We start from the raw sequence: 243,793 nt of genomic DNA, 5'->3' as shown, positions 1-243,793 counted from the left end.
CCAATCTTTGTGCTAAAGCCCCCGGGCTGGGAAATTTCAGCAGCCAAATGTATGGAATGATCTAAATCCCAGCAGCCAGCATCCCCCAGAGGGACAATCCAAGTGCCAGGGTAGGAGCTCGTGTCCTTCCCCTGCTGCTGGTGGGACAAATTCCCCTCAGCACAGTTGACTGGCTGGGCAGGAGCGCGGAGGGGAGATGAGGCTGCTGGAATGTCACCTGAATCAGCTGAACGCATTCTTTCCCTGCAGAAGCCAGGAGCTAAAGCAGCTCCCTCCTGCCCAGGCTGGTGGGCAGCTGCTGGGTCTGCTCTGGGGAAAAATACCCTGCCCCTGCCAGGAGCTCTGACTCTGCTTTTCCTCCCAGCTCCTGAGCAGTGTCAGGGCCACCGTGTGGGAGCTCAAACCCAAAAAAGCCCCACAGCCCAGAGTGAATGATCCCAACAGAGAAACACTGCATTGTAATAAAAACCTTAGAACTCTGTTAAAAAGGCTACGACAACAGTGTATTGGGGTTCCCAGGAATCTTCTGGTTTGCTCTTGGTTCTGTTTTTATGTATTTTTAGTCCCTCAACAGGCAGCTTGTAGAATTTATTCTGGGACTTAGCAGTTGAGCAGGGCTGGCTTTGGATTGAGCTTCACCTCTGGTGCCACTTTGTGCAAACACAACTTGGGCCAGGCTGGGTGAACTCATAGCCTCAGCTTTTCCCTCCAAAATATCCTTTACTTATTTCCCTGCAGATGAACTCACATTTTGCCCCGGGCTGCCCACTCCTCACCTCCGCTTGCCCACACAGTGTCCATTCTGCTCCCCACAGGTGCCCTGGTGACACCAGGGAGGTCCCTTTTCCTTTCTCCTGCTCCTTTCCAGCCCGAGGCCACTCCTCTGCCCTTGCCCCACACAGGGGGACAAAAGGGGAAAGGCTCCAGAAAACATTTCTGCAGTTAATTAACAATTATTTTGCAAATAATTAATGATTGTTTCAAATTCCCCAGTGAGAAGAACATGAACTCACAGCCCTTGAGGCCTGACGGGTTCCTGCAGTGAGAGCTCAGCGTGTGTCCACAGAGGTAAGTGCAGCATCTGAAAGGAAAAAAACACAGGGAAAAATGTGACTTTTTTTGCTTCGAAGTTATTTCAAGTTCTTAAAGCTCAACCAACTTTTACTCTTGATTTTGGCTGGGTGAAACATGAGCAGTGGGCAGAGGTTGTGCCATTGATGTGGATGTCCGTGATGCTTTCTGGGGCAGAAAAAGTAGATTAAGCTCACCTTATGTCAAGCAGTTATTAAAAAAGATTTACAACTCTTTAAACATAACAGCCTTTAATTACCATAGTGCTTCTTCCATGATTTTAACTAATTCTCAGTCTATTTTATAAAACTTAAAATAATACTTCTTCCTCCACAGACTCATAAAACATGAGACAAAAAGTCCTAATGCCAGTCTCACACTTACACATCTAACAAGAGACCCTCCCCATAACCAAACAAAAAATTAAAATAACTTACCAAAAGTAGTCCTTACTAACATTAAAAATACAACTCAACCATATCCAGAAAACCCCCAAATTTATTTCCTCCAAACACCAAATACTCTTCAAATTCTAAATCAAAAACTCTTAAAAAAAATAACAAAAACCATCAAAACATACTTCAAATATAAAAATCATAGACATATAAATAAATATTACTCAAAGCCCACAAAAAATATAAAACAATCTAATCAATATCCTAAATTTAAAAAAAAAACAAACCCACCATAGAAATTAGTACCATTCTAAATATAACATAAGTCTTTTTCCAAGAAACATATCTCCCAATAAATAAAACCACCATGTAAAGATATAAGTAATAGTCATAACTCAACAATCTAAAATTTCTCAAAAACTTCAATGTTTATAAATAATAACCTTCAATAAGTTAAGTATTAATAAAATCAAACAGCATTAAATTTCACTACATTCAAGTCTAAATATTTTAAATTTAATTTAATCACTTTAATATTCTATTAAAATTAAGTTTATTATTCCTTACTATCAGAATTCATTCATTCTGAATTTAAATGTTATTTAATATAACTTCTAAATTTTATTAAAAATAATTTATCTAAACTATAAAGTATATAGTTAATTTTCTTAAAAAATAAATCAAGTCAAATTAAAACAACTAAAATAAAACACTAACAAACACCTATTCGTAAGTTTAAAAAATACAGTTTGTTACATCATCAGTTTCATCAAGAATTCTAGTCTTCATTACAATCTCTACTATTTTTATCTTTTATAAATAACACCAAAAAAATAGTAATTACTATGAATGATATGCTATTTAAAAATTTTTACTCTATTTTCTTTATATATAAATATTTTTTAAAAAGTTATCTTAACTTCTTCAAACACTTACCACTAATATGCAAATTATATAATATAAATATATTTTTATAATAAACATTGTTTATAAAATATTTTTATAATATTTACAACCAACTTTCATATACTTTACAGTCTCTTTATATAATTATCTAAAAAACACATATAATTTCCAAATTCTAATTTTTTATTCTCTAACTTTTTATACATCTCTTAAACCAAGCTAACTCTAACTAATCTCTACACTAACTCTATAATTTAACCTAATGTTATTTCACAATTTTAAATATTTTTCCAAATAAAAAAAAACCAAAAAAAACTTCATTCAAAACCTCCTCCAAACTGTTAGTCTTATAACTTTCCTCAGTTATTACAAAAACACTTCAATAAAAAATCCAACTACAACATTAATTTATTTTTCTAAGTTTCACACTAAGTAATCAATCTCTCATACATTTCCTTCACCCTCACACTCTCAATATCCAAATCCAAACTCACAATCCTGTCTGTAACCATTTTCAAATATTTTTTAAAAAAAGGTTACTATATTCAAAACATCTCTATTCTAAAAAAATCCAATTATTATATAATGTAATTAATCTTTAATCATAAAATTTTTACTCATAACTACTATTTCTAAAGACATAATATAAAAATATATCAAGTAACATCCACCAATTAAAATTTAAACTATAACCAAACCCTAACTCTACCTAAATAAAATAACTTACAACAAACCCAAATATTTTCTACATAAAAAATAAAATTCAAATAATTTTAACTTAACAATTTAACTTTATCAATATAATAAATAAGCTTATTTTTAAAATAAACTTAAAAAATCATTATCCAAACATAATTATCCAACCTTCCACTAATTTAACATTTATCAACTGTTATAAACTCTAAAATAATAAAAAATATTTTAATATTTACTAATTATATAATTTTATATGTTACTAATTATAGATATTATCTAAATAATTCCTAATAATTATCAATTTCTTATTTACTACATACATTATTTTACTCTTATATTTCTTCATACTTATAATTAAAAAATTATAATAATAACAACTTATCATTACCTTGCAAATCTCTATACAATTTTATAAAACAGAACTTACCAATGCTTTATTTCTCATATCAAAACATAAAGTTTACTTATATCTCAACAAGTACAAAACCCCAAGTAAATTTCTATAAGAAACATAAAACCATATCACACAAAAAACACACTAACGACTCCACAAATAAAAAACCAATGTAAATACAAACATAAATTACACAATGTAAATACAAATGTAAATTACACAAAAACTCCCACTTAGACCTAACATCTTGTATTACACCCACAAAAAACTATAAACTTCCTTTATAAATATAAAAATCAATAATATTATGAAAATCTTATTAAATAATAACAAATATAAAATTAAATCATATATTATACTTCTACTCTATTTACCTTATTTACTTTTAATTATACCACTTTACCTATTAACCAACCTAACACAAACATTTAAGTAACTTTAACTAAAGTTTCAAGTTTAAATACTTTGTATTTATCACTACTCAAAAAAATCCATTCTTTACTTTCTTAATATACCAATAAAAAACATTACAAATAATCCATATAATTAAAAAATCTTTACATTATTAAATCTTAATATAAAAATAATTACCAATTTAAAACAAGAAAAATATTTATCTGCCAATAGTAATCAAAATATAAAAATAATTTTAAGCCTTGTAACTTAAAAAAAAAATATAGCATCACTTTTTATACCACCTATTACTTCAACAACAACACTAAAACAAATTAAAATATTACCTACAAAAACAATCTATGATTACATCCCTTACATTAAATAACTTTTTAACAAATATAAAAAATATTAAACATGCAGTTTTACAAAAAAATCAACAATAAATTTTCTTTTATTAACAAACATAAATATAAAAATTCTAATAAAATGTATAAATTTGTCTAATCACTCAAAATCTATGTATAAAAATATACAACTTTAGCAAATATAAAAATAAGAATAAATAATAAAATGTAACAATTTATTTAATAAATTAAATATAACAACATAATTAAAAACCTTAAAATTATACATTTTAATTATTATAATACTACTAATAATAGTACCTTATTTACGTTAATATATACAACAAATGCTTAACAAATCCATTAATAAAATTTTTTTTACTACAGAGAGGGAGGGGAGACGTGGGAACCGGAAAACCAGAAACTTCCACAGGCACTGAAGGATTTGATCTGCAGCCTTGGGAGAAGCTCGGACTGATGTAAAAATACAATACACAGACATTAAGCAGAAAAAGAATAAAATAACTTATGTTTCTATGGTTGTAAGTAAGAGTATGCCCTGCAAAAATCACAGGTATTACAAAGCCCTTTTATTTACAGGAGTCTTGACTATACAAAATATGAATGCATGTTCATATCCCTGTCACTTCCTCTGCTCTGCTTCGTATGCTAATTGGCAAAAAGGCTATTAAGCATGTATAGTTTTGTTCCCTGAAATGAGCTGGGGGTCTGTTTTGGGGAGGGGTCTGCAGAATGAAGAAGTAAAATAAGTCTTCCTCTTTCTGACCTTTCTACCTTTTCAATGCATATGTGACAAATGAATCCTTGTAGTTTTCCTGTGTTCAATGGATTCCTCAAGTGCAACTGTTGTGCAACTGTTTTCATGTCCCTGAAATCTGTTTATCACATTCTGTTTTTCGTGATAAGCACAGCTGCCCAAACATAAAGTTGACAAGCAATGAGTTCCTCGATCCTGGATATCTTATCTAAGATCTTAGTTAGGACTAAGTTAACTGTTAAGGCTACTGTTAACCGTGAGCAAAGCCTCTCTATCTGCTTCTGCTAACTCAGCAACATCTAATTTAACTATCATCTTAACTTTCCTAAAATTCTTAATTCTTCAAAATGAATGTCTCACTTTGGACAGCAGGGCTCTCTCTGTGTCGGGTTAGGGGCCTTGGGCCCTGCAGGGCGCTCCAGCACGGACAGCCTGAAAGCAGAGCAGATCCATGGGGTTAGCAGCGGGCTGGGGACAGCAATGGACAGGGGACAGCTGGGGACAGCAACGAGCAGAACCCACCAGCCCCCCTCTGGGGCTGGCACTTCATTTTAGCACACAGATCACACCAAACGTGGGATTTACGGACCTCAGACTCGCCGTCACAAAAGCTGGTTCTGATCTTGCTCTCAGGGTGACCAGTACCTCCTCCCCAAAAACCACAGGAATTAGAATTTTGTGCTGGTTTTACAAACTTCAAGTCAGCTTTGCAAAAGCAAAGCCCAGCAGATCCCTGCTTCCCAGAGGACCAGTCCGCAGTGATCTCCACTTCCCTGGAAAACCTGCTCCAGCCCCAGGCTGTACCAAGGTGAGCACAAGTCTGGAGAGGTCAGAACCCTCACCTGGACTGCTGCACTCGGAGCAAGATCCAGCTACAAATGGAATTCCGGAAACAGCCTCCAAAATGTTCCATAATCATACCTTTAAAATGGCTCCACAGGGCAACAGCTCCGGTGCCAGACCGGTCAGTACCTGCACGAGTCCTTGTGCCAGTCCTGGAAAACACAATAAACCAGCCATCACACAGGCCTTGTTTGCAGAACTCCTGATCCAAACCCTCACCTTTCCTGCCCAGCGCTGAGGGAAATCTGACACAGTATTAAAAAGTAACCTTTGCAGAGAGCAGCCATCACCCCAGTCCTCCAGCCTTGGCACGATTCTGCAGCGAATGGACCCAACTTCTAACCCTTAACCTAAATTTCTGTCAGCTTTTGTTAGAAAGATACTGGAGAGTAACCATACAACAGATTTAAAACATTGCACAAGGAATAACAGGCCCAGACAAAACCAAACCACCCCCATTTCTGCTCCACCCCATTTCTCCCAATTTTGGGAGAAATATTGATATAGTTTGTAAATACTCTCCTTCACTGCATGTCCCGGGAGAGGATTTACTCCATTTTTTGAGCCCAACAGCATCTCTGCAGCACAAATCCCACTTCTCACAGACAGACTGAGCGGACCCAAGGCAATGTTCCCAGCAGTGGACACAATTCCGAGCTCCCTGGATTGCTTATGCAAGCACTCACAGCAATCTCACCTCAGCCCAGACTCTGTCCTCAGAGGGAAGCACAGCTCAGTGGGACACAGCTCTGGCACCACAGTCCCCCTGTTCCTGCTGGCCTGAAAAGCCACAGACAAACCCAGTCCCTCAGACCCTGCATCCCTGAATGCCAGGAGAGCAGGAGCTGTACCTGGATCCCAGTGCCCTGCATGGCTGCGCTGACACGAGCACAGGCTGATCACTGCCCAGCACCATTCCTCATTTTCCTCCCACTGCTCCCAAATCCTCCCAACCCTCCCCCTGCAGCTCCTGCCTCCAGCCCAAGCAGAGGTTGTCACCCAGCCCTGCAGCAGCTGGCAGAGCTGGGAATGCACTGAGAGCTTGGCTCCTCGGGCTCCCGAACCCCCAGACCAGTTCTTAGATGCACAAACAATGCTCAGCCTGCCCCTCTGGGCACAGCCAAACACCACAACCCCACCATCCCCAAGGAACTCTGGCATTCGCCTCTTCCCTGCTGCCCTTTTCCAGCAGACACTGGACTGGGTAGAGCTGGGCTGTCAGAAATGGCATTCCCTGGGCAGTTAATCCCAGCAGAAAGGAAAAGAGGAACCCTGCATCCCTCTGACTTACCCCGCAGCATGGGCAGGACCAGGAGACCTCCAGTACGCACCCCTGGTGCTGAAGCCTCTTGGATTTGGCTGCTTAAACACCGAAGCTTCTGGCAAAGATGGGAGGAGTTTAATGATTTTTCCTGTCCTGAAAGAGAGGAGGAAAATAGAACTAAGTCCACTGCAGATGTCAAAGGATCCCGGCTTTCACACTTCTGCTATGGGGTTTTATCCATGAGAGGTGACACCAATTTAAATATAAAAGTGCCCTTTTCCAGCATTTTTATTCCTAACTATTTCAGACATTAAAAGGAAGCTCATTTTTGTTATTGCATTCTTAACCTAATTTTAATACAACCATTTTCATCCCAGACCCCACTTGTCAGTCATTCAATCCTTTACCATTGGACTTTATACAAAGGAAGGGACACCTGGGTTGCTGTATCACAAGAAATCCCAAAGAGAAACCTGTCCAAAACCTCACAGAGAAAGGTTTCGAGGCACTCCGGAGCACAGACAGCTGTTCATGCCTTGTCAGGCCACACCAATTCCGTCACATCCACCCGAGCTGCGCAGGCGAGGCAAAGGCTGCCCTTCCTCCTAGGGAGCACTGTCTGAGACCACAGAGAGCCATCCTGGCTGAAATGAATGAAATAGAAATGTTTTCTGGCAGAAAATGAGTGTCTGTAGTCAGAACTTCTGGACAAATTTAGTAACACCACTTTCATATGATAAATACAGGCCATGCCCATCCTTCCAGCCCAGGTGAAAACAGGAAGGAGAACTACAGGAAAAGCAGGAAGACAGAGTCCCTTATTTGGATATATTTCCTAAAGACTCTTCTGCACAGTACGCTCTTTGTGTTCTTTAAAAGAACGGATTGCTGCTAAAAGAATCTCAGGCCCATATTTTATCAGCCACAGCCAGGACAAGCTGAGCTACAGCTGGAGAGCCAGGGAGATGCAGGAGCTTGGCACACCGAGGATAAGAGCAGGGGAAGCAGGGGAGGTGTGGGGGGAGAGCTGGAGAAGTGAAGAAAAGGCATTTTCTTGTTTAGATTCATCAGTGCTGGGAACTTGGAAAAGGCATGGTGCTGGATGCATCACGGACATAGTGCCCCTGGTTTGGTTGTTTTCCTTTGCTCCTAAGCTTTGGCTTCACCCCCTCTCCACAGGAGCAGGGAATTCCTCCAGGGTAAGGGGGAGTCTGGTCCTACTCCAGGGATATGTGCAGTAAAGGAGGAGAGTTGTTTAGAGTAACTGTTTTTGTTACACACAAAAAACAAACCGAACAAACACTGAAATGGACTATACTGAGCTGCAACAGAAGGTGTTCCCAGCAGGCAGAGGCCAGAGGAGCACACAGGACCAAGAAGTACCATTTCACTTGGTTCTTCTGCTCACATGCATTTTAATTCTGCTTTGCTTCACAGCTGCTATTCTGCCAAGGCCATTTCCATTTTCAGAAGCCTGTGTCATGTGTAGCCAAGGCTGGAAATCCTCACTCAGGGTTTCCACGTCACACCTGGATTTGCCAGGAAGCACGTGCACACACCTATGCCCATTTCTGTGATATGTCAGTCAGGAATCATGTAACCCAGCAACTTGCTCCTTACTGCACCACTTAGAAATACATTAAAAACCCAGAAAAAAAAATAACCCCAACCAAACAACAACCCACAAAAGAGAGAGCTTAGTGCAGCACCATCTTAATGTTCTGCTCAGTGATGGAGAGAAAGAAAGAGGAAAGCTGTTCTTCCAGCACTCCCAGTTCTGGACCAAGAAACAGCCAATATTGCCCTCAGCTGCAGCTTCCCTCCTTGCTTCAGCTGTGCCCTGACTTCTGAGGGACCAGAGGCACCACACAAGCCAAAACTGTCAGCACCCACACCCACCACTGGCACGGACATCTTCATGTTTCACCTTTGGCCAAACAAACCCCAGGATGTTTCTGCTTTCCTGACAGACTTGGCAAGTTTCATTTACACTTATCAAGGCAACAGACATCCTGTATGGCTCTGGGATCAGATCCCCTTTGGCACAAAAACCTGAGAGATTATTGGATGGAAGACTCCAACAGCAAATTGAAATCCTGGATAGGCAATGAAGGCCTGCTTCTGGCAGGCTCCTTTTGGCTTTTGGGGCACAAGAAAGGCTTTTAGACCGTTTGCAGCCACGTGAAAAGCCCACACCGAGCACTTGTTTTTAAAGATGTTGCACTTAATGTTACAGACACAGAATTGCTCTGGGATTTGGCATTTCCTGCACCCACACAAATACATTAAAAGAATTAAATGCAGAGTCCTGAAGTTCAGTTATTCCAATTCTGTTCTGGTAGGGTCACTTGACATACCAGAACCCACAGCAATACTTAAAAAAATGAAAAGCAACTTCCCCCCCACCCCCAAACTTTCAATTTTCCAGTTTAGGGGTCCTCTTAAGAACAGGTTAAAGAAAAAGAAGAAGAAAAGCCCAAGACCTACCATCACCTAGTGTACCAACCACCTGTTTTTCATAGATTTTCATTACACCTGATGGCTCTTCTAAGAAAATAAATTTGTATGTGTAAAAACCCGTCCAGTAGGCAGGTGTTTCTGAGCCCACACTTCGCAGGTAAAAGATCAGAGGAGGAGTGGCACAGAGGGATCCAGAAGTGCCCAGGAGAGGTTCAAGCTGATGTATTTGGGCAGGATTATTTGAACCCAAAGTGCTCTGCAGCTGCCCTAAGCCTGGAGTTCGCAGAAACAAAATGAGCTCCCCCTCCTGCCTCATTTTCTGCCCTCTCTGATCAAGGGAGAATCACACAATGCAAATGATGGCAGAGAAATGGTAAGACCTGTCCAGTGCCCCCAGGAGGGCTGGCACCAGGGCTCATTCCCTCCTCTGGCTGATGGAACTTAAACCCAGCTGTTCTGGGATTTAAGGAGCAAAGCCCAGCTTTGCCACTTGCTGTTCCACTCCCTCCCACATCTGCACAGCAGGAATATTGCTGTGTTCTGTATCACACCCCAAAGCAGCAGCCCTGGGAGTGCTGCTGGAACCCAGAACACCCTCCCCTTCTCAGACACCAATCTGACTAGTCAGCCCCACACTCCTCCAAGGTCACAAAACCCACAAACCACTAAAAAATGGGTATTTTGTAGCAAACAGGACCCATTTCAGAGGTCAAACATCCCACACTGCATTCCCAAGGCTTTTTGACACAAAAGTAGAACTTTGCACATGAAGGACCACTTACCTTCTGAGAATACCATCCCTAAAACTTCCCACGTAAAAGCCCAGGCATTTGTAACACCCTCGGTAACACATTCCACATAAAGCATCTTCTCCTGCCACATTCCAGCCCAGCTTTCCTCCAAGATTCCAACGTCAGCATAACTCTTATCTGTAACTTAGGGAATCCACGCCTGCAGCAGCCCCTGAAGGAAAAACACGGCATTTGGTGGAACCAAGGAATGGAGGAGCTGGCCTGTCCCAGCTCTGCCTCCTCTGCCAGCAGCAGGGGAGATGCAGCTCTCAACCATAAGATCACTTCAGTTCAACCTTACAATAATCACCTGGCAACACTATTAACCCCAAAGTCCAGTGCATCATCTGTGTGCTATCTCAGGAAGTTCAGTCGGTCTTTGTGGGACAAAACCTGTTTTGGGCCCAAGAGCTGACTCTAATCCCTGCTACCTGAACTATCCAGCTGTAGGATCAATGTTCAAAATAAACATTGGATCCTGAAGGGCAGAGTTTGTAACCCTCTGTAAAACCCCAGGGCAGAGCCAGGCCCAAAAGGCAGCCCTTGGTGCTTCCAGCACCTGCTGCTGGAAATGCTGGCAGGACTTGGTACAGATGGGATCAAACCCTCACGAGCTCTGTCCCATGGGACTGAGGGTGCCAGACCAGAGAGACTGATGGAAATATCAAAAAGCTTGATTTAAATGGACACTGATGAGACTGAAAGCCCTACCCCGGAATGTGGGAAAGGGGTTTGTAGAGAATTCTCAAAGCTTGATAGAAGGCTCACATAGTGTGTATCTGTATGCAAACTTTGAGATAAGAAATGCTGACTTAGAAATGCCATGGAACAGGACATTGAGAGAGTTAAATCTTCCTCACACAAAGTGCCAATTTATCAGATTATACCCTTTTCTGACCCAGAGATGGAGCAACTGAGAAGTGTTTTAAAAACTTTGATTCCATTTTCAGTCTCATGGGAAGGGTGAGACAATACAGGTGTTATAATTCACACCATCACAATCAGAAGCCAACTATTTCCTAATTACAAAACATTATAAACATTTCTTGGCCTACCAGCTTTTGCTACACTGGTAGATACCAGTGTAGATACCTGTATCTACACTGTAGATACCTTAAAATCAATCATCTAAAATTACCCCTCATGAATCTTATTACAATGCATCTTTCATAGTTCTATTTCTCTAATGTATCTAGTCTTATTTACAAAGTCATCCTTTAAAACTTGTTTCTAGTTCCATTTCTCTCTCAACAATGTCTGTCCTATTCCATGGCATTTCTAAGTCAGCATTTCTTATCTCAACATTTCCATGCAGATAGATACTATGTAAACCTTCTGTCAAACTCTGAAAATTTTCTACAAGTCCATTTCCCACAGCAGAACTGTTCCCTGCTCAGCACAGGAGCTGTGTAAGTGCTGTTGCAGGGCACAGGGTCTGAAGGAACATTGGAGCTGTGACATTAAAGCCAACAAAAGTAATTACTAAGTAGAAGGAGAACCTCACCTGCTCCAAGAACTGAATCTCTGTGGCTCATCCTCACGGGGTGACCCCGCTCCAGGGAGGAATCTGCACACAGCCCCCGAAACCCGGGGTCAGACACTGCCCTACCAGCAGAAGACAAGGGGTTAATGAAGCTTTTTGGACACATTCTGTCCTCAGAGTGGTTTGACAAAACATCCATCAATGTGGGTCTTTAATAAAGACAGCTTGTACCTATGTTTGCAACAGACTTTCATATGTTATTTCCTCAAAGTCTCTGTTTTAATGTATTTTGATGTTAAAAGTGTTTAAACGAGATTTAACATGAGCTCTGCCCCCTGCCATGCTCCAAGCCCTAAGGAAGAGCTGGATATCCTCACACTCGCCCAAGCTGAGGCAGCTCTCACGTAGGGAGGGCGCTGCTGCAGCATTGAAAACATTTAAAAATCACATTTAAAACATTTAAAAATCACCCCTGCCTTGAAGGTGTCCAGACCTGGGAGAAAGCCCTTCCCACCCCCCTCTTGGATTTCCCTCCCTGCCACTGGCTTTGCTTCCAGCTCAGGAAGGTTTGTCTTGGGGGCATTTCAGCATCACAAAGGGCTTTTCCAGCCTCAGGGGTTCCATGGGAGCCCAGTGACTGACCCAGCTGGGCACACAGGCACGGGGGAAAGCTCTTACACACAGATTATCCTGCCATGAGCCAGAGCACTCCAGGGCATCCTTGGAACAGCTGCAGAGAGCAGGAAAACGACACAGCTGCAGCACTGATCCTGCTCCGTGCTTTCCCAGAGGGGCATGAACACCATTTCCTCCTGATCCAAGGAAAATCACTGTTAGAGTGGCACTGAAGCTGCCACTTTTCTGACACTCTTGCCCTAGAACCACGACCCAGCAGTGCAGTTCAGAAGCTGCACATCCCTAAAGCATTCCCTGAGGAACATGAGGCTTCCCATGTGCATTTTGTAGTCCAATTTGTAATTTAAGCGTATTTCAAGAGAGTTTAAATCAGAATGAGGTGACTCGGTGCCAGCACAGCATTAGGTATGGGACATCAGGAGACTCGCCAGACAATATCCTCTGCAGACCCTCCATTCTCAGCACTCCAGCTGCAGTATTTGCATTTCTCACGGACTCCGAGTTCTGTTTCCAGGACTCCCATCAGGAAACTGGAGGCCGCTTCCAGGTGCAAATCCCCAAGGCACCACTTGTCCCAATCACTGCTCCTCTGCCCCCCCCCCCCCCATCCTTTACCCCTTTTATAGCCATGGCCCCACCCAGGACACACAAGGAGGCTCACAGGTGCCTCCTGAGACCCAAATCATTCCAGGTGCATCAGGAAATAACTAGAAATAAGCTCGTCTCTTTTGGGGTAATGAATTATCTTTTTCCCCATTCCCCCTTCTGTCTCCTGTTCCCTAAGGCAAAACACCTGGATCAGGTGGGGGTCAGGAGGAAAATGTCAAGTCCAAAACCAAACCAAACTTGTTTTTCCATCGGTTTCCATCAGGACTGTTCAGATTTTCCCACTGACTCTCGGCCGTAGCAGCTTCTCTCTGCGACCCACGGGGGTGGGCACAGGGACACCCATCCCGCTGCTCCTCGGGAAACGGAGCTCAGCCCATCCCACAAAACTTTGTCACCGCAGCTGGGAATGCGGCGCGAGCTTTATTCCATGAAACACGATCCCAGAGAGCCTCAAGTCCCGGGACAAACTCGTCCCACGCAGCAGTGCTAAAGCACACACGTCCCCCCGTGGATCCCCCCCGCCCCAGGTGACCCCTCCGGCCGCTCACCCGCAGGCACCATCCGCTCGCTCCCGGCGCTGCTGCCCGAGCCAAGGGGGTTTTCCCCGTTCCTGGCACAGCTGCCGCTGGCACGGCAGGACCAGGGCTCCGGCGGACACGGGGGTGGGCAGGGCGGAACCGCAGCCCGCGGTGCCGCGGCTGTCCCGGGGCCCCGCCCGGCCGGTACCGCCCGCAGCTCCCGCGGCGCCGCCTTTCCCTGCGGCAGCGGCTGACCTTGGTCATTCCTGCTGCTTCCAGGGAGTAAAAGGCGCCTCGGGAATTTGCTTCTAATAACAGGGATCAGTTTTCTGATGGGAGCCCTTGAAATAGAACTGAGTATCTGTGACACATGGGGATGCTACAGGTGGAGTGATAGCAGAGGAGATCTTGTTCCTGACAGTTACCCGTGGGACGAAAGCAATTCCCAGCCGTCTTATGCTTGAAAAACAGGGAAAAGGAGTTCTGTGTCCTCTCCTGCTTAGGATGTACATTTTTACTGTCCTAAAAAGGGACCATTTGAGGCTTTAGAGAGGCTGGGGTGGGTCAAGGATCTGCTGCCTTGGCAGGGCAGAGGTGGAGCTGCTGTTTGTGATTGTGACAGACCTGAACAATTCGAGATCAATGGGAAGTTGTTCAGTGCACCAGAAATGATAGAGAATGTCAGCTTGACTGGTGTCACATGTAGAGCTGGGACAATGACCCTGAACACCCCAAAAAAGTAAAGAAACCCGGAGCCACGCTGTGATCAGACCCCATAGGGGCGGTTTATTGGAAGCGCCAGTAAGGAATAACGGGAATTCCCTGGCCATCAGTTTGGTCCCGCCTGCCCACACCACTGCCCTTGGGAAAGCGCTGTTCTTCCCGGCTGGAAAGCCAAAAAACATTTTTTCCTTCGTCCCTCAAAACTCTTCTCTGTTCTCCCAAGTTTCTCCTCAAACAGCATCCTTTCTCCTTCCGTCTCTCCGGTCCCTCCCCGAGCGTGTGGCTTCCCTGCTCCCCGGCGCTCCGGCAATTAATATAATTGATGCTGAGCCTCGCTGGGCCAGCGAGAGGCGCCGAGGGGCTCAGGCCAGGGCCGGCCGTGCCAGCACCATGGTGCGCTGCAGCTGCTCGTACGACACAAACATCACCACGTTCCAGGATCCCAGCCGCAGGAAGGACGGGACGAAGCTGTGCCGGCAAAAGCAGTGCTGAAGGGGACGTGCCGGGGACGTCCCCATCCCCAAAGCCCCGCGCGGGGGTTGGGGTATTTGGGGCTCTGTGCCGCGGGTCCCTGCGGTCATCGCAGCGAGTTTGCGGGTGCTTAACTCACCCCTTGTAGAGGCCGGCGGGGCCCTCCTGCATGAGCAGGGCCAGGAGGCAGCTCAGGGCGTTGCGGTACTGCCCGGGGCTGGCGTTCATGTAGCGCGTCTTCACCACATCCACCGGCGATGCCACCACTGTGGCACAGAACCCGGCGCCAAAGGCGGCCACGAAGTGGCATGGGATGTTGTCTAAAGGTGGGGAAGAGCCGGGGGTTGGATGCTGCGGGGACAGGGATGGCACCTGGCCGTGTCCCCCCGCGCCGTCCTCACCTGTCATGAGCTGTGCCCGCAGCAGCGCGTCCTTGAGGAGGTCGTAGGTGACGAGCTCCCCGCAGTTGATGATGGCGTTGCGGGCGATGTTGGGCAGCGTCCCTGCGCAGGAGGGTGGTGGCATTGGGACTGCAGCTCACAGCCCCTCCGGCAGCATCCTGGGCAGGTGCCCCAGCCCTGCTGCCCCCATCCTTGTCCCCACCCTTCTTCCCTTCCTCATCGCCATTTCCGTTTCGGTTCCCACCGAATCCCTTTCCCGCGCCCATCCCTGCCCTCGCCTACCTCTCCAGAGCCCGCGGACCCCCTCCTCCCTGGCGATGGTGCGATAGGCATCCACAGTGCCGCTGTACCGGCGGGCACTGTCCGACAGGGCCCCGCTGGCCTGGAACCGGACCTTGACCACGTCGGTGGGCTGGGCGCAGGCCACGGCCACAGCCCCCGTGGTGCAGCCAGCCAGGAGTCGCGTGGCCATGCCTGTGTCTGGAGAGGGCAGGAATTGGGACTCCTGGCCCTGCGGGGCCCCCCAGCCCTGCAGGGACCCCAGGGTGAGTGGCCCGTGGAGCCTCACAGAGGGTGATCTCAGGGGGTTGTGCCCCCCAGGGTGAGTTTCCCCCAGGGACAGGGCTGTGCATCAGGAAGGGGGCGCGCAGGGAAGTCCGGGCTGCCTGGACACTCACTCTCAGCACCCTTGGGGGTGTAGAGCTGCTTCACGGAGTCGTACAGCCCGATGCGGATGGAGGCGAAGCTCATCTGGCGCTGCAGCCCGGCTGCCAGCCCGCTGTAGAGGCTGCGGGCTCCCTCCGTCCTCACCATGGTGCTCAGCGTGCCCAAAACACCCCGGTACTCCACGGAGCTGATGGTCCGGGGGATCCTCACCTCGCCCTGGATCTGTGGGGTGCCAACTGTATCATCCCACCTCCTGCTCCTCCCCAGGTGCCACCAGCTCTGCGGCAGAGGAGGCGTGGAGAGTCCCACGTCACATCACCAGGTGCTCCCTCTGCCCACGGGGTTTTGGGGACCGTACCTGCAGCCGCACTTTGGCGGTGTCCAGGGGGAAGGTGCACAGGTCAGCGATGCAGCCGGCCATCCCCGCGCTGACGAACTTCATGGCGGCCGTCGGGGGCACCTCGGGGGGCTTCAGACCCACCATGGTGGCAGAGGGGCTGGAAGGAGAGGAGGGGTTTGTGGGGGAGCCAGCAGGGTGCATCAGGACGGGGCTTCCCGTGGGTGTCCCGTTCGGCGACGGAGGTGATGATATGCCATGGTGGCTCTTGGTGGCTTTGGTCAATCCCAAAAACCATATCCTGCCCTGTCTCTCCTGTTGCAGGGAAACTGAGGCATGGAGCTTGCCCAGCATGGACTCGCCAATGCCCACCCTTCCCTATCCCACCCCAGCCATAACAGGGGTTGCTGGGTGGGATCATCTCCCCCAAAGTGACGTGCCCGGAGCCATGTCCCTCCGTGGCCTCACCGTAGGGACCTCGGCACAGTGTTCCAGCTCCTGCCTTGCACAGACAGTGCTCTGAGAGCCGTCTCCCTGGCTCCGCCCTTATATAGCGCCCAGGACGACATTCCAGCAGCCAGGGATCGGGTGACAGGAAAACAGTGTTCCCCCGGTGGCATTTCAGTTGCTGGGACTGGGTCACCTGGCACCCGATTGAGGTGGCTGTTCCAGCCCTCTGCCCCCCTCCCGGGGCTCAGGCATGGGAGGGGGTCCTGCCCAGACCCCCTGCATTGGACAGGGGAGGAATGTCGAGGTTTTACCCTAAAACCACTCTGGGAAGGACGAGATGCAGAAAACCCTCACCCCAAAGCTTCAAAAGTGATTTGGAGGCAGTGCAGCACTGAGCTCTTTGTGCAGGACGGGTTGGATCCCGTTGCCCGACACAGAGCACGGGCCACAGTCCATTCCAGACAGCTGCTGAGCTCCCAGCAGGATTGCCTCTGCATGGTGGGACGTGTTTCCCAAGATCAGGTGGAGCTGGGGCCAGGTGAGCACCTTGGAGCGAAATCCACCATCAAACCCGACACCCTTCAGAGCCACGCACTGGGGCTGAGGCTGCCAGGAGGGACTGGGCTCAGGACATCAGGCTGGAGGCCAAGGGGGAGCGAAGAAAGGCCCCTTTTCCTCCATTTTTGAAAAACTCTGTGTTTAACCCTTGGTGCTCGTTAGCCCCACTCGCAGAAGGGTCCCTCAGGATGTGCTGCGAGCCTCGGCACGCATACCTGAGTTCGCCATGCACAGGGAGGACTTTGGTCCTGACACCCTGGAGCCAGCTTTGCTCCATCCCTCGGGCTCCAGACAAAAGCTGCCTGGCACTGACACCCCTCTCCAGCTGGCTCCTGCCTTGTTTTCCTGCCCGGCTCCACGGCTGACCTAGACCCAAAAGGAAGACGCTGTTTACCTCATGCCCAAGATACAGCTCAGCGGTCACTGCTGTGACCTCCTCTGAGACAGTGATCCCAGCCCAGCTGGCATCCTGCCCGAGTTTTTTTTGGGGATGCCACCAGGAGAAAGCAGCCTGCACGTCACTCCTGTCCTGCTAGGGGACACTGGGTGCCTTTACCTTCCATCCCGACCCAGCAAGGGCAGGGAAAGGGGCCACAATCACAGGGCAAGTTGTGCCATCAGTGACTGACGCATTCAGGGTGTCCCCTGGGAAAAACAACCATGCAAAAGTGGGAGAAAAAAGGGATGCTGATCCTTTGGCTGCTTAAATCCTGAATTCCACACACGGTTTGAAAAGCAGCTCAGATTGGAAGCGACTTAGCCCACGTGGGGCTGTGCTGCACGGTGATACTTAACTCCTTGGCAAAGCCACGATCTTTCCACGTGCTCCTGGCCACCCCAGCTTCCAGCAGCATTTCTCTGACTTGGAAGCTCATGTGGGAGAGACTCCCATTTACTGTTGAGGAAAGGCTCCTTCCCTGGCACAGGGACACTTTGCACAGGCTGACAAGAAACCAGGGGAATTTTATTGAAACACTGGAGAGAGCAGTAAAAAAATAACTGAGCTCTGCTGGCATCAAAGTCTATTCTCTGAAAGGTGTACAAAAATAATTTAAATATAAATATAAAAGTCTCATCTTTCTAGTCACCCTCTTTTGTACACCCACCAGATTTTACGGTGCCCTTGGCCTGTGCTCACACAAGCACTTTGGGCACCTGTGGAAGCAGAGAATTGTGTTGCCCACCAACTATTTTTGAAAGGGCCATTTCACAGGAATAAATCCTAAAACTGGGCTACTTGGAGAGCAGATAACAGGTCATGGATTACCCACACGGGTGCATCTCACTGGGGACCTGCCCCCACAAGATGCAGCTCCCTGTGGGTGACCACAGGCTTTAAGCCCTTCTAAACAGAGGACTTCAATTAACTAGCCAATTAGGAAAATTAAAACCAGGGCCTGAAAGCTGTGGCTTCCACCTCCCCTTTACTGGGGGGCCCCGCTTTTGCCAATGCATCCGGCCCTGGCTTAGGAAGCTCTGCTGTGGAGGGTCTCTGGCCAACACTATTCCTTCTTGGAGAGCTGAGCAGAGAAGATCCTGGCGATTCTTTGGGCTTCCTCTTCCGAGAGCTCGGGGCTGGGCCTGGGACGATTTGCTCTTCGGTAGGGGATTCCTCCGGGCACTGCTCCACTCCTGCTCTGGGGAGAGAAGGGAGCAGGTGTGAGAGCTCTTGGTTTCATGTCGTGGCAAACCACAGGGTTGTGCAGAGGGTGACAAGTTGGATACAGAAAAAAACACCCCAGTGAGAAAGAGAACGATCTGAACCCTGGAATAGGGCTCTTCTGTGTGACCTCTGAACTTCCTGGTGCCAATCCCCAGCCAAAGTCTCCCTGTATGAAGCCAAAGGAATGACAGTGGTGTAGTCACTGGGACCTGACTGCATTTTGGCTTTCCATTATTATTTTACTTTATAATTTCCAGAACCCTGAAGACCAAATCTCACAGGGGAGAGGCAAAGCTCTGTCAACAACAAATTTTAAGCCTGCTAACAGGACAAGGCAGGGCAACTAAAAGAGGGGAGATTTAGATTAGATATTGGGAAGAAATTCTTCCCTGGGAAGGTGGTGAGGCCCTGGCACAGGGTGCCCAGAGAAGCTGTGGCTGCCCCTGGATCTCTGGAAGTGCCCAAGACCAGGCTGGATGGGGCTTGGAGCAACCTGAGCTACTGGAAGCCATGGCAGGGCATGGGGCTGGATAAGCTTTAAGGTCCCTCCCAAACCAAACCATCACTGTGAGTCCATGATAAATGGGATAGGCCAGGCTCAGCTGCCTGCAGGGACCCCAAGGCAGCAGGCCATGAGAGGAAAAGCCCTGGTTTAACCAGTGTCATCTCCTCTGTGCTTTGCCAGCAGCCTCCCAGCAGCCTGGCTTTGTCCCTGATGTTCCAGCAGCACCAGAAGATGAGTAATTTCAGCATACAAAGAAACACATTTCTCCCCAGCTGGTTTAGAGCTGGGCTGTGCCTGTGAAGCACTGAGAAAAGCCATCCTGTCCTGGGAGCCTTTAAGGGAGGAAGCTGGGGGGCCAGGAAGGTGTTTTGGAAAACTGATCCGCCAGTCTGGCCTTTCACCCACATCACTGGGCTGCTTCTCTGAGCCTCAGGAAAGGTCTCCTGAGGTGCCCAGCTCCCTCCCAAGAGAAACAGCACCAGGATCCTGTTTTGGTGCACTCTGAGATGCACTGTTTGGAGAGGGAAATGGCTTTTTCAGGAATAAGTGAGTCCTTGTGTTTGGTAACCTGTGCATTACAGCCTGTAGGTAAAATACTTTAAAACACTTCCTGTTCTTATTGCACCAAAATAATAGACAGGGATAATTAGGAGAATCTTTGCTTTGCTCTTCTTTCTTCTTAACAATTCTCCAGGATTAATTTCCTAAACCAAAATACAAGGAGCCAAGAGAGATTAAATGCAGACCTGGCCACAGCAGAAGGTTAAAAACCAGCAGAAAGAGCTGCTTGGTGGGCAAAGCACCTCCCTTGGACAGGGCTGTCCAAGAAATAGCCAAAAGGTCAGGAGTGGCTGGAGAGGGGCAGTGACCAGGCTCTGTGTTGATCCCTGAGTTCTGCACAGCATCTGAAAGCATCTTTCTAGGAAATTCCCCCAGTCTGCTGACCTACCCTATTTGAAAAGTGCATGAAACTGCCTTTCCTGCCTCCCACAGCTCCCCTTTCCCATATGCCACAGGTCCTGCACAGTCAGGGATGGAGAGCCAGCACCTCCCTTTTTCAATGTAAGGAACAGAATCCCAGAATGGTTTGGGTGGGAAAGGACCTTAGAGCCCACCCAGTGCCGCCCCTGCCATGGGCAGGGACACATTCCACTAGCCCAGGTTGCTCCAAGCCCCAGTGTCCAACCTGGCCTTGGACACTTCCAGGGATCCAGGGGCAGCCACAGCTGCTCTGGGCACCCTGTGCCAGGGTCTCTCCACCCTCACAGTCATTAATTCCTTCCTAACATCTAATACCCCTAGAATGCTCTGTTCTCCAGAGCCACAACACAAGAGCAGGTGCCTGATGCTATTTGATGTCATCGAGGTGAAGGAGAGCAGTCTGTTTGCTCCCACAGTCAGGAAACCAGGTGTGCTTGGAAAACACACCACTGGCATGCTTTTTCAGAGATCAGCAGCTAAAATACACCTCCTCCCATCTTCCTACCACTGCCCAATGTGCAGGATGAAGTGGTGTTAAGATGTGTGTATCTATCCTGACCACCTTTCTAAAGATGAACTTCCAGCTGTGGGAAAGGTTTAACACCAGTTCTTGCTGCTGTTTTACATTTACAGGTGTGACTCAAAATGAGCGAGGTTTAAAAGCACCATTAACACTCCCAGCTCAGACAGATGACCAGAATCACAGAATCATGGAATTACTGAGGTTGGAGAAGACACATAAATCATGGAGCTGTTCCCTCAGCACTGTCAAGGCCACCACTATCCCAAGTGCCACAAGTCCCCAGGTGCCCCATTCACACAGCTTTAAATCCCTCCAGGGATGGGGGCTCACTGCTGCCCTGGACAACCTTCTGGGGGAAGGAATTCTCCCTAATATCCAACCTAAACCTCCTCTGGTTGAACAGCTTGACTGTCCCTGTTCCCTGGGAGCAGAGCCTGACCCCCCCCCAGCTGTCCCCTCCTGTCAGGAGTTGTGCAGAGCCACAAGGTCCCTTCTGAGCCTCCTTTTCTCCAGGCTGAGCCCCCTTCCAGCTCTCTCACCTGCTCCTGGCCCCCTTGCTCTTTTTTGGACATCAAACCTCCTTTGATCCATCTCACAGGCAGTTTCTGACTGCCAGTTTGATCCTCCTGCATAGTTTCCAGAGCACGCATCTGAAGTGTCGTGTTTACACCACTCCTCACCCCAGAACAGGCTCAGGGTGCCCAGCCCAGGTTTCTCCCTCTCTGTCTCAGGCTCCAAGTGTCTGGTGCTCAGCCAGGACGCACACGTGTTCCATGGGGAAGATGGAAGAGGAAAGGGGACTCGTGCACCGAGGATCACGCTGCATTCTCCCTTTAACAGGAATGGCAGCGACACTGAAACCAGCCAAGGATTACTCACTGCCTGTGTGCCAGGGGCTGGACTACAGCAGATTCATGAGCACGTTATAGCTCGTGGTGGGGGGCACGGCCTCTTCCAAGGTCAAAGAATTCCAGCCTGGAGGCAGAGGATGTTTCAGCACTGTGGCTCAGCAGGTTTGCCAGCAGTTTTGTTTGTGCACTGGGATGGAGGGTGAACAGATCTGTGTTAACAGGCTACAACCTGCCCTGGCAGTGCCCTTGCACCTGCTCCTGCTTTCCAGGCAGGAAATCAGGCAGATCCAGCAGATCAGGAGGAAACAGCACAACCAAGAAAGGATGTTATGGCAGTTGCTGCCTTTGGCATTTTTGGAACATACAGTGCCTGCTATTGTCAATCTGCCCAAGGGTGTGTTATTTCTAACTTACACTGAAGGAAAGTCTATGTATACACAAATATAAATAATTCTGAGTAAAACTGGTTTCCATGTAAGTTTCTTATCCTGTTGGAATATTCCTAGAGGTGAGGGGGAAAAAAGTATCACTGCATTTGGAGAGGGACTTTAGCCAAGGGCCTGGAGTGCCAGAACAAGGGGGAATGGCTTCCCACTGCCAGAAGGCAGGGTTTGACGGGATACTGGGAAGAAATTCTTCCCTGTGAGGGAGGAGAGGCCCTGGCACAGGGTGCCCAGAGAAGCTGTGGCAGCCCCTGGATCCCTGGAAGTGTCCAGGGCCAGTCTGGACAGAGCTTAGACCACCCTGGGATGGTGGAAGGTGTCCCTGCCCATGGCAGGGGGTGCAACAAAAGGATCTTTGAGGTACTTTACCACCCAAACCATTCTGGGATTCTCGCATTTTATGGAAAAGTTTATTAACACTCTGATTTTTCAAACTTATCCTCTAACCCCCACTCAGAGCAGGGGACAGAGCAGTGTGGAAGACAAGAGCCGGGAAGGACCTCAAGAATGGGAAGCGCTAGTTTGATATAATGGAAAAAAAAGAAGTAAAAAACAAACAGATTTTGAGAGGCTCTACAAAACCCTGATCCCTGGAAGGTGGTCACAGCATCCACGCTGAGCCTGACCTGCTGCAGCACCTCATCAGGGCTCCATGTTCTCACAGCAAGAGCTGAGACAACATTTTTGTCTCCAAGGCTGCCAGCTCCTTTGCTGTGAGTGCCCAGCTCCACACCTCACCACTGCTTTGTCATTCCAGGAAGATGGGGAAAGCAGGGAGTCAGACAAGCCAGGGAGAGGTGGCAGGAGCACTAGGAAGGCCAGGAGAGAGGTTTGCCAGCTGCCAAGTGAGAGAGGGCTCTGGGGATGTCCAGAGGACAGCTGGGATTTCAGCCTTGCTGTCACGCTTGGTGTTTGCTGACCTGTGCAGAACCAAACCAAGTCCAGATTTAGAAGCTGATATTCCAAAGGCCAATTAAAAACAAAACTATGAGGAAGCACTTTTTCTGACCTCTATGTATTGGCAGCAGTGAAAAACTGGTTCTTCACAGAGAGAATGTGATGAACAAGGCAAAATCCTGTCTCAGCACATCCTACAAGTGCTGCAGCAAAGAATTAGTGCCAGCTAATCCTCAAATTAAGTGCTTTAAGATCAAAATATCCAAATAGTGCCTTGCTAACATTTGCCTAATCAGTAATAATTTACTGGGCTGTAGTTCCAGCCACTCAGCTCAGAGCTGCAGAGAGGGGATTCAAGTAAAGCTGGTATTAGTGTTAAACCAGAGGTTTCTACGACTTCAGAGCTGTTAGAGCCTGTCTGAGTCTGTTTTGATTCATCAGGCAAGCTGTTCCCAGTGATATAAATGTCCCTTGAAGTGTTTGTTTCATAGGTCATATGGAGAGGAACAAAGGCATCACCTTATCTGGGAGTAGCAAACAAACAGCCCAGTGGCTGCACACCCAGATCCACATCAACATCCATAGCAGAGCTGGGGCTGGAGAAGGACCATGGAATTCCAGAATGATTTGGGTGGGAAAGGACCTTAAAGCTTATCTCATTTCAACCCCTGCCACAGGCAGGGACAACTTCCACTGTCCCAGGCTGCTGCAAGCCCCATCCAACTTGTCCTGGAACATTTCCAGGGACGGAGCAGCCACAGCTCCTCTGGGCACCCTGTGTCAGGGCCTGCCCACCCTCACAGGGAAAAATTTCTTCCCAATATCCAATCCAAATCTCCCCTCTTTTAGTTTAAAACTGTTTCCCCTTATCCCATCACTAATATGCCTGTGTAAAAAGTCACTCTCTCTCTTTTTTATAACCCCTCTCTTTATGAACTGAAAAGAAGATAAATATGTAGATGTTGAAACAACTGAGCCACAAACTTCTTGCAGTAAATAAATCCTTATGAACATAAAAAAGGCAAAACCTCAGCAATCCACAGCTTTGGTGCAGGAGGAACAATCTCAAGTCATTCTACTACTGCCTGGGTGGCAGAACCATCACAAGACAACTCTCCAGGAACCCCCTCCTGCTGCAAACTCCCCCATTTCATCCTGATCTAAAAGAGATAACTGAAGCTCTAATTCCAAGTCAGAACTCCTCAGAACTCAGCGTGTCACCTCACATGAGAGCACAGGGAAGTGCAAAGTGAGAACCTGCCACTTCCACTGACCCTGATGGAGCAGCATTTTCTGAGCATGCTGAACAACTGGCTGATATAAAGGCCTAAGGATCACAGACAACGTGGCCAGGGATGTTTAAAACCATCCTCATGGAGAGAAGAGGTGTCAGGAAGATTCCCCCGACACTGTTGGAAGCCATCACATCTAAGCTAAGTGCTGGCAGGCAAAGGAAGGAGAAGCTTTGTTCCTGCTTTAAGGAATGGACAAAGCCGGACAATAAAGGAAAAGACATCTCATACTTACTTTTGGAGATGTGGAAGGATGAAAAGAAGTGCAGAGCAGTCTCATGGAGGCTTCCATCTCCTCGGGTGGAAGGAAGAAGTTGGGAACAACAACAGGATCAGACCTGAGCAGAACTGTTTAGGAACAACCTTTGGCTGTGTTGCACAGAGGTCCAGATGTGGAAAAAGCCTCAGCTGTTAACAGGTCCCAGACAGTAAATTTCATTTGTTTTAATCAACATTCCATTGTTCTGAACACTTGGTTCTCTTTCCTGGGCTCACAGAGCATGGGACACCAACTCGCTTTAAAACACCACCTCACAAATTTGCAGAGAATTCATCCTGCAAAGAGTCCAACACTTAATCCAAGATTTGTAATTTGTGCAAGAAATATTAGGAAGTGTTTTAAAAGCAAAGTAAAGCATGTTTCTTTTAATACATGAGAAACACAAAAGCTCTGACACATGGGGAAAAATAACATGGAGAGAAAATGCAACAAGACATGTCGGAAGTACCCAAAATGAAGTGACTCTCACCAATCACAAAATTTGCTGGCGACAAGTTTCAGGAAAGACACCAGTACAGTGTGTGAGAAACAGTGTAATGGGGTCCTCCAACACCTTCCCAGATCACCAGCTCTGGATTCATTTCCCAGGGAAGAACTTTGCATAGCAAATTTCTCTGTCCTGAGGCCAGGTAGAGTCTAACTAAGCAGAAGAGTCATCGAATGCAAAGGATACAAAGTAATTTTTTGTTTGATGGGGTTTTCGGAGTCTTCCACTGGGTCTTCATTGCTGTCATCAGGGAAGCTCTCACTATTTCCTTCCGAGCCAGCTTGGGCTGATACACTCCGAACACAGTTCTCATCAGAACCACTTCCTTCCTTGCCTTGATGATCTCCATTTACAGCCTCAGCATTTTCCTCCTCCTCCTCTCTCTCAGTGGTTTTTTGACTGGTCAAGCCCATGTCTCCTGGGGATGGCAGCAGTTCCTTGGAGCCTGCATGGAACTCCACACTTTTCTTTATGGGTTCAGTGTTCAGTGCTCTGTTCCAGAGGCTCCCCATAGCTGGCAGAAGCAGCTCCTTCTCCGCTGTTCCCATGCTGCTGTTGAAGGTCTGGAAGTCTCCTGCTGCTCCCCAGGGACTGCTCCCACCCGCGTGGGGGCTCCTGGGCGGGCTCAGGGCGCTGAGCACACTCTGGCTGTCCCCTTGCAGCATGCTGGACAAGGTGCTGCTGTTCCCTCTTTGGAAACAACCTACATCTGTGGAGTGCTGATCTTCAGGCCTGGGCTCCAGAGGATGCTGCTCAGCCCCCTGCCCTGTTTCGGAGAGCACGCTGGACCAGGGGCTCGTCATGTCTGTCGCGGTCGTTATCTCATTGAGAGCTCGTGGTTCTATCACATCTTCTTCGTACTCTTCTTCACTGTGTGGCTGGATGGCAAAAGCACCTCTGTTTTCCTGGATACAACCCACTGGAGGCTCGTCTTCAGGGACAATGGGGCCTAGAAGCTGGTGCAGCATGTGTCTCTCAAAGACAGACCTGCCAGCGCTGCGCGGCTGCTGCGTGTCACCCGGAACGCCGCGCGCCTCTGGCTCCAGCCGGCCTCCAGGAACTCCAGGTCTGGCTCCTTCCTCCCTCCAGCTGGGTACATCCACAGCACCCAGCTTCCTGCTGCTGTCCTGATGCTCGTTAGAGGCTTCCTTGCTATTTTTAGTTATGGTCTGCAAGTCTGGTTAACAAAAAAGAGCATCAGTAAATGCATGGAGCAACAATTTAGCTTAAATCTGATTTATTTGGGTTTTTGGCAGAAAGTCCTAGATGTAAGGATGGTTGGGAACTAAACACGCACAGCTTTGCAAACGCTGCTGATGTGAGCATGTTCTGCTCTGCTTCCCACTGACAAGGCCAGAAGAACAGAAATGCTAAGGAAAAAACCAGAAGCATTAAGGATGAAATAAATGGGAAATTTTACAAATTCTTTAAAAACCCACAATCACTTATTTTGCTTCCCAGTGAGCAGAGCCGATTCATTGCCTGCATCCTCTGAGAACTGAGTTCACCAGTATTAGGTAAAGTGACCAACTATTTTGAGGCAAGTCCTGCACCAAGGGAATGGTGGGAGACATTTGGAAACAGAGAAGGAAGAGTCTGGAACAGATTGTAGTGGAAGGCATGTAAAAAAGCAGTAAAAACAATTGCTAAGGATGAGAAAGGACATAAAAAGAGCAAAACCTTGGAGAATAAAAAACAGGAAAAAATAGAAGATCAAAGTGGCAGAAGAATGGCAAATTCTGGCATAAAAGGGATGTGCCCTTCATCTCTTGGAAATGCTGCTTTCCTGTAGGAAGCCATGGGCAAAAAAAGCACAGAATAACTTTCCAACTGGCAGCAACTGTAGCTCTGGGCTCCAGTTTATTCTCTACTCTGGTAAGTTATTTTAAAAGCACCAGCAGGAATTTGATTTCCTTGTCATTTTGCTACTCACAGCAACAACTTACCATTGATTAGGCTGCTGACCTGAGACACCAACTGACTAGATTTTTCCAAAAGATGGCAGCCTTTGGGATGCCCTTCTCTGCTCATCGAGCCCTGATGGTCACTCTCCCACTCCTCACGGCTTGATTTGGACGTGCTGAAGTCGGGAAAAGACCTGGTCAGCTTCTCACTGAAGTATCTTTGAACCTCATCCAGCTCGCTCAAGTTTTTTCTGCAAGCAGTGGTCAGAAATTTGGTCAGAGGGGGGAAAATAAGCCTGTGGCAGTTGGGCTTTAAGTTGAATCATTCCAGTCAACATCATGCAAATATGCAAAAAAAAAGATGAAAGGTTTTTATTGAAAAGCAGATCAGTAGGCAAGTGTTGAGGTTGCTCTAAGCAAGAGGATAACACTCCAGAACAAATCCTGACTTGGCTATGAAACTTGGGCTGGAAGCTAAAAAAGAGCTAGTTGTAAACTTACTTAATCAAAGGAGTTTGATTTGAGATGACCTTCCAATTAAAGTCATAAAGCCAAGGATATTATGTGACTTATGGCTGAGCTAGATAAAAATCCAAGGATTTCTATGTGTTTAAGATCTAGGGATTTTAAGATACATTGCTTGTGGTAGCACAGGAAGGGATGAAACACCTCAGGAAGTCTCTTTCATTCCTGTATTCCTACAGATAATAAATACTATTCTTCTAAATTTATACCTCATTTAAACCTAGAATCTAGTCAAGAGAACAGTGCTTCTAGCAAGAAAAAAACATCCTGATGGGAGAGGATACACTGCTCCGTGCACCCCAGAAGTGCTCACAGGCTTGTCCTTGTACCTGTGGAAGTCAGCTGAAGGGACTATTGGCTCCATAGCACCTGTTCTGAGACAGCAGCACCAGGATGGAGAAATCCAAGCATTCCCTCCAGAAATCCAACTGGCAGCAATCCAAGCAGAATCCAAGCATTCCCTCCCTCTGGAAACACTGCTGCTGCTGTTCCCCTTCAACAGCTCACCACCCTGCTACAGCACCTCAGTCCTGCTGTGGAGCTCCCCATCCAGTCCCGACTTTCCAGCCACGCCTCAACCCGCCGTAAATGACGCCGGCATCTCTTATCGCGCTCGTTCACTTCCATTTCCTCAGAAACGGATCCCTCACGCCCAAGCCCTTCCCTGCTAGCCTAGGCCTGGCCTGCCCTGCTGGCCGGAGCCGCGCTTTACCTGAGGGCGGCGAGCAGCGCAGCGCGCGAGGACGGCGGTGCCGGGTCCGGCCTGGCTGCGCGGCGCGCGTTCCCGTCCGCCTGCTGCAGGGACTCGTGGAACCTGCGCACGTTCTGCATGTGCTCCTGGTGCCGAGGCGTCTGCGTGCCGGGGGGGCTAACCCTGCTAAAAACAGCCCCGTCACTGTTTTGGTTTTTAATACCAAAAACCAGGCTGGGACCTCTAACTGTGTGAAGTCTGCCAACTAAGAACGGCCGATGTCTTGAAATCCACCAAAGAGCCACTGATGGATGAAACCAGTTCTTCCAAACGTGCACAGGAATGTCATTTACTGTATCAGACTTATACCAAAGTCAGGCTAATAGTGGGGCTGGTAGGGAGCTTTCCATGCCTGCTGACAGCTCCCAGGTTGTTCAGATCCCATAGTGGTAGCCCACAGTCCCTCTAAACTTCAAAGACACATATGGGAAGAGGATCACCTCTGTAGGCTAAATAAACTAAAATACTCTCACTCATTTGTAGGTACAGAAAGCAGGAATTACTGCAGGATATCTGACAGTCCTACTCCTGTAATATGCAATACTACAGCGTTTCACCAGCTGTCATTCACTGGCCACAGACAGAAATTAAGGCAAAATACAGGGGATGCATCAGGAATACTCTATTCTAATTTACACTTACTAAAAATAAAACCAAATACAGACACAACCCTCATTCTTTTCAGGGCCTGGCAAAAGTACCTGCCAACTTTAACCATGGCACCGTTTAAATCCTTATTTACCAGGGTGAAAATGAAACAAATCAGGAAGTATCAATGACAAGGAAAAGAACACCTGGGCTGTGCCAAAAGGAACCTTCCCCAGGATTGCTACCTCCTGCACCTCTCTCTCACTGGGAAAGGGAATTTTTAAGCCCAAACACAGTGGATACAATTGGACAGGGTGTACCATTTTCCCAGTAGGGTCAATTGGCTTTAGAGAGGTATTTCTGAGACCTGAAAATAACCAAAAAGGTTGTCAACCTGTGGACTTACTGCTCTCGAGCAGGAACGCTGACTTCCTTTGACAAGGAATTCAACATCTGCTTGGACAAGTTTGCAGAATTACTAGGACATGCTGGAAAGCTGACCTTCACCTAGGATGAAAAGGAAAAAGGAACACTGTACATGAGTCTTTCACAATAAGAAAATAAGAGAAATTAAGGTATTATCCTGCTGATCTAACAAAACCTCAGGCTTTCTAAATAGCTTTAAATTTTCAAATGATTTCCCAAGCACTGAGCCAAGGTACTGTTTCACAGCACTTTAATTTCAGACACTTTTGTTAACTCCCTCCATGCTATCAGAGACTAAAGTGATGGAAAGTAGGATAAAGGCTGCATTACATGTCTATAACACACCTGAGCATATCTGGGAAGTCTAGAGAATAAAGAAAAACCCAGAAAAAATGGCAAATATCGCAGAAAAACAGATTCCTGCCAAATTAGATGCTTCCTAACCAATGAAAAGTTGAACCTACTGTCTGTTTTTGAGCACCAGCTGTCACCCAAAGCAGCAAACAGAACTATGCCATGCTCCCAGACATCCAAATGCACAGAATATTCTCCTAAAAAAAAATCCCACACAACCATGAAGCAACCACAGAGTGAAGCCAATGGGGATGCTCATGACTTGGTTGAGGTGGTGTAACTAGCATTGGTATGGAAACCTGGAGCAGAATTCCTAAGGAATTAGGTGATTTTGGTGCATTTAGGCAGACTGGTCCACGACAGTGCTGTGAATTGGTGGTGAATGTGCTCAGGAACCCAGAGTGCTGATTATTAGCAATCCAGTTAGGTGTGAGAGGGGAGGAAATGGAAGGACATACAGAAGAACTTTCCGGCTGGCTTCGGGCCCTGGCCTGCCTTTCTTCCTTGAGATGAGTTACATTCTGGAGAGGGGACACGGCCACTTTGATCTGCCCTCGGCACTGCCCGCTGAAGTCTGTGATGTTGTACCACCCACACACCAGCTGGAAGCCAGAGAGCAGAGGAGAAAGGTCCACGGATGCAAATCCTATCACTCGCTCCGCCTCTGGGGAGGAAGGACACAAAGCACACATACATTGATATGAATCATTTTCAGGGATGCTAAAACACAGCCCTTGAATTATGGCTTGGAAGTTGGCCCGAGGTCCAGAACAATCCTGTCCAACAGAGGGATATCATTTGGATTACCTTGGTTACGTTCTGCTAAAAATGTCCCTGCAGAACAGTGAAAGCCCAGGGCAGTGAAATCCCAGCCCAGAGGGATGGGCAGGAGAACCACTGTGCACACACAGTACTCTGGACACACAGGAAGTTTATTTTTGAAGCAAAAAGCAGGCAGCTGAATTTCAGTATGTAAAAAGAAAGAAATAAAAGTGTTTGGCTACAACTGGCCAGCCAGACTTCAACCAACTGCAGCAACAACAAACAGCACGTGAAGGAAGCAGTTAAGAATTTCCTTCACCAGGAAAACCCAACCTCTAAAGCACCATCAAAATAAAATCTGAGAGAATAAGGATGAACCAAATCTTGTAAGATGATTAATGGGAAAAGGAGGATGCTAAGGACCAGGAAATCAATAGGTATTTATCTCTAGCATTCTTCTTGTGCAAGGCAAAAGATGGCATTACAATTCTACTCTCCTATTCACTTGACAGAATTTATTTTCCTTGCATGAAATACAAGAAACCTAAGGAAGGGGATGCAGAAAACACACTCCTCTTAATACTGCACCACAGACTTTACCTGCTTTATGCCACACTTTGAAGACCAAGGTTTGCTGTGGATCCAGGAGAAGCTCTTTGGATAACCTGTTAGGAACAAAAACCATAACATTTTATGCAAAGCAGAAAAAAACAGTAAAATGCTTCTGAGGTTTCAATGCCACTTTATCTACCCAGACAAACCAGTTTCTTTCTGTACTGATGGGGGCAGGAACAAAACAAACCCCAAAATTACTGAGCCTCAAAGCATAACACATCTCTACATAGTTTGGGCTTCTGCTTATTCAAGAAGAATTTCCCTCTCCTCACTCTTGCTGTACATTTAAAAGATAGGACAAAGAAACCGTGAAGGAACAGAAATACAGTTTATTTCATGACTCAATAACACAGTGACAGCAAAGCACTGGGGTTATGGGTCAAAGCTGTCATGTTTGAAGTTCATTGCTGGAGATAAAAAAAAATGTAAAAATGAAATGTTAAATGTAGAACAGTTTTTAAGTTGTTTGAAGGGATTCAGATGTTAGAAACACTGGAGGAGACACAAGATTGGATCACACAGGTTAATTCCTGAATACTGCCATGTATGACTTGGTCTGCTGAGGTTCCTTGAAGCAGTCAGTTAATCTTTTTAAATTTAAGTTCAGATATCCAGGTCTGAGCTAAAAATCCCCAAACCATACGTCCTTTTCCCACCTGGCCTGGCTGTCAGATCTGTGTGAATCCCCATCTCTCACCTTGCTTGCTGCTGGAAGTCCCATACTGGTGAGTCTGTATTTCCTATCACTGGAGTGGTCACTGGAGCATCTGCACCAGCAACAGCAAATGACACACAGCTGCTGGGGGCTGCTACTTCACGTTCTGTCAAGGGACTTCCTGAAATTATACAGAATTAAATACAGATTTTTTAATTAATAACAACAACAACAACGAAATCTGAAGGCAGTTCAGCAATTAAGACCACACAGCTGGCAAAGAAATCCAGCATCTAGAAAACACTCCTTTTCACTGGTGGAGCTCATAGCATGTTATATTTGCAATGGAAGAAAATATTACATAAACCTTTCACAGAGCAGAAAATGGACTCTTCAAGGCAGAAACAGAAAAACCATTTGCCCAAGATCATCTAAGAAATCAGAAGTAAAACTAAGAACAATCCAGGTCCTGAGGACCCTATTCCAGTGCTTGAGCTACTCTCCATGCTGCAAGACAGAAATATTTAAACATTTCTGCAATACTCAAAAGAAACATTTACAGCATAAAAAACTTTGCAATAACAAATAGAATTGCATCAATTTTCCAAAGACTATGAATTCCAGAATATTCTAGAATGATTATAAAAATCCATCTGCAGGGCTCAGAATCTTTTAGAATTACATACCCTTAAATCATGGCTTGCATTTGACTCTTAGCTGTGTTATCAGGGCAAGAAAAGCTGAGTACAGTGAGCCAGCTTTACAAATTTATTATGTGCTAATTTGTAGGAGTCTGTGAGATAGGGGCATCTTGTGGTTTAGTTATTAATTCAGTGCTTAACTTGGGAGTTTAGCTATTCAGACAGTGCTTAATTTCAGAATTCAGCTGTCACCTCTAACAGGTAACATCAAGTTATTTATCTTTTGGAGTTCATTCATGAAGATAGGCTGTGTAGATCAGCCTCCTGCTTTCCCTGTACTTTGTACTCCCTGTACAAAGTGATTGGGGCTGCGACACCACAAAGCCAAGTTCAAACTCCGTCTCTGCCATTCACTGTGCTGGAGCAGGAACAGATCTCAGAAGAAAACAAAGAAACAGAAAACAAAGAAGGAAAAAAGAAAGGCAAGAAAGAAAGAAAAGAAAGGGTGTGTGTGCGAGATGTTACCTTTTAAACTTAGATGCATTGCTCTTTCCACAAGGATGTTGACAGGAACTGTGTTTTCCAGAAACATCACGTCCTCTTCCTGTGGTTCACCGTTGGTGATCCCTGAACCTGCAATATCCACTTGCTGTTTGTCAGAGCCCTGCTGGCTCAGAGCAGGGCTTCCCCCTGTGCCTTCATCCTCACTGTTGCTGCACTCCTCGGCACAGGGAAGTCTGGGCAGGGCAGTGGGAGTGGGAGAGGGAGCGAGGCTGACGTGAACACGCACAGCGGCTCCCGCCAGGTCTGCAGCATTGCATCTGAACAATGGATAAACGCCTGCAGGAGAATTACAAACAACCAGGAACTGAGCCAAAGGAAAAGCAGGAGCCTGGAGAACAGCTGCTACAGTTCATTGCTGCAGAGATCTCACATAAGCCCAGCAGAACAAATTTTGATTTTCAGTGTAATTTCTATGTGAGTTACTATCCAAAATACAAGCTTGGAAACATTAAAAACCACAACCAACCCCCCAAATTTGGTAGAGCTTCATTTTCCCCAGTAACTCAGATTAAAGCACATCAACTTCCTGAAAGCCCTGGAACAATGACTCAGCATAATTTTATATACATATATGGAGAATACAAAATATACCCTGCATAAAAATTTGTTTTAACTCTTGTTCTTTCTCCCATTCCTGAGTGCATCTAAAAGAAGAGCCTATCAGTTCACAAAACTGATGAGTACCATGTAGATGACAGAAGCCATAAACTAAAACACAAGTTCCACCTCAGTGTGAGGAAGAACTTCTTTCCATGGAGGGGGCAGAGCCCTGGAGCAGCTGCCCAGGGAGGGCCTGGAGTCTCCAGCTCTGGAGACATCCCAAACCCACGTAGACACGTTCCTGTGCCAGCCAGGCAGGTGACCCTGCCTGAGCAGGGGGTGGCACTGGGTGATCTCCAGAGATGCATTCCAACCCCACCACCCTGGGATTCTGTGCAGGACAAAACAAAGCTGTGAACACTTTGTTTGAAGCGACTAGAGAAGGAACCACGTTAAACTGCCAACAAGAGGAATGAAATGTGACCCTGGTGTTTTAGGCACTCACCACTAACACTCAGTGTTCTCCTTGATCTCTCTGCTAACGCTGCCAGGTCGACGTAGGCAGATCCAATAAGACGATCTGTGTCAAGGGGTCTTTCCACCTCATGTTCCTTGCCATATGCCCACCACACCTGGATTTCTAACTTCTCCTCTCTGAAGAACCAGAGCAGCCCCTGGCTCCTTCGGAGAGTCACCTTGCTGGGTTTCCTGAAGCTCACCGTAACGTTCTCTGCGTCGTCACTCAGTTTGGGCTGCTTGAGCCACGTCCAGGTGGCCTCCTGGTTGTACAGCTTGTACCTGAGGTAGCAGTAGGTGCTTTTGGGCAGGTGTGTCTGGCCGGCCAGCAGCACGCAGCGCAGCGGCAGCCACACCCTCGGCGTGGAGATGGTGACGGCCACCGGGCCGGCACTCTGCTCCCAGTCACTGCTCCCGCCCTCGCTGTCCTCCTGGAGCTCCTCGCCGCTCCAGCCCAGGAGCCTGGCAGCCTCCAAAACACGCTCCCTGTCGCCCTGACGGGCAAAGGCAACAGAGAGTTCCAGCCCTCCCACAACGGCCTGCACGGCGTTTGCGCGGCGCGGAGGCGTCGGCTCTTCAGAGAGGGTCACGGGGTACCAGCCTGAAATCCCTGCGGGAGGAAAGATCCTGTTAGACCTGTCCCAGCTTTCCAAAAATGTCCCTGAAGAACGGTCACCTCCCTGGCCATCAATCAGGGACCAGAACACCAAGGGTTTGTTTCTTGTTTGGAATTGTATTAAATAATTTCTAAACTGAAAGAGCAGCAAGTTACTGGCCTTCTAAAAACCTCAGCAGCAGTTCTGATCCCAAAGGATTTTCATTTCATTAACAACACCCATTTTACAAAGTAACTGTATCCCTGGGATATCCAATTATAAAATTATGTATTCTCATTTCTTTCCTACTCTCTTCCCATTAAAAACAACCTCAAAATTTTGGGCTGGAGAAAATGAGAACTTCACTGAAATTAAAGCAGAAATAACCAAGGCAATAATAAAAACATAATTATTACAAGGTTTAATAATCCCAAACTAATACTAGATAGAGGAAATCATTAGTGGACAGATATGTGAATAATTTCTTCACAGAAATGTCACAGAATATTCTGAAATGGAAGGGACCCAAAAAGACCACTGAGATTTCATACATAGTTAAAAAAAAAAAAAAAGACTTAATCCTACTACTTTCTAATTATCTAAGACTTTTATTTCCAGCTTTGACATCTGAAAAGCAGTCACTGGTCCTGCACTAAACATTGCAACTCGTGGACTTGACATCCTTTTCGGACTTTCTATCTAGAAAATAAACAGCACTGAGTAAAGTCCTAAGGATTTTAGGTGCTGGTTTCAGCTGACATGAATATAAATTTCTTCATAGTAGCCCCAGAATATTCATTCAGCCACTAAACATCCTACACCCTGAAAACAGATTTTCAAACAATAACCTTTATGTGACTTTCTTAATACAGGATTTTTACTGAACACATGGGGAACATCTGAAAGAAGTTTGGTCTAAAAAAACCCAGAAACTCTCCCCAAAACCAAGACAACCCCCCCAAAACAGGAATGGAAATAATTTTAAGGCATTACAATAGCATTTACACAGAATGCCAGCAGCATAGCACTGCTGTGTTACCTGATCTTCTTGTCAGCAGGTCTCTGGTTGGAATCGTGACTGTCCCAAGAAGATAATCTCTGGATGTTCTGTCAGCCAATTTGTCAGTGGCTGGAAAAGAGATAATTTTGTAAATACACCCCACTGGTACGTAAGGTTTAGAAGTGATTGACTGGAGGACAGCTGGTAAGAGGAAATCTTCATCACTGGGAGTGTCAAAAACTCTTTGCACAAGGGGAACAATCTCCCCCAAAGACAACTTAGATAATTACATCTATTAGCAACTGCAGAGGTCCCTGCACAGGGCTCTGAGCAACGTGACCTGCTGGAAGGTGGTCTTGCTCATTGCAGGATGGTTTTTGCAAGTCCCAACCCAAACGATTCCATTATTCTATGAGTATTTTTTCCCTACACTAAAATTAAGGGGACTTCTGCACCTGCATTCAATCCTTGCAATCGCCCACTGTCCTTACCTGACTTGGTGCTCTGATGGTAGATGGAGAAAAAAATACTGGCAGAGTGCAAGAGCTCCCCCAGAGAAGAGGCTTCTCCACTGCTTTTCTGAGTGACGAGATGACAGAGGAACTGCAGGTGCTGCTCAAACTCGGGGCAGAAGGAGCAGGGCACGGCTCGTGTGCTGCGCGTCTGCGCCCGGGGCAGGAAGGACGGGAGCACGCACACGTAGGTGTTCACTCCCACCCCAGCATAGTACTGGACAGAGGGGTTCTTCTGTGCCACAGCTCTTCATTCCACGTGGGAAAACAAAAGAAAAGGAAAGAAGGAAGAGAATGCAGATAATGCATCAGGAATCTAGGAACCAACATGCTTAAAACAGAGGTGGAAAGATGGGACTAACAGCGAACGTTCCGAGTCAAAATGCATGTGTGTTCTGGCTGCATTTTCACCTTTTCTTTCCATCTGAACATACTAGGAACAGACATGAAATGGGGAGAGGAGTTCATCACTGGTGGCTGTGCTCTTATCTGTGCTTGAGAAAGTACTCAGCACCTTTATGGATACACTGTACTGCAGAATAACTTCCCACAGAACCTGCTCCAGAAAGAAGCCAAAGGCCAAGCCAAATTATTTTTACACACCAGAACTGACCAGCAAAGGGAGGTGAAATTAGCAAATGGAATAATTTACAAGTAAACCAGAGCCAGGCATTACTCAGGTCATACACCTGAAGGATGAGGGGTCTGAGGTCACTCCATTCCCTTGTTTTCTCCAAGCACCACACAACAGTGATCCTCACCTTCCAGGGTCTGCTTGAATTAAGATGGACCAGGGTCTCACAGCAACACTGAGAAAGGCTCTGGAATGACAGGAGCCATCCTTCTCTTGTGGAACTGACTCCCTCTATTCTAGCCCTTTCCTGACTCTGGAAAGTCACGTATTCTGGAACTATGTCCAGCTGATACCACACACTGGCAGCAGAAGCCTTAAGGTGGAAAGGAACATGTTTCATTTCCTAGTCAGCTCATTGAGGTTTTCACAGTGAAATTCAAGAAAACAACCTCAGCTAGTTTTTAAATAGCATCAGCAGCACCAGGATCCAATGCCAAAATAGGCACCATCTTATGTCAGCCCATTTTTGTATCAGACTTTGGTGCAAAAAAATGTGGAAATGTAGGAAAACACATCCTTCCAACCTGCATCCTTCTGCAGAACAAATGCTACCACCCTGTACTGCAGCTTCAGGGACCAGAATAACTGCTGATGGTCTTTTATGAAGCTATTTTCACTTTGGAGCAGGATCCACTTTGAATCTTGGTCTCTGCAGATGGAAAATTGGCCACTAAGAATTTGATCTAAACTCATGCCTCAGTCTGCTGCCTCCAGATAAAGCTGTTTTAAGTGAAAAGTTGTCCTTTTTGATTTAGGCTTTACCTGGCTGCTGCCTGCAAACCAGCTGCCCTGTGTATTCGTACAGAAAGTGACACAGCTTGAGCAGTTATTCCAGCTGCTGTTTTCATGGATCGCTGGTACCTCACACTCACATCGAGCAAACCTGGATTAAATGAAAGAAAGGAAGGAAAGAAATGCTCAGCCCTTAGTGCAAGTACATCCAACAGACTCAATGTTTAGCTATACTTATTAACACAAAGCTTACTCTATTAATGAGTATTTTTCTAAAAAAATAACTCCACTAATCCACTGGGATTGGAGGTGCAAGAGGCTTTGCTTCAGCCAGGGGTTACAGCTGGACCCAGGGAGAACAGCCGGACCCAGTGGGGAACAGATGGATCCAGGGGGAACAGATGGATCCAGGGGGGAGCAGCCAGACCCAGCGGGGAACAGATGGATCCAGGGGGAACAGCCGGATCCGGGGGGAACAGAGGGAAACTCCGGGATCGCATCCTGCCAGCGCCACCGCCGGCCGCAGTGGCGCCCTCCTGTGGCCACCCCTCAGCACAGCAAACCTGGGGGCCTCAGTGTCGCCCTCCTGTGGCCACCCCCCAGCACAGCAAGCTCGGCAGTGGCGCCCTCCTGTGGCCACCCCCCAGCACAGCAAACCTGGGGGCCTCAGTGTCGCCCTCCTGTGGCCACCCCCCAGCACAGCAAGCTCGGCAGTGGCGCCCTCCTGTGGCCACCCCCCAGCACAGCAAGCTCGGCAGTGGCGCCCTCCTGTGGCCACCCCCAGCACAGCAAACCTGGGGGCCTCAGTGTCGCCCTCCTGTGGCCACCCCCAGCACAGCAAGCTCGGCAGTGGCGCCCTCCTGTGGCCAGCCCCCAGCACAGCAAGCTCGGCAGTGGCGCCCTCCTGTGGCCATCCCCCAGCACAGCAAACCTGGGGACCGACTGAACTTTTTGAGAGTTTGAGTTTCCCATGTTTAATCACTGATTTTTTTTACTCATTATGATGTTAGTGAAAACTGGGAGGAAAACCACTACTGGTTGGTTTCAATTGCCAACACAAATCCATATTTTTATTTGCCCTGGAGGCAAACAGACTTTATTTTGACAGAATTTTACACAGAATCAGAACTGGTTTGGCTAGAAAAGATCCATAAAATCATGGAGTCCAACCATTCCTCCAGCACTCCAGCACTGCAAAGACCACCACTCTCCCACATCCCCAAGTGCCACATCCACACAGCTGTTAAATCCTGCCAAGGATGGGGATTCCACCAGGGCCTGGGCAGCCTGTGCCAGGACTGGACAGCCCTTTGGGGGAAGATATTTTCCCTAATATCCAACCTAAACCTCCCTGGCACAATTTGAGTCTATTTCCTTTGTCCTTTGCTAACACACCATCAAACACTGTTGTGCTGCCCAGAGGTTTCCTCAGCTGAGCCTGGCTTTTCCACATGAAGGGAAAGCCCACAAGCCTTGCTCACCTGAAGACCGCAGATGAAATTCCTCTGAGGAGTCAGCCCGGGGGACCAAGGGAAGATTAAAAGTTTGGATCCCTATTTCTTCGCGGTGCTGCAGAGTCACCATGGCACAGAGCCGTGACAAAGGCAAGGCCCCTTTGGCAACCAGCTGGTCTCTGACATTTGGGTAATAATACCTGGCAGGACACAAAAAACCACCATCAACATTTCTCTCAAACTGCACAGAAATCAGCTCTGAGTGTCTTCAAAGCCTAATTAGCCTCCCCAGCTAAGGGAGAAAAATAAATGTATTTCCACTGAAGAAAAGAATCATTAAGTGCTTAAGCAGATGATGTTACAAATATATACTTGCACTAGTCCTAACAAGTCAACAAGCTGGAACTCCACTAAAAACTGGCATCCCAAAGAAAAACAAGAGAAGGATCTGGCACCAAATATTCTCTGCTCTTACTTCTCATTAATAAATGAAAATACCTCTCTTGCAGAACAGATTTGAGGTACCAGACTGTGAGTGTAAAAAATTACTCTAAACCTTTTCTTAGTGCATTACTTGGCTTCAGCTTCATCCTAAAACAAATTTTGGTGCTGTATCTTACGAACAACCCATAGTAATTCTTGTGTGACTTTGCAAATTTTAAAAAGCCTGACTTGTTTACTGCAGAATGAACAGATTATTATCCTTTTATAAGCTATTTGTCTTCATGGCTTCTGCTCTCCATTACTAATTAGCTTCAGTAGCCAAAGAAACATTTTGAATTTACAAAACACTTTATATTATTTCTCTTATACTCAGTAATTTGTATGAGGGAAAAGAGCAAATCCAGGACAATGAAATTATACTTTCAGGGTTCTATTAAGTAAAATTTAGATGTGTCAAGCATTTGAACTACTTTTAGATTGTTATGCTGATTAAAAGATGGAAGAAAGCAAACTAATAACACACACTTTTTAAGTTATAAAAAGGAGTAATTAGGACTCTTGGTGGGGAAAAAGGCTCACAGGTTTTAAGTGCAGATACTCATCATCAAATGTTGATGAGCTTACCTGTTTTTAGAGCTATTATTAAATAATATTGTGAAATATCCATTCCAGAGCTGGAGATTTTTCAAAATCAGAGGTACCTCTACCAGTATTGCTGTGCTATCTACAAAGAATAGGACTTTATTCTGTACCTGCACCAGACTTCAAACTGGATTCCTCCTCCTGCTGCTCCTGGTGCCATAAATGCACTGACCAGGAGCCTCTGGACTGGGACATCAGCAGGAGCCAACAGGGAATGATGATGTTCATCATTAAAAACGGGATCAGGAACACACAAAGTGGTAGCTGTTCTAAATGGCTTTAATGTGATGCCTAGAAGTCAAGCAGAACTGGTTAAAAGTGGTTGCAATTGCAGCTTTTGAGCTTTTCCTGCTTGCAATCCTCCAGGAGGTAGGACCCAGGGACAGGGAGTGAAATCCTCCTAGGACAAGGCTTGTTCTTCTGAGCTTCACTTCACAAAGCTCTGACAAGCAATCCATGCAGCCCCATGACCCTGTGAGCCACAGGCTGGGAACTACTGCTAAAAAGGCAGCACAGAAATCCCACAGGACTTACTATGGAACCATTTTACTGGCTGTCATTTTTCAGTGGGAACACATGTTAGTGATGCAAAGCACTCAACACTATGTTCTTTCCTACAATTACAATTCCTTAAATATTCTTTTATAGTCTGAAAAATTGTGGGTTTAGATTGGATATTGGAAAGAAATTCTTCCCAAAAGGAAGGTGAGGCCCTGGCACAGGCTGCCCAGAGAAGCTGTGGCTGCCCCTGGATCCCTGGAAGTGCCCAAGGCGAGGCTGGACAGGGCTTGGAGTACCCTGGGACAGTGGAAGGTGTCCCTGCCCATGGCAGGGGGTGGGAATGGATGGGATTTAAGGTCCCTTCCCACCCAAACCATTCTATGTTAATCTTAGTGATCTATACCAAGGAACTTTTCTGTTGGTGTATCCATGAAAACCACAGAATTGTTATGGTTGGAAAAGGCCTCTAAGATCCTCAAGTCCAACTGTTGACCCAGCCCTGCCAAGTCCACCCAGTAAATCACGTATCCAAGTGCCACATCCAAACACTTTTTGAACATTTGAACACATTTCCAGGGATGGTGACTCTACCATTGCCCTGGGCAGCTGTGCCAGGGCTGATGAAGACTTTTCCCTAATATTCAACTTAAACCTCCCCTAGCATGACTTGGGGCCATTTCCTCTTGTCCTGTCCCTTGCTACCTGAGAGCAGAGCCTGATCCCTACCTGGCTGCACTCTCCTGTCAGGGAGTTGTGGAGAGCAAACCAAGCACCCTGAAAGGCTTGTGCATGTAAAGCCTTTGCTGAGTTTCACTGTGTACAATCTCTATTCCCTGCAGACCTATTCCTGCATCTTTGTCGGACCAGCTGGCACAGCCCTCTAGCACCTTTAACAGAAGGCACCATGTGAAGAGATTTGGAATTAAGTCTCTTTTTTCCACTGGGAACTTGCCACCAGCCTTGGACAAACAAGGCTCTGAATCCAGTGACACAGCCCAAGTCCAATTTTTCCAAGAAAACAAGCGTTGGCTGCATGATAGCTCAGAAAAACATGCCTCCTCTTACTTAGGCAGAGAGAACATGACTGGATGATATTTAATTAAAGCAATGCTCTAAATAAGGGAAAATTAAAAAGCAAACTTACCATCCTCATCCAATCCAGGTCCTTGCAGTGCACCACAGTCAGCCTCCTGAACTGGGAAATAGTACTGGATGTAGCAGTCAGCCTCTCCCCAGACTGTGGACTGTAAGGGAGTGAGTCCCTTCACACTCTCCACGTGGATCTCAAACACATGCTCCATCAGGTCTTCCCCTTCTGGCTCCAACTGCTAACAAAAAAAAAAAAAAAAGGGAAGCCACATGGAAAGGATGTCTTTAGGAAAGTGGGAACATTTCAACAAGCTGCCCAGGGAAGTGATGGAGTCGTACCTGGAGGTACTTAAAAGCCATGTGAATGTAACATTTGGGGACATGGTTTAATGGTGGCCTTGGCAGGGCTGGGTTAGGGGTTGGGTTCAATGAGCATAGAGGCCTTTTCCAATCTAAACAATTACATGTGATAAGGATCTAAGAAGCCTGAGATGGGGGACCAATAAATTACCTACTATTTTCCTCCTAAAGTTCATAGAAACATCTGAAAAGATGTTTTGAAAGTCTGAAAGAAAATTTTTTTTTTCTTGCAAAGTATATAAAATGCATAAAAGTTCCTACCTATCCAACTCCAAGGTCGTGGCAAAACCTCCACAATAAGGCTGTGAGAATTAAGATTTTCTGTAATTTTGCTGTTTTTTTGGTTTTGTTATTACTGGACTTGTGAAGATAGAAACAGTGGATATGCAAGGCAATAAAAAGGGCAATAATGTCAAGACTGGTGAGAGCAAGCTGGTAAAAAATAAAAGAGTATAAACAATATAATTCTGTGTACAGTTCAGGAAGAGATTGGGGATCATTCATCTGTTGATGAACCCACTGGTAAATCCTTTTGACATGTTCTTAACAGCGAGAATGGGGTGTATGAGAATGAAATGGGGTGTATGAAGAGTAAATACCACTGTGGGTTTTGTAGCTGGGTGGTCCAGAGAGTGGGGAGGACGTGGTGTGGCTGGAGGCGCCATTCCTTCTCCAGTTTTGAGCCTCTGCAGTGCCACTATTTGATCAGCTGAGCCCATGGCCAGGGTGACCCTCAGGCGGCCGCTCGTGCTGCCGGTGAAAACGTCCATCACGGGCACGTGGCCATCCACGGCCACCACCGGGTACTGAGCCTGCAGGAGCAGGTGGGAAATCTTGGGATCCCTACAGAACGAACCCAAAACAAACAAAAAAGTCCCAGCATGAGCCATCTAAGTAGGAGCAGGATCACACAGAACTCATTTTAGATGGGACTTTCAATGCTGATAAAAACTAATCTATCTCCGTTCCTCTGAAATTTGTCTTGCTTACATCCCATCTTCACTCAGCAGAGATCCATGAGCTGCTGGGTGCAAGAAGCTATTTTCAGCAATGACAAAGGGCAATTTCCCAAAACCTAACAGCACCTTAACTATCAGCCAGTCTAGAGATCTGTGAACGAAGGGATGAGTGGGAACAAGACTCCCATTAACACCCTGTAGCCATATTATACTTTTATGAGGTAGTTACGTGCCTTTGGGCATGGAAGAAAAGAAGGAACAGGGACAGCCTCCCAGAAAGATGTAAAAATCTCCAATCATACACTGAAGTTATCCAAGGCCAGGTTGGATGGGGCTTGGAGCAACTTGGTTGAGTGGAAGGTGCCCCTGCCCATGGCAGGGGCTGGCACTGGATGGGCTTTAAGGTCCCTCCCAAGCCAAACCACTCTGGGATTCTAAGATACACACAAATAAACTACAGTGGCTTACTAAAAAAAATTATACAAATGACACAGTAATAACTAACAAAGTAGTGGCCACTCAGCTCCAGCACCACCTGATTTCCATATGTCACTAGGTCTGACCAAAATAAAATGAATAAATCCTTTGCACTAGGAAGAATTTCTTCTGTCCAGTATTTCCAGCAATTTAAAATGTTTTAAGCAGGTATATTACTTAACTGAACAAGAAGCCAATAGATTAAACTCCAAAAGAACAAAGAACTCTGGAGAATCCTATCGGATAAGAGCACAATTAAAATATGAAGGTTTTGGACACTTTTTGATACCCAGGCTGTGCAAACCAACAGCATCCCTACAGGATCTCTCCATAATTAGGGGCAAACCCAATCAGTCACAATCTTGGGAAATCTCTGATGGAAAGCCACACTTCATTCTCCTGTGCAGTCACTTTGATTTCTTCTGGTTTTATTCCATCATAGGACCACAGGTTATGCAGGCACCAACCCTGATGCACCACAGTGACTTGATTTCTCACTCTATCTGTACTTCTGGACAAGGACAGTGTAACTTACAAGGGCTATAGGAAGCTTGGCAGGGGAAAAATGCCTTTTGCTACGAAGTGTAACTAAGAACCCTCCCACACAACCCCCACACAGCATCACTGACTTCTTTCTCTAAGCTTCAGCTAGGATACTTCCCAACCCAATAGAAAATGGGGAAAAAAACAAGTTTACTTGAATGACATGTAAAACTGATGCAGAGGGAGTTTCACTAATCCCAGCAATTTGTCACAGCCAGGGCCTCCCAGCTTGTTCCAAGCTTCAATAATCATTACATTGTTCTTCAGCCGCTCCAAGCGTTTGGAAGTCAATGAAAAAGGCATCACCTGGAAGGTTTAAAATCAGAATTAGTACACAGTGTTTGGAAGTCAATGAAAAAGGTATCACCTGAAAGGTCTAAAATCAGATTTAGTATACAGAATACACTGGAAAGTATTGGCTCAGCACACAGCATTCTGGTAAGTCTACTTTATTCCAGTCTACAGAATTAAGCTTTTTAGAGACAGAAGTTAAAAATGGAATGTGCATTCAATAGAGCCAAGCAGAGACGTTTCTATGTGTATATATAACTACAACAGGTGTTGTGGGGAATACCACACTTGCAGCAGTGTGCAATGGAGAGCATGTGACTTGCCTGAGAAAAATTAAAGGCAGGCTGCGTCGTGCCCCAGACGACAGCGGATCTCGTTGCCTCCTCAGTGCTGAGCAGTTTGCAGTTTAAATACACATTGCAAGACGTGGGCAGCCCACAGCCTTCAGCAAGGAAGTCCTTTCCGTCAGGCACCATCAGGAGCACGTGCAGCAGTAACCCATCCTCCTCAGCTGGGGCTCTGCGTGTCTCCGCGTCGCGGGCTGCGGCGGCCGGCGCAGGGCGCGGCGGCTGCGCGACGTCCCCGCCGCCCGCTCCTGGCCCCTGCCAGTCCTGGGGGCTCCGTGTGGAGCAGAGAGGGCTGGCTGCATCTACACCCGTCCTGCCGGGCTCCTGCAGTGCCAGCTGGGCACCGCTCAGGGCGTGAGCCGGGGCTGGGGGCCCGGCAGCGGCGCGGGCCAAGCCTCTGCTGCTGGCTGCAAGCTGCAGGGACACCTGCAAGGCAAGGCAGAGCTAGCCAGGTGAGCCCCTCCAGAAACAAGGGGTGCAACAGGCACTCAGCAAAACACAGCACACCTTCTGCTCCAGAACTCACCCCGAGGCATTATGCTGGTTGCAAGCTACAGCTTTTGCTGTTAAATAAACTACATGTGGCTTTAAGAAATAAAGTCCAGGCTGGAGTGCAAAACCACACAATTACAGATGAATTATTGAATGGTCTGGGTTGGAAGGGACCTTAAAGCTCACCCCATTCTTAACCTTTCACCTGCTAATACAAAGAGTTGTTTATCCTCAGAACTGTCCAATCTTTCAAACGGTTAGTGCTTCTCATTCAGAAGCTGAGCAAGCTGGTAGAAACTTTGCCTGGAGAAGATAATCCCTGAAGTGACAAGGACGGAGAAGACCAGGCCTCCATGGCAGGAGAGACCTCAGCTCATGCCACATGTGAAGAAGAATCCAAAGCTCTAAGCCCTGAATATGTGCCACTCAAAATCTGCCTGTAGAGTGGTTTCTGTATTCAAGTCCCAGCTTATTGACAACATTCCTAGACACGCAGGAGTTTCAAAATAATTCTCCAAAACCCTAATGGTTCATGTTATTTTATACTGGTCTTGCAAACCTTTGTATCTGAGACGTGGTAAATTGAAACAAAAGAGAGAAAAGAGGAGTTAAAAATAAGAGTGTGCAGCCAAAATTAGTAACAATTCAAGCCTGAGATGGTAAAACACATACCTTTAGTGGCCCAACTTGTGTGTGATCTCCCTCTTTTTCCACGGGTATATCCCAGCTGACACTGAGCAGCTCAGCCTCAATCACCCTGCGGAGCTGAAGCGCTGCTGAGCCAATGGCCACAGCCTGAGGGGAGGCAAAGAGTTAATTTTGCAAGATTTCTATCAGATTTAAAGAATTTTTGTGGAAAAAAAAGCTTTCTGGGAAGCCATGAGCAGCCATAGACTCTCCCACTCCCACCATCAGTTGTACCAACAGGAATTTGGGAAATCTTTACTTCCAATTTCAAGTCTCACTAGAACAGTAAGACAAATTTTCCTGGAACCTACTGCAAACAATTCCAGATTAATGCAAAAATTGAATAACCTAAATCCTAGTAAATGAGCACAATTTCCATACTGAAAGATGCAATTTACTCCTCCATTAAAAGAAAGGCAGATATCCTTGGTGTTGATTAAAATAACATAAGCTGAGTTGACCCCTCTCACCATCTTCATCACAGGCAGATGGTTATGGAAATAATCTTACCAGATAGAAATATACATTTTCCCCCCCAAAATGCACAATTTACAGCTGTTTTTCAGAGCTCACATTACTTCCCTTACGCTGGGCAGGGTAAAGCTATAAAGTGCAGCCACATGAACTCATTCTACACTGCTAAAGGAGCTGTGTCCTCATTGAAGGACATACTGTTTATAACTGATCCAATGTGCTCAAACAACAAGAGAGCAGTCTTGAAGATGAGGGAAGTACAATTTTTTTTTGTTTGCCATTCTCAATCTCAGAAAGTTCTTTAATGAAGTGACAGGAGTGACAAGCCTGGAACAGTGAAGGGTCCTGGCCCCAAGAATGCCAGAGCTCCAGCATTTGGACACCTCTCTCAGGGATGCACAGGGTGGGATTGGGCCAGGGGTTGGACTCAGTGATCCTGTGGGTCCCTCAGAAAATTCTGTGATTCTGTGAAGACTGAACAGAAATCAGTGTAATGCCATTTCCCCTCCTAATACCTGACTGTCTGCACTGAGTGTCTGTGGGAAATGGAAATGCAAAGAATTCCTTTGCTTTTCACTACACAAAGAAGGAATGACCTCTAGTAAATACCTTTTTCTGTGTGCTTTTCCTCATGTAGATTTTAAAAGCCAGGTCAGAGCCCCACCAGTGCTCGATCATTGTTCCCCCAAACCACACAGGGAACACAGACTGCTGCTGGAATTTCACCACTGGAAGGAAGAGAGGAGAACAAATATCCAAAATTACCTGATATAAATAAACTTTCCCCTGTAGAGTGCTCTGTCACAAACACAATCATTTAATTCTGCATCGTTTATTAACACCGAGGCCAAAGAAGACTGGTTTTCATTTTTGAAGGCCAGCAAACAGCAAGAGGCCAGCAGGACAAAATTAAGATTATGAATTTTAAAATAATAAATAAATTATGAAATACATTAATGTAAACCAACATGATAACAGTATTTAAAGATTTCAGGTGACACCAAGTCTCTGCCATTCCAGCATGCAGTAAGGCCTGCCCTTCCTCATTGGGAGAAGCCTGCCTCATTTTAACTAACAGGGTTCAAGAGGGTTCTTGAGGGAGTCAAAGCTGAGCTGCAAGAAAAATCACAGCTTCAGGAGAACAGGAGTATCTGAAAGCAGAGACAGAATGAATTCACATTCAGTCTGGAAAGGAGTACCAGAAGTACAATAACAGCGCTCACAAAGGATAAGGAAGTATTCTTGTGATGACAAAAATGCAGGTTACACACACGTAAGGAAATTTCCAAATGGATGCCCTGCTCTTCCCCACCTTGTCTGGGATGGCTGTGGAATCTTCCTCATTAGGCATATTTAGTAAATGACATAAAGGACTCTCAGGAAGGATAATGCTACAGTGGATTGACATGAAATCTTCTTCAAATTATTTTCAGTCCAATCTATTTTTCTAGGTCCCAAAGAGCTGGACTCTACACAAGGCAAAGGGCAGGAGGATGGGTGAGTTTTGGATTACAAAGGTTGTATTACAAAGGTTCAGAAGAAACAGATGTTTTTTCTGGCCAGAAATGGAGAATATTCAAGAGAACTCAAAATCTCTCAAGTGCGCCACTGCAAAGCCAATGAATGACCACATGGGAGAGGCATTTGAAAGTCACCCTTTTTGGCATTCCAATTTCTGGGAAGACTGGGCAGGGAGCATCTTGCTCATCCAGCATTCTGTGCTCAGTGGGAACAGAAACAGAAATTGTTCTCAGGGATACAAACACAAATGACTCTCAGTAAAAAGATTAATTTCTGCTGATTTGAGCACAGGACTGGAGATCCCTTGGATCCAGCAGATTATGTGAGCCATTGGAGATACTACATGACATACTTCAACATCTGGGAAATTATTTATTTGGCTATAAGTATCTCTGACATTTCTAAAAGTACTTGATCATCCTCCCACTATTGCAGAAAGAATACTGGCTTTATGTTCAAATGAAGGAATCGGCTTACTAACTTGTTCTTTCCCTAGGAAAAGAAATTTGAAAATCCCAGTAAAAATACTTCCTGGAAGAAAAAAAAAAAAAATCCTTTTGGCTTCCTTCTCCCCGAGAGGATCATTCCCCCACCTGCAGCACGGCAACTCTGGGGGCAGAGGTGCCACTAATCATACTGTGATTTTCAGGCAGCAAAGGAAATATGAGGAAAACACTACTAAATAATTTCTAAGAGATGGAGTCAACAAAACTAAACCTAAGGGGGAAAAATGATGCTCTTACCATCATCTGTGATTTTACTTGAGGCTACTCGAATTGCTTCTGTTGCTATGGAGACCAGTCCTTTTCCATCCTTGGAGACTCTCACAGGAAAGTGGTACTCCACAAAGAAGGTGCTGTGAATAAAAAAGGGGAAGGGTGACCACAATCCATCAAGAAACTGACGTGAGTCATGAAACTGAACACAGCAGGCAAGTTCCAGATTCACAGCTGACTGTAACACTTTTTTTAGGATAACTGAAACACCTATTCTATGAATTCCTTCCACAGATCACATATATGCCAGATTCTCCTCCAATAAACCCCCTTTTGTTTTCAGTGTACTGCCAGGCACAAAGTACATCTGCACCTCCCCAAAACCCTGGGAAAGGCACAGCCTGAAGTGAGCCCACATCAGGATAAATCAGTCACACCTCTAACTTTCCCAAGTTCATGGGATACAATTTCCTCAGAGGAGCAGAGGCCCCAGAAGCCTGGAGAGCTTCGGGAAGCTGCACTAGACAGGAGAGCTCAGGGAAATCTCCCCTGAAGGCACAGTAAACCAACCAGGAAGAAACAATCCCCCTTACCACTTATGAACAGACATAGGCCGTGGAGGTTTCCCCAGTAAACCTTTCCTCCTGGGGGAGATCTGGATGCTCTCAGGAGGGATTTTCAAGCTCTCTATGGTGACTCTGGCCAGGTGTATTTGCTGCAGCAATGCCAACCTGTCTGCACCCAAGGATGTGAGAAGAGCTGTTTCTCTGTGGTCTTCTGGAGGAGCAGTGGGAGAGCAGCTGGAGACACAAAACTGAGGTTCAGGACTGCAGAAACATTCTTGACATAACCAGATGAAGGGAGAATTGTAACTTGGTGGGATGTTGCTTAAAAACCGCCTAAGGTTCACTAAAATATACATTTTTTACGTATTTTTACAACAAATTTGGTGGTCTCTGTAATTCTCTGTAACAAAAATCTTACAGTATCTGTATAGTCCATTTTTCAGTTATAGTCCATAACTGAAAAAAAAAAAACAACCCAGAAAGTGCATGTTCCACACTGCTGATCTGAAAACATCTTATCCTAACTCTTCAAAAAGAAAAGCTTCATTTAATGCCATGTACAAAAGGAGGGAGATGATACAGTTATACACAAGGACAAGTCTCTGCTGCAGAGGAACAGCAACAGGATTTTTGCCATAGTTTAAAATCTCATTTGTGTAATTTGCAAGACTTGAATTGCAAATGATTTTGTGTTGGTTCCTCTGGGGATATGAATTTTACCTGATGTAGAAACAGCAGTGTTAGTCAGAAAAATAATCAGAAATAATTGTTTGGAGCTGAAACAGAAAAAAATTAGTCACAAAACCTTTACATTAACTGTATTGTAAAAGTTAAGCTTAATAACTGGATCTTTAGGGACACTTTTATTGGTTCCATACGAAAAAAAGGGAGTACAATTTAGATGAGGTCAGAACAAAAGTCACTGATGTAACTACCTGGGTTTAGTTTCTGTCACATTCGGATCAAAGGCATGAAAATCCTTCTGTGGACTCACTGGACCCGCTTTTTTGAGAGTTTCTGTCTTGGATGCTTTTTTTGAGGATTTAACATCATCATCACTGAGGAAATCACTCAAACTGGAATCAGATTTCTAAAGCAGAAATAATGCACATAAATAAGAAGTTAATTGTCATTGTACAGAGAATTCCATAATGGTCACAATACATAAATGGAAAACAACTTGTGCAATTAAACAATTAAAATGGTGTCAGAATTTCAGGGATTGAAAAAACAAAACATCTCCCTGGACAGCCTCAACCACAGCAATTTCCAAACTCGATGCTTGACTGTAGTCATAACAATATTCTTTTAATAATATTAATTTTAAGCAATGTACACATGTACTCACAAGCATCTGTATCATACTTAGTGCTTATTCAGCTTTTAAACACTGGCATCTGTAGTTTTTCTGATCGTGCAAACTTCCATTGTTCTGCACATTAGGGAAGGCACGTTTTCCTTTGGACCTGCACTTACAGGAGTTGCGTAGAAAAGCTTCTCCAGCAGACTCTGGTCATAATGGGGGTCACCGAGTTCGCTGTCATACACCTCACTGCCAAGGGAGAGAGAATCCCACAGGGATCCTGTTCGATCCCAAAACTGCCCCGGAGAGAAATCAGCGCTACGGATACAAGAGAGAGAGAGAGACGCACCTCAGCACTCCAGGTTCTGCAGTCAGACTCTAAGGCATGTGGACAATACTGCCTATTTCATCCTGGGTTTGGGCCACGCTGGCTCCAGCCAGGGGCAAGCTGTGCTCACACAGCACGGCTGTGAGCCAGCCAGAAGGGTTGCCTCGGGACAACACCTCTGCCCCAGCAGGAAAGCAGTGCGTGTCAAGTGCGGGACAGCTCGGGTCAGAACAGATCTCTGGAGACCACTCAGTCCAAACCCTGCTCACAGGGAAGGGATGCAAACAGAAAGTTGTCCAGTTGGATTCTGGGTGTCCTGAAAGATGCAGATTCCACAGCCTCTTTGGGCAACCGACTGCAGACCTTGATGATTTTCATCGTAAAATATACCCATGAATATCAACCTCTAATTTTTACCCTTCAGTACTTTATAACTTCTGGAATGCTTTAAGATACCAGTAATACCTAAGGACAGTTTACTTTAATTAAAAAAACCTCCAAGCTATACCTGAGTAGGTGCAAATGCAAGTATCTTTAAATATAAGCTGGGGTTAGTTTGGTTTAAGGGTTTCCTCTGTGCTGTGAGTTTAAAATAATTTTATTATCTGCAACACTACAGTGTTATCCACTGATAAACCACAGTGAAAAAGTAAGTGCAAGGCACAAGAAACACGAACCATAAATTCTGAACCATATCTGACACAGAAGCTGTGTGCTCAGGGTGCAGATGTGGACACAATGGAAGCACCATTTATGCTCCTGCTACACAAAATGAGAGGAAAAGGTCCATTTAATGTCTGGAGAAAGATTAAAAATAGCTATAGTTTAATTAACAGAGTGTTTCCACTTCCAAGAAACATGACACTTGTTTTATGTACTTACTTTATGTAATATTTGAGGCCACAACACATACAACTATTAGATAACTCAGTTTTATGAAAGATTGTGGTTAATCTTTCTGACAATCTTTCTGTCACTTTCACACCAAGTGACTTGGAGCTATCCAGGACATCAAGCATTAAAGCTGAGCTATAAAGCACCTCCATCACTTGCACAGGAGTCACTGGTGACATTCCCAAAAATGTGGACAACTTGAAGGGTCAGGAGACATTTTTCAAAATGATCAGATAAAGACAATTTTGCAGAAGCCTCCAGTGCATCACACTCACCTGCCCAACAGTAACTGGATTGCTCTTTCTTCAGAGTTTAGGTCAAGCTGCTGACCTGAAACTTCAGATCCAAAGTGATGGAGATCTTCAGGAGTGGGCACAAAACTGGACTTCAAGCCTTTTGGGCTCCTGGGTAACAGCAATGGAAGCAGAGACAGCAGAAAAAGGAAAAATAAAGACATTAAAGCATGCTCAAGATTAATCCATTAATCGGACTATCATTTTTTTCTGTGAAGTCCAAAATAATCCACTTTAACACAAATACAAATAATTTGGGCAGAAAGAAATGAAATTGAGTTTGCAATAGCACCACTGACTGTCAAAGACATTGCTTTCTGGTTACCACAGAACAACAGACAATATTCACATTTTTCCAAAGGAAAACCAAGAAATCTAAGTTTCTTTTCTCCGAAGAAAAAAAAAAAATGCATTTAGGTCATCAATTACTTACACTTCTCTGAAAAACTGTTCCTTGTGATGCAGTGCCATTTCACTTGCATTGTCATGCACTACTCTTATTCCCTACCAACATGTAATATTTCCTTGACAAATAACTTAGAACTAAATACAAATATACTAAGAAATGAAATTAAAATCGAACACTTCAATCAAGACTTACTACATGAAGATTAAAATGAATTCACAAAATTTGGGCATTTATTCACAGGTAGACATTAACCTCACATTTGAATGATGTGCTGCTTTCACCCTAAATAAATCCTAAAACACATCCTATGAATCTCAGTATCTACAGTCTTCTGGATAAAGCCTCAAAATTTATGGTTTGGAGCTTCAGTCTCACTTCCCCCAGTCCAAACTCACTTTGTTGGTGCTTTAAAATCATCTCTCCCTATAAAATCAGATATTTTATTCAGTTCAATCTCCATGTCTGGGCTGGACTTCATTGCAGAAACAACCATGGCATCACGGAGTTTACTGCCTTGATCCAAGAGAGCTGGGAAACAAGCAGAAGTATTACATTTCAGCACTCAAATGCATTTTAAAAGCAATGTGTAGACACAATCAATGTGTCAGCTACAGTCAAGAAACTTGTCTTCTGCTGTTAAAAAGAAATCTTGACTCACTGGGGATTAAATGTGGTTTATACACCAGAAAACAGCTCAGCTAGGAGTGAGGGAGAGTGATCCTCCATCGGTCTCCCACTCCACTGCACAGGGAATTTCTCTGCACACACAGGGTCAGGTACTGCAAGGGCATTATCAGGATACAGAAGCAGAACTGATTTAGGGAAGAGCAGTTTGCCACTTCAAGATGTCTAATTTTTGTTCTTTTCTGTAAATATGGAACTCTAAAGACAGCACATACGGAAACGTGCCCTACTCCAAAGCTTATTTCAACCCAGCCCAGGCAACAGTGGGTTTGAAGAGAAGGCCTTTTTGGCATAATGCAGCAGGAGGGTGTGAAGTCTGTCTTTCCCTTCAGAAAACCTCGTCTCCAGACAGGCAGACAAAACACCACCAAGAGCTGTTTGCAGTGAAATCTGAAAGATGAAGGCAGCTGCACACAAACCTGACAGCAGGTCTTTTGTAGCCGGGCTGTGCACGGAGAGCACCCGTGTGCTCCTCCTGGGAAGCGCTTCGGGGTCGGTGCTGCTGGGAAACCACAGGGGCTGACTGGCAGGATCCATTTTCAAGTGCTCATCTGGCAAAATCACAGGGTGATGAGAAGCAGAAAAGGTGTCCTTCATGTTTTCACAGTTCTCTTGGTAGAGCAAACCGTCCTTTCCTCTAGGAAAAAATGAAACTTTATTTCAGTGACAGCTCGAGAGGGTGGGAAAAGGGATTCAGAGATCTGCAAATTCTCCCTTCAGGACATGCTCCAACAGGAAACATGACATTTATTTTAATGATTCCTCACCTGCCACTGAGACCATCAGAAACTGACCCAAGCTGCAAGTAAAAGTTTTTTTTAAAAAAAAGCTTTTTAAAAGATCTTTTTCACAAGAGCATGTTGTGACAGGACAAGGGGGAACAGATTCCCACTGCCAGAGGGAATTAGGTTTAGGTTAGCTATCAGGAGAAAGTTCTTTGCTGAGCACGGAGAGACTCTGGCACAGGTTACCCAGAGAGGCCGTGGCTGCCTCATCCGTGTCCAAGGCCAGGTTGGATAGGGATTGAAGAAGCCTGGGATAGTGGAAGGTGTTCTGGCAGCAGGGCTGAAATGAGATGAGCCTTAAGATCCCTTCCAACCCAAATTATTCGGTGATTCGATGATTTGAGGCACCTCTTGTGTGAACTTGCATGACTTGAACTAAGTCAACCTAAGAAGCAAATTTCTATCAGGCAAGAAATTGTCCCTGTCACCTCGGAAACCCTCAGCATCCTGGATTTCATATAAAATGGATGTTTGAAAAGATCAAGCATCCCATAACTCACAAGTGTACTGCCACTGCTTAAAAATTCTGTGTCAACTGCAAAATAAACCACAGTTTTGTCATGAGAGAAAAAAAAACCAAACGGGTACCTAGGAGATGTGGCTTTGCTGTTGTCAACAGAGTCCTGTTCAACAGTCACCCATGTGTGCCTGGGCTGCTGGGATGGAGCAGGGAGCTGGGACTTGCTGCTCCCCTGGGCAGCAGCAGCACCTGAACCTCCTTGTGTGGCTGGCACACAGCTGCTGGTGTCATACAGCTCTGGCAGAGGTTCCAGAACCAGTGAGACCTGGAAGACAAGATGTGGAAATATTACTTTGTTCTCTTCCTAACTAAGTGCAGTAAACACTGCATTCAGCTTCACCTGTTGTGCAATGGAAAACTGCTGCTTTTCTACATGAAGTAATATTTACATTACACAGCTATGTCACATATTTACAACTACTTGTTTCTTGTTCCATGCTTTCAAATCCAGTCAACTGCCTTTCATAATCAATTCTCCAGAGCCAGGGCTGCAAGACAGAATTTTCTTAATTCCAGATGTCAAATCTTCTATTATCAGCCCAGTGAAGTGTAAGAATATCCATAAAATATCCATTTTAATTCTACTGTTAACAGTCACTCTCCGTGTAGAGTTGACCACATGTTCCTCATTAAGCTCAACTACCCCACATCCCTCTGAACAAAACAAAGTCAACACCACCAGTATTTGTTTTTTTCATTTGTTACCTTAGCTCAGAAATGCCCTGGACAGAGAGCAAGCCTGCAGTGTGCCATGTACAGCTTGGCCCTGCACCTGATGACACCAGTGTCACAGCACATAATTTATGACAATGAGCAAAGACATCAAGATACCTGCAGCTCTCCAAGTTTATCCGACGTAGGTGACACCACAGCAAAAGACCCTTTGATGGGATGGCTGGGAGAGAGCTGGGACAGCTTAGTGATCTGTGCTCTGCCAAGGAGGAGGTGGTCAAGCTTGGTTAGAACCTCCAGGACCAGAACACCCATATCTGCAAAAATCAGGAACATCTTCAGGCCAGTCCCATGGTCACAACTGACACTTTTTGGCCAAAATGACAGCAATGCCAGAGATTTACGTTACGTCAGTCCCATGCTCACAACTGAGACTTTTTGGCCAAAATGACAGCAATGCCAGAGATTTACGTTATGTCCTACAAGGAAATGACAATAATGGGGCAGCACAGACATTATCACTGGCACTAAATGATGATGAATAAGTACAGGATTACCAGGAAGGAACGGGACAAAGGGAAATGCTTACCGCTGCTCGAGGGCAACCCCCTGGGCAGCCCGACCACCCTGCCCGTGAAGAAACTCCTCCCGACGCCCGACCCGAGGCTTAAGACCCCGTCCTCCCGTCCTAACCCAAGCCCGCGCGGCTGCCGCGGCGGTCCCTACCTGCCAGGTAGGCGGCGAGCTGCCGGGGCCCGCAGCGCACGGCGAAGCGGGCGCTGGTTCGCCCCGCGGGCTGCCCGGCCCGGCAGGCGGGCTGCAGCACGGTGCCGCCGCTCGTCTCGCCCCACCACCGCAGGCGCACCACGGCGGGCGGCTGCGGGGCCGCCCACAGCACGCGGGGCACGGTGCAGCGCAGGAAGCAGCGCGCCGGGCCCTGCACCAGCGGCGGCAGGCTGGTGGCGGCGGGGTCGCCAGCACCTGCGGGGACAGCCGGCGTCAGCGGCCCGTACATCGCCCCGAGCCCCCGCGCCGCCTCCCGTCCCACCGCCGCACGCCTCTGTCCCCGCTGTACCCCCCCAGACCCCGCTCCGTCCCCGTCCGCACCTCCCCGCCGCCGCATCCCGCCCGCGCCTCCCGCCCGGCAACCGCCGCCGCGGCGGGGGACTACAGCTCCCGTCGTGCTCCGCGCCCCGCCGGGCGCAGCGGGGGCGCGGACTACGTTTCCCTTGGTGCCTCGCGGGCGGGCGCGCTCGGTGCCGCGCGGCGGCGCTGTTGGGGGAGCCGCTTCCGGCGGGGGCGGCGCGGGGCGGTCCCGGTGTTCCCGGTGTTCCCGGCGCTCCCGCTGCGGCCCTGGCTGTCATGTCGGCCCTGGAGAAGCAGCTGCATCTGGGCCGCCTCCCGCCTCGGCCCCCGTTGCCCGGCGGCGGCGGCCAGTCGGGGTCCAAGATGCGCATGGGGTAGGCGGAGGAAGGGCAGGGGCGGATGCGGAGATCGGGGGGGAGTCTGGGGGGAGAGGTAACCGCGGAGCGGAGGCTCCGCAGGGAGGGGGGCTCGTGCTGGGGGTCCGGAGGGACGGGGTGGTCTTTACTGGGGGGATCTACAAGGAAGGGAGGCACGTTATTCCGGGGTCTGGACGGAGGGAATGGTCATTGTCGGGAGATCTGGGAAGAGGAGAGCTCGTCCTGGGGGATCGGGACAGGGAATGGTCACTACTGGGGAATTTGGAGCGAGGGGAGCTCGTCCTGGGGGATCGGGACAGGGAATGGTCATTTTCGGGAGATCTGGAGGGAGGAGAGCTCGTCCTGGGGGATCGGGACAGGGAATGGTCATTTTCGGGAGATCTGGAGGGAGGAGAGATCGTCCTGGGGGATCGGGACAGGGAATGGTCATTTTCGGGAGATCTGGAGGGAGGAGAGCTCGTCCTGGGGGATCGGGACAGGGAATGGTCACTACTGGGGAGTTTGGAGCGAGGGGTGGTCATTCTTAGGGGGCCTAAGGGTTGGTCCTGTTTCCCAGTGCTCCAGGAGAGTGACATCTGGATCAGGCTTCTCCAGCCACAAAGCTGTCAGTGCCCAGAGTATCCTCAGGCTGGGGAAGGTGGCAGGGGCTGGGATCAACTCTCCTGCCCTTATCTCCCAGTCCTTCTGCCATCAGTGTTTGGAGGAAGGGTCAAGCACCATGTCTGGGCGGTACCTCAGAGTGTGGCTGGGGGGAGAGGTGTGGAAATTCTCAGGATCTGAATTCCTAAGCTGGAGCTGGACTTTGATAATCCTTGTGGTGGGTCCCTTTCCGAGTCAGAATATTCCATGATTCTGTGAAACGGGATTTCACCCATGTGAAGTAGGTGTGCTCTGCCAAGTGACTTTAATCCCTGCTTAAATCTGCATTTCGAGATGATGGAAAAGTCTGGGATACTTTTTAATCTTTTAAGCAGGGGTTGAGAGCACATTTTGGGAGCTGTGGGAGAAGTTCGACCAGTCTAAGGGTGTAACATGTATTCATTTATGTAATTCTTCCTCTCTTACCATGCATTGGAGAGGTTTTAAACTCTCTCAGGGAAATTATTATGAATGAAACAAAATCCAGTATTGCGGTTAAGGATCAAGAATTCCCCTGGAATTCTTCCCTTGGAAGCAGTGGGGAGTAGTTCATAATAATGTTGTGGTTTGATTTACTGCTCTGCCACCCAGCAAATCCCTTTACAGCTGATGTTCCTGTTGTGGGAGGCGCTGCACATCCAACATGGAATGGCCTCATCCAGAGGGGCTTGAGGCTTCTGTGAAAAGGAGACGAGGAAGTGGGATAGAAAGTTTTAAATTAAGCTGAGCTTATCCTTATCAAAGTTCAGTTCAGTACAAACAAGTGCAAGATTCCCCCTGAAGAGAATTCCACCAAAAGAGAATGGGATTAGTTGTACAGGGAAAACACAGTGTGATTTACAGTGCTGGCAGATGTACAGGGCTGCACCAAAATAGTTCTTCAAAATTCAAAGTTTACAGGGAACAAAAATAACTAAACTTAGGAAAATAATTATTTGCTGCATTAAGCATCTCACATTTATAAATGTGATTTATTTCTGTGCTTTCAATTTCTTGAATTGCAAGCCAGGCTTTTAAAAAAATGGGTTTAACCTTAATATCCAAGAATACCAGCAACTTGGTTTTTCCACAGCTAAATCCTCTGACTGGTGTCTTGGGCACTTTCTTTTTATTCCCTTTTTTTTTCCACCATGCAGGTCATCTTAATGTGACTGTGGTGTAGCTGAAAGCAGATCTTGAGAAGCAGAGGATCAAGTGTGTGAGATTGCTACAGAAAAATAGAATTTACTGAGAACTTCTTAACCAAAATAAAGTCTTAGATTTTTTGGCAATATGCTGTTAAAAGGTTAATGTGTGTTTCAGTAGTTCATAAAAAAATGGCACCTGTTGCTGCATTTAAGTACGTGAAAATAAACTTGTTTCTATTTTTTCTTTAAAATTTATTATTTTCTTGCTATTTTTTCAGTACAATCACTTCCTTATGTCTCTCTGTGGGAGAGTCTCATTTGAGAAGTCAAACTGGCCGAAGCAAATTGAATCATGGAATTGTTCAGGCTGGAAAAGCCCTCTAAGATCTTGGAGTCCAACTGTTCCCCCAGCACTGCCAAGGCCCCAGTATCCCACATCCCCAAGTGCCCCAGCCACACAGCTTTGAGTCCCTGCAGGGATGGGGATCTGTGCAGCTGTGCCAGGGCTGGACAGCCCTTCTGGGGAAGGAATTCTCCCTGATACCCAACGTGGCTCCTGCGACGTAGTCTAGAGTGGGTTTTGCGGGAGCATGGGACGTGTGCTAGAATTTCATTGTATTTCACAGCACGTGGCATCGATTCCTGCTTTGCTAGCACAGTCTTCTCCTCCCTGGATTTAGGTGCTCTCCAACAGAAATGATGGTTGCAAAAGGCCCTTTCCAAAGGAAGCTGGAGCTTCTCTTCAGCTCGAGCAGCTGGTGAAACTCAGCCACTGGAGGAATTCCGTGTCCATTTCTTTAAGGAGCGCCAAGGCTGTGTTGGGAATTGCCTGTGTGTTGCAAGTGATTCCTTCCAATTGCTCGAATGATGAAAATCAAAAACAAAGTCAAAATCACAAAACAAAACAAAGTCAGGCTTATGGCCTGATTCTGTGTTCTGTGGGGAAATAAAATAATACAATTTGTAAAGTCACCGGTGAAGCAAGAGGCCCCACGGCAGCAGATCCCAACAGCTGTAGCAGCTTCTGCATTTCCTGTCTTGTTTTTTGCCTTTTGTTTTTGGCTAATGGCTCATTCAGAGTTAAGCACCCAGATGGGATTTAAAAGTGAAAGTCAGTTTGCTGTTCCTTTCCAATGTGTGAGTAAAAATCACGTACAATCTCTGAAGATCTTTTAATTATCTAGAAGGCCATGATTGGATCAGATCTGTGTAGTTCAATCATGGCAATTCCTACTCATTTTTTCCTTTTTAATCCATTTTCTCCCCTTGGAATCCTTTTAATGAAAAAGCATTTTATGTATTCAGCATCTCTAAGGCAGAACTTAAGATACTGTCCTTGTCAATTTTTAGAATTTCTAAATACAACTTGTCAGCCGTGGCAGTTCTTACTTGTAGATGATGTTTGATTTGGTTGGGTTCAAATATGATGCGAGAATGAAATCTCCTGATTCATGCACTTGTTCTATATTTGCTTTAGTAGTTTTAAATAGGGCCTCTCAGCAGAAAAAGGACTTTCTGAAAATGGTTCCTTCTGCTTGGTGCAACCTTTTTTTTTTTTTTTTTTAGTTTTAGGAAAATACCTGAAAGAAAACCCCTTAAAAAATTGGGGAGAGATTTGCTGAGCCACATGGGCATCCTAAGGATCGAGGACATGATAAAGAGGACAAACTGCACAATAGGATAAAACAGAGGGTGCCCAGAATTTGTTTTGTAATTCCAGTTTAATATGCTGGCTGGCTGTCTGGCTGGCTTGGATTTTACAGATCAGTCTAGAAAAATTATTATGTCAGATCCATTTCTGTTTTGATTTGCTGGATACTTTAAAAAGTTGTAATTAGTTCAGTCAGCTTAAATATTGGTCAGTCAAATATGGCTTCAACATAGGAAGGTGCAAAACCACAGCTGCTGTTTATTGGGCACGCTTACAATTTTGAATGTGTGTTGATGCTTCACTAAAAAAGCCTCTCTAGAAAAACTCAAAATCAAAGATTCTTTTCTTTGGATAAATGTTTTTGCTCAACCCTCTATGGTCATCTGGGATTTTGTGTAAAACTGCACATGTATTCTGTCCTTTTGGGGGTTCAGTGTTAAACCTGAGGTCACTCATGTTTCCTCAGCATTGTTTGGAGGCAAGTATTTTGTTTTAAATCACGATCAACATGTATATGCATCAGAGGTGATGATAGTTTTTAATTCCCAGCTCCTCTTCACTTTCTGCTCCAATTCCCTTGCCAGCACAGGAGTTCTGCTGTATGTTTTTCCCAGATACTTCACGTGTGACACAACTACTAACATTTTCTCTGGAGGTGTTCACTCTTGTTAAGCTGAATTTAAAGCTTTGCTAAATGCATCAGTGTGGCAAGCTCCTGGGGAAGGGCTCTGCCTTGGTTCCATGGGTTCCTCTTGCAGGCCATGAGATTCTCTCCATGGATCTGCCTCGGTATTTGCATCTGCCTGCCTCTTGCATGGAAATCCTAGCACTGGGTGTCTGCTCTCAGAAGTGGCATTTGAAGGAGACACAGAAATACTCATCCCTGCAAGTGTCCAAGGCCAGGCTGGATGGGGCTTGGAGAGGCCTGGTCTGGTGAAAGGTGATTTCTGGGCACCAGCCAAGAGGCTGCTGTGCTCCCCTGTGTAACAGTGCCTGTCCATCCTGCAGCCCTGTTCCCACAAAAATGGGCTCATTTGGCACACAGCCAAAGCTCTTCATCCAGCGTGCCACGACCAGTCAGCCACTTCCCCCTGCTCTGCCTCCCCTGTAGGTAGGAGAATTCCCCTACAGATTTCTGGAGTCACAGTAGTGCCAGGGCTGGGTCACCAGGGAGCTCCTGCTGGCCACCAGATTTATGGATTATCTGGGAAGGGACAGGCAGATGACAACATTTACTGATCACCTGGAATTGCTCAGGGCAGTGGAACCCAAAAGCAGCTGTAACACGCTGTGCAAAAGTCTGACTGCAGTTGAAATGCTGCATTTTGAAAGGGTGATGGAACTTATTTTCACTAACTGCACATCCTACTTATTCAAAAACCAGAGAAGGGAAATCATCCAAGCTGTGGGCAGTTCTCTTCATCTCCAGAAAGAACCAGAACTGGTATGGAGAGAGCATGTGATCAGGGTTGGGATGGCTTCCAGGGAAAAATTAAGCTTTGAATGTGATATTTTTTTCCTTGATCAGAGAATGAGATTAGGCTGAGGCGGTAAAAGAGATTAATATTTTCTGGATTTATGTAGGTGTGTGACATCTCATTTAATTGATATTTGACAAGAAGTCTGGAAAACCCACAGGAGGGAATTTGGTCCATTCAGAGGGTGGCTGTTTATGTTTCATAGCCTAGAAACACCAGGGGAAACAGAAATTTTGTTTCTGCAAAATTGAAAAGCTGCTTTGTCTGTTATTTTCTATTTCTTTAGGAAGCCAAGAATTCAGGAGAAACTTCTTCAGCAGGGATTTTTCTGCTGTGAAGGTCTTTCACCCCTCACGCCCATGCTTGATTTTAATATTCTGTGCTGCCTGCCTGCCTCCCCCAGAAGAGTTGAAGTGCAAAAACATGGTTAAAATGGTGCACTGTTACTCATCCTGTATCCTGGGCTCGAATTGAGCCTAATTATGCCACTTCCAAAATTAAGCACTACTCTTTTAGCCTTACTGAGTAAATACCAGCCTGAGAAACAAATTCTGCATCAACTGAGTCATCAGGAAAATTCTGATTGCAGAGCCTTTTGTCTGTAATGGGGGTACAAGGAGAGGGCACAGCTGCACCTTTTGAAGGAAGCAAAAAATAAATTGTTTTGTCAGCTGGGCACCTTTTGTCTGTGGGTCATTGCAAACTCAGAGGTTGTACTGGGACAGTATCACTGTTCTGTTTATTTTCCCTTGGCTTGGGTCTGTGTAGTCTAAATCACCATTGTTCAGTCTTCCTTGGAATTGCTTGATGAGGAAAATACTCTTTTCTCTGTTTCCAGTACATTTTCTCAATAGGAGCAGCAATTAGGGAGGGGAAAAAGGGGAGGATTTCTTCACTGACAATAAAATTCTGAATATTGTGGTTGTATGGGAATTTCACTGATGCGTCGTTTGCTTCTAGTCTGAACTGTTGTGTAACACCAGCATGTTCTCTTCAGTGAGAGGAGGCCTGGATGCCAATTTCAGTGGAAGACTTTAAAAATAACTCCTTCTTATGGAATTTTTTCTGTCTTGCAGCCCTGGAAGAAAGCGTGATTTTTCACCAGTGCTTTGGAGCCAGTACTTTGAGTCTATGGAGGATGTTGTGGTAGAAAATGACACTGGCAAGGATATATCCTTTTTTTTTCCCATATTGAATTTGTCATAATCTCAGAGATTGGGGAGGTATCACGTTTTGTTTAGTTTATTTGGGTTCTTCAGCTTTTTCATGTGTTCCTTCTCGTCTTCCATTATGTCTCCTGCAGGGTTCAGTGTCAGTAACTGGAACTATCCCTTCTAGGCTGACAGTTAAACTGTACCTAGCAAGGCCAGTTCCTGATATTGCTTCTTTAGTAAGCATTAATTTTAAAAAGTGTTTCCAACAGTCCAATAGCATATTTTGCAGGGAAACACTCATCAGGTTCTCATAATTCAAACCATGTCAGGCCCAAAGCTGTTCATTGATTTTTATTAACTACAGTTAGTTAGGTGGCAATCAGTGAACTGTCTGCTCAGGATTAATAGCAGCAGCACAACAGATAAACCTCGACAGAAACATGTAGATGTGAATAAATACTTCCACATTTCTGGCCAAGGCAGAGGTTGTGATGCCATCAGTGTCTTCTGGCAGTACCAGCCAGAGATTTTTCTGCAGATGTTTCCTCTCTAAGATAGGAATGCCATTAGGAAGACCAAACTTCCAAGTTACTTCTCTCCAAACACACTGGGAGGTGTGAGATCTCTTTCCCTATTCCAGGCTGCTCCAAGCCCCAGTGTCCAACCTGGCCTTGGACACTTCCAGGGATCCAGGGGAAGCCACAGCTTCTCTGGGCACCCTGTGCCAGAGCTTCACCATCCTCACAGGGAGGAATTTCTTATGAACATTTAATCTAAATCTCCCCTCTTCTAGTTTAAAACTGTTCCCTTGCCCTCTCATTATTTTGTCTGTGTAAAAAATAACTCTCCATCTTTTTTCCTAATGGATTTCTAGTTTTCTCTTAGTTCACTTCCCTGTTGTGCCCAGGGAGAAAAGGAGATGAGTAAATTATTGGTGGGGGGAAGAAAACCTGGGCAGCAGGAATACAACTCTTGAAGCTTAAATTGAGTTACATTTTTGTCCACGTAACGCTTGAAAATTCCTGTTGGTCAGATAAATGAAGGGTAGAAATAAAATACTGTTTGGTATTGCAAGCTCTAAAATCCGTTCTACTGCCTTGAAGCAACTCAGTGAAATGTCCTTAACTGTTCATACACTTTTCGAATTTACAAAAGTGGCTTGGAGGGGCCTGTCTTGCTGCTGTTACACGGTGGAGGCCACTCTGCTCTGTCCTGGGCTGTGTTTACTGTAAGTAAGGCTGCTGCTCTGTAACAATAAATGTGTGGAGATGGAGCTCTCAGAGTGTGGAAGGCAGTTATCCATGCACCTCTGGGAAACACAGGAAAACAGTATTCTAAAAGACAACAATATTATCTTTGCGTGGTTGGGGTTCTCACTTAGGTGCAGGGCACCTTGCAGATGGAGGGTTTGGGCTGTCTTTAGGGGCTGGAAAATACTAATCTCTGGATTCATTTGGTTTGGGGAAAGCAACTAACTGCTCCAGTCATTTGAGAACTGAATAGCTGAAAAATCAAAATAAGAGGACTGGGTAGCTTTGAGGTCTGGGTAGCTTTTGCCAGTTGTGTAGGTGGTTCTCTTAAGAATCCCTCAACAAATTCCCCCACTTCTGCTGGGCTGTTATTTAAATAATCAATGATTCCTTAACACAGAAGTCTTCCTGTCAACAAAACATGCCACTTCCCTGTGATGCCTGAAATAACTTAGTTAAATTGATATGTCTGGGAGAAACTGAGGCATACTAGTGTTGCAATTATTATGCTCTGCCTTACCTTAAAAAGATTCCTCAGCTATTCCCCCTGACCTCTTTGGACTAATCAATTTTGATACATTTCAGCCTGTAGAATTCTATTCTTTGAGAGCAAACTGAACATGTACTGCAAAGCAGCTGCTTCCCCTCCATGTCAGCCATGGAGCCAAGAGTAATTTGGTACCGTGTGGGACTTGAAAAGCAAGAGAATCCCCTTGGTGTCCGTAATCCCACTGCTGTTCCAGTTTTCAGAGGTGCTGCAGGGCTTGAATTGGTGATCCCAGGAAAGCCACGTCATGTCTTCCACACAGTGCAAGAACTGTCCTCAATAGCAGTGGGATGTTCACAAGGATGGGGCTTTGGCCCATTAAGGACAGTCATGGAATAATTCTGCTTGCATTCTGTAACGCCCCATCCAGTCCAGGCTCAGCTTTTTGGTGGCCGTGAAGAGTTTTTAGGGAGTGCTTGTTGTTGCTAATCCCACTTTGCAAACGATATTCTCTCTGTCTCTCCTTGCAGTCTGCAATCATTAACAGGATCCAGTGTAGGATTGTGGCCTTAGACCTCCGAGGCCATGGTAAGTCAAAGAAATAAATCTGGAGTCAAATTAGTGTGCTATAACCTCCCATTTTTTAAAGGAGATGCAATGAATTCCTCTCAGGATGACTAGGAAAACATCCTTAAGGCATCCCAATTTTGATTCAAAAGCAGGGATGGAAGACTGTCTTCTGTCAGAAGCTGAGACCCCCCTGAACTTTTGCTTGAGACAGTGCTGGACTACTTCCTTCCACCAAGCCATCTTTCATATTTCCACAACCTTTAAGTGGTCTTTGCCATGAGAAATAAGGCTCTTCTTTCATTTTAAGATCCATAAAGAACAGTTATGGGCAGTGTTTCCTACCCATAGTACCAAGGGTTCCTGTTAATTCTGTGTTTCTTAATTATTCATGTTCATTGCAGTAGGCTTGCTCTTCATATCTATGCCTAAAAGCTTTGTACCATCACTGCTCTAAGTCCTGAGGGGGCCTGAAGTTTTTCAGCTTAAGTGAACTTAACTTGGGTTGGGTTTTTTTCAGGAGAAACTAAAGTAAGGAATCCTGAAGATCTGTCTGCAGAGACTATGTCAAAGTAAGGAAACTTATGCTTGTTTCCCTTTCACAAACCTCCCCTTTCTCTCCTTGGCTGAACAATAAATGACTTGAGGGCACACAGCCTTCATTCAAAGGAGCTGGAAGATAGTTTAATTTCACATGACTCTGGTAGTTATCCCTGCTTTCCTTCCATTCTGGGACAGTTTGAAATTATGTCTCTCCCAGCTGAGCCAGATTCCAAGGACTGGAGTTGTTCTCCCAGTACCCTGAGTTTTTAAACAGTGAGCACTTTGAACCTGCCACATGCTGAAGAGCTCCTGATGGAGGTGGAATGCTTCCCTTAGACATCCATGGGGTATTTTGGCCTGAAATCACCAGTTTGACTCTTCCTCAGCCCTTGGAGTGAGTGCTCAGAGCGGGCCCACATTGGCCTGGTAACACCCCCGAAGTCTGGGTCACAGACACCGGATTTTCAAGCATAGAATTGCTTTTTCAAACTGTCATGACCCGCTTTGGCATGCTAATCCATCCCCCTCTTGACAAAACTGTAAGAAAAGCAAATACCCACTGCTAAGCACATTATGTTCTGCCCATATTTAGTACAAAGAGACTCTTTGCTGTGACTACAACTAAATGATGAAGGATTTTGTAACCTTCCCATGGACAAATCCACTTGGTTTGTTGAAGGGAGGCCATGTGTGAAATGTATTCTGACTTCCATTGTATACCTTATTCCTGCTGCTTATGCCTTGTCAGATCCTGATGTGTAACTGTCCTGAGGAGATGCTGGATTAAATAATTAGAATATTTTAGATCTGGAGCAGCACTGCTCTGGGGGGAAAGCGAGTTCGTTTTGTTTTGAAACCTTCCCCTCTTCTTAGCAATGAGCTTGAAACTTAGTCCTGAGTATCTTTTAAATAGGAGCCTTAAATTATAGCTGGTGTTCCTGTTTATTCTTTTAAATCAAGTCCTCAAACAATTTTCTCTAGCAGAGCAGACAAGCTGGCCAACCTGTTCATTTTTTTCACTTGTTTTCCATTTTCAATACTGCTCAGTTCTCAGGTTCCTCTGAATGGTTGTAGTCAGGAAAGCCAGCTTGGGGGTGTCTTTAAACTGCTCTTCAGGAGATTTCAGTTGTTAGCTCTGCTGCTGTTCTGGGGTTTGAGAATCATACCAGCCAGCTTTCCCATCCTGGGAGAAGTGTTGAGAAGTGACAGCTTCAGTGTATCAGGAGGTGCCTTTTGGGAAGGGTGGGGAAATTGCCCCTTGCCTGTCTCTGCTCACAGAGAGTCTCAGTCTTTTTGCTCGTGCTCAATGTTGTTCATCTTTACCATGGTCAGCAGGGCCCAGTTATTTTTCTCTCTCTAATTCCAGTTTCTTCTTTTAAGAACAATGAATTTCTTGGTTTGTGCTTCCATGCAGGATGATTTGACAGCTTTTTCTCACCTTTTATTTAACATTCCCACCAGCAAGTGTCAGCCTAAAATGTTTTCTACAAGGAATCACAGAATTTGGGCTGGAAGGGACTGTAAATTTCATCCACATGGGCAGGGACACCTTCCACTAGACCAGGTTGTTTGAATAACTTTTAAATTAGTATCTTTTAAATGAGGATAGAGAGATAAATAGAAAGAGATATGACATGGATGTGCAGGGAAGCACTGCTGGCAGGGTTTCCTGCTTTGGTGCAGGGATGAAGCAGTGACAGCAGAGTAATCTTGTCTGTTGCCTGCGGGTTGGAGGAGGCGTTGAGGGCGTGTCCCCGGTGCTGGCAGAGGTGGAGGTGCCATGCCGGCTTTGCTGTCCCTCTGCAGAGACGTGGGGAGCGTGGTGGAAGCGCTGTACGGGGACCTGCCGCCGCCCATCATGCTGATCGGGCACAGCATGGGGGGGGCCATCGCCGTGCACACGGCCGTGGCCAACCTGCTGCCCAGCCTGCTGGGGCTCTGCATGATCGACGTGGTGGAAGGTGAGTGTGGCTGCTGCCGAGGCTCCCAGCTCTTCTCTTAGCCCCAGATCCCTGAATACACAAGGGTTTGCCCCAGTTTTAAACATATTCCCCCCTCCTTACAGATCCTGCTCACACAAAAAAAAAGTCTTTCCAGTGTGATCCCTCCTTTCTCCTTTTCCCTTTTCCTTTTTCCATGTGTACTCTCTGTTTACTTTTTTCCTGCTAATGTCGCAGAGCCAGAGAATCAGCTAGGTTGGAAAAGACCTTTGAGATCACTGAGTCAAACCTATGACCTAACACCACCGTGTCAAGCAGACCATGGCACTACTTTCTTTGAAACACTTTTCTTGGTGGGGAAGAGGGTGGCTTTTGCTGTAATGCTTGGTGCTTATAAATTATTGCAGCTTTCTCTTGCTGTCTGAACATCCTACCTATTCAAATAGTAATTTTCCAATATGACTGTTGGCTTAGAAATACTAATCTTTACTTTCCTTAGCAGCATTAAATCACTGGGGAGCTCCAGCTCTCTGTGAGGGTGTTGCAGCCAGTTTTGTACAGAGGGATGTGGCAGTAATTTCATCAGATGCCATGAAGTTGATGAAGATGATGCCATTTGCTTTTAGGTACAGCCATGGATGCCTTGAACAGCATGCAGAACTTCCTAAGGAGTCGTCCCAAAACATTCAAGTCGCTTGAGAATGCCATTGAGTGGAGGTAAAGCTTGGGCTCAGTCTCAAATCACTTGTCTTTGTAGCCTGACTCCCGAAGGAAACAAAGTTTATATAATTTGGCTGTTTACAGGCCCTGTCCCAGCCCCTTGCCATGGGTTTAACCCTGTTTCACTGTTTCCCCACCAGCACTTCTCCCTCTTTCTCACAGTTACAGTGACAACGGGAGGGTCACATAAGTTTAGCTTAAGCCACTCTGTTCAGTCTGAGAGCAGGAGCTTTGGGAACAGTTTGGGAAAATCCTGAGCTGTAGAGGAGTTTAACTCATTTCTGGGCCTGCTGATTCTTGAATCTCTTCAGTAAATATTTCTGTCTTATGATTATTTTTTTTCCCCTAGTGTAAAAAGTGGACAGATAAGAAATCTCGAATCTGCCAGAGTTTCTATGGTCGGTCAAGTCAAACAGTAGGTGGCCTTTGGTTTATTTCATTTATTATTTTAAAATCCTTTTTTCTGTTTTACAATACCATTGCTACATAAGTGCACTTGAAAATGAAAATTTCTTCAAGCAAAATTGCTGAACACCTATGGTTTAATCCTGGGTGGTGTTTTGGTTTGGATTTCTTTCTTTTGTCAGGGAATCAGTTTCTGATTTTATTTTCACAGGTGTGAAGGGGCTGCCAGTCCTGAATGCCCTAAAGCCATAGTAGAGGGAATTATTGAGGAAGAGGAGGAGGACGATGAGGATGAGGAAGGAGGAGGCTCTGTCAACAAAAGGAAGAAAGAGGATGACACAGAGGTTGGGAGTTTGTTGTTGTGTTTTCAGCTTCCCCTGCAAGAGCTGTCACCTGTGGTATCCAAATCATTCTGATATGAAAGGGAGCCACTCCAGGGAGAGAAAACTGGATGAGAGCCAAGCTCAAATGTTCAGACAATTTGTGAGCTATTTGTGTCAGTAAAAAATAGCAAATCGATTGCCCTGAATCCTGCAGTCTTCTCCTGAAGGCTCTTCTCTTCTTGGTGTAGCTCTTTCTGACTTTCTTGTTCCCTACTCATGTACTTTGATTTGGAGAGAGATTTAGAAGCAAGGAGGGTCATCCCTGGAAGTGTGTAATCCACCAGAGGGAGCCAGTATTTTTTTATTTTTATATCTATGTATTTATGCATTTCCAGGTGGCTCCCTGAGTTGGTTTTCTTTCTGCTGTTTTACTGATCACTAATGCAGAGCTCTCTCTCCTCCCTGCAGACAAAGAAGGAGCATTTATACACGTGGCGAATCGAACTGGCCAAAACAGAAAAGTACTGGGATGGCTGGTTCAGGGGTTTATCCAACCTCTTCCTAAGCTGTCCCACTCCAAAGCTTTTGCTTTTAGCTGGTACGTTGTCTCTTCCAGTCCTGGTGTGCACCTCAGTGATGTCACATGTGCATTTTAGAGAACGGGGTCAGCACTGGGCTGCAGTGTTTCCTGGGAATACCTGGGCTTCTCTGTGTCTCCTAAAATAGCGTGGTGTGATTTGAACTTCTTGAGTGAAACTCAAATACAGCTTTAAGCCCTTTTTGTACCTTAATAGCAAATACAGTGTGTAAATACCCTTTTAAGTTTTAGGGAGGGCTGTGCTCATGCACTTTTTGGCTGTGTTTCTTTCCTGCAACTTTACTCACTCAAGGTGCAGCAGTGAAATGTCGTGGGTGTCAGAGGTGTTTATTTTCTGTTTTTCAAGCTAACGTCTCTTTTAAAATACGGAATAAAGCCTGGCTCAGAGAATTGTGTTCTCTCTGGCTCTTCTCCAAAACATTTGTTTATTTGATTGTAGGTGTTGACAGGCTGGATAAAGATCTGACCATTGGACAGATGCAAGGTAAGTATTTAATATTGTTACTTCAGCCTTACTGTAATGCTCTTTTTGCACGACAGCTTGTTGCTATGGGTACAGCCAATATCCAAACAAATGGGCATTAAAGAATTCGTCCATCCTAAAGTGTTCTCCTGCTGTGGTCAAGGAAAGGTGGGGAAGGTGAGGAGGGAAAGGTTCAATTTGAAGGGCTGTTGCTGTGGGTTTTGTTCAATCTAGTGTTCAGTGCTCCCAGCAGTGGAGCTGCTATATGTCTCTTGGATCAGAATGATTGTCTGTGAGGGCTTCTGTCTAATCCATTTTTTCCCTTTCTAGCTACATTCCTGATGTTCCTAGCTAGAACACTTGGGACCATTCAAAATTGTCCCATCTCCCAGTGTTTCTGACAGACAGCAGACCAGGATTAAGCACCTTCATTCATGTTTTGGGGTTTGGGTTGGGTTTTTCACCCCTATCCTTACTTTCCAGAGCAACCAGTACTGGAAAGTAGTATTGGATAGCAGGGTAACTGTTAACTTAAGGTAAATCTGGTAGGAGTTCTAACTCTGACACTTGCCTGCATTGAGAACCTCTGAGAAGTTCAGGTTCATTTTAACTCCTGGGAACCTGTTCTAGTTACACCTGGAGAAGGTGAATTAAGCAGCTGGTCCATGTTTTCTTTGGAGCTCATGGGCTGTGCATGGTGTGGAGTCTGCTGAGACTTCCTTCCATCCCTGGGGCCTCTTTTCCAGCTACATTTAGTGAGGTCCGTTGGTCCTGGGTGAGATCCATATGCTGACTCTCTCAATCCACAGGGAAGTTCCAGATGCAGGTCCTTCCACAGTGTGGCCACGCAGTCCATGAAGATGCTCCAGACAAGGTGAGCCCCACCGTGGGGTTGAAGCTACATAAGCCACGATCTGAAATGCAAAAAATGATCTGTTCCTTACCATGCAGGAGAGATCATACTTCAGGGGCATCTTTTGGCACAACAACTGGCTTTCACAAGCAGAGCTTGGGTTTTTTAGCTGTCTAGAAAGCCCTGGCTAAGATGTTACATGCCACAGGGCTGGGCTATGGATTTAACTCTCAGGCCTGTGGTGATGTACCTAATTCTACCCATGTGGAGTGTGGATTTCTCTTCCCTTCCTTTTCCTCATGCAGTTCCCCACTATCACTTGCACTAAGCTGCAGCTTTAGGGGTTGGTCTGTGTTTTGTTGAGTTGGGTGGCTCACATTTTCCAAATAGAAACCAAATGTTCCTGAAGCAGCTTTGACAGGGCAGTGCTGCTTCTGGGCACTGCTGGAGTTTGTGTCCAGACGGAACCAGGAATGCGGTGCAGCCAGTGGAGATTGTGGTTGGGAGCCCATCTGGTTTTAAAGCTCATTCTGCACTGACAGCTGTGATAAAACTCAGCCTTTCTGTGCTTCACTTTACCAGTCTGAAATAGGTGTTTTTATCTAAACACTGAGTTCTTAAGTTGTTACTCTTTTTTATTTATTCTGAGCAATATTGACCTGGATGGGGCTGAAGCTGGATGGGGCTTGGAGCAGCCTGGTCTAGTGGAAGGTGTCCCTGCCCATGGCAGGGATTGGGACTGGATGAGCTTTAACGTTCCTCTCAACCCAAACCATTCCAGCTTACTGTCTTGCATCCTGAATTTACCTTTTCTCCCTGCTAAACTTAGACATTGTTTTAAGAATTACTGAAGTGGGTGGAGAAAAAGTTTGGTCACTTCTTGATGGCAGGCTCAGTGTTGCAGTAAAGCTGGAGGTGTGTTACACAGAGCTCTTGTTTTAAAGGAGCAGACACTTCAGCAACAGACTCCTGAGGACGTGAACTCTTGTTGGAAATACTGCAGGCTTTGAAAACTGACTGGGTTTCATCTTCTCTTTGTGTCCCTTTAAATCCTGAGCTATTTTTTTCCCCTTCTCTCAGGTTGCTGAAGCTGTTGCAACGTTCCTGATCCGTCACAGGTTTACAGAGCCCATTGGTGGATTCCAGTGGTAAGGCTCCATGGAGTTGTGTCCCTGAGCAGAGCTCCTGCTCTCACTGCCTATTTGGCTCTCGAGGTGGGAGGCTGGAATTTTAGCATGGTGCTAAAAACCACAGATAAACAAACAGCTCTGAATCACAGCCAGTAATACATTCGGTGTTTATGTTCCTTTTAAATTTCTCACGTATTTACATGTGCTGATGAAACCTCCTTCCTTGGAAGGCAGGAGCAAAGCAGGTTTCTTTCTTTAGAGCCTGCCAGAAAGCAAAACGACAAATTTTATGGCATTTAGCTTAAATAATATTTCATTAAGTAACCAAGGCCCTGTGTTGTGGAAACAACTTGCGTCACACTCCCTTGGCCAAGAAATACTGGTGAGATCAGGCAGGTGAAGCTGTGTGCTTCACTTTGCAGACTTTCCATACTTATCTCATGTGTCTTCTTATCAAAATGGCCTGTGGAAGCCAGGCCCCTGTGATCAGCCAGGCAGTGAGAGAAGGGTGTGATTGATAAGCTTGAAAGTGTAGGTTGATGTGTAAATAGGGAGGGAGGGCGATGACCTAAAGACTTTACAGCTAAATTTAGGTTGTCGCTGAGTTTGCAGAGAATACCTCGATGCTAACATGGAGTCTTTCTTCCATTCTCTTTTTTGCCTCCTAGTGTGTTTCCTGCTTGTTAATATCCTGGTGTTCTCCAGCACTGATTCCCATTGTAAATAAACTGCACCAGAGGCCACTGTGATGTATCCATATCCTCTCATCTCCCAGTCCAGCAGCAGTGAGAAGTTGGTGTGAGATTCATCCCCTAGAACTAGCTATCCAGAATATCTAAATTCTTAGGGACTTCCTTGCTGGGAAGCAGCTTCTACTGAAGACCATGAAAAGCTCTTCAGGCCCTTGGAACTGGGATCCTCTTCTCTGCTGCCACAAGGAAAGACCTCCTGGAATCCCATGTAGTCAATCGTACCAATCTCCACCAATTCTCAGGCTTTCTTGGACCCAGATGCAGAAGAGCTGTTGGCAATCCAGATCCACTGAGGGCATTGCAGCACAGCCAAAGGCTTCAGGATTTCTCCGTGGAATCATAGAATCATCTTGGAAGTGCCCCTTAGATTTGGGTTTTATATATACACTTTTTTTTCCCCCTAAACCAGACGAGGAATCGGCTCCATTGGAAGCTCAGGTTTCATCTCACCAGCGCCAGCCTTAGGGGTTAAGCTGTGGGAAAAGCCTGGAGGCCACTTTCCTGGGCAAAGTTGGATGGGATTGTACATCAAAAAGGCGAGGGGGGGACTGTGAGCTCCATTTCAGAGTCTTGCAGCTTTTCAGGTGCTCGTTTCAAGTCCTCTCTGGGAAGAAGAGCCTGAATAACTCCATCTACTACAGACACATCCCAGGCCAGAGGACTCTGAACCTGCATTTACGAGGAAGACCCAAGAGCAGCAGGGACAATGTGGTCAGCAGGCAGTTTGGCTGTTTTCTGCCCCTGGAATGTGTTTGTTCTTCCCTTCTTGTAGCTGCCACACACAGCTGGGCAGAGATCAGCGCCTTTGGGATGGAAAAACATGGAATGAGCTGTAGGAAAAACCATGGGAGACCTTGGAGTCAGTCCTGCTGATGTTGATACAGAGGTGTAGGCAGCTGTTCTCCCCAGTTTTAGAGGAAGGATCTTGTTTCTACTGTTGCTTCCTAGATCATTTTGTTGCCTGCCTTCCAGAATTCCATGTGCACAGAGAACTTTTCTTCAGGGTTCAGTTATCCACAGACAGTTCCTGGGCTTGCTTTTACCTAAGAGTCACTTTTGAGTGTAAGAGCAGACATGTTTTGGAGCAGTTTTCCTCAATATTTTGCTGGTGGATGTGTGAAATCCCTTTTTTTGCCTGGTGTCCATAACCCCTTGCTGCTGTTTGATGATTTTAACCCTGCTCTGCCGAGGCAAAGTTCTGTGGTGATTTGGGAGCTGCCCCATGCGTCCCATGACAAGAGCCATCAGGAATTCTTGGCACTTGAGAAGTGCAGATGGGGCAAAGGTTCAACCATGGCCTTGGGCCTGGTGGAGCTCCACTTAGCTGTGATTCACCGGGCACAGCAGCCGTGGTGGCCTTGCTCCCGTCCCTTCCCTGACACATCAGGCTGGGAAGCGCTTGGATTAGAGACAGGAAGGCCTCATTCCAGAGAGGAATGCCCTCCTGGCACTTTGGCCGTGGCACTCAGGTGTTACAAGAGCAATTGCTGGCTCTCTGCGCTTCCCTCTGTGAGTCACTGTGTCAATGCATTAATTTGATGTAGTGTCCACCCTGGTTTAGTTCCTGATGGATTCAGTGGATCTTCAGTAGTCAGGATGCAAAATAGTTCTTTCCCCAGCCATGTCCCCAAAATGGCCAAAATTCTCTTTTGCAGGAGACCCCTTTGTTCACATTGTTAGGGATGAACTAATCCAGCGTGTCTATCCAGAGTCTCACTTCCCGGGATCATACTCGTGAATGATCGTGGTGAAGTCACATTCCTCCGTGCTGAAGTAACTTGGAGAGTCTGACTTGGAGTGATTCCTCGCGTTATCCCTTTGATTTGTGAGCTCGTCAAAAAGCCCGACCAAGCAGAACCCTCCGTGGAAAGCCAGTCAGTTTTGTATTCTGTAGAAGCACCACTGGAAAAGGAATTATTTCTGAAATCCTGTGGGCTGCCTGGGATTCTGTTTTGCTGTTAACATTGAGTGAGTGAAAAGAAAATAAATATTTCAAGAGCCTATTTAATTGAATAGTGCGTCGCTCCGTGCCAGCTCCCAGCCCTGCCTTGCCCTGGATAGGTGCCTGTTCAGGGACTCATGTGGTACTGGATTAAAAAAAAATGGATTCCAGGGACAGAGCAGCACTGTGGGGGTGGGTGGAAGGGAAATTCCTTTCAGCTCTGTCAAGCCATGCACATTTTTGAGGCTGTACTTTTGTCTGAGAAGTATTAATGCTCCTGCCGCAGTTTCCAGGGGGCTGCAGCTGGGATAAATGGCATTTGGTGAAGGATACACAGGCTGTGGTAAGAGTAACTGCAGAGAGAAGGAGTCTTCTCTGGCTCACGAGAAACAGGGACACACAGAAGTTCCTCCCCAAAACTCCCAGCTTTGCATTTTTCCTGCAGCCTTTTGAGTACTTAGAAACCTCTCTTGGTTTTGTTTCACTTATTGGATTGAGGATCAGTGGTAACTTTCCCAGTGGAGGATCCCAAGGTTTGGCAGGAGCAGGAGATGCACTTTGGGATGCTGGTCTGTTGCTGGCTTCATTTTAATTGAATAAATTAAATAAATAAATGTCTAAGACCTAAGATGAGTTTTGCCAGATTATGTGTACTGGACAAAGCCATCAGGGATTTACAGATGACTGGAGCATTGGGATTGTTGGAAAAAGATTATTTCCTGTATTGCCAAAGCAGGTACTCTTGCTTTGAATAAATCAAGCCTTGAGTAAGGAATTAAACTCAGGCCTGGGGCTGTCCAGCCAGAATTTTCCCCTCAGATTGTGACGGGGTCTGCAGAGGTGATGCAGCAATAGGTAAAGTTATTTTTTCCCTTTTCACCAGGGAAAGGCTGAGGAAGCCCATTCCAGCCCTGCTTTCCACCTGTTTGTGATTTGCAAGAAAAAGGCAGAGCTGGGCAACACAGACCTTGGAGAATTCCCCCCAGGAGGGTCTACTGGGTATTAGGAAGAAGTTCTTTTACAATTTAGGCCCTGGCACAGGTGCCCAGAGAAGCTGTGGCTGCCTCTGGATCCCTGGAAGTGTCCAAGGCCAGGCTGGACAGGGCTTGGAGCACCCTGGGATAGTGAAGGTGTCCCTGCCCATGGCAGGGGTGGCACTGGGTGGGCTTTAAGGTTGGTCACTACCCAAATTATTCTGATTCTGTGACTTTAGCACTGACATTTTTCCTCTTCTCCACTACTGCCTTTTCTTTTGGGAGCAGGAAGGCCTGGGAAAAGGGCTGTGTGGAGGTGCCTGGCAACCAGCTGTTCACTGGTTTGAACTGGTAGTCAACACTCTTGGAAATCTAGACCTGAATCTTTAGGCAAGGTCAAAAACTTGAGTTTATGGCTTTTCACTTCCAAGAACTCTTGTCCCTAGTGCATTCTCCCCCCTATCCCCGAGCCTGGTGCTCTGCTCACAGGCTGGAAGTGCCCTTTGTGCTGCCCAAACCTGCGTCCCTGGGTTGTGCCGTCCATCTGTCTGTCCGTCTGTCCCTCGGCACCGTGTCCATGTGGCACCTGACGCGGCGGGAATGGGACTGGGTGTTTGCTCCATGTTTTGCTGCACCCACGGGTACTTGGCCAGTTGTGGCTGAGCTTTCCCAGTGTTGCTGGAAGCAGTGTTGCTGCTTCCAGAAGGAAAAGGTGCGAGTGGGTGTGGATGTGGGTGTCAGTTCTCTGGAGACCACACGCCGTGTCCCGTGTCAGCCTCCTCCTGGTCTTGTCTTGTTCTGTGTCCATTGCCCTTGCCTACAAATAAAGCATTTGTGAAAAGCCTGCAGTAGGAATGCCTTCTTTCCCTTTAGCCGTGATACCTGGGCTCCTTGGAGCAGCCTGTGGAGGAAGGGGGTTGGTCCAGCTGTTCCTGCACCAGACCCAACCATTGGATTTTTCTGGTGACTCACGGAAGCCTCTTGCCATCCAAAATGCTCCTCCATCCCTTCCCTGCACCCCAGTGTGGGGAGGAAGGGGGAATTTAGCCACAGCTTTCACTTTTCCCCCTCCTTTCTGTGACCAATGACTCCCATATGTACAGGAACATCTGGAAGTAATAAACTGGAGCACTGGGGCTGGTGAGTAACCTGTGCTCTGTTCAGCCTTCTCTGAGTCCTGCGGTGCTTGTTCCTGACTGAAAAGCAGGAACTGGGAGAAACTGGAAGTCTCCCAGGCTGTTTTACATGCCGGCAGTTTTAACAGCCCCAAGGGGCTGCTGGAGCCTCTTCCCAGCGCTCCAGCTCCTGCTGGCCCAGCTCCTGCTGGCCTGCCCAAATGCTCCCTGCAGCTCACCCCCTATCCCTGTGTGCCTGTGGAGGGGTTAATCCATGGCTGGATGGAGTGATAAACACATTTCTGGCCCCAAAGCAAGGAGAGCCTCGGGAGAGGTCTGCCTTCTGTTTCTATTCCCCTCCCCAATTTCTGTCCTTTCCCTTCCAGCCGGGAAAGAGGCAAGCCCAGGAGGGGATATGGTGAGCTCCCTGGAAAGCTGGGTTTCCATCCTGGAGGATTTGAATCTCATTCCAAATGTCAACTAGATGAGTGTCTCTGTTGAGAGACAAGTTTAGGAGAAAAACGCTCTGAAATGAGTGTTGCCTCTAAAGAAAGAGTTCCAACAATCCCTTTCTGCCAACAGGAGGTTAACAGTAGTAGGATGAAGGTGAAAAAACTCCAATAGTTTATTCCCAGAGTGCCCACACGGTGTGGGAAAAGAAAATGAACAAATGCTAAATATTGACTTGTCCGACCTTAACGCCACTGCACCCCCTGCCCTCGCCACCACCACCCCAGCCGGATAGAAACAAAACCAACCAAAACCAAACCAAACCAAAACTAAAATCAAAGCAAAAACAAGAACAAGAACAAAACAAACAAAAAAAAAAAACCAACAAAACAAAACAGAATTCCAGGGAAAGGGAAAAAAAGCCCACAACGGCCGCAACCTCCCGGGGATGGAAAAAATGGCGGCGGCTGCTGTCTGAGGGAAGGGGAAACACAAAGGGTGCAAAGGGTGCACGCAGCAGCTCGGGCAAAAGGAGGCGACGGAACCTGCTGGGCTTATGGCGGGGTCCCCTCCTCACTGCAGTTATGAAGCCGTTGGATTTGGTGTCCTGTGTCCGGTTGGCCCCTCCCGTCCCGGCCGGTGCTCCGCCCGCCGGGCCTCCGTGATCTTCGACCAAAACTCAACCGAACAGCTCGGAGGGGGAAAAAACAAAACAAAACGGCCGAAGGATTGCTCCCACAGTCTCCTTGGCCAGGAAAAAAAAAAAACCAAACCAAAAAAACCCAAAGCCAACCCGCTGGCCTAGGCTAACAAAGCCCCAGCTAGCGAAGCAGGCTGAGGGAGCCCGGGCCGCACGGCCCCGCGGACCGCCGGGCAGGGAGGCTTTGGGAAAGGCCCCGAGGCTCCCTGGAGGCACAGCAGGCATGGCTGGGCACGGAGCAGGGAGCAGGGAGCAGGAAAGCCGCCGGGACCATGCGGCTGGCCGGAGCTGGGCAGCCGCTGTGCCGCAGCCCGAGCCTCCCTGCTCTCGGGCAGCCGCCCACGGAGGTGCCGGCCGGGCGCGGGCTCCTGCCCGGCCCCCGTGCGCTGCCCGGGCCCGGCTGCCTGCTTTCTGCTGCTCGCCTGCCACTCACCGCGGGGCTGCGGTCACGGTGCAGAAAGGGAGCTTGTCTGCAGGCAGGCAGGCGTGGGGCCAGGACGGCTGGAAGGAGCTGCCTTCTCCCCGAGACTGGATTTTAGCATTCCAAAACAGATGGGAGCCACAGGGATAGGGCTTGGCACCCCAGGACAGACTCCGGTTTAGTGTCTTTTGACTTTATTTCCATCCACCCAGTTTGGCCGTGGTTGAGCAAGCGCCCCTCCCGATCGCCCCCTGCTCCGCTGCTACCCCCTTCCCTCCCTTCCTCGCTCCGCTGTGCCGGGGCGGCTTTGCCACCTGCAGATGTCACATCTGGGGTGCCTTTGCCACCTGCAGATGTCACATCTGGGGTGGCTTTGCCACCTGCAGATGTCACATCTGGGGTCCCACGGCGGCTCAGTCCTGCGGGTCAGCACTGCACGGCCGCCGGAACTCCTGCCCGTGTTCATGGATCCACTTATTCGCCACTGGAACAGACAAGGACACAGACCCCTGTCCGTTCCCTTCCCTCTGCACCTTTCTCTAGTCCTGTGCTGCTATCAGGGAACTTTTTCCCTGTTTTCCAGGGTATTTATGCATTCCCAGCCCCTCTTGCCTCCCTGTTGGTGGGGCTGTCCCTCAGCCCCGTGTACCCCAGGGTGACACCTGGTAGCATCTCTCACCCCACTTGTCCCCAGCCAGGACGGGGCAGCCGGCGTGGAGGGTGTCCCCGTCACCATTCCCGTTCCTCCGCAGGTTCCACCAGAAAAGAGCCGCATTCTGTGGGGCAGAGATGGGTTTGATACCCTAAACAGAGCTAGGATCCCCAAGACTGAATTTTGGCACCCCAAAACAGAGTGGGGAGCCCGGGGCTGGGGTTTGGCATCAGGAGAGGCTTGACCAAAACTCCCTGTGAGAGCTGAGATACAGAGAGCAGCACCCTCCCTTCCCTGCTCCCAGCGATTCCACGTGACCCCTCACCTTGACCACGGGCACGCTGAAGTTGGCATAGATGAAAGCAGTGGAGCCTCCAGCCTCCACTGCACTCAGCTGGAAAAGGAGCAAAAATAGGAGCCATGGATCCCCCCTTCCCTGTGATGCTCCTTTGCACAGGGAAACTGAGGCACAAAACCTCCCTTGGGCCCCAACTCTGTTCCCCTCACTTTGGCACGGCACAAGCTCCCGAATACTCCACAGACATTGGCACTTCCCACGCACTCCAGTGTTTTAGGGCTGCCCTCACCCACGCCATATCCCGTGAGTGCCATCCCTCCAGGCTTGGAAACGAGGGGGGACTCACGTAGATCATGACTGTGGCGATCCTGTTGCCCGACTTCATTCTGTACAGGGGGCTCTTCGTGGACTGCTCCAAAAGGGGAGGTGAGCACGGTCAGTGCCGTGGGGACGGTCAGTCCTGCACTGGCACAGCTCAGCCCAGAGGCCCCTCACACCCCAGGAGCTCTAAGCTGACCCACACTGTTCCCCCCACAGAAAATCCCTCCTTCTTCCTTCTTTTTTGTCCCTCCTCCCCTCCCTTCCCAGGAATATCCCCACCCAGGGATCACCATCCTGGGACCATCCATCCCACCCCTGCCAGGGGCCATCCCAGGCTGCATCACTAGGAACATCTCAGGGAATAACCTAGGGATCACCATGGGGACACCCCCAGGGACCGCTCGGGGTCTTCCCTTGGGCACCACCCCAGCAGCACCATGAGGAGCATCCCAGGGCCCATCTCCAGGAATATCTGAGGGACTACCCAAGAGTTCTCCTTCAGGAACATCTGAGGAATCACCCCAAAGGCCAACCCAGGGCCCATCCCCAGGAATACCCCAGGAACCACCCCTGAGTCCACCCCAGGAGCACCACAGGAACCCCCCCGGGTGCCATCCCACGGTCCCCCACCCTGGCAGCTCCCTGACCGTGGCGTGGTCGAAGTGTGGCTCGTAGTGGCCTCCCAAGCCGTAGTTGACCACCTGCAGGTACTCGGCGTAGGGTGGCCGCAGGTCCAGGCCGGTGACGGCGGCGATGCGCCGATCCAGCGCGCGCACCACGGGGTCGGCCGTGTCCTTCAGCCAGGCGCTGCGGGACCACCCCACGTCAGCCCCCCAAATTCACCTGTGGCTGGGCTTCACCCTCAGGGCACTGCTGGAGGGGCCAGGCCTCCCAGCACGGCTTCGCTGCCACCTCACAGGTGGCCATGGAGCCACTGGCCAGGTCCCACTGGCTGGAGGACGAGCGAGGGGTGGCCACTACCTCTTGCTTATCCGGTACTCGGCTTTCTGCTGCTTCTCCCCAGAGGCAACCACGGATCTCTGCAGCTGAAGGACACATGGGGGGTGCATGTTGCCACACACGGGGACCCTCGCACCGAGCAGGAGCCGTTTTGGTGGGTTTGTACCAGCTGCTTGCCAAATGTCCCAACCCAAGGGTGGTGGGGTGAGGGAAGCAGTGACGGTGGGTGGAGTCACCAAGTCAAGCCTGGTGGGGAAGTGGTTTAGGTGCATCTGTGGACCTGGTTTCTTCCAAAAAGTCTTTTGAGGGGTTCACATGGAACAGGGATCATCATCCCCAGGGTCTCATCTAATCCTAGAGTGCTTTGGGTTGGAAGGGGCCTTCCAAGATCATCCAGTTCCACTCCCTGCCATAGGCAGGGACACCTTCCACTAGATGAGGTGGCTCCAAGCCCCGTCCCATCTGAACTCCCTGGAGGAGGCTTTGGCCTTAAAACCCCTCCTATCTCTGCCTTCACCCTGGATCATGATCTCCTGGGACACCCTGCTGCAGGAAAGGGACATCCCTGGGGACGGGGATGGCTCACCCAGGGCCCTGCCAACCCCTTGATGGTCTCAGCCTCAGCATCGGTGATGAAATCATGGTACAGAGCCACATGGGGATGGATCCGGACCATCTCCTTCTTGGCAGGCTGGAGGAGGAGGAAGGGGCTGCCATTGGTCTCGTAGGAGCAGCCGAGGTGCAGGAGCTGCTCTGGGGCTGGCTGGGGAGGAAGAGGAGCAAGGAGGGCGTGAGGGGGGCACAGTGGTGGTGGGGGACCACGGCACCCCTGCCAGTCCCACCTGCCCCCCGGGGCGCTGGCACAGCTCCTCGTAGGCATCGCGGCTCTGCAGGCGGGTGCTGTTGGGGCGCTGCAGGGGCCTGGCACTTGCCCCCGTCCCCATCTCCAGCAGCTTCTTGTACTTGGCCACGTTCCTCGACACCCTTTGGTTGCTGGGATCTGCTGGGGAGGTGGTGTCACCCAGAATGCTGCATCCCCATCAACCCCCTTCCCTGGCATCGGTCTCTGGAGAATTACCCCAGATGGGGGCAAGAAATTGAGTGAGGGAGGCTGTTGCCATGCAGAGGTGATGGGGACATCCCAAAATCTTTTCCCTCTTCCTGCTGCATTCAGGGTTGTCCCACATACCGTAGCGGAGAAACTCCCGGGAGAGGCTCAAGGCATGAGAGATGTTTCCAGCCTGGATGGGGGAGTGGAGACCCCATAAGCATCCATCCTCCCACCCATGGTTTGGCTCTACTGGACACTGGGGATGGGGAGGGGACTCGTGGTTGTACCATGAAGTAGGAGAAGGCCAGATGGTCCAGAGCATCCTCCAGGCTGCTCCGGTCCTCCAGGTTCCAGCTGCCATAGGAGAGGCGGAAGAGGCTGACAGCCTCCTCCAGCCACGCAATGGAGTGGTAATAGTCACCTGTGTCATAGGCCACCTGCGGGGCAACACGTCACCTGCACCTGCCAGCTGGGCCATCCCACCCCATCCCACCCCATCCCACCCCATCCCACCCTATCCTATCCCACCCCATCCCATCCCACCCTATCCCATCCCATCCCATCCCATCCCATCCCATCCCATCCCATCCCATCCCATCCCATCCCATCCCATCCCATCCCACTGCAATTCCTGCCCATCCTGTACCATTGCATCTGTCGCTTTCCTATTGCCATCTCCATCCCTGTTCCCTCCCACATCGTCCCCAACCTGTCCCATCCCTTCCTTTCCTGTTCCATCCCCACCTCAGTCTCCATCCCCATTTCCACCTTCACTTCCACCTCATGTAAAGAAACCCCCATGTCCATCCCTATGGAAGCAACACCCCGGGCTGGAGAAGTTTTGTGGAGGCTTAGGGGGCTCTCCCTCACCTTTCCCACGTGGAAGCAGTCGTCGGCAGAGAGGGAGGCGCGCCGGCCGGGGCTGTAGAGGGGCGGGTGCCCGGCTCTCTGGAAGATGCCGCTGGCCAAGCCCTTGACGCTCAGTGCGTAGACGTCCTGCAGCCGCATCAGCGCCCTGGCCGCCCCATCCAGGTCCTCAGCTCCAGGCAGCTCCTGCTCCACCTCCCTGAGGCCAGCATGGAGTGCTGCAGGGTGGAAAAGAGGTGAAATTAATTAAATGATGAGGTGCAATCGCCTTTATCAGCTCATTTCCCTGGGGACCCCACATTCTGCTCCTCCATCCGTTCTGCTCCTCCAACAATCTTCTTGCTTCTCCACCTGTTCCCCAGCCCCTCCATCTATTTCCTGGCCTAGGTGCCAGAGGGGACATAAGGCTGAGCATCTTCCCTGTACCCTGGGTGTTCCTGGTGGCCTCGTCGCTGTAGATGATGTTGGGCCAGTCAGAGTGGAGGCGCTTGATGAGGCTGAAGGCCAACAAGGGGTTGTCCACCGAGGCCTCGGGGTCCTGGTGCAGTGCCTGGACCTTCTCATAGAACCTACAGGGCACCCACAGCAGGACACTTCGATGCTCCTCGGTGTTGACACCGCCCGGGTGAGGACTGAGTGCCCCCATTGTTGGGCAGCTTCGCCTCAGCGTCCGCTCTTTGGCCAAGCCAGAGCTGAGGGATTGCCCGACCCGGCCCTGGTGGGACGGTGGGGATGGCCCATGCCTTGGGGATGCTGCCACCCAGATCCCCGTGGGTGAGGGGCCATGTCCCTCTCCCGGGGCACAGCTGGGGGAAGGGGGGGCCTGAGCCACGTCCAGTCTCAGCTTCCCGTCCTCCCACCACGCTCTTATTTAGGGCCACTCCCAAAAATGGGGTGCTGCGGGGAAGGTGGGGATGGGATAACCCCTCCTCATAGCCAGGGAATCGCCCACGCCTGGGGCTGGGGGGCGGGATGGGTGGCTGGAGGGGAGCGGATGCTGCGGGCGCCCCAGCCGTGGCCGCGGCGCGGTTGGGGGGTGCCGGTACCTGCGGAGGAGGCGCAGGCGGGAGCTCTCGTCCCGCAGGTAGGAGCGGAGCCGGCGGAGCAGGCGGCGCTCGGCGCCCAGCGCTCCCCGCACGCTCAGCATCGCAGAGAACGTCTCGGCCGGGGCGGGGGGCGGCAGCAGCGCCAGCAGCGCCCCCAGCACCCCCAGCGCCGCCAGTGCTCCCAGCGCCCCCAGTGCTCCCAGTATCCCCAGTACCTCCAGCGCCCCTAGTCCCAGCAGTGGCCCCAGCACCCACACTATGCTCAGTGGCCCCGGTGCTCCAAGTGTCCCCAACACCCCAGTAGACCCTGTACCTCCGGTCCCAGCAGCGCCCCCCGAGCCCCCAGCAGCCCCAGCAGTGCCCCCAGCACTCCCGGTGTCAGCCGTGCCCCGAGCCGCAGCGCCCGCATCCGGCCGCCGCCGCCGGGAGAAGCCGGGGGAAAAGGGGCGGAGAGGCCCCGCCTTTGGGGGGAAAAGGGGTGGGGGGTGCCCCGGATCCGCCACGCTGGCTGGGGAGGGCGGTGTGGTGCTGGTCCCCGTCCTGCTCGTCCCTGTCCCCATTCCAATCTGCCCCGCCAATCTGCCCCTATCCTGCTTGTCCCCCTCTTATCTGGCCCCGTCCGGCCCCAGCCTCATCCTGCCAGTCCCTGCCCCTTTCCCTGTTCTGTCCTGGCCCCATCCTGCTCTGTCCTCAGCTTCATCCTGCCCGCCTGCTTCTGTCTGTCCTATTTTACCTTCTGTCGTTCTTTTGTCTGGCCCCCTCCTGCCCGTCCCTGTCCACGTCCTGCCTGTGCCCGCCCCGATAGTGCCCGTCCCGCCTTGCACTCATCCTGTCTGCCCCCATCCCGCCTCTCCACACACAAAACACAGCACCAGGATGGAGTGGGAGGTGCCACGCTTGGGGCCATCCTGCATCTTTCTGGAGCAGGGCCAGCTCCGTTGGGATTTTCCCTGCATTGACTGGATTTCATGTGTTTTGGGAGAATTTTATTTGACAGCAGCACGGGGATGTGAGGTCACTGTCACTGTCGGGATGCTACAAGCTGTTCCCTATGGAGCAGAATGAAACCCCCCCCAACACTCCTCTCCCCCCACTCAAACAAGATTTGAGAGCTTTTTCCCGGGAGGCAGGGAGAAACTCAGTCTAAAGCAGGCAAGTGAAGAAAAGAGGATAAAAAATGGTAAAAACTGGGAATCCTCTGCCACCTGCAGGAACACAGGAACTAGAATATTTTTAACTAAACCAAGATTTCTGGGTACTTTTCCCTCAGGGAATTAGCTGCTCTTGCTGGCACCTTCTGCTTTTCAGCTGCTACCAGGTGAAAAATGCTGATTTTTGGAGAAGCAGCGGCATTTCCTATGCTGAGCTGGCATCCCCCTTGGCCAAGCCAGATCCTCCACTGCCGCAGGTCACCGACAACATCTGACGGGCGATTAAAAAGACATAATTAAATAAAAGGTACACGACGACGAGCCTCTGGTGCACTTGAAACATCCTGGTGAGCTCCCGGCACTGCCGCGCTCACTGGATCCGGCTGCCGACGCTCAGGCGTGACCGCACTGCCTAAAACGGGTCTATTTTAGGGAGCCTTGAGGTCCTGATCGCCGGAGGGGTCCAGGGTGAAGAGGCAGAAGCTGATTTCCTCGCAGGCGCTGCTGGCGCCGCACTCGAACAAGCACCCGAAGAGGCCGCCGGGGCAGACGGCCAGGTCGGAGTAGCCGGCCGGCCCGGCGCGCAGCACCCAGGGCCGCCGCCAGCCCGCCCCGTCCAGCGGCGAGGGGTTGACGTAGAGGCCCAAATCGCGCCGGCGCTGCCGGTCCGTGGGGTGTGAGTAGAGCAACCAGGGGGGCGCCCCGGCGGAGCGGGCGGGCGCGGCGAAGCTGACCACGCTGCCCTGGCAGCCCCCCGGCGGCTCGCCCAGCGCCGCGCACGGCGCCGGCCGCTGGAAGCGCAGCCCGCGGTCGGTGCTGAGCGCCACGGCCCGGCAGCCCCGCGGCGCCCGGGCGCTGCAGTACAGCACGGGCTGCCGCGGGCCGCCCACCTCGGCCACCTGGCACTCGCCCGTCCGCTCGCCGCCCAGCAGGGCGCCCTTGTGCCAGCGGCGCCCGCCGTCGTCGCTGTAGAAGACGAGGGAATGCTGGCGGGTGAAGCAGGGCAGCCGCAGGGCCCCGCACAGACAGCCGTGCACGTAGTAGGTGTAGGCCGGCACCACCAGCCGCCCCGAGCCCAGCTGTAGCCCGTGGCCCGGCCCCACGGCGAAGGTGGCCCAGCGGGACAGGTCGGCGCCGATGGCCTCGTCCGTCACGTCCCGCAGCGCGCTCCAGCCGCGGCCGCCGTCGGCGCTGGTGGCGAAGCAGAGACGCGCGGCGCTGCAGCCGCTCCAGATCTGGCACCGCTCCGTCTTTCCCTGCTCCACGCAGATGCAGAAGAGGAAGACGGTGCCGCTCCTGGCGTCGTAGAGAGGACAGGGGTTCATGGTGCGGTGGCCGGGCAGCGCCAACGCCGACAGCTCCTCCATGGGACCCCACTGCCGGCAAGAAGGAAAATGGGGCTCAGCCACGGGGTCGCTGCACCCTGGAGCCACCGGGCATCGCGCCCATCTCTTGTTCCTACAGCCCGGGGGGATTTTACCTTGACCGAGGAGCCGTGCCGGCGGCCCCGCCGCAGCACCAGGTGCTTGGCATCCTCGTCCCGGGCCGAGGAGCGCTTCTCGGCAAAGGCCAGGAAGGAATCATCCGGGGGGACGTAGAGCAGAGCTGGGATGCGGTAGGTGACCCCACCTGCCTGCCGGAACAGCGTCTCCGGAGGGAAAACGTGCGGGGATCCTGGTGGTGGTGGCGGCGGTGGAGGGCTCTCCCCGCCGTCCCCCTGCTGCTGCAAGGGTGGGAAAGCCAGATGTAAAGGGTTAAATCCCGGCAAAGGAGAGGGTGACCTGTACGGGGGGGATAGGGATGAAGGCTCACCTTGAGGCAGGTGGTGGCCTGGGACATGGTGGCCGCCCGGAGGTTCCCCCTGGGACCTGAGCAGGGTGGGAGAGTGGGGTGAGAGCAGAGCCCCTCGGCGGGGTCACAGCCGCCCTCCTGCCCGTCTGTGCTGCCGCCCTGTACTGCACAGGCTCCCCTGCTCCACCCACGGTGCCACCTCCCGGCTCTTCCCAAGGACTGTGATCTCCTGCTCGGGACCCCCGAGCTCCCGGCGCCTTAAGCTCCCCGGGTGGCACTAGCCCAGAGTCCCTGTGCCCGTGCACCCCTCCATTCCCCGTGCACCCCTCCCAGCTGGATCCCACCCTGCACCCCCCACGTCCCTACGCTCGCCCACAGCACAAACCCCCTCCACCCCAGCATGCACTGACCCCGCAGTGACAGACACCCCCTCCGTGCATCCCCCTTCACATGTCCTGACCCCCCTGCGGCCCCGCAGGCACTGATCGCCCCCCATCCACCTGCAGTACCCGGATTCTCGCCCTGTACCCCCCGACACCCCCACAGCCCGACTCCCCTACGCCTCGGTGACCCCCCCCAGTCCCAGTCCCAATCCCCCTGCACCGCCCTGCACCTCACAAGCACCGACCCTCCCATCCCCTCCGTGCCGCGGCCCCCCCGCACTCCTCCATCCCCCGCACTCCCCATCCCCGCATTCCCGCATCCCCCCATCCCCGCAGACCCCGCTGCTCTCGCCGCCGCCGCGCCGGGGCCGCCCCGCTCCGCCTCTTCCTGCAGCTCCCGGAGCCGGGGGGGCCGGATCAGGCGCTCGGCGGGCCAAGGAAGCGGGCGGGGATCCCGCTGCCGGGATACCCGAGCCTGGCGCCGGTGCCGGGACAGCAGGGACAGTGCCTGTGCAGGTGTGAGCGGGTGATGGGCTCCTCCTGCGGGGGAGGTGGAGCGGTGGAATACCAGGAGGAGACTCACCGGTGCAGCCGCTGCCAAGTCCCGACCCTCTCCCCAGCAGGCGGGAGGGGAGCCAAGAGGGGGATGGAGGCAGGACCCTGCTTGGGGGGCCAGGAGAATCCCCTGCCGGGCGCCCCTGTGGGACGCGTGTGGAGAGGGAGGGCTGGAAAACCAGGAGGGTCCATCTGGGGGTTCCTTGAGGTGAGGCAGCCAAGCCCAACCAGCTCTGCAAGATAAAAAGATGAATCATCTTCATCCGGTGGCACCTGGGGACGAGGTTTAGGTGACAAGACTTGTTGTGGTGCCATGGGAATGCCGGGATTCTTCCAGCCTTGAGGATTTTGTGCAGTGGGATTCCCTCCCCAGGCATGAGACACCCCAGAGATGCTCCAGGACACGTTTGATGTCTGTTCTTCCTTTTTATTGAAAAAACAACCCAAAAAAATCTCTCTTTTAAAAAATGCCAGCTTATAGAAGGGACACACGGAACGGGAGATGCCAGAAGGGAACCATGGGACAGACAGACACAGCTTGGAAAATCTTTTACACTTTCTGAGAAGCTTCGTGGCTGAGCACACAGAAGTAGCATAATTGATTCTTCCCCCTGACACACAAAAGGTTAAAACAATCCTCTACTCCCACTTAGATAAATACAAAAATAAAGCAAACTTGTTTGCGAGGGGATGGTTGTTTCACAGAAGGGTTTTGTCCTGAACTCCTACCAGACAACGGAAAGGTGGGATTGGTAAAGCCCCCTGGACACAGAGCCATGGGATAAAGCACTGCCAGGTAAAGCAGAGGACGCTGGGGCAGCATTGGTGATGTGTTTCCCCTCCTGAGGGTCCCCAAAATCCAATTTTAGAGTCTGCCTCAGAGCCTGGAAGGCAGGCACAGAGACCAAGCTTAGCCATGGGCTTCAACAAATCTTGGGTCCAAGATTAAAATTCCTGCTTCTCCAACACGGAATAGGACTTCAGGACAAAAACAGAGGCCATGATTCACTTTCTTTGCCATTTGACTTTATTGGTGTTAATTTAGCAGGCTGCCGGGAGGCGGGTGGGCTCTGAAATCATTTTGTTTTCCTCTCCAGGGCCAGGCTGTCGTGCAGCTTGGACACCTCTGGCTCGTAGGCCTCCATGACTAACGTGCCGTTGTTATCGAAGAACTTGGCGATGGATTTGGTGAACTCGGCTTCCCTCTGCTGCTTGGTTTTCCCGCTGATGAAGGTCAGCTTCAGGGTGTACTTGTCATCGAACCTGCGGGAGGGCAGACACACCTCAGAGCAGATCCCAGCCGGGACAGAAAGCCCCTCCTGTGCGAGGGGAAAACCCTCCCGGGCTGGAGCTCCCCGCCCGGGCACTCGCAATGAACACAGCTAAAGGCCTTTATGCCCCGCTTTAAAGAGAAGTGAAACATCAACACTGGTGCCAGAAAACCACGTGGAGCTGCTCCCGTTCCTGGAGCAGGACATGGTTTTAGATGGAGCAGCGTGGGATGGTGGGTTTCAGAAGAAAAGGCAGTATTTTGGGTGATCTCTAGGGAGCCCGGGCTGCCGGAGCGAGCGGTACCGTTTGAGGCTGGAGGAGAGCTGCCAGACGTCGTCGGGATCCATCCCGGCCGGGTCCTTCCTGTGAGCCACCAGGAAAATGCTCTTCTCTTTGTACGAGGTATAAATGGTCAGGATTCCCATCATCACAAAATACGTGCACAGGAAGTTAAGGAAATTGGGAGGGTGCAAGGAGAAGCAGAAATTAGGCAGAGAAGTCGCTCGGATCCCCTCAGACACTGTGGTTTAACATTTTGATTCCAAACGGGATGTTTGGCTGATGCTTCATCAGCATGAGAAATTAAGTAATAAATTTAATAATTTATTATTCACTCCCTGGAAGTGTCCAAGGCCAGGTTGGATGGGGCTTGGAGCAACCTGGTTTAGTGGAAGTGTCCAGTGGAAGTGGAAGGGGGTGGAACTGGATGAGCTTTAAGGTCCCTTCCCACCCAAACCAGTCTGGGATTCTCTGACATTTGCTGGGAAATAGTGGGAAAACTTGAGACTGAACAAGCCACAGAAGGAGTTGCTGGGCATTCCTCCTAAGCACAGACCAAGCAATTCCTCTTTCCCATTTTTGGAATTCAGTAATTTCAAGTGCTGCAAGACAAGTCACCCATTTGTTCTGAAAGCCACCCAGAACAGCCAGGAACGATGAAATTCCTTAGGATCACAGAATTATTTAGGTTGGAAAACATCTCTGAGCCCGTTGAGTCCAACCATTTCTCCAGTCCAGGCCACCAGTACTCCTTTGCATTGCTGAGCCTCATGGAGTGACCTCAGCCCGTGGATCCAGCCTGTCCAGATCCCTCTGCAGAGGCAAGAATTTCCTCCTTCCCCTCTCAGTATCTGACCTGTGGTATTAGGGAAATGCAAACGTGTCTGTAACCAGACTGTGGATAGAATAACAAAAAAGGATCTGCCTCAGACCACCCAAATTTAGGGGCATTACAGCCAGCCAGGCAGGAATTTTCCTGTCACATGAAAACTGACTGATTGTCAGCTGATCTCCACACAACAGGAACACAATTCCCGCAGGCCTGAAGATGGGAATATCCAGAAGGGAAAATCAAACCCCTCTGGTATAACCACGACAAGATCTGCAAAGGATATGAGACAACACAGAAGGCAAGAACCGGTTTGGACTCAGGAAAAGGGTGCAGGTAATCCCAAATCAAAGCGACGATGGCGAAGAGACAAGAGATTGTGCAGATGATGAGGCGGCCGTCGATCAGACGGAAGTTTTCCACGTATTTGTACTTCTCCAGGAGCACCTGCGGGAGAAACAGGCAGCCGAGCCCATGGCAAGCTTTTCAGGAATTTGGGAAGGGGTTGAAGGGAGCAATCCCAGTGGCACAGGCAAACTGAGCAGAAGGTTTGTGGGGCGTTAATGTCTGCATCAGGCACCCTGATAGTTGATCCCTGTCAGGCACAAACACGTGGGAATCACAAGAGACGCTACAGACCCAGCATGGCTACGGGCACAACCAACCCCAAAAAGCAGGAAAGAACACCAGAGAGCTTCCCAGGAGGGACAACTCAGCAGAGAGAGCACCTACCTTTTTGGCAGAGTCGTCCAAGGAATTTTTCACAGCTGAACCATCCCATTTGTCAATTTTTACTGGCTTGTCATCAATCTTCCACTGCAACGGAAAGTGTGGGGTGAGGGCACCTTCATCCCAACTGCCTGTTCCTGCCGTGAGCACCAGGACAGGGGCACACCAGAGAGCACCTGCCTGTTTGGGAAAGCCTGGCTGGACAGAGGGAATCTGCAGCCAAAAGCTGCCTGAGCAGCACCGTTGCTGGGCGGGTTTCAGCCTATACACCTTGTCTCAGGTTTCATTCGGTTCCACAACCTGGCAGCAGGTTTCACTTGGCTTCCGCATTTGCTGCTCCCGCTGCCCTCCCCAGGAAGGGACAGCTGGGCTGGATTCCTGCCTTTGGATGTACTCCTGCTTTCCAGCCACACTGCTACGCACGGACCCTTGGGGGACGGAGGAAAATTTTGAGAACCCCCAACTATCTTGGTACAAGGGGAGATTTAAAAGGCACAAACAGGGAATTTCAGTTAAAACCGTTCTCCGGAACAAAAGCAGGGGACTCTGCCACTCTTCACATTTATCCAAATCTTCTGCAGGAATGGGTCCCTCCCCAGTAACAGTGCCCACGTACAGCTCAGCTTTTCCAAGGGGCCCACCTTCCCCTGAGCTACATTATTTTCTGGTGGCACATCAGTCCGAGCCCCGAGTATCCCAAGTCATCCCGTATTTCAAACGGGTCGGTGACTGGAGCTGGAATCTCAGCTGCCAGTAAAGCAACCCTCAATGTCCCTGGTGTTATTTCCCTGCTCTGGAAGCTCCCAAGCTGGATTGATTAACTACCAGCCCAAAGAGCTCCTTTCCCTCCTCTGGAAGGAGCAAAACCACTTAAAATATGATGCAGAACTCCATCTGCTTCCCCTGCAGCCGCGCAGGGAAAAGCCCGGCTCTCCCCCGGGCCCGGCACGTGGGAATTCTGAGGCACACAGTGAATGTCGCTGCGTGTCCACCAGCTCCATGGGGCACAAAAGCAGCGGCCAGAAGGATCTAAAAATCACGGAGAACTGGGACAGAGCTCGCACACCAGCCTGTGGTACCAAATATTTTAGCTGGCTGCTTCTGAAGCATCTTCTTCCAGGGCTAATTAGCACACATGCTAATTGGAAGCCACAGCCTTTGCCGTAAGAGGACAGGGTCGAATTCTTCCCACTATTTATTCTTGCTTATACAAGCATCGAGAGCAATTGGAGGGGGATGACCCGGGCTGGAGGGAGGATGCTGAGGGGGGATTCTCAGGGATGAGGATTCTCAGGGATGAGGGGGGATGCTCAGGGCTGAGGGGGGATGCTCAGGGATGGGGATGCTCAGGGATGAGGATTCTCAGGGATGGGATGCTCAGGGCTGAGGGAGGATGCTCAGGGATGGGGATGCTCAGGGATGGGGATGCTCAGGGATGGGATGCTCAGGGCTGAGGGGGGATGCTCAGGGATGGGGATGCTCAGGGATGGGATGCTCAGGGCTGAGGGGGGATGCTCAGGGATGGGGATGCTCAGGGATGGGATGCTCAGGGCTGAGGGGGGATGCTCAGGGATGGGGATGCTCAGGGATGGGGATGCTCAGGGCTGAGGGAGCGATACCCAGGAGTGAAAGGCGGAAGCCCGGGGCCGGCGGGGGAATGCGCGGGGCTGGCGGGGCGCTGCCCGGGGCCCCGGCCGGGGCGGGGGCCGCTCGGGGCGGCTCAGGAGCCCCGCGCACGGTACCTTGTCCAGGAGCCCGTTCCGGCCGCTCTTGGCCGCCATCTTCTCGCCGCCTCCGCCCCCGCCCCGCCCGCGACACCTGGGCGCTCCTGATTGGTGGCGCGGGAGGAAGTCCGGGCCCCGCGCGGCACGCTGGGAAATGCAGTCCGCCCCGCCCGCCATCCCTGCGACGTGCGGAAGGTGCTCGCATCATGGAACCGCGGGATTTGGGTTGGGAGCGAGCTTAAAACCCATCCAGTCCCACCCCCTGCCGCGGGCGGGGGAGCCTTCCAACGGACCAGGCTGCTCCAAGCCCCGTCCGACCCCAGCAGGGCTGTCCAGCCCTGGCACAGCTGCCCAGGGCAGGGGTGCAGTCCCCACACCTGGAGGGATTTGAAGCCATGTCGATGTGGCACTTGGGGACACGGGTTAGTGGTGGCCTTGCAGCGCCGGGGGACTCGATGACCTTGGAGGCCCTTTCCAGCCCTAACTATTCCATGGTTCTATAATCTCCAACACGATACAGCAGCCCTGTTGTGTGGCTGAGCCATGTGAGGATGCTGCTTATTCCTCCTTCATCAGACCCTTCATGTACAGCTTGTCCCCAGCTGCCATGACAAGGAACCCGTTTTCCATCGCAGGAGATGCGATGCTAAGCTAGATGGCCACTGGGACCGATCCAATTTAGCTGCTTTGATGCGGGATATCAGTTTTATGTCAAAAGAATCCACCACAGCCCCAGTCCGGCCTCCTGGCAGATGCATCTCCCTACAGTGAGAGCAAATGAGGGGTTTCCACCTGTCTGCTCGAGCCTGTTATTAATGAGCCTTTTGTACCTTTGTTCCTTTTGGCGGGAATCGGGTCTGGCTTGCTGCCCTGGCTGTGCCAACATTCCCGGAGGAAACTGCACAGGGTCCTCAGTGTTTGTGAGAGCAGAGGGGAGCAGCCTCTGGCAGTGCTCCCGGTCACACGGAGCTGCCAGTGCAGCTGGAAGTGGAGAAAGGACAGCTTCAGTACGTCCTGCTGCAGAAGCCGGGGATGTGGACAGGATTGGGATGGGTGGGCAGCACCTGCCGCTCCCTGCCCACGTGGAAAGCTCCAGCGGGAGAGGGCTCAGCGCTGCCAGGCTGCCACACAGACCCTGCTGGGCTCCTGGGATATACAGCTGGATGTACCCCAGCCCAAACCCTGGGAGATCAGCCTCAGATTGAAACGGATTTCTCTCCAGAGGAAGTGGAACTCGGGTCTCTGAGCTTTTCCAACTAAATGATTTTGTGATTCTACAATTACTCCATAACCTCCTTTGGACGGAGGCAAGTGTCACCCGTCTGGGACAAGCAGCAGTAGGATCCTGCTTGTTTCCAAGCACAGCAAGAAGCAGGGAGTTCCACTGTCAGAATCTGGTTTTATTCTGTTTGAACCTCGGCCTTTGCCCTGCAGTTCAAGTCCTGATTGCTGTTAAAACAAACACTGTTATTTGTACACGTTTGTTGGCGTATTTCTGGTTTGTGACAATTGTTTCACAAGCAGGATTTACTCTGTTTCGAACAACAGAAGCAACAACATGACAGATGCCCGCATGTCATTCCACTCACACATTTCACACATGCAAGTCAGCGGTCCTTTGGTGCCTTCCATGGCTTTGTGACACATTCAGGCGAAGCCACGGGGGTTCAGCGGAGGCCAGAACGACCGTCGGGGTCTGCAGCCAGCCGGCGCTCAGCTGGCGAGCGGAGAACACGAAAGCACGACGACTTAAAGCGTTACTGGAGGGAAAGGGCAGCGACACCCAGGCTGGCGCTGCGGAGTTCGGCAGCGAGTCCCAGGGAACCCGTCCGCCCGCGACCAGCTGGAGGTTCTCCCGTTTGCATAGTGAGCGCTAACCCCGGCGCGTGGCGGTGTTCCACGTCCCGCACACCTGGGAGGGCACAGGGCGCTGCCAGGCGCGTGTGGCACGCGGGGATCGCCCGGCTCCGCGCTGCCCTCCCCGGGACGGCCCGTGGGGCTCCGTCCCGCGTCCCCCACCGGGCCAGAGGGTCCAGGTTCTCCCGGAACGCTTCCCCCCAGCCGTGCGACAAGCTCTTGGCCAACCCTCCGCCGGACAAGCGGGAGGCGGGACAGGGCTGTCCTGTCCGAGGGCCCGCAGCATTGCTAAAGGCTTGTTTTCTAAATTCAGTGAGAGTCTTTAAGGCTTCGATCTCCCCCTTTGCTTTCGCTGAGAAAATACAAAGAAGCGCTTGTTCAAGCTACACTTGGTGACTGCTGTGCACTGCATGTACAATAGCATTGGAAGAGAAATACTGACAATATAGAACAACGTCATACAATCACCTGGCATGATCCCTTTTGGCACTTTTCCTTCATTTATCTCATCTCGCTGACTCCGAACACGGACCTTTCTGTACGGCTTTTCCTGGGCAGAGAGCTCCAGAGGGTCAGAAAGCCACTTTCTGGGAGTCGGTGGCACCTTTGGCAGACACGGTCCTTCCATCACAGAACCAACCTCAGCCCCTCCGGGTGAGACATTTTGGGAGGACACTCCCATGCCCGTGCTGTCCCACAGCCAGCAAGGAATGCCTTCATCCCGGAGGGAAGGCAGCTGAGGGTTACAAAGGACTTTCAGAGGAGTGTGAATAAATACTTGGTGTAATCTCGTGCTGCATCCACCGTTCAGCAGGAGGTATTTTCCTTCTCAGCTGGCATGATTTCTGGCAAAGGTGGTGTCATTCCTGACCTTTACAGGGGAGAGGCTGGGTACTCCTGCTCTTTTGAGTGTAATTATTTACAATTTTTGTTGTTTTTTGCAAGCTTACACAAACGTGGAGAGTGTTAAAGTAATAAAACATTCGTCCTGGCTTTGCATCGCCGCAACCCTTCCACAACATGATTGTGATTCCACATCCAAAGGTCTCCTTGAACGCAGATGCCATGGCCTGTGCGTGATGCCTGGGGAGTGGGGATCTCTGTTTTGGGGGCAGCCGGGAGCATGAGGGGTCCCATGAAGCTTTTTTTGGCCGGGGACAAGCTCCAGCCCAGGCACTGCCTCCTACACTTCTGCCCAGCTTGGATTTGGGATCAGGAAATTAACGCACAAACCCCTAAATATTTATGAAATCTTTTCAAAAGAAGGTATTTAAGACACTGGCATAGTGCATTGGGCTGTGAAATCTGTTTTAAGAGGGGAAAGAAAAGATACATTCAGTGTGTAAATCTATTTTTTTTTGTGGTGTAAGCAGCCCAGGCCCAGCTGAACCCCCACAAACACCACAAGAAAAAAAGGAAACTGTTTAGGGAAGTCTGTTTGGGGCTCCAGGGATGAGCCGCAGGAAAGGGGGCCTGTAAAAATAATTCTAAATCTAAACGCACCCGGGAAGTGCATATTGTAGCTGAAAACGTTGGGAAAATCAGCACGGATTCCAAATTAAAGCTGTGGCTTTCCCTCCTGAGCTCTGAGGGCAGTTCCAGGCCATCACTACTTCTCTCTGTGCTGTTCTTCTGGGTCCAGTCAAGGCTCTAATTCCATAATTTCCTTCTGATTCACAGCTGGACAGAGGAGCAGGTTTTGGTTTGGGTCAAAAGCGCCTGCTTCAAGCAGCACCTGCTGAGGCTGCGGCGCAGGAGAGGGCCCGGAGTGCCGGGAAGGCAGAGCAGGCCGGGTGTCACCAGCCCCAGGTACAGCTTGAACCATCCAGAAGTTTGTGTGGCAAGGAGATACAGAGATAGAGATATATATTATGGAATCATTGCTATAAGATTTCTCAAAACAAAAGTGTCGATCTGTTGAAATATAGTATTTAAAATATATAAATTTTACCCAATAAAATATAAGATTTCTTTTTTTTTTTCCTGTTTTTTTTTTTTTTTTTTTTTTTTTTTTTTTTAATCCAGTTCAATTAGGGGAAAAAAATCCTGCCAGGGGTCCTTACAGTGAAAAAGAAAACCAGTTCCTGTTTTCTTTTTGACTGTTTAAGATGGAGGGAGAAAATTCAACCATTTTTAGATAGAGGAAATTGGGCAATGCAGTTGTCTTAGATCAGATCCGTCTATTTATGTGCACTGGCTGCCCTCCCTTCACAGGATCCATAGGGAAGTTTGCTCCTGCACTGGGCTCATCCCAAGAACACCCCTGCACCTGGGACACGGGGGGGCAGGACAGGTAATGCCACAACCCCTGCCCCCGACAAGGGTCGCCATGGGCCTCGAGGGTCCCCGTGAATACCCTGCAAGGCAGCTGCCAAGGACTGAGTGGGAAGGGTACGTTTGGAGCTACGTTACTGGAAACAATCCATGAAATTAATCCATGGAAGAGGGTTAGAGACGCTCAGAGGGTGGCCTGCCACATCTGGGCACAGAACACACGCTCCACCAAGCCCAGGCTCTGAGCCAGCTCTGCTCCAGGCAGCTTCACGCCTGGAAGTTTTTAGTGCATCACTCACCTGAGCTTTCTTAGTGGTTTGAGCCTGAAGCCAGGAAGCTGCAGCAGGGCAGGGCAGCCCTTGGGACAGCTGGGCTCCCGTCCCTTCGGCTGCCTGGAGAGCACAGCAATGCGCTCCTCTGGGACATGCAAGGACAGGCCTCAGCTGTGCTGAGACAGCTCTCAACTGAGCAAGGGACATGGCAGCTGGGAGGACATCCTTCCAGAAACTCCCTGGCCAGCGTTTCCCTTTCTTCACTTCTATAGGGAAGAACAGGAAACCCGGGAGAAAAGCTCCCTGGGTCCCAGTGCTCAGCGTGTGGCTCCAGCTGCTCCACCTGAGCTCTCTCCCCTGTCACGAACACGAAATTACAAACCCCTATCAGGTTCTTCAGTAAAATCCTTATTTTAGGTCTTTCTTTTCACTGCATTTGGCTTTCTGCTTCAAGAAAGTGACGAATGATCTGTACTGCTGCTGCAGACAGTGAGATACATTCATTTGGAAATACTACAGGGGGGCTCTGTTTAGGACTCCCCAGGAGAAATATAGAGCATGGATAAGAGGCTGACCCCACAACCAGATGCAGCTTGAGGGAGAAAATGGGTCAGGCAGAGAGGAGAAGACTCTCAGACAATTTCTATGAGCAGAGCTCAGATTTCTCTTGGCATGGGATGCTCCTCATACCCCACGTTCACAACCCTCCTAGCTGGGGATCCCAGGTGTGCCTGACTGCCTGTGGAGGCCTTGCAGTGTATTCACAGGGACAACAGACAATTCCTTCAGACCAACGGACCAGAGAGGACCGGAGGATTTTTTTTTTCCTCATTCTCTCTCTCTTTTTTTTTTTTTTAAATCTGAAAGGACGCTGGCTTCTCTCTGAACTGGACCTAGAAATGTCTTACCACTGAAACAAAAAACAACTGCGTGGGTGAAGTAGGGCAAAAAATAGTTTTCCTATAAGATAATCTGATAAACCTCATCGTCCTCTAGAAAGGCAACATCGTCCAGCAGTGCTACTTGGCACCCAGAGTGCTCTTGGACCGCAGCAGATACCGATCCACACGGACTTTCCGCCTATCCACGGTCCTGTTCTCGCTGTCGAAAATCCGCTGCAGGTGCAGGGCCAACCTCCTGTCCTCCTCCTCTTGCTGGAGCTTCTGCTCCACGTCCCGAACCTCCGGAGGCAGGCCCACCTCCCCTGCCACGTGCCTCAGTCTTTTGACGGAGCCGTTGTGCTCCAAGTGCTTTGTTTTGCAGCGTCTCTTCCGGCCCCGCCGCAGCAGCGGCGGCTGCTCGCCGATGATGTTCTCCACGGAGCTGCAGGTGCTGTTCTGCACGTTGATCAGCTCACTGTTGTTCAGGTATTTCAGCTGCTTTTTCCCCGGTGGCTTGATGGGGACTGCGAGCGCGCTGTTGTCAGGCAGCGAAGCGCTGATGCCCATGAGTCTCCTGCTCAGCACTTTCGGGCCTAGACTAAGACAGGATTTGTCCATGAATGTATTCACTTTTTGGTCAGGGACTTCAGCCACTCGTGTGTTGAGGGAGGTTACACTTGATCTCACATCTGGTTCAGCAGCACTGTCATCAGCGGTTAAGGCCTGTGAACCCCTGTTCTTCTCACTTCCCCTTCCCAGCTTCATTTCACTGACTGAAGGGAAGAAATCCAGCTCAGGGCGAGGCTCTCCTGTTGTGTCAGGTGGAAGGTGATCCTCCTGCGCTTGTGGCTGCTCTTTAGTGCAACTCACGGAGTTGGTGATGTCAGGAACCACCACGTCTTCCCCAGGCTCCGAAGCCAAAGATGTGAGGGTTGCTTTAGAGAGGGTCTTTTTGATCTGACGCTCCTGAAATATCTGCTCCCATTTTTTCAGTATTCTAGGACTGGCCTCATAGGTGGTTGGCTTCTGCAGGCTCCGGTTCAGGTTTCTGGGGGTGGATTTGATGATGAGGGGGCTCAGGACTCTGCCGTCGGGCAGCCTCTTTGGCGGGGTGCACGGGGAGCAGACGATGGGCTTGAAGTGGTTGAGCTCCTCCGAGATGCTGTCGTTGCTCTCGGGGCTGATGGAGCGCTCCGGCCGGTGCAGGGCCGACAGGGAGGACACGGCGCTGAGCAGCAGGCGCTTCTCGGCCGTCAGGTCCGGGGCGGACAGGCAGCGGTTGTTCTGCGCGCACGACAGCACCCCGAGCAGCGGCGTCGACGCGCCCGCGGCGGGCAGCACCTGCAAGGCAAGGCAGCACGGCTGGGAACGGCGCGCGGGAGGAGAGCGGGAGAACAGGGGCTGTCCGTGTGCCCCACGGCCTCTGCTGCTCGCGGCACCTGCCCCGGCCCAGGCGGGACACGAGCAGCAGACTGCCGAGTCCAGCACCAGCTGGGCGCCACATTTATTTCCGTCTGAGAGCTGCTCTTGCCACAAGTAACAACCACTCTGACGGCAAAACTGACAGAACAAGAGGACACAGCCTCAAGCTGCGTCAGGGGAGGTACAGGTTGGATATTAGCAAAAAATTTTCCACCGAAAGAATAATAAAGTACTGGAATTGTCTTCCCAGGGAGGTGGTGGAATCACCATCTCTGGATGTGTTTTAAAAAAGACTGGACGTGGCACTTGGTGCTATAGTCTAGCTGAGGTGTCAGGGCAGAGGTTGGACTTGATGATCTTAGAGGTCTCTTCCAACCTCATTATTCTGTGATTCTGTGAAAATCACAGTTACAGGATGGTTTGGGTGAGGAGTGACTTTAAAGGCCATCTCATTCCACCCTCTTCCATAGGAAGGGACACTTTCCACTAGACCAGATTCCTACAAGCCCTGTCCAACCTGGCCTTGAAATGTGTTTTCTCTTTACCTGGATGAATCTGCCCATTTAGTGGTGTTAGGTTGATGGCTGCACTAGATGACCTTAAAGGTCTCTTCCAGCCTGGATGATTCTGTGAAGACAAGGAGAAGCCAGGAGGCACTGCACTGCCCTGGCTGAAGGAAACCATGCTCCTCAAGGGAAATGATCTCCAAATTATTTTTTGCTCCCTTCCAAGCTGTGGGAGAGAAAGAATAAGGACTTGGCCCAGGTATAAGAGGTGCCTGGATGTGGCCCTTGGGGATGCAGGTTAGGGGTGATTGTGGTGCTGTGTTGACAGTTGGACTTGATGGCCCTGAAGGTCTCTTTGAACCTGGATGATTCTTTGATTAAGAGCAACATTTCTTGTCATCTCATGCTGCTACACTTGGGCATAATCCTGGCACAAATAAATCACAGAGGAGACAACACACACAACTGCAAATGGTCTTCTTAGCACTGAGATGAAATAGTTTTATCCAGCAGCTAGTGTGTACAATAACAGCCTTTCCATGCTTAGTCTGAATGAAGCTTTTTTCTATACATTTATTTTGAGGTCAAAATAAGCTTTTGGAATACCCTGTGCTGGAAATCTAATTGGTCACGTCCATAAGGCATCCTCTTAAAAAAGAAGACAGTCCTTGGAGGGAAGGTAAGTTATGGATGTTCACTTTGGGCTCAGTCCAGCTCCCATCAGCTCAGGTGGCAGACTGCACAGGTGTCTGTTCCCTGTGGGATCTCTGGATCTGAACCCTCTCCTTCTCCACCAGGGATGAAACCGATCCCAAGAAGGAGGGGTGTCAGCACAAGGAGAGGTAACATCCTAGCAAGAGCAGCTGGGTGGCTGCCCCATCCTTAGAAGTGTTCAAGGCCAGGCTGCATGGGGCTTGGAGCAACCTGGGACAGTGGAAGGTCTCTCTGCCCAGGGCAAGGCGTTGGATGAGCTTTAAATTCCCCTCTAACCCAAACCATTCTATGGTCCTATGAAAACCAGGCCTTTGGATTTGCTATGGTATGGAAGTGCCAATGTACCCTGATGTCAGGAAAGCAATGAGTTTTGCTCTGTTTAAACAGCTTTGGAGAGAAAGGGAAAGGAAGAGAAGATTATTTTCCTAAACATCTAAAAAAAATTTCTTTACCTGGCTGGGGATTCAGCCTTGAAAAGAAAATGAATCACAAAACAAAAGCCTGATGAGAACCCTTTCAACTTCCAATTAGCCTCCAATGCTACACAAGAACCCTGACACCTGCCTGCTTTTATGTTTAGTAATTCCTAACCCAGCAGGTTTTATTGGGAGCCACAAGGAGGCGATTGGCCCCGTGGCGATAACACAGCACACCACAAAGCCCATATTTTATATCTCTAGATTACTGGTGCTGTGTAACCTCAGATAAGAACATTTACACACAGGAACCTGTTTCCACATGCTGCCTGTACCTTTGTTTTGGTGGCTGGGGCTGATCTCTGCCTGCTCTTGGATCTCTCCTGAATGGTGTCGTTGCAGCTCCGACTCCTCTCCACCTTGGAGGTTAAATTCCTGAAAAGCAGACGGGTGAGAACAGGAGACTGTGCGTGACCTTGGGAACAACCAGCTCAACAGCCCTGGCAGTTGCTACCTGTGGGCGAGGCATCAGCCTTGGCAGCACCTGGCTGGCAGAGACACTTCCCGTGCCCTCAGAGAAAAGGGATCCAGGAGTCCCGGATTTGCGTTCAGGAGCTCCGCACTGAAACACGGACACCTCTGCCCACGGCCCACAGTGAACTGGGGTCAGTGCCGAGGAGGAAGCTGGGGAAACCCCTCTGCTTCTCACGTGGAAACACACCTGGTTATTCAGCTGCTTCCACTGTGTCAAGCAACAGCCTCCGGGGAGTCTGGGGCTGATGCTGTCCCTTCATATCTGTGCTGCAGAAGGGAACCAGCACTCTTGAGCTCATCCTACAGAATTCCGATTTCTGACTAATGGTTTAAATCTACAGGCAATGATTTTTCTCCTTCATGGGATGAACATTAACTTCCTTAACTTCCAGGTAGGAAGTAATCAGACAGACACCATGTTCTACCAATGAGCCTGCTCTAAAATTCCAGAAAAAAAAAAAATCACTTATTTTAGATTGGAACCACCATTTGAATTAGAGCATGTCAGGCGTGTTTAGAACAAGTGGGAAGAACATCTTTAAAGGACATTAAATAAAGTCTCAGCATCTTACCCTGAAAGGAAAGCAAAGGAATAAGCACTGCTCTTGGAAACAAAAGCTGACCGATGTGTTTGCTTGCCCTGGAATGGTTCTTCATTCTCGGAATCCGAGAGACGTTCAGGAAACTGGAGTCAATCAAGGAACAGTTAGCTGACATGTACAACAAAAAGAATAACTTGGAAAATAAAGCTCTTTCTTGCAAAAGCATTGAAGATCCCCAAATGCCCCATTTCTGATTATACTGAGAGGTCATAAGGCATAAATAATACAAAACCAAGCACATAGCTCCCATATATAGCTGTTAGTAATCAAATAAAGGTAATTTATTGATCAAGAAAATGTGGGAAAAATCTAAAATACGGGTTACTACAGGGTGTTGGTTACTCAGCCCCCATGGGTCAGCTTATTAAATGGAAATTTTAAGAGCATTTCCTGCAGAGCCTCCCAAATGAAATGGGAAATAGGCAGAAGTCAGCATGAAGAATGTGTTGAACTTCAGTTGTACAACTTCACTGCAGAAGATTCATGGAAAAATATTCATGGAAATGCATATAAGCCTGAAGACCAAGGACACCCCCAAAGCTGTAGGGATCTGCTGTGTTAGGAAGAGTCACAGAGCAGAGGGTAAAAAGGGGGACAGAAACCTCTAGAAGAACACCTGCAGTCATAACAGACCTTAGAAGACAGTTCTCATTAACAAGGATCTTCATAATCTGCCAGCTCATGGACTTAATAAACTATAAAAACTCAATCAAGGAATCCTGGAAAGCCAAAGAATGAAAATTTTGATATGTGGGCAGGAAGGAGAAGCATGAGCTCACTTACACAGTCTTGGTTCCCTTTCAGCACTACAGATTCATCTTTTTTCTGCTGTTCCTCCATTTTTCTTTTCCCTACATCCATGTCATCTAGGATGAACTTGTGAATCAGATCCTCAGATGTCTTTTCTTCTTGTATTTTCTCTTCTCTCAGCTGGAAATAACAACAAGAGAAGTAGAGAAGTTGTAATTTGAAGTCCTACACTTGCAGAGTGTAAAGACCACGAGTTTGGTCATATCATTTAATTTTGTGCCTTCATTTCTCTACTCCAGGGTAGAGCCACTGCCTCTCTCTGACAATAATGTGAAGACTGGTTTGCTTCTATACCACATTTGTGTTTTATACAGAAGTATCATGGATTTTATCTTCTTTGTAAAACAACAAAGGCACCATGAGGCCCAGGGCTGGGCAAAGCCTTCTCTGCCACTGTACTTTCTAAAATAGAGAGACAAAAGCTTTTCTCGACTTGTAGGTGATCATACTACACATAAAAATGTGCAACATTAGTTCCAAGCAAGCTGTGATATTTCAGTTTTAGCCTTCCAATGGCCTGACATGCAGCACACACAATTTGGCAGACACACAAGCAGCAGCATCTAAAATAAAAGGTGAGATGCAGCAATTCCCATGTTGAAAGCTACATGAGAGATGAAATGCCATTGTTTCACCAATGTGTTGGGATGGAGGGGATCCAGAGAGGCCACCTTTCCCCTGACAGCTGACTCCAGGCTCCAAGCCTGAATTCAGTTTCAAACAGGGAATGCTGGGATCTGGGACACATGGACTCTGATGGGCTGCCTGTCCTGCTGCACTATTTTGCTTTTGCTCCTCGCCTAAGGAATCAAACTCCCCTTTTCTTTCAGGCTGGTGTTTTTTGGTTTTGTTTTGTTTTGGTTTGTTTTTTTTTTTTCAGACTTGCTGTCAAAACCAACAAGACCCCTTTTCTCCTCCTTTCCACTACCTTTTCCTGAGGAACAGGCTTGGCACCTCTGATTGTCCCTGCCCAGGGTAACCAGCTCCCTTCTCCCTCCATCACCCAGCCATTTTCCCAGCTTGAGTCTTGCCTCTTCCTTAACTTAGACACAGCCCAGGAAAAGTCTACATGTACCTGCATATAGAGCAGATCCTCCCTCCTTGCTCCATCCTCCCTCCATGCAGAAGCTATCCAGACCTCTGACTGACACCTCTTTGTCCCGCTCATGAACCACAGCACCAGGAATTCATATCCCTGGGCTTCTCCTCATATTTGGGCATAGGCATCTCAGGTGCTTAAGAAGCTCCCTAACTCAAAAAGGCAGTGGGGGATGATGCAACAACTCCTCATTCTTCCAAAAACATTTCGTGTTTTTCTTCCCTGCTGGAAGAAGGGAAAACCTCAGAAGTATGGACATGAGGGTGACAAAGAAAACAGAGTTCAGGAGGCGTTACAGGAAAAGCACATTGTGATTTTCAGATTGGGAAAGACCCAAATCCTACTGAATCCAAGCCCCCAGAGATGAGGAAGAGAGAAATAAGGAGGAAAACAAGGAGGAAAAAAGGCATAAACCAGGAAAAAACTCCACTGTTTGGCTGACTGTGGGTGTTCAGCAAATATTTTCAAAGACCGGTTTGACTCCTTGCTTAGAGTTGTTTTAAGATGTATCTTTAAATTCCTCATCTATTAATAATCTCAAGCAATAACTACAACAATGTCTGACTAACAGAGATTGTGACCACATGATGCAGACATGATGAATAGTCTGCTCTAAGTCAACAGTATTTCTGCCTTTTTTGAAGCATCTGAAAAACAAAATCACATCAAGATTTATCATAAAGTTTTTGGTTTTTTTTTTTTGGCTGGCTGAAATACCACCCAGCACTCATGTCCCCCCTGTATTTCTCATGTGGAAGAAAGTTATATGGAAAAATTCATTTTTCTGGCTAAATTATAAAACCAAAAGACTCAAGAATATGCAACAACACACAGGAATATTTAAGGATTTTGGGAAAATTCATGGCACAATTAGTGTGAGGTGACAACCCAAGCTTTGCTGACAGTGAAGTCAAAAAGGCAACAACAGGATCCTAATCCTAATTAACAAATACAAAAAAGAATATAGGTCCAGAATTAATGCAAGAAAAACCAAACTCTACTGATAAAATCTGTACTAATTTCAAAAATAATAATTTGAAGTAGCCTTAATGTAAATTGTCTCCCAGAGAATTTCCTTCCAGACATGGCAATGCTGTGCTGAAACAGGAGGACAAGAAACTGAAACAATGCAGTGTGAAACAGGTAGCTTGGGAGAAGGACCTCATGTTATCTGAGCAGCATCTCTGAAATACTGGATGCAGGACCAGCAGCTGCTGTGAACAGCACACTTCTCAGAAAATTCATTTTAGCTCTTTTGGATACAGCAGCTGCAGGGGGGAAAACTGCTGTACGAGCAATTGCTCACTCAGGACCACCATTCCTGACACTAACATTTAATCCCACAAGTTTGGCAAACTCACGTTTGGTATCTTCTCCTCCCTCCACGAGCTGTCCGGGTTTGCTGCCTGCTCCGTCTGCCCTGGCTCTGGGAAGCTGCATGTCAGCACATGCCTCAGGTAGGAGTTTCCCTCCCCCTGTGTGTGCTTACAAGCAACACGCTTGCTTGTGATAGAAAGACAGCTGGACAGGATGAGTTAGGGTTTTAGTGCACAGAAAGGACAGCCTCCTCTGGAAAAACATAACATGCAAGAGCACCAAGGGCACAAAAGAGGAAAACCCAATCCTGCTGTCCTGCACAGACAGCAAATATCTATCTCATTCTGAAAGCCAGTTGAGGAAATCAAGCCATGAGATAATCCATGTCAAATAAAATCTCTTCAGTACATAATTATGGCACCACTTTGTTTTCAACTGCAAAAAGTGGGGAAGCGGGTCAAGAGTTCAGATATATGAAACAATTCACATCTGGGAGATGTAAAAAGGGTTGGAAATGCTCCTTTCCCTTCCTCAGGAGGAAAGCCCAGGTTATCCCCACTCCATGGGCAGGGAAGCTGGGATGAAACCCCGTGTCTTGAGACAGGGAAGGAAACCAAATCATACACAAGCTTAGATTCCCAAACCTGAGTCTTCCCTGATTCAGAAGTTCAGAGAATCTCTTGATAAGTAGCAACAGTGACAATTTTCAGATCAGCTTCCCTACAACTTCCTGACAGGAGGGTAGAGCCAGATGAGAGTCAGTCTCTCATCCCAGGAAAGAAGTGACAGGACAAGAAGTAAGGCATCAGATTGCACCAGGGGAAGCTTAGGCTGGGTATCAGGGTAAGTTCCTTCCCTAAAAGGGTAGTCAGTCATTGGCACAGCCCCCAGGGCAGTGATGGAGCCCCCATTCCTGGAGGGATTTAAAGGCCATGTGGATGTGGCACGAGGGGACAAGGGATAGTGGTGGCCTTGGCAGTGCTGGGGGAACGGTTGGAATCCATCTCAGAGGGCTTTTCCCATCTAAAGGATTCTGTGATTCTGTTCTGATTCTGTGAATAAGGAAACAGTGTGACTGCGTCATCAGTTGTCATTTTACCAGCAAAATCTCACTGCCATTTCCTCTTAGATGGCAATTCACAGAATCTCCTCCCACATGGCTCTTCCAGCTGAGCTTCACAAAAAGCAAGTGTAAGCTGGCAGGGGGAACAAACCCATCTCCCATCTGGCAGGGGGCAAGAAGAGGAAGGCAGCAGGCTGAACAAGAACAAGACAAAAACATGCCCAAATGCTAGAAACATGGCAAAGTATTTCCTTCTGACTGGAAGGGAAGGGAGAAGGGCTGGCACTGGACTGCACATGGTATCTTTTTGCTGTAGATGTAAAAATCTTTTCAGCTGCAGTCAGACCATGCTGCAAATGTGCTTCCTTAAATTTGATAAGAGAATTGTTGCTGAAAATGCCCCATGTCCCGTGACTCTGCACACAAAGTGTCCCTGCCCTCCTGGCAAGGCACCTCAGTTGGAGAAGAGTTTGCAATTCCTATAATCAGCTAATGAAATGGTCAGCCAAAGCTATCTTAGTAACCTGCAGTGACAGTGCCCATCAGTGTCACTGCTAATTCCATACCTGGAGAAGCAGAAGGGAAGACCCTTCCGTGCTTTTTAACTTTCTCCTCACACATATGCGTCTCCCAGACTAGTTATTTACCTGAAATATCACCTATTTTCCTACTCAGACAAGGCTGTTTTTCTAACTCAATCAGTGTCCCAGCTCTTTTTAAACTTGTTGAGATCTACAAATGAAAACCCAAAGAAAATTCTTCAACAACGAAAAACCCCTCAGGTTCCTTTTGCCCAGCAGGTAAAATAACCAGTGAGGGGTTGGACCCATCTCAAGGGAAAACAAGATCACAAAGATCAAAAATCTAAAAAAAAATTTCATGGACTTTAAATCCAAACCAGCTGAAAAGCCTTTATTCTCTCATTTTTTGACATTTTATTCTTGGCTAAAAAAAAATAGAAAGCTCTAGTTTGGAATAGTTTGTTTTTGAGGAGAAGAATGCTTGAGGAGAAGGAGATGCCTTATGCTGCAGAAGCCTTTATGGAATTACATCCACAACCACACAGTCACTCCAAAGAAGGTACATTTCCATGTTCTGGAAGGCAGACTAAGACAGCAAAATTTGGCTTCCACATGCTCAATTACAGCCATTTCCTGAACTGGCTGAACGGTATAAAGAGAATAAATGACTTTTGTTAAAGAACAGGAAAAAAGAGCCCTTCAGGTTTCCCCACAGGTAGGATGGCATTCCTGCAGGAAATCCAAGTTGTTCTGGAAGAAGAAACACAATTAGCCAAAATACTGACCTTCCTTAGCTGGCTTTCATATTCTTCTCGGAGTTCTCCTGTTTTGCTTAATTTAATGGGTGCTCTGAATATAAAGTCTGGAAAGAAAAGGGGAAAAAAAGGAAATATTTTTTAGTACAGGATAACTGGTGTTGGCCATTATTTCCCAAAAAGGGTGAGATCTCCAGAGGCTGCACAAGAGCTTCTGCAGCACTTTTTCCAAGCCCAGATGTTTATATTCTGCCACTGCTATCACAGCTCTGTTTAACATACAGAAACATCAGGAGGAGGAGGATGGCCAAGTAATCCCACTTTGCACTTCCCGAGTTTCCTTTGAGATTCTCAAGGGTCCTTGACAAGCAGTTAAGCAATCAGGGAGCACGGGGAGGATGTAAACACAGGGGTGAAGTAACAGCCCGGAGATGTCACAGGGAATCTGAGTCCAGGGAATTAAGCAGGCTTCAGGCACAGGGAATAAACCCAGGCTTCAGGCACAGGGAATCTGAGTCCTGGGAGTAAACTCAGGCTTCAGGCACAGGGAATAAACCCAGGCTTCAGGGACAGGGAATAAACCCAGGCTTCAGGGACAGGGAATAAACCCAGGCTTCAGGGACAGGGAATCCGAGTCCTGGGAGTAAACCCAGGCTTCAGGCACAGGGAATAAAGCCAGGCTTCAGGCACAGGGAATAAAGCCAGGCATCAGGGACAGGGAATCCGAGTCCCAGGTATAAAGCCAGGCTTCGGGCACAGAGAATAAACCCAGGCTTCAGGGATAGGGAATAAAGCCAGGCTTCAGGGACAGGGAATAAACCCAGGCTTCAGGGACAGGGAATCCGAGTCCTGGGAGTAAACCCAGGCTTCAGGGAGAGGGAATAAAGCCAGGCTTCAGGGACAGGGAATAAACCCAGGCTTCAGGGACAGGGAATAAAGCCAGGCTTCAGGCACAGGGAATAAAGCCAGGCATCAGGGACAGGGAATCCGAGTCCTGGGTATAAAGCCAGGCTTCGGGCACAGAGAATCTGAGTCCCAGGAATAAAGCCAGGATTCAGGTGCCTGCTGCAGGCAGACACCCCCGGCACACAGGCTGCCAGCAGCGCACCCCGAGTTCACAGCCCTGCCCTTGTGCTGCTGAAGCCAGGGATCGGGAACGCTCCCTGTCTGCTCGGGAATGCCTCCTCCACATCCCCCTGTGCCACGGGCACCGAGCAAGCGCAGCCTTTGTCCCGCTTGCAGGGCACTCCCAGATCAGGGTTTTGGAGCTGAGCGGGCAGCATGCTCTGTCTGGCAGGAGCTCCCTGCCCTGCTCCCACTCCCTCCCTCTCCCCTCGGGAAGCCAGAAACCAAAAGCATAATGGCACAGGGTTATAGCTCAGCTTCCATCCCTGCAGTCTCTTATTCCCAAAGGAGTCCCTTGCTTGTATCAGCCTCAAAGCTCCCTCCCACTTCCGTGCAGTGCAAGTCTGGGCAAGCTACACTTCAGCTGGAGGAGCCTGGAGGCAAGAGGGAACAACCAGAACAAAACAACAACCCCTGGACAACCATCCTGGCTCTGTCCATATCAGTATTCCAGGCAGGGTGCAGCACAGCTCATCATCCCAACGTGCTACATACAGGTCAGAATGGAGCAGGTTTGAGCAAGGAGGAAACATCAGGGGTACCTCCTTTCCCTGCTAAAATTAAAGGATATAAACCAGCAGCTCCACTACAGGTTTTCACAGAATCCCAAGATTTTTTAGGCTGGGAAAGACGTCTGAGGCCATGGAGTCCAATCTGTGACCAATCCCACCTTGTCACCCAGCCCAGAGCACTGAGCGCCCCATCCAGTTGTTCCTTGGACACCCCCAGGGATGGGGACTGCACCACCTCCCTAGGCAGCCCCAATGCCTGACCACCCTTCCAGCGAAGAAATTCCTCCTGCTTCCCAAAGTGAACGCACAGCTTGAGGCTGTTTCCTCTTGTCCTGTCCCTGTTCCCTGGGAGCAGAGCCCAAACCCCCCTGCAGCTGCCCCCTCCTGTCCGGGAACTGTGGAAATCCAGAAGGTCTCCCCTGAGCCTCCTTTTCTCCAGGCTGAGCCCCCCTCTCAGAACTTCCCTTACGTTCTGTCTGGCTCCAAGTGAAAGGCAGAGGCCAGGGTGGGTGAATCCAACACCCAGCTGCCGACTTTTGCTGGGCATCCTCTGGCTCACGGCCACATTTCCCCTGTCCCTGGGGACAGCCCCGGTGCCCAAACATGCCACTTCCAGACTGATGAAATCCCGTTTGTCCTGCTTTCCCCTTCCAAAATTCCACGGGAGCCCTGTAACTGCAGTCCCTCCTGCGGCGAGGGCGAGTGCAAACTCCGCAGGCAATGCCGGAGCTGCACAAATCACACAGCCTTTCTTTAGCATTCAGAGGCAGAAAAAGCATCTCAGGGAAGCAAACATTATAGATCATAAGGCCTTTCTTCTCATAAAAGAGCTGCTGTTTCCTCGTACCCACATGCCTGCACGAGCCAGGCTTGTTTTCAAAGGAAAACATCCCAAGTGTCCCTACACATGTGATAAAAATCCCAAGTGATGTTGATGCTGGGGGGGCCAGGCTGCATTCCTGCTCCTGCTTCTGCGCCCGCAACCAGCCACGCTGGAAACCTTCCACTGGCTTCCCAAAATGTTTTTTCAATTGTGTCCTTGAGCGGTTCCAGTTCTTGGTGAACTTTATCAAGCTGAAATTTCCACAGAGACAGTCCCAAGAGCAGCAGCAATCTGTAACTGGCCTGCAGCAAACTTTGATTACTCCTCGATGTTTAAGGCTTGTCTCCAGAGCTAAAAAGGTGGAGTTTTCCCCTCCAGGGCACAAGCTAACCCGAGGGAGACACTTCAACTCTCTCATTTCTCACTTGGGCTCAGCAAGCTGGAGGAAATTTTAAATAATGGAGTAACATTTATGTCTAAGTTGTGGTGGTTGAGCTAAAGGGGCCCAACACCAGGTGGAAGCAACTTTATCAACAGTATCTTTATGCACAAACTTGTATATTTTACAGATGGGTCAAAAAGAGATAAGCCCCAAATTTCCAACTCTGTATAGAAGAGATGAAAACAAAAATGCATGCAATGATGTACACCTGCATTCTACAGAACTCCAGAATGGGTCAGGCTGGCAGGGACTACTGTGGTCACCTGGTGCCACCTCCCTGCTCCAGCAGGGCCATCCCAGAGCACAGGATTGTGTCCAGAGGGGTCTGGAATATCTCCAGTGAGGGAGACTCCACACCCTCTCTGGGCAGCCTTTTCAGTGCTTGGTCATTGCACAGGAAAGAAGTTCTTCCTTATGTCCAGCTGGAACTTCCTGGGCTCAGTCCCTGCCTGTGGCTCTGGTGCCATTGCTGGGCCTGGAGCAGAGCCTGGACCGTGCTCTGCCCCTCCTGCACACAGGGACACCCAGGGACACTCGGGGACAGCCAGGGCTGAGGCCCCTCTCACTGGAGCTCCTCTCCAGGCTGAGCAGCCCCAGCTCCCTCAGCCTTTCCTGGGCACCGAGATGCTCCAGGCCCCTGCTCAGCTCCAGGAGCTCCTGGCCCTGCTGTGCTGAGGATCCAGAGCTGGACACAGCACCCAGAGGTGCCTCCAGGGCTGGGCACAGGGGCAGCATCCCCTCTGCTGACAGGACAGAAGGGTGCTGCACCCAAGGATGCTCTGTCAGCACAGAACCATTCCAAGTGGAACCGGACCAGTCCTTGAACTGGGAGGAAGCTGAGGTGATCAGAGCATCGCATGTCTGGCACACCTCTGGCACACCTTCCCTACCAGTTCTGGATGCTCAGGTCCAGGACAAGGCTGCTCAGCTGGTTCAATGTGTGCCACAGCCTAGGACAACAACAAAGCAGGCAAAACCATGGAAGAAAAGGCTTTTTACTTGATTTTGCAGCAAATCTCGTGCTTGCCCTTCCTCTTGAGTGATCTGTGGGTCAACAGAACTGGCTCCTGAATGAAGCTGACTCTGCTGGGAGGGCTGCTGGGAGGGCTGCTCCTTCCCAGCCTGGTGAGAGCACCGAAATAGTCATGGTAGCAGATCAAACCTGGCATCCTGCTTTCTTATGCTGGCAGTCAAGAGTTGCACCCTATTGTGCTCAGTCTTGGAAAAAACAACTGGTTTCTGCACTATTTGAGAGGACAAAGGATTTTCTAATTATTTAACACTGGTTTTCTTTTTAAGAGGCATCTGACTTGCAGCCTCAATCCCCTTGAATGAGCCCATCCTTTCCACACCAGCTCGGAAGTGTGTCTTACACACCATCTCCGTGGAGCCGCACTCCTGACCGGCACATTTTAAATTTACTGGCAGGAGACTCAGAAACCTCCATCTGGCGAATTCAGCAACATGGGCTGACTAAAAGTAAAGCTGAACTCGATTCAGAACCCTTCGGGTCCCTGTCAGTCCTTCAGAAGCTCCTGGGGTTCGCCAAACCGATGCCATCAGGCAAGTCCCAGCTCTGCCACCAGCAGGAGCGAATCCCCCTCGCCCCCAGCTTCCACAGAAACTTTCAGCAGGCTCTGCAGCTTCCCTTTCCCTTGAGCTTTTCACTGCTTTTCCTTTTAACTCCTGGCAGTTAACACCTGCAGCTGAGGATGAAATCTTAAATGTTTTCAAAACACAAAACAAGAAGTTAGGAATTTTCTGACCCTAGCACAGGTCTAACCACTACTCAAGTGGAAAATTGTTTTCCAAGAGTTAATGATCCACTGCCATGCCTCTCACACTGACCACTGAGGTTAGCCCTGGGATAATTTAAGTATTGTGGTGCGCTGGAGAGAGGACAATGAGAAAAAAGATGGAGGTGCAAGCCCTCTGACAGCCTCACAGCACAGTTACTGCCCCCAGAGAGGCACCCTATCCTATCTTCCTAGGAAATCTTAAATTTAACTCATCCCACCAGCAATACAACACCGTGACAAGGAGGAAAAAAGGGATGGTGTCAGTTTTAATCAGTTTGATGTGGGCAGCAAATCACTGCTTTTCCCGAGACAGGGAAAGGCTTCTTTGGGATTGCCACTTCCAAACTTGTAGCGCTGTGCTCTTGAAACAAAAACACAACTAGTGACAGGCCACAGAACAACAGAAATGACAGGAACTTAAGGAAACACCAGGAAATGCTCAAGAACCAGACTGGTTTGGTCCAGCGGGGAAAGGGGAAAGCCACTGCCAAAAAAGGACTGGGAGGAAGGAGGGGGAAGTCATTTTACAAGTCTGGCAAAAACACGCCACCCCTCTTGCACGAGCGTCAGTTAGTGATTGTTGTGCATTGCTACTGGGCAGGGGAGAAACAAAAGAAATCTGATTCTCTGAAATGTGAATGCACCCATTTTCTCACAAATCAGGCTGAGCACCTCGCTGCAAACATATTCTGCTCCTTCTCCTTGGCCAGCCGAATCCTCAAACACACACCCGCAGTCTCCAAGCCTCCCATCTGCTGCTCCTCTCTGCCTTCCAAGAATTTCACCAAGCAACTGTTTTAATATAAGGAACCTCACTGAGCAAAGCATTGCAGCCAGCACTGCAGCTTTAGCTCCAAGTCTGGCCCTACAGCAGCACCTAGGGCGCCTTCCCAGGTGCTCTACGGAACTTGGGGATGCCCACAGAGGGGACGTGGGAGCCATGGGCCACCTGCCTCCTTCTGGAGCAGCAGCTGGGGCCAGGCTGAAGGCAGCAGCACAGCTCCTAGGGAATCAGATGCCCAGGAGCTCTCAGGCAAAACCAGCCCATGCCAGGCAGCGAGCGTGTGTTTCTCTGCTGATTTTCACCCAGTTCTGTTTGACAAGTGTCATGACAAGGACTTTGACTCTGCACCTATTTGGCCACCTAGTGCAGAATCCCCAGCCTCGGCCAGGCTCTGAGGGCTCCTTGAGCCCACTGCTATGGAAGAAATCCCAAAGGGAATAACAAAAACTGGGACATGAAACCTTGATTAATGAGCCTGTTTAAGCTGGAATAATCAAGGTATGTCAAGTGGCCATACCGAGTAGTTTTAAAGACTTTGCACATTTTAAGGGATTTAATTAAATACCTGAGCTTAATCAGTTTTTGATAACAGAATCACATAATAATGTCTTCCATGGTGAGATGGCTGGCTCAGTGGATGAGCACAGAGCAGCAGGTGTTGGAAGGGACTGTATAGATCACCTCATTCCACCCCTTGCCATGGGCCTTCCACTGTCCCAGGCTGCTCCAAGCCCCATCCAGCCTGGCCTTGGGCACTTCCAGAGATCCAGGGGCAGCCACAGCTGCTCTGGGTACCTTGTGCCAGGGCTTTAGCACATTTACAGGGAAGAACTTAATTCCCAACATCCCATCTAAACCTGGTGAGAAGCCATTCCCCTTTGTCCCGCACACATCTCACACAGCTCAAGATAAGGAGAGAATGAAAACTAATTCTGCTTTCAAAAGCCCAGCTAAGACACTGCACAAGCATTCCTGCAGCACGGCTGGACACTCTCATCCAAGGAGTCCATTTAAGCACGGCTGGCACCACTGCCCTGGAGCAGAGGGTGACTGGGGCAGCTCCCACTGTCCCTCCTCCGCAGGAACCGCTCCCAGCGCTGCAGCTCAGCTGCCCCTGGACGGCCCATCTGTTCATGGATTCAGCAAATCCTTCCGTGTGAAGGCTTCCCAAATCTCTTCCAGGTTAGTGGGGTTAGTTCAAACCACCAATTTAAGCTGTTTAAGCTCATCCTGCCAATTCTTCCCACAGCCAATTAGAGGGTGCTGACACAAGCATGAGGCGGGAGACCAGAAACGCTGGGAAAGGAACGGGTTGGGCTAAAAGGATGTTTATCTGTAGCTTAAATCCTTGTTTGCCCTACAGCGTTCCCCTCAGCACTGCTATGCTGCTGAAGTGGGCTGTGCTGCAACACCTCTCCAACCAACAGACCCCAGAGCATCCCGAGTTCTGACAGCAGCGAGGTGGGCATCGCCAGCAGCTCCCACCGGGAAAGAGCAATGCCACTGTCTCAGACGAGGCTTTGTTTTGAAGGGAACACAAGGAGCAGTTTTCGAGGAGTTGAGAAGGCGCCTGGCTTTGGAGGCAGGGAGGAAACGTGCAGCTAAAAGCCATGAACACAGGGATGATGGACTTTTTTTATGTCAACAAGCCACTAGGACTTCCCGTGGTGCAAAACCCTTCCTGTCTTGATGCTGCACCAACCTGCCCAACTCCTGGCAGCGCCGTCGGAACCGTTCACTTTTTGGGCCAAAGTTACCACAAAAAGACCAGAGGAAGTGGGGAAACCCCCGCCGCGGCCGGCATCCCCCCCGGGGGAGGATGCTCTCCGTGCCCTGCACTCCCGACAGGCCGGAGCAGGGTGGCTCAGCCCGAGCGGGGAGGGGGCGCTGGGGCTGAGCCCCCGCCGGCTCACCGCACCCCGGCGCCGGGCCCCGCCCCCGGGCGCAGGCCCCGCCCCCGCGCGGGAAGAGGCCCCGCCCCGTCCCCCGCGGGTTCGCGGCACGTCCCGCGCCGGCCACGCCCCCGCCCCCCGGGCCGAGCTCACCGCACCTCCCGCGCGCCGGCCCCGCCCCCCCGGGCTGAGCCCCCGCGAACCCACCGGGCTGAGCCCCGCCCCCGCCCCGCGCCCCCCGCCCCTCCCGCTCCGGGATGGGGGGGCGCAGGTGCCGCCGCCGCCGCCGCCGCCGCCGCCGCAGCCGCACCTTGGTCCGGCGGCCGCTGCTCCCCGCCTGCTGCTCCGGCCGCCGTGCTGGCTGCGGGCTCGGCCTGCCGCCGCCGGGCCCGTGTGGAGAGGCGGCTGCGGCACAGCGGGCAGCAGAGGCCCGGGCCCTGCAGGCAGCGCTGGAAGCAGGCGAGGCAGAGCGAGTGGCGGCAGGGCGGCGTCACCGCCTCCACCAGCGCCTGCCGGCACACCGGGCACTCGGCCACCGACAGCACCACCGCGTCCTGCTCCTCCTCGGCCGCGGGCCGGCCCCGCCGCCGCCGCCCCCGCACCGCGGCCCGGCCGCCGGCACCCGCCGCCGCCGCCGCCATCTTCCCACACTTTGAAGGGCCGCGGCGGCCACGCCCCTCCCGCATAATTCATGAGGGGCCGCCCCCCGCGGGGCATAGTAATGAGCGCCGCGCGCCGCTCCCGCCTCCGCGCCGGCCACGCCCATCATGAATATTCATTGCCGCCGCAGAAGGTCCCGCTCTTTGTCGGGACGGGCCGGCCGCCCGGTTGTTGAGGACGAAGGATGGAATCACAGATGGTTTGGGTTGGAAGGACCCTACAGATCACCCAGGGCCACCCCTGCCATGGCAGGGACACCTCCCACTGTCCCAGGCTGCTCCAGCCCTGTCCAGCCTGGCCTTGGGCGCTGCCAGGGATCCAGGGGCAGCCACAGCTGCTCCGGGTACCTGTGCCTGGGCTTTTCCATTCTCCTAGGGAACAATTCCTTCCCAACATCCCATCCATCCCTGCCCTCTGGCAGTGAAAGCCATTCCCTGGGTCCTGTCCCTCCACCCCTTGTCCCCAGTCCCTCTCCAGCTCTCCTGGAGCCCCTTCAAGTGCTGCAAGGGGCTCTGAGCTCTCCCCACGTGAACACCCCCAGCTCTGCCAGCCCGTGATTGCAGCAGGTGCCTGGTCTTTCTCCGTCCTTATCCCAGGAGCCTTTTGTTCAGTCTTCCCTCCGCTGTCCAGCTGAGGAGGGGAGTGACGGAGCAGCTTTGGTGGGTACTCGGCGTCCAGCCAGAGTTAAACCACCATGGATGGTGACTCAGAGCGAACCAGAGGAGGCAGAGCCTCTGCACCAGTTGCTATGGAAATCTCTTGCACTTCTCTTCTGCTTTTCATCTCTTTACTGGGCCACCAAACTAATCTGTCTATCCATCATGTTTTAGCACCCTCTCTGGTGAAGCCTCTCAGCTACGTTGGGTTGGCAGAAGAGAAAATGTGGCTGCAGAGGCAGAGGTGAAGCCCTACACCTTTGAGCCTCCCTGAGCAGGCTCCTCTCTCCTTGGCTGGAGAGAGGAAGGGGTGATTCATGCCCAAGAAACAGCCTCTGCACGTGTGCCAGGAACTCGCTGGGGGATATCATTAACTTTCTGTCTCACCCACACGTCTATCTTTAGTTGTCTCTGGCTGTTGAATGACTAGAAGGATACCAGCATGTGGATCCCTGCTGTTGTGGGCTCCACGAAACGCCAGTTGACAAAAAAGTTGCTTCTCGTGAAACAAAGCACTCGTACTGACTTTATTAAGACAAATTATGGCAGCGGTTTGGGACTGGACTTAGTCCAGCAATTTGTGTGTCTGTCCTGTGGATGCTGCTGCTGGCCAGAGCCAGATGGAGAGTGCTGTTCCTGAAATCCCCACAACGCTGGTGCTCCCGGGATCAGCCTGGCCGGGGAGCTGGGCACTGGGGAGCCCCGGGGAGGGACAGAGAACGTGGCAGTAGGAGACGCTTCCCCACCAAAGGCACGTGTAGGACAAAGAGCTGTGCAGGGCTGTAGCCCTCTGCAGAGTCCTAGGCACGCTGGGTTTGGGAAGGGATCTCTGCCAGCTGTACTCCCAAATTCTGCACATCCAGCCTGCCCTGGACAGAACTTGGTTTCTGTGTCTCCAGCTTGTCTTCCAGCCCAAAGCCCCACAGGCGGCGATGGTTTGACACGGCCAGAGGGCAGGATCAAATGGAAGGCTGGGAAGAAATATTTTGCAAGAAGAATCATCCCAACATGGCCCAGGCTGCCCAGGGAAGCTGTGGTTGCCCCATCCCTGGAAGGGTCCAAGGCCAGGTTGGACGGGACCTGGAGCAGCCTGGGACAGTGCAAGGTGCCCAGGGCAGGGGGCGGCACTGCGGGAGCTTTGGGGTTCCTCCTGCTCCACTGCCCTCTGTGGTTCTGCGGCTCGGGACGTGCGGAGCTCAGGGCTGGCCTGCAGAGGGAATCCTAAGCCCGTGCAAGGCTCCAGCCTCAAATCCTGCCGTCCCCAGCCAAAACCTCTGCCTTGCCCAGCCTGTCAGGGAACGTTTCTCTGCTTCCCGCCTCTCCCGAGGAGCTGGCAGGGTCTTGCCACCACTGTTTCTCCTCCCAGCGATGATGCTGGCCCTAGCCAGGCAGATCTCCTCCAGGGGTGCAGGTGGGACGTGTCATGTGCATACAGACGGGCCCATGGCACTGTGCTCTCCCATTTTTCCTCTCTATCCTTCCCCCTTGTTTTAGTCAGCCTTTCTTCAGCCCTGCCTCTTGCTTGCTTGCTGATCTCATGCCTGGAGGAGAATCCCTTGCCACTGTCCTCTCTGTATCGCTGGTTTGCACAGATTACAGGCTTTATTTGGGTTTGTGCTCGGCAACATGCTCAGACTCTAAAAAAATGACCAGGTTTCCCATTCCAGGTTGGACTACATGCTTCCATCGGTAAATTACCTTCTTAAGCCTCACCAGCCATTGACTGCCTTAAACCCTCAAAAAGGTGTGTCTTTAGAGCTCTTCAAACCTGCCTGCTCTCCAGCAAGGTGGAGTTTCACACATTGGAAAGGAGTCCACGGGAACACTCTGATGAACATTCCCCAAACACAGTCACCTTCAGGAGACCTCCGTGAGGAGCTGGATCACCCGGCAGGAAGGGAGCAGGGAATCGTGGGCTGGGTTGGGCTGGAAGGGAGGTTAAAGCTCATCTCATTCTAACCCCCTTCATGTGGGCAGGGACTCCTTCACTGTCCCAGGCTGCTCCCAGCCCCAGTGTCCAGCCTGGCCTTGGGCAGTGCCAGGGATCCAGGGGCAGCCCCAGCTGCTCTGGGCACCTGTGCCAGGGCCTGCCTGCCCTCACAGGGAACAATTCCTAATTACCAATAGCCCACCTAATCCTGCCCTCTAGTTTTTGAATCCCCACGTGAGGAGAGGAAACCCACGAGGCTTCAGGCTTAGGATGGGAATTGTGTGAAGTTGTGGCACAAGGAAAATGTGGACTTTGCTCTGTTTAGCTCTTCTGCGGTGTTCTCTGCAGGGTGATGGAGGATGCACGCTGATAACAACAGGATTGGTAGCTGCCTGGCCAGCATCCCAGCCTGTCCCAGCACCGGGGGGTACAGCAGGACCAGGGGGGCAGCAGGACCAGGGCACTGCCTGTCCTGGTGCTGGCACTGCTGGGGCACCTCGAATCCTGGGGGCAATTCCGGGCCCCTCACTCCGAGGAGGACAGCAGCTCCTCCATTCCCGAACAGGACTTACTCCTGCAGCCCAGTTCCTGCAGACCAGCTTCCAGCAATTCCGAGTCCTGTGGGTTTCCAGCTCCGTTGCCTGCAGCTGACATCCCTCTCATGTGCATTTCTCCTCGCCCACGCTGGATCAAACGTCAGGGACGCAGGGCTACAAACGTCCAAGGAAAGGTGCAGTGTGCAGCCAGCTCCTCCAGCCTGCAGCCCGGCCAGCTCACACTCCAGCCACAGGGCTTGCAAGGTGGGGAATGTTATTGGAGCCATGCTGTTTACTCAGTAGTTTGTAGGAGATTCTGTTTCCATTCTCAAAAAAAAAAAAAAAAAAAAAAAAGAAAAAAAAAAAAAAAAAAAGAAAAAATGGAATTTTCTTGTCTTCTTGATTGCCCAGAAAACATAAAGTGAGTTTGACCTAAAGACTCAGGAACCAGAAGACAAACAGAACACGCCCATATTTTGTTATTTTCAGGCCAATGCCATGGTTTTTGGAGCCCGATTCATTATCACAGATGGATTGATGTTGGCAGTATTGAACTGTCAGACAGATTCCTTCACAGATGAAGATAAAGAGCCTTGGTTTTGCCAAAGGGTGAATGTATTCTTTATGAGACCCAACAGAGATGTAACACAGCACCTTGCTCCTGACAAGGCTGGCCTTTATTTCCTGGGTCTGCACTTAGGACATGCCTGAACTTTCCCATAAGTTTTAGCCCTGATGTGGGGCCAGGATCTACAGTCCTGAATTCAGCTGTTGCTCTTGCAGCAGAGGCACAAAATAACTTCATTGACTTGGACTTTGTGTCCCCATTTTTCTAAGTACTTTCATAACTTGCCCACAGACTTGTGCTACAAATGGGCTTTTCAAGTCAGCCCTGTGCAAAGGAAGAGCTGGGAGAGGAGGTACCAGCTTTTCCTGGTGGGAGCTGGAAGGAGCCTGCTGTTTACCCAAACCCCTTTAAACATCTTTATCGAGGCACGAGGGGAAAAGAGAGGGGCATTGCTAGAAAAACTTGCAGAGAGCTGGAAATGAGTGGAGCAGTGAAAAAAGGGAAATGGCATTAGGTGGTGGCAACTTCAGTCTCTGGGTCCAACAGCAGCAGGACATGAAGGTGCTGCAGAGAGCCCAGAGGATGCCATGGGGATGCTCCAGGGCTGGAGCCAGGCTGGGAGAGCTGGGGGTGCTCACCTGGGGAGGAGAAGGCTCCAGGGAGAGCTCAGAGGGCTAAAGGGGCCTGAAGGGGCTCCAGGAGAGCTGGAGAGGGACTGGGGACAAGGGATGGAGGGACAGGACACAGGGAATGGCTTCCACTGCCAGAGGGCAGGGATGGACATAGGGAAGAAATTCTTCCTTGTGAGAAGAATTCCCATTTGTGGCTGGCCCTGGAATGTGACAGCACAGCTTGTGCTCTCTGGAGAGGTCGGTGCCAGATGATGTGCAGAGTGTCCCTGGATTCTGGGCTCCTGTATCCCTGGAGTTCCTGGTCCTTCAGCAGAATCCCATTTGCCATTCCCGGGGAGGAGTGGTACAATTGTCGTTAGAGCTGGTAAACAACAGTTTGTGACCATCCCTGCAGATGTCTCAGCCCTGTCCTCTGCTCTGCACGCTGGGCTGTGCTCTTGGAGGGTCACAGGTATTCCTGGGGGGAAGAGCCAAGGTGGGGTGAAGATTCACCTGCTTTTCATCACTGGGATTCAGTGTTTCCCCCTTTCTTCCCAGAATATATGTCCAGCCCATGTGGGAACAGAAACGGGTCTTGATTTCTTTTGCTCGCAGCTTAAAGAGAAAATAACAAAGCTGGTGATTCAAAGGGATACTAAAAGCTTTCTTATTACAAAGATTTCCCTCATATCCAGCTCCAGGAACAGGCACCTGCAAGCATGGTTTGGTACAGGGGCATGTGTTGGCACCTGGGGTAGAGAGACAGACAAAATTAAGAGATGGATGGGAAGAAGAGGTTTTTTTCTGCAGAAATTGTCCTTGATTTCTTTCATCTCTGCAAGAAATGTGGTTGGTGTGACCAGGATAAGGGGTTTGGGGACTCTGTGGCAGACCAGTGGCTTGGTGCCACTCTCAGTGGGGGATGGCAGCAGGCACAAACATCTCACACCCTGGAAAGCCCAGTCCTGGGCTTGAATTAAGAGAACAAAATGAACAGCTTGGCTGATGGGGGAGATCTCCTGTCACCAAAGGGGTCACAGGTGATCACAGTTCCTTCCTGGCCAGTGGTGTGGGAAAGCTGAAGGAGATAATGGGAAGAGTTGTAGACATGAAGGCATTTGCAAAGAAGAAGCCCAGGAACCCTGCAGGGTCTGGGAGCTCCATCCAAGCCTTCCCGGGGTGGAACATGAAGGTGTTTATTGCTGCATTAAAACCTGTGTGCTAATGAAGTGTCCTGCTCTGAGCACCCCTGAGCTGTGAAGGTGGAACAGGAGGAGTGGGTAAAGAACCACACAAAATCTGGTCTAAGGAAGCTGCAGAAATTCACCTCCATCACGAACTGGTGGCCCTGGCTTATTCTGGCCATGGGAAGTGGGGACACAGCTGCTCAGGGAGCATCCAGTGCTGCCCAGCTTCTCCATGAGGATCTCGGAGAGCAGAAAGCTGAGCCCCACAGGCAGCAGGGAAGGGCTGGCAGCCCGAGCTGGACCACTTCGTGCAGGACCCGGGGAGCAGCAGGAACAGGAGCGACGTTGTGTGGAGGCCAGGTGGCTCCTCCAGGGATGACGGCATGACCAGCGCTTTTCCAAGCCATGGTGTTTCATGCCCATCGTGCGGAGCTGGGTGGGAGCACTGCTCCCCACGCTGCTGGGGTGCTGCGGGGAGGGTTTGGGACTGTGGGCTGGGACCGGGGGGTTCCTGAAGGCAGGGGCTACACTGGGTATTTAGAGAGCTTTATGGAGCAGAGGGAATGCCAAGCAGCTGGTGGGGAGAGCCGGGTGTCCAGGTGGCGTTTGACAGGGAGAAGGGGCGCAGCCGGGCCTTGTTTGGGGCGGTGATGTACCCCGTTAATGTCACCTCTTGGCTCGTAGCCCCCAGGGCGAGGTCCAGCCCAGCAGAGCCCCGGCCGGGCTGCAGGGCTGCAGGGGTTAACCCTGCGGCTCCCGCACCACCTCCCCGCCCGCCCTCCCTCCTCCCTCCCTCCCGCCGCCGAGGAATTTCCTAAAACACCCCCCCAAAAAAAGTGGGAATATAACAATAATAAAAAAAAATTATAAAATACCCACCCTGCGGATCCCCCCTCCCGCTTCGATCTCCGCCTTTAATAGTAACAAACAACTCCTCGACTCTCCCTAAAGGAGGCGCCTTTGATCGGAGCGAGGCGAGCCCCGCCGGGCACCGGCACCGGCACCCCCGGGCACCGACACCGCCGGCACGGCAGCACCCCCGGCACCGGCACCCCCGAGCACCGGCACTACCGGCACCGGCACCGCGACCGCCGGGCACCCACAGCCCCGGGCACAGGCGCCGCCGGGCACCGACAGCTCTGACAGAGGCATCGGAGCGCTGCCGGCACGGGCAGCCCCAGGCACCGACAGCCCCGGGCACCGAGAACCCCAGGCACCGGCAGCCCCAGGCACCGGCAGCCCCGGGCACCGACAGCCCCGGGCACCGACATCCCCGGGCACCGAGAACTCCGGGCACCGTCAGCCCCAGTCACCGTCAGCCCCGGGCAGCGGCAGCCTCAGGCACCGACAGCCCCGGGCACCGGCAGCACCGGGCACCGGCAGCCCCGGGCACCGACATCCCCGGGCACCGAGAGCCCCAGGCACCGGCAGCCCCAGGCACCGGCAGCACCGGACACCGACATCCCCGCGCACCGACAGCCCCGGGCAGCGGCAGCCCCGGCTCCGGCACCTCCGGGCACCGCACCGTGCTCCGAGGCGCCCGACCCCGGAATCGAGAGCGCGGCCCCGCCGGGCAGCAGCAGCGGGAGCGAAGCCTTCAGCGCAGACCCCTGGACATCACCGGGACATCGGGCAGCGCGCCCCGGGCACCGGCAGCGAAGCCCCAGGGCACCAGCACCGGGCTGCGATGCTTCCCGGGGCGGGTCCCCTCGCCTTCCTCCTCCGGTGCCTCCTGCTCCTCTTCGCCTCCGAGAGCCGAGCCCGGGCTCGTAAGTCTTACCCGCTCTTGTCCCGGCTGCGCTGCTTCCCTCCGTGCCTCAGTGTCCCCGGCACCGGGGTCCCCAGGAGTTGGCGGGGGTGCTTGGCGGGCATGGCTGAGGGCACAGGGAGGTGCCACGGCAGGTGTTGGACCCCCGCGGCTGGGATGTGCCGGAACATGCCACCGGCCAGGTTTGCTGTCCCGCGCTGGGGACAGCCGTGTCCCCTCTGCCTGCTGCTGTCCCCGCCTGCTTTGCGGGGCTCTAGAGCACCGAGCACTGCTCTGCGTGCTGGTGAGGGGGCTGGGGGGCTCCGGGGGCTGGCAGGGGCGGGAGGAAGGTCCGGGACCCCCTTCCATGGGCTAGAAATGCCTCAGAGCAGGAGGTTGTTTTCCAGACCTTCCTCCGCACAGATCCCACCCTGCACGAGTGCATCTCCCCTCCGAGGGTGGACGGGGACAGGGACAACGCCTCCCCCGCCCCAGACAAAGCTGGGGCTTTCCTCCATATCCATCCCTTGTCCATGTCCGTGTCCATCCCTCAGTCTCTCCCAACGGGCTGACTGAGGCAGAGAAGGTTTGGGATAAGGAAGGGAGGTTTGGCACTTCCCACAGAAAGGCTTGAAAGACTTGGCCAGAGCTGCTCAGGAGCTTGGAGGGTGTTAACTGGGGCCAGGGGGTGGGCTTGGCTTGGGCAAAGCACTGGGACCCTACCAGTGGTGCTGGGCCACGTCGCAGAGCCACCAGAGCTCCGAGCAAATTGGAGCAGGACCTGTTGTGTCCTGCATTTATTCTTCCCTTTAATCTCCTGGAATCTCAGCGGAGACTGCCGGTGGCTTTGTCAGGGTGATTTACAACTTGCCTGCTGCCAGCAGTGCATTAGGCACTCAAATAATCATCCTCCCGGAGTGTGGACCCAAAACATGAGCATGGATTGCTCATCACGGCTGTGGGGTGTGCTGGGGGGGAAAGGGGGTGGATGGATGGGGCTGTGCAGAGCCCTGGAGAGCAAACTCCGGGTGAATGCAGCTCCTTTCTCTTCCCTGGGCTCATCCAAAGCTGCCAAACCCAACCCACAGCATCTGTTTCTTGAACGAGGGGTGTGGGTCTGACTCCCTGCCCCTACCAGGCTGCCGTGGTAGGGCTGGGAAGAGGATGGAGCCACATCCAGAAGGTGAAGCAGGTGTTAGGTGAGGTGTTTGCAGGTGGTAACAGCCTGTAAGCTGGCCATAAACTCTGCTGGCTGGGGGCAGGAAGGGCTTGTCTGATCTGGGGGGAAGTGCTGGGGCCCGTTTGCAGGACTGAAATGCTCAGAGCATGAAGATGAAGAGCTGGTGACTGTGGGATTGCAGCAGGGCTGGAGCAGGGAGGTCCAGGGCCACTGCCCAGCTCTGAAACGCTTCAGCTTTGCTGCAGGGCTTATTACACCACGTGGAGGGCTCGGCCAGGACTTGCCCCAAGGTCAAGGGCAGGCTGGTTCGGGTGACAGAGTCATCATCGAATTGTGGACTTCTCTCCACCGTGCACCTCTGCAGGCTCACACTTTTCTCAGGGCTGGGTGTTCAGGGAGAGTGAAGACAGGAATAAATTAGCTATGAGCAGGCTCATCAGCCAAGGGACCTACAGTGTCGTGGCTAAAAATAGGTGAGAAGCAGAAATGCTCGGGCTTGAAGGCAAGTCAGAAAAGAAGAATTTGCCCACAGAAACAGGCTATTTTAGGGGATTTGCTCTCTAGCTAAAAAGAAATATCAGAGGTACAGGTTACTGGGACAAGTGTGCTGCATTCTGAGTAATTCAGGGGCAATGGTTGAACACAACAATGTTTTGGCTGGAGGCATTTAAACACCAGCATCTCTGCAGAGCATGGGGCAGTGGTTCCCAGGAGCTTGGAAGCTGCTGTTTCATTTCTTTTTAACATGGTTGCTGGAGACAAGGGGGTTCCTGGGATCTTTCTGTCCTACAAGTTTGGGTCCAGCAGGGATGAAGGGTGCTCCAGATGGGAAAGGACCATGATGGAAAGTGAGTGCTGCACACCCTGCTCTAGGTAACAGAGCATTCCCTTGGGAAGGAGTGGGGGGAAGCAGGACCCTGTCTGCCTGGCTTCTCCACTCTGGAGAACTCAGAGATGCTTCATGAGGCTGGGTTTTCAGAGCCACAGAGTCCTCCAGGCTCCCAAAGCCCCAGGAAGAAAATTCCAGCCCAGAGCTGAGCGAGGCGAGTGGCAGGAATTGATCTGGATGTGAGCGGAGCCTTTAGGATGCCACATGTCAAGGGCCCCGTGTGTTTTAACCAGTCCCTTCTCAGCTGAGTTGCATTTTAAGCCCTTCATAAATACAAGGCTGTCACAGGAGTGCCTGGACTCTGTGTACCAGACAGTGCTCTTTACGCTTTATTTATGGCTGCTCTTAAGAACTGAGCTCCCTCCCTCACGCCCAGCAGGGCACTGGCTGGCAGGTGTGTGACCTCCAGAAAAGCTGAGAGCTCAGCTCAGGCATGCCCTGCTCCGGAGACAACTCCAAAGGTGCCATCTGGGGATGCAGGACCACCCTTCCCCCCTCAGCCTCGGGATGAAATGGGAGAGGAGGAGTGAGGGGACATGAGCAAGACCCCACAACCTCTTGTTGAGCCATCAAATTGCTCAGAACACTCGCAGAGACAGAATCACAGAGCCCCACGTGGCTCGGGTGGGAAAGGACATTAAAGATTTAGGACAGGTATTGTGGAAAGCTTTCCAGCTGCCAGGAAATTGAAACCTCACAAGAGGCTGTGGCAGCAGCTCTGAGCAGCATCTTCACAAGGTGGTTCAGAGACACCAGCCCACAGTGACAAACTGAATGGTGTGGAGAAACCTATCCTGGGCTGCATCTCTCACACCACGAGAAGGGAATGTCTCCTTAGGATGCACCTCAACAGCTTCAGACACCAGCCATCAACAGGATGCCACCCCACAACTTCTTGACCTGTTCTAGATCTGGTGAGAAGTAAATGACTTTTCTGAGTGTGCTGCTGCTGGAGGTGCAATAAGTAAAATCACCTTGCTGATCAGCACAGGAGAAATTCACTGCCACAAATGGCTTTTCACTCTAAGTGAACTAGGATGATGTCCAAAGTTTGACCTCTGAACATGAAATTATTAACATGGCATGGGAAAAAAATAATCCAGAGCCTCCAGCTTTTAAGCCTCATCCATCCATCCATCCATCCATCCATCCATCCATCCATCCATCCATCCATCCATCCCCATCTTGCTCTTGCCCAAGCACGCCGCCACCTCTTGCCAAAAACATAGCACTACTGAGATGCCAGCAAGTGTCTCCTGCTGCCCAGCACTGCCAGTCAGCTTTAATTTTACCAGCAGGCCCTTTGCAGACATGAATCAGGCTGCTTTCGAGGGCTGGACCCAAACCAGGGCTCCACTTGTGATTAAATGTTTGAAGGAAGCAGCCAACTGGCATGGGAGACTGCGAGCAGAGCGGGGCTGCGTCACACCAAGGCAACTCGATTTCTTCACCCTCAGCATAATTCACGAGGATGCTGCAAACAGGGAGAGATGAAGTAATTTTCTCACCCTTTTGCAAAACTATGATTTTCTCCTTTTTTTTGTAGTTTTGGTTTTTTGTTTGTTTTTTAGTTTAGTGGAGTTTTTTCCCTCTCTCTTCTGGGTTTCCTGGTATTCAAGCCACATGCTCACCAGTTCTGTGTGGTTTGCTGTAAGCTCGTGACCTGTGTGTCCAGGAACTGGGAGCTGCTGACTCTTAAGAGCTATGTGAAGCCCTGAAAAGGAAAAGGAAGGAAAATACCTCTGCGTGTCCCTCTGGTAACACCCACTCCAAAGCTATTGCAAGACTCCACACCTGCAGACGCAGCGGTGGCCCCGCGCCGCTGTGCGTGGGGGACAGCTTGGAGAATCGAGGGCTTAAAGACATCAAAAGAGAGCCTCAAATCTGCTGGCAGGGCTTGAGCTGGAAGAGACCTACAAAGATCTTGGTGGACCCACAGGGCTGCCTTTCCCGCAGAGGCTCTGACCAGAGGCTCTGGCCTTGGTAGAGCATCACCGGGGTTCATCCTGAGGGTGGCCATGAGCTGAGGAGGGACTGCGGCCCACCCCAGCATATTTGGGTGAATTTTGTCCGGTTGATTGGAGAAATCCATTAAGCAGGTGGCATCTCCAACTTCGGCAAGGTGGGACAACACCTTGGGCCCTCCAAGCCACTGCTGTGTCCCGGGTGACAGAGTGGAGTGTGGGATGGCTCTCAGCATCTTTGGGGTGGTGAGCGCCGCTGAGGTAATTCTGGGGACCCTCTGCTGTCCATTAAGGAGCCCTCCCAACAGCCTGGCAGGGTCAGCACCCGCTGGCTCACCTGAGTTCATGCCCTGCGTGGTGGGCACCATGCCTTGGAAAACAGCCCTCCCCCTCTCCTGCATCCCCAGGGCGCTGCAAGGTTTTAAAAGACCCATAAATGCTTCAGGAACCATAAACGTCTCCACTGCCTTGAGCAACGCAATCACCCAAACTACCTCCAATTCCCTCGATGACATAACCTCTAAAATCACCTTCAGTTTCCAGCGGGGCTGTGAGCACGTAAACCACGAAAATCACCCGCAGACAGGAGCGTGCTTGGAAAGGGCTTGGGTCCTGGGGTGACCCTCTGCCTGCTCCGTGGGACAGTGGCAGCAGCACCCTGGCTGTTACAGGGTCCAGGTTCCTGCAGGCCCTGCTGGGTTTGGAGCTCGCTGGCGTCAGACCAGTGCTGCATCAGGCCAGGGGAAGCCAAAGGGCTGAGACCCAGCGGGATGGCACAAGCAGCCCAGTCCTGCTTGTCCATGGATCCTCGAGAGAATGAGCTGAAGCTCTTAGAGGGAGCAAAAGGTTTTTCCCCAGAATGTGTTTTCACCCATAATTTTTGGTTTGGTTTCTTTCCCCTGCCTCTTTCTTCTTTTTGTGGTGGTTTTTCTTTTTCTTTTGTTTTTGTTTTTGGTTTTTTTTTTTTTTTTGGCGGGGGGAGGAACAGTGAAAATGTCCCCTAAATTCAGGGTCTTCCATCTCTCACCACTCCCAACTTTCTGATCTCACTGGGGGAAACTCCATCCTGTAGCATCGCCCTGAAATCACCTGTCCATCTTCCAGTGAGCATTTCTGTTTTAGAGTGAAAACTCTATTTTCTGCCTCAAAACCACCCATTCTGTTCCTTTCTTGCAAAGGGAGTCCAGTTTGCTCAGAGGAGTTGCCACTTGGGTCGGGTGGGTGCCGGTGTAAAAAATGCATGCATGCATGCATGAAAAAAAAAAAAAAAAAAAAAAAAAAGTAAAACCGGGGGGAACAAAATCTGGGTTTGGTGGGCGGGATGTGGGGAGCATCTGAAGGCTGTCCTCGCTCTCACCGCAGAGAGCCCTCCCAGGAACCAGCCCCTTTTCTCATGTGGCTTCTCCCGGTTGCCTTGCAGGGCCGGAGGCGTTCTGCGACTTCAACGGCAAGAAGTACAGCCCGGGGGAGAGCTGGCACCCGTACCTGGAGCCCCAGGGGCTGATGTACTGCATCCGCTGCAGCTGCTCCGAGGCACGTCCCGGGGCCGGGCTGGCTGCTGATAACGCTGCTGCTAATGCTGCTAACGATGCTAATGCTGCTGCTAATGCTGCTAATGCTGCTGCTGCTGCACTGGGGCTTCGCTGGGCAGCTTTGAAGCAGATCGGTCCCGCTGCCTCATTTGACCAGAGGAGTTATTTCCTGGGCAGACAGATAATGATGGGCCACGGGAAGAGTTCTAAACTAGAAGAGAGGAGATTTAGATGAATATGTTCACAAGGAATTGTTCCCTGGGAGGGTGGGCAGGCCCTGGCACAGGGTGCCCAGAGGAGCTGTGGCTGCCCCTGGATCCCCGGGTGTGTTCCAGGCCAGGTTGGAGCAAGCTGGGATAGTGGAAGGTGTCCCTGCTCATAACAGGAGGTGGAACAAGACCTTAAAGGTTCCTTCACAGCGGAATCGTTCTGTGATTCCGTGGTTCTGCCTCTCCAGCCCTGGTGGGCTGTGGATGGAGGTGGCTGAGGGCTGCTGTAGGATGAGGGGTGGCCTTTGATGAGAGACCAAGGCTGGGCTTGAGCCAGGCTGGAGACATCCCTGGCGAGTTACAGGCAGCACAGTTTGTTGTGATAGTGTGTTCCTCGTCCTGCAGGGGCGAGCCCTGGACTGAATGTTCCCCGTGGACTAAACGAACCACGTCTCTCTCTCCCCAGAGCACCAACATCAGGTGCTACCGGATCCAGTGCCCAGCTCTGCCGTGTGCCAGCCCTGTCACCGAGCCCCAGCAGTGCTGCCCGCGGTGTCCCGGTAGGTGGGCATTCCTCAGGGGCGGGGTGACAAGGTGGCACCGGTCCTACAGGGCGGTGCCTCCGCTGCTGCCACCTGCGGCAGCGCCGCGATGCCGGGTCTGGCCCTGGTCACGGAGCTCCGGCTGCTTTTTCCCTCCAAAAATCTCGTTTAGATGGAAAAGGGCTCTCTGCCAGACCACCTTCTCCCCCCTCCCCATCCCAAGAGCTTTGTAGGGACAAAGCGTCAGTTCACACTTCAGGGGCAAAACAGAGGCTGGCAATTTATTCTGATCATTTGCCAGCTAAGTGTCTTGGATTAAAAAAAAATTACAGTTTTTTAGCAACTTCCTTCTCTGCACTGGAGACTATCTCAAGTTTTAGCCCCAAAACTTTTTCTACCTTACCACTACTCATTGCCTCATTTTACCTCAGTATGTTCATTCTCACCCCCCACAGATTACATCGAGATTGAGTTCCAAAACTTTCCCTACCTGAATGCTGGCAGAACTAGTCAGAAACCATCAGCGATTTGAGAAGTTTGGAAAAAAAGATAGGGAAAAAACGAATTAATTTTCATTTTTTGCCAATTACCCATGAGACGAGCCCTTTTTACCTGACTCCATCTGAATCTGGCAATAGTTACAGCCAGGGGAGGGAAAAACCCAAGAATTTTGTTAAGGTCAGACATCCAGGCTTTCCCTCTGTGCTGAGCTCAGGGCAGTCAGAGCAGCCCCATCCTCCAAAAGCGTTTGGATACTTCATTGCTGACCAGGCACGCAGCACTTCAGAGTGCAAAGGGGCTGCTGGTCCTTTCGGGGTGGGCTGCTGGGGCAGCAGTGCTGCTCTGGGGCCGGGCAGGGGCTGCCTCTCATCCCGCTCCTCTCTCCTCCTCTTTCCCAGAGCCCCACTCCCCGTCCGGCCTCCGTGCCCCCGCCAAGTCGTGCCAGTACAACGGGACGACGTTCCAGCAGGGCGAGATGTTCAGCAGCAGCGAGCTCTTCCCCGGCCGCCAGCCCAACCAGTGTGTGCAGTGCAGCTGCTCCGTAAGCCAGCACCGGGGCCGGGGCTCTCCTCCACCCGCACGGCCCTCGCACGGGGCCGGCCTCCAGCACCCTGCGCTTTGAGTTTGGCCAGGAAACAAAAGAAAGGGCAAAAGAGCCCAAAGCACCCCCCTCTGTCAGGCCAAGAGCGCGCACACACACACACACACACGCACAGGGGTTACACCAGCTGATGCTGGACAGGGAAGGATCTGTGGCGCTGGAAGAGCTGCTCTGAGCCTCTGGGTGGCAAGGGGAATAACTGCCACGTGGAAGTGATGCAGCTTTTGAGGAGGCTGGTTCCTCTCTCAGGGACCCCAGCTGGGTGCTGGAAACACCGGGAAGGAGCTCTCTAACCCCGCTGCGTGTGCTCATCCGCCGCTGTCCCCAGGGGCCCGGGGAGCTCCTCGCCCCTCTCGGCTGTCACTCGGGCTCTGTGTTTTTGTCGGGGAAATGCCTCGGATACAAAGGGGAAAATGAAGGGCTGGCTCTGGAGCCTGCAGTGGGGGATCTCCCCGGGCTGTGTCTGATGTGGTCAGCTGCTAGAACAGCTGCGTGAACAGCTGGTCTGACCCTCTTTGAAAACTGCCCCAAGAGCAGAGCCTGGGGGATGAATCCTGCTTTTAGGTGGCCCTGGCCCTTCCCGGCCTGGGGCAGGTCACGGCTGCGAGCTGCTGGCAGAAGGAGAAGGAAGGGAGAGGCAGGTCTGGGCTCCCCGAGTGCAGAGCAGGGTTTGGTATGCAGTGACCTCTGCCAGATCCTGTCACCCACCAAACCTCCCTCATCCTGCTCGTGCTCCTCACGCAGCCGTTTGCCTTCCCCGTGGGAGAGGAGGCAGCTGTGCTTTGGTTTTCTAAGGATAGCCTTGGCTAACCTCTTGGTCTTGCTTGACTGGGAGCTTGTGGATACCCCAGAGGAAATTGGTGCATGGAGAAGGCGACCTTACTGTCGAGGTCTGGCTGCTGAACATACTTTTTTACCCTTTGGCAAAGGAGCAAAAACTTATTCCTGCAACAAACTGGTGCAATTGACTGAGGTGGCACTGGGATGCACCAAGGTCAAGGCTGGCCTCGGCCTGTGGTTTTCAGCTTGAATCACCTACAGCAATGATATTTTCCAAACTATCCACTTAGGTCTATCCCTGCACCTCTGCGTGCTTGGCTCTGATGCTGTGGAATTAACCAAGGGAGAGGGAGGGCAGAGCTTCAGTGTGGACCTCAATCTGGGCTCAGGGTCATGCTTCCCATTTTCACCCATCTCCTCTGGGTCCTTTTCCTGGCAGATGTCAGGGAAAACCTCCTTGGGGGTTGTTCTGCAGAGCTGAGAGGTGTGTGGTGGCTGTTCAGGCCTGGCAGCACTAAGGATGCCCGAGAGGGAGGCACCGCCTGCCCTTTTTGAGGAAGAGCAGTGCACTGTCCATGGAAAGGCCGTGCCAGGAGAGGACACAGCCCTGCTGTGCCCTGCAGGATGGACGGTGCAGCAGGGGCAGACTTCAGCTGGCAGCGGGTGCTGGATGATTGGTGGTATTGCAAGGGGGCTTCTGATCATGGACTCATAAAATCCTGGAATGGTTCGGGTTGGAAGGGACCTGCATGGGGGAGGTCTTTATAACGCTGACAATGTGTTTTCTCCTCCTGCCCCCCTAGGAAGGCCAGATTTACTGCGGCTTGGTGACCTGCCCCGAGCTGCTGTGCTCCTCTCCCTTCAGTGTGCCGGATTCCTGCTGCCAGGTCTGCAAAGGTAATGAGGCTGGGACTGAGGGCTGCTTGCCACCTGACAGCAGGAGCCATTTCAAGCCACTTTAGCAGGATTTTGGAAGCCTGGGCTGTAAATCAGGCCGCTTGTTATCTTTTGCTTGCATTAGGAAGTGAAAGCTGAGGGCTTGGGTTTTCCTTGGTTAATATGAATTGCACGTGCAAAGCTCCTGTCCCTCCAGACTCCTGGCGAGAGCAGCACATAGAGGAGAGCTGCTTTCAGCCACAGAGAGCAAACCTCCATTCAGCCCCGCAGCACCTCCCAGGACAATGTTCTTCCCTTGCAGATGGCTCCTTTGAGAAGTCCACGGAAGAGGAGCCCCTGCAGTTAAACAGAGGTGTTGTACGTGACTTTTGCATTCTAAAACTCTGCTTCTTGCTTCTAGCACAGCCCCCTGAGCAGCTCACAGAATGCCCTTGCACACTGTCCTCTGCAAAGAGAGCAGCTCTAGGAGGACACCCAGATCCTTGCACAGCAGAGCCATGGACACCTGATTTGCAGAGGTGTGCCATGGGATTGAATCTAGCTGGGAGATATCAGCCTAGGTGAGCCCTCAGGCCACGAGGGAAAGACTCTTCTCTCCCTTGGCAGCATCTTGGGGACGTGGTTTAGTGGTGGACCTGGCAGTGTCAGGTGAAATCTTGCACTCGATGACCTTAGAGAATTTTCCCAACCAAAATGATTCTGATTCTGTGATTCTATGGCAACTCTGGAAGAGCAAAAGACCTGCAGGAACTGGACATCCGGGACACTTCTCCTCCTTGTTGGCCAGTGCCTGCCAGGTCAAACAGCCGAAGGACGTTGTCAGAGCAGAGCCAGAGGTGACCAGCAGCCAGGCCTGACCCTTGCCCATAGAGCCAGATGCCCAAATCCCTCTTGGGAGGGTTTTTCCTTCAGGAGAAGGTGTCTCCTCTCCCCGTGGGCATCCAGGTGTCCTGCCTCCCAGCAGGAGGGCAGTGCTGGGGCTGGCCACCACTCTGCCCTCCCAGGCTGTTTGCACCAGCGGCCCCAGAAAGGAAAAAGCGACTCCTTGGCTGCCGAGGGCTCCTTCACGGCGACACTTCGGAGCTGGGCAGCCCCTGCCAGCTCTGTGGGATTAGGTCACTGAGCTCCTGGCTCGGCCCTTTTCCATACTGCTCCACCACCTATAAAACCTCCAAAATAGACACAAGGGGACCCTTTGTGCTGCGTGTCATGTCCCAGCACTCTGCTCCTGGAAGCCTGGGATGCTCCTGGGATATTCCTGGGATGTTCCTGGCATTTCAATCCTGCTGGCTGGCAGCCCCACGCCGACTCCCCTGGTGCCTGCCAGGTGAGAGTGCAGGATATGGCCCATCCCCACCTTTCTGATCCCGTTTGAGCCACACAGATGCCAGTCCTCATTTTCCCACCTAGGACGGACCAGCCCATTTCCCTGTGTGTTTTAGGGATGCAGGACCTCACATGCTTCTCTGAGGGCATTGGGTTGAGCTTCTCTGAGGGCATTGGGTGCTGCCCCAGTGAGGGTGACCCACGTGAGGAGGACACCAGTGTGGGGCACTGGCACCGACTGCTCAGCACCCCTTGGGTGGTGGCAGCAGCAAGATGGGGAAGGGGCTGGAACCCCAGGAGAGGCTGAGGCAGCTGGAAAGGGGCTCAGCCTGGAGAAAAGGAGGCTCAGGGGGGACCTTGTGGCTCTGCACAAATCCTGCCAGGAGGGGACAGCCAGGGAGGCTGGGCTCTGCTCCAGGGAACAGGGACAGGAGGAGAGGGAACAGCCTCAGGCTGGGCCAGGGGAGGTTCAGGTTGGATATTAGGGAAGTTTCTTCCCCCAAAAGGTTGTCCAGCCCTGGCACAGCTGCCTGGCATCCCCATCCCCTGAGGGATTTAAAAGCTGTGTGGATGTGGCACCTGGGGACACGGGATAATGGTGGCCTTGGCAGGGCTGAGGGAATGGCTGGGCTCCATGATCTCAGAGGAATTTTCCAGCCTTAATATTTCTGTGATTTAAATGGCTTGTGGGCCATCGCTTACCCCTGTGGTCTCTGCCCCTTCCACTCCTGAGGGAAGGTGTGCAGGACACTGCATGGCTTTTTCCAGCATGCTTTGGGATGAGAGCCACTCAGCTGCCGGAGTCTGAATCCCCTCTTTTCTCTGGCTGCTCACAGAGACACTCACAAGACCAGTGCTTGGGAGACGTGGTGGGGAGGAAGCCACCCGGAGCCACCGTGTCCACGGTCCTCAGCTCTTCCCTGGAGTTGATTCCCAGAAGCTTCAAACCCAAGGGAACAGGTGGCACCACTGTGAAGATCGTCTTGAAAGAGAAGCACAAGAAAGGTAAGGGATGGAGAGGCCAGGCAGCCTGTATGGGACTTAAAGTGGCTTCTCCAGAGCCTGGAATTCTTCAGGGAATCTGATTCAGTGGCAGGTTTCCACCAGCAAGTCCTTCTCCCCACTCTTCCCCAGCCAGCCTCAGCCAGGTATCTCAGTCCTCATGCCCACAGTCTCCTGACTGCACGAATCCACCACTCTCCAAAATGGGTTGGAAAAAGACTGGTCCTTGGAATGTTTTGGAGACTGGGACTTGGGAAGGAAGGAGCTCAGCTGGAAGACTCCACATGGACCTTCCAGGACAGTGCCACAGAAAGACAGGATATTTCTCCTCGTGGAAGGGCTGGGTCTGACCCAGAGCTGTCCCAGGTGTTCCTCCTGGAGGAGACAGTAGGAAAGTGAGATGAGCCGAGCCCCTTGATCCAAAGCAGGGAATAACAGCTCCTTTCTCTGCTTGGCCGCTCTCCCACCACCGTGCCTTCGGAAGGGCTCTTTCCAGCCCTTGGGCGTGAAGGCCTGGAGGAAATTTTGGGACCTCCAGAAATTTCCGTGGAGGAGTCAGCAGGTGGCACTCTTCACTGTGCTTCACTCCTGCGACAGCCCGGGCGGGACCCGGGCCTCCCGGAGCTCGGGAGCCAGGTGAGCTCCGGCCCGCACTTGCCCCTGTCCCAGCAGGCTGGTCCAGCCCCGCAGAGCCGTCTCCTGGCGCTGCTCCCTCTGTGCCGTGGCACCTTCTGGGGGTGGTGGCCGTGGTGTCCCGAGCCCGCTGCTGCCAGGGAACCTCGCTGCTCCACGCAGCGGGACCTGGGGCGCTGGAGGGCGGCGACTCCACCGAGCCTTGGGCTGACAAAGAGGAGCAGGGTTTATTTCCACAAGCAGCTCTTTTCTCTCTCTGCTGCAGCTTGTGTTTACAACGGGAAGACCTACTCGCACGGGGAAGTGTGGCACCCCGTCTTCCGGCTCTACGGCCTCCTGCCCTGCATCCTCTGCACCTGCAGGGACGGCGTCCAGGACTGCCAGAAGGTCACGTGCCCTAAGGAGTATCCCTGTGACTATCCAGAAAAAGTAGAAGGGAAATGCTGTAAAGTATGCCCAGGTAGGTGGGATCCAGCCTGCTCCTGCTGCTGCCTTCCAGCTCCTTCCTCAAGCTTGGTTTAAAGCCTCAGGCTGACAGAGGTGTAGGGATTCAGAGTGCTGCTGGCCAGGAGTCACACCAGACCAGTTCAGCACTGGTGGAAGGGTTGGCTTGTCTTGGCGGGCAGCGGGACTTTCCCAAGGTAAGGAAGATCCCCAAGGCCCCCACAAGGTTCCATCTGTTGGGAGGATGAAGTCTGGAGAAAAATGCTTGAGGCAGGACATGCTGAGAGTGCTCGGATGGAAGGTGCTATCAGGGGAGAGGACACACAGACTGTTCTCCAAACCTCCAGCTGGCACAAAAACCAGAGGATTAAATTGTGCCAGCTGGAGGTGTAGGTGTGAAGGGAGGAGCGAGGACGCTTCCCAGGAGAGGGGTTGTCTGTGGTACTCATGGTTTGCTGGAATTGGAACCCCCATCTCTGGAAGAGGAGGTTGAACACATAGGTTTTAGGGTGGTCCAGGTAGAACTGGGCTGGGGCTGGGACATGGAAAGGGGCTGGAGCCCCAGGAGAGGCTGAAGGAGCTGGGAAAGGGGCTCAGCCTGGAGAAAAGGAGGCTCAGGGGGGTCCTTGTGGCTCTGCACAGCTCCTGACAGGAGGGGACAGCCAGGGGGGAACAGGGACAGGAGGAGAGGGAACGGCCTCAGGCTGGGCCAGGGGATGCTTGGATTGGATGTTACAGACAGTTTCTTCCCCAAAGGGCTGTCCAGCCCTGGCACAGCTGCCCAGGGCAGTGGTGAGTGCCCATCCCCAGAGAGATTTAAAAGCTCTGTGACACGTGGGGACATGGGCCAGTGGTGCCTTGGCAGCGCTGGGGGAACAGTTGGACTTGATGATCTCAAAAGCTTTTTCCAAATTTAATGATTCTGCAATTCCATGGTGGAGAAGACCTCTTTTCCTTTTCTGTTTGGTGCACTTTGGGTCTCTCAGCTCCCTGGTCTTTGGAAAGCTGTTTGCCTTAAGCCACAGACTTGGCAAAGATGTGGCAGGGTGTGACAGCTCCTCCTGGTCCCACTGGAGAATGTTTTGTGGATGATGCCTCTCTGTACTGGCATTTATCAGGAGATGTTCAGCTGATGGACCACCCACTGCTTGCCCAGGGAGGCTAAAGGTGCCTGAGTGTCTCTGAGCCTGGCTGCAGGAGCAGCAGGTTCTGCGTGGTCCCCTCTGATCCGCATCTTCCAGGGGTTTCTGTGGAGTGGCCTCACCCGGGAGAACAAGCAAAGGGCACTGCCATGTTTTGGGATGGCTGCAAAGTCATTTGAGCTGAGATTTTCCAGGTTTTTCAGCCCCTGAGTGGAGAGGTTCTGGGATGGCCTCCCCAGGGGAGCGAAGGGCAGAAGCTCAGCTTGTTTTAATAAGGTTTTTGATATGTTTATGAGCAGGATTTATGATGTGGTGCCTGGTGGGAATGGGATGTGATGACTGAGCAGAACCCTTCCAGTCTTGCATTCCCACTCTAGTGGGTCTCTCTGTTTAAATCCGACAACTTTCCCTGCTTGGATCTCTTGTCTGCTGTTCAGACTTCATTTTATTTCCAATTAAACACCCTGATGCAGCCAAAATTATTTTGTTGCTGCCTTCCAGTTCTCACAGATAGCGATCACACACACACACACACTGCTCAGCCAAGTTACATCCTTGCCCTTTCCTTCACTGCGTGGAGGCTTTGCCCAGGTTCTTTTTCCAGGTGTTTCTGGGACTGCCCTTATCTTCCTCCTTTGTACCCAGTACCTTAGGAACGCTCAGTGGCTTTGCCAAAGGGACCCGACCCCGGGAATTGCTGGGATGTGTTGTTTGGATGGGGGGACACTGCTGTGGGCAGAGCTGGTGACCACGACCTCGGTGTCCCTGGATGCCGTGGGGGTGAGAAGCTCCTTGGCTGTTAAATGCCCGCTGAATTCCGGGGGTTCCTTTCCTGCTGCTGTGAAGGTGGGGCTTTAAGCACGGGCTCCATGATCTCAAAGGGCTTTTCCAGCTTTAACAGCTCCACACTTCTGCAAAGAGCAGGTGGAGGTGAAGGCTCTGGGACAGAGGTTTCCCTGCTCCCTGACCCGCAGTGGGACATGTGCTCATCCCCCTCTGCCTCAGGCTGAGCTGCAGAGCTGAGCCTGTCCTCTGGCTGCTCAAAAGCTTTGCTTCCCTTTAAACTGGGATTTCCATTCCCTCTCAGAGAGAAGAGCTCAGGACCACCCCAGAAAGCCTGGGGGAGAGCAGAATCAGGCCTAAAATAACTGTCTTACTAAAATAAACCCCAGGCATCTATTTATAGCCAAACTTTCTTTCGAGTAGTGTGAAAAGCTTCAGCATCCAAACTGACTGGGAGAACAAGGCTAAATTCAGCAGAGCTGGGCTCCTCTGTGTTCCAAGGACCACAACCAAAGGCAATAAATCTCCTTCCAAAACCACGGGCATTCTTAATTACTCCAGATACATTAAAAAAAAAAAAAAAAAAAAAAAAAAAGGAGGGAAAAAGTAGCAGCTCTTCTTTACCAAGAATGCTGAAAAAGTCACGTAGGACCCAGTGTGGACGTCCTTGTGGTGACACCCCGTGTGGGGAGGGTGCTGGGGCTGGTGCTGAGCCCACCTGTGGGGCTGAGCCAGGCACAGTGCCCAGGCAGCCCAGGCTCCCCTGCTGTGGGCTCATCCCTTTGCTCCCCGGATGTTCCTCCCCCAGCAGGAGCGAGATGGGAAGTGGGGAACCCAGCCCGTGCTTTGTGGCCATGGTGGCATCGGGGTCGCTGCAGAGAGTATGGGGGATCCAGATGGATAAAATCCCCCTTCCCCATCCCTGCTGGCAGCTGGGATCAGGGGGAATGAAAAGCATAGAGAGAGTGAGGAGGTCCACAGCCCCTTTATTAGCCTCTCCTTTGCTGCTGGTCCTGGAGCTGGGGCTCGGAACGGGACAGACTCAGCTGTGCCATGTGGCACCAAAGCCGACGAGCTGCCTTTCCCATGACCCGGGTGCTGAGATGGTCCTTCCTGCCCCTGTTTAATGAACTCTGTCCCTGTTTTTGCTCAGAAACCAGAGTCAAACCCACGGAGGAGATGGCCACCCCCCGGTGTGGCAAGAGCCCCAGCCGTGTCCTGGTGTACACGTTTGTGCCGCCGCGCTCCGAGCCCTCCAAGGAGATCCTCAGGACCATGGCCATCGAGAAGGAGCTGGCAGAAGAGGTGGAAATCTACAACTGGAAGCTGATTAAAGGTGAGCACCATGATGAAAGCAGCCAGCAGAGCAGGAGGTGTGTGTGGAAACCTGATGCTTTCCAAGCTTTGTTCAATTTTTCTGGCTTTTCTCGAGGTGCTCCACCCCTTGCGTGGTGAATCAAAACCTGCTGACAGCAGGCTGGCTTTTCTGACTCCCCCATTTCACACTCTTTTCCTGCATTCCATGCAGACATGGGGCTGGAAACCACTTTTGGCCCCGCTAACCTCACCATGAGCTGCAGCACCATCTGGAGGCACAGCACATGGGCAGCCGAGACAAGGGCCTGGGGGCTGCTCCTGCAAACCTCCCTGCTCTCGTGCCAAATGCACATGGAAAACAAACAAAGGAATTGTTCTGGTGACTCCGTGGTTCTGCTTTTGCTGGTTTTTTTTACACCCCAGTCCACCTACAGCTTGAAAGCTGCTGCAAAGGCACATACAAGGGGGATGAATTGTCCCCAGCCCACTTTTCGGATGGGTGGATTTGGATGCTCCTGTTGGTGTGTGCTCCGGAGGTCAAAGCACAGCAAAAACGCTGCCAAATGCCTCCAATCTCTTGCTCTTTCCCCACACCTTCAGCTTTGTCCCTGTGGACCAGAGGAGTCCGGGACCCCTGGCCCAGTAGATGTCTGTGCTGTGTTTCTCTGCGGCCCAGGGAAGCATCCCAGTCCCCATTCCCGAGTTCCCACTGGACATACTCTGCCCCAAAGAACTCCAGGTTGGTCGTACCTTTTCTACGGACGCAGCGACCCTCGGCCTGTGTCTGCTGGACAGGTGTGGCCATCCTGGTCTCCTGGTACGTCCGTGTTTCACACCGCTCCCTGGGGAGACCTCAGCCAGCTGCTGAGACTGGGCACACCGGACAGCACCCGAGAAATCAACCCTGGAGATGGAGCCCTGGTTGCCACCAGGTTTGCATCCTGCCCCTGCCATCCTCCCCGCTGCACGGTGCCCCCCTGCCCGTGCTGCCCTCCTCAGCGGGGCCTCCCTCACAATGGCACCTTGTGGCCGAGGACAGCTCCGAGCCCGCGCTGTCTGGGCCCCGCCGCTTCCTGCCCTCGCTCCTTGGCACGGGCAGCACCCAAACCTCCTCGGCACCTTCCGAGGCCAAAAGCTTCGCGTCGGCATGGAGCTCCCGAGCCCTGCCAGCCAGGGACAGGGGAGGCCCTTGTCCCTGAGGCCAAGGCAGCTCTTTTGCTTGGCAGAGTGAAGTGTTGTTATTGGGAGAGAGCATGAGCTCACTCACACGTGGATTCCACCTCTCCATGGCCATCACTCTACCAACAGAGCAGCGTGTGTGGAGTAAAGAGGCTGCAAGTCACACCTGGACCTCGTCCATCTGCCTTTGTATGTGCTCGTGATACCTACGTGGCCTCATCTATTTCTGGGCCAGGACGGTTTCCTCCACAAAGCAGGAGTTGGGAGGAGAAACCAGCACCAACTCCCAGCCAAAAGTTTTACCCAGCTGGCTGGTGGCACACAGCTGGCCTCCAGAAGAGTTGCAGTGAGGGCTCCACACCTTTTTAGGGGTCTGAACATCACCAGAGTTTTGAAAATTGACTTTCTGATGTTTTTGACCTGTTGTCCTCTCACTGCGGGCCCTGCTAAGAAGTCCATGCCCAGCTTTCTTGCAAATCCCCTTTAAAGCACCAAGAAGGGTGGTATGTGCCCGACCGCCCCAGCAGCTCGCTCCATCTCATCCCAAACGCTGCCAGGAATGCTCCTGCCTGTGCCAGGAAATGGCACTGCCCTGTGCCAGCTCCCTCCATCCTGCCTCTCCACTGCTGGACTGTCCTTAGCTTGTGCTGTCCCGATTCCTGCTGGGCACGGCCTGCGTTCCCCCGCTGCTCCCCAGCTCCTGGCGTGTCGGGACCGACCCTCCCAGGGGCCAAAGGTCTCAGCCAGCTCTCTGAGAGCCCTTGGGGAGCACTGTCTAGGTCGGTTGATTAAAAGATGTTTATCTCTTGTAGCTCTTGTTTAAAATATCCTCTTGGTTACTAATGTGCTGGAAAGTGCTTCATCAGCCCCGGGGACTGTAAGCACACCCTCCTGCTCCTTTCTAATTATAGACCAGAAGAATTTATTGAACACTTGTGCCTTTCTTGCGTCAATAACAGTTTTATTATCTCCATCCAGTATCTTCTTTTGTTACTGGTAGGACTTCTTTACCCACCCCACTGAAAGGACTAAATAATAGTCCAAATATCCATCTATTTCTCTCTCTGCCTTTGACTTCCTGTACTAATTTTCCACAGTTGATAACATCTCATTTATATGGATTGTGAGGCAGTTCCCCTTTCATTACATACTCTTTTTATGTGTAATTGCTGCTGGGAATCAGGGAAAGTCTCTTAACCAAATAAGGGGGACCACGTTGCCTCTCACATCTGCTGGCAGCAAGAGGCTGGGTGTTCCGGGAGCCTGAGTGAGAGGTGGGGAAGGATATTTCAGGCATACCTGCCTGCTTTGTCATGCCTTGCAGGAGAACACAACCCCTAATCCCACAGGAAGGTCGCTTGCATTGCTAAACGCAGGTTCTGGTTTGCATGGGTCAAACATCTGAGTCAGGCACCTCCACCAAGGGGCTGATGCTGGCAGGGGCAGAATTACCAATCTCTGCTGAGGTCACTCGTGTTTTTTCCTGTCCTGGAGCAATTTCAGCGCTGCTGACGAGGAGATAGAAAACTTTGGTCCCTGGCTGCTTCCAGGAAAGGGGATCATCTGAGCGTGGAGGGGTCTCTGCAGTCGGGGAACACAGGTGTTTGAGAGTGGGCAGAGGGGACAGGGATCCCAGCGTCCCCTTGCTCTCACCTTCATTTCTTTTATGCTTTTAGGGGAGATTGGAACTCCTGCAGGGAAAGATGATTTCTGGAGCAACAAAATCCTATTGCTTTCACCTGCTTCACGGTGCAACATCCCGATTTAACAAGCAGTGACTGTTTTCATAGAGCCATAGAATCTTAGCAAGGTTTGGGTTGGAAGGGAGCCTCAAGCCTGCCCCGTTCCACATCCCTGCTGTGGACAGGACACCTTCCACTATCCCAGTTTGCTTCAACCTGGCCTTGAACGCTTCCCCACTTGTGTGGCAGCCACAGCTTCTCTAGGCACCCTGTGCCAGGGCCTCGCCACCCTCACAGGGAAGAATTTCCTCCTAATATCTAATCTGATACTTAAATGATAAGTCTCCTGGCCTTGGCCAGCCCTGGATCCATTCCCAGCTCCCACCAGGCTCTGGCAGCAGGTCCTGCACCAAACCAGGGGCAGACAGTGTCAGGAGGGGACAGAGAATCCAAACCTTTGTGAGCCTTGAATTGGGAATTGCAGAATCTGATGCCCTGTGTCCCCCTCTGCAGGAATTTTCCATCTGATCCAGACCAAGAAGATCAGCAAGCAAGAATTCAAGCAAGAAGCACAAAACTTCAGGTTGATCACTAGGACAAACGAAGGTAGGGAGAGAAAAATCCCCTTTCCTCACTCCTCCAGCACACCCTGCCCCAAACAACCTCCTGATTTCCTGCTCTGCTGCAGCCATTCCAAAAGGCTGTGTAAACCCCAGCACGGTGTGGGGAGCTGAGCCGTGGGGACAGCACTTGTGCAAGTGTAGCTGGGCTGGGGCTGACCTGTCCTCACACCCTACGCAACACTCCTGGTTAACAGCCACAATTTCACTTTATGGTATTGGAAAGGGCAGCCAGCTTTCTAAAAGTGGATGCGCTCTTGTGAAATCCAGAGGTTTTGTCTCTCCAGAGCCCGTAAAACTGTTTGATTTTTATATCTAATCCATCTGGTGCTCCTGGGAGCATGGGGGGAGGAAAAAAAAAAATGGTGCAAGGGATTAGCAAAAAATGAAACTGTTGAAATATGTTTTAAAATCGTTCTGGATGTTCCGGGATGTGCGTAAACATGACAGAGAGCAGGAATGCCGGTGCACACGCCGGGAGTGCCTGCACAGAGCGAAGCTGCCTGGCTGCTCCCTGCTGGCTGCCTCCCGGCCTGGCTGGGCTGCAGTTCAGCGGGATAGGCTCGGCTCAGAGCCATGCCCGCAGGGCCCAGCACCCGCGGGTTATGGGGTCACTCGGGACAGCGCTGCTGCCCGGGGCACACCAGCACTCCCGGTGCCCCGGGCGTGCTGGGGCTTGTTTTCACCCCCACTCCATTTGAGACAGCATCTTTTGACCAAACCCTGCGGGATCATCCAGTCTCTGCTCCCAGGCTGGGCTTCACACCCTGCTGGAGTCTCTGGCACACGCCTCCTTCTTCTTGCCTCAGTTTCCCCTGACAAATAACCCTGTTGTGAAACCATCCCACTGCCGTGGCTGCAAGTTCTAGGAAAGTTCTGACCCATGATTTCCTCACAAGAAGATTAATTCAGCTAGAAAATATTCCCTCCACCCCTGGGGTAATGACATTGGGGCTGCATAATCCTTTCTGGGATTGCACTGAGGGAAGAGAACACCTGGAGGGAAAGCACCTCCTGTCACCTCCTGCACATCTGGGGATTCTTTTGGGGAGCAAGGAGAGAGACTTGAACACTTTGTCCTGGTTTGGGTGGGGGCGGGTTGTGTTTCACAGCTCCACATTTGATTTGCTGGGAGTCTGCAGCTCCTTGGGGGATTCAGAGGGATTCCTTCCCTCTTCTTCTGCAGCAGGATTTTCCCCTACCATAGGGGGACCCAAGGCTGAGGCAGCAACAGAAAAATGAATATAAATGGGGGGTTGACAAAATGGGGCTGACAGAAGGGAGGAGAGAACCATACCTGTCCAATGCCCATGAAACTGAAATTTTGGCTTTCTGAGGTTGAGACAGAAGCAGAATGCTTCTTCCCCTGAGAGGCAGAAAGCCAGCCCAAATCCGAGACACGCCAGGGAGGACACGGACCTAACAGCACGTGAGAGCACCCTTTAAAGAGGTGGAGAGGGAGGCTTATCCCTGCTTCAGTGCGAGCCCCTTTTCTTTTCAGACTGTGCAAGTGTTTTCCACAGAAGGCACTGACTGTGCCCCTGACTGTGCCACCATTGCCCTGCAAGGGTGAGAGCCCCTCCGAGCCCCGTTTTAAGTGCAGGAGCGCCGTACCTGTGGCTGGGATCGCTGAGGAGCCGCCTGAGCTCCGAGTGGATCCTCCAGTGCCGAGGGTGCTGCGCGTGGGGGAGCTGTGCTGTCCTGCTCCTGGGCTTTCCTGTTGCTCATGCGTGTCTGTCTTGGCTCGTCCAGGTCACTGGAACATCTTCCGAGCCCACACGTCGGAGCTGAGGATGACAGAAAGCCCAGAGAAGGAAACGAAGACCTTGTAAAGCAAAGAACTTTTCTCTAACTATTGATTTATCTACACACAGACACACATACACATATATATGAACTCCAGAGCTGCATTATTAAATAGACTGGCACTGCAATACAGGTTACACTAGTGGAAATTCCAGCAACTCCAGAGAACGATCCCAATCCGTCGGCATCGAAGCCACAGCCGTGTAGGTGCCTCTCTCCGGCGGGAGAGCCATCACCTCCCGCTGTCCCCAAGATGTTGGATGAGCAGAGGCAGGAGGGAGAGATGGTGGAGGGGTGGGACCTGCTGTGACAGGAGGAGGTGGGATCCATCCCGGACACCCTGGCATTCCTGAGGAGCACCAGGAGCGCAGCTAAGCGGAAGATGACCGTGCTTCTTACCAGCTGATGGTGGAAAGGTGGCCTGCAAAGAAAGAAAAATCATCCCTCCTCCTTTCCTTGGAGCCCCTGGGAGCTGCAAAGGGGTTTCTTTGGCTGAATGCCCTCCAAGGGGTGTTTTTGAAAAATCTCCTGTCTTCCAGCTGGGATGATTCTTTTCCCTCTTTGCAGGTCACTTGAAAATGTAGGTTTTGGGAGGACCCACCTGCTGGCAGGGTCTGAGACCCTGAACGCTGCACTAAGGTTGCTACTCAGCATTTATTGTGCTATATATTTATATCTATCCTATATAATATCTACTGGGCTGTATTCACAGGAGGGGCATCTCCCAAAGGGCAATCAGGATCATTTCTGCAGCGTGGGGTGGAGGGCGTGCAGCAGCATCACCTTCCCCCTGTCTGGAAACAGCTTTGGGGGATTTTCAGGTTGTTTTGGTACATATATTTATCCCTGGATTCTTGTTTTATTCTGTTTTGATAAATCTATTTATTTGGAGATCCAACTCTGTCTGACAAATCTGATTAAAAGTCTTCTTGATTCAGCTTACTGTGCTGGTTCTCCTTTCCCTGTAGGGTCTGTGTTAAGGCTTGGGGGTCCTGGTGGGTTTGGTTCCCTCGCACTCACTCAGGCAACATCCTCAGGGCTGGGATGCAGAGAAATCCCACAGATGCTTTGCTCATCCATAGGGGATCACCCCATCCCATTTGCTTGTGGTCTGCTCACGGCTCTGGGCTGAAAACAGAGCTTGGGGCTTGGGCCCTGAGCTGGCCCTGCTCACCAGAGCCACACAGCGGGGCTGAGCTGCCCAGGTTTATCCAGGAGAAAAGCCCTGTGAGGCTTTGAGCATTAGGGGGGCTGCCCATGGCGCGAGGTGAAGGGAGAGGGGCCGGGCCACCTCCTTGCCCCATGGCCGCCTGCAGGGCAGGGAGGATGCTGCCCGTCCTCGGGCAGAGCCTGAGCCCTCACTTGTCAGCCTAATTAGCTGGCCCTTGTGTGATCTAACTGGAGCTGAGCCGAGGGCCAATTTGTGCTCATTTACCAGAAGTGGAGGCGTTTGGAGTGAAGCTGCCCCGGTGGGGTCACAGGGAAGGCTGGGAGGAAAGCAGCACGAATTCTGCACTGCCTGGTGCAGGTGAGGCTTCCTGCAGGTATCTGCAGGGTGCTGAGCCCATACAGGCTGCCCTGGGAGCATGGGCACTAAGCCCAGGCACAGACAGAGCTCCTGGGCACAACCCAGCTGAGTGCCTTGCACACAGAGCTCCTCTGACACGCCCAGGAGGAGGGGGGTGCTGCTGGATGCTCCGTGGCCAGGAGAGACCCTTTGGTGAGCAGTAACAGAGGAACCTGCAAGGGGTCGGTCTCTTCTCCCAGGGAACAAGTGACAGGGCAAGAGGAAACCCCTCAAGTTGCACCAGAGGAGGTTCAGGTTGGATATTGTGAAAATTCCTTCCCCAAAAGAGCTGTCCAGCCCTGGCACAGCTGCCCAGGGCAGTGGTGCAGTCCCCATCCCTGGAGGGACTGAAACCTGTGTGGATGGGGCACTTGGGGACATGGGACAGTGGTGGCCTTGGCAGGGCTGGGGAAAGGTTGGACTGGAAGGTATCAGAGGGCTTTCCCAATGTGAACAATTCAGTCATTCTGCAATTCTATGGATGTGGTCCCTGGCATCCCTCCCTGAGCAGTCCCTGCCCAGAGTGTGGTACGGTGTACTTCTAGAGGCCAGGCTGTGTCACAGCACGGCTGGGGACACGCACAGGGGTTGGTGGCCAGGCTGTGTCACAGCGCGGCTGGGGACACGCACAGGGGTTGGTGGCCAGGCTGTGTCACAGCACGGCTGGGGACACGCACAGGGGTTGGTGGCCAGGCTGTGTCACAGCACGGCTGGGGACACGCACAGGGGTTGGTGGCCAGGCTGTGTCACAGCACGGCTGGGGACACGGCGCAGAGGGACAGGCTGCGGGCGGGATGGAGCTGTGGGCAGCCAGCAATCCCTGCGGTGGTGTCAGTGATTCCCAGCGATGCCCAGCCTTCCCAGGAGCCTGCTCTCCCCGCGGGGCACCTCTGGGATTAACCCTTTTAATTGGATCAGCAGCCCCAGGGCAGAAGCCGCCGCTTCGCGGTCGGTGGCATCGCCTTCGTCGCCCCGCTCCTCCTCCGTGCGTCCGTGCCCTCCGCAGGCATCGCCCCGCCGGGACCCCGAGCTGTGAACACGGGGTGGATTCGGGGGCAGAGCTGACACGGTGCCCTGGCACCTTTCATCTCTCAGCACCGGCTGCGTGTGCACATCTGTGAGCAAAGAGCAGCCCCAGCTTGTGGCTGCAGAGATGGTCAGGGAAGCGTGGAATTGTTTGGGCCGGAAAAGTCCTTTTCACTCTCTCCAACTCCCCGACGGGAGGGGGCGGCCAGTGGGGTCGGGCTCTGCTTCTGCAGGTCCTGCCTCCACTTCTGCAGGACTCAGACCTCCTGCTGCCACTTCTCTGGGAGCTGCATCTCCTGCCAGCCCTCCTGCAACGCTCTGTCCTCTGCTGTGAGCTGTTTGGGGTGCAGTAAGTGCCCAGATCTCTCACGGCTGGTGCAGCCCGTGCTGAGACACGCTCGCTCTCTGCAGAGAGCACTTGGGCACCGGCTCCAGTTTGGGTCCCCAGCATCAGGCAGGCAGGGGCTGGATGGACCTGGTTCAGCTGGAAGAGATGCCAAAAACGTTTTCCCCTTCAGAAATGCTGGAACTGGGACCAAGGGAGGGAGGGGCATCCCATCCCTGGAGAAACCCAGCCTTATCCTGGACACAGCCCTGAACAACCTGAAGTAACTTCAAAGTTATCCCTGCTTGGAGACAGAGGTTGGACCAGGGACTTCCTGGGGTCCCATCCAGCCAGAAGTACTCTGTGGCTGTGTGCTCTGGGATGGATGGCAAGTCACCACCAAAAATCTTGGCTCTACCTCTGGGGTCTTAGGGCTCTTTTACGTCAGAGCCGTGCTATTTCATGCTGTATTATCAGGTTAGTCAAAACACTTCTCCAAACTATATGTCTATATAATTGCCAGCTACACTCACTTCCTTGGCCCCTGCTGTTTTCCACTGCATGGGGTTTTCAGCCACGCAAAACATCCACTTTCAGCTTCGTGTGCACCAAGCCCCCTTCCCCGTGGGGAAGCCACCACCTCCTGCTGGAGCCCTGCTGGCCGCAGGAGCAGCCGGCAGAGCCGCTGCTGGTGACGGGCACTGCTCAGCCTGGGGCGTCCTGCACCACCGGGGTCTGCCGGGGAAGTGCAGCCATGCCAGAGGGTCTGCTGCTGCCCCAAGTGTCCTGTGTGAAGCCCACCGCTCCGGAGGTGGCTTGAATTTTTAGGCATCTCGCGATGAATTGGGATGTATGTTCTCGTATCACCTTCCCCCAGTCAAAGGGGGGGATTTCTCCTCAAAAGGATAGGATTTCCCTTAAAATCTCTCCATAGAGATCCACATACTGCACTGGGCAAACGTTTCCCCTGCATCCACTCTCCTCTGCACATCCTTTTCTTTTTTTTTTTGGGATGAGAAATGGAGAAACCAGAGGATTGTCAGTGCTGCAGGGCTCACAGGCTGTTCTTGTGCCACCACAGACCTGTCTCCTCTCCAGACTAAACAGTCCTAATATTTCCTGTCTCTTCTCACATAGAAATGTGTCTGTAATCACTCTTTTCTCCTGTTCCTTCACCTTTTTGGATGCAGGAGCAGCTCAGGATGTACCTAATCTGGCAGGTTGTCCAAGCTCTGCTGGGGAAATGGGATCACATTTCCCTGTCTCCACCTTTGTCAAAGCTTGACACCCCCAGAATCAGGAAACAAAGAAATCCCTGCAGGAGAGAAGCCTTGCCAGCAAGTCAGGACTATCCGGACACTGGAAAAAGCCCCTGGCTTCCTGGAAGATTGCTGCTGAGAAAGGGGTGATGAGAAAAGCAGGGAAACCCTTGGAGATCGCAGCTGGAGCCAAAGGAGGGATGGAGGAAACGTGACTGGCATGGCACGAGCACAGCCCCAGAGGCCCTTTCCTCCTGCAGGATGCCTGGCCTTTGCCCATTCCCCAACGTGGGCATTCCAGAGGGCAGGTAGGACAGACCCCTGGCACAAAGGAGCTGGTGGATTGTCCCGTGGCTCTCCTGCCCCGTGGGATGAGGGAGATCCACTTTTGCTGCCTCTGACTGAACCTCTGGGTGGCTTTTCTTGCTCCCCTGGTTTTTGGCCATGGAAGTGTGTAGCTCCAGCAGAGATCCCTGTTTGTACAGGCTGGATAAATCCAAAGGAAACTGCTTGCAAGTCCTTCTCACCAGTGTTGCCAAAAGACCATGATTCAGTGCTACTTTTTTGGGTAGAAATTAATTAGTTCAGGCCCATCACAATTATCTAACTCAAGGAGCACGACAATAACTCACTGTCTAATGGCTCTTCATGGCCATTTAGCACCATCTGGGTCGTCTGATCAGGGGCTTTGCGAACAGTTGAAAATGAAGTAAGAAGGACTGCTTGGCCCAGACACCTCTTTTTGCCTCCCAGCTGCACGGACAATGCAAATAATCTTGGTGGACCCATTAGACACAGGGACAGAGCAAACATCAACACACAGCTCGCCCAGCTCCTCTGAGACTGGAGTCCCCACGTGGAAGGTGGTGGCTCTGGAAGGAGCAGGGAAAAAGAGCTTGGCCACATCTCCTGCAGCCCCGACTGGCTCCTCTTGCAGCTTCAGGGGCCGAGTTTGAGTGGTGAGGACTGACAGCTTCCCCAGCCCCTGGCCGTGCCCTGTGGCACCAGACCCCCAAGCAGACACACACACCCGTGGAACAGAGCCCCACTCAGGGCTCAACTCCAGGACAACCTCAGCAATCCATCCTCCAGCCTCCAGGCAAGGGCAACCACAAGGTATTAAACCCACAGGTCCAAAAAGGGGCGGACAGGCAGGTCTCCAAGAAAACTTTCTAGATGGGAAATGCAGGCAAGTGTTCTCCCAGCACCACCTGCAATGCCAGTGTCCATCCAAACAGGGCAAAATTAGGAACTTTAACTTTTTTTTTTCCCTACCTGTCTATACATCTGTTTTTGGCTTGGTGCTGAGTGCTGCAGGCTGCAGTTTTCACAGGAAACCTGGGAAAGGGGAGGTTTGCTCACTGAGGGCTGCCCGAGGCACAAGTTTGCAAGCAGGATTTGGCAGGGGGCTGCAGAGGGACCCACGGGGGCTCCTCCAAACCCCGTCAGGCTTCCGGCTCCTGTTCTGTGGCAGGAAGATCGGCACTGAGAAATGAATGGAAATATTGATCCCCTTCCAAGCTGCTTTTGGCACGTCCCGAGAAGTTACGCAGACACCAGCGTGGGCTCCTGCTCCTCCCCAGCGCAGAGGGGGAACCTGGAATGGCCTGGGCAGACACAGAGGAGAGCTGCACCTTGTCCTTCCCTCCACGGCTCCCCTGGAAGTCAGGAAGAGACAGTTCCACGAGGGGTGGAGGCTTTCAATACGTGCCCATGGCTGCATCACTCAGCCGTCACCCCCTGGGACAAGAGGTCCAGGGAAAAGTGCAAAGTGCTTTGCTGCCTTCCCAGGGTGGATTACTGGCCTTTGGAGCTGAGCGTGATTTACCAAAAAGAACAAAAAGGTTGATTAGATACGAATATAATTTGTCCCTTCATCTAAGCAACCCCCAGCCTGTGATAGACACCCAAAATTCCCAGGGCAAACTCTCCAGATGGTGTTGACCTGCTAATAAGCAAGAGGCCACGGGACTGGTGTTGGATTTCTGCAGCAGCCTCACCAAATGCTGGCCCATGTTCCCCAAAAAGGCATTTGGTACCTTTGGGAACCTCTTGCCTTGCAGGTCTGAGCAGCCCCGATGCAAACGGGGACACACTGGTATCCCAAGTGTTTTGTCCTTCAGGCTGGCAAGGCCAGGGTTAACCCAGATTCATCCAAAAGGATATAGAGGAAGATTTTGCCTTTGAAATGGCAATTTAACCCTTTCTAGTTGGTCATTTCCTCTGTGAGGTCATTTTCCCATGCCACAAAAGCCGAGTTCTCCCCTCTTCCTTGGCCAGGCAGCACGCGTGCAGGTTGGGCTGGGGATGTCCGGGCTGCCTTGGCTGCTGGCTCAGCCCGAGGGACTTGGTGTCTCCCAGGACAGACAGACGATGGGCTGCACGTGGAGAAGTGGTGGGAGGTGGGACGGGCAGCCACAGCTCAGCCCTGGCTCCCTGCTCTTTCCGTCGGAGATTCCAGCAGCAGAGCAGCCTGGTCCCTGCTCGGGGCTCCAGGACAAGCTTTGGGTGATGCTCTCCCCCAGCCTGGGGTCCCTGTTCATGGTGGGGATGGCCCCTCATCCCCTGGAGATCTGCACCCCCAGGGAGCAGCCGTGCTCCCCACACCTGGCCTGGGGAGGAGGGATAACGTCATCCGCAGCTCCTTGGCACAGAAGTGGCTGCAAATTCCCAGCCAGCGGGCCAGAGGAGAGGCCAGCTGGGGGAAAAGTCCTGGGGGAGCCCACAGCCAAGTCTCCCAGCTGGGAATTGGTGGGGAGGGCTCAGGCTCCGCTCCTCGCAGGGCCTGCGGTTTTCTTCCCTTTCCCCAAGGTATGGGGAGGGAGGAGGAATCTCCTGCAAGCAAAAATCCCTGGGATTTTGTTCTTCAAACACCGTGGTTAGGGATGATGCAGTGGGGGATGTCCGTGGAAGACCTGTGGGGAATGACATCCTGGTGATCCTATGGGATGGACTCTGTGCACTATCCTCTCCCATGTCCTCCTCTTTTTCCCCTCTCCTTGTTTGTTTCAGTTTTTAGACATCCTGGAGCTTTTTGAGAGGTTCAAGAGAGCATTGAGGTGGGTGACAAAGCTCTCCAGGCTTTGACCTGGGCTCCAGTCCTTGCTTTGATGCCAGGAGGGCAGAGTCTGCTCCCCTTTCCAGCCCGTGGTCCCTGCTGGGAGAGATGGGATCTGGGGAAGCAGATGCTGCTCCCTGGGTGGTTTTTTTCCCCCTGTAGTGAGTTTTGAAGTTGCCAGCCCCTGGCCATGGCGCTGCTCAGACTAATGGAGGGGAGTGTGGGTGAGGAGATGCCCCCTCCTCGGGGGAGTTCCCTGGGGAAGGGGGTGCACTGCCCCAGCTCCAGCGTCCCCCGGCGGGTGTGTCCCTGCCGTTTAGCCCCGTTCCCAGCGAGGGCGGGGCCGCTGGAGCTACGGCGACATCCCGGCGAGACAATCCCTGTCACCTGGGGCCCTGGCACCGAGCCAGACCCTCTGCGCATCCCCGGGGACATCCCGTGCCCCACAGGGGACCCGCCAAGGGCAGGGGTGTCCCTGGGGTGACCGGGACCTCGCAGCCGGTCCCTGTACTCCCCCAGCAGCCACGGCTCTCCAAACTGCGGGCACCTGTCCCCAGACACGTCCCTGTCACCGGGGACGACACGGTGGTCCCTTCGCTGAGCCCCCCGCGCCCCCAGCCCGAGCGGCCGCTTCTGCTGCAGGGCAGGGGACAGCCCAGCGGCCACCCCCAAAAGCCCCCGGCCACGGGGCTGACCAGTGCCCGCACCCCCTCGCAGAGGGGCCGGGAGCCGGGAGCCTGCGCCAGGACCAGGAGCCGGTTCCATAGAGCCAGGGAATATAATAAAATTAAAGCTCATTAAGCACTTAGAAAAGGGTTTGCATTGAGGGGGAGTGGGCGGGAGGGGGGGCGGGGGGCTGTGCATCTCAATACTGGGCTATTTAGAAGGGAGAATTTAATAACAGGGGGGTTGGTTTTTATGGCAATAGATTTATTCCACCTGGGCTAAGAAATACATTCCACATCTGCCGAGCCGTGTAACCAGACTCTAATTAAAATCGTGTGCCAAGCGAGGGCCTGGCTGTAAAACACAAAGCTGGCTTTTAGAGCGGCTGGGAGGCGCGGCCAGGCGGCCCGGGGCGGCGGTGGCCGGCAGGACGGGCACGGGGCTGGCGGCGGGGCTGTGCCACCGCTCACCGTCCCCACGCCGGGGAACGAGGGGTGGCGTCTGCAGGGACCCTGGGACACGGCGACACCCACGGGCAGGGAGCGGGCATGTCCCCACACCCTGGGGACAGGGTGATGGCCCTGGGCGTGCTGTGACACCGAGGGTGGTGGCTGCCCATGGTGACGGTGACACCCACACGCGGGACGGAGCACGGGTGGCTGATGTCCACGCAGAGCCAGCGCACGGGGATCGGTGACATCCACATGTTTGGGGACAGTGTGACATCGCAGTGACAACACGGAGAGGGTGACATCCCCCTTTCCACAGCGGTCATGAAAGAAAGGGTGACATCGATGCATTTCGTGGGGACGGGGTGACATCCACGCACCTGCAACGACCAGGGGATGGGCTGGCACCCCTGCTCTGTGACAGGCGGCAGAGCGATGTCCACAGCGGCGCCCACACCGCACGGAGTGACCGCGGGACGGGCGGGGCGCACCCAGCAGCAGCGCCGGGGCACGGTGACCCCGGTGACAGCCGTGTCCCCGCGGCAGCGGCGGGCGGGCACCGGGCTGAAAGGGCGCCCTGTGGGACACCCGCGCTGGGGCTTTACAGCCCCGCGGCTCGGGCCCAAAACGTCCCGAACAAACAGCGGCTGTGTCTCGGTTTAACAGCCCGGCCCTCAGACAGCGGCAGCAGCGCCAGCTCTGATGGACAAACTAATGAAACCTTCGAAATAGTTTGTACGGCAGCAGTGAAGTCAGAAAAAAACCCCAGAGCGCTTGCTGCCAAGGAAAATACACTTACCTAGTAAAGCATGAGTAATAAGTGGCATTTTTTACAGTGTGAAGATATAACTTTTCATGAAAATACCAAATAAGGCTCCGTGTGAAAAGTGGCTGGCCTTTCTAGTTGCCTTTTTTTTTTTTTTTTCTTTCCCTCTCTTTCTTGCCTTTCTTTTGGTTCTCAAGGCACACGTGTGTTTTCCCCAGTGCCCCTTTTGCAGGAGCCTGTTTACGGGGCCGCCTTCCCGCCACCCCCGGCGCGGCCCGGCTCGGGTTCCGTGGCCCTGAGATGAAATGAGAAGGGAATGGAAAAACAGGAGCTGCTGTTCTGCGAGACTTTCTATTTTTAAAAGGTTAAAAATATCTATTTTCAGACACATTTCAGCCCAGGAAGCGCTGGGGTGAAGCGACGCGGCGGGACGGGAGGAGTAAACAACGCCGGGACGTGCCGGGAGGCTCGGGAGCTGCGGCTCCGGGGATGCTCCTGGGGACGGCGACAGCGAGGGACAACGAGCCGGGCATGTGGCCACGGGGAGATGAGGGATGGCATAAGGCTGCGGGGCTCCGTGCCACGGGGATGCTCAGCCCCGAGAGAGGATGCTCAGCATCGAGGAGGGATGACCAGCCCCAAGGGAAGGAGGGATGCCCGGCCCCGAGGCGGGACGCTCAGCTCCTGGGGGGATGCTTAGCACCCAGGCAGGATGGCTTCTCTTCCCCAGCGTCACCAGCCCTGGTGCCCTCGTGGGATGGGATGCTTGGCTACTGCACATGGATCCCACCACAGAAGTGGGATGTGGTACCCACTGCGGGAGGGAGGATGTGGAAAAGCCATCTCCAAAATCCCACGGATGCTCTTCCACCTTTGGTTTTGCAGCTCCGCTCCCTTCTCCAGGGCAAGGTCCCGGTGAGGCTCCCTGGGCTGGCTCTGGCAGCGGCCGTGCCCCCGTGCTCATCCCTTGGCTCCCCTGGGCAGGAGCACCCACACCTCATGTCACCACATTCCCAGTCAGGGAGAACCAGGCAGTGCTCCCGGCCGGGGCAGAGGGGCTGGAATGCTGGAAAAGGTCCTGGAGGTGCCAGTGCCAGTGTCTGGACGTGAACTCAGGTGAGCCCAGGTGAGCAAGAGGCCCTGGGCTGTGCTAGGCACCTCCAGTGCTGGGGCAGCTCTGGGCCCCTCCTGACAGAGACACCTGGGGGGGCTGGAGCGTGTCCAGGGTAGGGAACGGAGCTGGGAATGGAATGGAGCCCCAGGAGGGGCTGAGGGAGTGGGAAAGGGGCTCAGCCTGGAGAAAAGGAGGCTCAGGGGGGACCCTGTGGCTCTGCACAGCTCCTGCCAGGAGGGGACAGCCGGGGGGGAACAGGGACAGGAGGAGAGGGAACGGCCTCAGGCTGGGCCAGGGCAGGCTCAGGGTGGACACCAGGAGGAATTTTCCCATGGAAAGGGTGCTCAGGCCTCGGGACTGCCCAGGAAGGTTTGGAGTGCCCATCCTGGAGGTGTCCAAGGAATTCCTGGAGGCGTCACTCAGTGCTCTGGGCTGGAGACAAGGTGGGCTTTGGGCACAGCGTGGACCCGGAGGCCTTGGAGGGCTTTCCCAGCGTGCTGGGCTCTGCGGTTCCGCGGTGCCGGCGCTGAGGCGCGGCCCTGGCAGGTCCCGCTGTCCCTCAGAACCGCTGAGGGATTTTGCTTCCTTATAAGGCCCTGCTGTTCCCTGCTCCGGTGTCTGCGGCCGGGCTGGCATCGCCTGTCGGGAGAGCAAAACAATTCCCAGCAGGCTGCCGGGACACCCTCCTGCCCAGCCCAGCCCAGCCCAGCCATCCTCCTCAGCGCATCCCTCCGGCTCTTATCTGCAGACTGCCCGATGCCCGGGCGCAAGGGCGGGAGGGCTTTTTCCGAGCAGGCCGTGTCCTCTGGGAAGGAGGGTTATAAATCAGCTCAGCCGTGTCCTGACCAAGCCGTGGGGCTTTTGCATCCCTCGGAGCAGCGCTTCCAGCCCTTTCCCAGGGGCTGCTGGTTCGGAAGCACCTTGTCCAACAAGAGCCCAGTGCAGGAACAGCTCTAGCCCGGAGGGTCTGACAGTGCAGCTCCTCCGTGCACCCGGAGAACGATGACGAGTCCCCTGCCTGAAATAGGCTGTTAGGGAGGAAACACTATAAACTGCACTTCACTGAATGAATCTCTCCCTCTGCTTCTTCTGAGGCTCTTCCAAGGGTGTAAATATGGTGGGGAGATACAGGGGGAAGAGGAGAGCAGATCCCCCTGGGATTGGATTTCTGGCTCTAAATGACCCATAGTGGGTATAAAGACCTCTGCCATCTCCAGGAGGAGCCTTTGGAGCCTGAGCTCCACCAGTACCACGATGGGAGATGTGCTCCATGTTCCAAGAGCCTGGCTCCTGGACATTCTGCCCCCTCCAGCCCCTGGGTGCCGGAGGAGTGACCCCCAGCCACAAGGGAGCCTTCTCCCTCTCTCCAGCCCCAATTCCTTGCTCCCAGGCATCGCCTGGGGACACTCCAGCCTCAGCCAAGGGGGCATCCAGGGACCTGGAGGCCCCCTGGGGCTGGCAGCCCATGGAGTGCGGGAGTGGGGAGTATGAGATCATGATTTTTGGAAGTCTGAAGTTCTCCCGGGTCCTGCTCCTGCAGACATTAAGTCATTTTCCGGAGGAAGTGCCGTATGACGTCGATCTGGTTACAGGAGTCGAGGTGGAGCCGGCAGCTCCAGCGAGACCACGGCAGAGGTGAGGAGCAGGAGTACCAGGACACCCCGTCCTGTCCCTCTGCCACAGGAGTGACACTCCAAATTCAATACAAATCCTGGTATTTCGAGGTTTCAGATGCCCTAAAACACTCGGTTGAAAGCTTCCAGCCCTGGTTTTGATGGAAGAAATCTTTATCCACTTCACCAGGGAAATGTCTTTGACTTCCACTCAGTCAAATATCACAACAACCTTTGGAAATCAGGATTTGACACATAATTTAATGAATAAGGACAAATTAAAAAAAAAAAAAACAAACAAACTGTGTTCAATGGGATTTGTTACTCATCGCTGCCTTTAAAAACACCCCCTCAACTCTACCAAGAACAACAGAACCACTACGGCAGGGTGGGTTCTGCTCTCAACAGTTAAACTTTCTTCCTTAAACCAGAATAAGGTTGATCATTCTCTTCCCAGGCCACCGCACAGGCACAAACCCAGCGATGCTGCTGGGGTGCAGCAGCTCCTCTCAACCAACCACTGACACCAGCCCCTGCCTGGGAGCACTCACCAGCCCAAACTTCAGGAGTGCTCGGCATCACCCCTCTGGAAAATCTCTTACATCTCTCTATCAGCCTCAGCACCAGGCAAGCAGGAGGCCCAGACCAAGAGCTCCTTTCTGGTTAACAGGATTGCTGTGCTTTATTCCTCTCCCATAACAGGTTCCTCAGGACCATGTGCTGTGGCACTCTTCCCTCAGCAGGCAGACGACAAGATGCCCAAGGAAAACCTCTTCTCTTGTCTGGTTTATGCCTGTAAAAAAGGCCTTCAGGCAACCCAAAACCTCCCAAGCCGCGATGCAGCGCGCGCTGTTCCCCGGTACCTGCCTGGTGTTATCAGCAGTGCCCTCTAATCACCCTTCCCTCTGACTCACTGGCCTCCAAGGCTAAAGATCCAGTTCTTTCCCGAGAACAGCAAAGCCTTCCCCCAATTACTCCGGAGCCAATTGGGTGGGAAGCCTCAAGGATGTTTTTGTAAAGACAGAACACCAACAGTGTCCCAGTCTATAATTAGGCATCTGAGCAAGTTACAGAGGATACGTTCAAGGAAGAAAAGAGTAAGAGAATTTTATATGCACTGCTTTGTCCAAAAAAAGATTATGAAAGGCAGAGCAAAAATTATTTACCAGTCTTAGGGGGAAAATGAAACACACTTCATTCAGTTAAAGCCGAAGCAGATGTTCAATATTTGTGTCTGTGCCTGATGACCTGCTACGGTACAGCTGCTACCCAACGTGAACATCTGGATCAATCTGAAGAGCTGAGGGTGTGCAAAGAGGGGAGGAAAACACCACAACTCCTCTCCTATCTTAGCACCAAAGGAGCGAGTAAAAAAATACAATTTCATGTGAACAGATTTAACAGCCTTTCAAGAGTTCCTCTAGATGTTGCCTCTAGCTGGCAGTTCCCACACTGCTTAGTGGAGATGACTGGAATTATTGCAGTAACAAATAAAAACTTTTTTCTGATACAAAATCTAGTCCAGAGGGCTTCCTTACACAGTAAGCAGGGCACCTTGCATAACCAGGGGTCGCATGTTGGCCTCCACAAGCAGCAGCAGCTTGCAGAGAGCCACCCAAAAAAAGGGAGCAACACTCCCAAGCTGCCAAGAGGAGACAGACCCAGTTCATTTCTTCTGGCAAAAGCCCATGATGGAGACCTGTTTGTTGGCTCTGTTGACAGGAGCTGCCCCTTTCTTCGGGTTCTTCCTTTCTTCCTTTGGTTCTCTCTTGGTGGGCAGCAGGGGTTGTTTTTGGGGAGCTGGTGCCTTGGGCTTGGGGAATTCATCCTCGCTGTCCGTGCAGGATTCGCTCTCGTAAACCTTCTCAGTCACTGGTGGAAAGAACAGGGAAGGGAGCAGAGGATGATGATGGTTAAGCCATCTTTACACCAAAGACCTCCCCACGGCAGCCTTCCCATTGCACTCCTGGAAAAGGACGCTTCGGGTTCAGGGAGCACATGTCAGACACAGGAATTAAGTCCAAAGTTAAGCAGCAGGAAATGACCTCAACTCGTGCCAAGGGAGGTTTAGGTTGGCTATTAGGGAAAATTCCTTCCCTAAAAGGACTGTCCAGCCCTGGCACAGCTGCCCAGGGCAGTGGTGGAGATCTCATCCCTGCAGGGATTTAAAAGCTGTGTGGATGTGGCACCTGGGGACATGGGCCGGTGTTGCCTTGGCAGTGCTGGGGGAACAGCTGGAGTCAATGACCTTAGAGGGCTTTTCCAGCTGCAGTGATGCTGAGATTCTAACTCATATGGCAAAGGCTGACAAGCAGCCATCAGAAAGTCATGAATCTGAAGGAGATGAGAATCAGTAGTTTGGCATTAGACAATGGAACATCTACTTTATGGCTAAACCCCACCATTCTGACTTGGTCTGATTTTCACAGGGGCCAAAGCAATCAGATTTTCCAGAAATCCAGGCAAGACAACCTGGAGACATCCCCAGGCTGCTCTCACCAGCACACTGGACAGCCAGGGAAGAGCAAAGCAGACGCTGCCCATCTCAAGGGGCACAAACCCTTTGGGGCAGCTTCCTTCCACAGAGGTGGCCAAACAGGGCAAAGACAAAGAAATCCTTTATAAAAGATCAGCCCGAAGCCGTGTCTGCAATCAGGGACTCTGCCTGAAGGGGATTGCCAGCTCACCGCTGTCAGCTCCGGCGGTGGAAAGCCCAGGGATATAAAACAACGCTCGCGGAAATTAAACTGGAGTCAGCTCCACTGATGAAAGCCACCGTCAGATCCCAGCAAATGCTGTTATATCAGCCTTCCCAGCAGTGCTCTGGGATTCTTCTAGTAAGCCATTTTTCTTTAGCAACTGTATTCTTTTAAACAGATGTCTTAACTTCCCTTCTTCTGGGAAACTGGCTTTCACTTGTATTAATGCATCAAATTAAATAAGGTTTCCTACGTCACCAGGGACTGGGAAGAGGAATGCTATGAAATCCTCCCGGGCAGCGCTAGCAGGACCTCAGACAGGGACTGCAAACCAAGCAATCTCCCTTCAGAGGCAGCAGGCTGTTCAGGGAGCAGCTTCCACAGACCACTGGGTGAACTTAAAACCCTGATCCTGTTGTCAGCCCTGTCAGGAAGCGCTGGGAACTCCCGAAGCGTGCAGTTAACCCCTCCAACTGCAGTAACACAACTTAGATCAGCTTTCTTTGGCTGCAGTCTCAGCTGAACTTCAGAAGTCTGCATTTGGAGCCCCTATGGGTACACAGATACAGTTACTGATGCCCCACTCACAGCCAGACTCCCTGAATCAGAGTGGCTCAAATGATGGGAGCGCTAAAATGCTGTAACAAATTTCCCTCCAATGCACATCTGGATATTCCAATCTCCAAGCCCATGTGTGTCCTTTGAAGCTTTAGAAAGTGCAAGGTAGAAACACACAAACCTCAGTAATTCCCCTTTACTAGAGACTAAGAGCAGGCCCTCAATCCGTGGATTTCTGTTGATGTCTAGGAATGTTTCTTGTGCTTAACTCCACACACACTTTAATTGCTCAATTTCCCTCAGGGCTAATCCCTAAATTACTTTTGCTTTTTGACATCAATTCCTTGCTATTGCAGCTATTGTGAAAACCATCACTTAAAATTGTGGAGAAACATACAGTACAGCCTCATTCTAATGTTAGGAATAAAGCCTCTTAAAACCTAGTGTTGGTTTAAAAATAAAAAGACAGCAGGGAGAGGAGAAAAAAACCCTCTCTTTCGAAGAATAACTAAAATTTACATTAGCCTGGGAGATTTGCAAGTTATTTAGCCTTTGAATTATTAGGCCTATGCATGGAAAGGCTGGGGAATGGAATGGAGAAGAGAAACTGGACAACAGCCAGACAGCAAGTTCTGCACAACAGGCTGGAGGATTTGTAGTAGAGAAAGAAGCATCTCCTCCCCACCCAGTTCCTCAGTATCCAGCTCCATCCCTCTCTGTGTCCCACAGGATCTGTCTCCCAGGGGCACAACAGGGCCTTGCATTCCCTTTTCAGAAAGGGGATATGAACCAGGTAAAACCTGGTAAAACCAGGAGTCTGGATTTTCCAAGGGACTATGAAACCCTGAGGGGATAAAGAGCAGAGAAAGAAAGGCACTATTCCCAGCTGAACCCAGAAGAGACATTCCTGTGCTCTGGATGCAGAGCCTGTAGAACTCAGCTCCCCATCTAATGCTCTTTTGCTCCATTTTCCTTCCAAGTGTTTCACTGGCTCTGCCTGGGATGGGAAAGGAAAACACCCCAGAGGGTAATCGGCCAAAGCTGTCGATAACTCTGTGCAAGCCCAATCCTTGGACAAGAAAGCAGTACTTGGGATCTCAGTCCCAGTGCAGCCAGCTGCTGAGAGCTACAGCTCTGTGTTTCTCCAAAGGAGACACACCAAGTTAATGGGAAACAGAAGATGCAGCTCTGCAGACAGGTGCAGACAGACACAGGCTGAGTCTGGGCCAGGCAGCTCCAGGGCTGGGCCAGGAATGCCCGAGTGTCTCCGTGGCCAGCACCACGACAGACCTGTACAACAGCACCACATCCTGCCCAGCACGGGCTGAGCTGCACTGACATCCCCTCGGCCCAGCCAGGCAATCACAGCATCCCATGCAGTCCAGCTGACTGGATTACAAAAAAACCACATTCCACGCTCTCACGTGTTTAAAGCCTCCAAAAAATCCCCCAAAACCCAAACCAACATAGTCTGAACGTTTGCATCTCTACTTCAATGTCAGGACACGGAGGAAACAAATACAGTGATGTTACACAGCTTTCTCCAGGTCACAGGAGGAAGCAGAGTCCAGTCAGGCTGGAATTTAAAGCCTCTGGCCCTCAGGACTGTAGGGCTCTCTTCCCTTCTGAAAGCAGAGCCACCCCTATCAGAAACAGAAACCCTATGAAGTATTTAAGCCCCAACTGTTTATCTGGGATACTGTATGTTTCTTTAACATATAATCAAGTTTTGCACAGCTCTGGATTTAGCCTCAAAGGAAAAAAGAAAAAAACCCAACAAAGTTATCTCAGCCAGAATTTATCCCAGACCCTTAAACCTCTTTCTGTACCGTCTTTAAAAGCTTGCAGCTTTGGAGAGTAAATGAAGGTGGTAATCATGATGGCAGCAAAAAAGGAAAAAGAACTGAAGGAAAATCTGTGAATAATCAAAAAAGGGTAAGGATTCAGCTACAGCTCTGACTGCCTACCCAGGCCTTCACCAGAGGCTCAGTTACCTCAGTCTGGGAGCAGCAGTTCCAAGCAGCATAACTGAGTGATTTTGTGAACCTCTTTCTATCCTGGGAGAGGCTGGCCTGTTAAAATGGCCAATAAAGTGAGCTCCAGTGAGTGTAGGGCACATCCAGCCTTACCCATGCAGCCTTCCTCTTCATCAATAAACATCTTGGATTTCAGCACGCGCTTCCGCTTCCTCTTCCTCCCTCCAGCTGACACCTGGGGGACATGGCAGCATTGTGAGAAACCAGGAGCTCATTTCTGGCAGGTAATCACTGTAATCTGCTCTCACCTCCGTGGATGCAGGCTCCAGCTCAGTTTTCAGAGCAGGTTCAGGTAGTGGAGATGGAGCTCGCTCCTCCTCGGGTGTGGGAGAGGGTGGGACATCTGCTAAGAAGAAGAACACCTTGATGGCACATGGGTCAGCCTGATGCTACATGCTGAGGTGCCCAAAGGAAGGAGAGTGGAACAGGATAGGAGAATTGTGCTGGGAATTTTTGGTAAGCCAAAAAAATCAGTTCCACCAAGGGAAACTTTAAAACCAGGCACAGGAACCAGCAGGTTTTAGCTATGCATTTCACTTACTTGTTAAAAAGAGTGATTGTAATTTGTTTAGAAATTAAAAGCGGCGGGGTGGGTAAAACAGTTGTTGCTTCACTCGTGGTGCTACACATCCCAAACAAACCATGCTATTAGCTTAACCCAAGAATTAAGTGCACTACACTATCACACATCCTAAAAGACTGTTAAGGGACATGTCAAACTTTTATTTGAAAAAAAGTTTAAAAAAACCCACAAAAATCCAAACCACCACAAAGACCAGAAGCTGAGTCTTTCCCTGTTTCATCTCCTTGCTCTCCTCTGGGTTCACAACAGGGCTCCGTTCAACGCCAAGACTGATCAAACCAGTCAGGGACACCTTCACGCATTTGCACGGAGCAAAGTGAGCTCTGGAGCCTCTACCAGCAACGTCAAAGTGAGACAAGCAGGGCTTCAGACCAACGAGCGAGGCAGGGTCACCCTCCCGCAGGGCTGGCAGGGGGACAGAGCTCCAGGAGATCCAAGCGAGAAACGCTGCCACGCAAGCCCTGGGCTGCGGGGGAGAGCTGGGAGCGCCGGGAACAAAGGGCCCCTGTGACCTATTGCTTCACCAGCACACACAGGGATGCGGCTGGAGCGGCCGTGCCTGCCTGGCTCCTGCTCACCTCGTCCCAGCGCGGAGCCGGGACCTGGAGCTGTCCCGAGGGACTGGGGCCGTGCGAGGAGCTGGCGCTGCCGGGCAGGCGGCCAGCTGACCTCCGCAGGTCACCGAGGGCTCCAGGGAGACAGCGCTCGGCTGCCAAGGCCCAGCAATAAATTAATTACACTCCTGCAGCAAGGACCCGGCCTCCCAAGCTCGCTGTGAGCCAGGCACGGGAATGCAAACAGAGTGGGATAACAGCACTGCTCCTGCACCCTGCTCCGGAGCTCCGGGGACGGCAGCGCTGCGAGGACACCGCCCAACAAGGGCCCTGCTCCAGCTGGAAGTGCCACGGTGCCCCAGGGGCTGAGGGCAGCTCTGGCTCTGTGTTTATCCCAGTCTCACTGTGGGCTCCACAGACTGCCCAGCACCAAACCTGCACTACCGCTGCCCAGCCTGGCCTCTGCCCTTTGCAAATATCTTTGGGAGAGGACGAGCTAGAGGGCTGAAAACCAGCCTGGTGAAAAGCCTCTGCCATGCTCAAGCAGAGGTCGCTGAAGGCACTGTCAGTGTGCCAATTCCACTAGATTCCTCAGGGAAAATTTGGACTTTTTTTCAGCTTCCTTCAAACAATTTCCCCAGCTTTTGGCAGGCAGAAGGCACCTTCTCCTCACGTCAGAGTGTTTAGGACTACTATCAAGCTCTTTTATTACTTTATTATCCTCTTCTAGCCAACACAGCCCTCTGACATGTGATAACTCCTGAGTCAACCACGAGCTGCTGCCCACAGTTTGCTCAACAGCAACAGCTGCATGAAATGGATACAAGTTGGGCAACTGGATGGACCAAAGATGTAAATCCTGGCTTTGTTCGGTTTGCTCTGACCCTGCCTGGAAAAACTGTGAGAAGCTTTAGTGCTTCTGCTGCGGCTCTCCAAAACCCACGGAGTTTGTAGGTCACAGTGCCACTGAAATCACCCTCCAAAGTGGCTGTAAAACACTTGTCAACACTGCAAAACCTGCCCGTGTTGGTACAGCTGAAGCTGCCAAACCTCCTGTCCTCTGTGGGCACATTTGTGGAGTTTGTTCTGGCACTGGAAGCAAAACAACCTGCAGTGACTAAGGAACCCTCATACCAATATAACTTTTTAATGAAAAATCATTTAAATGGAGAGGATTGTGCCTTATGCCCTCTCTGTGTTTCCAGCGTGGTACAATGTGCTGGTGCTGGTGTAAGGAGAGCTTATTTAGGGCTACTTTTAGTACATCAAGAGCAGACTAACACAGAACTAGGCAGAAGACCTGGCCTGACACGGAATTGCCCCAAAGCACTTCACAGCAGCCATGCAGGCTGAGTTTCACACCCACAAAACCTTGCTAAGTGTGCCTGTCACTCCAGGCTCCATTTTGCTCACTGATGCTGCTGATTCTAGTTGCCCCTGCTCTCTGGAGAAACCTGTTTCCAACCTTTCCAAGGATAGATGCTCTTCAAGTCCAGCTGCTGTAAATGTATTTTTTTTTTTTCATCTAACTCACAGTCTTCTACTTCAATACCAATATAATATTACCAGTTTGAACTCATTAAAAATATTCCAAACAATTCAAATCTGTCTTCTTTTATCTGGTTGGATTTAGAAAGGCAAGCAGCAGGACCAAAGGGCTGAGTTCTCTCAGTTCTCATTCTCCCTTTTCAAAGGGCAAACTGAGTGATATCCAAATTTGTATACATGTGCTGTAGTTTGCATAAATTTACAATTCTAATGCACAGCACAAAAAAGTTAAGAACAAAGAGGGTTCTGATGCAGGAGCAGCAACAGCAGTGACAAAAAACCTTCCCAGTGCCTGACCATCCTCTTGGGGAAGAACTTTTCCCTAACATCCTACCTAAGCCTGCCCTGACACAGCTCCAGCCATTCCCTCAGGTTCTACCCCTGGTCACTAAAGAGAATGTAAACCTTGGAATAAATGAGACCAGGAGGCATCCCATTCAGAGGCATTAATTGTTAAACACGTGCTGAGGTCACGCAGGTGTCCCATAGGAGACCAGAGAGTTCTAACATTCCAAACTCCTGCCTGATCTCACAGGATGTGGATGAGCTGAGAGGTTCCAGCCGGGACAAGGATGGGCTGATTTCAAAATTCCCTCCTCAGAGCTAAACAACTCAGCTTGTCAGTAGGGGAGTGATGAGGAAATGGAAAGACAAACATTTAAAGAAATAAATACCGAAGAGTGTGGGCATATATGTATATATATATTTATAGCCAAACAAGGGGCTTCACATTGGAATGTGATGGAATTAAGGCTAATCACAAAGAACACCTTCCTGAGAGATTTATCATCCTGTGGAATAGTCTCAGAAGTGATACATACCTGATGACAAAGATAATTTGAAATTATGTGGGCAGCAGGGAAACCATGGAAACGGGCCTAGAGGTGGCATGGATACTGCAAAGATCCCAACAGCAGCCACCTCTCCCTGGCACTGCAGGTTTTCCTGACGTCCTGGTTGCTGCCCATGTGCCAGCCACACTAAATGAGCCATCAGCTCTGGCTCCCCCGAGGGACTCCACCTCCTCACCAGTACACCCCATTTGCTGTTTCACTTTCTTTTACTGGAGCTCTACACCAAACTGGTGGTTTCAATTACTCGTCCCTAATGATCCCCAAGTTCTTTTCCTGAGCAGCTTGCTGGATGACTGTTCCATTTAGCACATACTCCCAAGCTCAATTCCAGTTTATTTTCCAGTTATCTACATTGAACGGCATTTATCACCTCAATTATCCAAATTCTTTGGGATCCAGCCCTGCTGTTCCTCATTATAAGCCCAAATCTTGCAATGTTCTGGGCACCCCACTCCTGTCACAGCCACCAAGGAGACGCAGAGTCGCATCGGATACAGCTAAGCTGCTTAGCCTCCAACTTCCCTATTATCTCCTTTCTTTTTGGATCTCTCGCTTCCAACACTGCCTTCCAAACCCTTTCTGTGAACAGACAGAATAAAGACACTGAAAGTGACCCTGTGAGGAGAGGGAGGCCACTTGTGAGTGTTTCTCCCCACACGAACCGGTTCTGACCAGCCCTACGGTTCTGGAAGGCGCGCTATCTTTCACAAGAGATTTGGGAACCTCCTTCCCACACGTCAGTGGCACTGGCAGCACACTTGGTGAGGAGACAGCCAGGTCTGAGCTAAGCTAAAACAAAGACTGAATCTTTGTTTTGAGACATCCCAACTCTATGCCCAAGTGCTTGCAGCACAAAGATAAACAGAAAGCTCAGGCTACAGCCATTTCCACGGTCTTTAGTCCTTTAAACTATTCCCTCAATCACTGACCAACAGATTTGGAGAGTAATGTTTTGGAAATCAGAACCCTGACCTACGTGCCCGATTGTTTACAGATCTTCTTACCTTCCTCATCACTGCTGTCAGACAGAAGTTGTTTGATTCGCTTCCTCTTTTTCTTGACATTTTCGGGATCTCTTTCTTCCTCGTCATCTGACCTATCCGCTCTCTTTGTTTTACTGCCACAAAAAGCAAAGGGAAAAGAAAGGGAATGAACACCCATTATCTCTCATGTGTGCATGAAAGCATCATGTGTGCACTTGGACAAGCACATTCCTCACGGGAGGAAATCAGATGCCTCTTAAAACCACGAGCATCGCATACTCTGAACTGCACAGTCACTGCACAACCAGGCATAGGTGCAGGAGCATTTCCAGGCCTCTCATCCTTCCCCATATGCAGCTCTCCAGAGCAAGGAGGATTTCTTTAGCCCCTCTGCAGTTCAGCCCAGTACCTCACCTCGCCTGGCAACAGCAGCCTGGCAAGAGCGTCCTTCTGATCTTGTCTCTTTAGCTCAGGCTCCCAGCGTCCCCAAAAGCATCACTCAGAAGCTCTTTTGACAGACTGCTTGCCACTGACTGACTATGAGGTAGTGTCTCAGAATCCTGGAGCCATTTTTAAAGACTACTGGAAAAATAAAATAGCTTCTTTCTTTTTAATGTTGGCGAGACGTGTCAGACGAACAAGCCTGGAGGCTAAAGGCCCACGTATCCTCAAAGAGCAGGGACAGCCCAAGTGGCCTTCCCAACTCCACGCTGCCAACACCTCCAGGCCCTTGGCTTCTTGGACAAGACTATCAATAAGACAAGCAGTTAGTGCTAACTGCGATGGTGGGCTGGGTGGTGTGCTTACCTATTCAGTTAGAAATGGATTGAGACCACCAATTAATTACTCATAGGCCACCAGAGAGCCATCAGACTGTAGTGATTCTTTGTCTCTGTCAGTTTGGGTTGGATTAAACACAAAGGGCTGAACTTAAAATTAACTTGGAGCCTCAGCCCAAAGTAAACCAGTGGCATTGAAAGCAGCCGTACATGAGCTATGGAGATCAACAAGCACAACTTTGTGCTGCAAGTTGTGTACATAGAAGCTTGGGAATATCCCACCTTCCCTGCAGGACAGGTGCTCCTGCCAGCCCTCCCCACGCTGCTGTGGGGTCTCTCCCACAGCTGCTCACAGTGGGAGGTTGTCTCATGGAAAGCCATCCCCTCCCACTGAGGACAACCTGGGCCGTGTTCCTTCCCATGTGCAATGGCACCCACGGCCCTGAGGCACCTACAGCAGCAAATGGAAATGGAAACACCAGGAAAAAATCCTGACAGATAATTTTAGTCAGGTTTAACATGATTTAGTAGATGGAAACAGGAGGTGAGCCAGCATTGTATGACCAGCCAGCTCCACGCAGGCTGCCCCCAAGCAGGTCCACAGGGACCCTGAAAGGCATGACCCACCTTTTCTTGTCCTTTTGCTGAATTCTGTCAGACTCTGTTTTCTTCCCAGGTTTCTCTGCTACAGTATTAGGAGATGACTCTGGTTCTGCTACAGCAACTGAAGGCTTCACTACTTCTTTCTCCTCCTTTGGCTGCTCAGGCACAGAGTTGGCTTTGAGTTTATCTGTGAATAAACCATTCAAAAAGAACAAACACTGGGCATTCAGTTTGAATGACAACTTACAAAGCAGCTGGCTAGCTCTGTGCACCAAGATTACAGACAACACTACCCATCGTGTATTTAGGGACCTAGATTGGCCAAGCTGTATCAGACATGGGAAAAAGAAGGGCATGCTTTAATTTCTAGGTGATTTTCCATGGTTCTGCTGTTTCTGATGTCAAGCCACCATGTGTGCTGCAGCAGTTAAAACTCTGTGGAAGAGGACTGGGAGGCAGTGGCAGGAGATCATCCGTGGGGTCAGAGGCTGCTGGGAGGGCCACAACATGGTGCCAAAGCCTTTCTGGGAGTGCTGGGAACACAGGCTGGCTGCTTCCCTGGGCAAGGGCAAGCAGCACTGGAACGACAGCTCTCTTATTTATGATCAACAGCAGAAAGCCCAGGGACCCCACTGCTGTTAACTCAGGACTTTCTGGCAGTGGCGGAACCTTTGAAGCCAGGAGAGACATGCACGTAGGGAATAAATCTTTCTCCTGGAATCCCACCCTCTGATCCATACACATAATCATTTCCAGTTCTGCTCAGTTTGCTCCTTCTCCACAGCCACCTGACAGGTTTCCTCGGTGTGCTCCCTGACAGGACTCAGCAGAGAAGGGAACCCCTTTGGAAATGATGGAAATGCGTCCACAAAGCCTTCCCCATCACCACTGGGTCACCTCTACCATGCCACTTTGGGTTTTCAGCACATGAGCTTTGGTCTAGGGCTCTTCTCAGACCTTTAGAATTTACTCCAGTTAATTGTCCTTAGGCTGAGAGTGTCCTCAGCTCCCTCAGGCTCACCAAAACAGGAACTCAAAGAGTCCCAGCAGGGCTGTGCCTTGTCTGCTCTGTGCTGGAACTGTCCCCTGCAAGCTCTGACAGATGTCTGTTGGAAAGTGAACTTTGCTGTTTACTCTCTCCCAAAATTCCTCTTTGAAGCCTCTTGTACTCACTGTTATAAGGGAATCTTTGAAGAAGGTCCCACAGTCCTTTTCCAATATTTCAATATTTAAAAGCTTCAGCATAGTTTCTTTTGACTTGGGTCATTCAGAAGGGACCTGCAGAGGCCACCTAGTCCAAACCTCTGCTCAAAGAGAAAGGCCACTCCTCATTTGTATACACCATGTATCAGTCCTTCATTTTTTAGGAAAGAAATTAACCCTAAAACTAACAATGGGCTCCTCAGGGCTGTGTGTGATGAAAAGCAAGCACCATTAACATGCCCTGCAAAACAGGTTTTGGCAAACATCTCACCAACAGCTGGTCCTCCAGCCAGGAGAATTCACTTTAAATCAGATTTCTTCTGCACTAAAAATCCTTCCTGGGTTAGTCTGCTCAAATATGTCATTTTAATTGATCTCCTTCCAGCAAGCTTTTTGTCTGAAAAATTCCACTGAAAACCCTTAATTTTTGCTTTAAAAGCTGTGTGTTAAAACATTAACCCCTTTGAGTGCAAAAGAGCAGAAGACAGTATGGAAAACTATTAGGAAAGAGGGGATATAAAGAAAATCCAACAACTTTGGTAGAGTGGGGATGGGGAGAAAGAGTTCCTTTCTGTATGCCTCCCATCATGGGTCTAGTACAAAACATTTGATTCTACTGAATATTTTTTAATTTCTACCCAGCTTAAATAAAGGATATTAAAAAAAAAAAAAAAGATACTTCAAATAATCCTCAGGTTTGTGGTTTTTTCATTTGTTTGTTTGGTTTTTTTTAACTACAACAGGCTGTTCCCTGACCATGACAGCCTCTGAAAACAGAAAAGCACTTACTCATAGCAGCTTTTCCAAAGAAGTTGTTCATGATGCTGTTCTTTGTTGGTGGCTTGCTGCTTGCTGCAGACACCTGGAAGCAAAGAGAGAGGAATAAGCACAGGAATTGCTCCCAGCCCTCAAGGTGCACAGCACTGCTTCTGGACAAGCAAAATAATAGAGAGCATTTGTTCCCACTGCCTTAGATTTTAGCAGATTTAGCAAATTCTCAGCTTTGGAGAATTTGAGGCTACTCACTAGACACCAGGTGCATCAAAGGGGGCAGAGTAAGCTCCTAAGGACTCCTTAGCCAGGCCTTCAGATGTGACTTGGGCACATTCCCACCTGATGGCTGACAGTGCCACTGAAACAAGTGCTTGGGACTAGGGTCAGCTCCCAGGAAAGAACTGCTCTTTTTGCAAACCATCAGTGTCTCAGCTCACAGCAGCCAACAGAGCAAAGAACAGGACTGGCCAAACCAGGAAGGCTTTATCCAGCTCCTCTGGCATGTAGGCTGTTTGCAAGGAAACGTTGCTGCTCTGTTGCGCCAATGCAACCACCCAAGTGAGAAATCACACCCACACCCCCTAAGAAAGTGCATCCTCCTAATCCAACTTCTTTTCATGCAGATAAAAGGCAACCAGACACTAAAGTTCCCAAAACACTGCACACTTCACCAGTTCTAAACTCCCTATAAAAATCAGAGAAAGGAACCCAAATGTTCTCAGTTGTTATAAAAAGGCCAAGCCACCCACAGGGAGTGTTACCATTTTAACACCCATTTGTCTGGCCACATCGCTTTAAAAACAATTATACTAATTAAAATGAAAACATAATCCTATCCTGGAAAAACTGCAGTCTAGAAGATAAACAATTTAGTCTTGCACAGGTCAAGCTCTGAAACTTCCCTCACCGACCAAGTTTAAACACCTTGATACTTTTAAGACCTGGGCTTCTCATGTTTCACTTATTGCTCAAAACAAATCCTTTTAAGCACAATGGAGAGAGCAAGATCCTCAGCTGGTGTGTACATTGGGATAGCTGGAGACAGTGGAGCAATCGTCTCCACAAGGCAGCTATGCTGGTTTACACTTGCCCGAGACCCGGCTCGTTGGGGAGTGTCAAAGCTAGGGCTGTGTGGAGAGAGATCCAGAGTGTGGCACGAGAGGTTTTTGTCCCAGGTGACTGCACATGGTTAAACACTTCCAAAGGGTCCCTGAGCACTGCCAGTGGGCCCTGGGCTTGGCAGGAGGAGCAGTGCAGGGGTGGCTGAGGTCCCCGAGGCGGTGTGCGAGCGGATCATTAAAGGCACGAACTGAGGGGCTGGGGTAACTTACACCTGGGGCCTCCTTGGCCTCTGCTTTGGCCTCCTTAGGCGTGTCCTGGGGTCTGGCCGCCGCTTTGGCTGCAAACATGCCCATGATGCCTTTGTGCTGCTGCGGGGGGGGTTTGGCGGCCCGGGGCCCGTGGCCGTTGACGGTGCCGGCGGTGGCATCGGGGTCCCTTTGCCTCTGGGGACTCCGCGCGGGCGCCGGCGCTCGGGGAGCGTCGGGCGGCGTCCTGGGCACGGCGGCGGCGCAGCGGATGGCACTGAACCTGCGTGGTGGAGTGAAAAATCCCATTAGCCTTTTCAGCTCTGCGCTGCTCACCTCGTGGACAGGATGGTGCCTTCCCCCCTCCTGCAGCGCCACCGCTCCTCCGGGCCCGCGTTCTCCTGTTATGGAAAAAGGAGCAATTTAATCTGTGCATGGGACAAGAAAGAAGGGCTGGCACAGAGCAAGAGAGCTCTGATGAAAAGATCAGCTGAACCTGTCAGCAAGAGCCACAGCATTTGCATGTCAAACAAGCTGTGCAGCTTTCCTGGGGGGAAAAGGGCCTTCTCCACACCCAGGCTGGACAAGGAGCAGGCTGCATTTTATTCCTAAACGGGTTGTGCTCTCTAAAGCCTGTGGCAGAAGTTCTATGGTTGTGTGAGGATCTAAAATGTTTACAGCTTTCTGATGCTCTGACAAAGCCCACAGCTGCTGCAACAAGCAGCCACACTCAGCCAGGTAACCAAATCCCAGCTGAAACTGAACAATTGAAATGGCTCAGAAAATATCCACCACATTCCGATTTAGCTACACAAAGTAATTTCCAAGTAATCCCTGAGAGTGAGAAGCAGCTTGGATTATAATGGCCTGAAACTTGATTGTTTGGGGATATGGAGACACAAGAACTAAATGACGTGCTCACAGCTACAGCACAACTCACTGACAGTCAGGAATAGCAGTTCCCAAAAATAGCCGAACTCTGCTCCCCACTGTGCAAATCACAGGCGACGCTTTCCAGATTTCCCACAGAAATGCCACAAAAGAGCCCAGCTCACGCCTCCCAGCCCACTGAATTACACAGCATATTTTTATTTGCCTAAGAAATAAAGCAGCCTTCTGCCAGTTCATTTCTGTGCCTCAGCATTAGCTGCTCACGAGCACAGTCCACTTCTACTCCCATCAGGATCTGTATTAACAAAACAATATCATCTCCACAGCATTCCCAGGCTGCAGCAGCAACCCCTTGACATTCGAACCTTTAAAGGAAGGAAAACAAGACATGGAAGAAAAATAATCCTACTCTCCTTTATACTTTCAATCTGTTTTTAACATGGTTAATACAGCTCTCAGGGCAGTGTGAGCTCCTACTCTAAACACCACCAACTCTCCAATATATAATATTGTCACAAATAATACTGTCAATGGTCATGTTGACTGCGCAGCAGAGCTCAGCTAACCTTCCCACGTTCCAAGTCAGCTTGCCTTGATGCTGCTGTGTGACTATACCTTTATGGGCTTGACCCAAAATTCAGTAAATAACCACTGAACAAATAGCCAATACTTGGACTATGCTCTGCAAACAAGGAGCTGCTTCTGTTTGGAAAGCTGGCAATGGCAACAGGCATTAAACCCAGATATTAGTTAGTACATCTAACCACCTCCACTGTCTTCACAGCAAAGCAGGTCCCACAGAAACCCAGAAAAGAACAAAGATCCTTGTCCCAGAGCTGTGAAATTATCTGGACAGACAGGGAGGTTCTGTTTGCTACAAACCTCACATAATTAAACGTCTGGCTTTTGCAGGTCCTGCAGGAATCTTTTCCCAAGTGTCACAGACAATCCATGCAGCTGGCAAGAGAGAGGGAATGGGATCAATCTGTATTTACTTCAGCTGGTCACAAATGAAGAAGGTGCATTTTTCTTAGTTTGCTTGGGAAATCCTGCTTCAAAGCTGGATTTATATGTAGGCTTCAGAGAGCTGCTTCAGAACCTGGATTATCTAAACCTTACGGAGGTTCAAATCCCAAAGGATACAACTATCCCAGGTTGGGATGCCTAAGAGTAAAGGGAGTGCAAGAAGGCAACTGCAGCCACACCCAGGGCACGCGGCTCCACTGAGGTGGGATCACCCAGCACCTTCCAGGGCACCCCCCAAACACACAGCTTCTATGCCACCTTTTACAGCTTTTCTCTGCTGCTCTCTTGTCAACACTTTGGATACAACCACGTTTCCCCTCTCAAATAGTATACTCCTGCTATGACACACCCTTCAGGCATCCCCCTTTAAACCAGATTGGTCATGGCACCGTGCATCCCCATGACTTCAGGCTGGAGCCGTCCTGGTGGGAACAACACACAAATGAGAAGCTGCAGCTGCCAGGCGCTGCTCAGGAGGGAGCCAGTGACTCCTGGGGACTGCAGTCCCTCCCAGCTCTTCTCCAGTTCCACCAGGACGGACACTGGTGCTGCCTGGACTGTTCTGTGTGCTTCTCCTAGGTCTCAGAGATCACAGCCTACTCTGAGCTGCAGCAAACCCACACACAGATCAAAGCCCAGCTCCTGGAGAAGGAGTTGCTGTGAGACATCTTCAGAGAACTGGATGAGTCCAGAAGATGAAAACACAGTTTCACAAAACAGAAAGCAAACTCCTGTAAATGCTTTGCTGAGCACATCATTCATGGTTTTATCAGCCTGTTTCAATTTTCTCTTCCTGTGTGGCTGAGCACTGGATTAAAATGGTCATGATTAAATGTGGCCTGGGAAAGAGAGAAACGTTTCCAGCCATCAGACAAGCAAGGTACTGGAACAGTCTCCCCCTTGGAGTAAGGACTGAGTGAACCAACTTGTGAGCTCAGTTTACAAAACAACCACACAATGTGCTCTTTGGGCACTGCTCTGGCAGGACTTTGAGGACATCTTTTCCTAGCTTTCTAAAAGCCCAGGCCTATCTAGTAAGCATTGAAGTGGAGTCTGGAAGTGCTTCAGAAGGAAAAGGGAGGCAGGACTCACTTGCTGCAGTGCTGCAGGTTTGTTTTGACGATGTCATAGTCGGTGTTGTAGAGGGGGGAGCTGTCCTTGAGCAGGGCCTTCTGAATGCTGTACACGTGCACACTGGCAATTGTGGACAGCTTAGACTTCATTGCTGGGGAAAAAGAGAAAAAAAAACCCTGTTAGCACACCCTTTAGGATGCAGAAAGACTGACAGACTACTCAACAGCAACATATGAATATAAAAAGGCCCAACCACACCTTCTCCCAGCGCTCACTAATGAAGAATTCAAGGCAACAAACTCCACAAGGCTGTCACGTTTTCCACTACACACTCTTGGTTCCTGCACAACTGACTTACGAGGGATCTCTCTGTGTTTACTTTCAAAGCCTCCAGTGCTTGGGATGCAGAACAGCTGAGTGAGTACCTAAAGCTAAGGCAGAAGGTAGCTGGTCACAGCTCTGCACTGCTGGAACTGCTCTCTGCCACTGGGGCTGTGTCCAGCACCACAGTGTCACCCCCGCCAGTCTGCTGGAATGAAAACTTTCTCTCTTTCATGCTACTTAGACTGCAACCCCCTTGAGACAAGGGTTGGCTTTCAGGAATTCTTTGTTCATTGCTTATATTGTTCTTTCCACAGAGTCCTGGTCTGAGGCTGAGCTTCTAGGCACTGTAAAAATACACACAGTAATCATTTCTTGGGGCCAGTCCTAGACTATGCAGCCCTACTCCCATCAAAAATCTCAGCCTCTTCCAAATATAAGTCATACCTCTGGCCTGCCTTCCAATACAAAAACCATGAGCAATCCTTTCCTCCACAGCAAAACAGTGTTACGCAGCACACATAACTCAACAAACATGACACAGAGTAGCTGCACTGCCTGACAATCTCCTACTCTGAGGAAAACAGCCGGAGCTAGAAATCCACTTCAGATTTCCAACAACGCAAGTCCTTCAAACTAAGTGAGGTCATTAGCTCAGATCCTTAAGGTCACAAATACCACAGTGTGCTCTCAAGTGCCAAAGATGTTATTTGAAAGTGATGAAGAGCCTGAAGCTGCGTTTCAGTTCTGTGGGTAAGGCTTCATCAGCAGGACCAGAAAGATGGTGAGACAACAGACAGTGCACGGAGCAGTGTTGCAATGGGGGTTTTTCCACCTTTCACTCACAAAAGTGAGGTAAATGTTCTATGAGAACGTTTTAACAACCACGGGACCCAGAGCAAAGACTGCAATTGCATTGAACCAATGACCAGGATTACCAGTTTCAGCATTCTTGGGGGCCTGAAGGCTCACAGTTGTTCTGAGATGCTACTGGTGTATTGTCTCCCTGCTGTCAGTGGCAGGGAAGTGGGAAGGAATCATTGACAAAACATTCAGAATTAAAAAAAAAAAACAGACTCAAATCACAAGCCTGAAGGTATTCAGCTGCTGGCTCAGATACTCCAAATTCTGAGAAACAGCTGGTACAAAAAGTACACACCTGACCCCGAGAGCCTGGCTGGGCATTTACGTGCAGATGGCAAGTTCTGAGCTTTGCTCATTTTGCTGTTCTTTCAAAGAAAAAAGTTTAAGCCACACGACTTTCCCAGCCTGCTTACCTTCAAGTTTATCCTCCCTCACTACTGCGACCTTGTGGCACTGGAAAAAAGAAATACAATCTTAAAACCTGAGGTTGTATGCAAGACTGCTATTGCCAGTTATTAAACAAGAAAGCCTAATGATTACTGTAGCACAGAACACTGACAATGCTTTTAAACACTTATCAGTTTTTAAACCTCTGAAATGTGCTCTCTGGCCAGTCTTCAAGGTCTATACCTGCTCCAGGGCATTTAACAGGCTGTGGTTAATATTGGGATGATCCAAAGAGACAGACTGAAAACCCCACCACTAATTCTGTGTTAAACAGATACCATGGACCTGTCTGAAATCAGGGAAAATCCTGTTAAATTCAAGCTATAAACATGACACTGCCTGTGCAGCTTTAGTTAAATACATCCCATTATACAGAACTAATGCAATAAATAATCACCTTCCATTTCAGGCAGATTTGGAGATTAAAAAACAATATTCCAAGCAAGTGAACCAGTTTATTATTTAGGAGAACAGCAAAAAGGTTTGTTGGTGTTTTTTCCAATCTACAAAAAAAAGCCAGGACACCCTGAGATTTACTATTCCTAAAAGAAGACTGGATCATATTGTAATAGATATCTGTGTATTTAAAAACACCTGGTGGAATGTCAAAGGCATTTAGTGTTTGGCTCTTAAATTTGTCTGTGGGCAAAGGGGAACAGACACTGAATTTTCCCATTTTCTTTTAAAAACCTCTGGGGGATCTGCCTGAAGTTTTAGATGACATTCCTGAAAATCTGACAAGCAGCAACGAAGAAAAAGAAATTAATTAAGCAGCAATTCCTTTACTTAATATGCTGAAGCACTGTAAATATAAAATACAGTAAATTAATTTATGTTTCTTTTGCTCACTGGGATTAAAAAGTTGCTTTAATTAGGCAGCAAAAGAGCAAGTGGCAAGAAGACACAAGCAGGTAAGAGGCTAACCAAAGATTGGCAGTCTGGGCCCCTGAGTGCAGAAAGCAGCAGGCAAAGGGCGTGCAGTGTTAAGGAGGAGCACTTGAGAGGGATTCCCAGGGCTCTTCCTGCAGGAGTGCTGCAGCTGCATCCGCAGCATTCCGGCTACACCTACTGCCAGCAGGCAGCAGTGCAGGGCTGTCCCAGCAGTGCAGGGCTGTCCCAGCAGTGCACAGCAGTGCAGGGCTGTCCCAGCAGTGCAGGGCTGTCCCAGCAGTGCACAGCAGTGCAGGGCTGTCCCAGCAGTGCAGGGCTGTCCCAGCAGTGCAGGGCTGTCCCAGCAGTGCACAGCAGTGCAGGGCTGTCCCAGCACTGCAGGGCTGTCCCAGCAGTGCAGAGCAGTGCAGGGCTGTCCCAGCAGTGCAGGGCTGTCCCAGCAGTGCAGGGCTCTCCCAGCAGTGCCCAGCAGTGCAGGGCTCTCCCAGCAGTGCAGGGCTCTCCCAGCAGTGCCCAGCAGTGCAGGGCTCTCCCAGCAGTGCAGGGCTCTCCCAGCAGTGCCCAGCAGTGCAGGGCTGTCCCAGCAGTGCAGGGCTGTCCCAGCAGTGCCCAGCAGTGCAGGGCTCTCCCAGCAGTGCAGGGCTCTCCCAGCAGTGCCCAGCAGTGCAGGGCTCTCCCAGCAGTGCAGGGCTCTCCCAGCAGTGCCCAGCAGTGCAGGGCTCTCCCAGCAGTGCAGGGCTCTCCCAGCAGTGCCCAGCAGTGCAGGGCTGTCCCAGCAGTGCAGGGCTGTCCCAGCAGTGCACAGCAGTGCAGGGCTGTCCCAGCAGTGCAGGGCTGTCCCAGCAGTGCACAGCAGTGCAGGGCTGTCCCAGCAGTGCAGGGCTGTCCCAGCAGTGCACAGCAGTGCAGGGCTGTCCCAGCAGTGCAGGGCTGTCCCAGCAGTGCACAGCAGTGCAGGGCTGTCCCAGCAGTGCAGGGCTGTCCCAGCAGTGCAGGGCTCTCCCAGCAGTGCAGGGAGAGCAATAATAACCTTCCAATTCAGGCAGATTTGGAGACTGACAGAATATTTCATGCATGTGAATCAGTTTTTTGTTTAGGAATAAAAAAAAAAAAAGGTTTGTTGGTGCTTTTTTCCAATCTACAAATACAAGCCAGGACACCCTGAGATTTACTATTCCTAAAAGAAGACTGGATCATATGGTAATAGATATTTGTAATATATTGTAATATTGTAATAGGCATTTAAAAACACTTAGTAGGATGTCAAAGGCATTTCATGTTTGGCTGTTAAATTTGTGGGCAAAAGGGAGCAGACACTGAATTTTCTCATCTTCTTTTCAAAACTTCCGGGGTATCTGCCCAAAGGTGTAGCTGACATTCCTGAAAACCTGACAAGCTAAATGCAGTAAGCAGCAGTTCCTTTGCTAGATAAGCTGAAGCACTTTAAACGTAAAATGCTGCTAATAAATTCATGTTGGTTTGTTCACCAGGATTAGAAAGCTGGTTTAATTAACAAGACAGCTTCAGCTGTAGCTGTGCTGTGCTGTTTGCTATTATTCCATGCTCCATGGGCTGTCCCTCCAAGCAGCCCTCAGACACCTCCACGCCACAGCAGACCCTGGGACGTGGGAAAGTTGACCTCAGAAGGGCCCCTCCACAAGGTTTTGTGATCTTTGCTGCCCACCAGCAGCCAGAGGACTGAGGTGAGTGGTGACAGGGTCTCAGTGAGCTGGTTAAGAACCCTGCGGTGTCATTCCGCACCGTGCTCCCAAACCACGGCCAATGGATCTTTCCTGCCCGCTGGGACAGACACTGAGCCTTCTCCTGTCCCTGTCCAGGAGCCCTGGCACACTGCAGCTCCTGCTGCAGAGAGAGCCAGCGCAGCTTTCCACCCCGGAGCACAGGAGGAGGCAGAAGAGACACCACAAGCAAGGCTGACAGACAGGCCCTGCGAGAAGGGCACCACTCACAACGTGTCCGTTCTGGAGGAGGTTTCCTGCCACCAGGTAGGTGACGTGAAGCTGAGCTCCCGAGTTCTCCTTGCGTCTCCTCTCCACGTAATCATAGAGCATTCTGCACAAAAGAAACCAGAGTGAGCCAGCAGAGAGCAGAGGGCCTGCAGCCCCTCCCAGGGAGCCCAGGCTGCAGGCCCCGGGCAGAGCCAGCCTGGCAGGGGCACACTGCTCTCTCGGGATTAATTTCATTAATCAGGGGTAATTTCCTGAGTCCCTTGCTCCTCTGCCGCTGCGGAGAATCCCAGTCCAACTTGCACACAAACCAAGGGGCAAACACATTTAACAGTATATAATGCATTTAAGAACACATCGTAATAAATATAATAAATAGAATTAATATAATATGCTATATAATATAATGCTATATAATACTGTATTATATTAAATAGAATATACTATCTGTATTATATATCATAATATATAATAATTTGTATTACATATAATACATATAATTATATATAATAATGAATATAAAATATATAGCATATGTAATATCTATAATATATTGCATATATAACATAATATAATATAATATAATATAATATAATATAATATAATATAATATAATATAACATATAATAATGTCTTTTTTAGTATAAAAACACATTTAACAGTATATAATGCATTTAAGAACACATCATAATAAAAAAATAAATAGAATTAATATAATATACTATATAATATAATGTTATATAATACTGTATTATATTAAATAGAATGTACTAACTGTATTATATATCATAATATATAATAATATAATCTGTATTACATATAATACATATACTTATATATAATAATGAATATAATATATAATATATAGCATATGTAATATCTATAATAGATTGCTAATCTAATCTAATCTAATATATTTTATATATATATTTATATATATACATATAATAATGTCTTTTTTAGTATAAAAACACATTTAACAGTATATAATGCATTTAAGAACACATCATAATAAAAAAATAAATAGAATTAATATAATATACTATATAATATAATGTTATATAATACTGTATTATATTAAATAGAATATACTATCTGTATTATATATCATAATATATAATAATTTGTATTACATATAATACATATACTTATATATAATAATGAATATAATATATAATAATATATAGTATATGTAATATCTATAATATATTGCATATATAATATATATTTTAATATATTATATATAATCATACTTATAATAATGTCTTTTTTAGTATGAAGATACATTTAATAGTATATAACACATCATAATACATATAATATAATATATATTTTATATGTAATACATATTATATATTACATATACAATGTAATATATAACGATATATTATATAATATATATTTTTACATGCAATATATATATTTAATGTATATCTAATAATACATATAATAATGTCTTTTTTAGTATAAAAACACATTTAATAGTCTATACCAGTGGGTCTCAGAGCACCTGGGCAGCCTGTTCCAAAGCCTCTCCCCCAGAAACCCCTCTCTTCCTGAAAGCCCTGAGAGGGGAGGTTTGGTGCATCACTGCAAGTTTTGATGCATGTTTTGGTGCATGCCTGCCCAGGCAGGCTGGCAGACAGCCAGGCACATGGAGTACCACAGCTGGCTGTGCCTGACCACACAGGCAGGGCTGGCAAGCATTTCCAGAGGAATCATTTTAAGGGGCTCACACGAGGATGGAAGCAGGAATTGACATGGAACTGACAGGAGTCAGCCCTCTTTAAAGTCCTTCCCAACCCAAACCATCCAGTGACACTGTAATCTTACTTTAACAATACACAAGCTGCTAAGACAGAGTTAAAAAAGAATTACTTGTCCCTATGTCAGAAGTCACCTGTTTGCTTCAAACACATGAAATATAACAGTACAGGTTGGCAATGCCCCGGCCAGTTCTAGTGAGCCAAGAGATTTGTTATTTCCCACAGAAATAACAAATCCCTCCTGTTAAGCTTGGACTGTAAATGTGACACTACTCGTGCAACTTTAAATATTCCATGATACAGAACTAATGCAGCCAATAAAGACCTTCCAATTCAGGCAGAGTTGGAGAGTGACAGAATATTTCATGCACGTGAATCAGTTTGTTGTCTGGGCTCTGGGGGATGCAGGGACACCTACTGTTTAGCCTGGTTGACGTGGACGCCCAGGGTGTAGCTCAGCCATTTGTAGGTCACCTGGAAAAGGGAGAAAAGACCCAAAATCCACTTCAATAACAAAACCTCGGCCTCGCAGTGCGATCCATCTCCCCTCTTTGGCTTGGTGCTCCGTGGAACTCCTTGGACACCTCCCTCCCCGGCAGGAAACCCACGGCAGGAGTGAGAGCGCGAGCACACCCTGAACTCCTGCGAGCTGTCCCAGAGGGTGTGGGGGTAACCCCAGGGACACGGCTGGGCACATCTCAGCCCTGCAATCCCTGCCCTGTCCTTCTGACCAGGTGCCTCCCCGACACCTGCTCCTCCTCCTGCTCTGCCCTTCCAAACCCGGCTCCGGGCTGAAAACACAATTCAATTCAATTCTCCTTTGTCGGCGCTGCTCTCGGGATGAGCTGCAAAGCCACAGGCTGCTCCTGGTCACGTCCTCAGACAAGCTGCACCAACTCTGCTGTGCCATTTTGTTTTGTCTTGTTATCTCATCAAAACCCATTTTATTTCATCTTGTTTGTTTTTCTTCACAAACAAATTTTTGAAATAAGCTTGGAGGGGAACAGACCCGCGCAGGAAACCACCAGTTTTACGAACTGCCTTCAAAACAGTTCGGGAAGGGGGGAAAAGAGGGGGAGAGGAGGAAGAGAGGGGAGAAGGGAGGAGGAAGTGGGGAGGAAGAGGGAGAAGGAAGAGAAAAAGGAGGAGAAAGAAGAGGAGGGAGGACGTAAAGAGGGGAGAAGGAGGAGGAAAAGGGAGATGGAGGAGGAAGAAAGGGGAGAATGGAAGGAGAGAAGGAATGGGGAAAGAGAGAAGGGAAAGGGAAGGAGACAAGGAATGGGGAAGTAGAGTAGGAACGGGGAAGGAGAGAGCAGAGAAGGAAAGGAAAGGAAAGGAAAGGAAAGGAAAGGAAAGGAAAGGAAAGGAAAGGAAAGGAAAGGAAAGGAAAGGAAAGGAAAGGAAAGGAAAGGAAAGGAAAGGAAAGGAAAGGAAAGGAGGAAAGGGGCAGCGGAAGGCAGAGAGTGGGAAAGGAGGAAGGGGCGGAAGGAGGAGGAAGGGGGGAGCAGGCGGCGGGAGCAGGGGAGCGCGGGCACTCACGACGCGGTTGTGGTCGGTGACGAACTCGTCGATGTTCTCCAGGTACAGCTCGTCCGCCATGGCCGCGCCGGGCCCGCGCTTCCCGCCCGCCTCAGCGCCGCGCGCGCGCCGCCGCCATGGCAACGGCCCCGCCGCCGACGGCGGCCGCGCGGGGACACGGCGCGGCGTGCGCCAACGGGAACGGGAACGGGAGCGGGAGCGGGAACGGGAACGGGAACGGGAACGGGAGCGGGGCGCGGGCGGGCCCGCGGCTCGGCTCGGTTCGGTTCGGTCCGGTCAGGAGCGCTCCCCCGGGCCGGGCGGGCCCGCAGCTCGGTTCGGTTCGGTTCGGTTAGGAACGGCTCTGCCGGGCCGGGCGGGCCCGCGGCTCGGCTCGGCTCGGCTCGGTTCGGCTCGGCTCGGTTCGGCTCGGCTCGGCTCGGCTCGGTTCGGCTCGGCTCGGTTCGGTTCGGCTCGGCTCGGCTCGGCTCGGTTCGGCTCGGCTCGGTTCGGCTCGGCTCGGCTCGGTTCGGCTCGGCTCGGCTCGGCTCGGCTCGGCTCGGCTCGGTTCGGTCCGGTCAGGCTCCTGCGGTGAAGCCCCCGCGAAGAAGGAGCGGCCGTGGCGCTGCCCCGCTCCCTGTCGGTGCTGCTCGGCCGGGGGAGCCTGGCTCCCACCGGGACACCTGCCCTGCCGGCCTGCCCTGAGCCTCACCCGTCACCGCTGCGCCCTTCCTTCCGTCACCTGGGCTCCATTGGAATAAAATACAATGAACGAAATAAACCAAAACAAACCAAATAAACCAATAAAGCAAAATATTAAATATAAAATAAAATAAAATAAAATAAAATAAAATAAAATAAAATAAAATAAAATAAAATCTAAACTAATACATAAACTGAACTAATAAAAATTAAAATAAAATAAAATAAAATAAAATAAAATAAAATAAAATAAAATAAAATAATAAATAAACTAAATTTAACTAAATTGATAAAAATTAAAATAAAATAAAATACAAACTAATCTAATAAATAAACTAAACTAAACTAAACTAATAAAAATAAAATAAATTAAAATAAAATAAAATAAAATACAAACTAAATTAAAATAAAATAAAAAATAAAATAAATAAACTAAACTAATAAAAATAAAATAAAATAAAATACAAACTAAAGCAAACTAAAATAATAAAATAAAATAAAATAAAATAAAATAAAATAAAATAAAATAAAATAAAATAAAATATAAAATAATGAAATGCTTAGTGGATTTGGGGAAAACCAAGCTGCAACAGGCAGAATCAGCCGTTCCAAAGCAGCCCTGCCCCAGCCCTGAGCGGGGTCAGCGGCTCCGCAGGGCTCGGCACAGCAGGGACAGCTGCCGTGCCAGCGGCGCGGCCCCGTGCCCGCCGTTCAGCGCCCCGTGCCCGCCGTTCAGCGCCCCGTGCCCGCCGTTCAGCGCCCCGTGCCCGCCGTTCAGCGCCCCGTGCCCGCCGTTCAGCGCCCCGTGCCCGCCGTGCAGCGCCCCTCCGGGCCCGTCCCTCCCGTGCAGTTCCCGGCCGGCTCGGCAGGTGCCGGCTGGACCCCGCGCCTGCCCCAGCGCCGAGGGACGCGGCCGGGGGACAGCGCCCCGCGCTTGTGCCGCCGGCAGTTATCGCTGGGGGCGGCGCAGGAGCCCAGAACCACACGGGGAGAGACCCCAGAACTACGGGGGAGAGACCCCAGAACCACGGGGGAGAGACCCCAAAGCCCTTCAGGATCTTTGAGTGGAATCCTTCCCCCGTCGCCCTGATTTTTTAAGATTTTCTAAAGCCTTCTGAGTTGACATTCTTGTAGAGAACTTTCTCACACAACTGTCTGTAAATAACCTGTTTTGCATTCCTTCACAGAGGAGGAGAAATTTGATGTACAGGTAGTTTGTCCAGTGTTGTTGGAGAGGTGGCACGTTCACCCTCCAATCCACTGGCACCCTTTGAGAACTATAAAAGATTGGAGTCAGAGGAAATAAATGAGTCTCTTCATCGTGACCATAGCTGTGGTGCGCCGTTTTTCCTTGTGTCCTCTGGTGACATTCCCCCAGTGCTGCAAGGCCACCACTAACCCGTGTCCCCAAGTGCCACATCCACACGGCTTTAAGTCCCTACAGGGAGGGGGACTCAGCTGGACAGCCCTTTTCCGTGAAGGAATTTCCCCTAATATCCAGCCCAAACCTCCTCTGGCACGGCCTGAGGCCGTTTCCTCTTGTCCTGTGCCTCGTTCCTTGGGAGCAGAGGTCCCACTCCCCTTCATGCCCCCTGCTCCGCCTGCACCAGCACCTCCAAAAGGAGGTGCCAGAAGGAGCTGAGCACGCTGAAAAATGCCCAGCTACCAGCAAATACCTGGGGCTTGGCTGAGCAGGGTTGCACGAGCCCCGGAGCAGCTGTGCCCTTGCTCCAGCGGGCACGGAGCCCCAGGGAAGAGCCCGTGGTGGGGAGCGCAGCGGCGATGCCACCGCGGGGTAGCCACGCTGGCCAGGAGCAGCCCTGGCCCTGGCCAAAGCCACTCGTTCCATGAGAACTGCAAGCGGATGCAGATCCTGACTGGAGCACAACAGCTTTTTACCTGGCAAAGGTCGGGGGAGGAAACTGGCCCCGTTCAGTGAGTGTTAAAATAAACTCGGAGTGTCCCCGTGCTGGAGTGTTTCTCAGGGCTCACAATGGCATTCATTACTCAGCTGGCATCGGGTTTGTTTTGCTGGTAACAAAACGATCCACATCCTCTTCCTCCTGTGTGCCAGGCGCCTTTTCTCACACTCCTGTTGTCCCTTTTTCTTAATTTCACTGCAGTTATTCTTGTGCTGTGACATTCCTGGCTTGACGTTTCTGCCTGGTTTACGGAAGGAGTGTGCAGCTCTTAAATACGTTACTCATCTTTTCATTGTTTTAAGTCTCTTTTCATCTTTTGTTTTTTCTTCCTTAAGCTTCCTGCTTTGAGCTTTCTGGATGATTTCATGACCTGGGCTAAGTGTCTGTTGACTGTAAAATTGCACTTTTCACCCCAGGGCACGGTGTGTGCTGGCCCTGCAGGCTGGCTTGAGGGTGTGAATGAGTGTAAGAATTCTCCAGCTGAGGATCTCTTTCCTCTCTATTAAAATGATGTGGGATCTGCATCTGCACTCACTCACACCTGCTTTATACTCCGAGGGAGCTATGTGGGCACAAATTGAAACAAGAGGGGTTCGGAGTGGACATAAGAAGTTATTAGAGTCACAGAAGGGGATTGGAAGGGGCCCTAAAGACCACCCTGTTCCACTCCCCTGCCATGGGCAGGGACACCTCCCGCTAGACCAGGTAGCTCCTTGGTGAAATATTTTGAGATCTCTTAATGTGGGTTTGCTTCATTCTCTTCCTTCCTCAGTTGTGCCAGCTCTGAAGCTTCAGTGCCAGCTCCTCTGAGGCGTGGAAGGCAGAGTCAACACGGCGCAGCCGCTCCAAAAGAGCCAAGTTTCTGGACAGGCAGGGCTGGCTCCTCGCTGCCGGGGCTGCGGAACAGCCTCGGAGCAGCCTCTGCCCTCCCCTCGCCAGGCTCTGTGGAAGCGCCCTGGGGATTTGTAATTAGGCACAGTTTGAGCCCTGCAAGGGCTCTGAGCTCTCCCTGGAGCCTTCTCCTCTCCAGCTGAGCACCCCCAGCTCTCCCAGCCCAGCTCCAGCCCTGGAGCCTCCTCTGGGCTCTCTCCAGGTGCTGCTGCTGTGTCCCCAGGGCTGGGGCAGCCCTGCAGGTGAGGTCTCACCTGGGCATTTCTCTGGTGCTCCCCAAGAGCTGCCGTCCCTCCCCTCACTGAGCCCTTCTGGGGCATCTTTGTCCCGAGCAGTGCTGAGATGGTGTGTGACCCAGCAGCGGTGGTTTTGGCCGGTTGGAGTGGTGCTGGCTGTGCAGATGGCAGGGTGGCCCCTGGCTGGGGGTCTGGCCAGCCACTGGGCACCTTCAGGAGCGCTGATGAAGGACAAACAACACAAGTGGGAGCGCCAGCTCCTGGGAAGCTCAGAGGAGCGTGAGGCCTGCTGTGTTTGCTCCAAGACACGGCCAAGAAACGACGACTGCCCAGAGAAGCACAATCAGCACAGAAACGCCGGCTCTGACCCCTCTGCCCAGGCCAGCAAGGAGCTTCCTTAAGTACTTCCTTACTGCACCCCTGGGGCACAGCCCGTGGCACAGCCCCACACGCGTTTCCCCGCTTTCCTTCCCCTCTGGCACAGCCTCGGGAACGTGCTGCTCCGCGTCAATGAAGGGAGCGGGCTGGGGGCAGAGCAGCCCTGCCTGTGGGACACAGCCCCCAGACCCTGCCCAAACGAGCCGGGGGTCTCAGCCCCAGCCCTTCCCCGCCTGCCCTCCCACGGTGTGGGAACCCAGGGCACCGGGAATATTCCTCTGTCTGCTCCGGGGTGTCCTGACCCCCGGGGGAGCACTGACCCTGACCCTCATCCATGGAGAAAACTTCCAAAGCCTCAAGGTGAACCAGAGACCACAAAGGTGTGAAATGGATTGTGGAGATTGTAGAGAGCAGTGTAGTGTGTCACAGGGGCGAGACATTTAGCTTTTAGGATTTTTAGTATGTTATAGATGGATACAAGATGGAAGATAGAGGGTGTTGTCTCGAGTTCCTTTCTTCTTTCCTCTTCTTGCTCCTTCCTCTTGGGTTTGGGTGGTACCTTGTAATTGTGTAGAAAAATCCGCATTGCGGGTCTGTAGGGGTCAGTCATTGGGTTAGAAAGGGAAATAATTTAGGTGTCACTTCTTAATTGGGCAGCTTAGTTTTTGATTAGACTCAAAAGGCCTTGCAGCACGAGGTCGTTGCCATTTTTGTGCTGTTTTTCCTGCACACAGAATCTGATGCACACGGTGTGCTGAAGTTTTGATAACAATAAACAGAAGCTGAAGACCAAAAAAATCCAATGCGTCTCTGGTTCCTGACACAGAACTGCTCCAGGAGGAGCCAGGGGAGCCCTCCTGGAGTTGCCCAACTTGGGGCCCACAAACTCACACCAGGGAAAGGTGTGTAATATATGATTTAGAATAAATTCGTGCTCAGGACTAAAAAATACAGTATCCTTTTTAATGGAACCAAGTGACGGGAAAGAGCAAGATACACAGGATGAATTCCTGTCTCAAAAGATGATTATTCTGAAGGATTATTCTGTCAAGAAGATACGCCTTGCATGATAAGATGAATATTCATTGCCAGAACAAGGTATTTGGGGGGATTACCATCTGACAGGGTTTCAGCAATCAGAGTATTCCGGGAAAACCTCTGTTTAGAAGCACCACAAGAAAAGAACGTGCATGAATATGTGAAAAAGGACAAAAGGAAACAGGAGGACCCCCCCCAGAATCCCGCTAAGTCTGGAAACAGTATTTAAAAAACCCCTGTGAAATCAGTACCGTGTGAACTGCCAGGGGTACAGAGCTGCACAGTCCAGACCCAGTTCACCCAGCACCGATCACCTGGCTTGGTGCTGATTTGCTTGTGGCTTTTCCAATTTCACTTTGATTTGATTTAATAAATTCCTTTGATTATTAAATTGACTAATTCATATATAACAGGTGTGTTCCGGAACAAAATGTTTGTCCTTCCTAGTAAGGTGGCCGCTGCTCGTAGGGCCTGAGCGATGCTGCTGTTCCCTGTGGGGAGGTTGGTTGATGCTTCCAAGCATCACGTGGGAACCTGGTGTCATCAATAAAGTCAAAATAAAGCCACAGCTGAAGGCACCACCTCCTGCACCGAGCCAGGAGCCTCTGGTCAGGCGAGGCTGTGGAGACCCAGCTGGGTATCAGGGGGATGAGCAGCCAGGATCAAACCCCGCCGGGGTGAGGGGCACACAGGAGGTGATCCCCTGTGGGAGAAGGGAGGCAGGCAGCCACCATTCCAGAGACAGGGTCAGGGGTGCTCCTGGCCACACACCGACCTCCTGCACGTTCCAAACAATTCATGTCATAGAACGTGCAAATACCGTGTGCCTGCAAGTGGCCCCCCAGTACAATTTCCTGGGGAAAAAAAAAAAAAAAAAAAAAAAGAAGAAGAAGGGATTTTGCTGAAAGGCTTGTGGCAGAGTGGGCAGTGGGCTGCTGGGCCGGGGGGTGCCAGAGGCAGCCTGAGCCAGGCACTCCACTCTCAGCTCTGCCCCTGATGCCAGCACAGCCCTGTCACCTCTCTGTGACATCCCAGCCTTGCTGAACTCAGCAAGAATTTTGTCCCGGCCTTCACCGGAGCCAAGATGTTGCCCTTTGCCTCTCCTGTAGCTCTCTGTGAGCTGTGACAGCCCCTCTTGCCAGGCACCTGTTTCACAGCCACCGCCTCTGTCCTCCCCTCCGCTTCCTGCTCTTAAGCCCCGACTTGCATTGGCCCTAAAGCTGCCCGAGGGAGGCTCTCCTGCCAGAAAAAATCGGGCTCTGCCCTCCAACGAACTGGTGAGGACTGCACAGGCTCTGCTGGTGTTTAAGGCACCCAGAGGAGAAGGTACAATGGACACAACGAAACCCCCACCGTGCTTCAGAAACACCCCAGCCCTGGCAGAAGGATGAAAGGTGAGCCCTCCACGGCCCCTTCCATCCCATTTCCTGGCTGAAAAGCAGGATGTGGGCAGTAAATAGGGCAGTGACGCTGCTGACGAGGGTCCCAGCCCTGTGACACACGCTCCCCGTCCTGCCAGCCAGGCAGGAAGAGCCCTGGCCTTTGATCTCCAGGCAAGAACCGGGGGCTTAGCCATAAAAACAAGGAAACAACTCGCTGCACACACGCTGTTGGTGCAAAATACGAGTCTCTCCTGCCAAGGCAGAGACCCAGAGCTGCTCTCCAGGAGCTGGTTGAGGCGATGATCCCACCCCAAGTGGGATCCTCTGGCTGGGTGCTGCTCAGTTCCTGATGAGGTTTATGGTGGTTTTTCCCCCCCATTTTTTTCTCCTTTTCATTGAGAAAAGGGCCTAACAAAGGGAAGCACCTTTCCTTCCTTGCAATAACACCAGAGTTGACCTTGTCGGCCAACGGCTGAGTTACCTGTGGTGACAAAGGGCAAATGACTACCCAGGTGTGTTTGTGATAAAAGCAAGAGCTCAGTAACACAGTGGCTGCTGCACAAAACCAGGACGTACTTTCACACGCCTAACCCGGTCGATAAGCCGCGAGGGCTGCAGCCTGGGAACAGTTTGCTCAGGTTTTAATGGTTGACTCATTAGCGGTTCGACCAGATTTGTCTATTTTCTACATTTGGAATAAGAAGCTGAGGTGGGAACATTTCCTCTTTCACAGTCCCACGGTGATGACCTGCAGCTCTCACCAGCACCTCGGCAATACAAGAACTTTATTTACAGCGCACAACCTTGAGGTGCCAGCACAGAATCATACAAAGGGAAGGGGTTAAAGCTCATCCTGTTCCACCCCTGCCATGGGCAGGGACACCCTCCAGTACACCAGGTTGCTCAAGGCCTTATCCAACCTGACCTGGAACACCTCCAGGGTTCGAGCATCCGCAACTGTCCTAATTTGACGCCAGAATCCTGATTTTAGCCTGCTTTGAGCAGGCCTGTGATTGCCCAGCGGCACTGGGACGTCATGTGCACATTGCCTGCCCTCACCCCCTGCCTGTTCCCCACCCTAGTGCCCCATGTCCCACACCCCGTGGTGAGAGGGGCCCTGTCTCTCCTCCCAGTGCCCGTCCTGCAGCCCTGACCCTATCAACCACCCGCAGGCCTCCTCCTCCTCCCCGTGCCTTATCCCCTGTCCCCCATCTCTGCCGTGTCCCTGGGCACTAGCTCCCATTCCCAACCTCCTATCCCATCTCCAATCCCCCACCGCAGGCCCCATCCCCGGTCCCCTCCTTTGGGCCATATCCCATGTCCCCAAGGCGCTGCTCCCCACTCTCCAGCCCCAAACCACCACCCTCCGTCCTGCTGCTCCCTCTGCCCTGTCCTCCATGTCCGTGCGCTGTCCCCATCCCCCGGCCCTGCAGCGCTGTTCTCCACCCTGTCCCCGTGTCCTACCCACGTCCCCCATCCATTTCTGTCCCCTCCCTGCCCCTGCTCCCCACGCCGTGCCCACCGCCGTGCTTTTCGCGGTGGCCGCGCTCCGCTCCCCAGGACTGCCCACATGACTCCGCCGTCCCCATCCCCGCCTCTCGCTCCTACCCCGCCTCCTCTGCCCGTCCCCGCCTTCCGTCCCCGTGCCCGCCGCTTTTCCGTGTCCCGTATCCGCTGCCCGTCCCCGTGCCCCCATTCCCATCCCCATCCCCGTGTCCCCATCCCCGTGTCCCTGTCCCTGTCCCCGTGCCCGCCGCCCCGGCGCTGCCCCGTTCGCCGCTGTGCGCTCGCCCCGCCCGGCGGCTCCCGGCGGCCCCGGCGCTGTCCGGGCCGCGTCCGGGCCGCGTCCCCGCGCTGTCCCCGCGCTGTCCCCGCGCTGTCCCCGCCATGTCGCGGCGGGCGGTGCGGGTGCTGCGGCTGGGCGCGGTGCCGTACGCCGAGGCGCTGCGGGCGCAGGAGCGCTGCGTGGCGGCGGCGCGGGCGGCGCGGGGCCCGGCGGCGGGCCGGGGCGGCGCGGAGGCGCTGCCGGCCGAGAGCGTGGTGCTGAGCGAGCCGGCGCAGCCCGTGTACGCCTGGGGGCTGCGGGGCGCGCCGGGCGCGGCGGCGGCCGCGGCGCTGCGGGCGCGGGGCGCGGCGCTGGTGGCGGCGCGGCGCGGCGGCCACATCACCTTCCACGGCCCCGGGCAGCTGCTCGCCTTCCCCGTGCTCGACCTGCGCCGCCGCCGGCTCCCGCTCCGCGCCTACGTGGCCGGGCTGGAGGCGCTGGTGCTGCGGCTGTGCCGCCGCCTGGGGCTGGGCGCGGCCCGCGCCCTGCCGCCGCCCTTCACCGGGGTCTGGATGGGCGACAGCAAGCTCTGCGCCATCGGTGAGCGGGGACGGCGCCGGGAGCGCGGGGGTGGCCGCGCTGGAGCGCCCGCGGCGCTCCACGTGCGGAACGGAAGGCTCCGGGCAGAGCTCAGAGCCCTTTCCGGGGCCTAAAGGGGCTCCAGGAGGGCTGGACGGGGACCGGGGACGAGGGGGAACGGCTTCCCACTGCTAGATGGGATGTTGGGAAGCAGTTCTTCCCTGTGAGGGTGGGCAGGCCCTGGCACAGGCTGCCCAGAGCAGCTGTGGCTGCCCCCGGATCCCTGGCAGTGCCCAGTGCCAGGTCGGACGGGGCTTGGAGCAGCCTGGGACGGTGGGAGGTGTCCCTGCCCATGGAACACCTTCCAGCCCAACCCATCCTGGGATTGCCCGGGCACAGGGGCAGAGCACGGCGCGAACCTGCCCTGGAGCTGTAGGCACCGGGGAGGATGGGACTGGCGTCCGGGAGGAGGGGGCAGCACAGTTTGGAGCCCCTGCAGCCCACCCAGAGCCCGGCACTTTGCACCCCTCGCTCCCAGGGCTGGCTGCCTGCCTGCAGCCCAGCCCCCAGCCTTGCCCCCTTCCCTCGCACCCCTCCACATCCTGCACCTCTTCCTGGGACCCTGCAGCCTGGATTTGGGCTCCTGCAGCTCCCCCCATGTCCGAGCCCGTTGGAAACTGCAGCGGTGGGAGGCGTTTGGGGGTGCAGGGCTGGGGTGGAGGGTCTGGACATGCTGCGCCCCATCTGCCCCAAACTTGGGGAGCCTGTCTGTGGGTTTTCCCTGGCAGAACTGGGGGGCCCAGCGTGGTGTGGGGAGGATGTTTACAGCGATCTGGGCAGCGTGGTCACTCGGTCTCTCCCGCCAGGGCAGCCCTGGTGGCGGTGCTGACGGGTGGGTGCTCTTGGCCCCGCAGGTGTGCACTGCGGGAACCACATCACCTCGCACGGGCTGGCGCTGAACTGCTGCACCGACCTCTCCTGGTTCGAGCACATCGTCCCCTGCGGGCTGGAGGGCAAGGGCGTCACCTCGCTCAGCCGCGAGCTGGGCCAGCACGTCGCCGTCAGCCAGGTCCTCGAGCCCTTCCTCGACTCCTTCCAGGAGGTGTTTGACTGCACTTTGGTCTCTTCAGAGGACCCTGGGGATTAGGATTGTCCTGGTGCCTTGGCCGGGTGTTTTGGCAGAGCCACGGCGCAGCCGGCTTTGTTTGGGGCCTCTGTTGTGAGATAACTGCTTGTGCCTTGGCCTGTGGACTGTGAGTGGGCCGTGGCACGGGGTTTCAGGCTGCTGCTCGACCATCCAAACCTCCACTGGGGCTGTCCTCTCCAGCCCTGTGAGTCTCCATCCCTCGGCTGAGACCTCCATGGGTACTGCTTGCTGGGGAAGTACCCAAACAGGTGCTTTTGTGGGGTTTTTTTCTGCTTTTTGCCCCACAAAAATTAAAGGTTTGTGTGAATGCTCATGAATTCACGTGAATTCTCATGAATTCATGTGGGTCGAGCATCCTTCCCTTGCTGACGGGTAAAGAGAGGCAGATTTTATATATAAAGAGAGTTGCTGGGAACTTTGGCTGCCGATCCTTTTCTCATTTATTTACCCCAAGACTTTATCAGTGACAACCTTTTTCTCACCCCGAGCCCAGGGAAATCTCACATGGCAAAGATCCTGGCGCCAGGGAGGGTGGAGGATGGCTGTAAACGCTGGTGGAAAGGCCACTGGAGTGCTGCGGACGCGGCGGAAAAGGGGGCGAAGGAGGGAAGAGGGTTGGAAGGAGAGGAGCCACGGCTGTCATGGATCCTGTGGGACTACACAACATTCCAGCTGGGCAGTGGAGACCTGCTCCCACCGGGTCTGTGGTGCTGGAGGAGGTGCTGCTGTCAGCACTTCTGAACTCGCTGTCCCAGCTGCAGCATCGCGAGCTGATTGAACGGGTGGGTTTATTCGGGGGGAGAAGTCAGCCTGAGGCTGGAGTACCCACACCCTGCTCAGAGCCAGACCTGACCCCCACCCAGAGCCCCTCGCTGCTGTTCTGGGCGTTCCCCCTGCCCCACAAGCTTTGGGGTTTCTCCGCTGCTGCACGGCACTGGCAGCTCCTCGTGAGCCCCCCGTGGGTGCCCAGCGGGGCTGGAAAGGGGGGAAATGCCATTTCACGGAGCAGGGTGAGCTCCAGGAGGGAACGGGGAGCAGGAAGAACGTGCCCAGGCGGGCTCTGTGCCAGGGTGGGGGCTCGGGGAGCGCGGTGCCGGACGAGGAGGGACAGGAAGGCGTGACGGGCAGCGTGTGCCGGGGCAGCGCGGAGGGAGCCGCGCTCTGCCGGCCCATAACGGTGTCCGCTGGGGCGAGGGGCCGGGGCAGCGCCCGTGGGGCTGGGGACGGGCTGCTGGCAGCGGCGGGGCCGGCCGGCTGCGGCAGGTGGCTCTGCCCGGGAAGGGGAGGAGGCTGGCGGCGCTCCCAGCCCGGCCGGCATCCCTCCCCGCCGGCAGCGATGCTCAGTCCCGGCTCAGCCTGGCAGCAGCGCGGGCAGGGAGGGCGCACGAGGTGAGTGCGAGCCCCCCTTCCCACGCCCTGTCCCCCGCTCCTCTCCCTGTCCTTACACCCCCCCTAAGGTGGGTCCCCCCAAGTCGTGCCCCATCTGTGGGTCCCCTCCTGGGATAAACCCAGGTCTTGCCCCAAACCTCCCAAATTCAGCCTACTTCTCTTAAGTCAGGAAGGCAGCCAGATGCGACTTCATGCCCGTGGGCTCGTGGCTGCTCAGCCCCTTCCCCCTCCTCCTCCTCCTCCTCCTCCTCTTCCTCCTCGCAGCTGGGGTCTCACCCTGGGAGGGGCACCCCGAGCTGAGGGTGACCCATTTGGGGTCAGCTGCCTCTGCACGGGGAGAGCTGCAGGTGCAGCAGGCAAGGGGTGCTGGAATACCTGGGGGGACTACAGTGGGGACTGGCATGTCCCAAGGGATGGCACACGTGAGGGACTGTGTCCCATGTCCCTTCCCGGCCCCAGCAAGTTGTGAAAGGTGCACAAGGGAGCCCAGGGGGGCTGGCAGAGGGGCACCATGCCAAGGGAGGGATGGCAGGTCAGAGGGGGTCTGGCACCCACAGGGGAGGGAAATCCCCAGGGAGATTTAGGGCAGCAACCCCTCAAGATGGGTTCACAGCGATCTGTGGGGGGCTGTGCCAGCTCTGCACCCTGCAGCGGGGCAGGGTATGTGCCCACCATCCCCACACGTCCCTGGGGAAAGCAGACTTTGAACCCAGCCCTCCTGCTCCCTCGGGACAGCTGTGTCCCCACATTGTCCCCAGCCTTGGGGAGGAGAGAGGGCCAGGCAGCTGCCCCAGAGCCCTGGGACATTTATCTCTTCCATGGAAGGACGGAAATTTAGGGAGAGGGCTGCTGGGAATGCAAAGGGTTTGGCCACCCTGCTGTGTGGCAGAGGAGGTGCTTTGAGGGGCAGTTTGGGCTCCGTGCTGGGAGCACCTCTGCTGTGAGGGCAGCCCTCTCTGAGCCCCCCGCCCTCCCCTGCAGCCTGCGGAGGCCATGGACGAGAGCAACCGCACGGAGTCTTGGCACCGAAGCCTGCAGGCAGTGCTGAACGCCCTGAACCAGACGCTGCACGGGGCCATCCCCTGCCCCGGCGAGGCCCCGGCTGGCGCGGCGGGGGCCACACGTGGTGGCCACGCCGGCCACTCCAGCCGCAACGCCAACGCCTACATGTACATCCTGTTCGTCATGACGCTCTTCGCCGCCACCGTGGGCAGCCTCATCCTGGGCTACACCCGCTCCCGCAAGGTGGACAAGCGCAGCGACCCCTACCACGTCTACATCAAGAACAGGGTCTCCATGATCTGAGCCTGGCCCACGCCTCGTCCCCGCGCCGGCTCGGGGTCACCTTGCTGTGCACATCCCGCTCGCTGTGGGGTGTGGCAGTGCTGCTGGCCCCGGAGCTGCTGGGAACCCCCGGAGCTGCTGGAACCCCCCAAAGCTGCTGGGAACCCCCGGAGCTGCTGGAACCCCCCAAAGCTGCTGGGAACCCCCGGAGCTGCTGAGAACCCCCACCATGGAGGAGCTCAGTCCCGATGTGAGCAGCGCCGGGATGTCCTGGCTGGCAGGAGCTGGAAGAATGTGACCTGCAAGCAGGTCCTGGTCCTGCAGACCCACCTCGGCTCCACCGTGGGTGTGGGGCTGGCATGGACAGCTCCTTTCCCACCGTGGCCTGCGGGGGCTGGCAGGAGGCTTCAAGGAGAATATTTCCCCATTTCCCTACTCAGATCAGCCGGTGCTGACCTCCCTGGGCTCCCAGCAGCTGTGACAGCGGTCAGGGGGTTTTTCTGGTGCTGAAACCCTGTAATGTTTGAGCTGGGCCGGGCCCTGCTTTTCTGGCAGGGAATTAAAGGACGTGGTGGGTTCAGGGGACTTGTGTTTGCTTCTCCTCCGAGCAAAGCTGGCGTTTGGGGCAATCCGTGGGGTGCAGCTCTGTGCCAGAGCCCAGGGGATGCTGAAAGGGCTAACTGTGTGCTGTGTGCTGCCAGGGTGGGTTCGAGGGCAGCCCTTCGGGGGGGGCCCTGGGGGGGACAGAGGCCCGGGATGGAGCGAGCCCCGCAGTCCCAGCCGGCGCTGTGTCCCCGCTGCTGTGCGGGCAGCGCCGCTGGAGCCGCGGGCACGCTGCGAGCGCGGCCCGAGCCTGGCCGGAGGCGCGTGGCTCCAAGCATCTCCCAAGGCCTCCGCGGGCTCCGGATGGCCATGCCGGACTCTTTCCTGCTTCCTTCCTGCTGTCAGCTGTAGCTTTGGCCTTTTGTACCGCAGGTCCCAAATGTGTTTTCCATGGGGTGAGGGTGCAGGGGGGGACGGGAAGGGGATGTTCTTGGGTCCTGCTGGGCTCCTTGGCTTTGGCTCTCCTGTGAAGCTGGCCGGGTATGGACCTGGCCTGTGGAGTGGCCAGTGTCCAGGACAGTAAACGTCCCCGTCCTTCAAATCAGGCTGTGGGGCAGCGCCAGTGTCTCACACGCCTTAACCTGTTTGTAATGGCATAATGGATGTCTTTAATTGCAGCTAGATTAGCTGGCCCACAGGGGCCTTTCCGCCTGCATTCCAAGGTTAAACACAGTTGCAATCCTGAGCCCAAACAGTGACGCCAAACCCTAATCCAAAAAATAATAGTGGATGTGAGTGTGTTTGGGGTAGGGCTGGAAACCTTGGCACCGGAGGCACCGGCACGGCAGCAGCTTAGCGACCGATTCCTGGTTTGCCATGCCCTTGGCTTGGGCACAAAGCCTGGAGCAGGGGGGAACGGGAAGCCCATGTTGGGGCTGGTCCCGCTGCGTTTCCCGAGCCTGGCAGGGCTTTCTGGGGCGCAGGTGTCCTCCGGCACCTGGCCCGAGCGGGAAGTAGCTCCAGAGGCTTCGCTCTGTTTATCCGGCACCTGCAGCCCTGGGAAAGGAAAATAAACCTTTATCTGCAAATAAACCAGGGGAATCGGGCCAGGCGGGGACAGAGACACGCCGTGCTGATCCTTTGCCTCCTCCTCCCCTTGGAGGGGTTCGTCCTCCTCCAGCGCCAGCCCCTGCTGCGGGATGAGCCGTGCAGCAGCCAGCGCCAGGATGTGGGATGGGGGCTGGATGGTGAGCGTGGCCCCCCAGAATCCCCCCAGGGATCTGGAATTCTTGCTTTTCCCACTTTTGGGAGAGGGGGATGAATCCGGTGACCCTGGAATCTCTTCTGGTGCTGTGACCCAAGGGGGAAAACCCTGTTGAAGGACAGCATGTCATAAAAATTTGGGGGGGGGGGGGGGAAATGCTGCTCATCCCTAATCCAGAAGATTCTGAGGGTGAAAATCCCTCCTGCAAGACGCAGCTCCTGCAGCAATGGTTACCCAGCCGACCTGCGATCCACTGGCAGCTGCACTGTCCATCCAGCCCTGCCGGTAAATTCGGAGCAGAGCCTGCGGCGGGGCAGGGCAGGGCAGGGCAGGGCAGGGGGGACGCCCCGGGTGCCCCCGCCCTGGAGTGGCCGGCTGGATGCCACCAGGCTGGGTGACAAGGTGCCAGTGCCACCTTGTGGCAGCCGCCTCAGGGGCCCGGTGTCACATGCCCGGGACACCCCGGCACCCCTGGGGCAAGAGCGGGGACTTGTATCGGCGGGACCTCTGGCTGTCCTTGTCCCCATGGCTCCCCCGGCTCCGCCCGGCCCGTGTCCCCATGGGATCCACGGTCCGGGGCAGCCTGACAAACCTCCGCAGCGGCGGAGTGTGCTGGGCTGCTCCGAGGGCTACGGAAGCAGGGATATGTGAGGGAAGGATGATTTGGGAGCCTCCCGGAATGGGTTTGCTTCTGGAGCCAGGGGAAGGATTTGGCAACTCCTTAGATGCTCGCGCCAGAGCTCAGAGATTCTTCCTCGCAGCCGATGGGCTCTGGCCTCACCTCCCTGGGCTAACACTGCCTGGGTCACACTCACAGAGCTTTTGTTAGCAGCAGGGAGATGCTCCCAGCACGCAGAGAGAAGAGCTGGGAGTGTGCCGGTCCTGGCTGAATCCCTAAATCCAGCTGAGCAAGCTGTAGCTGGCTACATTTGGCTTTCAAGCAATGCAGCTGGGAAAAAACATAAGGCTCCTGGGAGGCCGATTTATTGAAGACTTTTTTTTGTTGGCACACAGCAACGGATCACGGGTGAGACGGCGCCTGGTGCTTGGGAAAGGATATCAAACCGCGTGGGAAGTGCGGGCTGACCTTGGCTTGGCGGATCAAGGGCTGGATTGTCGGGGCAGCAGGAATCGCAGGAGCTGCTCCTGGGGCTGCTTTGATGCCGGGAGTTCCGATAAGGAAGGCACGAGGTGAAATGAGAGCGGCCCGGGGTGGGAGCAGTGGATGTGGGCTGCCAGCACGGGCTGCCTCGGGTGGTGCTGGTTTGGAATGGGCGGCACAGCCTGACTGAGCGGTGGGGAGCTGTGTCCCAGGGGAGCTGCTCCTCCAGGAGGGCTGGCAGAGCTCCGTGGGAGTGCTGTGCTTGGGGGGAGCAGCCAGGGAAGAGCTGCTCTCCCCTCAGCAGTGCTGGGCCAGGCTCACACGACCGGGGCTGCTGTGCAGCCTGAGGGACAGAGGGGTCACGATGGGGAAAGCTGGTTTTGGGAATCCAAACACCTTGGGAATCCGGGAATGGTGAAGGGACCTGCTCCTGCCCTCCCTTTTTGGGACCAGAGCAGAGGTTCTTCCAGCTGCACGTGGCAAACTGCTTTTAGAGCATGTTTAGAGTTGTGCTCCTGAGGAAGCTAAAGAGCGTGCTGCCACTGCCAGAGCGTGTGGGATCAGGCCTTCCCGAAGCAGACATCATGAAGCATCGAGCCGGGGGCAGTTGCAGAACTTCAAAAGCCATTTCCTAATGCCAGTAGTCCCTGTTGTGTCCTTCCCACCTGCCAGCCTGTGCTCTGTGTCCATGCTCTGCCTGCAGAGCGCCTGCCCTCCTTCGGGACAAAGCCCTTCTCCTGCTGCTGCCCCAGATCTGCTTAAACCCGGGCATTCCAGCCCAAAAAGGCACCAGTGCCCCTGCCCTGCCCCTGCCCAGTTTATCAGGGATGTCCTCGCTGCCTGCCTGCAGGTGTCTGCTGCCTTCCCTTCAACGTGTGCCTCTGGCAGGGAAGGGAAAGCTGGGAGTTGCTGTGTCATTATCAGGGAGCCAAGGGGCCCGGGAGAACAAGCAGGGTGTTCAGGAGACATCAATAATAAAATTATAAACCAAAAATCGTGCCCCAGCGCTGAGAGGCTCAGCCACCACCAGCTGCAGGAGCACACGGGGGTCATCCCGCACGGCAGAAACCGGGAGTGGAAAAGCAGCCTGGAACGGCACGGGAGCTGCGGGCTGCTCGCACCCGACGCGGAATAAACGGTGCAAATTGCCATGGAAACGCTGCTCCCAGCGTTTCCCAGCTGGGAGATCACGGGGCTGCTCCCGTTTGTTGTGTGCCAGGGTTTGGGCTGTGGATCCAGATCCCCGGGGATGCTCACGGGATGCGACAGACGCGTCTGGTTCTGATGCCTCAGCCCTTCTGGTGGGCTGGTCCCCCAGCGTGGGCAGCAGGGAGGGGATTCTGCCCCTCTGCCCCTGTGCCCAGCTGAGACCCCACCTGCAGAGCTGCCCCAGCCCTGGGGACAGCAGGAGGAGCTGGAGCTGCTGGAGAGAGCCCAGAGGTGGCTCCAGGATGATCAGAGGGATGGAGCCCCTCTGCTGTGTGGAAAGGCTGAGGGAATGGAGATTGTTTAGCTCAGACTAGAGAAGCTCCAGGGTGACCCGATTGTGGCCTTCCAGTACCTGAAGGGAACCTACACAAAAGACAGAGAGACTTTTTACAAGGGTTCAGGACAAGTCTGTCTCAAACTGACAGAGAATTGATCTAGATGAGAGATTAGGAGGAAATTCTTTGCCCAGAGAAGCTGCCCCAACCCTGGCAGTGCCCAAGGCAAGGCTGGACAGCAGGAGGTGTCCGTGCCCATGGCAGGGCTGGCACTAGAAGTGGTCTAGTCCCAGCTGTGCCCCTGGGTTTCCCCTGGCAGGCCGAGGGCAGGGCTTTCCCTGGCTGAGGGACAATGTCTGCACGGTGCCACGGACGCTCCTCTCCCTCTGGCCCGGGAGAAGCCGCTCCCTCCCGCTGAGCCCTGCCACGCTCCCCGCCGGCCCTGGCAGCTCCCGGCACACGGGCTGGCGGCTGGCAGCAGCCTGGCAGCCCTTCTCCTCGCCGCCTGGCTCCCATCCCTGGCTGGCAGCCTGGCCTGCTGCTCCCTGGGCTGTCGCTGCCGCTCCCGTGGCACCTCAGTGGGGCGGAACGAGGCGTCGGGGGAAAACACAGAAACCTCGGCTTTCCTTCCCCCGCAGGCTGGTTGCCGACGGGCTGCCTTGTTTCCCTCCACCGTGGGGACTGGAAAATGCTGTTGCTAGCAGCAGATGAGGAGAGGTGTTTGTGCTGGCAGGCGTGGGGTGCCCCGGAGCGCTGAGCTGGGCCCCTGCACGCTCCCGCGGTGCCAGCAGATGGGACTGGATTGAACCGTCCTGGAGCAAGATAATCAGCTTTAAAAATTCTCCTGGAGCCTGATTAACCCTCAGACACACTGGACTTAGTTGTTGTCTCGCGTCTCCATCAGTGGATCTAAGCTGTATCACTGTAATCTTTTTCCATGATTGCCCTGCTCTGGAGCTGCTTGGAGCATCTGCCACGGGCTGCCTTGGAGCTAGAGGTCCAAAGCCTTCTCACAGGGACACATTTGGGAACCAGTCATTGCTTCCCAATGATGGTGAGGTCCTGGGAAGTATCAAACCCTCTGTGCTGCAGTAATTCCTGCAAGGAAATCGCTTCTATCCTCCATGAGACTATTGTGTTCTCCGGGGAATAACCATGGAGGAGTGCTGACATCGGAGAGAAGGATAATTTTCCATCTTCCATCCAATTCTGGGGGAAACCCAAGGTCTTGTGGGCTGGAGCTGCTGTTCTCCTGGGCTCTGGCCTTCTCCCTTGAAGACAAAGCACAGAGCAGGAGATAAGAGCAGCAAAAGCATGCAGAGCACTGAGCTCTGGAGAAGTGTGCCAGGGACGTGGTTCTCATCAGACCTGTGCGCTCGGGGTGGCATCAGTGCTGCTGCAGGTGCTGCCAGATGCACAAGCAGGAAGGTTTGCATCCCATTTCCTCGCTTTATCAGTGTCCAGGCTCTTGTCCTTCTCTGTGCCAGGAGCAGGGACAGGACTTGGGAGCATCCTCACTCCTGGTCACCTACTACCTCCTTATCCCTGGCAGTGCCCAAGGCCAGGCTGGACAGGGCTTGGAGCAGCCTGGGACAGTGGAAGGTGTCCCTGCCCATGGCAGGAGGTGGGAAGGAAATAAGCTCTAAGGTATTTTTCAGCCAAAACCATCTGTGATTCCATGGTTCTGTCCCTCTTGCAGTGCCTGCTGTCACTATGGCAACCTCTGCGAGGACATGCTGTGGGCTGGGGATGCTCTGTGGGACTGGGATGCACTGTGGGATTGGGATGCTCTGTGGGATTGGGATGCTGTACGGGACTGGGATGCTCTGTGGGGTGAGGATGCTGTACGGGATTGGGATGCTGTGTGGGATTGGGATGCTGTACGGGACTGGGATGCTGTACGGGATTGGGATGCTGTACGGGATTGGGATGCTGTACAGGACTGGGATGCTGTACGGGACTGGGATGCTCTGTGGGGTGAGGATGCTGTACAGGACTGGGATGCTGTACAGGATTGGGATGCTGTACAGGATTGGGATGCTCTGTGGGATTGGGATGCTCTGTGGGATTGGGATGCTGTGCGGGATGAGGATGCTCAGCGGGATGTGGTCACTCCGAGCCTGCTGCTCAGGGCCAGGCAATCCAATTAGAGCTGATGCAGCCAGGGGAGGGTTACGATCCTCCTCCTCCTAATGGCTTTGGAATCGCCATCTGGAAACGCGTCTAACAAGCGGCTCATCCCGCAGGGCAGCGCCCCTCCGTTACCCTCTCGGAGGGCACACGCGGTGCGGCGGGCAGCCCGAGGGGCAGTGCCGGGCAGTGCCGGGGAGCTGCTGCGTGGCTGTCGCTGGGCTCGGTGGCGCAGTGCCCGCCGGTGGCAGCAGGGGACACACGGGACGTTGTTTTCGCTCCGCGGCCGAGGCGGGACGCGAACCCGCGGCCCCCGAGTCGTGTCCCGCTCCCGGAGGCCGCCGGGAGTTGTAGTTTCTCCCGCGTGCCCTGCCCGCCCTTCCGCGCCCCGGGGACTACATTTCCCGAGATGCCGCGCGGGAGGCGCGGCGGGGCGGCGGCTCGGGGCGGGCCGGGCCGGCGGAGGCGGCGGCGGGGGTGGCCGCTCCCCGTTAATCGCCGCTGGCAGCGCCGGCCGGGCATAAAAACCGGCCCCGCGGCACCCCCCGGCCTCCTCCGCCTCTCCTCGCCCCCCGGGCGGTGCGCGGTGCGGCGGCGAAGTGAAGGAGCGGCGCCTTCTCCGTCCTCATCCTCTTCCTCCTCCCCGCGACCATGGGCGACTGCGGAGCCCCCGGGGACGTGAACTCCAACGTGCTGGTGGCCCGCAGCACCGGGGACGCGCAGCTGGACAAGGCGGTGTGGCAGTGGCTGAGCTGGGACAAGGTGGGCGAGCGCCGGCAGCTCCGCGGCGAGCGCCGCCCGCGCCCCGCCCGGCGGGCGCGACAGCGACAGCGGCTGCGGCAGCGCCGTCCCTCCGCGGGGACTCCCCGCTGCCCCCCTGCCTGCCCCCGGCGCGGCCCCGGCTCCGGCAGGTGCAGGGATGGGCGAGGGTGGGGCTGTCCTGGCACCTGGAGCACCATCCGTGGCTCACCTGGGCAGGGATGGGGCCGTCCTGGTGCTCACCTGGGCACGGATGGGGCTGGCCTGGCACCTGGAACATCATTCATGGCTCACCTGGGCATGGCTGGGGCTGTCCTGGTGCTTACCTGGGCAGGGATGGGCACGGATGGGGCTGTCCTGGCACCTGGAACACCGCCTGGTGCTCACCTGGGCACGCATGGGGCTGTCCTGGCACCTGGAGCACCATCCGTGGCTCACCTGGGCATGGCTGGGGCTCTCCTGGTGCTCACCTGGGCAGGGATGGGGCCGTCCTCGATTGCCTGCTTGACTGATTTGCATTTAGCCACCCCAACAGCGTGCTGTTGGAGAGTGCTTTGCTTGTGCTGTCGTTGAAAGGGTTACTTTGGGGTTTTTTTTTTAGTTTTTTTTGCAGCTGATTTGTCCAACCATCGTGGCCTGTGCTTTAAAAATATACCTTGATGATGGGGGAGGGTGAGCCATCCGTGCACCAGTGGTTTAGGCTCCTGACTGCTTTTCCTTCATATTTTAGGTTTCTCTCTCCTGAGCCTGTTTTGCCTTTATTTTCACTAACTGGGACCACCCGTGTGTCGGTTCTGTTCCCTCCTCAGTTTCATCCTGCCAGGATGAAAGCGGGAGAGCTGCTTTCAGGCAGGTGCCACCTGATGGTTCCGGGATGAGCTGGAAATGTGCTCTCTCCTGCCGGCTCTGCCGAAATTAACAGGTGCCATCTGCCCCTCCTGCGCTCGGAGCTGCTGCTGTGAAAATATCCGGGGGAGGGAAGGAGTGCAGGAAGGAAACAGCATTCCTGATAACACATTTGATAAGCCAGGTCCAACTCCAGTGAATATTTTATTTTAGAGATGTCTTGTTAGTGTGTTGAAAGGCTTCTGTTGTTTTTTTAACAGGTTGTTTTGTCATTCCCAAAAACGTGTGAAGTCAGAGAACTTCCACCGGGGGACAGTGTGCAGGTTAAAGCTGGCAGCAGTGAAATTCAGTGCCCACTTGTAGAGCTCCTTCGGGGGCTGTGATTAACCAGTAAAATGCAAACGCAGGGTCAGTGTGAGTGTACCTGCTTGCCCTTGCTTCCCCAGGTGGCAAACATCACCTTTCCTATCAAGCTGCTCCAACTTGGAGCGTTCAGGACTACTTGGAGAGGTTTCCAGGAGAGCTCCTGGGAAATCTGACAAGTCAAAGTCACCTGGAGGAGGAGGACTGGGGGCTGCTTGCTGTGGCCAGGGGTCGTTCAGGAGAGGTGTTAGAAACCAGGGGAAGGTGGTGTGGGAGGGAAGGCAGGGATTGCTGGTCAGTGCCCTGGTGTTTCCCCACAAGCTGGGGAAGTGGGGCCTTTGCTGCTTATCAGCCTTGACCCCCCCTTCCCACCCCCAGCTTCCTGAGCTGCAGGGATTTTTGCTGCCTCTGATAAAGGAAAAATCTATGCACTCCGTTCCTGGCTGTGGGAGGCTTTTGTCCTCCAGCTTGATTGAAAACTGCTGGCTGTAATTAATTACCAGAGCTGTGCTCTGTGTGTCCTTCGTGGCTGGGGTGTTGGGGCTCACCTGGCCCAGAGCCCTGGGTGGGTGGGGGAAGCCTGGCTGTGGGATGAGTGTCCTGCTTTCCTGCCCTTCTCAGCAGCCCCAGCATCCTCATCAGTGCCCCCGTGCCCTCCTCTCTGCTGGGTCGCTGCTTCGAGCCAGCCTTGGAGGCACAAGGCAGAGCTTTGGAGCAATCCTCCTCGGCCAAGCGTGTCAGCAGTTGGTCGTTGTTCTCCGCTTGCTCCCTTTAATTCCCTTTCATCCGCTTCCTGGTTTCCCTATTGTACTTCCACACGTGCCTCCAGTTCCCTCAGGGAGCCTGGCTGGTGTGGCACCTGCTCCTGCCTGGGCTGGCTTTGGCTCCTGCAAGGCACTGCTGGGACTCCACACGGCGGGGAAAGCTGGAATTAATTACCCAGGAGTTAGTTAATTAAAGCAGGCCCCGTTCACTGCATCCTCCCCTGGTTTTACTCCTGCATGGGCTCAGTATCCCTGTCTCAGCTGCAGTGTGCAGGCTTCCTCCTTGCTCATGAGGTGGTTCTGGGGTGTCCCTCGGTGTTCTTCTAATTCTTGTGGCTTTTGAGATGCTTCCCAAGAGGAAGTGGCCTTGACAGTTTGAGACTAGTAACTTGCTGCAGTTACTTACTTGCGATATTTTTGCTTGTTAAGACTTCTAAGTGAATTTTTAAGAATAACACTGGGGGAAATGAAGGCCACAGAAGAATTTATTGAAGCTCAAACCAGCTTGAGGCTTTTTCCCCTTCCTTCAGCTACACATGCTGACGGAAGGGAGAATAGAGTGTGAAAAACAACAACAAAAAATTTTGCTGTGGGTAGTAAATTATTTTGACGGGGTGTTCGCTTTGAAAGCTAACTCCGGTGGTAAGTGCAGGTGATTAACACCACTGGGTGTGAAAGAGCCAGAGGAAATACCCAGCTAATGCCCTTGTCTTTACTTCCCCACTTGTTCCAAATGCTGAACCCTGATGAGCCACAGAAAAGTGCGATTCTGCCTCGGCAGGCAGCTGTGCAGCGCATGGCAGGCTGAAGATTTGGCAGAGACGATTATATGTTTTTTTCTTTTTGCTTGATAATACTTCAAACCTTTCTGAAACGCGTCGCGAGTCTCCTGCAGGTTGAGTTCTGAATCTGGCAGTGACTTCCTATAAGTAGTTTTTTTATATATAATGCAATAGTTTTAGAGGGAAAACGATTACAGAACTTTTTTTTCCTGGTGTTTATGTGAGCACAGGACAGTGTTCAGTCTGTCACCCACACAGCAGCCTGCCTGTCTCTGTCGCCAGGGTTTGATTTCCATTTCTCTGCGACCGGGAATGGGAATTAGTGCAGGGAGGGCTCTCACGGGCTGGCTCTGTCTCCTCCCAGCCTGGCAGCGATGCCAAGCCCTGCTCCCTGGGGGTGCTGAGAGCCCCGATGGGTGTCCTGGGCACAGGGACAGGTCCTGGGCTCTGCTCCTTCTGCATTCCCACCTAGCCGTGGCCAGCCTCAGAGCTGCTGGAAAACCGGGATGCCGCCCGAGATGCCATCCTGTGGAGGCAGGGCGGGGGCCTGGGGGCGCTGCCAGGCGTGGGTGGGAGCTGGGGGGGCAGAGGGACCATCCCGGCCGGGGCGGCTGCGGGGAGCAGCGGGATTCCTGCGGCACAGCCCATCCCCAGCCAGGCTCCTGTCCTGCCGTGCCTCTCCTGCCCCGGCAGGGCGTGTTCGGCAGCGCCAGCCTCTCCCGGGGCCGCTGTCACCTTCTCTGTCACCTTATCTGCCAGCTCCCGGTGCGGCTGGCCGCGGCAGCAGCCGTGCCCCGCGGGAGCTGGTGCCTGCTGCCTCCTGATTGCGGCCTGGCCTCGGCAGGCTGGGCTGCGCGCTTACCGATGTGTGCTCTGCACACACCCGGGAGAGCAGGGACCTGCACTGGGGAGGTGGCATTGTGCACTTTGGGTTGGGATCATTTATTTATTATATACACGTTTATAGTGGGTCAGTATCGTTTAGCTATTATATACACATTTATAATGGGTCAGTATCATTTTTTATTATATACACCTTTATATTGGGTTGGTATCATTTAGTTATTATATACACCTTTATATTGGGTCAGTATCATTTTTTATTATATACACCTTTATATTGGGTTGGTATCACTTTTTATTATATACACCTTTATATTGGGTTGGTATAATTTAGTTATTATATTCACCTTTATATTGGGTCAACATCATTTTTTTATTATATACACATTTATATTGGGCTGGTATCATTTATTATATACACATTTATATAGGGTCAGTATCATTTTTTATTATATACACCTTTATATTGGGTCAGTATCTTTTATTAGATACACATTTGTATGGGTCAGTATCTTTTATTAGATACACATTTATATTGGGTCAGTATCAATTTTTTATTAGATACACATTTATATTGGGTCAGTATCAATTTTTTATTAGATACACCTTTATATTGGGTCAGTATCAATTTTTTATTAGATACACCTTTATATTGGGTCAGTATCAATTTTTTATTAGATACACCTTTATATTGAGTCAGTATAATTTTTTTTATTAGATACACATTTATAGTGGGTCAGTATCAATTTTTTATGATGTACACATTTATTTTGGGTTGGTATAATTTATTATATGCACATTTATATTGGGCTGGTATCACGTATTTATTAGATACACATTTGTAGTGGGTTGGTATCAATTTTTTATTAGATACACATTTATATTAGGTATCCTAGATTTATTGTGTACATAAATGTGTCTACTAGAGAGGTATCATGTGTTTATTTATACAAGTCTTATGGAGTATTCCTGGTGCTTGAGGAGGGTGATCAGATAAACAAATAATCTGTTTTCTACAGAGATTTTGGTGCTGATGGCACGGTTTGAAGGTGTGAGTTTGTTTTTCTGCAAAGCGAGCAGTGATGGAATTTTTTGTTTGAGTGGGTATTCCACAGCCAGGTGTGAGGCCCTCCCGTCAGTGAATAGCCCTTGGAAAGGCCCTGCCAGGTGCTGGGGAGTTCCCTGCCCACCTTTCAGCTCCTGCCAGCCCAGAGCGTCCCAGGAGGGCTGGCAGGCCAGCAGAGCAGGGATCTGGCACCTTGGGGCAATGAAATAAATGCTGTTTTCACATCATCAGCATCCCCCTGGTGCTTGCCTTCAGGTGGGAGCCTGCAGCCTCCGAGCCCTGCGCTCCTGAGCCTGGAGCTGCTTTGTTAGAGCTGTTGGGATGCAGGCATGCCTTCAGGCATTGCTGTTTTCAGCTATTTCTGTATCAAACAGCCTCGTTTGTTTCTGCTGGAGACAGGAAGCTTTAGGCAGTTTTGTGTCAGGTGGGGTTTTTTTTAAGGATATTAATCAATCATTCAAACACTGTAGTCTGAAATCTCTAAGGAACTCTTACTTTTTGCTCTTGGGAAGGTGAAGCATCACAGAAGCCCCGGTGAGACCTTCAGCTGTATGACCTGATTTCATAACTGCCAAGCAAACCAGCAAAACAACCCCTGGGGTTTTGGTGGTTTTTTTTTGTTTTTGTTTTTTTTTTTTTTTTTTTGTTTTTTTGTTTTTTTTTTGTTTTTTTTTTGGTTTTTTTTTTTTTTTTTGGTTGTTTTTTTTTTTTTTTTGGGGGGGTGTGCAGTGGGGTTAAGTGTCAGCAGTGGAATTCCCAGGCCAGGGTGGCAGATGGTGCTCAGAGACAGGCTGGCTGTTGTGAGAAGCTCAGCTGGGCCATAGGGTGTGAAAATCCAGCTTGGGGGAAAAGGGCAGGTTGGGAAGGAGTGAAGGTGGTGCCAGGCTGGGCTAAGGGAAGGAATAAAGGTGGTGCCAGGCTGGGCTAAAGGAAGGAATAAAGGTGATGCCAGGCTGAGATAAGGAAAGGGGTAAAGGTGATGCCAGGCTGGGATAAGAGAAGGAATAAAAGTGATGCCAGGCTGGGATGAGGAAAGGGGTAAAGGTGATGCCAGGCTGGGATAAAGGAAGGAGTAAAGGTGGTGCCAGGCTGGGATGAGGGAAGGAGTGAAGGTGATGCTCAGCTGGGCTAAAGGAAGGAGTGAAGGTGATGCCAGGCTGGGATAAAGGAAGGAGTAAAGGTGGTGCCAGGTTGGGCTAAAGAAAGGAGTAAAGGTGATGCTCAGCTGGGCTAAAGGAAGGAGTGAAGGTGATGCCAGGCTGGGATAAAGGAAGGAGTAAAGGTGGTGCCAGGCTGGGATGAGGGAAGGAGTGAAGGTGATGCCAGGCTGGGCTAAAGGAAGGAGTGAAGGTGATGCCAGGCTGGGCTAGGGGCTGTCAGGGGCTCAGGCTCCTCCACTCAATAGCCTCAGAATCCAGAGTGTGAGACACATCCTCAGCACGTCTGAATTTACACCCACTCCTGTACACTTCCCTCTTCCTGTTGGCCCAGGGATTTGAGGTCTCTGTAGAAAGCTTGGAGATTTTCACTTGTAACTTTTTTCTCCTCCTCTGTTTTCTGCAGCTTCAGCTTAACTGAGTGTGACCTGAGCAAATTAAAATGTTATTTGGGTGCTGGTTTGGCCAACTCATTTTTATGCCTTAGGAAATGAAGTAGCTTCAGTCAAAAATGCTTGTTAATCTATTTTTAAAAGAAATGTTTGTGGTCTTGCTTGAGTATTGCCTCAGTTTTGCAAAGCTCCATAAACTATGGGATGTGTGATTTCTATTCTGGTTTTGCAGGGAGGCAATGCAGTGTGTCCTGAAGAGCTGCAGAGGATGCTGTGCAATTTAATAACTGCATTTGAGAGCCAAGCCATGCGCTGTCACAGCGTGAAACGAGGTTCTCAATACTCTTGCCTTAGACTCTTTTCACATCAGTCATTTGTTTTCTGGTTGGCTGCCTGTGAACAGCTGAAAGGGAAACTTCCCCTTTTGCAGTTTAACATCTATTGTGCCCCATTGTTTTGGTTTCTTTTTAGGCCTGTGTTTAGCTGTGCAGCGAGCAATGCCTTGCTTTGGTTGCCAGGCCATCCAGGAGCCTGGACAACAATGGCTTGCCTTTTATTTTAGAGCACACAGAAATAAAAATGAGAAATAAAAAGTGATTTGAAGTTCACATGTCTGGTGTTCAGGGTCTGCTGTCAAGCTGCAGGAATAATTTCAGATTTTTCAGTGCATTTTACTGGTGATTTTTTTCTCCCAGTGAAGGTGCACAGCTTGTGTCTTTGTGCTTCTCCCAGTCCTGCTGAAGAGCCTCCCCCTGTCCGTGAGGAGCGTGTTCCCAGTGCTGCTGGAGCTGGCTGACCTCTCCTCTAAATGTCAGGGGAGCCTCCCCCCTGCCCTGCAGATTCCATCTGCCTTTGCTAACCTTTCCTTGCGACCCTGCTGGAGGCTGCACCGCTTTGGAGGAGCACTTGTGCCTGCGGAGCTGCGTTTTCCAGCCCTGCAGCTCTCTCCAGCTGCGTGAGCACTGCCTCTGCCTCCTGCTGCTGCGCGTGGCATCTGGGAAGGGCCCTGGCCACAGCGGCTGTCAGCAGGCAGGCAGAGCTGCTTGGTGGCCAGGCTAATGCAGTGTTGGTTGGGGAGCTGAGGAGCGGGCAGAGGCGTGTGAAGCTGTGACAGTGGCGTGGATTTGGGGAAATCCTGCCCGAGCAGGGTCTCGGTGAGGATCCAGCCTGCTGCGAAACACCCTGTCCATGCTGGAGGGGCTTAGGAGCCTGGTCCAGTGCAGGGTGTCCCTGCCTGTGGAATGGGCTGGTCTCCAAGCTCCCTTCCAACCCAAGCCAGGCTGTGGTTCCCAGGGTTTTACTGTGCCTCTTTCCTGTGGGTGGGGAGGAAGGAAACGCTGCGTCGAGGTTTGGATTTTGTCCGTCCTCCAGGGGCCAAGATTGGGAATGGAATTGTGTTGTCTGCCTTGGAAAAACCTGCTCCAAAGGCTCTGCTCCTCAGGCAGAGGGGCTGGAAGGTGGCTTAATGACCAGACAATCGCATCAGTGGCAGCAGGAGCTCTTGAGTCCTTTGTTAATGATAATATGGGAATAACGTGAGAAGCGAGCTCCAGTGGAGGCTGCTGCACACGCTTTTCATGGGATAGGAGGGGTTTGCTCTGGGAATTACCTCAAGCTGCTGAGCACGGACAGTTCAGCTCCTGGTTCAAGCAGACCTTCACCTTCTGTTGCAGAACCAGAAGACGAAGGAGCAGATTGAGAGCCTGCTGCAGGACGGGAAGCACGGGGAGCTGCGGCAGCGCCTGTGCTGCCGCCTCAGCTTCGGCACGGCCGGGCTGCGCTCGGCCATGGGGGCAGGCTTCTGCTACATCAACGACCTCACCGTCATCCAGTCCACCCAGGTGAGCCCTGGGCAGCCCCTGCCCCGTGGCAGCAGCTGGGGTCCTGCCGGGAGCCCCGAGCTGGGGCGTGGGAGCAGGGAGGGCTCGGGGCTCCCAGGGGATGAGGTGGCTTGGAGAGCTTGGGCTGGGCTGGGATTTGGCCAGTGGTCAGCCTGCTACACAGCCCCAGGGCTGGGAATCCTATGAGCTGCCATAAGGACTTGTGGTACTTGTGCTATGGTATAGAAATACTTGGAGTGTTTCAAAAACAAAACAGCAAAAGGAACCCAAACGAAAGAAGCAAAGCCCCAGCCAAACAAACATTTTCTTTTGCTTTCAGCACAAGTTGTGGACATACATGGACTGAGTATATTACATATGCTGAAACAGTTTATTTGTGCCCACCTCTAACCTTGACTGTTGAAAATGGAGTGAGCTGGTATATTTGGAGCCCTTGTGCTTGGGAAATCAATAAAATGTTAGGACAAGACTGACTCTTACCTAATTTGACAGATAATTTTTGTAGAAAATATGTTTCAGCTCTATGATCAAAGGTGTTTTATTACATGGTTTGGCAAGGCTTGGTAAAACCTCTCATTTAATACTGTGCACCCAAACTTTTCAGCTGGTTTCTCTTGCAGGCTGATGCTCTGACCTCCCTCAGGACGTGTGACTGAAATGGTGCTTGCTGCTGGCCCAGGGTGGAGGGCTGTGCTTAGGGCTTGGGACAGCTGGGACTCTGCTAAGCTGTTTGACACTCTGCTGTCTGGGCTGTACAGCTGGAGCCCACACTCTCGTGGAGAGGCCAAATTCCAGTGCTTGCTCCTGGAGGCTTTGTGTTGAAGTGCTGGTTTGCAACCCGGCCTTCTCTCTGGCGGCTTTGCTCTGCAGTATCCTCTTGGCTCTGGCAAAAAGCTTCCTTTAGGTGTCTGACCTGCAGACTGGGCACCTCCTAGGAGGATGCTTGCTTCCCTTCTGCCCTTCTGCTGCAGGCGTGCCAGCCTCCTGTGCCAGAAAGGCTGTGATGGCAGGAGCAGGTCCAGGAGGACTGTGCAGTGGGAGCAGACTGAGAGGAGGGGGTTTACAGTCAGCATTCTGCTGCCAGCAGTGGCATGGCTAAAAGCAGCCGGGCTGCTTTGACAAGCCCTGTTTCCTTGGCAGCAGAGGAGGTTTTTGGGAGTGATTTCCCTGCTGCTGGCTCTGGGGGGGCTGGCTGCTGCCCGCTCCCTTTGTGGCGGAGCGTGGCGCCGCTGGCTCAGCCGTGCTCCTGGCAGAGGGCAAGCTTCCCTCTTGCTGGGCAGGGAGCGTGTTGGCAGGCTCGTTTTCATGGGCACTGCTGGTTTTTGGGAGTTCCAGACCGGGGGCGTGTGCTTCTGCTCCCTTCTGCGCAGCTGCTATTTTTAGTTGTTTATTAGAGCTGCGGATCAGGCTGGGGGAAGTGGATTGGAACTTGTTTCTGAGGCGAACTGCAGCAGATTTCAGCTTTGTTTGGGCTCTCCTGCTCCTCAGAAGCTGAGGCAGGAACAGTTCTGCTGAGCACGGGCAGCCCTGGCTCTCTGGGTTTGCCCTTGCCTGGGACAGGAATAAATGGCCAGTCAAACAGTGGGTGTGGGTGTAATTAATACTTCCTTCGGGTAAAATAAGCCGTAGTGAAGTTGCACATGTGTTCTGTGTCCTTCATTTGAGCTGATTTTTTTTTTTTTTCATTTGCTCCTCATTTGATTTGATTGTACTGATATTATGAAAAGTCAGATCCAGGAAGGTGCAGAATATTCAGCAGTTGCTGTGGACCCTGCTGAAAACTGCAGGTACATAAACTCCGTGTAAAGCCCCCATTCCCTGGATTTTGTCCTACTTTGGTGTGTGTCCAGGTGCTTTAATTAGTGGGGAAGAAACCTGTCACTCATCTCCACAGTGACAAAACCAGCCAGCTTTGCATCAAGGAGCTTCCTGCTGCTTAAAAAGCAAAGCTAAAGGTAAAAGATGAAAATCTTAAATGCTGGGCTTTATAAAGCTGTTCCTACCTCTCTGGATTTCATCAGCCAAAAACCTGTTTCATTCTTGATGCCATCACTCTTCCCTTGCTTCTCTCTTGAGCTCGAGCATAGGGCACTGGACATGCTGTGGATGTAGACTTGTCCTGTCCCATCAAAACATCACCTGAGGAGAATTTTGGCTTAGATCTGAGTGCTGGCACCTGCTAATGAGCCATTAATGAGATGCACTTGTGCCTCCTTTGGAAGTGGTGGAAGTTTAATAGCAGAGGCAATTAGGGACACTATCAAAACCTGAGTCTTGTTAAAGGGAAATAGAAATTCTTGAAATTGAGAGCCTTTTCCAAGAGAGGACTTAACCCCAGAGGTGCTGGAATTCCTGACTGCCCTTGGGGCACCTGGAAGAAGACTGGTGTGAGCTCAGGGTTTAGACAGTGGAGAGGCTCTGCACTCACTTCCCCACTGACATTTATTGATTTATTTCCTGCAGCTTTCATAACGGTGTTTGGGTAGCAGGCAAGCCCTGTAGGACTGAGTGAACTTCAGCTGAGGAGCCTGTGGCTGAGCTTAAGGGGCTCATTTGAAGCAAACTGCTCCATAGCAGAAAGCAAAGACATTCCTGTTGTTCTTCATACAAAACCTTAGCCTAAATAAGGGGCCTGTTACAAGAAATCTGCTGTTCATGTCTTTAGGTGTTATTCAGGTTGCTCAAGTCAACTTGAGGAGTTTTCCCCATTCCTCTCTCTCCTCCTTGCAGCTCATCTTCCCCCCCAAACCATTCCCTGATTTTTAGGCAAATTTAGGACCAGCACTTTGGAAACAGTGTTGAAAATGTCTGACTTGTGCTGTGGGCAGAGAGATAAGGACCAGGCTGGCACATCTTGTGTTGCCTGAGGGGATGGACTTCCAAAACAGGGATTTTTCTCATTTCAGTCTTGAGAAGAGGATTTGAATAAATGAAGCCACAGAATGGATTGAAAACGAGTGTTTTCATCTTGAGGGTTTGTCGTTGTCCTGCTCACTTTTATTTCCCACAACAGTTTCTCTGGTTACTTTTTCAGTGAGCACTGGGGAAAAGCCACTGCTGTTTTTGTGAATATTGTTATGGCTGTGTTTGAGCTGTATTTTTGCCTCCTGACATTATCCATCCTTTGTGAAAGATCACCTTTAGTGTTTGTGCGTGCTGCAGTCCAGCTAATTCTTATCTTCTTTTTTTTTTTCTCTCCAGGGGATCTACAAGTATCTGGAGAGGAACTTTTCAGACTTTAAGCAGAGGGGCTTTGTTGTTGGATATGACACACGAGGTCAGGTCACCAGCAACTGCAGCAGTAAGAAGTATGAGTATTGATTACATTTGCAAGACTAGAAATGAAATTGTGGCTTTAAATGCGTTCTGTCCTGTCAGCACTCTTTGTCTGCTTGGGGTGAACTGGGCACACTCTTTCCTCTCCCTCAGTCCATTGAAACGGCAATGAGCAGAGGCTGGGGCTAAATCCTTTGTGCTACCAGTTTGCCAGCAAAGGAGGAGTGCAAGGCTGCTTGCTCCACCAGAACTCCGCAGAATTCTCTGTAAATTCAGAGAATTTACAGATTAAATGCACAAGAGCATCGGGCTTAATGTGCCTGGAGAGAAATGTGAACATGAAGGTAAACTCAGAGTCTTAACATCCAGCTGGAAACCCCTGAATATTAATGTGCTTTTTACACTGTCCTTCTCTGGTATTTCACACCTGATCTAAGCTTGCCAGGGGGAGGAGAGTTCCACCTGCAGCCTGCTGTAACCCCGTGGGTTTTCACTTTGAGGGGGGAATGCTTAAAATGTAGGCTTCCAGCAATGGCAAACTGTGCTCTTGCAAGGAGAGGGGAGAACACTGCTTCCCGAATTCTCCAAGGAGTCTTAATCCCTTGCCACTGGGGAGAAAAACGCATGTGGGGACGGCATGCTGTGCAAAAAAGCCAACCCAGGGCCTAGTTAGTATTTAGGTAATGAGGAGTTAATTGTTGTAGCTATTGTTGTAACTAACAGTGCTTTTTTTTTTCTAGTAGTATTTAATGTTTTGGGGATGAAGCAGTCCAGTAGAGCACAGAATGCAGTGAGTCTCTCCTCTCCCCTGGGGCTCAGGATGCGTGTGGCCCATTCTCCCCAGGCTTTGGTGTGAGGGGTTTCAACTCACTGGTGACACTGGGCTTGCAAACCCGGACTGTGTGGGTTAGGCACAGTCTAAAAATGAGGGGTGTGAGAGTGCTGTTCCTTTCTAGCCCCCCAGAGCCTGGCCTTCAGCCTGGATGCTCACACAGCTGCTTCACAGGTCCTCAGCCCCTGCCTGCGTGTTTCTCCTGTCCCCTGGCATCCTGCACCCTCCCAGCAGTGCTGGAATCCAGCTGAACTCCCCCAGAAGAGCTCCCGGGGGGGCAGAGTGCTTTCCCAGCACTGTGGGGTGGCAGCTCCCAGCTGTGTCCTGTGGCTGAGCTGGTGTGACCCACGCAGGGTTTCAGCAGCCTCAGCCCCGAGCTGAGCTCTCAGACCCAGCCCGGTGGTTTCAGGTGATGTTTGACAGGGGCTGTGGGGGAGTTCTCAGTCTGAGGGGCTGCTGCTGCTGGACAGGAGCAAGTCAGCACTAGTGCTTGTCTGTGAGAGCAAGGTGAGCTTAGCCCCTTTAATGTCTCCTCTGCTTTGCCTCTGAGACTTCCCTTCATCTCCTGAGCCGAGCAAAGGGAGTTTGGGATCAGTCACCTGGAAGAGAATGAGCCTCCCCGGTGCTTGAAAGGGCAAGTTTGTAATAAAGTGAGGGTTAGAGCTGTGGGCACTGTTCCTGTTTCTGAACATTCTGGAATGAGGGGTGCTGCTTTGCAGCAATCTTTTAGCACTAGATCTGCTTCCTGAGCATTGTCTGAAGCTGCTGAGCAGGGCTGGCAAAGGAACCTTCTGTGGGATACCAAATCCTTTTCCAAACCTGCTGTTGCAGACGTCTGGTACTTCAAACTCCCCGGGAAGCTGGTTCTGTCCTTGAGCAGAGGGTGGCTGTTCTGTATCTTGGTGTGGGATAGCTGCTGTGTTTGGGTGAGGGGCTGAGGTGCCTGGCACTGCCCTGGCAGCAGCTGGAAGTGCTGGCTCACATCCTGCAGCCTGGAAACTGCAGTGCAATTTGTGGGATACCACTCCAAGCACAAGCCAAAAAGCAGGAGAGTGCCTTAAGGAAGGAGTGCCTGGAGGTGGCAGGAATTCCAGCTGGCTGTTGGGCTGCCCTGGGGAGCTGGGGTGACTGAATGTTTTCTCTTTCCTGTCGGTAGGCTTGCAAAGCTCACTGCAGCAGTCCTGCTGGCAAAAGATGTGCTTGTGTACTTCTTCTCCACCTATGTCCCTACCCCCTTTGTGGTGAGTCACCTTCTCTCCTATTGTTGCAGCACACAGTTATGGGAGTGTTTGAATTTACTGAAAAGGGGAGCTGCAGTTTTCTTAAATTCTGTTATTTAACACAAAAATGGAGGCTGCTTGGTACAGCTGGCTCTTCAAGGAAGCTCTAACAAGGATGTCACCAAATTCCTCAGTGCCTCTGCTTTCAGTATCTCAAAAAGAGGCTCTTCTGGTCACAGCAGCTTTTCCTTGGCTCTAAATCCTTGTATTCTGTGAGCTCTCCCAGTGTGCTGTGTGTTCTATGGTTTGAGGGATTGCCTGGAGAACCTGGGATTTGTTCTTCCACAAGCCTTTCTGTGAATTCCTTCGGCCTGTTCCAGCCTTTTTCTGAGGTCTCCTGTAATCTCAGTGTAGACTTTTAGCTGGCCAGTTAAGGACTGCGATTTTGCAGTTGATTAAAAAAACAAATGTTTTTATGGAGCAGAGTTAGAGCCAGCTTTCTGCTGCAGGAGGCAGAGTGTTGGTGTGTGGGTTTTCAGGTGGGCTGGGGCAGGGTTCCAGGCAGCCCTAGGGTGGTTTTGTGGCAGGGGGGGTGGGTTGGTTTGGTTTGTTTTTGTGGCAGGGGTTGGTTGGGTTGGTTTGTGGCAGAGGGTTGGTTTGTTTTTGTGGCAGGGGTTGGTTGGGTTGGTTTGTGGCAGGGGGTTGGTTGGGTTGCTTTAGTGGCAGGGGGTTGGTTGCTTTAGTGGCAGGGGTTGGTTGCTTTAGTGGCAGGGGTTGGCTGGTTGGTCTTTGTGGCAGGGGTTGGTTTGGTTTAGTGGCAGGGGGTTGGTTGGTTTCTTTGTGGCAGGGGTTGGTTGGTTTCTTTGGCAGGGGTTGGTTGGTGTTTGTGGCAGGGGTTGGTTGGGTTGGTTTAGTGGCAGGGGGTTGGTTTATTTAGTGGCAGGGGTTGGTTTGTTTTTGTGGCAGGGGTTGGTTGGTGTTTGTGGCAGGAGTTGGTTGGTTGGTTTCTTTGTGGCAGGGGTTGGTTGGTGTTTGTGGCAGGGGGTTGGTTTCTTTGTGGCAGGGGTTGGTTGGTTTGTAGCAGGAGGTCTCTGTTCTCTGCAGCCCTACGCCGTGCAGCAGCTCGGGGCCGTGGCCGGGGTCATGATCACCGCGTCCCACAACCGCAAGGAGGACAACGGCTACAAGGTGAGGCCCTAAACCCATCCCTGCCCTGGCAGAGACACCTTCCCCCAGCCCGGGCTGCTCCAAGCCCTGTCCAGCCTGGCCTTGGAACCCTCTGGGATGGGGCAGCCTGTGCCCGGGCTCCTCTTTCCCTGTGTGTCCTTTAGAAGGATAATTTATGGGAAATAACTCGTCCTTCTGCAGCCTGACACACTCCTCTGTGATGAGAGCACAGGAGCACACAGTTTGTGTATCTTGAGCATAAATCTGTAGTGACATTCCACTGAGTCCCATCAGCAGCTGAAGAAGTGCTCCAGCAGTTTGTGTGTTCGCTGCTGAGGCTGAAAACTCACTTTAAAACTAAGCCAGGACTGAGGTGATTTCATGCACAGAGTAGGTGACTGTGCTGAAGGTGGGAATGATTCAAGAGTGGAGTAATAAAACACAGGAGCGTTGTTGTTCCCTGGTTTTCTGGGCATTGAAGAGGGGTGGGTGGCTTCACTTGGAAAGCTTGGGACAATCAAACCATCCACAACAGCAAGTGCAGAGTTTTAACTGGGTATTTCCTTCCTCAGCTCTATAAGGAGCTGAACTACACTCTCAGCTTTAGCTGAGCACTCTGGAAGCCCTGTGGCAGGTCAGTGAGTGATGGCAGTGTGAGGAAAGGCAGAGAGCTCTTGGGGGTGATCGAGCTGCTCTCACCTTCCCTGGAACAAGTCGTGAAGTTCTTCAGCAGCCTTTGCTTCTGCTTAGCTGGAGCAATGAGTCAGGAAAGAAGCCACATGAACTTCCCAGGTGCTTCATTTGTCAAGGACCAGTTTTATGTTTGTGTCTTCTGATGCACAGCAGTTTACAGAGATGCACACTTTAGTTTAGCCAGGACCCTGGCGTGTTTCCTGGTTGAGTTTAGCCAGGACCCTGGTGTGTTTCCTAGTCTTTCCCAAGGGCTGTTCCATCTGTCACAATTTCCCGAGTGAATTTCAGCAGCTTCTGGAGGTTTTGGGCAATGTTAACTGAAGGTGAGAAAGCAGAGGCAGATGATCTGAGCAGAGCCTGCACTGTGAGCCCAGCCGTGCTGCTGGCAGCAGAGTGTGGGAAAGCTGGCCTCTAAATCTTTAACAAAGGCTTTATTCTGTTATAGCTGAGCTCAGATACGGTGTTTCCACTCCAGAGGGTGTTTCCAGCCCAGAGATTGTGGTTGTTCAGCTGTGGAAAAACACGGACCTTGGCACGCTGCTTATCTGTTTTGCTTTGGGTTCAAAACCAAGCTGTGTTCCTTTTTCAAGAGGCATGCCAGCCTTGGAGAAGGTGATCCCTTTCTACTGTTACAGTTTGCACAGCACTCCCAGATACAAGTGCCCGGTTTTGGTTTCTCACATGCTGATATTTCAGCTGTAATAGTTCAATACCAATACTTGTGTGAAAGCAGGGTGTGTTGCTGTGGTGGCTCCATTTATCAGTTGTGAACTCAGAGGTTTGTGCTGGATGATTCCAGAAGTCTTGAGTATCAAGCCAGTTGGATCCTGACTTCTCTGTATGGCTTAGGCAGGAAGCAGGTGGAATCCCATAGCTAAAATAATGTATCAGGTTAATAATCCTCATAAATAAACTGTATCTTGTTTTCCTTCAACTTACCCCAGGTGTATTGGGAAAACGGAGCACAGATCACCTCTCCTCACGATAAGGAAATTATAAAATGTATAGAGGAGTGTGTTGAGCCATGGAATGGCTCTTGGAATGAAAATCTGGTAGACACCAGTCCCCTCCGACAGGATCCTCTGAAGAAAATTTGTGACAGCTACATGGAGGACCTGACAAAGATCTGCTATCATAGGTATTGTATAAAGCAAAAGGCACCCGAGTTCTGTTTTAGAGTAAGCTGTGGGTTGCATGTGGAAAAACTGACTGCAGACAGACTTCACTGTGCTCCCTGAGGTGTCATTACATTCAGGGGTCACCATCCTTAGGGTTAAACAGTTTGAGAACAAAGCAGCTGCCCTTGGGGATTAAGTTACTGTGAAACATCCCAGTGGATACCATTTAATGCAAGTGAATATACTCTGAGAGTTCTGAATAAAATGCAGGAATTCAGAGTAAAAGTGAGGTGCACATGCATAAAATAGATTCAGTCTAAAGGTTAGGTGGGGCAGAGGGTGACAATAAAAGGAGGAGGATGGGTGGCATGAAGCAGATCTGGAATACCATTTTAAGGTGGTGGAAGCACTTGAGTTTGATGTAGAAATCAACAGCTTATTCTTGGGAGACTTTGATCTGTTTCAGCAGAAGGTAAATACTTCATTTTCTAGTAGAGGCAGCTTTAAAGCAGCATTTTCTAGTGCACAATAAGCACTTTTACTCATTCCTTTGAAATGAATGCAGGAATCAGCAGAACAGTACTCAGAGGGACTGCAGTTGACTTTGCTTTCCCTCATGACAACAGCCTTGTTGGAGAGCTGAGATCCCACTGGAGCTGTGTTTCCTCCTCAGGGAGCTGAACGTGCAGAGCACTTTGAAGTTTGTCCACACGTCTTTCCATGGAGTTGGCCATGACTACGTCCAGCTGGCTTTCAAAGCCTTTGGCTTCCAGCCCCCCATCCCAGTTCCGGAGCAAAAAGATCCAGACCCAGACTTCTCCACGGTCAAGTGCCCAAACCCTGAAGAAGGAGAATCTGTGCTGGTAATTTGGGTTCTGCTTCGTCTGATTTCCGTGGGGAAGAGCAAACTGAGGGGGGGGACAGGGAGAACCTGCTTTCTGCTCTACCAACACAGCGGGCAATCCCTGGGGGGGTTTTCTTTCACTGGGTGTTAGGTGTAAGTAGGGAGGCTGTGGGTTCATTTACTCTGGTGTTTTGGTTTTTTTTTAATCCCTTCTTCTCCCACCAGGAGCTGTCACTGAGGCTTGCAGAGAAAGAAGGTGCAAAGGTAGTCGTGGCCACTGATCCAGATGCGGATCGGCTGGCAGTGGCAGAACAGCAGGAAAAGTGAGTGATGGGACCCTTTCTGTGTCTTCCTGCAGAAAAGGTGGGGAGAGCCACAGAACGGCCCCAAATGGGTGCCAGGCACAGGCCTCCAATCCACTCTTTTCCTTAGCTATAGGGATGTTTTTCCTCCTAGTTTTATCCTTTGGTATAGCTCCAAATGCATTTTAAATCAGTTCACCCAGCAAAGGGTAGATGAAATGCTTACTGGTGTAATAGTAGATAGCCAAATAAAACTCAGCTGAAAACAGAATGGTTATTGAAGACAGTATAATCCTTTTGTTTGCTGTGTTTTCATCAGGCAAACCTTCCTTGGTGGTTGTCATGGGCTGTTTTGGTGGAGTGGGGTTTTTTGTTTGTTTCCTTATTTTTAATTTGAACCCTTTGTTTTCCCCTGCTTGTTCATATGGAACAGAAATTATTTTTCTCCCACTAACAGGCCCCAGTTCTGATGGTTGTGTAAGTAAAAGCTGAGCAGGCCCTGCCTGACTGCAGTGTTCAGGCTGCTCTGTGTGGATCAATTCCAGACTGCTCTCCTGCTGCTGGGGTCATCAAAGGCCTGAGCTGCCAGAGAGGAGACCCTGGGCTTGTCTTTGGGCTTGTAAATCTGTGAGGTGTGATAGGTGTGGAGTCTGTCAGTAGGGTGGCTTTGCCTAGAGCAGCTTGTCAGTGCTGTGCTCACATCCCGTGTTCAGTGCCTGCAGAATTCCTGTCCCCCAGCCCTCACCTTGCCCCTCTGGGTGCTCAGAGCCTGCAGGGCTCCTCACCTTGCCTCTCTGGGTGCTCAGAGATTGCAGAGCTCCTCACCTTGCCCCTCTGGGTGCTCAGAGCCTGCAGGGCTCCTCACCTTGCCCCTCTGGGTGCTCAGAGCCTGCAGGGCTCCTCACCTTGCCCCTCTGGGTGCTCAGAGCCTGCAGGGCTCCTCACCTTGCCCCTCTGGGTGCTCAGAGCCTGCAGGGCTCCTCACCTTGCCCCTCTGGGTGCTCAGAGCCTGCAGGGCTCCTCACCTTGCCTCTCTGGGTACTCAGAGCCTGCAGGGCTCCTCACCTTGCCTCTCCCCGCAGTGGCTGCTGGAAGGTGTTCACGGGCAACGAGCTGGCAGCCCTGTTTGGCTGGTGGATGTTTTCCTGCTGGAAGGAGAACTGCCCCCAGGATGCCGACGTGAGGAATGTGTACATGCTGGCGACCACAGTCTCCTCCAAGATTTTGAGGGCAATTGCACTTAAAGAGGGATTTCACTTTGAGGTGGGTGTGGGTTGTGTGTTGCTGTCTCCATCCGAACCCCTGCTGGTGACCTCACGGAGTGAGAAGTGGGCAGGGGACTCCCAGGCTTCTGGCTGGCAGTTCTGAGGGATTCCAGCTTGCAGAGAGTGAAATCAGGCCTGTGTGGGTGAGAGAACAATCTCCTCAGTGTTCTGGGACTGGGAGATCAGCGTGGGCAAAGCTCAGTCCCAGGGACACAAATTAACACCTGAGCTGCAGATAACAGGATATCACATATCATACATCTATTCAGATAACCAGAGCTGTGGTTATCTGAAATCCTGCTGTGTGAGAGAAGGGAGCTTTGTGCAGCCTGCCCTGCTTGCTCCGAGTGCTGCTGGGTTTGTAGGGGGCACTTGGGGGTTGCACAATGGCCCTTCAGGTGCCTGTGCCAGCCGGCTTTGGATTTGGGTTTACTTCAGGCAGAGGAACTCCTGTGTTCACATCTTTAATATGCAGCTTTAAGAACTTGCTAAGAAAGAAACTGGGGGTGCTCCCCCCAGACTGACAGTTCAGTTCCTGCATCAAATTAAATGGGATTTCTGTTGGATGTTAGCCAGAAGTGAGGTAACTGCCTGAGACCATAGCACAAACATACAAAGGGCCAGGCCTCGTTTATACACGTCTTAATTAAATCCATGTGCAACAGGAATAAATATTTAGCCAAAAAATGAGGAACTTAAAATTGAATGCAACTCTGAAAACCATTCTGAGCGACTGGCCAGATGATCCTAATCGGGGTTCCTTGTCAGTTCCTTGTAGTGGATTTGGTTCTCTCTCTAAATACTGTTTGTTTTTTTTAATTGGAGAAGGACATACTTGACTGAAAGAAAAAGAGAAGCTAGGAATTTACACAACCTCTTGGCCTTCTCTAAAAGCTGCCCCTTCTTATTTGTAACTTCCTTCCCTCCAGGAAAAGCTGTTTCTAGGCTTTTGACTGCTTTTGCATGATTTATGTAAACCCCCCCCAGAACAGTGCTCTCCCCTCCCAGCACCTACAAGTGTTGCTTTTATATTTCTGTAGCTTTTCCTCCTGAATAACTGTGTCTCATCTGATGAGCAGCACAGATGATCTGATGTGATCTGAGCACCACGGTCCCTGGCACACTTTTTCCTTGGTTTGGCACCTGTGCCCTAGTTGAGTATCCACTAGGAAAATCCTTTCCAGTGGCTCTTTGCCTTGGACTCCTCATCCTAACTGAAGATAGGACTTGTCTGATGCTTAAAAATTTAAAATTTAAATTTAAAAATTTAAATCTAATTAATTGACAAGCAGAATAGGGACAGTAAAGAAGCATCAGACAAGGAAAACACTTCAAAAGAACCAGAAAAACTATTCTTAAGCTTTAGTGTTTTGACTCTGTAGCAGTCTTTCCCATTGACCCTAAAATTCAAAATACATTGTTGTATTTTCTCTTTGGTTGGTGTTTTTGGTTTTTTGTGTTTTTTTTTTTTTTTTTTTTATTAGCCTGAAGTGAGCAGTGGCTATTCTTTCTTTGAATTGAAAGTATGTATTTTAAGCACTCTTTTTTTTTTTTTTTTTTTTTTTTTTCTCCCCTGATTTAGGAAACACTCCCTGGTTTTAAATGGATTGGAAGCAGAGTAAAAAATCTCCTAGACAATGGAAAAGAAGTTCTCTTTGCCTTTGAGGAGTCTATTGGTATGAGTGCTGGTATCCCTTTAAACTGTTGAGAACTGAGGGGGGGAATGTGCTCAGGAGGGGCTGATCTTAACTATGAAATAAAGCACACAGAAAAAATGCTATATTTTTATCCTAGTAGTTCATGGCATTGATATTTTGCTCCCATCCAATTGGCCTGCCAACTCCCATAATAAATTGTGTCCAACTTGCTGATTCTGGTGTTTTGCTTATCTTCCCAGCCCTATAACCCCCAAGTTCATTAGATTTCTCCTGCATATGCAGCAATAAAGCAGCCTCTGTGTACTGGCCAATTTTCCTTTACAGGCTCAAAGGTTAGAGCTTCAGTCGGGTGAATCAGTGTAATAACCTGTCAGGTTATTTTTCCACAATCCCTTTTTCCTTCCTAGGCTTCATGTGTGGCACATCAGTGCTGGATAAGGATGGTGTGAGTGCAGCTGTGGTCATTGCTGAAATGGCAACTTACCTGCAGGGCCAGGGCCTGACCCTGGCACAGAAACTCGTTGACATTTATGAGATGTGAGTGGTGTTTTTCATACTGGAATACTCTACTCCACTGTTTCAGAGCTGGGAATCATCTGAGGGATATTTACTTAAATATAAATAAATATTTATATATAAAAGTACGTGTTTGTGTCCCTCAGATGTTTTCTCACTGTAAGCTGCTGTGGGGCTGTTTGTTGTAGCATGGATTACAGCCCATCACTGGTGCAGATATCACAGGGGGCTCCAGGAGGGCTGGAGAGGGATTTGGGACAGGACACAGGGAATGGCTTCCCCCTGCCAGAATGGATGTGTGACAGAGCAGGAAGGAATGGCTAGGGATGCAATCCCAGCGGTAAAACAAGGCTGGTGTTTGTCAGAATTAAACCCTGTACTGACACCTTTTGGGTACCAAATGTGCCAAAACCCTCTGAATCTCGGAACTGAAAGCATTAATCTGCTCCTAGGTATGGCTATCACATATCCAAGACTTCCTATTTCCTGTGCTACGACCCTCCCACTATCAAAAGGATATTTGAGAGGCTGCGGAACTTCGATGGCCCCCAGTCCTACCCCAAGTGCTGTGGCCTTTACAGCATCCTGCACGTCCGAGACGTCACCACGGGCTACGACAGCAGCCAGCTGAACAAGGAGTCAGTGAGTTACAGAGTGTTTGTGCAGGGGAGGGCCTGCAGAAACGAGTGCACGGGGAGGGAGGAGGAGGAGCTGTGGGATGTGCTGGTGATTCTGATCCCACGACCTCTGCTGACTCCCTGAGCCTGCTGCTCCCGCAGCTCCTGAGCTCCCAGGGGCTGCTGCAGTGGCAGTAAGGGGCTGCTGTGGTTCTGTAGGTGCTGCCAGTGAGCAAGAGCAGCCAGATGATCACGTTCACCTTCCAGAACGGCTGCGTGGCCACGCTGCGCACGAGCGGCACCGAGCCCAAGATCAAGTACTACGCCGAGATGTGCGCGCTGCCCGGGCACAGGTCAGTGCCCCAGCCCTGCTGCCCACTTCAGGACTCCAGGAGGGGACCCCCAGCATCTGCTGCAGCAGGCTGCTCTCACAAACCCAGTTCCCCAGTTACTCAGAGTTAAAACGTGCTCGGGTGACAGAGTCACAGAGTTCTCTGGGCTAGGAAAGCTCCCTGAAGCCAGAGTCCAGCCTGGGACCAGCCCTCAGCGTGTCAACCAGGCCAGAGGGCTGTCACATCCAGGCTTTTCTTTCTCTCCTGAGGTTGTGCTGCTGCTGGTGAGTGTGTTTGCAGCCAGCTGGGTTCCCACTGCCTTCGGGAATCTGCTGTTACCCTGAGCTGCAGGAGGAGAACTAGATGATGTTCACCTGGGCTGAGCTGCTTCCAGTTTAAAAGTGGGAGGGGGGAATCCAGGGTGTGTTTACACCACAGAAACCTCTTTCTTCATGATTATGGAACCACGGAATGGTTTGTGTTGGAAGGGACCTTAAAGACCATCTTGTTCCATCCCTCTGCCATGGGCAGGGGCACCTTCCCCCTCCCAGGTTGCTCCAAACTGGCCTTGGGGTGGGACAGCCACAGCTGCTCTGGGCATCCTGTGCCTCACCACCTGACCATTGCAGTATTAATTGAAGTTAATTTAATTAAAGGAGAAAAAGGCCACTAGAGGGCTCTGGGCACCATCTTTAGAAGTCCCTTCCAGCCGGGACCATTCTGTGATTCCATGAAAATCCTGCTGGAAAGGACCTGGCTAAAGCAGGAGTCCTACACCTGGCAGGGTAGGAAACACAACAGGGCAAGTCCATCCCCATCAGCTCTTGCTGTTTGTTCGTTTATTTATGTTCGGGCCTTTCCCAGAGCTCTGAGCTGGGCCTGTTCTCTCCTGCAGTGACAGAAGCGTGCTGGAAGAAGAGCTCCAGAAGCTGATTGAGGCTCTGATTGGGAATTTCCTGGAGCCTGCCAAGAACGGGCTGACCTGGCGCTCTGTGTAGAGCCCGCTGCCGGGGGAGGCACGGCTGGAACAAAGGACCCAGGAGCAGAACAGCTCATCTCTGTGTGTGTGTGTGTTTTAAACAGCTGCAATCTTTTTCTGTAAAGGAGAAGCGTTCTTTTGTCAGGCTCTTCACCAGATTGGGGTAAGGAGAGGAGGTCAGAGGAAAGGGTAGGATTTATTGTTGCAGTTTTCAGTCCTTTTGACCAAAAGTTTAACTAACCCACACCAATGCAAGTGAACTGCCCTGGTACCTTTGAGGCAGCTGAGCTTAGCTGCTACATCTTGTCCTAAACTCAGTTCAGGTACCTAAAACACTTCTTTTTTTTGGTGTGTGGAAAGGTTTTAAAGTTTTAAAGGAGTGATCACTCCAAACTGATAACAAAGGCTGCTTCTTCCCCGCAGCTGAGACCTTCCATGCAGGTCTGCACTTCCAAAAGCATCAAAGCAGAGCTCAGCATTTCTTCTTTAGGCAAATCGTTAACATTTTCCAGCTACTTAAGAATTCTTCTGTTGGTAAAGGTGTTCTTGGGCATTGTAGCTTTCCTGTGTGTGTCTTAAAATAATTGGCAGTGAAACAATAGTGGCAACAGCTGCAGCTTGGGGTTGGAATTGCCTGGTGCCTTTCCAAGGCTTCCAAAGGAGCAGGAACTTGGTCATTCCTTGGTACAATTGCCCCTTCTGACTACCACAGGCTCTGTGGCTACTTTTTGTCCCACATCTCTGAAGGGTCTTGAGCGTTCTTGATTTTCTGTGTTCATTATTTTGGATGAAAATGCCAGTCAGCGACTTCTTGGTTTTTGCTGGCCTGTATTTATATTGTCTGTGTATTAAAAAATACAAAACCAAGGAAGAAAGTGGAGATGAGACTGACACAGTTACTAAATTGTGTTTTTTTTTTTTTTATTTTTTTTTTTTTAATTTTGTCATGCCCTGTCAGGTAATTTTGCAAATACTATTATTCCTTATCTTTAAGGGCAAATTTTTAACAGCTTCTTTCATTTGTTTTCTCCCTTTGCTCAAGTAGCAAGTGGGACTTGTAATGACATTTTCCAAAAAAAAAAAACCCACCCAAACCAATACTCAAGTTCTCCTTGTGGTTATATTGGATTTTGGGCAATAAAGGCCATGTTTTGGCACAGGAGAGCTGGCTCTGGAAGCTCCCTGCTGCCACTGGCAGCAAGTGCAGAGAAGCAGCAGCAATTCAGTGCAGGGTTTTGTCTGTGTCGGAGATGGTGGGAGAAGGACCCAAGGTGCCCTGGAGTTCAAGCTGTTCTTTTGCCACTATTGTTGCCTCTCCAAATTCTTCCTCCCTCCGATGATGCCCTCGCAGCTGGATGCCACAGGATGGCACAGGGTGGGTTTGTGTGTTGCCTCTCCATGGCTTCAGAGAGCCCTGAGCTTTGGGGGTTTCCTGCTGCCAGCAGCTTTGCACTATATCCATGGAGAAATATTTCAGTGTCTGTGAGTGTACGTGTGCTAGAGAAGGTCTGTGTTGCACAAGTTCTGACCTGTCACTGCTATTTATTTATTTTTTTTTTATTTTAAGAGAAAGTAGCTCCAAATTGTTCTGCCCGTGAGTGAAATGTATCTAATGCCAAAAGCTTGTTTTTTTTTTGTTTTTTTTTTTTTTTTACCTTGATTGAACATTTGACTGACATGGTGGGGAAAACAGGCAAACCCAGATACACTCGGAGGATGCTTGTGTTGTTGTCTGTGCTGGGTAGGGCTGGGAAGGCATTTCTGACTGCTGCTTTGCCTTCAGCTCTCCCAAAAAAGGGTGCAGATCTGGATCCCCACTGCACTGAACTTGAAGGAGCTCTTGCTGTTCCTTGCATTGGCAGCAGAGCAAACCCTGAGGCGCTGAGGATTTTGTTCTCCAAGCAGTGAAGAGAACAAGTGACTTGGGACATAATTTTGAACAAACACTGTAAAAAGCATAGAGTGTGTGTGTGGTGAGCCCAGCTGTGTGTTATTGTAGCAGTCACGTCTTGTGAGTGATGGTTGTGCTCCCACCGAGAGCAGGAATCCGCAGCTTCCCAGAGATCTGCTTTGTGTCAGTGGGCAAGTGCTGGAAGTGGAGACAATGTTTTCAAAGAAGCCTTGTTGGAAGCTGGTAACTGTTCACAGTCGAACTGTCCCTAATTGAAGAAGAAAACGCAGCTGTGGGGTGTTCTGTGTCTGGGGTTTTCCCCATGGCTAGGTCTGACAGGGAGCTGTAGCTGTAGAGATGCTTTTGGGAGGACGGCAGCAGGCACAACGTGTTGAATGTACTTTCAGGGTATAATGACTCTTTGCTGTTTTGAAACTGCTGCTACTGTTGTTTTCCTACTGTATTGGAACTGTTTGATATATTTATACTGTTCCGTTTGTGGAACTCCTTTATCTCCTCCCTCTGGTCTCGCATCCCTTACTTCTGTTACTGTGAAGGACTGGAATTCTCGTTTCCTTGCCCTGTAACTTTGTAATGCATCGTGTTAGAGTTCACTTGGTTTGTGCACAACCTTCCTTGAGTCGTCAGCTGCTCTTTCCCACTCCTCAGATAAGAACAAAGGCTTTTCTGACTTGAGTAGAAAGCAGGTCACAGATCAAAGGGTGCTGTGGATGTTGTTTCTGAGGTGCTTCCAGGTGAAACACAGCTTTTCAAAGGCTGGGCAGTGGCTGAAGCTGTGGTCATACAGCCGGGGTGTTGGGTTCAGTGTTTGATAAAATCCAGAGGGCTTGGGTTTGTCCCCTGGCTGTGACAGGTTTAACCCCTGTGGTGAAGTCCTGTGTCCCTGGGCTTGGGACAGGAGTGCAGGGCTTTGCCAGGCAGGGCTGGCTGTGAGGCAGAGCTTGCAGCTGGGTTTCTTACAGAGGTTGTGATAGCGCATCCAGGGTGTGGATTCCACACGTGCAAGCGCTGTCCACGTCCGTTCCAGCCCCTCTGAGGGTGTGTGAGGGAATTGTGAACGCTGGTGTGGCACAGGAGCAGGGAGTATGTGTGACAGGGAGGGCTGGGCTGCACTTGTGACAGGGAGGAGCAGGGTAGCCCCCACTCTGCTCCCGTTTCCTTGCAGGACGTGTTTGTGTGGAAGCCAGGAGAGGAGCCGTGGGTTCTGCCACTGGGGCAGGGTGGGATCTGTGCACTGCCTCAGGAAGCACCTGGATTCTCTCTTAATTCTAAAACTGATACTGTTATCACTTTGTTTTGTCTTCTCTCCCCCTTTTTGTCCTCTCCCCACTAAGAGGGGGCTCCTTGCATGGTGACACCTGGGTGGTTACAGTCCAGCTTGGTTCCCTCCACTCAAGAATGGCTTTGTACAGGTGACTGAAGTATCTCAAGTTGCATCATTCCCCTTGCCTGGAATCTTGGGGAGTTCTGGATCTGTACTCCTGTTTACCTGATGTCTGGTCTGTAAAACTAGGGCATATTACAAATACAGAGTGAGAATTTGCACTTTTCTGAAGACTTTCTGTGTACTGCTATGTGGATTTAGCTGAATGAAGTGTTATAAGTAATAAAATATTCCCTTCGTAGTCTCAATCCAGGTTTCTTTGTCTTCTTTAGCCAAACCTCTCTGCCCCAGAAGCTGAGCTGGGCTTGGAGGAATATCCATGTGCCACTTGGATAAGGCCTGGGAACAAGAGACTGTTCAGAGCCGCCTCCTTTTGATGGCACTGAGCTCTCCCTGATGGTGGAGGGTGTCCCTGGGGCTGTGGGGACCCGGAGTGTCCCTTCAGTGGCGGCTGCAGGGACATCCCAGGGCACCCTGTGTACCTGCTGCTGTTTTATCTGCCAAGGCTGCTCTCCCTGGGCCCCTCTCCTCCTCCCAGCTCAGCACAAGCACCTCTGCATTCCAGGCCATTGCAGCAGGCTCCACCCTACCCCTCTGCGGAGGACACGGGGCGAGGCTGGGGCGAGGGGAGCGGTGGCAGCAGCCTGGGCACAGCAGGGACGGTAGTGGGGACACTGTCCTTGCAGCATCAGCACTGGGTGTCACCAGCGGGCCGTGCAGGGCGGTGCAGCCCTGGCTGTCCCAGCGTGTCCCCCTCAGTGCGGGGGACAGCCAAAGGCCGGGCAGGGCCCCCGGCAGTTCAGGGCTGGGGTGCACTTCAGCAGGGAGAGGGGGACCCCAGGACTGGCACCCCCTGTCCTTGTCCCTGCTGCACACAGGCATTTCTTCCAGGACAGCAGCCCTGGGCTGGTCCGGCCTCCTCGGGGCTCGTGGGAGCAGTGTGGGGACCAGAGCATCCCCCGGAGGCTCCAGGGCCCCTGGGTGCTGCTGGCAGAGCACCAGGACCCGGGGACAGCCGCCTGGGAGCAGCCAGGGTCGCTGGAAGCCGATGAGTCCTGGCAGGCAGCAGTGCCTGGCTTCCCGGCCAGCTCTTGTCAATTTAAATGTTAATTCAGTAACTAAATTAATAACCCGCGTGGGCTGTTCCCTGGGCTCGGCTCTCCGCAGGCTCCTGAGGCACCTCCGGGGCCAGTCCCTCCTGGATTCGCCCTGCTCGGCTGCTTCCCGCTGCGGGAGGAGCTGGCTGGTGCCCCGGGGCCGGTGCTGGGGAAGGGCTGGCTGCTCCCAGTTCTGGGAAAGCTGAGCAGGGCTCTCTGGGGCTCTGGAGCCTGCTGGAGCACCTCAAATCCCGTCCGAGAGCCTGCGGTGGGAGCGGGACCAGCAGCCCCCAAAACCTGCTCCCCGGAGTCAGGAGGAGAGCCTCAATTGCAGTTTGCCAAAAGGGAAACTGAGGCACAGGGAAGAGAGAAACGGGCTCAGGGACCCGTCCTGCCCATGCACAGCAGCATTTCTGAGGCTGGGGAGCCTGAACAATTAGACGTGATGAAGATGATCTAAAAATAGGGATTTGTAAATGTCAGGTTGGCGAGTGGCTGGGGCACGTGCCGCGAGGACGGAGCAGCTCTGCGGGCTGCCTGTGCCCGTGTGTCCTTAGGCAGCACCAGGGACCTGCTCTGATCTGCCCTGGGGTGATCCTGGCTCCCTGGGAGAGCCCCGAAGCCCCCAGAACTGGCTGATGTGGATCAGCCTGGGCGGGCAGCACCAGAGGCATTTTGTGGCTGTTCTACCCTGACAGGAGCTGCAGAGGAGCCCAGCTCTGCTTTGGGTGGGAGATCAGGTGGGGGACACCGGGCCCTGAACACAAGTCATTTCCCACTGGCTTTTGACAGGAACAAACATCAGCGAAGGCCTGAGGCCCCATGGATGACCCCAGCCTCAGGGTCTGGGTGCTGTGCTGCCAAAACCACCTCAGAGATGCTCGGTCCCTCTCTCTGTGCAGACTCTGGGAGCCTGCTGGCACAGGGACACCCAGCAGATGTTATCCCCTCCATCTCCTCCAGCCCTGCCAGCTTCTCCCTCATCCCCAGAATCCCACCTGTCCCCAGCGTGCCAAAAACTTGCTTAAAACAGCTGGGAACAGAGGTTTATTTGGAGAAATAATCCAGATTGGGGCAGATTAGTGGAAACACGTCCTTCCCCATCTGCCTGGGCACTGCTGTGCCAGCTCCCTGAGTGGCTGCTTGGAGCCAGGCTTGGGGAAAACACAGGGACTTCAACCTGCCCCCTGGCCAAGCTGAGTGTCCCCAGCCCCTGTCCCTCAGAAGGAGTCCCAGATCCCTGGTGGTGTCACCTCCAGCCCCTCCTTGCTGCCGGGGACAGCTCTGCTCAGCAGGGAACGCCCATGTCCCAGGAATATCCCAACCTGGCTAGTTAGAAACGTCCATAGGTAAGCAGGAGACACCCCCACTAACAATCCCACTTTCTTTGGCAGGGCACAGGAGGCACCCCTGAACCACAGGAAGGACAAACAGAGCACTGTCCTGGGTGTGGTGGTCCCGAGCCACCAGTGTTTCAAGTCCTGCTGAGGACTGACATCCGTTTCTGTGGGGTTTTTCCCCTGTGCAAACCCTTCCCTGCTATCAGGAACTCCACCCTGCTTTGTTTGTGCCTCAGTTTCCCCGAGGTATGAGGGTAGCATTCCTGTCTTGCTTTTCCTAAAGGAATCAATGAAAAGCAGAGGGTATTTTTCCTCCCTCTGAAGTTTTGGGTTAATTTATGATAATGTGAGGACTAAAGAGCCTGGTGTGTAGGTTCTGAGGGGTGAAGTTGCCTGGGGAGAAATAATTATCATTAATTCTTGTGTGTTTCTGTAAGGACGAGGCAGCTTGTGGCTGATTTTCTTCCCTGCCCCAGTGCAGGAGCACCACAGCCCTGTGCTCAGTGAGGACAAGGGCGATGCTCCAGCCCAGTTAACTTCTCCTGGATAAATCCAGCTGCCACCACCACACTGGGAGATTTGGCCTCTCCTGCACTAAAGCAGAACCACACCCAGCCTCTTTCCTACAGCACCACGGAGCACCTTGGGCCACCAGGGGATACCCTGGCTCGGTGACACGAGCACCTGAACGCCCCCAGGATGCTCTGGGGGCTGGGTGCCCATCCCAGCTCCATCCCAGCTCCAGCTGCACCCACATCCCCCTCCCCGGCCAAACCTTCCTGCCTGCCCGCGGGATCGGCCCAGGGAACATCTGAGCTTTGGAAAATAAGGAAGGAAAAGCAGATCTCAAAGCCTGTGCCGGTTGCAAAGCACCGGTGGCATTTCATATGCAGGGCATATAAATAGACATTTTCTGGCTTTTCCCCCCCCTCTGTTTTGGTGATGAGCCGCTGCAGGGGGCTCTGAGCATGCTTTGCTGGGTTCCTATCACAGATACTGTTTATATCCTGCATTTCCCTCGGCTCCAGGAGCTGCTGGGGTGACTTTCTGCTCGGGCAGCAGCTCCTGCCATGAGCTTGGGACACTGGGAGCACATTCCTTCATGGAAAAGGACTGCATGTAAATGTGATGGCAGCTGGGGTTCTCCAAACACAGGGCCTTCTTCGAGAACCCAAAAAGCACATTTTGAGTCTCAGCTCGGTGACAATGCCCTAACCCTGAGGTTCCCTAATCCTGCTCCTCCATCATGTGTGGGGTATGCGCTGCACAGAATAATATTGATGCTAACAAGCCACAGGAATTGTGCTCCCACAGCTTTAGCTTTATCCACCCCCATCCTACCCCCTGCACGTCACCTGGGGGGGCTTGGCATCCCTGGAGGGGTCTCACTGCACCCAGCTTGGAAGGCCAGGATGGCCCGAACCTTTTGGTGCCAAAGGGAGAAGCACCAGGAGCCACCACCTCCCTCCCTCTGGCCTCAGGAAAAGCTGGAGCCATCAGCTGCCCGACCAGCCACCCCTTCAGAGAAAGGGCTGCGGGGTCAGGGAGCTTTTGGCCACTTCTCATTTCGCCTGGAGGCGATTTCCTTCCCGTTATCTATGCCAGAGCCTGGCGCCTGCTGCCAGACTGGTGCTCTGTTCCCTGCTCCAACACCCCCTTCTCCCTGCTTCCTCCAGGCTTCTCCCTGCTCCAACATCTCCCTTCTCCCTGCTTCCTCCAGGCTTCTCCCTGCTCCAACATCTCCCTTCTCCCTGCTTCTTCCAGGCTTCTCCCCGCTCCAACACCCCCTTGTGCCCGCAGGGTCCCCAGGCTTCTCCCTGCCCCGTGCTCACCCTCACCAGGGCTCCCCACCTCTGTCCCCATGAACGGACGCTGCGCCCCTGGAGTCACAGCTGGGCTGTGCTCTGCCAGATGTACAAATCCACCCTGGCCCTTCTTTTGCTCAGGGGCTGCGGTTTGGCTGCACCCAGGTGGGAAAGGGAGGAGGTGGGGAAGTGGGAGAAGGCGAGGGCAGGCTGAGATTTCTCCCCTTGTAGCTGACTGCATGGAGTGGCAAGGCGGCACCGGAGCCCACAGGCTCCGGGGGGAAATCCTCAGGAAAAGGTCCTCAAAATGCAACAAGTTTCACAAGGAACTGAGCCGTGGGGATCTCAGGATTCCCCAGGAGCCAAGACAGAGCAGGGAACCAGCTCTCTGCTCAGCAGGACCAGCTCAGAACACCCAGGAAAATCATTGTGATCCCCAGAGCTGTATCCCCACTCGAACACAGCCCAGCCTCAGGCTCTGCTCCCGCTCCCCTTTCCCAACTGCCCCACCTCGACACTGGGATTTGAAGGGCAGGAATTTCGAAGGGGGGAAATGCAAAGGATCCTGCAGCGGGCTGCATCCCTGCCGGCGCCTCCAGGCACGGCCGGGATGGAAGTAGCTGTGCTTTCCACCTGGCAGCGGAGCGCACACGCACCCAGGCTCACGGAACGCGGCTCCCGCAGACCCCCGACCTCAAAGCCAGCAGCACACCGGGCACCAGCTGCCCCTTGCCGAGCCTCCCCGAACAGCCGGCACGCCAGCCGCGGCTGGAGGGACCGCGCTGCTCGCCCTGCGCTGCTCGCCCTGCCCGCCGAGCCTGCATCAGCCTCCCGCTGCGGGGAACGGCAAACGCAGATGCCTCCAAACGCAACGCTTCAGCGTTCACCAGCACCGAAACCCAGCATTTTAAGACGCCACATTCCAAAAGATGCAGCTTCCTTCGGGGAAGCACCGCAGCCGGAGATGCTCAGCGCTCCGGCACCTCGTGAATTGGGTACCAAACCACCCGGGAGAGAAGAATTGCTTTAGAAAACTGTTACCTGGATAATCTTCCCGAGCCCCTGTGCCGCTGCCAGGGGAGGATCGGCACTGGCAGAGCCCGAGATCTGTGCACAAGCCCCAGAAAACCCCTCAGCACCCCTGGCCACCAAACCGGCTCAGCGAGAGAAGTTCCTAAGCACCGACGAAAGCAGAGGAGCCCAGAGCTCCCTTCCTCTGGCAAACCGACCGCAATAGCTTCGCCTCAGCCGCGGGGACATTCGGAAATCGTTTGCAAGGAGCTTTATAGAAAATAGACGACGGAGCGGGTGCAGCTTTCAATATATTTGCTCTAGGATATAGTAACAGGCACTAAAGCAAACACGGGCAGGGGAATTAGGGCGGGAGCTTCTGCTGGGCTCGTTTTAAATTACAAAGTGCCGAGACAGCCAGGTCTACGCTACATTCTAGAGTCAAAGGGCTGCCCCCGCGTGCCCCGGGGAACATGCACGCAGCCGGCGGAGGCGTTTCCTACAGCTGCATCGCCTTGTGCCTAGAACGAGCTGGAAATGTCGTTGAACAAAACCTAATGGATAACCGGGCTCGGAAAAGCACGTCGCTTCCCGGGGTGGGGGGAGCAGCTGGACGTGTTCTCCCCTTCGCAGCGAAAAGGGAAAAAAAAAAAAAAAAAAAAAAAAAAGAAACCAAGTTAAACTTTGCGCCTGTCAAATAGAAATCTAATAGGAAAGAGAGCTGTACATGGTGGAAGTCAAGTCCAGGCTCCAGGAACGTCCCGGAGGACAGTTTCAGGTACTGCCCGCGGCTTCCTGGGCTGCGCCAAGCGAACCGCGCCGGGGCCGCGCACCGGGAGCGCCGGGGCCGCGCACGCCGGCACCGCGCGGGGCCCGGCCGGGCTCGGGACCGTCCAGCCCGGAGCCCCGCGGGCTGGGAGAGGCCGCGGGCTGCGGGAGCCGCGCTGGGGCCGTCCCCGCGGAGCGGCCGCCGGGCCGGGGGGCGCCGTCAGAGGCCGGGCGTGCCGGCGCAGCGCGGCTCGGCGTCCTGCTCGTAGCGGTAGTGGTAGCCCTCCATCTGGTCGCGGCACGCCTCGCGCAGGTTGTGCAGCCAGCGCTTGATGCCGCGGCGGTTCAGGTAGAGCACCATGAGGAACACGACGCCGATGAGCGCCAGCACGATGCCGAAGAACACGTAGGAGGCGGTCTCCAGCTCGCCGGGCTCGCCGCCCTCGCTGCGGGCGCAGGCCAGCGCCTCGGGGCGCAGGCGCAGCAGCGCCGTGCCGCGCAGCCCCGGCGGCCCCGCGCAGCGCAGGCTCCGCGCGTCGAGCACGCGGGCGGCGGCGGCGCGCAGCCAGGCCACGAAGGGGCGCAGGCCGCAGTCGCAGCTCAGCGGGTTGGAGGCCAGGCTCAGGCGCAGCCCCCGCAGCTCCGGCGCGTCCAGGCTGCGCAGCTCGGCGGCCGCCAGCCGCCGCAGCGAGTTGTTCCGCAGGTCCAGCTCCTCCAGGCCGGGCGGCAGCAGGGCGGCCGGCAGCGCCTGCAGCGCGTTGCCCGCCAGCTCCAGGCGCCGCAGGCTGAGGTTGCGCATGGCCAGGGCGAGCTGCTCCTCCAGCGGGGCCGCCAGCAGCGCCTGGTTCAGCTGCAGCGTGCGCAGCAGCGGCACCCCGGCGAAGGCGCCGGCGGCCACCGAGAGCAGCGGGTTGTGGCTCAGGTCGAGGGTGCGCAGGGCGGGCAGGCCCTGCAGCGCCATGTCCTCGATGGTGCGGATGTTGTCGTGGCGCAGGCGGAGCAGGCGGAGGTCGCGCAGCGGGCGGGCGGCGAAGGCGGCGCGGGACAGCACGCTCAGGTTGCTGCCGGCGATGCTGAGGTTGTGCACGGCGGCCGGCAGCTCCCTGGGCGGCTCCTCCAGCCTCTCGTAGCGGCACTGCACCAGCTCCGGGGTGGCCACGCAGTAGCAGGCGGAGGGGCAGGCGGCGGGGGCGGCGGCGGGGGGCACGGCCAGCGGCAGCAGGGCGAGCCCCAGCCAGGGCAGCCAGCGCCCGCCGCCCGCCGGCCGCGCCTGCCTGCGGGCCATGCTGCCCGCGGGGGCATGCAGCGCCGCCGGGGGCCGGGGGGCCGGGGGCGTCGCTCCTGCCTCGCCGCAGCCCCCCCGGGGCCGAGCTGCCTCCGGCGCCGCGCCCGCACACGGCGGCTCTGCCGGCAGCGCCGGGCGCGCCGCTGCCCAAATCGGCCCGGGGAGGAGGGGGGGGGGGGGGCTGGAAGGGGAGGAGAGCGAGGAGGAGGAGAAGGAGGAGGAGGAAGAAGAGGAGGAGAAGGGGACAGGTTGGGGCTGCCCGGCGCCGCGCGATGGGCTGGGGAGCGCCGCGGGCGGCGGCCGTCGGGGGGAAGCCGAGCCGGGCTGGGCTGGGCCGAGCCGCGCTCGGCGCCGAACCCACCGAGCCCCCGCCGCCGCGGGGTCCTGGGGGCTGGACGGGGCTGCCGCGGTCCCCTTGCCGCCCGAGGAGGGACTGGGAGATGCCGCGGTCCCCGTCAAGCCCGGGGAGGATTTGGAGGCTGTCCCGGTCCTTTCCCAGCAAGGTGGGCGTTGGGGGGCTGCTGCGGGGTGCCCCCCCAGCCCCGGGGAGGGAATGGGGGCTGTCACGGGGTCTTTCCACCTCAGGGAGGACTCGGGGAATTACCTCAGACCCCTTCCATTCCAGGGAGGATCTGGGGGGTTGTCTCAGCTCGCCTCCAGCCGCGGAGGATCTAGGGGCTGTCCCACTCCCTTTCCAGCCCTGGGCCCCGTTCCCTGACCTTCCCCACAAGCCAGGCACCCCGCAGCCTCCCTGAACATTGCAGGGTTATCTCCCCCTGCTTCCAAGCCTGCTTGGTCCCCACCAGCATCCCGGGGGCACAGGGGGGGATCACAAGCCCATGGGCATGGAGGGTGGGGTTGGGGTGGGTATGGGATTTTTGGATGTTGGAGCGATGCACAACCAGGGACTGGGAGCGCTGTGCTCAGAGCCAGATGTAGCAGCAGTTGGATCCCCCTCAGTGCCTAAACAGCTCCGTGGGACTGAGCTGGGATCGCATTAAATAAACCCCATCCTGAGCACACAGAGCCTCAGAAAGGTTTGGGTTGGAACGGACCTTGAAGTGCAGCCAGTGCCACCCCCTGCCATGGGCAGGGACACCTTCCACTGTGCCAAGGTTTCTCCAAGCCCCGTCCAGCCCGGCCTGGGGCACTTCCAGGGATGGGAGTCTCGTGGATCTTGATTTTTCTCCTTCTCCCTGTCCTTATCTCTCATCCTGACCTTTTCCCTTCTTATTGGGGTTCCTTTCCCCAGAAGCTCTCCTGAATTTTACAGGGACCAGGTAAATTGTGGATGCTGCTATGACTGGGTGGCTTGAGCTGCTGCTGACCACCCTGTGCTGCACTCCCAGAAATTGGGCAAACTCTGTTTTTGTATTTAAAGTGACGGTGTCTGACAGCAGGCAGAGAAATCAAGGAAGCTTGTGGAAGGGTGGGGGAGAGAAAGAGGCTTGGGAACATGCCAGATAACTGTGTGCCATCACATACCGAAGTGTGGGGCAGCATCCACGGCGGAGGAGTGGGGAGAGCCAGGTGTGCAGTGGGTCGTGCTGAGCCAGCACTGCAGCACTCCCAGATGGAGCCTCCTCTCTCCCAAAATAGCACTTTGCAGCCCATTTATCACCTTTAATTGCTATGTATAAAGAATTGATAGCGCTCTGGAAGACAAGGCAGTGGGTGGGTGAGGTTAGGCCAGGTGAACCAGGTCCTGGCAAGTCTCAGCAGCCGGGCTGAGGAGATCCCGGCATCTCTCAGTCCTTCTCCAGGCTCCTCGGACAAGGAGCTGCCACGACAAAAGACAGGCACCTTCCCTCCCGATCCAAAAGCCATAAAACACGGCGGCTGAGTGACGTTAGAGGGTGTGGGAGAGCATGAGGCTCTCTGCAGCTGACCCCTTTGACTTTGAAGGGTGGGGATGCTCCAGGGTTTGGAGGGGAAGGGTGTTCCAGGGCCACTTTGGGGACGTGGGGGCTCTTGCCTGGTGGCACCACGGTGACTTCCTTGCCTGCTGCAAACACCCTGGACTTCCCCAGGGATGGCTGGGGGTGGTGAAGCCGCACACCCAGCTCAGCAGAGCTGTGAGCCTCTGGGGAGCCGGGGCTGTGCCAGTGTGTGCAGCAGTTCCCGAGGTGCCAGCATCCACCACCAGGTTGAGGGTACTCGTTCCCGGCTGCCAGTGGTCATGCTGGAACCTGGAGCCCCTCAAACACGCTGTGAACAGACCTTCAAACCCCTGGTGGGTTTGGATCGATTTGAGAGCCTCCTCCACCATCCCCCCCAGCCATAATTCTGCATTTGAAGCAGCATTGAAGACTTCCTGTGGTTAAAGGCCGGGAGACTGCGTCTGCCATTGCCATGTCTCAGGATGAGATTAGGTCAGGCTGATGTGATTTGTTCCTACAATTCCATACAGACCATTGCTCATTGCCTTGTTACCTTCTGGATGCAAGGAGAATTGATTCCTTGTCCCATGTCTTTGGTGACTGCTGTCAGGCCACCTGCTCTGTGACATTGCTGCTCTTTGCCCCTCGTCAGTGGTGGCCCAGGTTATTTTTGGTTTTGCACCCTGGGAATGTGCAAGCACAGCTCTGGTTCCTCTCCCACCGTGTCCCACACTGTTGTTTTTTTTTTTTGCTGCTGATGCTGCTCTTGTTTGCAGATGGCTTTTTAGTGAAGGCTGGAACAAAAAGACAGTGAATGCTTTGGCTGGTTCCTTCTAGTGGTAGAGGGCATCGTTCCTTCCCTCTCCATCCCTCTCTGTTTCCTGCTGCTGCAAACTGAGGCTGAGGGATCTCCTCATCCTCCTCTGGGCAGAGAATGGATGGAGAGCAGCCCTGAGGAGAAGAACCTGGGGGGTGTTGGTGGCTGAAAAACTGGACATGAGCCAGCCCAGAAACCCTGGGCTGATCCCCCAGCCTGGGCAGCAGGAGAGGGGGACCCCACCTGCAGAGCTGCCCCAGCCCTGGGGACACAGCAGCAGCACCTGGAGCTGCTGCAGAGAGCCCAGAGGAGGCTCCAGAGCTGCTCCAGGGCTGGAGCCAGGCTGGGAGAGCTGGGGGTGCTCACCTGGGGAGGAGAAGGCTCCAGGGAGAGCTCAGAGGGCTAAAGGGGCCTGAAGGGGCTCCAGGAGAGCTGGAGAGGGACTGGGGACAAGGGATGGAGGGACAGGACAAGGGGAATGGACTCAGGCTGACAGAGTAGGCTTAGATTTGATATTAGGAAGGAATTCCTCCCTGTGAGGGGGGTGAGGCCCTGGTACAGGTGCCCAGAGCAGCAGCAGGGGAATCCAGGGATTCCTCTGGATCACTGAAGTGTCCAAGGCCAGATTGGACAGGACTTGGAGCAGCCTGGGACAGTGGAAGGTGTCCCTGCCAACACTGCAGCATTTGAACCCAGCATTAACCTTTGCCCAGGCAATGCTGGCAGCAGCATCCTTTAAAACCCACACCTGTGGCACTAGAACTGCTCATTTCCCTGCAGGAGCGTGCTTGGGAAAATGCTGGAAAATAAGGAATATTTTTTTCAACGTTTCCCACATAAAACTGTTGGAAATGACATTCCTTTAACTTAAAAAAAAAACCTTCCACCTGTGTTTGCAGAGGTTTGGCTCTGATGTCCTGGTTTTGCTTTGTCCCAGGTGATTTCTTTCCCTCCCTTGCTCACACCGTCTTGGGATTACAAAAGGTTTAGTAGAAATCGGCTTTTAAGCCAAGATGGGAGAGTCCCGAGGCGCAGGAAGATGGAGGCCAACTCCCAGATTTTGTGTCTTACTCCAGGGATGGTGCTGGGGCTGGAGGTCAGGCTGGGCCTGCCTGCTCCCACGGCCAGCCTGTTTCCCTGTGCCCTGGCAGAAATTGCCTTCCCCAGCACCAGCAGATAAAAAGTGGGCAATAAAAGCCAGGCCAGGCCGGGCTGACAAAAGCAGATGGGGACGGCACGTCCCTGTGGGTTGTGGCTGGCCATGGTTATCCCTGCAGGAAGAGCTCATCCCTGGGATTGGCAGAGGCCCACTGCTGGCTGGATGCTCCACACCGCCTCCGTTTCCCTCTCCACAGCTCCCGTGTCCGCGTGTCCCAGCTGGCAGCAGCCAGGTCCCATCTGTCACTTGGGGAACGGGGTGGCTCCTTCTGGTAGCTCAGGCCCCGTCAGTGCCACTGCTGCAGCCCCACTAATGGATTCCTCGAGCTAATCCAGGGAGCCGGCTGGAAGTGGCCGCGGCTGAGCCGCTCGGTGCGTCTTTTCAGATGGTATCGAGCCTTTTGCGTTTGAACATTGCATTTGCAGACTGGCAAAGGCAGCTGCAGGTGGGCAGGGCCAGGGCGCTGCTCCCCCTGGTCACAGCCCTGCTGGGAGCTGGTTCCTGCGGAGCGGTGGAGGGGACGAGGGAGGGCAGTGAATCAGCACCCCCTGGGTGACCTGGGGTCACCGGGGTGGTTTTCCACCCCAGATCGGTGGAACCCTGCAGTGCTGGGCTGTGCTGCCTTCCCTGGGCATGAGGCTGCCCAAAGCCAGGCTCGGCTTTGCTGTGTCCAGGGCCCAAGGGGGAAAACGCCACCCCAGCCCAGCAGGGAAACAACAAATCCCTCATGCAAAGCCACAGGATCCAGCAGGGGAGGGAGGGATGGCCCCTCTGGAGTGTCACCCAGAGCCCAGGGGCTGTTTGACTGCTCCGTTCAAACCACGGCGTCCGAAGGAGAGGGCACCCTCTCCCCAGCCGCCCGCAGAGCCCCGTGTGTGCTGGTAATGCTCTATAAATACATCAGCAATAAATAATGGATAACCTGGATGGGCATTAAAGTGTAAACAGGAGGTGAAGGGCTCTCTCCCATTACCGCTCCCCCGAGAGCCACGCGCATCCCTCTCTCCGAGTCCGCCTTGATGCTGCTCCAACTGCAGAGCCCTTAGTCACAGCAGGGACAATATCATAGATCAGTGGCTCCAGAGTTGGCAAAAACAAACCAAAAATAGTCCGGAGGGCAGAGTCTTCCTCCCGATGGCCTGCTGGATTTGCCTGCATCAGCGTTTTTGCCCGTGGTGCTCCTCTGCCTGCATGGGCTGACCCTCCCAAGGAGTCAGAGCCCTCTCCCTGGCGCACAGCTTGGGAGTGCCCCTGATCTGGGAGGTTTTATCCCCCTTGGATGCAGCCGAAGTGTTGAGCCATGCCGGCTGACATGGTCCCCAAAAGTCACTGCCCTGTGGCTGAAGGTGGCCCCATTCCCAAGCCGGGGGGGATTGTCCCCATCACCATGGTGCCCATGCCCACAGATGGTCCAAGGGGGTGGCATGGACACCCACCTGATGTGCAGAGAGGCAAGGGGATTAAATGAATTTATGGATGTGACATGGGATCATCTCCTTCATGGGAGAAGACTTGTGCTGGGAGTTGAAGGAGGGGCTGGTCAGAGTCAGGCAGGGTTTGCACAGCAGGGGGGTCCCGTGCTGCTTGCAAAGGGTCCTGAACCCCAGATAAAAGCAAACCTTGCTGGTACCACCCTTTAAGGATATATCCCAGGGCCCACCATCCTCCTGGAGAGGAGAACAGGGCTTGGAAAACCAGCTGGCTGCTCTCCTCCTGCAGCCTCGCTCTGCCAGAGTGGGCATTAATTCATCACCCGGCTGCAAACAGCTCAGGAGCAGCTCTGCTTCGGGAGAGAGGAAAGGGGTGAGCCCTTCATCTGCCCAGCTTTCCCGGGAGCCTCACACGGAGCCGCGGAGCGGGACCTGGGAGCTGTGCCAGGCTCAGGGTCAGGCACCGGCAAATCCGGCGTGTCACGGTCTGCTTGGGCTCCTTCCTCTGCGAGGGGCTCTGGCCGTGAGCCCGGCCAGCCAGAGTGCCCCAGGGCGGGCAGCAGCCAGGCTGGGCTCGGCAGCTTCGGGAATGGGCTGGCAGCAGCGGCTGGGGACGGGAACGGGGCACTGCCAACGTGTCCCCTTTCCCCTTTCCCCTTTCCCCTTTCCCCTTTCCCCTTTCCGAGGGCTGGCCGAAGCGGGGGGCTGCTGACCTGGACATCCTGGTGTCGTGGTTCCTCTGGATCCTCTCCCTCTGCTCTGCCCTTGTGAGACCCTGCCTGGAGCCCTGTGCACAGTTCTGGTGCCCCAACACAGGAATAAGGACATGGAAGTGCTGGAGCAAGGCCAGAGGAGGCCACAGAGTTAATAAGGGGAGTGAGGGTGGGCAGGCCCTGGCTCGGGTGCCCAGAGCAGCTGGGGCTGCCCCTGGATCCCTGGCAGTGCCCAAGGCCAGGCTGGACACTGGGGCTGGGAGCAGCCTGGGACAGTGGGAGGTGTCCCTGCCCAGGGCAGGGGTGGCACTGGATGATCTTTAAGGCCCTTTCTGACCCAAACCATTCTGGGATTCTGTGATTTGTGTTTTTGAGCTGCTAAAAGCAGAAGAAAAACATCCCCATAAAATGTCATGCACATTGTATTTCCTGGATCTCCCCCAGCCATCCCAACGCCAGGGCCAGTCTGCAATGGCAAGGGAGTATCTGTTTAATAAGACAACCTAGGCCATGAAGATACATTCCAAAAGGATAATAAACCGGATTGCTGGAGTGCAGGGAACAGGCACCTCTGTCCATCACTGATCCCCCTCTCCCACCCTCCTCCCTGAGCCCTTCAGGCCTGTTTATCTTCCTGCATTTCTTTGGAGAGCTGCCATCTCCTGCTTTTCAGGGTTCAAGTCCGCTTGCAGAGTAGAAGGTGTGGGTTGGGGGCCACGCTGGTGCTGAGAAGAGGCTGAGCAGGACGGCAGTGGAGCCCATGGGGGAGCTGCCCCGGAGCCACTCAGGACTGAGCTTTGTTCCCAGGTGGTGGCTGATGCAGAGCTGCTTGAGCATCCCAAATTCTCCAGCCAAGTGGAAGCCAAGGGGGTGATGCAGTCAGAGAGCAGGCAGCTGACGGGCTGCTGAGCTCCCTCCACAGCTCCAGCATGTGCTTCCCTGGGTATTCTTCACTGCCAGCCAGCTGAGCTCGTCACTACACCGAGCAAATGGAAAAATATAAATTTCCCCAAGCTTGGAACTGGGGGACGGTCACAATTACTCACACTGGAGCTGGCAATTAATAATGGAGATCTGACAAATGACACGCTCACCTGGGATAGTGCACAGCACCTGGAGAATATTAAATTAACGCTCACAGACACCCTGAGCTTGGAGCTGTGAAGTCCTGGTTTTGACACCTGTTGGCAGAGCTGAACTCAGAGCTCCTCCTGTGGGCATGGTGAGGGCAGGACGGAGAATTCCTCAGGGAATTTCTGTTCTCCAGCTGCTGAAGCACTGTGATAGGACCTGGTTTTGCATTATTCAGGTGACATAAATAATCTCCTGAGTCTAGAGGGAAAAAAAAGGGCAGGCATGGCCTTGCCAAGGCTCCTTTTTGCAGAAGGTGACTGGGGGTAACCCTCACCAGTCCCAGTCCTGCTCTGGACATGGACTGGGAAAATGTGGCCATGTGCAAAGAAGAGCACGAGGTGTGGGTGTCCCACAGTCCCCAAAACCCCCACATTATAGCTCAGCCTTTTCCCCTCATCTCCCGTGGGCACCAGCCCTTTCATGGGGTTAGGTTCTACCTGGGGACGGTGTGTGTGCAGCATCCAGCAGCTCCTCTGCAGGGAACCTGGCCCCAGCAGGGAGCTTTATGGTGAGTTCCTCCTGAATCCCTGAGGAACTGAAAACTCCCACGCATTGGTGACGATTCCTGAGCCACGACAGAGCTCGCTGGGATGTGTCGAAGTCCTGCCTGCAGAGGGGATGCTCGGGGGGAGAAGCAGAGGCCAGTGCTCAGCAGGATTATAAATAACTTGCCGTGGGGACCTTCCAGCTTCCCTGCTGTGGCACGGCCGTAAATAACGTGCTTTGGGAAGCACCGGTGCATTAGTGAGGGCTGTAAAGCACCGGGGCCTTGGCTGGGCACTGCTGGCCAAAACGGCAGCAAAAACCCAGCCACAAAAATGCATCCCATTTTCTTCTGCGAAGCACAGCAATCTGCTGGCTCAAAGTGCACTTTAGGAGATTGATGAACTAAAGCCCAAAACGGGCAAAAGACCTCCAAAGCTTCCTGGGGCTGGGCTGAGGCAGAGCCTTGGATCCTCTCCCTGTGCTGCTCCTCACTCAGCGGGGGCTTTCCTCTGCCACCCTGGGCAGGGCAGCACAGGTGGCACCCGAGCAGAACGCTGCAGCCAGAAGTCGTGCAGAAGAAAATGCAGACAAGGCAGGTGATAACATCTGGTAAATGATCCTTCTCTAATTGCTGTTTTATGGTGGTTGGATGGCTGGTGTATAAAACCCCAACAAGCTTCATCAAGGTTGCAGTGAGAAGCAAAGGGCTGCTCTGAGGCTGCTGCGTGGGAGGGGGGGCAAGGAGAGCTCCCAGCTTCTGACTTTTCAAAGGCATTTTCCGAGTCACCTTCCCGGGGATCAGCCCTGGGAGCCGAGGGAGACATCACCTGTGCAGGGCCCCTGCACCAGGGAGGGCAGGTACCTCTGAGCAGCCCCAAAGAGCTCCCCAAACGCTGGGCTTAGAACAGAGGGTTTTGTAAAAAAACCACCACATGAACAAGCCGGGTGTGGTCCTGTCCAGAGGTGTCATTAATTTCAGAGCTGCTGGAAGCACTTGAGTCTGGTGATGCCCCGAGGGACCAGCTGGCCCAGGAGCAGAGCCAGCTCCACTGCCAGCTCCATCCTCAGCCAGGGGCTGTTGCACGCAGGGAATGGGAGCAGGGAGAGCCACGTCCCTGTGCTGGCTGTTGGGGATGCATGGCTGTCCCTGGTCCTTGTTCTGGGCAGGGAATTGTTTGGCCTCAGGCAGCCCTGCTCCTCTCCCAGCTGCAATCACCTCTCCCCTGGCACCTTCTCCTTGGGCTGCTCCAAGGACGGGGGTGGGAAGCAGCTGTTTCTGCCCGAGGAATCTGCCCAGCCCCTGTTGGCCAGGGTTGTCCCACCCATCTGCCCTGGAGAGAAGCTTTTTTCCACGTACCAGGGTGTCAGGTCCTGCTCAAAGCCATGATCTCTGCTGAGGAAGCTCTCCCTCCTGCCCAGCACTGGCCCGTGTTGGTCCCTGGCCCTCTCTCCAGAGCATCCCTCTCCCACCTTGCCACACTCATCGCTGTCCCCAGGGCTGGAAGGGGTCACTCACCCATGAGGACCCCAGGACACGGTCCCCAGGGGCAGCCCTGGTGGGTTGTTTCCACCTGGCACCAGAGACCTGCCACCAGCTGTGGTGGCTCTTGTTTACTGGGCTGAGGCCTGCAAAAGATTAGGAGAAAACAGATGGCTCCTAATTGGCAGTGCAGCTTACTTCCTGCTCTCCAGAGAAACCATTAAATTAAGGCTTAAATCAAACTTCGTACAAGTTAGGAGGCTGCTTGTAATTATTTCAAAATCTAGACAGATTTAAGGGCCTGGATTAAGGCTCTGTTTACTGTAATGAATGAAAAATGCCTGCTCTGTCCTGTTAGGCTGAGCAGCAAAGCGTTGAAGTGCTGGAAATGGGACCAGCAAAATCCTCAGGCTCTGATGACTGAAGTTTTGGGGCAAAGCAGGAGGTCGTGGACTTTGGCCAGGCTTTTCTGAGAGAGTAGACCTGTGATGGGGCTGCTGAGGAGCACACAGCTCCCTCTGGGACATAGTGACACCGTCAGGAGGCTCTGGACATCCATGGGGAGTCACAGCGTGGTTCAGGACTGAGCAAACTCTTGGGGTAATTGTAATTGAAACTGAACGCAGCTCAGTTAAGAGAAACAAAATTTAATAAGCTGACCAGCTAGGGCTGATTAAAGGGAGTGATGCCTCTGCATCTCCCATGAGCATCTCCCACTGGAGCAGCATAGATTGGCAGCTGCTCCAAGGATAAAAAAGCATAAGCCCATGTGTCTGGGACACAGCCGTGTCACCTGTGATCCCTTAAAAAATTCTCCCCGAAGTGAGAGGTTTTTGTTGTCTGTCCTAAAAAACCAACAC

At 51.8% G+C, this 243,793-nt stretch overlaps 13 protein-coding genes across 23 annotated transcripts; 5 read left to right on the top strand and 8 right to left on the bottom strand.

The window, feature by feature from the left end:
• Positions 1–14,345: 14,345 nt before the first annotated feature.
• UCP3 (uncoupling protein 3) lies at positions 14,346–18,038 on the bottom strand. 5 transcript variants are annotated; one of them, XM_053970534.1, is made up of 8 exons: positions 17,986–18,038; positions 17,406–17,556; positions 16,204–16,342; positions 15,857–16,124; positions 15,462–15,659; positions 15,180–15,281; positions 14,918–15,098; positions 14,346–14,775 (listed from the first exon to the last, which is right to left on the bottom strand). In XM_053970534.1, exons 2-8 carry the CDS (start codon positions 17,465–17,467, stop codon positions 14,670–14,672), a joined length of 1,056 nt encoding a protein of 351 aa, XP_053826509.1. In that variant the 5' UTR covers positions 17,468–17,556; positions 17,986–18,038; the 3' UTR covers positions 14,346–14,669. The 5 variants fall into 5 exon arrangements, with proteins under 5 accessions (XP_053826509.1, XP_053826506.1, XP_053826508.1 ...); XM_053970531.1 differs by having other exon boundaries at positions 17,747–18,035; XM_053970533.1 differs by having other exon boundaries at positions 15,857–16,067; positions 17,747–18,035.
• Positions 18,039–18,133: 95 nt separating this feature from the next.
• On the bottom strand, positions 18,134–55,800 carry C2CD3 (C2 domain containing 3 centriole elongation regulator). 2 transcript variants are annotated; one of them, XM_053970505.1, is made up of 32 exons: positions 55,605–55,800; positions 55,038–55,195; positions 54,275–54,471; positions 53,321–53,538; positions 52,613–52,745; positions 51,791–51,919; positions 50,467–50,611; positions 49,926–50,080; positions 49,018–49,224; positions 48,452–48,564; positions 46,797–46,915; positions 45,699–45,821; positions 44,511–44,960; positions 44,051–44,202; positions 42,517–42,760; positions 41,613–41,796; positions 40,078–40,258; positions 38,909–39,081; positions 37,458–37,578; positions 36,041–36,309; positions 35,589–35,678; positions 33,943–34,563; positions 32,859–33,173; positions 31,735–31,873; positions 31,023–31,087; positions 30,119–30,324; positions 29,287–29,387; positions 28,254–28,415; positions 27,059–27,267; positions 25,299–26,289; positions 24,581–24,683; positions 18,134–18,822 (listed from the first exon to the last, which is right to left on the bottom strand). In XM_053970505.1, the coding sequence occupies exons 2-32, from the start codon at positions 55,191–55,193 to the stop codon at positions 18,550–18,552; spliced, it is 6,744 nt and encodes a 2,247-aa protein (XP_053826480.1). In that variant the 5' UTR covers positions 55,194–55,195; positions 55,605–55,800; the 3' UTR covers positions 18,134–18,549. The 2 variants fall into 2 exon arrangements, with proteins under 2 accessions (XP_053826480.1, XP_053826481.1); XM_053970506.1 differs by lacking the exons at positions 55,038–55,195; positions 55,605–55,800 and having other exon boundaries at positions 28,254–28,418; positions 53,321–53,536; positions 54,275–54,319.
• Positions 55,801–56,118: 318 nt separating this feature from the next.
• On the top strand, positions 56,119–74,424 carry PPME1 (protein phosphatase methylesterase 1). Its single transcript, XM_053970544.1, has 14 exons — positions 56,119–56,338; positions 62,313–62,406; positions 63,526–63,618; positions 64,658–64,715; positions 65,215–65,266; positions 67,044–67,198; positions 67,804–67,894; positions 68,247–68,312; positions 68,514–68,646; positions 69,094–69,223; positions 69,663–69,707; positions 70,496–70,560; positions 71,620–71,687; positions 72,338–74,424. Exons 1-14 carry the CDS (start codon positions 56,241–56,243, stop codon positions 72,354–72,356), a joined length of 1,167 nt encoding a protein of 388 aa, XP_053826519.1. The 5' UTR covers positions 56,119–56,240; the 3' UTR covers positions 72,357–74,424.
• Positions 74,425–77,836: 3,412 nt separating this feature from the next.
• Positions 77,837–84,061, bottom strand: P4HA3 (prolyl 4-hydroxylase subunit alpha 3). The gene is made up of 14 exons (XM_053969842.1): positions 83,952–84,061; positions 83,219–83,722; positions 82,599–82,741; positions 82,176–82,390; positions 81,593–81,742; positions 81,444–81,495; positions 81,097–81,254; positions 80,841–81,017; positions 80,276–80,340; positions 79,942–80,101; positions 79,320–79,382; positions 79,001–79,069; positions 78,703–78,799; positions 77,837–78,507 (listed from the first exon to the last, which is right to left on the bottom strand). Exons 1-14 carry the CDS (start codon positions 84,059–84,061, stop codon positions 78,437–78,439), a joined length of 2,034 nt encoding a protein of 677 aa, XP_053825817.1. The 3' UTR covers positions 77,837–78,436.
• Positions 84,062–84,187: 126 nt separating this feature from the next.
• NEU3 (neuraminidase 3) lies at positions 84,188–87,063 on the bottom strand. 4 transcript variants are annotated; one of them, XM_053970526.1, is made up of 4 exons: positions 86,882–87,063; positions 86,182–86,237; positions 85,850–86,092; positions 84,188–85,745 (listed from the first exon to the last, which is right to left on the bottom strand). In XM_053970526.1, the coding sequence occupies exons 2-4, from the start codon at positions 86,206–86,208 to the stop codon at positions 84,798–84,800; spliced, it is 1,218 nt and encodes a 405-aa protein (XP_053826501.1). In that variant the 5' UTR covers positions 86,209–86,237; positions 86,882–87,063; the 3' UTR covers positions 84,188–84,797. The 4 variants fall into 4 exon arrangements, with proteins under 4 accessions (XP_053826501.1, XP_053826504.1, XP_053826502.1 ...); XM_053970529.1 differs by having other exon boundaries at positions 85,850–86,089; XM_053970527.1 differs by lacking the exon at positions 86,882–87,063 and having other exon boundaries at positions 86,182–86,450.
• Positions 87,064–88,102: 1,039 nt separating this feature from the next.
• SPCS2 (signal peptidase complex subunit 2) lies at positions 88,103–92,123 on the bottom strand. The gene is made up of 5 exons (XM_053970545.1): positions 91,950–92,123; positions 90,211–90,294; positions 89,765–89,925; positions 88,674–88,808; positions 88,103–88,361 (listed from the first exon to the last, which is right to left on the bottom strand). The coding sequence occupies exons 1-5, from the start codon at positions 92,106–92,108 to the stop codon at positions 88,175–88,177; spliced, it is 726 nt and encodes a 241-aa protein (XP_053826520.1). The 5' UTR covers positions 92,109–92,123; the 3' UTR covers positions 88,103–88,174.
• A 1,193-nt stretch (positions 92,124–93,316) lies between these two features.
• Positions 93,317–114,992, bottom strand: RNF169 (ring finger protein 169). Its single transcript, XM_053970518.1, has 6 exons — positions 114,662–114,992; positions 107,005–107,081; positions 102,193–102,339; positions 101,380–101,492; positions 100,609–100,708; positions 93,317–98,556 (listed from the first exon to the last, which is right to left on the bottom strand). The coding sequence occupies exons 1-6, from the start codon at positions 114,990–114,992 to the stop codon at positions 97,354–97,356; spliced, it is 1,971 nt and encodes a 656-aa protein (XP_053826493.1). The 3' UTR covers positions 93,317–97,353.
• A 7,191-nt stretch (positions 114,993–122,183) lies between these two features.
• CHRDL2 (chordin like 2) lies at positions 122,184–144,212 on the top strand. The gene is made up of 11 exons (XM_053970542.1): positions 122,184–122,268; positions 127,700–127,812; positions 128,487–128,580; positions 129,462–129,604; positions 131,248–131,341; positions 131,643–131,698; positions 133,504–133,672; positions 134,568–134,762; positions 137,825–138,007; positions 141,363–141,455; positions 143,222–144,212. The coding sequence occupies exons 1-11, from the start codon at positions 122,187–122,189 to the stop codon at positions 143,299–143,301; spliced, it is 1,302 nt and encodes a 433-aa protein (XP_053826517.1). The 5' UTR covers positions 122,184–122,186; the 3' UTR covers positions 143,302–144,212.
• Positions 144,213–155,359: 11,147 nt separating this feature from the next.
• On the bottom strand, positions 155,360–180,507 carry POLD3 (DNA polymerase delta 3, accessory subunit). Its single transcript, XM_053970523.1, has 12 exons — positions 180,386–180,507; positions 179,265–179,320; positions 177,084–177,186; positions 174,189–174,228; positions 172,609–172,741; positions 169,624–169,882; positions 168,308–168,380; positions 166,340–166,502; positions 164,955–165,067; positions 160,660–160,754; positions 160,505–160,586; positions 155,360–156,990 (listed from the first exon to the last, which is right to left on the bottom strand). Exons 1-12 carry the CDS (start codon positions 180,443–180,445, stop codon positions 156,785–156,787), a joined length of 1,383 nt encoding a protein of 460 aa, XP_053826498.1. The 5' UTR covers positions 180,446–180,507; the 3' UTR covers positions 155,360–156,784.
• An 8,244-nt stretch (positions 180,508–188,751) lies between these two features.
• On the top strand, positions 188,752–190,824 carry LIPT2 (lipoyl(octanoyl) transferase 2). Its single transcript, XM_053970541.1, has 2 exons — positions 188,752–189,278; positions 190,172–190,824. Exons 1-2 carry the CDS (start codon positions 188,801–188,803, stop codon positions 190,402–190,404), a joined length of 711 nt encoding a protein of 236 aa, XP_053826516.1. The 5' UTR covers positions 188,752–188,800; the 3' UTR covers positions 190,405–190,824.
• Positions 190,825–191,601: 777 nt separating this feature from the next.
• Positions 191,602–193,654, top strand: KCNE3 (potassium voltage-gated channel subfamily E regulatory subunit 3). Its single transcript, XM_053970543.1, has 2 exons — positions 191,602–191,793; positions 192,775–193,654. Exon 2 carries the CDS (start codon positions 192,787–192,789, stop codon positions 193,096–193,098), a length of 312 nt encoding a protein of 103 aa, XP_053826518.1. The 5' UTR covers positions 191,602–191,793; positions 192,775–192,786; the 3' UTR covers positions 193,099–193,654.
• Positions 193,655–200,137: 6,483 nt separating this feature from the next.
• Positions 200,138–226,776, top strand: PGM2L1 (phosphoglucomutase 2 like 1). Of its 3 annotated transcripts, XM_053970519.1 has the most exons (14): positions 200,138–200,362; positions 208,246–208,413; positions 211,615–211,721; positions 213,678–213,762; positions 214,846–214,929; positions 216,546–216,739; positions 217,393–217,582; positions 217,789–217,886; positions 218,948–219,128; positions 220,713–220,806; positions 221,196–221,325; positions 221,757–221,946; positions 222,141–222,274; positions 223,149–226,776. In XM_053970519.1, exons 1-14 carry the CDS (start codon positions 200,252–200,254, stop codon positions 223,249–223,251), a joined length of 1,869 nt encoding a protein of 622 aa, XP_053826494.1. In that variant the 5' UTR covers positions 200,138–200,251; the 3' UTR covers positions 223,252–226,776. The 3 variants fall into 3 exon arrangements, with proteins under 3 accessions (XP_053826494.1, XP_053826495.1, XP_053826496.1); XM_053970520.1 differs by lacking the exon at positions 208,246–208,413; XM_053970521.1 differs by lacking the exons at positions 208,246–208,413; positions 211,615–211,721; positions 213,678–213,762.
• Positions 226,777–232,684: 5,908 nt separating this feature from the next.
• On the bottom strand, positions 232,685–233,834 carry TPBGL (trophoblast glycoprotein like). The gene has a single exon (XM_053970536.1). It carries the CDS (start codon positions 233,832–233,834, stop codon positions 232,770–232,772), a length of 1,065 nt encoding a protein of 354 aa, XP_053826511.1. The 3' UTR covers positions 232,685–232,769.
• Between the last annotated feature and the right edge of the window lie 9,959 nt (positions 233,835–243,793).

Source organism: Vidua macroura, chromosome 2 (assembly GCF_024509145.1).
Source record: "Vidua macroura isolate BioBank_ID:100142 chromosome 2, ASM2450914v1, whole genome shotgun sequence".
Lineage (NCBI taxonomy): Eukaryota > Metazoa > Chordata > Aves > Passeriformes > Viduidae > Vidua > Vidua macroura.
This window is presented reverse-complemented; position numbering and strand designations above follow the sequence as displayed.

Bases quoted from the DNA above. Each gene is read 5' to 3' on its own strand.
- UCP3 (XM_053970530.1), bottom strand. From the start codon at position 16,802: ATGCCACCGGGGGAACACTGTTTTCCTGTCACCCGATCCCTGGCTGCT. The intron at 15,282-15,461 runs GTAGGCGAGGGC...CCTCCTGCGCAG, and splicing joins GGTCCGCGGGCTCTGGAGAG to GGACGCTGCCCAACATCGCC. The intron at 14,776-14,917 runs GTGAGTTAAGCA...TTGCCGGCACAG, and splicing joins CCCGCCGGCCTCTACAAGGG to CTTCGTCCCGTCCTTCCTGC.
- C2CD3 (XM_053970505.1), bottom strand. From the start codon at position 55,193: ATGGGTGTTCTGGTCCTGGAGGTTCTAACCAAGCTTGACCACCTCCTC. The intron at 49,225-49,925 runs GTAGTTACATCA...TTGTGTCTCCAG, and splicing joins GTGACAGAAACTAAACCCAG to CTGCTCTCCCACTGCTCCTC. The intron at 26,290-27,058 runs GTAAGTTGTTGC...TTTGTTAACCAG, and splicing joins GGTCAGCAGCCTAATCAATG to ACTTGCAGACCATAACTAAA.
- PPME1 (XM_053970544.1), top strand. From the start codon at position 56,241: ATGTCGGCCCTGGAGAAGCAGCTGCATCTGGGCCGCCTCCCGCCTCGG. The intron at 63,619-64,657 runs GTAAGTAAGGCT...CTCTCCTTGCAG, and splicing joins TGTCCTGGGCTGTGTTTACT to TCTGCAATCATTAACAGGAT. The intron at 67,895-68,246 runs GTAAAGCTTGGG...TTTTTCCCCTAG, and splicing joins GAGAATGCCATTGAGTGGAG to TGTAAAAAGTGGACAGATAA.
- P4HA3 (XM_053969842.1), bottom strand. From the start codon at position 84,061: ATGGGGGCAGACAGGATGAGTGCAAGGCGGGACGGGCACTATCGGGGC. The intron at 81,743-82,175 runs GTGAGGGAGAGC...GTTGCCCCGCAG, and splicing joins ACTGCTTCCACGTGGGAAAG to GTGGCCTATGACACAGGTGA. The intron at 81,018-81,096 runs GTGGGACTGGCA...CTTCCTCCCCAG, and splicing joins GCCAGCGCCCCGGGGGGCAG to CCAGCCCCAGAGCAGCTCCT.
- NEU3 (XM_053970526.1), bottom strand. From the start codon at position 86,208: ATGTCCCAGGCCACCACCTGCCTCAAG. The intron at 86,093-86,181 runs GTGAGCCTTCAT...CCACCCTTGCAG, and splicing joins AGGCCACCACCTGCCTCAAG to CAGCAGGGGGACGGCGGGGA. The intron at 85,746-85,849 runs GTAAAATCCCCC...TCTTGCCGGCAG, and splicing joins GGCACGGCTCCTCGGTCAAG to TGGGGTCCCATGGAGGAGCT.
- SPCS2 (XM_053970545.1), bottom strand. From the start codon at position 92,108: ATGGCGGGCGGGGCGGACTGCATTTCCCAGCGTGCCGCGCGGGGCCCG. The intron at 89,926-90,210 runs GTAGGTGCTCTC...TTTCTCCCGCAG, and splicing joins TGGACGACTCTGCCAAAAAG to GTGCTCCTGGAGAAGTACAA. The intron at 88,362-88,673 runs GTACCGCTCGCT...GCCCTCCCGCAG, and splicing joins CTCTCCTCCAGCCTCAAACG to GTTCGATGACAAGTACACCC.
- RNF169 (XM_053970518.1), bottom strand. From the start codon at position 114,992: ATGGCGGCGGCGGCGGCGGGTGCCGGCGGCCGGGCCGCGGTGCGGGGG. The intron at 107,082-114,661 runs GTGCGGCTGCGG...TTTTCTTTCCAG, and splicing joins GCAGCGGCCGCCGGACCAAG to ACTTTATATTCAGAGCACCC. The intron at 102,340-107,004 runs GTCAGTATTTTG...TGTTATTTCCAG, and splicing joins ATGAAAGCCAGCTAAGGAAG to CTGAGAGAAGAGAAAATACA.
- CHRDL2 (XM_053970542.1), top strand. From the start codon at position 122,187: ATGCTTCCCGGGGCGGGTCCCCTCGCCTTCCTCCTCCGGTGCCTCCTG. The intron at 122,269-127,699 runs GTAAGTCTTACC...GTTGCCTTGCAG, and splicing joins CGAGAGCCGAGCCCGGGCTC to GGCCGGAGGCGTTCTGCGAC. The intron at 129,605-131,247 runs GTAAGCCAGCAC...CTGCCCCCCTAG, and splicing joins GTGTGCAGTGCAGCTGCTCC to GAAGGCCAGATTTACTGCGG.
- POLD3 (XM_053970523.1), bottom strand. From the start codon at position 180,445: ATGGCGGACGAGCTGTACCTGGAGAACATCGACGAGTTCGTCACCGAC. The intron at 169,883-172,608 runs GTGAGTCCTGCC...TCCACCACGCAG, and splicing joins AACCTGCAGCACTGCAGCAA to GTTCAGTGCCATCCGCTGCG. The intron at 168,381-169,623 runs GTAAGTTACCCC...CTTTGCTTCCAG, and splicing joins AGGCCAAGGAGGCCCCAGGT to GTGTCTGCAGCAAGCAGCAA.
- LIPT2 (XM_053970541.1), top strand. From the start codon at position 188,801: ATGTCGCGGCGGGCGGTGCGGGTGCTGCGGCTGGGCGCGGTGCCGTAC. The intron at 189,279-190,171 runs GTGAGCGGGGAC...TTGGCCCCGCAG, and splicing joins CAGCAAGCTCTGCGCCATCG to GTGTGCACTGCGGGAACCAC.
- KCNE3 (XM_053970543.1), top strand. From the start codon at position 192,787: ATGGACGAGAGCAACCGCACGGAGTCTTGGCACCGAAGCCTGCAGGCA.
- PGM2L1 (XM_053970519.1), top strand. From the start codon at position 200,252: ATGGGCGACTGCGGAGCCCCCGGGGACGTGAACTCCAACGTGCTGGTG. The intron at 217,887-218,947 runs GTGAGTGATGGG...CTCTCCCCGCAG, and splicing joins GTGGCAGAACAGCAGGAAAA to TGGCTGCTGGAAGGTGTTCA. The intron at 219,129-220,712 runs GTGGGTGTGGGT...CCCCTGATTTAG, and splicing joins AAGAGGGATTTCACTTTGAG to GAAACACTCCCTGGTTTTAA.
- TPBGL (XM_053970536.1), bottom strand. From the start codon at position 233,834: ATGGCCCGCAGGCAGGCGCGGCCGGCGGGCGGCGGGCGCTGGCTGCCC.